General features: G+C 45.4%; 2 protein-coding genes, 1 long non-coding RNA gene and 1 pseudogene across 8 annotated transcripts; 3 read left to right on the forward strand and 1 right to left on the reverse strand.

Annotated features, from left to right (window-relative positions):
- Positions 1-7,649: 7,649 nt before the first annotated feature.
- On the forward strand, positions 7,650-141,161 carry Rbm47 (RNA binding motif protein 47). 3 transcript variants are annotated; one of them, XM_052199533.1, is made up of 8 exons: positions 7,652-7,768; positions 7,927-8,084; positions 63,114-63,195; positions 111,641-111,767; positions 130,947-132,106; positions 132,892-133,095; positions 135,127-135,329; positions 138,403-141,161. In XM_052199533.1, the coding sequence occupies exons 5-8, from the start codon at positions 130,978-130,980 to the stop codon at positions 138,631-138,633; spliced, it is 1,767 nt and encodes a 588-aa protein (XP_052055493.1). In that variant the 5' UTR covers positions 7,652-7,768; positions 7,927-8,084; positions 63,114-63,195; positions 111,641-111,767; positions 130,947-130,977; the 3' UTR covers positions 138,634-141,161. The 3 variants fall into 3 exon arrangements, with proteins under 3 accessions (XP_052055494.1, XP_052055493.1, XP_052055492.1); XM_052199532.1 differs by having other exon boundaries at positions 7,654-7,768; positions 132,889-133,095; XM_052199534.1 differs by lacking the exon at positions 132,892-133,095 and having other exon boundaries at positions 7,650-7,768.
- A 38,221-nt stretch (positions 141,162-179,382) lies between these two features.
- On the reverse strand, positions 179,383-189,972 carry Chrna9 (cholinergic receptor nicotinic alpha 9 subunit). The gene is made up of 5 exons (XM_052199540.1): positions 189,870-189,972; positions 189,452-189,597; positions 187,591-187,745; positions 186,027-186,559; positions 179,383-180,307 (listed from the first exon to the last, which is right to left on the reverse strand). The coding sequence occupies exons 1-5, from the start codon at positions 189,931-189,933 to the stop codon at positions 179,766-179,768; spliced, it is 1,440 nt and encodes a 479-aa protein (XP_052055500.1). The 5' UTR covers positions 189,934-189,972; the 3' UTR covers positions 179,383-179,765.
- A 44,324-nt stretch (positions 189,973-234,296) lies between these two features.
- On the forward strand, positions 234,297-241,812 carry LOC127696657 (uncharacterized). Of its 4 annotated transcripts, none has more exons than XR_007980291.1 (4): positions 234,297-235,276; positions 235,936-236,028; positions 236,543-236,663; positions 237,574-239,794. It is a non-coding gene; the product is annotated as an uncharacterized LOC127696657 (long non-coding RNA). The 4 variants fall into 4 exon arrangements; XR_007980293.1 differs by lacking the exon at positions 235,936-236,028 and adding an exon at positions 239,805-241,812 and having other exon boundaries at positions 234,303-235,276; positions 237,574-237,671; XR_007980292.1 differs by lacking the exon at positions 235,936-236,028 and having other exon boundaries at positions 234,303-235,276; positions 237,574-237,671; positions 238,560-239,791.
- Positions 241,813-244,177: 2,365 nt separating this feature from the next.
- On the forward strand, positions 244,178-246,522 carry LOC127696745 (HAUS augmin-like complex subunit 8; annotated as a pseudogene).
- The last annotated feature ends 14,963 nt before the right edge of the window (positions 246,523-261,485 follow it).

Raw genomic sequence — 261,485 nt, forward strand, 5'->3', positions numbered from 1 at the left:
GATCTTTAGCGTCATGTACAGAATCAGACACAGGTACCTGATAAGCATCTGGGGACAAAAGAATAGATGGAGTCGGCATGGTAGTGTCCTTTTGTAATCTCAGCCCTGAGAGAAGTGGAGGCAGGAGGATTAAGAGCTCAAGGGTTCAAGGTCATTCTTCTCTGAAGCTAACTTAAGCTACCTGAGGCTCTATCTCAAAACAAGAGCAAAAATCCCCTCAACACAAAACCAAAAGAAAACAAAGGATTTAAGGTCATGTACACAACCCTAACACAAAATGCTAAGATGACGTTGGGACAGCTGGTGTCCCCAGCACCTTGCATACATCCATACACTGGACCTCCCTAACGAGGTTGGGGGCAGTGAGGAGTCTAAAGACCCCAGTGGTCAAGACACTTGCCCATGCCGGGCAGTGGTGGCACACTTGGGAGGCAGAGGCAGGTGGATTTCTGAGTTGGAGGCCAGCCTGGTCTACAGAGTGAGTTCCAGGACAGCCAGGGCTACACAGAGAAACCCTGTCTCAAAAAGACCAAACAAACAAACAAACAAAAAAAAAAAACAAAAAGAAGATATTTGCTCATAGGCATTCAGGATTCAGGTCGGCCTTTGCCTCTATATTGCTTTCTTTCAGTGGGAAGGGTTGAACTCCAGTTCTTCCTGCCTCTGCCTCCCAAGCTGGATAGTTTACAGGCAGGTAACGCCATGCTTGGCAGACTGTTCTTAGCTGTTGTATCTGCCCTGGTGACAGATGGTCAGAGTGTGCCCTGCTGATGGATGGATAGCCTCTCAGAACAAAGGCATTCCGAGCAGGAAAGCAATAGAAGCGAAGATATGAATGTTCCCTCACAGGGCTGGTGAGACGGCTCAGTGGGTAAAGGCAGAGGCCCCTAAGTCCCGTGACCCGAGTTTGATCCCTGGGACCCACGTAGAGAAAGGAGAGAGCTAATTCCCGCAAGCTGTCCCCGCCACACCTCTATGTGTGTGGTGTGGCACACAGGAACACACCCACTAAATAAAGAAGTTAAAAAAGAAAGTTTCTTTTTTTAAGCAAATTTGCTTTATTGCTTAGTTATACATGTATATAGATACGTATACGCATGTGTGTATGCAGGGATGTACGCATGAGTGCTCACGTAAGTCACAAGAGGACTTTGGACCCCTTGGAGCTAAAGCTGCAGACAGTTGTGAGCCTTGCGAGGTGGGTGCTGGGAACTGAACTTGGCTCCTCTGGAAGAGCAGCAAGTCGTCTTCACCACTGAGCCGTCTCTGTAACTCCAGGTTTTAGAACTTTGAAACAAACAGAGTCTCTGTTTCACAGCAAGGCCGGCCTCCAACAAGCTTCCAGCATTCCTACCCTAGTGTGTGAGTACTGGGATTATGGGCATGCCTGTATATACCATGGCTGCTAATGTTTACATCATTTGAATATGGCTTTTGTGGCCATATCTGCAGTTAATTCTTTTCTGTAAAAAAAAAAGGTCATTTCCTACAGTATGCCTCACATTAAAACCTTTGAGAACACACTCCTCAAACTTTGGAAGCTTTTTTGTTTTTTGAGTCGTTAGAAACTGAACCAAGGACTTGCACCAGCACTGCTAGCTATGCCTTTATTCTAACTTACAGTCAGTACTGTGAAATTACCCATCAGCCATTCTCACATATGATCCTAAGGCTGAGTTGAGCTAACCTAGACTCCACTTCTCCTGATACACTCTTCTGAACATTCCGGATCCTAATATTTAGACGTAGAGCCACGCTGCCGTGCTAAGTGCTAGGCACTAGCTGCATTCTCCACCCCTCTAAGGGTCTCGCTGTGCTCCTGGCCCTGAATTTGCAATGTATCCTAGGCTAGCCTTGAACTCTTGCCTCAGTCGCCTAAGAATTAGGATTTCAAGTATGTGCTACCACACCCACTCACACACTGGTCTTGGGCCCATCTGGATACAGCCAGGAGTCACATGACACAGTACCAGCCAAAAATGACATCCTGTGAGAGGTCATGGGATATCATGGTTAGGATCGCAAAGCCAGGCTGCCTGGCTCTGCCACACACTAGCAGTGGGTCCTTAGCTGTGTCACCTACCTGCTCTGCCTGCTGGTCTCTTCATCAATAACAGGAACAGGATAGTGATCTCTATCTCCTGCCACTGCCGTAAGGTTTACACAGTTAATATATGTGGAGCACATGATACCGTTTGGCAAACACTCTAATAAGCTGTTAATAAATATTAGCAAGTTTCATGTTGGCAGTCTTTTCTGATAAGTTTTGCCAGCTGATTGAGTTCTTTGTGTGAGGCTGTTTTCCATTATAAGATAAACAGAAATCTAGAGATCTGGTGCGGGGAATAAGTCTTAAAGAGATATAAAGGAATTAATAGCCTTTGCTGCCTTAACAAAACCAGTTCTTGGCCCTGAGTGGGCCTTTAAGGGCCTATAATTTACATTAGCACTGCCTTCCTCTCAGCGGGCAGTTTTTGGCACAGCTATTTGTGCAAGAGGGGCGAAGGTCAAGGGACTCCTGTATTGAAGGCCTTTCACAAAATGCAGGGTTTGGCTTCTGAGATTAATGTTCAGAGGGGACCCCTGCTACACTTAATTCTTTTTTCTGTGAACTCAGTACATTTTTAAAATTCACTTAGAGGCCCTCCTACCGTGCGGCATGGTAACTGCCAAGCCAGACTCTGTCTAATAGATTTCTGAATGGCCCTCCTCACCCATGGGCGGTGACCAAGGTCTGGGTTTGGCAACTGGGTTTAATCCTTTGGATTAGAGTGCTTGGGGGGATAACATGTCTTGCATTTACACATATTAGATCCAGTGGGGATTTAATATTAAAGTTGGAAATGAAAAGTGTTTTGTTTTTTAAGTCCTCTACGAGCAGGGTTCTCAGATAAGAAAACCCGGGAGGCTGTAAAAATGGTGGGGAGGAGGGGACTCACTCTGGTTGCACGTTCTGAATTAACGCTGGATTTTTGAAGGATTTCTAATGAAGGAAGTGTCACCAGTCTCCATAGAGTTTGGGACTCAAATGGGTGACTTCATCTCATCTCCCAATACTTGTTCTGGTTCAGATAAAATTAGAAGAAATGAAGGAGATAAGAAGAAAATAAAATTACTGAGATAACATTATCAGCTCTGACAAGAAATAAATAACAGGTGTCCCTGCCCCACCCCACCCCAATAAACTCACCCATTTATCATGGCCTCAACATGATCATAGCAAAACATTGTTCTGTAGAGAAACGGGCGCACTGATGCCATGGTCCAGACACAGCTCTCTGTATACTGTCCATTTAGACCTCCCACGGGCCGGTTAAGAGAATCGACTGCTGTGTATTGAAAACGTAGTGTGACTGAGGCGGGTAACTCCTCAGTAGTAAGGGGGAAAATGATTACTGGGAATTAAAAAAAAAAAAAAAACGCCTCTGTCTTTCTGTGTCTGTGAGTGTGTGTATGTATTGCTATTCAATCCTTATAATGAGCAGACAGGGCTGCCATCAGCAGTAAGGTGGGGCTTGGAAAAGTAGATATTTTAACACACTAGAGAGGGGACTCACTATGTAGTGTTGGCTGTGTTGGAGCTTGTTGTGTAGACAGACTTGGTAGATCAGGCTGTTCTTGAACTAGTACATATTCTCCTGCCTCAGCCTCCAGAATGCTGGGGTTAAAGACATTGGCCACCACACCTGGAGCTTTTTTTTTTTTTTTTTGGTTTTTTCAAGACAGGGTTTCTCTGTATAGCCCTGGCTGTCCTGGAACTCACTCTGTAGTCCAGGCTAGGCTGGCCTCAAACTCAGAAATCTGCCTGCCTCTACCTGTAGCTTCTTTAATCCGTTCCTTAACTGGGTGCAGGAAAAGCACTATGGGATAAAGAGAAGTCACAGAAACTCTACCTCCGCCCCATTTTAGAACCTTGGAGAAACTGCTGACAACTCAGTTCCTGAATCTGAGCTCTGGGGTAATGCTGATGATTTGTGTCTTACCTATCTTGCTCCACACTGTTGTGATCAGCATCGATAATTAGTGTTTCTTTGGAAATGTCACTTCCGTGAGTAGTTCTTACTGTATTGTGGTTCTTTACAAAGGTCTGAGCCTTGCCTCTTAATGAGAACTTCTTGGCACAGCATTGAACTAAGCTTTAAATATAGGAAAGACAATTCTTTGAGAGCCTTGAGGTAGGTGTTTTCCAGGTACCAATACATAGGAAATGGTATTTCCTGTGTATTTTCTAAGTGCCAGGAACCATGCTGAGAATTTGCCTTGCATTTAACCCCTAAAAATCCAGAGGAGTAGATGTTATTTCGCAGATGCAGGAACTGAAGCTCAGAGCACCTGAGTAGTTTTGTGTGACATTGGTCATCTCAGAGGTTAAATTGAAATCAAATCTCTCAGTGAGTGTGTATATGTGTATGACTGAGCATGTATGTGTGTGTATGTGTGTGCTCGAGCACGTGTGGAGGTCAGAGACAACCCCGGGGGTGTTGGGGGCTTGCCTTCCAACTTGTTTGAAACAGAATCTCTTTGTGAGTTGGTACTGTGTGTGGCAGGCCAGCTGACCCCATTAACTTCCGCGGAGTCTCATTGTAGAAGCACTGGTTCTACCTGGGTTTTATGGTTTTGTTTGTCTGTTTGTTTTGGTTTTGGTTTTTTCAAGACAGGGTTTTTCTGTATTGCCCCAGGCTGTCCTGGAACTCACTCTGTAGACCAGACTGGTCTGGAACTCAGAAATCCGCCTGCCTTTGCCTCCCAAGTACTGGGATTAAAGGCATGTGCTACCGCCGCCTGGCTGGGTTTCATGTGTTCTAACTCAGGTTCCCACACTAGTGCAACAAGTGTTAGCCACTGAGCCATCTCCCCGGCCCAGGATTCAAATCTTCATGTTCTTTGTACTGATTCTGGAACCCTGAGGCAGAATAGGACAGAGGCAGAAAATCCAAGTCATGGGCTCGAGGTCTAAGATGACTCGAAGTGGGACTTGGTGGGCATCAAGGTCATCCCCAAACAGAAATAATAAAGGCTTATATTTATTTTCTCCATAGACTGCTTTTCGTAGTTTTTCGAGATAGTGTCCTTGTATAGCCTTGGCTGTCTTAGAACTTGCACTGTAGACCAGGCTGGCCTCAAATTCACAAAGCTCTGCCTGCCTCTGCCTCCTGGGTACTGGGTTAAAGTCCTAAGTTACCACCCGGATCATTATCTGTCATTTCCAAAGTTCATTTTAGCCAGGAGTGGTTGAAGGACTTTCGGCACCAGGATGAAAGGGCTTAAAAGGGGGGGAGTATAGGGGGTTAGGTGAGTGTGGCTAGGTGGCGTGGGGGAAGGGTCCAGGCGGGCCCTTGCCTGGGCACCTCTGCCCCTGAGGGACCACACACACACAGACATGGTATAGAATAGAGTTTATTCAGAATAGGGGATGGGAGTTAGTGGTAGAGAGAGAGAGGTAGAGAGAGAGGTAGAGAGAGAGAGAGAGAATAGAGTGGAGGCCAGCGATGACCACATGGAGGGGGAGGGGGGAAGAGCCCCAGGGGCAGAGAGGTGAGAGAGTGTGGGAGAGCAGAGAGCAAAGAGAGAGAGGAGGAGCAAGTAGCCCCTCTTATAGTGGGCCAGATCTCTGGGGAGGGGCATACCTGGCTATTGCCAGGTAGGTGTGGGGTGGAGCTTAGACAAAACCCCAACAGTGGTTGCACTGGGGCAGGAAGGTGGCTTCAGTATTTAAGTCCAAGACTAGCCTGAGCAGCATAGTGCAAAACAGTCTTTTAAAGAAAAAAAAAAATCTGTATTATCTTTACTATACTCATAGGGAGAGAAGTGGAGAGTGGGGAAAGTAATTATACATGGTTTGCTTGGCCAGCCTGGGCTACATGGAATCTTGTCTTAACCACTTTCCTTTATGTTTCCTAAAAAAACCAACTCACAAAAGAATCATACCCACTTGGAAACTGGATGTATGGATGCCTGTAAGCACTCCTATCACTTGGAAACTGAAGCAGAAGGATAGCCTGGGCTACAGGGCTACACTGTCACACAAACGAGCAACAGTAGCACACCAGTTTACTGTATCAATGGGTGGAAGGGCAAAAAGGCAGGGAAATGCAGGCGGCCATTGAGCTTGTGAGGCGGAGGAAGCGACTGAGAGCACTCAGGGAGGTTTGCTTCCTGGAGCCTCTCTCCAGGGCTCAGCTCCCAGGTGCAGCGGACGGACAGATGCTACCTCACCTGGCCTCTACACATTTGCATTCATCCTGGCTGAGTGCTCAGCCACAGAGCTGTCTCTTTCATCTTCCCTCCGTCCTCTCCCTCCCTCTCTCCCTTTCTTTCCTGTTGACTTTCTTGCTGACCTAAGATCCTTGCTCTAATCTCTGTGGTCCTTGCTTCTCAAGGCTGGCCCAGCACGCCCTATGGAAAACCTATTTTGAAGTACAGGGCTGTGCCTCCTGTAGCTCAGAAAGTCTTTTGGAAACTGGGTTTCCAAGCCTTTTTACAGCTGCAGAGTCTTGGTTGCTACCTCACTGTATCAACCCCTAGGAAGTCCTCGGAACTGGGTGTTTTCTACAGTAGGCGATTCTCGGTGCACGCGCCTATCAACAAAGACTTGATTTAGAATCCAGAACATGGTTAAACTGGTCTGGCTTGACTTTTGCTGCCTAAAAGATAAAAGATCAAAGATCAAAAGGATGGAGAGCTTCAGAATTCCTGGCTGGCTTCAGGAATTACTTTTACTAATGGTGGTAAGATTCGGCTTTTAGATTAGACTGGAAAAGCCAGCTCTTGGAAAAGTTGGACTGCTCATGTAACCTCTGTATGGACCGTGTCTTCCCCTCCAGAACGGGGACAGACCTGAAGATCAGATTAAGGAAATGGGTGAAAGGGCTCCTGAGTAAGAAAGGCCTCAACATAAAGAGATTAGGATTTCTTCATTTATATGTCAAGTTGAAAGCGAGATAAAGGGCAGACACCAGTTCTCTTTTACCCTCCACTATTACTTAGTACTGATATTTACAAGTTTCCAAACCTCCCTTTCCTCTCCGCATTCACAGATTTTCAAACTGCATGGCTCATTGTTACCTAGCACTTTTAACCTATGGAGTGACTGGCAGGGTGGCAGACAGGCCAAGTGCCTAAATCTTTTTAAATCAGCATCCCACAGGTGACACAGACGACGGATTCGCAGTTTATGGAATGCAGGGCAAACTTGTCTCCATGCCCCTTGAAACTTTTACACAGAGACGAAAATCAGTTGCCCACCCCGTTACAAAGACTTCGTTTTTCTCCTTGAGATTGTCTACAGTGAATGCAAAACTCCCATCCTGAGAATCTTTCAGAAACTCAGAATTGGTGGCTAAATAACTTGCTCACAGGCTCACAGGTAGTGAGGCTCGGCGTTGGGTCTGGAGACTCCTTGTAACTTTCATTGCACATTTTCTACGAGGGGGGAGGGGAAGGGCCATTATACATAATAATAATATCACTAACAACGGTGGCTAACGCTATTTGCCGATTCCCTTTTCATCTTCCATTTAACTAGATGGGGCAGATAGTTTTGGGTTCTTCTTTTAATTAAAGTAGCCTACAGTGAAACAGTATGTTTTTTTTCTTAGTTGCATGACATTGCAACCCGAAATCACAACTTTAGGTTCCTTGTGGTGCCCGCTTCCTCTTCTAGTTTGTTTAGTCACAGAATTCGATTCCTGTTGGCTGATTCCGCGCCTGCAAACAGGCTTAGCGCTCCATTGAAATGCGGGAGGCTCCTTAATTCTTGTATAAACAGGTAACCCGAGGGGTGGGGCGGGGACCACGGCCCTAGGGTGGGTTTCCTGGGAGTGGGGATGGGGTCAGACCTAGAGCCAGTTCCCCAGTGATCCGAGGCAAGGATAAAGGAGGGCTTGGCTGCAGTTTCTCCATGCACTGTTTTTGTTCCCTTTCTAGAAACCAGCTGTAACACTAGGTCGGAGCGCATTAGGAATGAGCCACTTTGAACGAGCGGCGCCCAGGCCCCAGGCCCTGCTGTGAAGGCCCCGGCAAAGGTCAGAGCTCCGGCCGGGTGACGTGCCTGCCTGTGCTCTCCCAGCCATGCTCAGCCTCAGGTAAGGACAGCCCAGGAGGTCCTGGCTTCCTGCAGGCCCGCGGCGGGGCTCGCTGCCGCCCTACCTGCTCCAGCGCCTTCCTGCCCCGCAAGGCCGGGGGCAGTGGCGCTGCTCTCCCGGGAGTCAGGCGCAGGGTCCTTAGTCCTCGGCGGCGGTGGCAGCTCAGGGTAGCTTACTCTGAAAAGCCACAGGCGGCCGGAAGCCACTCTCCTAGATGTCCCCAGGTGGGGCAGGTGCCACTTCTGGGGTACCTCCTGCCTGTCTGAAATGGATGTGACTTTTTGAGCTGCCAAAGTTCTTAAATCCTTCGTATCGGGGACAGTTCTATATTATTATTATTTTTTTAACCTTCGGCTAAGGTATCCGCGCTTCTAAAACAACAGGAATGTTGCACTGGCCTTCGGCCAGCGGAGGCTCAGCGGGCAGGATAAAATTTCAGTGCAGATTTACGGGAAGTTGCCGGTGTTGGGAGTAAAAATCTGGTTTGGTGAGTTTAAGGGAAGGGAGTATACAAGACAACCTTGCTACTGTGAGGCGAATGGCCTCGTCTGGGGGAGGGCAGGAGGCGGAGGGAGGGAACCGGGAAGAGCCGGGATTGCGGACTCCGCCGCGCTCTGCGGGATCCGACCCCGTGCCGCTCCGCCCGGGCCACAGCCGCCCCCACAGCCCGCTCGCACAACCCAGCCCAGCCGGACGCCGAGCGAGCGAGTGAGCGAGCGAGAGCTCGGACCCGGAGAAGCCAAGCTCTGGGCCAGGGAGAAGTTTCTTACCGCAGGTCGTTCAAGCTAAGAAACTGTGACAAACTGGAATTCCCAGAGCCTGGGAAGAGTTAAAGCCGAGAGCGGCGATCTGTTGCTTTAAGCCGCATGGTGGGAAGTAGCTTGGAGACTCTTTAATTTGGTTTTCTGTTTAAGAGAGGGCGGCCAGCGAAGATGTTGTAGGTGACTTCCTAGCCTTGTAGATTGCTACCGGGCTGTGAAAGTATTAATTTCTGACGTGGGCGTCGCCAAGTACTTACGGAAGGTAAGGTAGACTTTTGGCAGTTCTGACTACTGTCCCCAATCTTCCATGATTTTTTTTTTTTTGGAAAAATTTTTTTTTCTCTCTATTTCTTTCCCCCTCAGTATTTATCTCTCAATTGACCGTCTTCCTTCTTTAGTGGGAAGTTAAAAGGTTTATAAAAAGATTTTTTTGAAAGTGTCAGCTTTTGGAAGAGCAGATTAATCATATGGTCAGCTGCATGCATCGTGTTTCCTGCAGACCTGAGTTTTTTTCCATAGGGGGGTCTCTTTGAGGTCTTTGAGGCACAGGTGACTAGATGCGGATTATTAGCGTGAGATTTCGGAATTTTGGGTGACCGGGGCGTCCGGCTTAAGTGTTCACCAGAGCAGAGTGGGAGCTTCCTTGTAGACATTCACCCCTGAAGGCCACTCTCAGGGAAGCTCAGTTGTTGTTTCCAGTGGAGAATTCAATCTGGAGAAAAGAGTAGGTAGAGTCTACCAAATATAACATCTGATCTGCCTGCAGTCCCTGGGTGTCTAAGAAATCAGTTAAAATGAATGGAAATGGAAAATTTCAGATAGAGGACTCTCTGTTTTAATTAGGTAAAAGTTGACTGGCGCTCTAATACTGTCCTAAGGCACTTAGGGATGTGGCTTCTTTATTAACTCTTATCAAACTGATGGAAAGATATCCTCTGCGAACTTACGAGCCATGTTTGATTTGCTTTTGTTTTCCCCATTACTTATGTGAGCTGAAAGTCAAACTTTTCTCCCCTCCAGTGAGTCTGTTAGTGACTCATGTAGGAGTTTCCTTAGGAGGATTACAAATCAAAACTGTTCTTGAAGCTGTTGAGGTGGTTACCACCAAACCTGAGGTCCTGAGGTCTAGCCTTCCCTAGCAGGGATGGAAGGAGAAACCAGTCCTCTAAGTTGTTCCTCAGAGTTAATGAATTAACTAAAAACGCAGGCTTTGGTCAGTTCATGCCTTTTATTCTACAAGTAAAGAGGCCAAAGCAGGCCACTGGAGGGTCCAGGGCAGCTGGAAAGCAGGGTTTGGTGGCTCATACCTTTAATCCCAGCCCTTGAAAGGTAGGGGTAGGAGGAGCCACCTGAGTTCAAGGCCAGCCTGGTCTACAAAACAAGTTCCAGACCAGCTAAGGACTGCACACTGAGACTTTGCCAAAACAAAAACAAACAAACAAACAAGATAGATAAATAAGTAAATAGTAAATAAGAGTCTTACTGTGGAGTCAGACTAAGGAACGCAAAGGATGGACGGGCCGGGAGGGTGGAAGTTTGCATCACCATGGTCGTTTGATCAGAAATGTTTGAGACAGGCAGAGGCCACAGCTAAATGGCAAAAATTGCCAGCATAGAGCAAAGCTTCTAGAGGGGCCAAAGCCCAGCCAAAGGGAGAAGGTAGCATTTTGTGGGGTTCAGGCTGCCGTTCAGTTACACAGTAGTCTCAACCCTATGTGATGATGATGTTGGGGGTAGTGCCCACAAAACACGGCTGCCAGAAGGAAACTGGAGGAAGGACGGAGGGATAGCCTGGGTATTTTTCACATCCACGTTGACATTCCCCTTGTTCCGACGGAGACCCTGGAGACCGGGAGCTACTTCCTGGGAGGACGGAGAATCAAAACTTTCATTTGTGCCAGCTTCGTGATTAACTTCATTAAATGAAGACAGGCTGGCATAGCAAGGCCTTCCTTCTACCTTTTTCTGACTGGATAGGATGCACTGTTTCTTGCGTGTTTGTAGTGCCAGGTTCAAATGAGCTCCAGTGCCACAGAGCTGTTGTCATCTGTCCCTCCCTGAGGATTGAACTCAGGGAGTCAAGCGTGCTAGGCAAGTGCCTGGTCGCTATACTCCCAGATCTCTTAGTGCAGTCATAGATTTATTGAGATAGGCTTCCTTTACACCATCTAGGCTGGACTAAAACCTGTGAGTCTCCTGCCGTAGTTTTCTGAATAGCTGCACTTACAGCTGTGTAAGTGCCAGCGAGTATTTTGTTTTGAAGGCCAAATTTTTAAAATAAACAGACTCCTCTTTCTGTGCATTACCTTTTCGGAACTGTCTAGGATTCAAAATGAATTAACATTATTTTATGGCAATCTCTATTGATTTCTTTTAAAGACATTATTATATTATCATTGTTGTTATTTGGGTGTTTTGAGTCAGGGTTTCTGTGTGTAGTCCTGTCTATCTGTCTTGGAATTCACTCTGTAGACAAGGCTGGCTTCAACCACTCTGTAGACTAGGCCTGACTCTGCTTCCTGAGTGCTAGGATTAAAGATGTCTGCCAACACTACCCACCTGGCTAAGACATTTTTTTAAAAAAAGATTTAAGTCTTCAGACACACCAGAAGAAAGCATCGGATCCCATTACAGATGGCTGTGAACTACCATGTGGTTGCTGGGAATTGAACTCAGGACCTCTAGAAGAGGAATCAGTACTCTTAACCACTGAACCATCTCTCCAGCCGACATTATTTTATTTAATTAATTTTTTTTATGTGCATGAGTTTTTGCCTGATTGTCTGTGTACCACGTGTGTGTCTAGTACCTTCAAGGCCAGAAGAAAGAGTGGGAACCCCTGGAATTGGAATTACAGGAGGTCATGAACCTCCATATGGGTACAGGGAATTGAACCCAGCTTCTCTGGAAGAGCAGCCAGGGCTCTTAGCCACTGAGCAATTTCCCCAGCCCCAAGACTTACACTATTTTTATTTGGTGTGTGTCTGTGTACAAGTGTGAAAGTGTGATCATATTGTGTGTGTGTGTGTGTGTGTGTGTGTGTAGGCCAGAAGAAGTTGCCTGATGATCTAAAGTTGTGCTGAGATATAAACTTCCTTTTTTTTTTGACAAACAGCGAGAGCTCTTAGCCACCGAGCCTCCTCTTCAGCTTGTGGCGGTTTTTGCTTTTGCTGTGTTTGTGTGTGCATATGCATAAGAGTGCAGGACCTGAGGAGTTCAGAAGAAAGAGTCAAGAGTCTCCCCAGCTGAAGTTGCAGGCAGTGGTGACAGCTCTGTGTGGTGTGGGTGCTGGGAAATGCGCTTGGGTCCTGATCTGCTCCTAACTCCTTAGCCATGTCTCCAGAACCCTCAATAGTGTCCTTTAAAATAGTTATAGTTTCTCTGTGTGTGTGCATATGTGTGCGTGGGTGGGTGTGCATGTGCGATGATGTAGTCACCAGATGACAACTTTGTGGAGTTAATTCTCTCACCGTTTTGTAAGTTCTAAAAGTTGAATTTAAACACCGACAGGGTTACACAGTGAGGTGGCCAAGCCATCTCTGGCCTCCTGTAGTTTTCTCACAATTTAGCCCGTGCTGGCTTGCAACTTCTGGTTTTCCTGCCTCACCTCTCAAGCGCTAGAATTACTGACATGTACAAACAACCACGTTGGGCTATTTAGTTCTGAGTTCTTAAAAACTTTACTATCTATTTATCAGTTTGTCCTTTTGTTCAGGATGCAGAGGTCTGCTTTGTTCCTAAAGCAGTTGGTGATATTGATGGTTTAAAAAAAAATCGAGGAAACAATAGCTTTTTTTTTAGATTTGCGTTCTCTATGCTTAGTATTTTTACTTGAGACTTAGGACTTAGTACTGAGTTCCAGTCTGGGCTACATGGTAGTCCCCAAAACAAAACAAAACAAATTAAAAGACTACTTTCATTTCCTCATGTGATAAGAACATCTTTCATTTACAGGTATAACCTATTTTAAGTAATGATTTTTTTTAGAAGGTTAATGTAAATGAAATTGTTCTTACATGATTCTCCAGGTTTTATGCTTCTCACCTGAGGGTGCCGGGGAATCCACCCCAGGGCCCTATAGACTGTAGGCAAGTCGCTCTACCACTGAACCCCACTTAAGATTGTCCTTTGTGTGTGTGTGTGTGTGTGTGTGTGTGTGTGTTTCCTTTGGAAACAAGTTCTCACTATGTAGCTGAGGTTGGCCTCTAATTTCTGACAGTCTCCACCCTCAGCTGCTGCCTGCCCAGTTCCCCAGCATTAGACTCTTAAACTCAGGATTAAAAAGTAATTCATGGCCCAGATAACTGAGCTTTGACGGGCACCAGAAACATCTGCTTGTTTGAGACATCTCCAATCAAGTCTTCTGACTTTTCTGGATTGCCCAAGAGTTAGTATGTGGATGTTGGTGAGGGCAAGGGGCGTTCCTTAAATTTGGACCTCAGCTCCTATTTCTGTGATAGGATATAACCGTAAGGGGTAAAACCCAGAACCTTACCCTGAAACGTGATTCACAGGACTTTGAAATATTTTTTTTTTGCATGAGTGTAGAATCCACATTGACGACCTTTTATGAATCGACAATGGAAACATTAAACACAGCTTGAAAGGCTTGTCAGAAAGATTCCAAGGTAAAGGTTATATTGGAGCCCTTCGATTCCTGGCCTGATTGAGAACTTAAGACTTGGGAGCAGTCTCTGTCTTACAATGATGTGGATTTCCTGGTTTAATATCACATGAGGTGTGTGATATTAAACAACTACCTACTGAAACTAATGGCTTCTGAGAATAACTGGTTAAGGACTGTCCACAGCAGCAATGCATACATGACTCCGGATCCAAGGAAAGAGGCCTGGGGGTGGGAGTGGGGGGAGCCCCCCTCCCCCACCACCACCACAGAATTGGTGTGGAAACGAGAGTATTATTCAGAAGTCAGTGTAAGTTGATGGAAATACCCCGGACTGAGATTTGGAAGGAAATGGTACCCTGCCACCTTCTGTGTAGCCCTGAATCCCCGGAGTCAGTAAAACACCTCAGAAAAGGTCTGAGCCTGACTTCTTATTGGTTCTGTTTCTCTAGAGTTGCTTCTTCTATGTTCTATTAGCATCATTATACAAAAGAGGCAGAGAGGAGGGCAGGACACAACTTCCCCTTGGGTCCCCTTCAGTGCCTTGCTTATGCCAGACAAGCTCTCTACCCTAACTATATACCCTTAGCTTGTTCTCATTTTATTTGAAAAGGGAGTCCAGACCTGCCTCGAACTTACACAGCTCTCCTTAGCCCCTTGCAAAGTTGAGATTATAAACCTGCAGATCTTACTTTCTACTCTAAAACATGGTGAATGGAATTTTCCACTGAGAGTAGAAAAACAAAATCCCCAGAGAAATGAGTGGCCGAGAGACAGGTGATTTCTGCGTGTGCCAATAGTGTGGGCTATACCACCTCACCGATGCCATCACCTGCAGGCTTGCTGGCCCTGTGCAAAGTTCGGGCTTGGCATCTCTCACATTTGCCTCCTTGCTTGTCTGTCCATCTGTCTGTCCTTCTCCTTGTTCTTGTCTGGTGTTGGTTTTGTTGTTTTTTCTTTGTTCTGATTTTAGAGATCCGAACAAAGCTTCTGTGTCAGCCTTGGGATCCTACACCTGTCTTCTCTCCCCTCTCTTCTACAATTTGAATGTTCCTAGCGTGCTGCCATAGACACTGCTTTGAATAAGTCCAGGATACAGTCAGAGAACCAGAGAACGCAAAAAGGCACAAGTCCTTCTGCTACATTTGCCCAATATAGGAGCCAAGATTGTATAAAAATGACTTGTGGGTATATTTAGACGCATGTAACTAATACATTTATGAAACATTATTAGGTAAGTATACAGGTAGGATATAAGGGGCTGTGCCCCTAGTGAGTCTTTGAGTGGTTTTTGATACCAGATGTGCAATCACTTGAAGAAGACCAGGTGCTTGTCATGAGAAGAAAAGGTGCCCCCCCCCCCAAACCCTGTGTGTATTGGGAATGTAGTAGTCCTTTACTTTCCTATTTTGAAAATGTATGTGTTATTTAAAATTATAGTTGGGCACATTAATCAAGACAACAGGATCCATCTCTCTCCCCAGTTCACAATGCTTCTCTTTGAGGTTGCTGTATATGTGTAGTTTTCATGAATGTAAAGTCCCAGCATTAAGGCCGCAGTACTGGGTATGGTGAATGGATGGATGGTGGGGGTCCCTGGCAGCTGTAGCTTCCCAGTTAGCCTCTCTTGTCTCACAGCCAGTTTTGGTTATACTTTCTGAGTGTGGGTAGAAGACAGCCTGTTCCCAGAAAGGATGGGTGATCCTTGCACGGGTGAGCAAGAGTTAACTATGTGTACCAATAGGATGTGGGCGTGTGTGTAAGTGCGCAATGAATACTGCACATTGTGCAACTGAAATGGGGACAGGGTGCTTATACCTGACAAGGAAATGCCAGCCTGTAAAAATCGTCACAAGAAGTAGCTATCTTCCTTGGGGGGTGGGGGAGTAGCTCAGGGGTAGAACTTGTGCTTAGCTTGTGGGTAAGCCTGGGTTCCATTGTCTGTGTGTGGATCAAGTGTCTACACGTGAATACACAAATGGTGTCTATGTGTCTGTTTCTGACCACAGTGATCTGTGTCAGGTGTGTACAGTGTGGTGTGTGTGTGTGTGTTGTGGTGTGTGGTATGTGGTGTGTGGTATGTGGTGTGTGTGTGTGTGTGTGTGTGTGTGTGGTGTGTGGTGTGTGGTGTGGTGTGGTGTGTGGTATGTGGTGTGTGTGTGTGTGTGTGTGGTGTGGTGTGGTATGTGGTGTGTGTATGTGTGTGTGTGTGGTGTAGTGTGTGGTATGTGGTGTGTGTGTGTGTGTGTGTGGTGTGGTATGTGGTGTGTGTGTGTGGTGTGTGTGTGTGGTGTAGTGTGTGGTATGTGGTGTGTGTGTGGGGTGTGTGTGTGTGTGTGTGTGTATGTATGTGTATGTCTTTATACATGTATGTGGAAGCCAGGAGTCATCTCCCAGCAAGCTCCACCTTATGTTTTGAGACAGGGTCTCTAATAGAGCCTGATTTGACCAGACCAGCTGGCCTGTCAACTCCAGGGATGTTCGAGATCCATCTTCCTAGTGCATGCACTGCTCTTCCTGGGCCTGTATGTGGGAGCTCGGGATCCAAACTCAGGTCCGCATGCTCACAGAGCTGGCGCTGGGCCAACTGAGCTATTTCTTCAGCCTCTGGCTCAGTCGTTTAAAAAAAGCATTTCACAGGTCAAAAGAAAAGAGAAACACTGCCAGGCATGATTATGCATGGCAGTAAATCTCAGCGTTCAGGGGCCAGAGGCACAAGGGGTTGCTATGAGCCAGAAGCCAGTCTCTTCTGTGTATAGTTTGGGGGCAGCCGGGGCTACATAGAAAAACCCTGTCTCAAACAAAATAAAAACGAAACCAGAACAGAACAACCTTAAGTGATGAACAGATTTTATTTTATTAATTTACTTATTTATTTTGAGACAGAGACTTGTAGCCTTGGCTAGCTTGAACTTGCCATGGATATCAGACTAGTCTTGAAAGAGCAGGGATCTGCCTGTCAAGCGCTGGGATTACAAGTGTGTGCTACCACACCAAGCAAGACTTTTTTTTTCTTAGTACTTCCCTTGGGCCAGCTGGATTCCTGCTAAAATAATATTTCCTTTTGTTGTTCTTTATTTTCAAAAATAATGACATGGTTCTTAGGAGAGCAAGGCTTTGCCAAGCATAGACCCAACTTCTGGAGACACAGTTACCTTTGTGTAACCACAACTAGAAGGATTTGGTAACTCAGACAGCTCAGTGGGGCACTGGGACTGCAGTGACAGAGGATCCCATGCTTACTGTTGTCTTTCTGTGTTCTGCCCACCAGCTAATATATGTAGGCTATTTCTCTACATAGTCTCCTGCTTTACGCCTACCCAGGGAAGAAGTCCTTGGTTGCTGATTCACTTTGGAATTATCTAGATAAATATGATAAAACCAAAGGGCCTTGAACTTAAGATCCACTGGCCTCAGCCTCCTGAGGAGCTGAAAGCACAGACTATGCCACTGGGCCTATGCCACTAGCTTTTCCACTGTTGTCACCAAAGAACCCTACTCCAAGAAAGAACTGTCCTTCGTGGTCTTTTCTAGTCGGATCTGTGATGGTTCCCAATGTCACATGCAACTGTCACTGGAAGGCCATTGCCGGTGTCTGCAGACCTGGTTCCTGCAGGATTATACTTCCCAGGAGATGGAACACGGGTCCTCTCTCCTCATTCCAGATAGGAACCCACAACAGACTATAAAGTACAAATACCACCCAAGTCCAACTTGGTGAACCATGAGTCTCTTTTGTTTGTTTGTTTGTTTTGGGGGGATTGTTTGTTCTTTGAGACAGGGTTTTTCAGTGTAGCCCTGGCTGTCTTGGAACTCTGTAGAGCAGGCTGGCCTCGAACTCAGAAATCTGCCTGCCTCTGCCTCCTGAGTGCTGGGATTACAGGCATGCGCCATCACTGCCCGGCATGAGCCATGAGTCTTATTGGGATTACTTACAGGAATATGGGTGAGGGGTTACTGACAGGAGCAGAAATGACTCAAAGACATTTGCGTCACTAAAGCCTACCCTAGCTAGCATGGGTAACAGCTCACAAACCGGAGAACCTGGAGCACACAGCACAGCCTGCAGGCAGCTCAAATTGGTTGGAGAGTGTCCTTTCCAGGTGCTAAAGTTGATCGAGACCTTTTCCAGACACCTCAGCTGGTTTCTTTTCTTCCAGGCATCTAGTGTAATCTCAAAGTGTTCTCCACAGTGCAGCCTCCTTCAGTCAGAGGGAACTCTCAGTGCGTTCTGTTTATTCTGGCAGGGCAGGGCCTGGTGCCTCTGCTCAGTTTCAGGGACTTCCCTGGAGCTATTTTGAGTTGCAGGAGTTGCAGGGAGTTAAGGAGCAGGAGCTTCCTATGGGATAGAATGTTTCAATCTTGGAGGAAATTGTTACATTACAGGACATCTTTTTCCCCATTTTTTATTTGTTTATTTTTGTTTCATGTGTGTGTTGTTTTATTTGTTTTGGAATTATAGTTGTGCTACTTATGAAGAAAAGAGTGATTATCTGTTACTTTACTATTGAAAATGGACTGCATTCTGGAGATGGCTAAAATGAATTAGAAGCTGTGGGTCTATAAGACTATAATACATTTAATTGTTACAGTTTGTATTGGGCCTTATTGCCTAGTATTAACTAATCACAATCGTTACATTTAATTGTTACAATTTGTATTGGGCCTTATTGCCTAGTATTAACTAATCACAATCGTTACAGGACTTGGCCTGTTACACATCATAGCTTACCTTTTCTCTTACTTCGAGGTGTCAGTGTGTAGCCCTGGGTGGCCTAGAACTCACTATATAGATCAGATTGACTTCGAACTCAAAGAGATCAGCTTGCCTTTCCCTCCAGGGTCTGGGGTTAAGGTGTAGGTTAGCATCATTGGCCATCATTGGCTTTCACTTACTCTCTTTCTCCCAGAACATAGAGTAAGTTCCTTGTAGCTTTTGTGTTTGTATAACCTTCACATCCCTCAGGTATTTTGAGTAGCCTAATACAGAAAGTGGGCCCTTCCTTTAAATATATTATCCTCTAGATTAAGATTTCTGCATTTCCTAGACATGATTAGATGTCTTATATGTAAATATATAGACTTATTCAGACACTATCCTCTCTTTTCTTCCAAAAGCTTTAGTGAATTGAGGGGAGAGGGAGCCTGTAGCAGCTGAGCCTCTAGAACCGTGGCATGATGGGAGTGGGGGGGGGTCATGGAGCGCAGGTGCCCGCCACCCCATTCTGCAGTAGCATTCTTTAAAATATCGAACTCTCTGAGGTTTGTTTTGGGTTTTGTTTTGTTTAGCACCCAGTGCCTTGCCACTAAACCTCCACACATCCAGCCCCTCCCCACCGCCACCTTAGCCATACACCCAGAACACAGTTAGAAAAAGAAGGAAAGGACGTTTCTTTGTGATTAGGAAATGTTTTTTAGATGACTATCAGAAGAAAGGTAGATTTTTCTCGAAGTCAAGTTGATAAAAGGAAAAAAAAAAATCCCAAAGAGGAAGGTCACTGTGAGGTGACTCCCCCTGCCCTGGATCCTTGTCCTGAGTGGTTTTCTGGTGGGCCTGTGGTGTGACTATCAGAAGGGAGATGAGGAAGGAGGGCAGGTTGCTGGGAAGTCCTAGGAGCTACGTCTAGTCATGTGGGCAGAGTGAAGAGAAACCAGTCTGAGCCAGCTCTCCACACCAGTGGAAGCTGCCCACGGACCTGCTTTGCTCTTTTCTCCACACTGTGAGTTCCAGAACCTACCTCAGGAGATATGGAGACTTTTCCAGTGAGTAACAGAAGCCACCAGCTCAGCTGGTTAATGAGCCCTATAGGAAGTGAGCGAGTCGGAACCTTCAGTAGCACCTGGACCCTGAAGCGAAGTGCTGTGACCTATGATCTCACACATCCCACAGACAGGCTCTTCTCACCTTGACTGAAGCTAGTCTGTTAACTCCTCCCGTGCCTCCTGCATTTCTCTCCCCCTCCCCCCCTCAAGTATACCCTGACCTGTCAATCACACCACAGCCTCCTGAGGATTACAGGTGTGCGCCACTAAGTGCATTTTTATGTAGCGCTGGCTGGGGATCGAACTCAGGGCTTTGTGCAAGCTAGGCAGGCTCTCTACCACTGAGGGGCACTCTGGTTTTGAGATGTATTCTCACTGTGGGGTTCAGGCTTGCTGCAAATTCTCAGCAAGAAAGGTAGATTTCCAGCGCCTAACTCTTCAGGCCTCACTTTCCGCCTATCACCTTGCCTGGCCACGCCCCCTAGTTAAAGTAATAGTTCTGCCTTTCCTGTTGGTTCTCTCCTTTCTTCTTCCTCCTCTACCCTCCCTCACACCTCCTCAGAATTTTAGTTTTAATTATATGCATATGTATGTATGGGTATATGTGTGGATGTCTGTGCACATGAGTGCAGAGTCTAGAGGTATTGCATCCCCGAGAGCTGGCGTGGTTAGGAGCTGCCTGGTGTGGGTGCTAGAGACCAGAGCTGGGGCTTCTTCTGCTAGAGCAATAGGCATCCTTAAGCACTGAGCTCTTTATCCAGTCTCTCCTCAGCTTGTTGAATGATGTGTGGCTTATGTAGTCTCTTTCTCCCTGACTGGAATGCCTACTTCATTCGTTGGGATATCCCAAGCACCTTAGGGATAGCCTTTGCCACCCCCTCGCTGATCCACAAGTATTTGTTGAATGAACGAGTTAAACAGCCGGGCTTCTACACAGCACAAAACATGACCCCAAATGTATGTATAGTGTGTGCATATCTCATGGGTAGTAATCAAAACACAACATGGGTGCAGCTTCTCAATGAATGTGGGTTTTCTACGAGGCCACTCTTACTTAGGCTGCCATGTTTTCTGTGGCCTCGTTATTTTCTGCATTCACAGCCTTTCGTAGAACCCGATGACTAAATGACGTCCTAGGCACAGCCAAGAGCCAGGATGTCACAATCCTTCCCGCACTTCTCTATTTCCAAATCAAAGCCGCCTCGTTGGCAGGCTTCCTGCCACCTCCCCTTAAATCTCCTGTGCTCTCCCTTCTGAGTGAGGAGCTCCCTTGCGAATTGCATGTCCCGCAGTTAATTGCACTCAGCTAACTCTTGTTAACTGTATTTATCACTTTTTTCTGTGGTTTAATTTTAATGAATGATTCTTCTGGAAGCAACTGTTGACAGCGTTCTTTATAGTCTCTTCTGAGCTCCGAGGCATTGCTGAACGCCAACTGCTCCTAATGGATTGTTTCCATTATGGTTTTTTTTCTTTTAACTGGGGGAGGGGTGGGGCTGGGGCTCGAACCCATGTGCATCAGGCAGGTGCGCTACCACAGCTCCCCCGCACCCGTAGCCCTTTAGTTAGGTATTTGCCTTGACCTGGCATGCTTCAGAGTGCTGAGGTCTTTAGTATTGCCAGAAAACGTTTGCACGAGACCTTGGCCTTGTCTTTGATGAGTGGCAAAGATCGCCTTCCTCAGCTGTCTCGGGCCTTTGTTAGCTCCTCTCTTCCTTCTTCGTCTAGTTATCTAGATTTAGTAAAGTCACTTTCTCTGCTCTGTGAGGGTCCCTTTTGCTTTCTCTTCCTTGTTTAATGCATAACTCACTAAAAAGGGTTTTCCTAATGGTTGGTAGAAGCCTGTGGTTCCTAGCTAATTCCTGTGCCTATCAACTAATATTTGTAGAGTTTTGTTGTTGTTATTGTTTTGAGACAGAGTTTTGCTATATCGCCCAAACCGGCAATCCTCCTGCCTCAGCTCTCCAGTACTGGGATTATAGGCATCAATCATCAATCCTATCCAGCTTATATTTTTAACATTTTCTGCCAGTTATTTTATTTCTTGTCATATATATATTGATTGGGATAACAGAGATAAATACAAACATTGGATTTTTCTTTAATAAAAGTCTATGTAAAGGCTGTCTTAACCAAACACAAAGGTAAAATATATGTAAAGGGAACTTGTAATGGTTTGCTAACAAATAAACCAGTATCAAACTAGTTTAGACTAGATTCACTGACGACACCTGTTTTTCTTCAACTTTTTCCTTTTTGAGGTAGGGCCCCCACGTAGCTGAGGCTGGCCTTGAACTCCTGGTCCTCTTGCTTCCACTTTTCAAACTCTGGGATTTCAGACACACAGTCTGCCTCAGCAGAGCTGAAACCTAAGAGTGAAGCCATTGACAGACTCTAGGCAGTGAGTATGCAGTGGTGCATAAAAGTGTCTGGTTTGGAGGAACTGGAAATGGCGAATAAGTGTTCAGATGGAACCAACCGGTCCCTGAAATAGTCAGGGAACTCGTAGCTGTGGTGGAAGAGGGTGTCCCAGCTGGGCTTGGTGACTCACATCTGTCATGCCAGTATGTGGGAGACTGAGGCAGGAGGATCATGAGTTTGTCTCAAAAAAAGGACAAAAATGAGAAGGAGTGCCAGTGAGTCGGCATAGCCGGCGGTTAGGAGCTGTTGCTGCTCTTCCAGAGGACCCATGTTTAGTTCTCAGCACCATATCAGGGGCTCACAACTGTCTGTGATTTTCGGCTCCAGGGGATCCAGTGTTCATGTGCATGTACCCACAGGCATGCATGAACACACACATACACATACACACACACACACACACACACACACACACCACACACATTTATAAATGATAAAAATAAATAGTTAAAGAAAAGGATGGTGGGGTGTCTTTGCTTGCATGCTAACTTAGTGTGCACAAAGCCCTGAGGTAGATCCCAGCACTAGAAGCAGGACTCACACCAGTACTGAGATGGAGGTGGGGAGACCAGAGGTTCAAGGTGGTCCTTGGCTACAGAATGAGTTCTAGGCCAGCCTGGGGTACAGGAGATAATCACATGCATTTATCAATCACTATATTTATATTGTATACTTAATGTGCTGATTAGTTTTAAATGGCAAGTAGATGCAACCAGTAGTCAAAGACTAGAAATATTGTCTTTTTTTTTTTTTGGTTTTTTCGAGACGAGGTTTCTCTGTGTAGCCCTGACTGTCCTGGATCATCTCACTCTGTAGACCAGGCTGGCCTCGAACTCAGAAATCCTCCTGCCTCTGCCTCTGCCTCCCAAGTGCTGGGATTAAAGGCATGCACCACCACTGCTGGGTTTAGGAATATTGTCTTTTTGAGGAATTTTCTGCATCAGAATGGCCTGTGGGGAATTAATTTATTTGCTAATTGATGTAGGAAGATCCAGTCCTTTGTGGACTGTACCATTCTTTTTTGTTTGTTTGTTCTCTACATAGTCTTGGCTGCTCTGGAACTTGTTCTGTAGACCAGGCTGGCCTCGAACTCAGAGATCCGCCTGCCTCTGCTGGAGCCACTGGCACCGCCACCACCAACTAATGATATTCCTATGCAGAGGCGCTGAACACTGTGCTGAACAGAAAGCTAGGACGCCTGTGCTTGTGTCTTGCTGCTCTTATCTGTGGATGTCGTGTGGCAAGCTCTTAGTTCCTGTCTTGATTTCCCCTCAGTGAGGGACTAACCTGAAACCATAAGTCTAAATCCTCTTTCTCCCCTAAATTGCCCATTGTCTGGGTATTTTATTACAGTACAATGGCAGAAATGATAAAACTTTTAAAAAGTATTTTATTTTTAATTACTCAGAGATGTATGTGGATATGTGCATGTCAGTAAAGGTGTCTGTCTTCAGAGACCAGAAGTGTCAGATTTCCTTGATATGAGTTCAGGGAATTGAACCCTGGTCCTGGGGAAGAGCAGCCAATGCTCTTAACCACTGAGCCATCTCTCCAGCCCCTTATAAAACAACATATATTAAGTTAATTTATATTAACTTATAGTACATATTATGTAATTAACACAATATTAATAATAATATTAATAGATATTTATAGTATGATTTGTAGTACTATAAATCTATTTACTTGTATGATTTATATATATTTAATACTGGATATTATTTCAGCATACACATTGTTTTACATTGCTTTGTATATATTTACTTAATTATAGTATCAAATAACATTTACAAAGGAAAGACATTCATCCAACATTTCAAAAGCTCCAAGAGATATTGTGGGGTGGAATTAATTACAAGGGTACTACAATTAATTACAATTCATTGAAGGCATGCAGGTTATACTATAGATATTGATACCATATAGGAGATACATTTGGGACATGCAAACACAAGTTTTGTCTTTTCTTTACTAACTTTATAAAGGGTCTGCACACATGACCACGTGCTGGCTGAAAACCAAAGCTTGTCCAATATGTCAGGTATGAGAGACTGGTGTGTGGCTCTGACAATACCAGGCTTTGTTGTTATTGTTGTTTTTAAAAGGCTGGGTTTTATGTAGTCCAGGCTGGCCTTGAATGCCCTGCATAGCTGAAGCTGATCTCCTAATTTGCTTGCCCAGTTCTCTGATCACAGGTATGTACCACCACATGAGACCTTGGTTATTTTAAAAGAACAACAAAAAAAGGATACACTGTTTCCAAATCCACCGGGATAAAGATGTTCTATGTTAGGGGAAGCATTAGATAACTCAGTTTTTTAAAAGGATGTTTTGAGATGTCCCCAGCTATTAGAGCCAGATGGGGAGAGGGGGAGGTCAGGGATGGATGTGGTTTTGCAACCATGGCTATTGAAAGCCTGGGTAGTTGCAGCGTGTCCTGTGTCAATGCCAGTGCGGCTTGGGTAGTGATTGAGTTTATTATTGCTTAATTGGGTCAAGTGGTGTGGGTTTTGCTTTTGTCCAAGATGGGTCAGTTTCCAAAGGGATTAGTAGGGCTTGGAGTTTTCACAGTTATTCAAAGTCTGTTCCTAACATTTTTTGGTAAGAAAGCTGGATTAGTGAGTGCCTACAAGCACACGGGAGGGACAGTGATGTCCGGAGGTTCAGTGAGGGGGCTGGTTCATGACCGTAACTCCAGTGCTGGCACGAGGGTGAGAGTCTGAGGGAGATACAAGAGTGAGGCCAGCTTGGGTTGCATAGTGAGATTGCCTTAAAAAAGAAGAAAAGAAAAGCTAAGGACAAATAGTAATGTCTACCATCTGTTAAGCACCTATTGTATACCAGGCTTTACCTAGCTCAGTTAACAAAGTAACTCCCAGTGAGTTGCTTATGCTTTCTCTGCCCGTGTGTCAGGCGTGGGAATGAAGCACAGATGTATTGAGTAACTTGCCCACTGTAAATGCTGGCCAGAACTCAGGCTCCTTGTAAGGCCTCCCAAACCAGGTCAGGTTTGGGAAAACTTGATCCTTGGAGTAAGACCAGGTCTTCTTACTTAGATCTGCTAATCACACAGTGCTAAAACTTTCCTCCCTCACGTCTTCTTATTCTCCCAGTTTGAATACGTGCTGTTCATGGGTCTTCAAGGGGAAGTTGAGCCCAGGCGAGGATCCTGAGGAACAGCAAGGTCAGCCGGCTTGTTCTAAGTCTCACAAAATTCTTTTTTGAGTTGGTTGCTGAAACCCAAGTGCTGCACAAGAGAGTGACATTGCTGGTATACCAGGACGAAGGTTTCTTCATATAGAGTTGGTAGAGGCTGGGCATGCCTCAGTACTACAGTGTACCGGGGAGCTACTCCCAGCGAAGATGTCCCCGGCTCTGTCAGCACTGCTGAGGGCGAGAACCTGGCGTCCAGGGGAGTCTCTCTCCACTCGGGCCTTTGCTGAGCAGTGCATTCCCGACACTGTTACTTACTTATTTATTTTTAATATTTTTTAACTGGGAGCAGGGGTTGGGAAGTTTTGGGGTTTTTTGTTGTTGTTGTTGTTGTTTAATGAGTTGTGTGCATGCACGCACACATATGCACATGAGTGCAAGTGACCAGAGAGGGTGTCAGATTTCCAGGACCTGGAACCTGTGAGCAGATCATACCTGACCAAGAACAGGATGTGGTGCTGACTACTGAGCCATCTCTCCAGCCTATAGTTTTATAGTTATTTACATTGCCGAGAGCATTCTCATATGTCACCTCTGCCCTAGTCCCCACCTTAATTCTTTTCCTCTCTCCCTCTCTCCCTCAGTGGCCTTGAGCTTCTGTCTCCTGCAGACAGCTTCATTTTGTGCTTACCAAAATGTTCTTTCTTTCTTTCTTTCTTTCTTTCTTTCTTTCTTTCTTTCTTTCTTTCTTTCTTTCTTTCTTTCTTTCTTTCTTTCTTTTTTCTTTCTTTCATTTGCTTGTTTGTTTAGTTTTGTTTTATTTTTTGAGACAGAGTTTCTCTATAGAGCCCTGGCTATCCTGTAAACCAGGCTGGCCTTGGTCTTCTAAATGTTGGGACTAAAGCTGTGTGCCACCATGACAGACGTTTTTTCTTTTGGTATTTACAAAGTCTAAGAGGAGGTTGGCTTCATGAAGGAGTTAGGATCTTTTCAGACTTAAAGAGGCTTGACGCTTAAAGGTCGTGGTAGGGAAGAAGTTGTCCTATCAAAGCTGGCGATGACATCATGTAAAATGGAAAACGTTTGTACGTTACCTCCAGCTCTGAGGGGAAGGATGAGTGGATGGATCCCTGGGATGTAGCTGCGCTGTCAATATCTTTATGAAAACAGCAAACATTCGAGAATAGCTAGGAACTAACTCTGTGAGCGAAGCAGGTCATTTTCCTTTGAAGAAACATTTTTGGTCAATATTTGATGTCCTGTAGATTTGGCACAGAGAGATAAATACATTTGTCCTTGGCTGTTTGCCTAGTTTCCATAAAAAGAGAAAATTAATGATAGCCAGCCCCACCGTGTGCCCATTCCAGGCAGGAAGACTGAGGCCAATTTGAAACAAGATTGCACTACACAAACTTGGAGTTTTAGACTAGCTAAAGGCTATATAGCAAGACCCCCCTATCTCAAAACCCAAAGTGGGACTAGTGAACCAAAGGTCACTGTCACCAAACCTCAATGGAGTCCACATGGTAGAAGAAGAGAGCTGATATTCCCAAGTTGTCCTTGGCCACAGCACAGATGTACATCCATGTCACAACAAATACGTGTAACAAGACAACAACAGAAACTTAATCAGAGATGAGATGCCCAAAGCCTGGGGGATGAGTGATGATCTCTGAAGATTAGCATGGATTCAGGTCTGCTTTCCTTGTGTTGGAAATGAAGCTATGAGCTCTGTGCATAAAATACCGTGTGTGTGTGTGTGTGTGTGTGTGTGTGTGTGTGTGTGTGTGTAGGGGGTACATGTATGTATGTGCCCTTGTATGAACATGTGTTTACAGATGCAGGTGTATGTGGTGATAAGCGATGGAATATTCATCTTTTTAAATGGAAGACGGAATAAGCGATGGAATATTCACCTTAGTTTTAGAACTACAATGTTTGGCAACTCTGGCCAGGCAGTGAGCTCCGGGAATCTGCTCAGCTGCACTCTCGCCAGCACCGGGGCGTGTGCTGTGTTCCAGTGCTGGGGACTTGAACTAAGGTCCTCATGCTTCCCTGGCAGACACTGACAGACTGAGCCATTTTTCCAGCGCCCCTTTAGCTCGAATAGATGGGAAAACAGTGCATACTGAGACTCTGAGACATTTTGTCATCTGTGTGTGTGTGTGTGTATGTGTGTGTGTGTATGTGTGTGTGTGTGTGTTGTGCCAAGTCACTTAAGGTCGGAGCAGTTTTACAGACTCCTTATTGGATCAGATTACAGAGCTGCTCACTCATCAGGGCATGCCTACCTCCCGCAGCATTAGGGGTTTGTATGGACACTGCCATTTGTGGAGGTTTTACCTATGCATAGTATTTGTTTGGTTTTTCAAGACAGAGTTTTTCTGTATAGCCCCGGCTGTCCTGGAACTCATACTGAAGACCAGCCTGGCCATGAACTCAGAGATTTACCTGCCTCTGCCTCCCAAGTGCTGGTTAAAGGAATGTGCCACCATCATCTGGCTTCAGCTATGAAAGTACAATGTCAAATATGGATTGCAGAGGCCTTGGTCCCTCCTCACACCGAGTATTATAGGTCTCTGATCATTGCGTTCATTCAGATTCTCTGGGCACATCTTGATCATGCAAGTCTTATTGCTTGTTCCTTCAAAACTGGCTCTCAGACTTTACAGGTAGTTCCTTAAACTTGACTCCTGATTTTTTTCCCCTACTACTAAGTATTGAACCTAGGACCTCATGATGTTGGCCAAGTGCTCTGTCACACTGTTCCCCAGTTTTTCTTTTCTTTCTTTTCTTTCTCTTCTTTCTTTCTTTCTTTCTTTCTTTCTTTCTTTCTTTCTTTCTTTCTTTCTTTCTTTCTTTCTTTTCTTTCTTTCTTTCTTTCTTTCTTTCTCTTTTTTTTTCTTTTTTTTTTTTGGATTTTGGTTTTTATCGAGACAGGGTTTCTCTGTATAGCCCTGGCTGTCCTGGAGCTCACTCTGTAGACCAGGCTGGCCTCGAACTCAGAAATCCGCCTGCCTCTGCCTCCCAAGTGCTGGGATTACAGGCGTGCACCACCACCGTCTGGCTGTTCCCCAGTTTTTCTTCTCTCTTCCTTCTTTCCTTCCTTCCTTCCTTCCTTCCTTCTTTTTTTTTTTTTTTTTTTTTTTTTTTTTTTTTTTGAGACAGTGTTTCTCTGTGTAGCCCTGGCTGTCCTTGGAACTTATATGTAGCTAGCCTTGAACTCAAGAGATCCTCCTGCCTTTGCCTCCCATGCCTACGCCACCACCACCCTGTCTCATCTGAAGAGGCCTGAGTCTTGTATGGAACATTTGCACTCAACACCTGATTAAACTTGAGTTGCTTTTCTCTTGTATCTTCCCCGACATGGTGGGAGAGAAGCAAGTCTGGAGGTACCGGTTTAAAATAAGGAGTTTAATCTACTTTGCTATGTGCCAGTTCATATCTATGTACTGTATCTATAATCTGTAAGTAGCAATGGTATCTTGGGTCTGTTTGTATTTTTATTTTTTGTGTCGCCACCACTGTTTGAGGCAAGGTCTCAGTGCATAGCCCCCACCCCTGGCTGTCCTGGAACTTGATTTATGTACACCAGGCTGGCCTCAAACTTCTTCCTCTCCTCTTTTGGTGTGCACCACCAAAAAAAGCATTTGTGTCTTTCATATGATGTGACACCTTGTCCCAACTAATCTAGGATGATCTTCAGTTTTGCCTGGGGTCTTAAATACTGAGTTTGCTACCAAAACTCTTCTGGAAGATTCTGTGTGATTCCACCCCACCCCCTTCTCTTTTGGTAGTAATCACTCCAACCATCTCTATTCATTGGGTTGATACAGGTTCTGACTGGGCCTTAGAGATATAAAATGTGTACAGATGCTCTGGACAGTAAAGGCACCGAGACTACATGCAACAAATGTTCTTTTGTGCCTTCTCTGCTAGGGTACTTCATCTATCAATTTACTGCATGCCTTCTATTTTAAGACTATATTTACCTCCTGGAATAAGAAAAGACCCTTCTTTTATAGTTGCTATATTCTAATTCAGAGAGATTGAATATTATAGAATATTCTAGATGCTATGATAGGAATCTGCAGCATTGGCTTTATTTGAAGAGGCATGGTGGAGGAGAAGGGTGTCTGGAGGTGCCTGTTTAAGATAGGTGTTTAATCTACTTTGTTATATACCTGGTTTTGTTCCAAGCCCTTTGCAAAGATGGTCTCATTTAATCCCCCAGAGAACATTATAAAGTTATTATCTTTATTAGAGATATGAAGATAGACATATGTGATATTAAGTAAGTCCCTTTGTGTTACAAAGTCAGAAAAAGCAGAATTGGGGACTCTAACGCAAGCAGTTTTACACCAGAATTAGAGATGATTCTTGAGTAAGTCTTGAAATACTTTCAGAGATGTGTTTGCAAGAAAAAGTCCCTGCCATCTGTGGGGAACCCCTGAGCCTCGGAGAGCAAAGAGCCTGAAATACTAGGAAAAACTTGATTGTAAAGATTTCATCAGCTGGAAAAGACATTTTATAGACAGCAAAGAAAAATGGAAGCTTTAAAAAATTATCAGAAAAATAAGCTGTGCCAGCTTCCTAAAGAACCATGTTCTTAGGTTTTCATGTTTGTGACAGGGTCTTCTGCAGGCCACACTAGTTGTGAACTTGCTGTGTGGCTGAGGGTGACTTCGAATCCTGATCCTCCTGCCTCCACATTCCAAATGCTGGATCTGAGGCATGTGTACCCATTCAGACTCTGCTCACACAGTGTTCTTCGGGCCCTGTTGTAATCCTGCGTACTACTGTTCCCCAACATCAGCTCACCTGGCCCCACTGCTGGAGACCGAGACTCCAGGGAGGCACGTCTCGGTCAACTCTTCACGCGCCACCACTTCTGGCTCGAGGGCTCAGTTTTTTAAATGTTTTTGTTTGTTTGTTTGTTTGTTTTTAATTAAAATACAATTATGGAGAAACAGTCAAACAGTTTAGAGCACTTGTGGCTCTTCTGGAAGAGCTGAATTCAACTTCGATCACCCACATGGCGTCTCACAACCAGCTGTAATTACAGTCCTGGGGATAAGATGCCTTCTTCTGGCTTCCAAGGGCACTGTGTTTACATGATGCACAGACATACATGCAGGGGCAACTATATACATAACATTTAAAAAAAAAAATTTAGCCAGGCAGTAGCTTTAATCCCAGCATTTGGAAGGCAGAGGCAGGTGACTTTCTGAGTTCAAGGCCAGCCTCATCTACAGAGTGAGTTCCAGGACTCTGTGTAGCCAGGGTTACACAGAGAAACCCTGTCTCTAAAAACAAAAACAAAAATATAAAACAATTGCATCATTTCACCCTTCCATTTCCTCCCTTTAATCCCTCCCATATTACCCCCTTGTTCTCTTTCAAAACCATAGTCTTTCTCTTTTTATAAACTTAAATAAATGGTTTATTTCTTTTTATTTGATCTGTATTGGTGTTTTATCTACATGTATGTCTGTGTGAGGGTGTCAGATTTCCTAGGAAGTGGAGTTACAGGAGTTGTGAGCTGCCATGTGGGTACTAGGAATTGAACATGAGTCCTCTAGAAGAACAGCCAGTGTTCTTAACCACCACCAACCCCAGCTTTTTGTTTGTTTGTTTGTTTGTTTGTTTGTTTGTTTGTTTCGAGACAGGGTTTCTCTGTATAGCCCTGGCTGTCCTGGAATTCACTCTGTATCGGTTGACCAGGCTGGCCTCGAGCTCAGAAATCCCCCTGCCTCCCAAGTGCACCACCACCACCCGGCGACTCTTTTATTTTGAATGTGTGTGTGACTATGCATGTGTATGTGTATATACTGACTATAGAAATACAACCTGCTCATCTCATTTCGTGTTACTTATAAGTATGTATGATTTCAGGGCTGATCACTTGGTATTGGATAACTTGTGGGCTCATTCCCAGACTCTCAGCATTCTTTGGTTCCTTGTAGTTCTTTGTTTAGGAGTAGGGCTCCATGAGATCTCCCCCTTCCATGTTAGCATGTCTTTTGGTGTTCTACTTTTTCAGGTCTTCTTTAGGCAGCTGTGTTGTTAATGTACCACGGGTAAAGGTTTCCTGTTATTTCTAGGAGGTAAAATTTCACAGCAGATTTCCTGTTTCTCTGGCTCTCATAACCTTTCTGTCCCTGTCTTTTGTCTTAAGTACAGGAGTTGTGTTGTAGCTGTACTCTGGGGCTGGACACCCCACTATCATTTTTTTTTTCTGTATTTTGATTGGTTGTGGTTTTCTGTAATGGTTTCTGCCATTTCTTTGATGAGGGAATAGAACTACACTTGTGTGCACAAGCACATGCATTTAGAGTGCAGCTAGGGTTTATGTTGGTTTTGTCAAGTGTCAGCAGTAGAATCTCTAAGATCCATGATCTCTGGGACCCCAGGCTGTAGGTTAGGTTTCCAAGACTGGGCATAGTTTCCCTCCTGTTAAGTAGATCTTAAGTCCAATCAGAGAGCTATTGGTTGGTTACCACCAAAATGTGAGTGCCACTAGTGTACCCCTAATGTTGATACCCATACTGGATGCCATGACTCAGATGGTTCAGCTGGGTAGGACTATTGGCTGTTAGCTTCCCTTGGAAGCATAGTACCGTACATAGTGCCAGAAGGTGCTATGAAGTTACTTGAGGGTTCATTCCTATCTTCATTCTCTAGACGAGGAAATTAAAGTTAATTTTCTCTAGTTAAGGTAATATCTAATTAAAACAATTTCCTCCAAGTCTTATCATTTGCGGTAACTCAGGGTCACATTGGGTGGGTAGTTTCACTTGGATTATAGGTCCTGGGAACTGAGAACAGTAGAAAGAAGCTGTCTCTTCAGGCAGAGAACCTCAGAGGAAGCTTTGTAGCTTTAGTATGCCCAATAGGTAACCAATATTCAAGTCAGTGAAGCTCTCTCAGCATGTGAATTCAATACTTTGTTCCTCTCTTCCCTTCTTTTCCCTTCCCTTCCCTTCCCTTCCCTTCTCTTCTCTCCTTTCCTTTTCTTCTTATTTCTTGCTTCCTTTTTTTCTTTTCTTTGACCATTAAGGGTCTTAAGGACAAATTAGGTGACCACATTAAATTAAAAAGAGAATGCTGCCGTTGGTCTTGATTAAGATGTAGTTGGAAGTGCTTTGGGCTGCTGTCAGCTCTGGGTAAACCCCAGCTTTCCTGAATGGCTGTGGAGTCAGAGGGCATGTTTTGCAGTTGCACAAGACCACAGGGGATTTCTGACTTGACATCTCATGCAGGGCAGACAAGCCTCTCCAGCATCAGTGATAGAAAATCTGGTACCTGTGTGCTTAGCTCTCTGACACTGCTGTTCTAATGACTTTAATTTACAGAGTGCAAGGAGATGCAGCAAAGTTAAATAGTTTTCCCTAAAATGAACATCCAATTAGATCTACAGACCCAGTTTCTGGGGCTATTTATTTATTTATAAACAGGATCTCACTATGTAGCCCTCTGGCCTGAAACTTGCTATGTAGACAAGGATTTGCCTCTGTCTCCCAAGTGCTGAGATTAAAGGCTTGTGCTTCATTTCCCCTTTAAGAAGTAGGACCTCGTTTTGTAGTCCAGACTAGCCTTGAACTCATGATCTGTCTGTCCAGTCTCCCAAATATTGGGATTACAGACATGCCATCATCATATCTGGCTAGAATTTTCTTTATAGCTTTCATCCGTGGAGCCTAGTTCTGCTCTTGAGGATAATATCACAGACCTTTTCGAGGGGATGAAAGCCACCCTTCTAGGAAAAGGGTTACATTGGTTTAGTTTCCAGAATGATTCTGGGGCTCTAGTGATCCTGAGTGTCGCGAGAAAGCACCTGTTAGGTAGAATGGACAACCACAGTCTGTTGTCTCTTGATGTGGTCTCTTCTAATGTCTTCCCTGTAAGGTAGACAGACTTAATTTATTTTTTTTCTTTTAAGGCTGGTTGTATAGGCACAGCCCTTTTAATTCTGTCACTTAAGAGGCAGTAGATCTCTGAGTTCCAGACTGGCCTGGTCATACATAGTGAGTTCTAGTACAATCAGAGGTAAAGAGGTCCTGTGTCAAACAACTGGAAAAAAGGAGAGGAGAGGAGAAGGAGAGGGAGAGGGAGAGGGAGAGCGAGGGGGAGGAAGGAAGGAAGGAAGGAAGGAAGGAAGGAAGGAAGGAAGGAAGGAAGGAAGGAAGGAAGGAAGGAAGGAAAGGGAAAGAAAGTAGATTAGTGTCACTTCCAGGTCAAAGTAGTCACAGTCTACCTAATTCATCAGAGGGTTCATAGGAGGAACAGCAGGACTGGCCACACACTGAGGGTCAAACTAAACATGTCTCTGCTAAACCCACCTGCCTAGGTCATCATACTTTGTCAGTTAGAGTCCTCTTAACGAGCTATTTAGAGGCATTTTGACTTTAGAGCTTTCTTTAAAAAACAAGAACAAAGCATCACATGATAAAAATCACAATTTTTATCTGTGAATTATTTGCAGAAGGATGATAAATCCATTTTCCAAGATGGACGTGTTTTCCCACTATCGTACTAGGGTATCCTAAATCAGGCAAGTGCTCTAGCACTAAGCAAGCATCTCCAGGCTTGTAGAAGTTGGTTTGAGATAGGGTCTGGATAAGTGGGGTTGAGTGTGTCTTTATACTCACTGGCCTCTCCCCTCATCCGCTGAGGTAGCAGGACTTCGGGGAGCAGCGCTGTACCCTCTCTGTTTTAATTTCTCATTGGACTTTGTGCTGATACATCTGTAGCTTACAGAGATGAGGAGAGGACAGAGCAGAAGGTGGCCTCACGTGCCCTTACTCCCAGCACTCCAGAGACAGAAGCAGGAGGATTTTGTGAGGTTTTGCTCTACCTAAGTCCTGGGCCAACCCCAGGGAGGAAGGGGAGAGGAGGAAGGGGAGAGCGTCTGGATGCCGTGAGATATAGATTGGGCGGGGCAGAGGACAATTTTCAGGAACTGATTCTCTTCTTTTACCCTGTAGGTCTCCATGATGGAGTTCAGGTCGTCGGGCTCAGTAGCAAGCACTTTTAGACCCTGAGCCATCTTGCTGGTTCTGTCTCTGGAACATAGGATAGCCTTGGCTAACTTGGAACTAGTTATGTAGAACAACGTAGCCTTGAATTTGTACAAATCCAACCGCTCGCTCCCTCCCTCCCTAGCGCTGGGATTTCGGGCTTGAGTCAGCACGCTTGGCCTTGATTCGTTAATGCAGCATTTTCAAGTCCGATTTTGGCCAGTAATAAATCTCCCGTAGGCATGCTTATTTCTCCTCAGAAGCTGAGGCAGAATTCAGCGGCAAAGCTCTAGCCGTGTCAGCTGAAGGAGTTAATTATTTCTAATCTTTTGATCCCTGTCACACTACTGCGCTCTGCCTTAATACACTAAGGAATTTTCAGAAAGTGTTGGGGACTCCACGGAGCTCTCTGCCCTAAAATCCATCTTGTGGTGTTGAGCCGGGCTTCAGTATATGCCCTGACCGCAAAGTGCTGTTTTAGAGAACAGGAGTCTCTGCGTGCTAAGGGGAAATCACCGACTTTGGAGAGCAATGCCCTCCCCCCACCCTTGATGGCCGGTCCCCAAGCCTGCCATTTTGCTCCAACGACACTCTATTTGCCTCCACATGCCTCCCCAGTTTTTTTATTTTTGCGGGTCTGGGGATCGAACCCAGGGCTGCCAACAGACGGGGTGAGCTCTATCTCTGCGCCACAACCACAGCTCTATTTTTTTTACTTTTCCTTTTGATGCAGGGTCACACTAAGTTTTCCCGTTGGCCTTGAGCTCACTCTGTAGCCCAGGCTAGCCTTGAACTTGCACCCTTCCTGTCTTAGTCTCTGGAGGAAGCAGTACTCCTAAGCTTGGCCTTTTCATTCTTAATAGTTGGAGGAACAGGTCAAAAGAACAATCTTTTGTGACTTGAAAAAAAAATCATATGAAATTTACAACTTCAGAGTCCATAAATTTTCTCCCATGAGGAATAAAAGTTCTTATGTAACTCAGCGGATCTGATAGAAACTCACAAAAGCCTGAGCTGTCTGTGGCTAGCCCCTTGCTAGCACTGCGGACACATTAAGCAGTGGTGAACATGCTGGGGTGAGTGCTATGCAGTCTGGGCCACTCCTGCAGCAGTCCCCAGAGCACCCCCTTTTGGTACCCTCTCTCCTCCCCATCCTCTTGTCTACAAGCCAGCAAGTTCCATCTGTCCTGCCCCAGAAAGAACAGCTGCAAGGACAGTTACCACCCCGTCTTCAGAGTGTTCCACTTAGCAATCGGACGTCACCTGTGTCTCCTGTCGGCTCCCTCCACGCACACTGTGTCCCTGGGCACTTGCCTTGGCTTCTATTTCTCAGGCCTCTGGCTTGTTGAAGGCAGAGCCCAGGTGGACACTGGCTGCAGGAAGCACAGCACAGAGAAACTAAGCAAATAAACTTCTAAACATAGACTGCAGGAGTCAGGTGAATGCCTTTAACCCCGGGAGGAAGAGATGTGAGAAACTCTTCGAAGCCAGCCTGATCTACCCAATGAGTGCTACGACAGCCAGAGAGAGACTCCATCTGTCTGCAGGAATCTGCAGGAGTGAGGTGATTCCGGTTTCTTTCGTCAGTAAATAAGAACCCAGATTCAGTGATACCTCCTTCTGTTTCTTAGCTGTGAGTTTTCTGCCTCCCCAAATGAGAATTCCACAGCTGTGGTTCTAATGAGTTCATCTTCCAAGGCTGACTGAAGAATGCCCAGTGATAATCCATTGGTGAGGTTCGTGGGCTTTGGAGCCAGGCTGCATATCTGTGAGCGGTTTGACCTTGGCATTTGGTTAGCAAAGAAAAGAGCAGTGGCTCATGCATAGACCATTGAGGTGGCTGCTGAGAGAGAGAGAGAGAGAGAGAGAGAGAGAGAGAGAACAAAGATTACAGTAATCTTCAACCTTCAACCTACTTACAAGCATTTGTAAGTAATGGAAGACTGTGAACACAGAAGTTGGGAGATACTACAAGTTGGAAACTCAAGGTTGAGAGTGGGAAAGGTCCCACAGACAGGTTTTTAGGATGGAGGCAAAGAGGAAAGGTAACCTGAAGGACTCCCGAGGAAGGGAGCAAGAAGGCCGCAGTCATCTAGAGTACAGTGCAGTGTATGATGGGAAGCTTCTAGGAGGTTCTGGAGCAGAAGCACCAAGGCAGAGGCGCATCAGGCTATACGTGGGAAGCAGAGAGGGGAGAAGGGCTGTTTGGCCCCCTACGAAGGGAAGGAAAGAGGGAGAAGGGATGGAGATGGATTTGAAGTCTGGCTTGGCAAGGCTGCTTGTGGGCTACAGTTTGCACCCACACACGGAGAGCCTTCCTGGCTGAGCTCTGACCTCAGTTCTGCAAGACTGTTGTGTTACAGAGGCCTTGGCTTCTGCTGGCCCAGGGTCCCTCCAGGCAGATTTGCTATCTCATTACAAAAGGTGTCTTACAAAACTGGCAGAAAGAATCACACTGCCTCGGCTTCTGTTGATTCCAATCAAGGGAAGTGTCCTGTGCCCTAGCAGAAGGTGTTCTCGTCCGTGCTAGTGAGTTCTATGGAAGGAAGAGGCCCCAGTAGAGACTCAGGACTGTAGGGAGCCGCAGCGAGGAGGAGGAGGGTGACTTCCTTGGACTGTTTGCCATGATTAGCTTAGGTGACTTGTGAGGTGGCATCTGAGGGCCCTTCCTTCACTAAGGTACTATTTGATACATTTCCCTTGTAAAGCTCTCTCATAGAGTGAAAGTTATTTAATGTTTTTGTTGTAAAGCGTGTCCCAGATTATTTTCATTGACGCTAAGTTGGTTGGCAGCTAGAGTTGAGAATGCCATTTGGGAATCTACATGAAGGAGAACAGGAAGGTCACAGTGTGAAACCCAAACCCCTGCATCAAAATTATACTAGGTTGGTCCTAAACTTTCAAGTTCCCAGACCTGTAGATTAGGGATCTGGGTGCAAAGCCTGGGAAGTGTGTGTGTGTGTGTGTGTGTGTGTGTGTGTGTGTGTGTGTGTGTGTGAGTGTCTGTGTGTGTGAGTGTATGTTTGTGTAAATGTGTGTATGACTGTGTATATGTGTGAGTGTGATGTGGATTTGTATGTGATTTCTATGTTTGTGTATATATGTGTGTGATGTATATGTATATAAGTATGTGTATATGTGTGTGTATGTGTGTGATTAGGAACTGAGCCTTGTGCGTCCTAAGTTCTACCACTGAGCTATACCTCCCAATCTCTTTTTATATTTTACTTTGAGACAGGGTCTTACTCAGCTGCCCAGGTTGTCCTTGGACTTCTGTAGTTCAGAGTATCATTTACTTTTCTGTTGCTGTGATAAGTCACTGCAACCAAGGCAACTGTTAGAAGGAAGGGTTTTTGTTATTTCTTTTTTGCTTAAAGGTTTCAGAGGGAGAATCCATAATGACAGCGGACAGCCAGAGCAGGAAGTAGAAAGAGCACATTCTTCAACCCAAACGTAAAGTAAAGTAGCGAATGAACTGAAAGAAAGGGCAGGCTAGGAGCCCCCAGCGCCCACCCCTCAGTGATGCACTCTCTCCAGCAAGGCCACACCAGCTCCCAAACAGTGCTACTGACTGGAACCAAACGTTCAGATAACCGACCCTTTGGGGGCCAGTTTTGTTCAAACCACTACCTTCAGGCATTGGTCCTGTGATCCCCTGCCTCAACTTTCAGAGTATTTGAGACATCAGATGTGTGCCACCAGCCTCCAGACATGGCTAAGGGGATCTGGTTGTTTGTTTGTTTGTTTTGTTTTTTGTTTGTTTGTTTTGTTTTTTTGTTTTTGTTTTTTGTTTTGTTTTTTCTGAGGCAGGGTTTCTCTGTGTAGCCCTGGCTGTTCTGGAACTCACTCTGTAGACAAGACTGGCCTCAAACTCAGAAATCCGCCTGCCTTTGCCTCCTAAGTGCTGGGATTAAAGGTGTGCACCACCACTGCCCGACAAAGATTTATTTATTTATTTATTTAATGTATGTGCATATACTGTCGCTGTCTTCAAACACACCAGAAGAGGGGGATCCCCATTACAGATGGTTGTGAGCCACCATGTGGTTGCTGGTATTTGAACTCAGGACCTTCGGAAGAACAGTTAGTGCTCTTAACCACTGAGCCATCTCTCCAGCCCTCCCAAACATTTTTTAAGAGTAAAGCTCAATAGCAGCAAACCGGTTCACGGTTCACGGTGTTGTCGGTGTTGTCTAACCGTCGCCGCTGCTGTCCATCCCAGAGTGGCTTCCTTTCTCAGACTGAAGCTCCTTAAACCCACTCATTGCCCTCGGCAAGGACCACTCTGCTTTCTGTCTTGAGGAGTTTGACAACTCTGGAATCTTATGAGCGGTCATATTTATTTGTTTATCCTTTTCTCTGTCTAATCTTTGTTTCTTGTCTGATTGTTTAGCTTAAGCTGTCTTTTTTTTTAGATCCTTTTGCCCAAGGTTTCTTGACTGCTGGGATTACAAGCACAGTTTAGTAGTGTGTGTGTGTGTGTGTGTGTGTGTGTGTGTGTGTGTGTTTGACTTTTTGTGTCTGGCTTATTTCACTTAGCACAATGCCCTCAGTGCTTATTCAAATAGCATGAATTCTAATTTTTATTCATCTTAATCTTAAGGCAGAACTCTATGTGCAGAGTACATTTTGTGTCTCCATCCATCCATCCATGAACGGTGGTTGTCCTTTCTATCTTTGGACTGCGTCATAGACCTGTGAATGCTGGTACTGCCTGCCACCCTAAGGCATTGCTTCCGCTTGGGCTGGCTCTAGTGTAATTCTTTTTATTGTTTTGAGATGTTTCCGTGCTGTTTTTCCCGGTGACTGCTACTTCACATGACCCCTAGCAGTGACCTGCCAAGGGCTCTTCACTGGGTATCTTTGCCAGCATGGCCTCCACCCACTCCGAATGACTCCAGTGAACTGATCCCTCTCAGTCGTTCGGATTGATATGGTTGATTTGCTTTTGTAAATAGGCATCTTGATAAGAAAATGCTAATTTGCTAACGTCTGTCTAATGTCACCCAAGCAGACATGTTCAGGTGGTAAGAGTCCAGATGCATTGTCAAGTAATGACTCAGGGGAGTGACAGACACAGGTAGTATGGGCACAAGGATAATGCCTCAGTGTTCTGAAGGATGCTGCCAATGTAGTTGTTACAAAGTGCTACATTTTTTAGGGTCTGAGTAAACTTCAGTGCAGAGACCCTAAAAAATCTAGGGAATAGCTAAAAATAAGAGGAAAAAATAACCTTAACAATTTGGGAGGAGGTCTTCTGATCACAAGCCAGTGACTCTGGATCTGGAAGTGGGAGAAACACATAAAACAAGCAAGTATGATATATATTTGTTGTTGTTTGAGACAGGGTTTCTGTGTGTAGTCCTGACTGTCCTGGAACATGCTCTGTACACCAGGTTGGCAAAGAAATCGGAGATCTATGTCCCTGCTTCACAAGTGCTGGGAATAAAGGTGCAAGCCTGTTTTTTTGCTTTCTTTTCATTTCTTTTCTTTTCTTTTCTTTCCTTTCCTTTTTTTAAAAGACAATGTCTCATTAATGTAGACCAAGCTGACCTCAAAAGAGATCCATCTGCTTTTGCTTCCTGAGTATGGGATTAATTTTATTTATTATTTGTGTGTATAGATAGATAGGTAGGTAGGTAGGTAGATAGATAGATAGATAGATAGATAGATAGATAGATAGATAGACAGATAGAACCAAAGTATTACCATGTACCTATAGAATTCAGAAGACCATTTGTAGGAGCTAGCATAGGAGTCAATGCTATTCTTCCTGTGTGGGTCTCAGGGATTGAATTTTGGTCTTCAGGCTTTCACCTCCTAAAGCCATTTCACTGGTCAGATGGACCTTTTAAAATGCATTTTAAAATTGTGTGTGTGTGTGTGTGTGTACAGTGTGAGTGCTGTAGACTCCAGAAGAGGGTGTCCTGTGCCCTGGAATTAGAGTTGCAGGTGGTTTGGTTGTGAGCAGCCATGTGGAGGTTTGAATCTGAACCCAGGTCCTCTGGAAGGATAACACGTGCTCTTAACCACTAAGCTGTCTCTCCAGTCCTTAATGCATTTGGTTTAGGCACTTTTCCCAAGATGTAAAACGTCTTTTGGGAAGTTTCTCACAGTGCACATTTCATAGGCACTGGAGATGCCCATACCCTCTGGAGATTGCGTTTGTACACAGTCTTACTCAAACTAAGTTCTCCCAGCCACCACACAATGTGCTCGCCTTGGGTCCTGCCTTGGAACCAGCGCTCCCTTGTAACGGGTCCATCCTTTGGGAACCTTGGTCTTCTGGAAGAACTGAGCACTCGCCAAGCTTGACCATCTGAGTTTGATCCTAAGACACACATGGTAGAAGTAGAAAGCCATGTGTCATGGTGCCTGTGAAATTTTCCCATGTCCGTGTCATTCTTGATTTCCACCCTCTTCCTTCCCTCCTTCTTTCTCTCTCCACATCTTTCCTTTCCTCCTCCTTCAAAATATAGACCACTTTACAAGTTTTCCAGTCATCCTTGCAAAGGGTCAAGCTAATTTCCTTTCTATCGCCCTGAATTTACCATATGAGTTCCTACAGCAAGCACCACTCTTGATTTTTCTTACCCCTCCCATGGGCTGTAGACTTTTAAATTGTTTTAAAAGTTTAAGTGAAGCCAGGCATGGGGGCACATGCCCTTAGTCCTAGCACTTTAGTGGCTGATCTCTGGGTTGGTGCTAGCCTGGTCTGCAGAGTGAGACCTAGTATCTGAAGAAGGAGGAAGAGGAGGAAAAAAGGAAGGAAGGAAGGCAGGAAGGAAGGAAGGAGGAGGAAGAGGAGGAGAAGGAGTGGAAGAAGAAGAGAAGAAGGAAGGAGAAGAGCAGGAAGAGGAGAAGGAACAAGTCCATGTGGAATTCATATAATATAAAATTAGGCTTGTTTTTAAAAATTTATTTACTTATTCTCTTCATTATGTGCACACGCTATGGTCACATACTCTGGACAATGTGTGACTGTGCAGTAACCAGTTCTCTTCTGCCATGTGGGTCCCAGACATTAAGTGTGGGTCATCAGGTTGGGGGCAAGTACCTTTACCCACTGAGCCATCTTGTAAACCCAAAGTTAACATTTTGAAGTGTATAGTTCAGAAGCATTTAGTACATCTACCAGGCTGCGCAACTGTCACTTCTGTTTTGTTCGAACACATTTTTAATTGTTTGAGATGACGTCTGATGTATTCGTTATATGTGTTGGGTGGTGGTGGTTGGTGTTCGTGTGCTGGCACAAGGCATATGTGGAGGTCAGAGGACAATTCCTGGGAGCTGATTCTCTCCTTCCTCCACGTGGATCTCAAGGATTGAGCTTAGGACATGAGCGTTGGTGGCGGAACCCTCTACCCACTGAGCCATCTCGAAGGCCAGTAGCGCTAACACACTTTTATCACTTACAAAGGATACCTCTATACCCATGTTAAGTAAAGTCATTTTTTTACCTTCCTCTAGCTTCGGGAAACCACTAATAAGTTCTCTGCCTTCAGTAGATATTTCATACTAGTAGAATCATAGGATATAAGACCTGTGTGTCTGACCTTTAAAATACATTTCGTTATTGGGTTTGCAGTGCGTGCGGTTATGTGTGTGTGTGGTGGTCAGAGGCAGCCTGTGGGACTTGGCTCTCTCCTTCTACCATGTGGGTCCTGGGGGGTCAAACTCAGATCTTCAGGCTTAGAGACAAGCACCTTCCCCTCTGAACCTTCCCACTAGCCTGGGGCCTGTCCCCTTTGATTCTGCACCATGTCTTCAAGCTCGTCTGCGTTACGGCATGGTCAGTACCTCGCGCATCCCCCCAGCCATCCTCTCTCTCCCTGTGATCGTGGGAACAGAGTATTCCTTGGACATAGCCCAGTTTACTCTCAAGCCCTCCCTACTGTAGCTTCTCAAACGCTTGGGTTGTAGGTGTGTACCATACCTGGCTTTACTTCATTGATCTTTGTTATTTAGTTATTTAGTTTTCTGAGAAAGGTTTGGTATGTAGTTGAGGATGACTAAGAACTCCTGATCACCCTGTCTCTATCTCCCAAGTGCTGGTATTATGGCATGCATTACTATGTCTAGTGCCATTAATAATAATAATAATATAATAATATGTATAACACAAGTGATACAATATTTATATGTAACATTACATATTATCTATATAAAAATAACTTATTGGTACATTGATTAAATATTAAAATTATATCAATTTTATAAATGAATTAATAAATATATTAAGTACATTAATATAATTTATATAATTATATATAATTATATTGTTATCTAATAGTAAAATATAATATTGTAAATGGTATAATGCTATTATATCAAATTATATTATTATTGCTATTGTTATCATTATTGCTACAATTATTAATAGGATAGGCTCTCACTTTATAGGGTAGGCTGTCTTGAAACATACCTGTGGCTGAGATCCTGTCTTTTATTTGGCCAGCCTCTTTGGCCACTCTGCAGTACACTTGTGACTTGTGTATGCTGTGCCTTTGCTCCTTAGAGTTTCAAGTTCTCAGATGCAGGTCGAGGAGAAGTGGGAATTCAGTGGGGCTGGTGATCACTTCCTTTTCCATTGACATAGCTTGGCCAGGCCCCTGGAACTGACCGGGCGACAGGGATTTTGGGAAGTAGAACAGTATAGCTAGCCCGCGGTGCTACTTAAGAGGCTGTCAGGTCCGCCCGCCTAACTTAATGAGGGACGGCTCCCCCACCGCAGCACGTCATTTGACTTTCACACAGAGATCTTGCTCATTTTACAGAGAAAAAAAACCAGGGCTCAGGGGGTTATGGACAGTGCTGAAACTGTCCATATTGCTGCTGATATTGGTATAGTATCAGCACTGGGGTGGGGTGGGGTGGGGCTAAGGCAGGAGACTCTGGAGTTCAAGGCCTACCTCGGCTACATACTATACTGAGTCAGAGGCCAGCTTGGGTTGCATTGGACTCTTTTTCTTTTTTCTCTCTCTTTCTTTTTTTTTTGAAAGGTTTATTCACTTATTATATGTAAGTACACTTCAGCTGTCTTCAGACACACCAGATGAGGGCATCAGATCCCATTACAGATGGCTGTGAGCCACCACGTGGTTGCTGGGACTCAGGACCTCTGGAAGAGCAGTCGGTGCGGTGCTCTCAACCGCTGAGCCGTCTTGCCAGCCCCAGACTCTTTTTCAACAACAATGGTATTAGAAGATCTTTCAGAGTCTGAAGGTGTAGAGGAGGCTTCATCCTATCTCAGCTGTTATTTGTTGGCGATAAGCCCTAAAACTTCCTTCAACTTTGTATTTCTAGTGTCCTTCTTAACGATGCCCATCCTCCCTGCCCCGAGGAGAGAGGGATTGGGGCAACCCTGGCCTCTCCTAAACATACAACTTTTTTCCAAGGTTCTTGTCTCTGTCTCTTAGGCCTTTAGCACTGGGCTCCTGTGATGAGGGCAGAAAAGAATGTCACCTGGCCTGTCCCCTTCCACCCAGCAAAGAGCACCCATTCTGCTTCTTCTCCCTGGAAAGTATTCATATACTCAATGCAAACATGCTCTCGAGTGCCTGCTGCTTGCTGGGTGTTTGGACAGTGGCTACAAACGAGCATCTGGCCTCCCGGAGTCAAGACGGGATGATGGCTTGTCAGGATCTCAGCTCCAGAGGAGAGAGTTAATGCTTTTGGGTGATCACGAGCCTGCGTTTGGTTTTGATGTAGAGGGTGAATGCTGAGGCGAGTTTGGGCCTGAAAGCCACGGTATTGTGGTTCCTCTGGTTACGCATGACTGCCACGTGAGGCGAGGTAGCCACCTGCAAGGGGATGCACAGGCCTTCTTTACACAGGTCTTTAAAGATCCGTTTATTAGAGGCTAGAGAAACAATTAGAAACAAAAATGGAGTAATTGTATTACTTTCTAGCTTGGGCAGTAAAACTCATAGTTTCTGCTCATTGCAGCCCCGTTCTGTTCTGAAATGGGTCAGAGAGGAACTTGGTCTCCCCCGCACTCCCTCCTTATCTGGCACTTGAATCCCATTCCATACTAAGGACCCCTTCAGTACACAGCTAAGTTTTTAAGTAAACACGAGAAACTCTGTTTTTCCCAGTTTAACTCTCATGGAAACGTTTAATCCTCTTACTTTTCTTGATTTTGCAAACAAAGGTTTGTGGGGATAAGAATCTTTAAGCAGCCAGTCACGTGGACCAGGTATCCAGGTAGTGACCCTCAAGTGAAATCTGCTCGAACGGCCAATCAATGGCTGAAGACTGTCTCCCACGTCGCCTTGCTTGGCTAATCTTCAACTACAGGTTGGGCAACTTTCGTGGACACAGTGAATGCAGACAGTCTCAGGACGAGGGAACAGGCACTTCACGTTATTACCTAATGCCCCACTCAGCTTTCAGATCCCCCTATTTTTAGTCTGTGAGAGAAAATAAACCCAAAAAAGCCATAGACTGACTGTCTAGTACAATAGCCACATATCATTATGGCTACCGACAAATTGCAGTATGGCTAAAGTGACTGGGGCAGTTTAAATTTGTATTAATTGATTTATATTAATTTATCTTCCTCTCTTCCTTTCCTGTTTTTCTTTTTGCTGATTTGTTTTTGTTGTTTTTGTTTTTGAGACAGGGTTTCTCTGTGTAGCCCTGGCTGCCCTGGAACTCACTATGTAGAGCAGGCTGGCTTCAAACTCAGAGATCCACTTGCCTCTGCCTCCCAAGTACTGGGGTTAAAGGCATACGACACCATTGCCTGGCATCACCACTACCCAGTAATAAATGGTCTTCTTTGTTTTTAAATATGTAATTTATTTTTATTTTGTGTTCATTGGTGTTTTGTCTGCATTTACGTCTGTGTGAATGTATCCAAAGCCCTGGGACTGAAGTTACAGACAGCTGTGAGCTGTCATGTAGGATGATGAGAATTGGACCTGGGACCTCTGGAAGAGCAGCCAGAGTTCTTAACTGATGAGCCACCTCTCCAGCCCCAATTCATATTAACTTCAATTTAAAAACAGAAGCAATGGGCTGGGTTTAGTGGCTTACATCTGGAGTCATAGGCAGCCATATCTCTGTGAATACTAGGCCAGCCTAGTCTACATAGAGAGTGCCAGGATAGCTAGAGCTACAAAGTGAGCGTTTGTCTCAAGAAACAAAAAACAAACAAAATCTGAGATATGTTTAACTACTTTATGCAATTAGCACCCCATAATTATGTTTAAACGCTAGGATTAGAATCAAGCACATTTGTCCTTAAATGTCAGGTCTTCTGTTTCCTACATTTGACCGCTAGCCGGGGCGGTGGTGGCACACGCCTTTAATCCCAGCACTTGGGAGGCAGAGGCAAGCAGATTTCTGAGTTCAAGGCTAGCCTAGTCTACAGGGTGAGTTCCAGGGCAGCCAGGGATATACAGACAAACCCTGTCTCGAAAAAATAAGTAAATACATAAATAAAAGAAAGTTTAAATTTATTAAGCTTTGGTTTTCTTGTCTGTGTAGAGCCTGAAGAGATGGTTTGTCAGTTAAGAGAGCACTGGCTGTCCTTCTAAAGTACCCAGGTGTGCTTTTCAGCATGCATAAGGTAGGTCATAATGGTCTGTAACTCCAGTTTCAGGGAATCTGATGCCTTCTCATAACTTCTGTGGGCACTAGGCACATTACATCTATGTAGACAAAACACTCATACACATTTTTTAAAAGTGAAAAAAAAGAAATGGTACATACTGTAAATAAACTTTAGTTTATTATGTTTAAATAAAGACTAAAGGTTATAACATGTAAAATGTTCATCACTCAAGAATCACTCGGTTCCCATGATTGCTGTTTCAGATGATGTAGGGTTTGTGGCTGTGTATTTGCTTGTGTGGTCCCAGGGATTGAGTTCAAGGCTTCACAGATTTTGGGCAGAGTGTCCTACCCCTGAGCACCATCTCCCTCCCACCATTGTTGGTATTCTTGGCAGTTTAAGTACTCAGTGGTGTTCTCAAACGCCTTCTCTGCCATCTTCTGTTGGTGATTGAAGGGCTTCATCAGAGTCGGTCATTTGCATTTTGTGGCTCGTGTTATTTTAAGAAAAAAAAATCTTTAAAAAATTACTAGTGCATGTTCTTCTTGTGGCCAAGCCTGATGGCCTGCATTATTTCCTTTGCTTTAATCTCCTTTACCATTCTCTGTCTCCATTCCACCGTTAGCCTACAATCGTGAACGTGGCATAGTCCATGTAATTTACAGAGTTTTGTCAGTGTGTGTGTGTGTGTGTGTGTGTGTGTGTGGTGTGTGTGAGAAGTACCTGTTATATACCCAGACCTCTGATAGGTGCTAGAAATGTAAAGGTGAATAATAAAATCGCAACCTTCCAGGAGCTTAACGACCAGAAAGGAGTCTATTATTAAGGACTCAAATGTCACAGGTTCCCTGACAGGATTAGAGGGGAGAGCACAGGTCCCTGTGGACATCGACAGGAAGGAAGCAGGGGACTCTACTAGGCAGGCACGAAGGCTGCAGAGGGTGCCACCACTGAACTGTTTTTTTGTGAATGAGTTAGTGATGTGAAGAGGACTCAGTTGAAGAAGACACTGATAGGCCCTAGTGTAGATACCTGGAAGGCCTTGAAGCCAGGTGAATGTGTTTAAGAAGAATGGTGTCATGGTGTGACAGTAGGAATTGGGGCCAAGTTGACAAGAGACAGACTGGGGAGCTCGGAGAGCACCGGTCATCCATACCGTGTTTTACTAATAGTGACCCACCAGATCTCAGGGTGGGAAGGACCCCCCTGGTAACAAGGACTCCAGCTAAGACCTTGACCTCTTAGGATGCCATTGAAGCTTGGCTGAAGAGCTACACCTAGGCTGTTGGTAGAAGTCGGAGAGAATGCAGTGAAAGGAGCCCAAAATGAACCTAAAGTCCACTTCCCAACAGAACCATAGCTCCACGGAGGATGCTTTGTAGGGTTCTGTCAGAAGTAGAAGTGGGTTTTATGCGTGGGAGTGGAGGTGCTCTGGTGTGAACAAACTTCAGGAGAGAGGACTCCATTTCCCTCAGATATTTTAAGTTAAATAAGCCAGGTCTTCCCTCCCCTCCCCCCCCACAGGGTTTTTCTGTGTAGCCCCAGCTGTCCTGGAACTCACTCTGTAGACCAGGCTGGCCTCGAACTCAGAAATCCACCTGCCTCTAAATAAGCCCAGGTCTTAAGGCATATTATTTTAACGAGTTATACACAGACTTTTACCTATATAGAGTTCTGAGCTAGTGGCACACATAGAGTGTCCCTACCCAGAGGTGCACAGTGAGAACCTGTCTCAGAAAATGGATGGATGGTTGGTTGAATGAATTAGGATAAAAAAAATCGTCTGCCACTGTTCTCAGACTGTTTTCTAGAAGCCCCATTTTCACAGTGACTGACTCCTGTTGAGTCTGCACACAGATGTTGGGGAGAACCCTCGTGAGCAGGAGTTATTTGAGGAAGTGCCATCTGCTGTGCTTTGCTTGGGGTAAGGAGGAGGGCGCTGACTATGGGCTCTGGAGCCAGGGAGCCAGGGTTCTGCCTTCTCCGGGAACCGAAGCTGCTGGGAGCCTCTGGCTCAGCTCTGATGGAGGAAGCTGCTTCAGAAAGAGAGCCCAGAAGGAACTGAGCAGTCATGTGTTCATGAGCAAGACACCTAAGGCTTCTTCTCTATCACGTGACTCTCCAGCCACCACATGTGTGCTGGGCCGGGAGTCAGCGGTTCATAGCCTTTTCCAAGGGAACCCATTTGAGCAATTTTTTTCCTCCTGGTAAAACCCAGTGTAGACTGTCTGAACCCAAGAGGCAGCAGCTCTTTGACACCAGGAGAACTTATTTTACGGCAGTCTACCTCAGTTTCTTCTGTAAATTGATATATCATATTGCCTACTAGGATTAATGCTTTTTATCATCATCATTATTTGTGTGTGTGTGTGTGTGTGTGTGTGTGTGTGTGTGTGTGTGTGTGTAGGGGACACATGCTACTGCATGTATGTTCAGGTCAGGGGACTGCTTTCATGGAGTCAACTTTTTCCACCTTTACATGAGCTCCAGGGAGGGAACTCTGGTCACCAGGCTTCTGTGGTAAATGCCTTTATTTGCTGAGCCATTTTACTGACCCCTTCAAAGGATGTGGATACCATGTGGTAACACACGCTAAAAGTATATAATAATTCCATCACCAATGTGAATGGCAATTACTAATGTTTAGCAAAATAAGGTTAGGGCTGAGGTGGGGGTTCCAGGCACTGAATTTCATCCCAGCATCAGCTAAATAAGTTAAATAAAATAATTGCTAGCTTCAGAGATATATCATTCTTTTGTTGTTGTTGTTGTTTTTGGAAGCAGGGTTTCTCTGTGTAGCTCTGGCTATCCAGGAACTCACTCTGTAGACCAGGCTGGCCTCGAACTCAGAAATCCGCCTATCTCTGCCTCCCAAGTGCTGGGATTAAAGGTGTGCATCACCACTGCCCAGCAAAGATATATCATTCTTGTTACATTACTGTGTTGACACTTTGGGGTTACTTTGCCATTTGAGAAATGTATTCCTATTTTGTATTATGTTAGCTGGTCAGAGGGCCACTACTAACACCATCCCTTTCCCCTCCAACCCTTCTACTAGGGCCTAAGGTGGGAACTTAGCAAGATAAAGCATTGTGCAGCACTTTTCCCAGGGGCTGTTGGTCAGGGGAGGCCACCAGCCTGTCCTTTTTCAAAAGCTCACATAGCATCTGAGAGTTTAGCTGTTCCTTTCCCTCCTGGAATATGACTTCAGGAACTTGGTACTATGAGCAGAGTAGAGAAAACCAGGGAGGAACTAGTTGTCTCTCGTCACATGATCGGATGGCTTCATGTGTCTCTTCACTGTTAACCCATCACCACCCCAAGGCAGCTGGTATGGATTGGCCTTTGGTCACAAAGTAGCCCCGATCAGATTGGTCTGGGGTGTATGTGTGTGTGGGGGGGGGGGGGGGAATTAAGGACACTGAAATCCTAAGTCTGTGTGGCACTTCTTGAGAGAGGGAGCCTGCATGGTATGAGTTGAGCATTTCTGTGGGGCTGCAGTGCTTGGAGTTAGGATAATTCAGTCTCAGCAGGCACAACTGACATTCTGGATTGTTTGTGAGGGTTCTCTGGCATTATAGAAAATGAAAACCCCGCCTGTGGCCCCCACCCACAAGATGCCAGCAACATCCACCACCAAACTGGCTTGAGGCGTCACCAAGTAACTTCTGGGGGTCCCCTGTGGCTTCCAGATGACCTCCATCACTCTGAGACGTTAGAGATGTCCATGGTGTAGGAAATGACTGAGCCTTGTAACCTTTCCATCTCGGGTTTTTACTACTTGAATTTTGTCCCCTCTAATGTGTGTTTGAAAACCCATCTTCTCTTTATGAGCTTGCAATCACTTACAAAATTAAACAGAAATGTCTACAGAAAGCAGATTTGTCTGTGACTGTCTGGAGAGAGTCCTTCCACTGCTTTTGTTGTTTGTTTGTTTTGGGGGGGGGATTTTTTTTGGCTGTTATTAATCTGAATTACTCCTTTTAGCTTTTCAATTTGTCTCCTCAGTCCCCCTCTAAGCAAGTAAATGAATGTCCTCATTTCTTAGAATAACTATAATTAAACTTGATCTTCATATTAGAGATTTCCTCTCCCTTCATGGTGCTAATTTTGCCCAGGCTATTTCTGAATAATGAATTTGTCTTTTATTTAAAAAAATTAGTTTCTTCTCTTGGAGAATATCTTAAGTCCCCAAAGTCTAACAACCTAGTGGCAATCACTACCATCTTTCTTACTATTTATGTGAAAATCATTAGAAACGCTGCTCTGTAACTGCTATGGGGTTGTGGCTAGTGATCTGACTTTAGCATCTGGCTTTGAACAAATGAACATTTTTTAAAAAGATTTATTTATTTTTATTTATATGAATACACTGCAGCTGTCTTCAGACACACCAGAAGAGGGCACTGGATCTCATCACAGATGGCTGTGAGCCACCATGTGGTTGCTGGGATTTGAACTCAGGAAGAGCAGTCAGTGCTCTTAACCGCTGAGCCATCTCTCCAGCCCACAAGGGAACATGTTAAGTCCACACGTCCAATACTATTTTGAAACTTTGCAGAAATGAGAAGTCCATAGTTCTGTAAACTTTACATTTTTTTTTACAAAAAGATTTAGCTTATTAATCGATTTACTTGTCTTTTACATATGTGAATATTTTGTCTGCATGTATGTGTTCCAAGAATGTGACTGGTGTACACAAAGGCCAAAAGAGAGCGCCAGATTCCCTGGAAATGGAGTTATAGGCCATGGAGAGCTGTCCTGTGGGCACCAGGAACTGAACCCCAGCTCTCTGGAAGAGCAGCCAGTGCTTTTAATGTCCAAGGCATCTCTCCATTCCTCTTTTCCAATTTTCAGTTGTCCTTAAAGGTAAATATTCTTCCTTTCCTTAACCACTAAAGATAATTTCTCTTTACAACATTTACATCTTTGTTATAACGAATTCTAATCTCATTATAAGAACCATAGGGCACAAAGAGGAAACGACTCATCTGAGGTAGCCATTGGGGGAATCTGATCATTGCCTTTGTTTGTCCACTACTGATTTCATCATTCTCCCATCAAATAATAATAAGTCAGGAAGGTGTGCTAACTCAGAGGCATCATGATCAGTCAGATGAAGAAAACCGAGCACAGAAAGGCCGGATAATCTGCATATGCTAGAGAGTAAAGTGATAGATAATTTTAGTGATGTTGTCCCCACGGCTGCCACCACAACGCAGAGCTTCCATAGGTCAAGAATGAGTGCCCCACTTGACCCACAGACCTAGTTTTGAATGGTAATTTGTATTAGAGGCATTGGACTTTACTGGAAAAACTTTTCTGTAAATACACAGCAGCTTCTTGCGTGTGTGTGTGTGTGTGTGTGTGTGTGTGTGTGTGTGTGTGTGTGTGTGTGGTGTGTGTGTGTGTGAGTGTGTGCATGCCCCAGAGGAGACTGTTTACAGCAGAGGTTTTGTGGGCCGGATTACATCCCATCAAAGAGGTGTGTATCACCTCCTCCCTCACCACTGCGAGAGCAAACTCTAGCTGGGATGTGGAAACCATGATCTAGCTGTGGACCACTACACCTTGTTTTTTCCACAGCTTCCAAATATTTTGGGCAGCTGTCCTTCCCCAGTGCCCCACTGAACAGCATGTCCATGAAGCCCTGTTCCTGATTCCTTTTCAATTTTAAGAAGAAAACTTGCAAGTTGCTAGAGAGTAAGGAAAAAACACCTGCATTCATAACCCACAAGTATACACACCATGCGTGCGTACCACACACACACACACACACACACACACACTCTGTTGTTTGTCATTAAGATAGGTCTCTGTGCAGGCCTGGCTAGGCTGGAACTTTGTACATAGACCAGGATGGCCTTCAACTCAGAGAAAGAAAGAAAAGAAAAAAGCAACAGGCAGTTTCTATGGTGTCGGTTTAGTTTCCTAGTGAGCAGAACAGAGGTTGCTGGCTGTACCAAAATGCACTTCTGGTTTCAGAAAAGGCTCAAAAATGTCACTTGACTGTAATATGCATGACTCTTTCTGAATTATGTTATTTATTTACACATTTGCTTTTACTGTGATACTGGGGCTCAAACCCAGGGGTTTAGACACGAAGCCACGATCCAGCCCCTGGCTAAATCCTCAGGCCTTCTGGGATAGCTAGCGTTTGACTAATCTCACTGACCACATCCTGTTCTCCCTGCTCAGAGCAGACGCTTCCCAACTGACATCTCTGCGAGGAGAAGGTCGTGTCTGAGCAGCTCCGTGTATTTCTGCTGTCAGGGCACTAGGTTTCTAGGAAATAGGAGTAGTCATGCATAGGAAGGAAACTTTCTATGGACAGAGTGTGGATATATACCTGCTACCTGGATATCAGTGCATTTTGTTCATAAACATGTCTATACACTCTGGCAGGGAAAGACCCAAGCCAAACTGTTGGAAAATGGCACTGCACGCTGATTGACTTAAAATACTCACTGCACTGTGGATTGTTTTGATATTTAATCATCATCATTTGACATGGTTCCTGACATTACTTGAACTTCTGAAATTCTGTGCCATATGAGGTATCAATGAGGCAGGCTCTGGGACTTTACTTGGTGGGTTTTGTTTTGTCTGTTTTGATTTGTGTTAGGAACCAGGTCTCATTTAGCCGAGGTTGGCCTGAACTAGCTATGTACCTGAGGATAGCTCCTATGTGACTCCTGCCCTTCCTGCCTCCAGCCTTACCCTGGCCACCGTGGAGCTGGTCTTGGAGGAACAGGAGTTTAAGGTCGGCATTAGCTATAAAGTAAGTTTGAGGCTAGCCTGAGCTACATTGAAACCCTGTCTCAAATTCAACACAATACAGAAAAAGAGAAGAAACTCACTCTGGGGAAATGAACATGTTACCTCCTTAGAGGCAGCTCCGGATGGTGTGCTGGCTAGTTTTCTGTCAACTTGACACAAGCTAAGGCCATCTGAGAGGAGAGAACCTCACTTGAGAAAATGCCTTCATAAGATTGGGCTGGAGGCAGTTCTCTAGGGCATTTTCTTTTCTTTTTTTTTTTTTCCTTTTTTTTTTTTTTCTTCTTGAGACAGGGTTTCTCTGTGTAGCCCTGGCTGTCCTGGAACTCACTCTGTAGACCAGGCTGGCCTCGAACTCAGAAATCCGCCTGCCTCTGCCTCCCAAGTGCTGGCATTAAAGGCGTGCGCCACCACCGCCCGGCGGGCATTTTCTTAATTAGCAGGTAATGGGAAGAGCCCAGGCAACTGTGGGTGGTGCCACAGCTGGACTGGCAGTCCTGGGCTCTATAAGAAGGCAGGCCGAAAAAGCCATGGGAAGCAAGCCAGTAAGCAGCACCCTGCCCCTCCCCCCAGCGCCTCAGCTCCTTCCCCAGGTCCCTGCCCAGTTAGAGCTCTTACCTTGTCTCCCCTCAGTAGGCTCTCAGTTCCTCTAGAAGTGTGAGTCACATAAACTCTTTCACCTCCAAGTTACTTTTGGTCATGATGTCATTGTCACAGCAGTAATGACCTTAACTAAGACAGATGGGGAGAGTCAAGATGCCTATTGCTGGGTGAAAACAGAATTGGTCGTGGCGAGAAGGGCCCTGTAGTGCAATGGTACCTGCCTCAGTAGCCTGCGCTACCTCTGTACTTCACAGTAGAGGGATCTTGGTTTTGCCATGGAACTTTCTGGAGGCTTCTCCATCTGTGTTCTCGTAGGCCCCTCCCCTCCCCACAGTTCTGCTTCTCAGATGGGATTGCACCTGTTTTCTTTAGTTACCCTAATCCCGCAGTCCACTCTCCCTCCCTCTGGTCCTCGGGCCAGGTAGACAAGGTGACCCTTCTATTGATTTAGCCTATCTTTAAATACAATGCATTTTGCAGATTATCTTTGTAGGGACTTGATTATGGAGTGTAAAAACATGCTGGCTATTTAATGATAGCTTTTAAAAATAAATCAACAGGCCCATGGGTTATTTGAGAAATGTTAAAATGTGTAAAAGGGTGTGCTGTAGAGTAGAAGAAATGGATTTATTAATTTTTATTTATTTATTGTCATGGCAAAAAAAGGATTCTTAGGAAGTAGGCTACACTTAAATGCTTTTGGCATTATTCTGCCATCTTAAAATAAGGGTCTTGGTGCAAGTCTCCTGTCCCCAGGGTGTAGGAGAGACACTCAGTGGGGATAGCTCTGTCCATACACACACACACACACACACACACACACACACACACACACACACACACACACGTCAGTACTGGTCAGGCTGTCCATGGAAGAGCAGGGACATCACTTGCTGCATTCTGAGTTCTGGGCAGCTTGTGTTTTAGATGGAGCTTGGAGAGGGTGGTTGGAATTCTGCTGGTATCTGAGAGGAGATAAAGTCTCTAGGTAGTATGAATCCTCACTCTCTAGAAACATCTGAAATTATGGAAGGGAGGCTGACTGCAACTTAGAACATCTGCATTTTTGGTCTTCATCTTTAGCTCACACTGACTTGGGAGAAGCCCATGCTGAAGATGGTCCTTCCTCTTGCTAGAATGTGCTAGAATGTGGCTTGAACTACCACGCCCGGCTGCACTGCTCTTGTATTTTAATAATCAATCTTAGGAAGGTCTGGATGCATTTAGAGGGAGTGCAGGGTCCTGCACTTTCCCTTCCTCCCTTTCTCCTCCCTTCTTTTCTTTCTTTCCCGCCCCCTCAGGCTGGCTTTGAACTCACCAGCTCTGTGTCACCACACTAGGTTCTATGCAGCTCCGCTGTGGGAACCCAAAGCTTTAAGCACTCTGTAGATCGAGGTACATTCTCAACCCAGTTGTGCATTTTCTGTGTGGTGGATGCAGGTTCTGTCTCATGCTGGTGAAACGTTTAACCGTCAGACTCTGGCCCTGTTAGGAAATTCCTAGTGATTGTGCAAACCCTGTGTGCCTTGGGTGTTTGGACAACAGTACTTTGGCTGACTCATCATGTTTTTAACTGTTGTGGCTCTATGAGAGTCTGGAGGAAAATTAGAGAGAAGGTAATGTTCCCGAAGTGTGGGGTTGTGAGCTACTGAGTGGGTAGTGTCCCCAAAGTAGGTGTGTGGTTGTGAGTGATTTCACACGTCTTCTCATGGCTGTCCAGTTAGTTATAAGTAAATTGGAGAGGAAAAAAGAAAGATAAATATCAAATTTTGCATAAAAAGAACACAAGTTTGTCTATTTAATCTGTGGTTTGTTGTGCACAGATATTAGACTGGGACAGTTTTTTTTTGCTTGTTTTTTTGTTTTTTGTTTTTGTTTTTGTTTTTTGCCAGTAGACAGAACTGGGGATTAAGGAACGACAAGCAAGTGTTCTTTTTCTATCCCACCATAAAGGCTGATTTAGCAGAACAACACAAACCCTCCCTTTATGCTCGCCAGTCTCCTGAGTTGGGTGGGGCCCTGAGAGATGGTCAGGGTGATAGCTAGTGACCCTCAGAAGAATCCTGCTGAGTGAAGACTTTGCCTGTGCTGGTTCAGGTCACCCATGGTGAACTGCCAAATAGGATTGTCTGGGTACAGCCCTACAGCTCAGGGCTGGGAGACGTTTGGGAGACTCCTGGGTAAGCCATGGCTTGGCTCCAATCCCTGGTTTTCCTTCTACATTTTTTTTTCAGATTATTACAATTACATTTCCTCTATGAATTCTAGTTCTGTTTTTGCATTTGTTTTCTTTTGTGTTCAAAACAATGTTATTGTCCTTTCTGTAAATAGAATCTCCTCTAAGCCAGGCTGGACTTGAACTCTTGAACTCTTGATCTTCCTGCCTCCACCCTTGAATGCTGGGATTATAGGGGGAGGGTTGCCATCACTGGGGCTGGCAATAGAAGAGCCACTCAACCTTTCCATAGCACATGTCAGTGTACTTTGCTCATGTTCTGCCCACAGCCCCTTCTCTTTCTCTAAAGACTCTTGTGTTTGCTTGCAAGTTACATACATTCTATATACTAGAGAAGACAAAAGTATTTGTCTTTGAGTCTGGCTCATTTTAATTATCATCATTATTCCGAGTCACATCCACTCTTTTCAAGTGACATTAGGCTCTTTCTTCATTGAGTCTATGTGTGTCCTTTTCTCTATGGATTTGTCTGTTGATGGGTATCTAGGTTGACTCTCATTTGGCTGTTGTGCACAGTGGCACAACAAACACATGTGCAAGAGTCTCTATAGCATGTTGACTCATAAACATAGATGCCTTATGTATAGCTAAGCATGTTCCGGGGATCATATGGTCTTTCTGCTTTCCACCGTAGACCACAACATTTTATATACCTGTTGGCTTTCTATTGCGATCTTGAGCTACTAGGTTGTGTCAAGTGCTGTGCTCTGGCCTCGGCTGCAGGGGTGAAGAGAGGCAACAACCCTAACTCCATGGAGACTACATCTGGGTAACTGAGCACCAACCAAACTTGGCCAGTATTTAATTGCATCCTGTAATAGGTACTGCAAGAATGGGCTGAAGAAGGAGAGGAAATCTGTGATTGAGGCCTGGAGGAAAGGCATAGTGGAGGAACTGGTGTTGGACTGAGACTGGAGGAGTGGAGTTGGCTCTGACTACTGGTGAAACAAAATCCTGCGCCCCCACTTCCACAGCATCTTTCATTTCTACAGATGCTTAGCTTAGGGGATAGAAATAAGAAATAAAAGACGAGTAACAAATCGCTGTTTCTCTACATTGCGGACAGTAGTGGAAATTAGTCTTCTTCCCCTCTCTTCCTTCCCCCCCCCCCTTCTTTTGATCAGAGGTTTTCTAGTTCATCTTCAAACTCTGTCCTCCTGCCTCCACTTCCCAAGTGCTGAGATTACAGGTATGCACTTCAACACCTGCTATTTTCCCGAGGAGTTTCTGTATGGGGCTATTTGAATCATGTCAGAATGCGACACCAACAGGATACACTGGTATGCCCAGTATGTGGCCAAATTGTACTTGAAAGGAAGAGGTCGCAGGCTAGACTTGACAGCCCATGCTGTCAAGCAACCCCAGTCCTCGGCCAGGCAAGGCGGAAGGATCCGGTAGTCAAGATCACCCTGCTACACACTGAGTTAGAAGCCAGTCTTGCTTGCATAAGCAATGTTATCTCGAAAAAATAAAACATATACCACCAATCACAGAGAGAGAGAGAGAGAGAGAGAGAGAGAGAAGCAGGAGAGGCAGGAGAGGCAGGAACCCGTGCCTGGGAGTGCCTGGCAGATTGTCAGGCTGTTATCCCTGGGGGCGCGCATGGGACAGTGTGGGACTGAAGCCCAGTGCATTTCTTACAAGATTGTTCTTTGCAGCCTAACCCTTGTCAGGTCTTTCATTTGCATAGATGCGCCTTTATCTTGTTTTGACACAAGGTCTGGTGATGTAGCCTGGCCTCCGACTCTGCACTCTTCCCAACTGAACCTTCCAGATTGCATTGTGTGTCACTGCGCCTGTGCAGAAACGAACCTTTCAAGTTGTTGGAACAGCTCTGCTGAAACCCATTGTTTCTTGTAAACCGGGAGACACCAGATCCCTCACACACCTGCATTCTCAACTTCAGAACAAAAGCCCCCCCCCCCTTCATTCAAAGGCAGTCTCTGGTCTCAACGACTTGCTTTCGGAGGTTGTTTGCCTACCACGGTCGCTCTGGGATTTGAGCAGATATCTGAGCTTTTGTTCACAGAAGGACTTGAGGTAGACCTAAGGGAGGACTTGAGGATGCTGTTGAAACTCATTTGATTAAAGGATCATTGTCTGACAGAGTGAGAGTGTTTCATTTCTCACGTTAAGTGCCGAGTAGTGACAGGTCACCTGCTTCAGGTGGATCTATTGAAGGAGGCCGGTAGGTAGATGTTCCTAAGAGCTGAAAATGAATGTGCATGCATGTTGCAGTAAGGAGTGAAGAGAAGAAGAAGGGAGAGGAGTTTAGGGCCGGCGGTTAGCAGGCTCTAAGCCGAGTAGTCGGAAGCCAGCACGGCTGCTCACACTTTCATGTGTGAGTGCCAAGAGGCTGCAAGTCAGTGAACAAAGCTCGCCTTCCGCCACGGCCTCTGGGAATCCAGATGGGGTCTTCAGGCTTGCCCAGCAAGCAGGTTTGTCCCTGGAAACAAGCCTCCCATTCAGGACCCTCTACTTTAGCCACTTCCTTCCATTGCTGAGACTGCAGCATGAGCAAATACTCTCTCTCTCTCTCTCTCTCTCTCTCTCTCTCTATATATATATATATATATATATATATATATATATATGTGTGTGTGTGTGTGTAGATATAGATAGATATAGATATCTAAATATAGCTAGGTAGCTAGATATAGATCTATAGATCTATAGATACATAGATATATAGATCTATAGATACATAGATATATAGATCTATAGATACATAGATATATAGATCTATAGATACATAGATATATAGATATATAGATATATAGATACATAGATACATAGTATATAAATATAGATAAATATATAGATATAGAGAGATAGAGATATAAAATATATATATATATATATTAATAGAAAAATAAATTGATAAGGGTCTGTAGAGATGAAGACCTCTGACTGCTCTTCCAGAGGACCTGGGTTTGAGTCTCAGCACCCACATGCCAACTGCGGATAGTTACAACCATCTGTGTAACTCCAGGCTCAGGGAATCTGATATTCTCTTCTGGCTTCCCTGGGCACCAGGCATGCATGCACATACACACATGCAGGCAGAGTACCTATACACATAAAAATTAAAATTAACAAAACCTTTTTAAAAACTGTTCAGCTGGACATGCCGGGGCACACCTATTGTCTCGGTGCTTGGGAGGCAGAGGCACGAGGGTCAGGAGTCCCCAGTGGAGGCACGAGGGTCAGGAGTCCACAGTGGAGGCACGAGGGTCAGGAGTCCACGGTGAGTTTCAACCATGCAGCTAGTCCAAGAGCAGCCTAGTCTGTGTACACGAGACCTTTTATTTGGGGTATATCTTTTGTTTTATTTTTGTGGGGTTTTGTTTAGGGTGTGGTTTTCAGAAAGAGGAGCAATTCGACCCCTCCTCCTGCCTTCCCCTCCCTCTCCACTTGTGAGTATTTATTTTGTTTTGTTTTAGGAACCTGGGTCTCCTGGAGCCCAGACTGGTCTCAAGCTCTGTACCTGAGGCCAAGTTTGGACTCCTGAGAGCCTTCTACCTTCTAAATGTTTGGGTTTAGGCCGAGGACTCCAAAGGGCTTCCATCTTTTCCTTCCTAAACAAATGTTAAGGATTTCTTGATACCTGGATTCCCCCCCATGTCAATGTTATTTCCAGAACAACGTTAAGTAACCTTTGGTTGCTTCTGCGTTAGTGCAAAGATACCGTGGGACTCTTGAGTCACGCCCACAGATGGCAGAATGTGGATTTGCAAGGCTGCTTTCTTGGCACTGGCTTGAAGATCTCTGCTCGCTGTTGATAGGCCGGCTGCCTCCACCTTGCCAAAGTGGAAGTAGGTACTAGGGCATTCAAATTAAGTAGCAGTTAACACTGAGATTAAATCACCCTTTGAATTTGTCAGCCTCAAACCATATTATTTTGTGGCAACCCAATTTTCATGGTGACTTAAAGCTGTGCCCCTAGCCCGTGATGGTCATGTCGCCGCTCACGTAGAAGCTTGGGGCTCCTCCTGAGGGACGCTGGTGGACAGGCCGGGCTCTCTGCCTGCTTTTGTGATCAGAAACCACAAGAGGGCAGCTTGTCCAGGGAAGTGAGGTAGGAGAGTACTGATCTGGACAGTGAAGACTTTGGACTTTTTCGAAACTTTCTTGCATAAAGAAGCCTTTTAACATCCCAAGTTTCATCCACACAAAGAGGGGATCCGCTCAGGATAATTTTCAGAAGACTTCTTTTCTGCACTTACTTCCCCTGTTCTTAGGAATATAAATATCCATATAAATATAAATATCCATTCCCTCACATGACATTCTCTCCACTGTTCTTTCCGCCTTCAGTGTTTATTGTAGTATCAATTTCACTTGATACATTTCAGTGTGTGTATGTGTGTGTGTGTCTGTATATGAGTGAAACATGTGTTTATATGTGTGTGAGTGTGAGTATGTATGGGTGAGTCTATATGTGTGTGTGTATGTGTATGTGAGTCTGTATGTGTTTATGTGAGTGGGTGAATGTGTGAGTGTGTGTATGTGAGTATGTGTATGTATGAGTGAGTGTGTGTGAGAGTGTGTGAGTCTGTGTATGTGAGTGTATGTGAGAGTGTGAGTCTGAATGTATGTGTGCTAGTGTGTATGTGTGTATGTTAGTTTCTATATGAGTGAGTGAGTGTGTGAGCATGTTTAAGTCTCTCTCTCTCTCTCTCTGTGTGTGTGTGTGTGTGTGTTCTCTGTGTTTGTACCTGTGCTGTCAGGTTTCCTATCCACCTCATTTTTGGAGACAGCTTTCTCACTGCATACAGCACAGTGCTCTATTGACTAGACTGACTAACCAGTGTTCTCCAGGAAGCTGCCTAGCTCTGCCTACTCTCCCTTGTCCCCTGTGCCCCTCCCCCACGTGTTAAGGTTACTAGTGTGTGTGTGTGGCTTTTTATGTAAGTGTTGGGAGTTGAAGTTTTCTTGGAGCTTTCCATGTAGCCCAGGCTGGTCTTAAATTCACTGTTTCCTTCCTGACTCGGCCTTCCAAATGCTTGGCTGACAGAGGCAAGTTTCAGGCCAGATGCCTGGCTTCCCTTCAGTCTGAAGTCTATGCTCGGTCATAAATACTGCTTTTCTACACTTGACCTTAGCCAAAACGTCCAGAGGGCATTTACTGTGGTCCTTTCCTGTGTGAGAGCCTGGAGAGCGCCAAGGAAATAGAACCTCATCCTCTGCAGACCGTGTACAGGATTAACCCTTTGTTGTGTTGTGTGTTCTTTTAGTCTGGCTCAGGTTCCCGGAGAGGGGGAACAATCTTTAATTACACACCCATTAGTTTCTCATTTGTATTTCAATGTTTACTTCTGTTTTAATTAGCATTCACTGCACTTACACACTTAGACTAATTAACTCAAGGCATCCTCCCTCTGAAGGGATGCCCTGCTCTCTGCCCTGCGAAAGGACGGATCGGGGTGCGTGAGGAGAGTGGGTGGGCACAGTCATGCTTCAGTGGCAGGAAGCAAGGAGCTTTGCTTTCTTTCTGACAGCTCGAGTTTTTAAAGAAATATATTTTCTCACACAGGTAAATGACTAAAATCTCAGCACTTAAGAGGGGGGAAATCTCCCCAGGCAGAGTTCAAGGGTTCAAGGTTATCCTCAACTATATAGTTCTATGCTAGCCTGGGTTAATGCCCAAAGTACTTCCCATGTACTTTGTTTGCTTCCTCCCTCTCTTCCTCCTCTTCTTCCATTTCTTTTCTTTCTCCCCTCCTAGTGCCCCCACCTCTGTGCATGATGCCCTTGGGCAAGCCTACCCAAGGTCTTGGCTGAACACACCAACCATTCTAGTTCCGCGCCTCTAACTTTGACCCAGGCATCCTTGTGCCCGAGTCCCTCATCCCTCCTCCCTCCTCCGCATCGCGGTGACAGTGCTCCTCCATTCAATTCCTTCCTGATTAGAAGTTCTCAGTGGCCCCCTGGGCCATCAGATATGAATTCCGGTTCCTCTGCTCACTGAGCCTCAGGCCCTGCCCACGCTCCATCTCTCTTGCCAAACTGGATACTGTACTCATCCTATCTCTGCCTTCCCCGTGAACCCAGGAGAATGTCCCCTCTCCATCCGTATCTGTTGGACGCATGGGCTCAACCCTCAGGTCTCATCTTCCTTGATTAGTCTAGATGGAGAAATTCCTGCCTTCCTGGTTCCCATTGCTCCTCGCACAGGCTAGCTGGCACCCCAGCATTTTATAATGCTCTCCCTGCAATTCTGTGTCCTGTTAATCTGCCCTCACTTAGAAGGCAGTGGCTTTGTCTTTATAATCTAATGTCTCTAGCCCAGATTCCTGGATCATAACTACCACGGCTGCAGAAAATATATTCATTTGAGCTACAATTACTATTCCCTGCATTTGGCAAAAAGGTCATGTGCGTAAATGGTGTTCATTTAATATGTGTTGAAAGCATGAAAGGTGGATGTTTTTAAATGCCCTTTACTGGCTTAGGCCAAGAGCCATCACCATATTCATTAGGCCGTATTTTATATGACCTTATGGCATCACGAAGTCTCTAAATGTAATAGTTGTAGATACAGCATGTGTGTCCTTGTTCTCCCTACTGTCCACTCTCATCCTTTGTGTGCTTAGCCACCTCTGCTCATCTTTGGCACCATGGTCCTGAGACATGGTGTTGGGGTGTGGGAAGTTGGCATTGATTGATTGGGGTACCCTAAGAAAACACCACAGATCAGCAGCTTCTGCGGTTGATGTCGCTGTCATTGTAGAAGCTGGAATTCAAGATCATCGTATCCGCAGATGGCTCTTCCCTTTTAACAAGCTGAACGTGTATTTATTTATTGCTGGGCGGCAGGCCATGCATGGGGGTCAGAGGACAACTTGTGGAAGTCAGTTCTCTCCTTCCTCCGTGTGGCTCCCAGGGATCAAAGTAAGGTTTGGTGGCAAATGTCTAGATGACTCAAGATGACTCTCTTCTTGCTGTGTCATCTCTTGTCTGGTTGTCATACCCTCTTCTTCTAACGACTCCAAGCAGACCACAGCAGGACCCAGCAGGACCCATCCCCGTGGTCTTATATAGATGGATCACTGCTCTGAAGATGGGATCTCTAAATACAGTCCAATTCCCAGGGCTGGGACTTCAGCAAATGAAGGCAGCAGGACTATGTATCCTGTACAAGGCATGGGCGTGGACTCAACATCTGAGGTTTCTTCCTTGTGTCCAATTCCTGTTTTATAACATGTCAATAAAAAGGAGCCCAGGAACCTTCAGAGAGAACACAGTGTCTCCCTGTCAAACGATCTCTACTCTAAGTACTTTGATCTTGGGACTACAAGCATATATTATAGGAAACTGGTGCTTCAAAATTCCAGGTAGAACTTTCAGTGTTCTTCTGTCTAGAAATCTGTCCCCTTTTGATTTGATCATTTGGAAAGCTGACCTATGGGCTGCACGCTTCCTTTGAGGGTTTGGTGGACAGGCAGAGAGGTCAGGCAATGGCGTGGCACCGCCTCCAGTTTGCTGTAGGCTAACAGTCGGGTTCTTTATTACCCTTGAAATGGGCACTCCTGACACAGGCTGGACTCAGAGAAGCGAGGCAATGCCAAGTGTCTGTGGGTCAAAGTTCTTTCAAGCACCATATGCTAATCACAAGTTCAAGCTTAGTTAGCCTGGCCATTGCACAGGGGAGAACTTTGGAGCAAATGCTTACTGAGTCGGACGCCCGGAGTTATCACAATTCATAATCCTTTCCAAGAGGCAGGTTATGGTGTTTCTTGGTGTAGGGGCAAGAGGGAGGAGGCTCTTGTCACGGTTTGATTTGTTCTCTGTGGAGTGTTATATAATAAAGCCTGCTGTACAGAACCTGGCTACTCAAAAGTGATTTAGTGACCATAAAGCCAGACAGTTAAGGAGGCTTGGGTATGTATGCAGAAAGGACAGCTGTGAAGGGCACCCGAAGTGGAAGGAATATGTCATTCGATCGGTAGACCAGGCTGACCTCAAACCACAGAGATGTGCCTGCCTTTGCCTCCCAAATGCTCAGACTAAAGGTGTGTATCACCACCAGGTGGCGAATCCGTGTTTCTTAATGGCAGATTCCTCGTTAGTAATTTTTGGGATACTAATGGCATCTTTTCCATTCACAGCTCAGGTGACAAACAAGTTAGAAGGACAGCTTGCTCCTTGCCACCCAGCCTCGCTCAGCAGCTCCCAGCTCACTGAAGTCTGGTAAGTTAAGGAGGCTTTGTCCTGACCGCTGCTCAGATGAACACCTACAGGTGGTCAGAGCATCGCTTACTGAGCGAGTGCCATATGCAAATCGCTACCCTTCCTCGTTATTTCCATCTTAAAAATTACTGCTTTTGTTGATTTTTATGTACGCGCACATATATCTTGTAAGTGTATGGCATGTGGATGTTGCTGCCCAAGGAGGCTAGAATGGGAATCAGATCTGCTGGAACTGTAGTTACAGACGGTTGTGAGCTACCTGGTGTGGGTATTGGTCCTCGGAAAGAGCAGCAAGTGCTCTAGCCACTGAGAAATCTTTCCAATCCCTTATTATTATTATTAACAAACACCCCCCCAAAACAATACTACCTTGTTTTGCTTTTGATTAACTGGGCAGAGTGCCCTGTATGTTTGTAAGTACCAATGTCCCCATAAGAATGGAAAAAATAATGATTTGTCTTATTTTTGTTTTTGTTGGGTTTTTTTGTGTGTGTGTGTGATTTTACTGGTTTTAATGGGTATATTTGGTGGTCAGTTAGTATTCAGCTGTCATTGGGTTATCCGAATCTCTGTAATGCTGCCCTCAGCATCTACCAGCCAATCAATAGTGATTTAAGGTGTCTGCGATTGGGGTGTATCGCATAGAGACTTGGATTCTGGTAGTCCTTTAATAACCCACATGAGATGTCAAATAGTGCAGTGCTCTTCCTTTTGGGGGTGGGATAGATGATTGACTTTTTAAGAGGAAACAGCCATGCCCTGAGTGAACTCACAGGAACCCCATACTTACCCAGTGAAAAGTCTAAGCTCCTAGTTCTGAAAGAGGAACCTGTGCTACGGTTCCCTCTGCTACACCTGAATTAATGATGTAAGCTAAGTGCACATACACGGGCGTGCCCTGGCCCTTTCTGGCTCACCGTCCTTTAGATTAGACTCCATTCCAAGGAAGTTCACGGATTAGGAGGTGGGTCATGTACTAGTTGAAAATGGACATTGTGTTTGAAATGGAAGAAAAAGTGAGCATGTGAGACGGGGTTTTTGTTTTGTTTTGTTTTTTTAATAAGAACGCCCACCCAGAGTTCATTTATTTATTTGATGTGCACGCACATTTATAGCATGATGTACATGCCGCGTTATATGTATGAAAGTCAGAGAACAACTTTGGAGAGTTTTCGCCTACCATTTGGGTCTCAGGGACCGAACTGAAGTCCTCTGGTTTGTTTGGTGGCAAGGAGGATTTCTGATTGATGCTAAGTCCTGTTCCTGAACTAAGCCTCATCCAGGGAAGCTACAGAGTTCTCAGGAACAGTTTTCCATACACCCCTAATATTTGCTGGAGAACAAGTTTTCAGAAGCAGCGCTCTCCCCCTCTCATTCTGAGGAGGCAGCTGGAGGCGAGGGCCCTGAAGCTGCGCAATTGCCCAGCCAGTCTGAGGGAAACTGGCGCAGAGCAAATACAGCCAAAGGTCAGGCAGATAAGCCCGGCAGCCTGTCTTTTCTTTAGTCATGCACTACTAGGGTCCTGTCACAAAATGACCCTGGCTTGCTCAAAACAATTCCAGAAGTTCTAGAAGCAACTTTTTGTCTTCTTCTGTTTTTAACAGAATAGTTTGTTTTCTTAACACACATTATTAATATTTACTATATACAGTGTAACATAGAACATAGCAGTGCATAAAAAGTGAGGAAGAGAATCATAGTTCAACTTGAAACCTGCCCAGGGCGACTCTAGGAAAGACTCTAGGGACTGACCATGAAGGCTGTAAAAAGTTATCCCAGTACAACAAGGTCTCTACAGCAGAGTCCAAGAGAAACCACGGTTAATAGGAAATAATGCCATGAATATTAACAGCTCCGACAAATAGTGTTCATAGAGCAGTTCTTTGGGTAAGGATGTAACTCTATGGGCAGAGTGCTTGCTTGCCACAGATGAAGCCCTAGGTTCCATCCTATGGTGGTTTGACTAGGAATGGCCTCATAGACTCAGGTGTTGAATGCTTGGCCACAGGGAGTGGCACTGTGAGGAGGTGGGGCCTTGTTGGAATAGGTGTGGCCTTGTTGGAGTGGGCATGGCCTTGTTGGAGGAAGTATGTCACTGTGGGGGCGGGCTTTGAGTCTCAATGTGCACCCAATGTGGTCCCCAGTCTCCTGCTGCCTGCAGATTGAGATGTAGAACTCTCAGCTCCTTCTCTAGCACCATGTCTGCTGTATGCCTCCATGCTTCCTGCCATGACAGTAATAGACTAAACCTCAAAAATTCTAACTTTGCTGGACAGTGGTGGCTCACGCCTTTAATCCCAGCACTTGGGAGGCAGAGGCAGGCAGATTTATGAGTTCGAGGCCAGCCTGGTTTACAGAGTGAGTTCCAGGACAGCCAGAGCTACACAGAGAAACCCTGTCTCAAAAAACAAACAAACAAACAAACAAACAAACAAAAACAAAAAAGAAACCAAAAAAACCCCTCTAACTTTATAAGAATTGCCTTGATCATGGTATCTCTTCAGAGCAATAAAACCCTAGCTAAAACACATTCCTAGCATCTCATAAAACTGGGTGCGGTGGTACATTGTCTACAATCCCAGCATTTGGATGGTGGAAGCAAGAGGATCAGAAGTCTAGGGTCATCCTCGGCCATATAAGGAGTTTGAGACCAGCCTGGGCTATAGACCCTATTTTGTTCTCCACAAAAGTTGGCCCACTCCATTGGGCCAACTCTCGCCTCCAAGTGAGATAACCCATTTTCAAAATTTAAAAGGTAGAAAGGTAGACATGAGTCATGGCTGACCCAATAATGTGCAGACAAGTGGATGGTTGCCTACAATGGAGGTCTGTCTACTACAAGGAAGAGGTTTACTCCAACCCTTCACAAGGAAAATGAGAAGTGGGCACCAACAAAACCTGCGTTCTCTGGCAGAGTAGCTGCTCAGTGGTGACACTTTGTAAAAGGCATTTAATTGTTTGGAAAGTAGGAAATGACTCCCAGATTCTGAGGCTGAATTATTCAGCTAAGGTCAGCATGAGACCTTTAGGCATGCTTCATAGGTGACATTCAAATGTTAGCTAAGTGGTAGAGAAGTTGCCTAGACTACTCCAGGCTCTGGGTTCAATCCCCACCACCACAAATGTCAGCCCCGAAGCTGCCAAGAACCGTGTCTTCCAGCCAGTCAGTAGATGTGAATTGAAGTCAAGGCTTCCTGCAAGGCTTTACTGTGCTGGTCAAAAACAGATCACTCCCAGATGTATTTGTAGCTGCTACACCAAGGACAGACAAACAGAACACCCGACCTTCACTTGAGCTACACTCAATGGTGTCTGTGCTGGAATCAGATGCCAAAAAAAAAAGAAAGAAAGAAAGAAAGAAAGAAAGAAAGGGAAGAAGGAGGAGGAGGAGGAGGAGGAGGAGGAGGAGGAAGAAGAAGAAGAAGAAGAAGAAGAAGAAGAAGAAGAAGAAGAAGAAGAAGAAGAAGAAGAAGAAGAAAGAAGAAGAAGAAAAAAGGACAGCAACAGAATGACCACATGAATTTCATCAGAATGACAAATTTCAGTACTTAGAGATAGATAAAATATTGAGGTGGAGATCAGTCTTCAGCATCCAAGGAACGCCTGAAACAAAGAGTTCTCGGGTCGGCCTCAGGTGTGTAGCCTGAATGGCTGTTCCACCCAGACAGCCCTTAGACTTAGCCCTGTTGGTGCTGAGTACTTTCTTCTCCACATATGTAGCCCATCACCAAGTGATTAACCATCCAAGTCCTGAAGTATTGGAGTTGTAAGGAACCCTCGAGATAGTGAGACTAACCGAAATCAGTATTCATTGAGTGCTTATTATGTGCCAGGCACAAGTATATATAAACAGTTCCTGTGTGTGTGTGTGTGTGTGTGCACATGTGTATGCATGCACATTCTTATACTATATTTATAATAATCCTACCAAGGCAGTTGGGAACGTGGGTATGATGGCACGTGCCTATAAGGACAGTACTAGGGATCTGGGGGCAGGAGGACTAGTATTCAAAGCCTGCCTGAGCTATGCAGTGAGACTAGATCTCAGCAAAACAAAATAAACAAACACAAGATCTGCAGGTGTCTGTCTGTGATTCCAACACTCTGAGGGTGGAGGCGGGTAAATCAGGAGTTCATGGCCAGCCTTGGCTACTTACATTTCAGGACCAGCCTGAGCTATTTTAAGCCCCTTTACCTCTTCAAAAAAACATGAATTTGAAGCATGAATTCCAGGAACATACCCAAAGTACAGCACATACCAGGGTGCCTAGAAGCTAGAGAGTGTGTTTTCTACCCACTTGCTCTTCAGAGGCTGAGGGACCATCAGGAAAGGTGTGCTTTAGACGGTTCAGCCAGAATCCACAGGTTCTTCTAACATCAGTGGAAATAACAAACTGTTACATGTGACTAAACCATGAAATACAAACCAGGTAGCTAGAGTTCCAGGCAAGCTTAGCCCACACAGAGTTTGAGACTAGCCTGGGTCCTCTCTAACAGTCTCAAAAAACCATGTCTTTGGTCTAGAGAGATGCCTCAGCAGCTAAGAGCACTGGCTGCTCTTCCAGAGGTCCTGAGTTCAATTCCCAGCAACCACATGGTGGCTCATAACCATCTGTCATGGGATCCGGTGCCCTCTTCTGGTGTGTCTGAAGACAACTACAGTGTACTCATATACATAAAATAAATACATTGAAAAAAAAAACATATCTTCCTCCATTTCCCTCCAAAATCCCACAAAGACCTATGCAAATTTGTATTGACTTTAAGTTGGGTTTGGGGAAGAGACATCCTCTAGAGTCCATCTTACCTTAGATTAAATATAGAAGGAAGGTCAACACCTTTGTGTAGACCAGTTCATTGATTCTAAAGTCAAGAACTAAGGCCATGACCCAATGGACTAGCCAAACTTTGAACTCAGGTCTCTTGATGCTGTAATCACCTTCCTAGGCAAATTTATAGTTTTAGTCTCACATTACTACCATAGCCATGAAAGGAAAAAAATGAAAGAGGATGCAACCAAATGTCAACATATGGTGAGCATACATAGATGGTAGTCGTCTGGCCTATAGAAATGTATATCTGGTCTGTGTGTGTGTGTGTGTGAGAGAGAGAGAGAGAGAGAAAGAGAGAGAGAGAGAGAGTTTTATTTATCATTAGTGTGTGTGTTTGCACACACGCCTGTGCATGCCTATGTGCATGGGTGAATGAAATCCAAGGGAGGTTGTCCCTTCCTTACTTTCCACCATATTGCTTTGAGACAAAAACTGGAGCTTGGGGTCTAACTAGGCTGTCTGTCAGCAAGTCTCAGTGGTCCTCCTGTCTCTGGCCCACACAGCACTAGGGTTAACAGGCACAACCCAGGCCTTCATGGTTGTCTGTCAAACACTCTCAACCACTGAGCCATCATCCTAGCCCCTGATTTGTTGTTGTGTTTTTAAAAATTATTTTCTCTGTGTGTGTGTGTGTTTGTGTGTATATGTTCACATGTGAGTGTACACATGTGTGATCCATGGTGTCCATATAGAGGTCACATTCTGTGTTGGTTTTCACCTTCCACTTTGTTCGAGACAGGGTCTGTTTGATTTCTGTGCAGTTAGCTGACCCTCAAGCTTCCGAGGGAACTCATGTCCCGGCCCCTCTGACTGTAGGAGTTCTGGGGTTCTAGAGGGTATTACTGTGTCCAGCTTTACCCAGGTTCTGGGGATTTGAACTCAGATTCCAAAATTTGTGTGGCAAACCCTTCATCCACTGAACCATCACCCCAGCCTGTTTTACATTTTTTTTTTTTTTTTGAGGTGGGAGAAAAAGAAGAAAATTCTGTAAGAGAAGCTGAGAGACCTACAAAGCCCTAAAACAGTTACCGTTTGCCTCTTAGCAGAGAAAGCATTTGCTATGACTTGGCCTACATTGTTACCCTTGTTGCTATTGTGGTTGTTCACATTTTGAGACAAGGTCCCACTGTGTAGAGCTTGGAACTCATTATGTAAGTCTGGTTGGCTTCAAACTTGTCACACTACCACGCTAAAGTGATACTGGCCACTTTCCAGGACAGATCTATATTTTGTGGGGGCTGCAGCACATAAGGACAGTGAGGCTAGCACATACTTAAAGCCCTGTGTTCACCATGCTTTAGACAATGCTGACAGCAGAGGAAGGCAACCAACCCGGCTGGTGAGAACAGGAACATGGGGACCTGTCACCTCTGTCTGTGAAGACAAGGAAGCAGGCTGGGGCTGGAAAGGAAGCCAGAGACTATCATTGTTCTCTTGGCTTGAGAATTTGATGAGTCACAGTTTCGGGCAGCCCCAGGAATCAATTCTGAAGGCACGTTGAAGGAGAAAGCCCCTGGTTGTATAAAGCACCAAAGTGGGCGCTCAGCCTGTCCTATGCCTTTCAGCACTGGAAGATCTTTATGGAGCAAACAGATTGGGGTCTCTCTGCAGAGGCAAGACACAAGGGTGGTAGTGCTGAGCTAGGGTCTCCACTCAGGTAGCAACACTGCCAGTCTAGCCTAGATGGTTTCTCTTAATGACTTGCACTTTTCTCTCTGGTGCCTTGAGTGTCCCCTCTCCCTGTACCAATAAGCCAGTTGTTCAGAGCCCTTGGGTGTCCACAAACTTCTTCCTTCCTAAACCTGCTTTCTCCTGTGGTACCAAGTGCTCCCTTCTAAAACGTTCTACATCACTAAGACTCCAGCTTGGGCCTCTGCTCTCCCACAAGCTTTTTTCTCTCATCTTTGCTGAATCCACTTAAACGTCTGTATACACAACTACTGTTAGTGTAATCTGACCTGCCTTGCCTCTGATAAAACTCCTCAGTCACGATAAACCAAACAGATAACAGAGAGAGAGAAAGAGAGAGGGGGGAGGGAAAGGGAGAAGAAGGGAAGAAAAGAAAGAAAGAACAAAAGAAAGAAAAATGAAAGAAAGAAAGAAAGAAGGAAGGGAGGAAGGAAGGAAAGAGAGAAGGAGGAGACAGAAAAGACAGGAAAGAAGAAAGGGAAGGAAGGTAGATGGAAAAGGGAAGGAGGGAAGGATGGAGGAAAGAAAATACAGGAAGGAAGATGGAGGAAGAAGACAGATGGACAGAGGGGTCAGGAACTGGAGGTGCTGCTCAGTACTTAAGAGCCCGTTGCTCTTGCAGAGGACCCAAGTTCGAGTCCTAGCACCCATATGGTGGCTTAAAACGACTTCAGTTCTAGAAGATCAGACATCTTTTTCTGACCTGCATAGATACCAGGCACCCATACCTACATGCAGGCAAAATGCTCATATGCATAAAACAAGCCTGGAAAAAAAAAGAAAAGAAAGTTGACTTGTCTTTGTTAAAGGAAATCTTTCCCAAGTGAAAGAAGCGGTGTCCCTCCCTGGGTGCTTTTTTCTATATTATAGTACAGTGGTTGGTAACGGGAGGTCGCCCTCTCTTCTTGGCTGCTGGCAATCTATTTTTTTTGGATTTTACTAATCGTGTGACTGTGGCATGCATATCTCTCCCCTCTTACTGGTTCAGTAAAAAGCAGTACGAACAAACAACAAGCCTTTCCCTAGTTTGTTTGCTGTGGGGTCCAAGCTTATGAAGTCGTATACCCAGGGGCCAGGGCCATGACGATGTGGAAACAGGACTTTGGTTTATAACAGTGCTCCTGTTTGCTTTCGTTTTCCTGTACCAGTTTGGAAAAATCCCCCAGCTCACTGCCAAGGCTGATGCTAGGCTCAGCTTATGTTCCTAGTAGCTTCCCATGAAGGAAGCAGCCGAAGACAATCACCACGCATAGGGAAGTAGTGGTTAAGTGTTTGTAGCAGCTTTGGGTAGCTAGTTACACACACAGACACACACACAGACACACACACACACACAAACACACTTGGGTTTTACTGTTGCTCATAGCAGAAAGCACAGCTGTGAGACATCAGGTGAGAGAGAGAGGATGGCTCACTAAAATTAGAGACACCATTTGGGGAACCTGAATCATTCAAAAGACCAGAGAGGCCTAGTGGCTACAGCTGAGATTTTGACATCTGAGTGGGTAGTAGTAGGTTCCAAGTCTTCCTTCACAGGTCAGTGACTTCACTTGGCTTCTTTTGGGGTTTCCTTTTCTCATTTGGATGAGGAAATCAGAGTTGTAATTGGACTCACAACAGAGGAGTCTGGAGGCCTGGCATTTGTCTAGAATGTACTGCTGGGCATAATGGGTCATTTCTGTAATCCTAGCATCCAGGAGGCTAAGGCAGGGAGATAGATCACCAGGAGTTCCAGGCTAGCCTGAGCTACAGAGTGAATCTGTGCCCCCCCCCCAACCCAACCCAACCCAAAATAAATAATAGGTAAATAAAAAGGAATTAAAGCAAAAGGTCAGCCCTGAAAAGCTGTACATGTGAACCTGTGTGTGTGTGTTGTTGGGGGTGGGGAGTATTGCATGGGAGGGTTTGGAGAGAGAAAAAGAAAGGGGAGAAATGATATAATTAAATTATAATCTTATAAAAATAATAATATGTAAAACAAATTAATAAAAGAAGAATTTAACATCTCTGTAATCCCAGCACTTGGAAGGTAGAGGCAGGAGGATCAGTAATTCAGGGTCATCCTTGACTAAGTAGCGAGTTCTAGGCCATCCTGGACTACATGAAACCCTGCTTAGAAAAAAGGTCACAGTTGTGCGAAACATAGTTTAAGTTGACATTTCTCAGTGGTCTTTGCACATCTTAAAAGCAGACACAGTGTAGTAGGATGCCCAGTTCCTTAGGACACTCACGTAGTTAGAAATTTTTTTAGGAGTAATATGTCCCAAATATTGCACAGAATGTATTATACTAAAGTATCTTTTTATTTGCTAAATTTGCTAACTCTATGTTCTTTAAAACCATGGGAACTGAACGCGATTTTATTTTTGTTTCTTTCTGAGATGGTGTCTTGCCATACAGCTCAGACTTTTCAGAAGTCTGTGAAGAGTTTGTTCTGTTTTTGCTGTGCTGTGACTTAGCACTAGGAAGATACTCTACCACGGAGCTATAGCCCAAGCCCTCATTCAACATCATTTAACATGTTTTTTTTTTTTTCCTTTTAGAAGACTCATTTTTACTGTGTGTCTGTGTCTTTGAACTGCTCAAGGATCTTCCCGTGAGCGCAGGAGCCTGTAAGAGGCTCAAAGAGGACACGAGACTTCCTGGAGCTGCTGCAGTTCCAGGGTCTTGGGAACCAAACGGTTTTTCCTCTGGTTTTAACTTGAGAGAGAATATCAATCTCACTAAGTTGCTAGCTTTGAAGTCACTGTAGCTCAGGCTGGCCCTAAATTTGTCATCTTCTGACTCTCTTGAGTAGTTGGGATGGTAGAGCTTGCTTATGAGTGTCTGTTGTGAGGTGAGTGTGTGTGTGTGTGTGTGTGTGTGTGTGTGTGTGTTTGTCTGTCTGTCTCTGTATGTCTCTCTGTATATATGTGGGTCTCTGTTTCTCTGTGTATATGTGTCTGTGTGTGTTATGTGCATGTTTGTAGATTGCATGTACATGTAGAGGTGAGAGGTTGATCTCGAATGTTTTCTTCAATCACTTTTTACTTTATACAGGGTCTCTCACTCACTCTAGGCCTCAATAAATCTGCTTTCCTGGCTGGCCAGGGAGTCCCTGGGATCTGTGTCCACCCCTGCCCCCAGCACTGCTGTGGCACATTTAGCACTGCTTAGCTTTTGCATAGGTTCTGGGGCTCCAAACTCATATCCTCATGCTTGCATTTTAGCCACAGACACACAGACAAATATATTACACACACACACACACACACACACACACACTCCACCCCATGTTCTCAGGCAATCTTTCTTTTATTTATAATTTTTTATTTTCAATATTCTTTGTTTACATTCAAAATGATTTTCCTTTTCCTGGTGTTCCCAGGTAATCTTATTTAATATTAAATTAAAAATTTATAGCTGGGCCGTGGGAGGCAGAGGCAGGTGGATTTCTGAGTTTGAGCCCAGCCTGGTCTACAGAGTGAGTTCCAGGACAGCCAGGGCTACACAGAGAAACCCTGTCTCGGAAAATAAACCAAATCCAAAAAACAAAAACAAACAAACAAACAAATTATAAAGACCAGTTGTGTGTGTATGTGTGTGTGTGTGTATGTGTGTGTGTCCATGTGTCTGTCTGTTTTTGTGTGTCTCTCACTCAGTATCTGTTCCTAGAACTCAAACCCAGAGATTTTCCAGTGCTGGACAAGTACTCTACCATTGACCTACATTCCCAGCCTGAAATGGATAGTTCCTAAAGCTTAGTTATATTACAGAATTTCTAAACACATCAATGAAAATTTTTTGCTTGGTTACATTGACGTTCTTAGACTAGCTTGGCCTCTCATAGGATGATGCTTAAGGTATCACGGTCATTTGGAAAATATTGGTTCACTTATTTGTAAAATATTGGCACATGTTTTATTATACAGTACACATTGAAATTTGTTGCTGTCACAACTGATATTCCTAAAGCAGCCTTTAATCATGGCAAGCTGCCAAGTCCATGTTAGCAGATGCAAATTCCCCACAATTTTAACTTTACTTTGACAGCTAGAATTAGAAACAGCTGTGGCCTTTGAAGTGACAGGAATACTCCTTTCATTTGCTCGAAAGCGTCTGCCAAAAGCCCAGAGCTGAAGAGCTGTCTTTGATTCTCTCTTGCACAAATGGCTTTCTAGGAGGGAAGGGGCAAGTCCCTGGTGCAGCTCTGTCACACAAGTGATTCCCCCTGAGACAGCTGAGACAACTAGGTACCCAAAACAAGCACTTCCCGGGGTTCCTGGAACCTCACTTTGAGAACTATGGGTCTAGTGACTGGTGCAGACTCATCGTGTGCCCATTCTCCCATCGTAGCCTCCCATTTCCTGGATAATTCGGGAAAACATCAAAAGTTACTGGGACTTCCTTAGGGTGTAGGTTGAGGCCGGCATGGGTGATAGGCAGTTTCCAAAGCCGAATGCACCAAACTTCTAGAAGTGCTCTTTTAAGATTTAAAGGAGCGGGAATGACCTTCTGCATTATACTCCATCCACCTCTCCGTTTTGCTCCGTCCCATCGTGTTCCAGGACTCAAACCTACTTTCAAAAATCAGAAAGCATTCCACAGGCTATCTATACACGAGGGTCACATATATCCAGGGTAGAACCAGGCCACCAAAGGGCGCAGGTGTTTGGGGACGTGAACAGCAGTTTCTCAATAGCCAATATTCTGCCCTTTCAGAATTTTATAGATGAAATTTCCAGGGAGAGTTCTTCAGAAGCAGAGGAATGTGGGCCTCCAAGGGTCTACGGATCTAGCCCATGTCTTAAAGAAAGAAAAAGAAAGAAAGAAAGAAAGAAAGAAAGAAAGAAAGAAAGAAAGAAAGAAAGAAAGAAAGAAAGAAAGAAAGAAAGAAAGAGAATAGAATAGAAAAAAAGAAAAAGAAAAAAAGAAAAAAAAACCTAAAACAACCAAGCCCCCCATTGTACTAGTATACCAAGGACCACAGAGCAAAACCTTGACCTGGAATTGTTAGAAATGTGGGTGAGGGTCTGGAATGGGAAGGTGGGAAGTATGAGGCTAGCTAGGGATACAGAGTTGCCCCCCCGCCCAACAAAGCAAAGCCAAGAGCCAACCAAACAAGGGAACATGTACTGTCCAGAAAGCACTGACCTTCCTCGGGACACAATCTGTGATGGGCACGAGACAGCATATTTAAATCACAGCATCATGCCAAGTACTAGGTAGAATCCAGATTTCTCCACAGCGAGCGTCCAAAGCTTCAATATCAAGTTTGTAAACACAATGTGTGTGTGTGTGTGGGGGGGTGGAGTAGGAATGGGGGAATCTGTATTATTTGGTTGGGTTTCATGGTCAAATAATAGGTTTTGAACAAATGATCTTCCAGTCAGTAAGAGAAGTGTCAGGGCATTGGGGAGAGAAGAAAGGAATGGAGTCTCATGGGTTCTGATCATAGAGGGGCCAACAGCGGAGGGGGTGGAGCTCCGTGTAAGCAACGGCTACTTCGAGGGAGATAGGCTGCAGCGTACAGAAGATGCAAGAGGATGCGGATCGAGTGCTCAGACGGAGACGTGATTCTCAGCTCTGCCGCCAGCACAGTGGTACGCCCCATGTTGCCTCTCTGCTGTCTTCCCATAAGTCTGGACTAAGGGAGATCTCACATGGTCAAGTGCCTGGAACTGTAGACAATTAATTAATGATGCTTGGAGCTGGTTGTGGGGGCAAAGACCAGCACTTGGATGGCTGTAGCAGCAAGATGGAAAGGGCTACAACACAACAATATGATGTCTTTTTTATTTTCTTTTTAAGATCTATTTATTTTATGTATACGAGCACGCTGTCCTTGACACACCAGAAGATCCCATCACAGATGGTTGTAAGCCACCTTGTAGTTGCTGGGAATTGAACTCAGGACTTCTGGAAGAGCAGAACAGTCACTGTTCTTAACTGTTGAGCTATCTCTCCAGCCCCCTATGTCTTTTTTAAAATACGTTTGTTTGATTGATTAGCTTATGCGCGTGTGTGTTTGCATGCATGTCCGACAGCACATGTGTGGAGACGAGAACACTTGGGAGTCAGTTCTCCCTTTTCACTCTTTGAGTCCTGGGGATTAAACTCAGGTCAGGCTTAGTGGCGAGCGCCTTTAACCTCCTGAGCCATCTCTCCGGCATAAGACTGTGTCTTAAAAAATAATTTGTAGAAATGGCTGGGAAATGGCTCCGTGCTTAAGACCACTTGCCTGCTTTCCTGGGTTTGATCCCTGGGACCCAGACTGCTCATCATGGTCTGTTCTTCCAGTTCTAGGGCATCTGACGCCCTCTCTGGTCACCTCAGGCACGGGAGGGAATCGCCCAGAGCTGAAGCTCGGTTTTGGTTCTGGTTTCTTTGACACACAGCCACGGTGTGTGTCTCAGTCCAGGTTAGCTCCCAGCAGTCCACTGCTTCCGCTTTCCGAGTGCTGAGATTTCCAACATAAACCACTATTCCTAGCTTCAGGTATTTGCTTTTTGGGGTTTTGAGACAAGTCCTGAAACCCAGGCTAGACCCAACCTTGGCAACGATCCTCCTTCATCAACCTCCTGAACCTGGCTTGGTGCTTGCTTTTGATGGTTATCATTTCATTTGCTATCATTTCTTCACAGTTTAACTTTGACATTAATATGTTTCTAAGATCATATATGAAATCAAACAACATCCTTGCCAAATGTGGCCTTTTTTACACTAGGATTTAATCAACCAAGCATTCCTTTGTGATTAGCCATTTTTACATTTTACTTCTCAAAATTCGATTATAACAGAGTACAATCACCACACCTGGGCAGTTGAGGTAGGAGGAATATTGCTGAGAATTTGAGTTAATCGGGGCTGTCCATAAAACTGAATTCTAGGCTTGTGTTGGCTAAAACCCTATTTAAAAACAAAAAAAAGCTATGAACATCACCAGAAGCATATTCCCACACATGGACCTAGGACTGGCTCCATGCTAGGAATGCAGTGGTATATGTCCTGCTAGAACCCACGAACAGCAGAGTGGAAAGGGGTACCCTAGAGAGGGGTACATAGAAAAGACCCCTGGGAAGGGGCAAACATCCCTGCATTGTGACGTCTGACAGTTTTGCACATTTGGTTTCACCGGGTTGCCTGAAGAGTGAATGTCTAGGTCGTACAAGACGAGAGAATGTGGGAAACTGAGGCTGGCAGCCCTGAGTGGGCAATAGAGAGATGAGAAGACTGACCTGGAGGGGTAAAAACGTGGGAGAAGTGTCACAGCAAAAGGCTGTGGTAGAGAGATCACAAGTTCAAGGCCCACCTGGGCTGAAGTATCTGTGTTCAACATAGCGTAACGTGCTTAGGATAGTGAGGTAGGGAAGGAGGAGAGAGGGACCGAAGAGGCCGGGCTGGAGTGGTTGTGCAGGTCTGGTTAGCTAACTGTGTTAGAGGGCAGTGTGCACAGACTGTTGTGTAAGCTAGAGGAGACTGCCGTGCCTGGCTGGCCGGCCGGTCGCCACACCTCCGAGCAGTCAGATAAAGGGCCATTTGTGAAACCCACCCAGAACTGATTAGTCATTCTAACCCCAGAGAAGGGCAACTTACTGCTGAACCGAAGCCTCCCTCTGTAACTGTAACTGGAAAATAAGACGGGGTTCCTACACATAAGGTGTGAGGAGACAGTTGTTACAGCGCTTCAGACCATGCTCTGAAGATCTAAAGAAGTGTTTGATTAGAGAACTGGCTCCTTGGAGATCTCTTCCCTGGCTCCTGACGGTTATTTGTTTGATATACATCAAGAAACAATTTCAGAAAGGTGGAGATAGTAGCCCAAGGTCACACAGCCAGAAGATAGAAAAGCCAGGCCTCGAGTCCTCTCAGCAGTTGTCCAAACATCCAAGTACAAAGTGTGGAATTTTGAGTACTCTTGGGGACTGTGGGGGGGGGGGGGAACAAAAAGAGAAGGGGGTGTTTTACTTGCCTAACCTGTCTGCCAAAGCAAACTTGCTTCTCTAGATGGGTTTGCTCTCCTGTTAAGCTTGTAGGTAGCGAAATATTCATCCTTGCTCCCAGCGCCAGGAGCAGGTACGTGCCTGTTGCCCTCATGGGCTTGGGACAGAGGTTCTCTGGACCAGGCTGCCCAAGGACCTCTCGGTTCCTCATCTGTTTGGTTAACCCTGCTTCTAAGAAGCACCTGACACGCTGTGGGTGCTGATCACTCGGTGCCAGCAAGTTTCTGTTGTCCTTCGGTTATAATTGTTAACCTGAATGGAATGCCAAACTTCTGGTTCAGAGCAAGTTGCTGTTTAACAGTGACTAACTTTTAGGCTATGGAAAAACGGGGTGTGCGTTCTGTTATTGCGGAAGCTACTTTTTCCAGGCACCATTTCCACAATAGCTAGAAATAAGTGGCCCATAAAGACGTGGGCGCTACTGTGTCTGCAGGTGTGCCCGGGAATTCTACCCTTCATCTCCCTTTATTAACTCTTAATTTAGACACCTTTTCAGGCTGACAAGTCAAGACTTGCTTGGGGATTAGAACAAGGTGATCGTAAGGCCACCTTCAAAACAACACAGAAAAACCTCTCAGGTCCCTAGCGTTAAGTTCTATTTCTGGAAGCGTTACCCACTGACTCCCAACTCTACAGATTTGGGCTGGCTTCCCTTTCTTACAGGGAAGTGTGGAAACTCGCTTGTTCAATGACATTATTGTGCATCGCAGGATCGCTTTGCTACCATTATGTTGTGTTCTCTCAACGGTGTTTGCTCTGAGGGTGGGTCGAACGGCTGTTCAGTGTCTCGTAAAACATTTACCAAAAGCAGTGAGCCATGGTTTTGAAGGGCATTCCGTTGCCAGAGTGTGGGAGGCGAGGACGGGCCGGTGAAAGCGAGCACCAGGTGTTTGGCAGGTACTGGTTTCATACTTTGGTATTTATTAATATTTAAAGCTGGGGATTGCATAGGCCCTGGGTGCCTTCTCCTGCAGGGGTGGGGATGGTGACCAGGGAAATATGTGGGGTGATCCGGCAGCAGAAAGAATTTCTTGGTAAATCTTAGTTTCCTGGTAGCTGGAAGTCCCTGCAGACTTGGAACCCTTCGTTGTTTTCAGTTGTACTAGAGAGCTGAGCCTGTCACGGAGAGGGGCGTGTGAGGTGGCCCGATGCTGTGTATGTGGATTTCAGCAAGGAACCAGGCCTGCAGATTATGTGAGGCCAACCAAGTGTCACCTTGTGCCTTGTACCTGGTGACTCATTCAGTTGAAAGCTTTTCCTGAAAGGTGGCTCTAATTTCGTGAAGAATTTCTTCTCCGCCCCCCCCCCCCACCACCGCTGTCATCCCTCCTGTGTTAAGTTTAGACAAGATAAGTATAAATTAAAGGTACCCGTGAAAGCAGGTTTTTATCTTCAGATCTAGACTTTCAGGCGATTTTAGAGTCTCTTTATATTGCTGGCCATGACCTTGGGAGATTGCTGGGTTAATAAGCTTCGGGAGTACTGAGTCTTTATTTGCCTCCCCCGGCCCCTGGGTAGAAAATGTGAGCTTATGTGATCAAGGGGGAACCTGAACTATTTATTTTTGATTGTCAGTTGTCATGGTGATTATGCTGGACACAGATACCTATAGTTGTAGCTAAAATCCAAACAGAAAGTATAATGTATACAGTGCTGCAAGCATATGGAGTCTTTGGCCCTTTTGTGGTAGGTTGGTATTAGTGGTTGAGAACGCCATAGATCCTGCCAGAGGGGATCTGTGTCAGCTTCTGCGTCTTTGAACATTTCTAGTCACTGTAAAGGGCTAGCAGAGATGACTGCTTCAAAGTTGGAGGAAACTTCCTCTCTGCTGAAGCGTCCGGGTTGGCTTCTGTGTCTGGGCAGATAGGACTCCATCTAACAACTGTGCAGTTCAGTAGACCCCGTATCAGGGGAGGGTGGGGTACCGATAGCTTTTCTTGGTGGGATAGTAAATGGGACTAAATAGCCAGTCCTGTAACTGCTTTGACCACTGAGAAGTTATGTAATTTTCAAAAAGTGAGTTAACCTTTTCTTATGCCCTTAAGATTTCAAAACTAGCTAGCCGTGGTGGTACATGCCTTTAATGCCTGCAGAGGCAGTCCTCTGAGTTCCAGGTCAGTCTGGTCTATATGGAGCAAGTTCCAGGACAGTCAAGGCTATACACAAAAACCCTGTTTTGAAAAAAAATTTTTTTTCAAAACATTGGCCTGTCACAGAGGTGCACAAGATTGCACAACATGTTCAGTAAGACCATCTGAAGTTCCCCGGAAGTCTAAAATGGAGACCTTGGTCAGTGGAGGGGTCTGTGTCCTCACACCAGACTCTGAAGGAGGTAGTTAATATTAGTCAGATCTCAAATGTGATCAGGGAACAGAAAGGCTCTGGGAAAGGGTCTTCTGTTTCTAGAGCCTTCCAGATCTTCCTTTGCAGATGGCTCATGGGAGAAGTGCCTTCCTTTCAACTTCTCTAGATTTCAATCCCCCAGATCTGTGGACATAAGATCACCAGAGGTTATTTTACACCTCATTATATGTCCTTACCATTTCACCATAGTTTGTTGTTTGACAAATTTTGCTTTTAGTAAATAGGGTAAGAATGCTTTTATGTCGTTGGCTATGAGTAGCTGTCCTCTCTACAAAAGATGGGTAGTGTTGGGAGTTTTCTTTTGTTCTTTTGAGGGAGTCTCCCTCTGTAGCTGAGGCTGACCTTGAACTCCTGCCGCAGCCTCTGGAATGCTAGAATTGTAGTTAAGTGCCTCCGATCTGGGCTCTGGGCTCTGGGCTCGTACCTTTCTTCCTTTTTTGAAGTGTTATCTCCCGGTATATATCTATGGCAGGCCTGTAGTCTTACTATATAGATTAAGCTGGCCTGGAACTCAGGGAGCCCCACCTGCCTCTGCCTCTGAAATGTTGGAATTAAAGGTGTGATGCCACACCCAGACATTTGTTCCTTCTGAGAGAGGTTATCACACCCAAGCTCCAGTAGGTCTAGAAATTACTGTGCAGCTTATTGGGATTACAGGAATAAGTAACCAACTAGTTGTTTGGTTTGGTTTGGTTTGGTTTGGTTTGGTTGTTTTGGATTTTGTTTTTTGTTTTTGTTTTTGTTTTTTTCTGAGACAGGGTTTCTCTGAACTCACTCTTTGGACCAGGATGGCCTCGAACTCAGAAATCTGCCTGCCTCTGCCTCCCAGAGTGCTGGGATTACAGGCGTGCGCCACCACCAACCGGCTTTTTAATTATATTTTTGTATATTTTTTAAAGATTTATTTATTTTATGTATATGAATACACTGTAGCTGTCTTCAGACACATCAGATGAGGGCATTGGATCCCATTGCAGATGGTTGTGAGCCACCATGTGGTTGCTGAGATTTGAACTCAGGACCTCTGGAAGAGCAGTTGGTGCTCTTAACTGCTGAGCCATCTCTCCAGCCCCAACCAACTACTTTTTGATTGTATTTAGTCCCACCCCATGAGATGGAATCTATACCTCACACTGGAAAAAGTGGTTAAGAACCTGAGAATGGATGTAGGTCAAGGTCACTAGGGGGAAAGCCTACAAATTATTCTGCTAAAAGAACCTAGCACCCAATGGCGTGTTGCTATACCTGTAGGTCAGAGCATTATTAAATTTTCACCATTTAATATTGTCTCTTAGTGCCAGGCAGTGGTGGCACACACCTTTAATCCCAGCACTCTGGGAGGCAGAGACAGGCGGGCGGATTTCTGAGGATTTCGAGACCAGCTTGGTGTACAGAGTGAGTTCCAGGACAGCCAGGGATATACAGAGAAACCCTGTCTTGGGAAAAAAAAAATATTGTCTCTTAGCTTTTTTATTTCTGGTTGTCAGACCCATCCTTCCATCCATGTATCCATTCATCCCTCCATTTATCCATCCATCCCTCTGTTTATCCATCGATCCATCCATCCTTTAACTGTTTATTGAAAGCCCATCCTGGGATGTGTTCTCATCTCTCAGTTCTTTTTTTGCTTTGTTTTGAGGCGGGGTCTCATTGCTTCTAAAGGCTGGCTTTGAAGTTGTAATCTCCCTCAGTCCCCTGGCTTTGAACTTGTGGCAGTGTCCCTGGGTCCCCAGTTCCGAGACTCCAGGTGTTTGCCCTTTGCCTGGTTTCGCTTCTCAGTTCTTCTTGAACTTCCTCCTTCCACCCCTGCATTAACCATTGTCTATCATCACAGTTCAGCTTTGGCTGGTGTTGAACTTATTAACTACAGAGTCTTGCAGTCCGTGCTCTTCTGCCTGGCACTTGGCACTTAGGTATGTGGTGTTTGCCCAGGGGGTTACACGGAGCTCTGATTTATTTGCTCATTTGCTACCCAGTTTTGCTTTGTAGGAATAGACCACAATTTCTTACATTATTTCAGGAGTTAAACAACTGTGAGTGTGAGCTAAAAAGCCATGCCTCAGTGTGTCAGCTCTTCAGAGTTGGGTGGCCTCATAAAGGGTGGCATAGAAATGTTATTTATCCCCTGAGAGGGCAGAAGGAGGGCCTGTTTCAGGGAGTGCTAAGCATGAGCCATTGATTTCATGGAAGCAGTTGTCTCAGGAGCTGTTTTAGAGGAGGAGCCTGGCCTGAGAAGCTTCGTGAGTTTACAGTGGAGCCTAACTCAAGGTGAAAATTGCTTACCACACTAGAGAGCAATCTGGTTCTGGAGAAGACTGTTGGGGCTCTGCCACTGCAGAGTCCTGAGACTCTCTCCCTCACCCGCTTCTGTGCTAGCGGTTGCCTCCAGGGCTCCTTTTAAGCTTGGCAGGGGACTCCACTTCTGAGCTGCAGATCCCAGCCCAAGTCAGCTTTTCCACAGTCCCAGGAATAGGCAGCTCCTCCGTTTACAAAGCCAGCCATTAGGGTGAGCCTTTTCTCTTTCCTTTTGTAATTCACTTGTTTTGAAGATAACATTGCCTGGGTTCTAATTTGTTTGTTTTACTTATGAATTTTTCTTTTACTGTATTCATTTATTTCGGGGAGGGGGGGTAGATGGACACACGCCCCAGCACCTGAGTGTGTGAAGGTCAGAGGGCAACTTGAGTAGGTTCCCTTCTTCTACCACACGGGTCCAAGGAACTGATCTCAGGTCATCAGGGTTTATTATAAGAACCTTTAAGCACTGAGTCATGTCACCAGGCCTTGCTTGGCCAGACTTTTCATACTCACTATGTAGATTCTAAACCCCGTATTCAGCACCTTTAGAGGTGGTTTTTTTTTTTCCCCAAGATCAAGCTTTGGTATGCTTGATAAAGAGCAACCATCACAAGAGAGCGAAGTGAATTAAGTCCAGGTTACTGATTTCCCAAGAGTCAAAGGTCCCCGTGTGGAATCAGAGGAAGTTCTTACAACAGTAGCTCACGAAAGGCTCAGCTCGCAGGGCTCGGGCTCAAGGGAACATCACGGGGAGAAGAGTTCAGGGAAGTGAACGTTCTGGGGAAAACAGTTTCCGGACTCTTGTCCAGAAGGTTCTTTCTTAGAATAAGAAAAGACAGCGTGCGCCTTCAGTGTTTCCTCCTAGCTGAGCAAGGCTTCCTCCTTTCTGGGCAACCAGGCTTGGCTTTTCCCACTACTGGTAGAGAGCCTTTCATAGGGCACTACTTTTTAAAAAAAAAATCATCAACTTGCCTTGAATGTATCCTCTTTAACTTTATGAACAACCACAGGGACAACATCTTGGAATTGTATGCTTAAAACAAACAAACAAACAAACCCTACTTTCTTGGCCTGGAGAGATTGTTCAGTGGTTCTTTTAAAGGACCCAAAATATTTGGCAGCGCCTTCACAGGGGCTCACCACAGCCTGGACCACCAGCTCCCAGGCATCCTATTCTGGTTTCCACAGGCACCTTGACTCTGGAACACCCCCCACCCACCCCCAACATACATGCAAACACAATTAAACTGTGTCGACCATTAGCTTTAGTCTTGTGATGTTACCTGAGAACATTGAAATGATGTGACCACCTACCTGGCTAGGAGAAGAGCTGGCACGTGGCCTTTCCCCTCTGTGGGCCCAGTTCTTCTCGCTGGCCCCACTCCTGCCACCCGCACAGTGTGTGGGGACCTGGGTCAGCATTACCTTGGGTCTACAGGAGCCTCTCAGCACACAGGTTTCACGGCGTGCCTTCCGTGTGGGCGACACTGCACCAGGTGCTTTAGGGCTTCGTCCCCATCCAATGCAACCCGGCTAGCTCGGGACCCTTTGCCCTTCTCACAGAAGGGAAACCGAGGCACCGAGCAGTCGGATGATTTGCATAAGGCCACGTGCTTGCTTGGTTTCCAGCTTTCACCCGGTTCGTCCTGTCAGCTGCCACAGGTCTGAAGGCCCTGTCTCTCCCCTATCTTCTTCATTGCAATGGAGCTCAATGCAGGAGGCCTTAAACAGTTTTTTTTTTTCCTCCTAAGTCTCGACTTCTCCACACTCTGCCCCCTGAGGAATAGATGTTGTCTTTGTGACTAGACATAGATGTGGGTTAGATTCAAAATTTAAATTAGCCTTTAGCCTTTAGAACTGTAAGAAAACCAGGGTCAGAGGCTATGAAGTCAATGTGTGTGTGTGTGTGTGTGTGTGTGTGTGTGCGCGCGCGCGCGTGTGCGTGTGTGTGTGTGTGTGTGTGTGTGTGCAGCGGGCATGCACGTGCACAGGTATATTTATAAAGACCAGACATCATGGTGGAGAAGGCATTGGCAGCAGGCAGTTGTGGTGGCAGAAGCAGGAAGCTGCCTGCTCCTGTTGTCCCCACACAGGAAGCAGAGAGAGGAAAGGGACCGGAAATGGGGCCCGGCTATAAAACCTCTAAACCAGGCCGAAGAAGAGTACTTGAAGAGCACTTGCTGCTCTCGCAGAGGATTTTGCACCATATGGCACCTAAGTGTGTATAGCTCTCGTTCCAGGGGAGCTCGCAGCCTCTCCAGTCTCTGCTGACGCTAGGTGTTCTCGTGGTCCACATGCACATTCAGGCAAAACACTCATATAAACAAATAAATTGGGGGGGGGGGGAGGGCAACCTCAAAGCCCACCCCCAGTGACACACTTCGTCTTTAAAGTTTCACAGTCTTCTTGAGACGAGGCTACCTACCAACTAGGAAGCGATTGTTTAAATATTTATTTATTTTTACTTCATACACGTGATTGTTTTACCTGCATGAATGTCTGTGCACCATGTTTATGTTGGTACCTGAGAAGGCCAGAAAGAGGCCATCAGAGTCTCTGGAACTGAAGTTACAGACAGTTGTGAGTTAGAGTAGAGGTGCTGAATACAGACTCTGTCAGAGCCCTAAGAGCGGCCAATGATCTTACTCTCCAGCCCCTAGTTTTGTTATTCTGAGACAAGAGTTTTCTATGTAACTGGCTGGCCTAGAAGTTGCTGTGTAATTGAGGCTGACCTTGAACTTGTGACCTACCTCTTTCTGCCTCCTCTGAGAGCTGGGATCGTTGGTGTACACCACCACACCTGATTGCCAAGAGTTCTTTTGCTCTCTGTAGTCTTGCGAAGGAAATGGCAGAGAAGCATTCCAATTGTTACCGGTTTGGCTCTGTGGGCTGTGGCTCTCCCACCAGGGACAAACAGGAGAAGTGAAATCAAGGGGAGGTCAGAATGGTCTCCAAGCTCTCCAGCAACCAGATACTTGGATGCCAGTAGGGTCTAACAGCCACCGGCCCAAGGTTGACCTCCGGCCTCTCTTGTCTGGGTTTTATATTGAAAGAGCTAGTTAGAAACTGGGCCCTTTCCCTGCCTCGCACAGTGGTCATTCTGTGTGACGCTAAGCTTCTTCCATAGGTACGCCAACACCCACCCACTGTTTTTTGATTTTGAGCGCCATTGCTGAGGTAGTGTTTGGTGTGTCAGTCTGGCACACTGCTGGAGCACAGTGATTTTCGCTGGCCTTCCTTTCCAACAGGATTCCTAGATGCAACTTCGTGCCCACGAATAAACCTAAGGAGGAGTTCCAAGACTGAAGACTGCCCATTTAAGGATTGTGAAACCCCAACATTTAAATCGACCATTGTTTAAATGACTGTCCCCTCCTGTGTCCGCTCGCTGCATATGCAAACTCTGGAAGAAATCAAACAAAGATCTCATTCTGCCTTTCCAATAATGACTTTTTACTGTAAGAACATAGGGGACACCTGCTTGACCACTGGTTAATTGTTTATACAGAATCCCACTCACTCTGTAACTCAGGAACTCAACTCACACAGCCCAGGATGGCTTCCAACTCACAGTGCTCCTGCCTTAGCCTCCTGAGTGTTAGGGTTACAGGGTCGGCCTTCTTTCATCGCTTAATAAGAAAATTAGGGCAGTTGACTACATTTTCTGCTGTTGTTTGATACAAGAAAGCAATAAATAGCCCCTCATGAAGACCGCAGACCAAGGACATCCTCCCTGGACTAGAGTCAGGCTTCTGTAGAAGGAACACAACCTGGATGAGGGACCTGAGTCACCTCTGGCCCTGCATTTTCTCCAGGCCTGGCGATTGAGAGAGACCTCTATCCATTCTTGTCTGCTCTCTGAGCTGGTGTGCTGCTTACACTTCTCAGGAACATTCTTGTTTGTACCATAGGGAAAATAAAGAGATTTGTTTTAAATAGAAAACAGAGATTTGGATAGTGTATTTTTAATCGAGAAATTAGATATTTTGGAGATGCTTGCTTATGAATGGTAGTGGAACATATTTTTCTCCCCCTTCCCCTTTAGACAGGGTCTCACTATGTAGCCCAGGCTGGCTTCAAACTCTCAGAATATGATCGAGGCTAGCTTGGGCTAAAAAGTAAGACTTTGCTTCAAGAAAACAAAAGAGAAAAACAGGAGAAAGGGAAGGAAATTGTGTTTTATTCTTAGACAACTATTTATATTTTCACAAGTTTTGTTTAGACACTCATTGCTCATTCCTAAGCAGAGTCTTTGGTAAAGAGAGTTTACTGTTGACAATTCAAAATGACCTATTTTTGAGTCATTTAAAAATTGTGATTAATGGGCTTAGAGAGATAGATCAGTGATAAAGAACACTGATTGCTCTTACAAAGGACCCGGGTTCGATTCCCACCATACACATGGTGCCTCACAAGTCTTTGTTTCAGGGGATCCAATGATATCCTTCCATCTGTGGATAATAAGCACACGAGTGATATTCACAGGCACCCACACATACACAGAAACTAAAAACAAATCAATCTTTAAGAAGATTAAGGATTTGAGTGAAATGTGTACCAGTTAAATGAATCTCAATATTTTGAGTGGGGGAGATTTTCAAAACAATTCATTTAGTAATCCAATCCTATTAATGTGTTATGGGTTTTATCTGTTTGTTTTTGTCAGTTTAGTTTTATCTTGAGACAAGGTCTCACCATGGAGTCCTGGGTGGTCTAGACTCTCTTTGTAGACCAGGCTAACCTCCAACCCACAGAAACCTGCCTACCTCTGCTGCACCACCACACCCTGCCTCATTTGACTTCCAGCCCAATTTGATTTCTGCCAAGACCTTATCGCAAAATTGGAGGGAGAGGAGCAGAGGAGGAGGTGTAAACAGTCTGCCGTGCTAAGGAAAATTTGTGGGTTACAACTGGAAGAAGAAAGCTGCCACAAATAACCCATTTCCTGCTGCAGATGAGCCCAGTTACTTTTGTTTTTTCTATGTCTTGCCACCTCGCATGTGCGTACTCTGTGTGGACAGTGTATAGGAGGCAGGGAATGTCAAAACCTTAAAAATGGGTGCTAGAGAGATGGCTTCAACGGTAAGAGCAAAGGGTGCTGGTTCAGCCCCACAGCCACATGGCAGCTCAAAGCGAGGTTTGGGGAGCCTTGACATCCACTTTTGACCTCTGTGGACACCAGGCAGGAAAGTGGTGTGCAGACACACATGCAGGTACAACGCCCCTACATATAAAAATAAAACAAAACAATGAAATTTGAGACTTCCAGTGCTTAACCCAAGAATCTCATGATGGGGGTGTGTTCTAAAGAGAACTCAAAATCTCAGAACATCTTCAGAGATCTGAATGCCTGAAATCCCATCCGTCACAAGGTGGATCACTGATGCGTGGTTTGCACACATCCTTGTTTCTACCTCTTTCAATACCGTGTGTGTGTGTGTGTGTGTGTGTGTGTGTGTGTGTGTGACAGAGAGACAGAGAGACAGAGAGAGAGAGAGAGAGAGACCTAACACTTCATTTTGTCTTTTGAGTTCTACGGCTAACACAATTTCTAGTATAGTCACATATATATATATATATACATATTATTTAAGTAAAATTTCCAACACTATTATGTTTTTAAAGATTTATTTTTTGTTATATGTAAGTACACTGTAGCTGTTTTCAGATACTCCAGAATATGGAGTCAGATCTCGTTACAGATGGTTGTGAAGCACCATGTGTGTGGTTGCTGGGATTTGAACTCAGGACCTTCGGAAGAGCAGTCAGCACTCTTAACTGCTGAGCCATCTCTCCAGCCCCAATTTCTAACATTATTAAGATACTCCTGCTTGTAGCCTGTAATGACTAAGCACCAAGCTAAAGGACAGGGGAGATTAGTGACTCTAGGTGGAATTTTATTATTGTTATTGTAGCATTGATTTATTTTATTTGCATGGATGTTTTGCCTGCCTGTATGTCTGGACCACATGCATGTCTGTCCTAGAATGGATTATAGATGGTTGTGAGCTGTCAGGTGGGTGCTGGAATTAGAACTTGGGTTCTCTGGGGAAGAACAGCTTGTGCTCTTTAACTGCCGAGCCATCTCTCCACTCAGTGGGAAGACTTTGGCCACCCACCTAGTTGTAGCTCACGGGCAAACCTGTAAGTCACCGCTCTCAGAGTCAGTCCCATCTCATCCTCCTTTAGAAGAATGTTTTCTTTGCACAGCACCCATAACCCAGAGCACCACATCCTTAGGTTGGCGTCCTTAGGTCTGTGACCACCTTCTGCCTTGAGGAACGATCCCCTGGCCTAGGAAGAGCCATGTTACTGTATTAGCGTCGTTCTCCTCTCCCTGGTTTTTAGTTTAGTCCAGGCTTAACGAATCTGACCACTGTCGAGGTCTGTGCGGGCAGAGGGTTTCTCACTCAGGGGCAGCCATCGGCCTCTCTCTGCTCTCTCCACCCTCCCAGCCAGCCATGGAAAAGCATAGGCTTAGCTGTGTCAAACATTTCTTAGCAACTCAGGGTGCAGGTGGGTTCAGGTCACTTCCTCCGCACGCTTCACTTCCCCTCAATTCAGAGTAGGTTTGATTCACCCAGTGAAGTTCTGTACTCCTGGACAAAGCAGCAAGGACATATCAGATTTGCCGTGGGAAATGTGTCTGCGTGATTACAGCACAACAGGTGGCCTGCCCGAGATGGCAAACTCACCCCTGTAACTCAATATTCGAGGCAGACGACTTCACCTCCCGTGGTATCAGGAACACCTATAAAAATGCGAGTGACCTTGGTGTAAACGAGGTGTGGTGAGCTGACTGGGCAGCCTCGGGCCTTTTCCTTCAACCTTTTACACTCTGAAGATTGTACAGAAGAAAACTAAGTGGAGGAAGCAGGGGGTCGGGGTAGAGAGAAGGGGGAAAGCCATTACTGGCGTGCATGTGTGTAGCAGGTGGTAGCGACTCTGTGACTGAGTAATGAGAAAATCTGAAAGTGCACGTTGTCCCTGGAGAGGAAGAGCTAAGTGACTAAAGAAAAGGTCACCGTAGCCACCGAGCTCCATGTAATTCTTATGTGACCGTTAATTGGATCTTTTAAAACATTTTGTAAAGACTTCATATTTAATTACACCCATATGTGTGTTTGAACCTGTGCATGTAGGTGGCCCTGAGTGGCCAGGCCCCTCTGGAGCTGGAGTTACAGACAGCTGTGAGCGGCCTGGGTGCTGGGAACAGAGCTCAGGTTCTTACACACCGATTCCCTCTGAATGCAGGAAGAACAGCACTATGGAGCCGACTGTCTAGTTCTGGCTGGTTGAATCGTAAGAAAAGCCAACCATTCTCATAGCATGCTAAGTGGCGCTGGAAATATGTTCTTCCCTCCTACGTGGAAGATGCTGATCATTACAGCTCCTCTACCAGAGCAGATGCAATAGTTCTAGGTTTACCAACTTAACTCTGCCCAGAATCTTGTCAATGTTCCCCTGTTAAATCCAAATTTACATTGTCTAATGTGACGGCCAGTAGTCCTCCGCAGTACTCTTTCTTTCCAGCCTCTGCTGGGATTAAAGCTGTGTGCCACCATGCCTGGCCATTGCTTTTGAAATAGTTTTGCGGTATTACCCAGACAGGCTCTGAACCCCAGTCTTCCCACCTCAGCCTCTCAAGTAGCTAGATAAGGACTTCTCAAGTACCCAGCACGGTCCCAGCACTGTCCAGACTGCTAATAGAATACTATACTTGGGCTTTCTGGTAGTCTCAGGATCTTCATCAATTTTAGGGAACTTGTATCCTGGGATATGATTTAATAAAGTGTTCACTTTTGATTTTTGTCAACCCCCAACCCATTGTTTATTACCAGACTAAGCAAAACTAGCTTAGAAGAGATTTGAAGGTACTTTCTAGAATTACTTTTACAAATTAGTCAATACTTACATGAAAGCCAGGCAGTGGTGGTGCACGCCTTTAATCCCAGCATTTGGGAGGCAGAGGCAGGTGGATTTCTTAGTTCGAGGCCAGCCTGGTCTACAGAGTGAGTTCCAGGACAGCCAGGGCTACACAGAGAAACCCTGTCTTGAAAAACCAAAACAAAAAATACTTACATGAAGCCTTATTTTTTCTTTTTTAAAGAATTTTATTACATTTCCTCCCTCCCTCCGTCCCTCCCTCCGTCCCTCCCTCCCTCCCTCTCTCTCTCTTTCTCTTTCTCTCTCTCTCTCTCTCTCTCTCTCTCTGTGTGTGTGTGTGTGTGAAGTCTCAAACTGTGAGCCAATATAAACCTTTCCTCTCATCACATGTTATTTGTAGCTTCTTGTCACATGTTATTTGGTCACGGTAACCAGAAAAATAACCAACTCACCAACCAGGGTCAATGAATGCTTGTCAAGGCCAGGTGATAGCTTGAAACTCGCTCTCCTGCTGCCTCGGTTTGTGGGTGAACAGGGTTACAGGCCTGTGCACCAGGCCAGACTTTTGTCTGTTCCCAGAACACGACCATGCTGACTTGCTGGTACTCTACAGGTTGACAGTGTTTGTGGTTTCCAGGCTTGGGAAGAGGGCTGGGGACCTGGAGGTGGGGACATAGCAGGGATAAGCTGCCCCCTCGGGGTTCCTCTGGGCAGTGCTGTTGCTCTCTGGTTTAGGAATCTTATCTTGTAGCACCATGGTCCTCACCTTATCCTGGCAGTACTGGCTCCAGGATTCTGTGTATACAGCTAAGTATTTTTTGAGGAGAGAGGCTGTGTCCTCGCTTGAGTAAGTTTTTGCTCTGAGGACGGAGTATTTGCCTAGTCTCTCCTGAGAAACTGTCATTTCTTATTCTCACCTGTGGGGAAAACCCATTTATGAATATCTCTTGAAATGAGCAGACGAGTCCTGGAGAAAGCTAGTCAGGACGAAACCAATGTCATCTAGGTTACACACCAATTCTCTCTAAATGAAGAAAAAAAGCCCTGTTCGCAGCGGCAAGGGTAATCCCAGCACGTGGGGCGGTGGGTTTAGGCCACCCTGAGCTATCTGAGCCCCTGTCTCAAAACCCTAACCAAACAACAACAAACCTCCAGCAGTGACCAGTCTATTCTGCCTAGCAGTGTAAGTAGTGAGGACCCGTCCTTGTAGTCCTTGTGTAGTCTAGTCGATTGTAAGCTTGCGCTGAGTGTAGTTCTATGTGGCTGTCACCTCGAAGCACATAAAGGAGGGCCAGTGATTAGGTGTCAACCAAAGGCACCCTGTGGACACACCGGGTCCTCTCATCTCCTCAGGAGAGCCTGTGCCTCCTCTGCGGTGTCAAGGAATCTTCATCTTCACTACTCGGTCACATCTTCCTGTCTCCAACCGTCGCGTGAGTGCATGTGTCATTCGGGGGCATGCCCCTCAGTACCTAACTTGTATTGGTAACTCTAGAATTATTTGGGGGCTTGGGTGATCTTTGTTGGATAGATTTGACATCAGAAGTTTGCCTAAGGGACGGGGTTAGGTTTTGAACTCGTGCTCTACCGTACTCCAAAGCCTGTTTTCTTTCTGAGGCTTGCTTGGTCATGTGCTTGCTGCGTGTGGGTGGTCTCTTGGCAATATCGGAGAGCAGCGTCAGTGTGGGGATTAGAAGACTGAGGAACGCCCAGGGCGGTGTTGTCGCACGCCTTTAATCCCAGCACTTGGGAGGCAGAGGCAGGTGGAGTTCAAGGACAGCCAGGACTACAAAGAGAAACCCTGTCTCGAAAAAACCAAAATCCAAAAAATAAAAAATAAATAAATAAAAATAAATAAAAATAAAAAAAAAACAAAGAAGAAGAAGAGGAAGGAGAAGGAGAAGACGACTGAGGAATAACTGGAAGGGAAAGATGAGGCAGGTTGCAGCTCACTGAGCCTCAAACAAGAGGCTAATTACTGTAGCAGTGCCCTGGCCCTGGGCTCCCATCCCCACCCTCAGCGCGTGCACACAGGCACTGACACTGTGAGGCGAAGGTCGCACAGGGGCTGCTGAGTGAACAGGGACCAAAGAGAAAGCCTTTTGTTGCACTTCTTTCTATTCACTATGAGAATGACAGAGTCAGGACACTTAGCCATTCACCCAGACATAAAAATAGTGTCAGCATGGAGACGACGTCTCTGGTGTTCTTCTGCCTGGTAAGCATTTTCTTATAAATGTTTGAGTCCAAAATAAGATGGGGGCGATATATAACCTGAGCCTTCCTGCTCACGGAGCTTCATGCGGAAGTTTTATTCCTTAAAAAAAAAGAACAGGAAGGGCTGTGTGGGAAGAGGAAGTCCAGACGCAGCTCTGAAAAGCTCCCTTTGGAGGGCGGGCGGTCCGTGGAGACTGCCATTTTTCTCCTACTTTCTCAAGCTGATTTTTCAACTTTTTAAAGTAACAGCTTTCCTGGGGCGTGGTGCACCTATTTAATGTGGGCTTTGGGGGGCTTTCGTACATCCTCACGGCTGTGTAGCCACCAGGGCAGCTGCTACCAGGGCATGGTCCACACCTGGGCAGCTGCTACCAGGGCATGGTCAACACCTTGAAACCCCGCTCCCCGGTGTCCATTACCAGAGGCTTCTGCTTCCCTGCCCACCCATCTTCTGACTCATAAACATATTTCCTAGAAGCATGGATGTTTACAATAGGGATTTATATCATGATGCCTTCTTTCACTTAGTATACTATCTTTTTAAAAAATATTAACTTAGCCGGGTGGATTCCCACCTGCTCAGAGGAGAAGGGGAGTCGGGAGAAGGATTGTGGGGTGGGGGAGCATTGAATGGGACGTAAAGTGAATGAGTAACGAACAATAATAAATTACAAACATTGTTTTTGAAAACCTTATTAAATTTTTTATGTTGATCGTTCTTTCCCCCATCGCCCCCCAAGTTCTTCCTACCTCCCTATGCACCCTTAAATATCTAGTTTTAGTGTTCTGTTTACCTGGAGTCATCTGATCATTGCATGGGGAGGGGCATGGCAGCCAGAGAGGGTGTTGAATCCCCTGCAGCTCAAGTTACAAGAGGGTGAGCCACTGGATGTGGGCACTGGGGACTGAACTGAGATCCTTTGGGAACGCAATAAGTGCTCTGGAGTCATGAAGCATCTCTCCATCGCCTAGAACAGTATTCTCAAGATCCATGTGTATTACGTCACGTGTCAGTCCTCCGTTACTTCTTACTGTAATGCGTGTTCTGTTATATGAATATTTCCCATTTAATTTATTTGTATATATTTGAGGGTCCCCCCTCCCTGCTTATTGGATAGTGTTATGCTGCTTTGACTTGACAAGTTATGTGAGTGTTTGTGTGCGTGTCCTCACACTTATGTAAGTGGTCATGTAGGTGTGTGCAGAGGCCCGAAGCCAGCATTGCTATCTTCCCCTCACTCTGTCTTATTTTGAGAGCGTCTCTTGTGGAACCTGATTTTTCTATTTCTGCTAGACTGACTGAACAGGGAACTTCCCACCCCACAGCTGGCCCTCCTGGATCACAGGTGCATGCTCTTGCTAGGGTGCCCAGGATCCGAACTCAGGACTTGATGCTTTCACAGGCACCGCACCCACTGAGCGGTCTACCCAAACCCCAGATTTTCCTGAGGTCATGACTCTCTCTTGGGCATATGTTTATGATGGGATTTCTGAATCACAAGAAATTGTAATTTCTTCCCCTTCTCTTCTGAGAAGAGGGAACCCTTCCCCCCCCCTCTCATTCACACACACTCCCACACACTCACTCTAACACACACTCACACACACACACACTCCACTCACTCATGCACATTAGCCACTGCAGGACTGGGCGCCTTCCTGTCTCACTGAGTCGTACTGTTTTCTCTTTTGATGGTAGCCATCGCAGTGAATGTCGAGTGACTTTCATTGTGATCTCACTGTGCATTTTCCTGATAACCAATAACGACATATGCTTATCCAGCTTCCTGGCCATGGATGAGTCTTTGGAGAAATGTCTATTCAGTTCCTTAGTCTATTTTTAAATTGAGTTTTTGTTATTAACTTATGGTCGCTCTTTACATATTCTATATAAAAGCTATTAGCAGAAATGTGCTTTGCAAAAAAAAAAAAGAAAGAAAGAAAGAAATATGCTTTGCAAATGTTTTCTCCTGTTTTATGGTCTGTCTTTTTAATTAACTATTTGGGTTTTTGTTTGTTTGTTTGTGTGTTTTGTTTTTTGCCTTCAACACAACCCCTACCCATAGTTTTTATCTTTATATATTTATGGGGAGGGCACATGACAGACACCTCATTTGCTTGAGGTCAGAGGACAGCTTGTAGGAGACTGTTCTCCCATTCAGTCACTTGGCAATTGTAATTTCTTACTGTAGATTGTTTACTAAGTGTGGGCACATGCAACGGGGCTGTGTGGTGGGCTGCGTCCTGCAGTGTTGAGCACACTGTTTTCTCTGGCTGATCATGTCGTATCTGTCTAGTTTTACTTCTGGGTTTCCCATGCAGATAACCTGTGCTTCTTTTCTTTGCCTAATTGCCTTGGTTGGATCCTCCAGTACAGTGCCGAATAAGACGCATTTCTTCCTTGTTCCCGATCTGGGGGAGGGGGGTGGTAAATCTTTTACAATTAAATTGTTGGTTGTAAGAATTTATTGGTTTTTATTTGATAAGTTAAAAAAAATCGAGTGGAAGAAGTTTCTAATGTTTTATTTGCTGATTATTAGAATTATGAAAGTTTGTCGATTGTGTCAGGCATTTCCTTGATGATTTAGATAATAGTGTAGTTCTATCTTTGTCAATATTGTGTGTTTCATGGGTTGATTTTTATGTGGTAAGCCTGTGGGATAAGCCGTGCTTGGTCACGGTACATAATAGTTTTTAAAATTGGTTTGGCTTCCAATTTTTAAAAAATTTTATTTGTGTGTGTGTGTGTGTGTGTGTGTGTGTGTGTGTGTGTGTTGGTGTTGCCGTGACAGTCATGCATGTGGAGGTTAGGGGATAACCTGAAAGTGTCAATTAACTCCTTCCAACATAAGAGTTCCAGGGAACGAATGCAGTGCCTTTCCCTACATCATCTTTTAACCACTCAACCACCTTTCCAGTCTTCTTTGGTTTGAGACACAGTGGTCTCAGGCGGACTTTGAACTCTTGATCTGCCTGCTTGTGTGAGTCACTTTTAGTCCCGATGATAAAATATCACAACCAAAGGCAACCTAAGGAAGAGTTTACTGCGTCTTATGGTTCTAATATTCACTATTTACTCCCTCCCCAGCCCCTCCCCACCTCCCTCCTTCCCTACCCACCCGCTTTCCCCCCACCCATTAAGTCCAGAACTTCTCCTGTATTCATGGCCACACCGTCTGGAGCTTGATGTTTTGTTTTGAGATTAGGCTAGCCTTGGATAGCCTTGGATAGCCTGGAACTTGCTGCTTTGCTCAGGCTGTCCTTGAATCTCCAACAGGGCTCTTGCCTGTAAGGGCCTCAGAGCCCAGCTTTTTTTTAGTTTTCTAGCAGGTCCTCGTGCCGCTTACGACCAGTCGCCCTACCTTTCTGTTAGGTCCTTACCCTTCCCACTGCTGTCCTCTCTCCAAATTCCATTGCATACAGGTGAAGGGCAGATGCTTACACTGAGAACCTGCAGGCTTCCCGTCTCCCACTGTGTGGGAGAACTGAGTCCCTGAAGGCAGCGCCCAGAGGAACCGGCCATCGGTCCCACCCCTCTGTGACGGAGCCCATGCTGTTTGGTGGTTCTAGAACCAAAGCGTAGGTCTGGGGTCTGGTTGACTGGGCGTGACTTCTTTCTGCCATGTACAGCTGTGAGACATTGAGCAACGTTCTTAAGTCCTCAGAACCACCTTTTTTTTACATGTGTGCAATAAGGTCCATCGCTACATCATTGTAGGGTCACATAAGACTAACACACGCGACACGTTGGACCCAGAGTTGGCGCAAGGCTAAATACTTAGTTTTGGCTAGCACCTCCCTCGCTTACTGTCACTGAGCTAACATGAGCCTATGCTCAGGTGACTCCACAGGCCATTACTGCATCTGGAGTCATGATTCCACGGTTTCCACATCTCTGTCACCATCTGTGATGTCCACTTACCCCCCACGCACCGCCCTAGACGCACTCCCAGATGAAGCCTGGCAGCCGTCTAAGGCCTCGGCAGATCTCCGCTTGTCCAGGCGCTCATCCATAGCGCAGTGCTGATGGGACAAAGCAGGAGACTGATTTTCCTAAACAAATCTGAAAGAAGTCGAGGGGCAAGGTCCATCAATTATGAAAATGGTACCTCAGAAAAAAAATATAATTTAAGTCTCTACTGCTTGGGGTTGCCTCTCTGAGAAGGATGCTAATGCCATTCTGATCTCACTAGGCAGAGCCCTGTTGCATGAGGGTGCGTGCTGGAGGTATTCTGTGCCTTCAGGGAACTGTTTAAAAACCCATGCAATTTTGTTTACATCCCGCAGCCAAACACTGGCCATAATATTACAACAAGGAAAAAGAAAGGTATCTGGATTATTCCTTATTATGAAACCTTCAGATAACCTCCTTTAAAATTAAAATGTGCCTGGGTTTGGTATGTGCACACCTAATCTTGCCACTCAGGGATACAATAAGGGATTGGTGAGTTGGAGGCCAGCCTGGGCTACATAGAGTTTACCCCTGTCTCAAAAGCCCAATCATGGGCAAAAGAATTCATTATTTACAAGTTAAAAGGCTTCAGTTCCTTAAATCCTGGTAAATGCATAAGATGGATTTTGTTTTTGAGGGTGGGATTAATGTTTTGAAAGACTGAATTTAGAGTAAATAGTTAAAATTGGATGCTGGGAACTGAACTCAGGTGCGCTCTTTCTGAGCCACCTCTCCAGCCTTCTGGATTTCATCTCCCAGTAACACATACCTGCCTTCTGCTGTTGTGTAAGGAGGCTGCTGCCTCACCTAGTTTCACATTAGATAGCTACTACTATGTAAACAGCAAGTATTTGTGAGTTAAATAAATCTTAGAAATCTTAGCAAGTTTAGATAAACAGCATATTCCATGTGAAGATAAATGCATGTGATACATTCACATTCTATGCTGCAGGTTACTGTTTGTGGGGTTTGGGTTTTTTGGGTTTGTTTTATTTTGTTGGTGGTTGGTTGGTTGGTTGGTTGGTTGGTTAATTGGCTGGTTTTTCAAGACAAGGTTTCTCTGTGTAACAGCCCTGGCTGTCCCATAACTCCATCTGTAGATCAGGCAGCCTTGAACTCCCAGAGATCTGGCTGCCTCTGTTTCCCAAGTGCTGGGAGTAAAGGTGTGCACCACCACCCATTGGATTTTTTTGAAACAGGGCCTCACCCTTTAGCTTGGGCTTTGCTATACTATATAGCCCAGGCTAGCCTCAGACTTGTAGCAATCTTCTTGCCTTCCAAGTGCTGGGACTCTAGGCATCAACACTAGGCTTGGCACACATCTTAGTTTGTATGACTAGTAACTTCTGCGTATGCTTTCCTGGATGAGTCTGAGGACACACTCTGGTCCCCACGTCTCCTTTCCTTCTCTGCTCTTTTCCCCCCTAACCTCGCACAGTCCTCCATAACGATTGTGCTGTTCTTGGATACCTCGTTCACTGTCCGTTTTCCCTAAGAGATTATAAGGTTCAGAAGGGCGAGATTCTGATGTTTTGATTAACACTATTATAGCCTCCTTATCTTGAACTGTTCCTGCCAGTTACAATAAATGAACTCTGTAAATGGTAGTTGTCATTTTTTACCCCCTTAAAGAAAAATCTTTATTTTTCCCCTTTTAAAATCAGTCTTAAGTTTGGAGACTTTTCAGTTGAATGGCCGGTTTTGTTTTGGTCTATTTTGAGATAAAGTCTTGTGTAGACCAGGCTGGCTGTGACTCCCTTTGTATCCCAGACTGGCTTTGAACTCCTGATCCTCCTGTCTTCACCTTCCAAGCACTTAGATACAAGGCATGTGCCTCTGTGCTCATTAAATTTTGTCAATTTGACACAAAGTAGTGTTACCCGGAAAGAGGGAACCTCAATGTAGGAATTGCCACCATCAGATTGGTCCGAGAGCATGTCTGTAGAAGGCTTTTTTCTTTTTTTATTTAGCCAGGTGGTGGTGGCGCAAACCTTTAATCCCAGCACTTGAGAGGCAGAGGCAGGTGAATTTCTGAGTTCGAGGCCAGCCTGGTCTATAGAGTGAGTTCAAGGACAGCCAGAGCTACACCGAGAAACCCTGTCTCGAAAAAACAAAACAAACAGAAAAAAAAATTATTGTTTGTTTGTTTGTAAGGATACTATATCTGTCTTCAGACACTCCAGAAAAGGGAGTCAGATCTTCTTACAGATGGTTGTGAGCCACCATGTGGCTGCTGGGATTTGAACTCAGGACCTTCAGAAGAGCAGTCAGTGTTCTTAACCACACTGAGTCATCTCTCCAGCCCAGAAGGCTTTTTTCTTGATTGACTGTTTTAAGCTATGCTTTTATGCTGTGAAGAGACTTTGTGACTAAGGCAAGTTATAAAAGAAAACATTGAATTGAGGGCTTACAGTTTCGGAGGGTTATCAGTTCATGATCAATTGCGGCAGGGAGTGTGGCAGCAGGCTGGCCAGCAGGCTTGGTGCTAGAGAAGGAGCTGGGAGTTCACACCTGATCCACAAGTGCATGGGCAGAGGAGGAAGCTAACTGGGAATGGTGTGGACTTTCGAAACCTCAAAATCCACCCTGAAGTGACCACTACCTGCCAAGGCCACACCTACCTAATCCTTCCTAAACAGTTCCACTAACTGGGGACTGAGCATTCATATATGAAATGGCCTATGGGGGCCTTTCTCATTCAAGCCACCACAATAATTGGAAGGCCCAGCCCACTGTGGTGGTGTCACTTCTGGGCTGGTGGTCCTGAATTGGATAAGAAAGCAGGCTGAGCAAGCCAGCCACGGAAAGCGTGCCAGTAAGCAGCGTCCCTCCCATGGTCTCTGCTTCAGTTTCTGCTTCCAGATTCTACTTGAGTTCTTGCCCTGACACCCCTCAATCACGGACTGAGATGTGGATGTGTAAACCAAGTAAGCCCTTTCCTCCCCGAGTTAATTTTGGTGTTTATCACAGAAGCAAAAAGCAAACTAGAACAGCTAGTCTGCCTGACTGGGGTTTTAGTTTTTACATAAATCCACCCAGTGTGATATCCTGGGTTAGAGGGTCGCCTTTGAGATCAAAGCTCCCTGTGTTTGGTGTGCTGAAGATCTAAACCAGAGCTTTAATCATACTGGGCAAGCACTAGCCACTGGACTAACTTCCGGCTCCATTTTTAAATTTGAGGATGAACTAGCTCAGACTTTATTTATACTTTACCCCAATATATACTATAGTCTATGCTGAGTGCTGTAATAGGCTATTTGACAATCTAACCAGGGGAATAATACTATGGAGCCTTTGTTCATTCAGGTCTGTGGGAACCTCTGTATATCCCATCTCCTTTCCAGTGAATTAGGCTATAATTAGGTTCATGGCCAACTGTTGCTAACACTATTAACGCAAGCTATGTGCCAATGTTTGGTACAGGCTAATACATCAATGCTGTGTGTGCGTGCGTGCATGCATGCATATGAACAATTTCTTTCCTTATATGTTAGTCGTGCACTGATGCAAACAGTAATTCTAGCAAAGCTTTTGGAATTCAGAAGAGCACCAAATGAGATGCTGAGGTGGCTTCGAGAATAAAAGCGCTTGTCCTCAAGCTTCTGACATGACTCGGGTTCCTGGAAACCTCAGGGTGGAGGAGAGAACCAACTTCTGCAAGCTTTCCTCCACACATTTATGCCCACCCCTCCACAAATGATTATCAAATGTATTTCTGGAAACAGTATATGACTGTTATATGTAAAAGCAAATACATATTGGCATGGTCTTTACATCGGTTTAATACTACCTTAGTAAGGTTTGAATTGCCCTGATCAGATTTCCCCTGCATTTAAAATAGTCTACGAAAGGCTGGCAATACAGCTCAGTTGGTCAAGTGCTTGTCCGGCATGAAAAAGGCCCCGTGATCACGATGGTTCACACTGGCAACTGGATATGATGGTTCACACTGGCACCTGGACACGATGGTTCACACTGGCAACTGGACACGATGGTTCACACTGGCACCTGGACACGATGGTTCACACCTATGTCCCAGCACTTGGAAGATGAGAGGGGAGGGTCAGGAGGTCATCCAAGGGTACACAGCGAGTCTGAAGCCAGCATTGGATATATTAGACCCAGTCTCAGAAAGACAGCAAAGAGTAAACTGCTTGCCACCCAAGCCCACCGACCCAAGCTCAACCCCAGGGACCCACACAAGCATCGACAGAGAACAGCCTCAACAAAGATGTCTCTGATCACTGTAATAAGACTTAAAACACTGGAAGGAAGTGAACTTCCGGTAAACGTCATTGTAGACGATGTGACTCCATATATGTCTACGCCTTCCTTCCCCAGACCAGTCTCGGGTTTGTTTCTTTCCTTTACACAGCCACATCTACCTTGGGCCTTCCATACTTTGCCCTCCCTCATACCTTCTGCTTCTCTTTAGAGCTGCCGCCTGGGACTCTAAAACAAAGGAGCTTTGTGCGGCCTGGGGACCAGTTCTTCAGACAGGGTTTAACTGCTTGCTGCTTGGATCTGGAGTGGCTTGCAGCACGTTTGTATGCTCACAGGGGAGGAGTGCTGGGGCTTGGGGTGGGGATGATGTCTATGTGAGCGAGGGGGGGGAACTCCTGGGGATTTTTTCGTTTTTTTTTTTCTTTTTAATATTGCTTGAGCTTATTAAAGCCAACTTTGTTCGAAGCCACAGCGTGAAGATTTCACTTATTTTCACATTGAAGGCAGGCTGTAATTGTCATCGTAATTATTGCTTTTAAGTCTTCTGTGAAAAGCTAGTGGCTCTTAGCTCCCAACTCTTCTTTTTGTTAAAGTCAGGGATCTGCACATCCCGACTAAGCCCTTCTATACCCATTACACGTAGGCCCTGCCCTACCTGCAAACTCACCACCCTCAAATAACTTTTGACAAGATTTTGCACGTTAGGGTAGTGTTTAGCATAAGAACATGTATATTTACTCACATACATACACAAATTCTTACAGAAAGCCCCCAGACCTGAAACACTAATGTTCAAAGCATGCTGTAAAACACAGGAATTTTTTTTCTTGTACTAATTTTTTTTTTAAGTATATTTAGTTTCATTTACATGTATGGGTGTTTTGCCAGCATCTGTCTTTTGCAGCATGTGCTTGCAGTACCCGCAGAAGCCAGAAGGGGGCGTCAGGTCTTCTGGAGCTCGAAGTTATAGAGGGTGAGCCTCCGTGTAGATGCAGAGAACTTAGTTCTGGTCTTCTCCAGGGACAGCATGTATGCTTACCTTCTGGGCCAGAGAAGAGGACTCAGCAGGTAGAGGCTCCTGCCACCAAACCCGCTACCCTGAGTTTGATTCCTGGGACCCATATGCTGAAAGAAAGGAAGCAATCACCTGTCCCCTGACCCCATGCTCACTGAGGCACATGAGGGTTCTATTTCTAGTTAAGGAATTAAATTTCTTCTTAAAAATTATATATAGGTCAGGCTGGCCTAGAACTCAGAGATCTGTCTGCCTCTGCCTTCCAAGTACTGGGACTAAAGGCGTGCGCCGCCGCCGCCGCTGCCGTCCGCAGCTTAAAATATCTGTTTTGAAATACTGGCTTAGTCAGTATGGATTCTCTTGGTTTTCCTTCAATTGGCCTAGGAGTTTGGTTTCATATAATATTTAACAGTTTATAATGTCAATTTTTTTTGGATTTCTACTCTTTACTAAGTCACTAATTTCTCAGTACTGATCCTTTTATTTAGAAGCCATAAAACTTTCTTTTATGAAATATGGATAGAAGCCTGGAAACACACTTGCCCCTCTGGTCTTTTTGTTGTTGTTGTTGTTTTTTCGAGACAGGGCTTCTCTGTGTAGCCCTGGCTGTCCTAGAACTTACTTTGTAGACCAGGATGACCTTGAACTCAAAAATCCACCTGCCTCTGCCTCCCAAATGCTGGGATTAAAGGTGAGCGCCATCACCGCCCAGCCAGCCCCTCTGGTCTTTTGACAGTCTACTTTTACAAGTCGTATAATCCAGTGAAGCGAACAGAGGGAAATCTTGAGGTCACAGCGTTGTCTGTTGGTTGGTATTTGGGGATATGACCCTAAAGGGGTGTACCTACCTCAGGCTGACCTCATGACCACCAGTGCCACCCCAGCACTGGGACTGCAGAGGTGCATCAGCACACCTGGCTTCCTTTTATTCCTATCTTGGGGTTCAACCCAGGGCCTCGAACATGCTGGGCAAACACAGCACTGCTGCTCTGTGCCCGATGTTACCTCGGGAGGACGGGAAGGCTTTCATTTCTTTATAGGTGGAAAAGCTCATTTTCACATTCGTTCAGAGAGCACTGGGTGTCACAAGGTGCCAAGACCTAAACACACACACACACACACACACACACACACACGTTCTCTTCCCCTCCTCCGCTTGCAGAGCGATCTTGGCTGAGGTTCCACTTCAGGTGAGGTGGAGTGTGTTTACTCCCGAGTGTTTTGGAGCTTCCCATTGTTTGTGTGTTGTCTTTATTACCTTGAAGCGCTCTCTCTCTCTCTCTCTCTCTCTCTCTCTCTCTCTCTCTGCGGCCAACTACTTGTCTCAGCATCCTACAGGTGAATCTATTTCAGCTTCAAATTAATAAACATGTTCAGGTGGGATTTTTGCCTATTTTTATCATATTTATAAATAAGATTGTTGGTAGTGCTTGGGTGAGAACGTGTCCAATAGTTCACGTTATCTAGCCTAGATACAATACAGGCAGGGCTAAAAGTTCAGCATTTCCAAGAAATCGTGGTAATATCTTGGTTTTCTTTGAGACGTCTGAGGCAGTTGTCCTAGGTAGATTAGGCTGGCCTTGAACGGTTGAACCTCCAAGTGCAGTCTCCCAAAATCTGGGATCAGAACTGTCACCGTATCTAATACCTCACAGTGTCTAAAAAATGTCTCACAGTGTCACTTTTTAGCATTTACCAGAAAACTTTGGGCTCACTTAAATGTGTTTATCTAACCCCCACCACACTCCCCATGAAGTAGGAATTATTATTTTCGGTATTTATCTTATTTTCGGTATTTATCTTACACGGCGGTACCAGAGCAGTGGGCACCCACATCATTCTCTGAGATGATTGGTAAGAAAATCATTGATTTCCTTTTAGTCACGATTAAAATACTTCTGTCAAATTTCCTTTCTTTGAAATGCCAGTGTCTTCTTGGGATTTCCCCAGTCATCTCTGTTAGAATAGGTTTTTTTCACTAATCTTTGTAAGGCTACTAAGCATTTCCCCAGGACAGCTGTGGCCCCGCCCTGCTTTCTGAGCCACGCCTTCAAACTCATTCCAGGTGTCCCTAGCAAATGACTCCCAAGGCTAAAAGCCATTGGCCAATGCAGAGCCAGGAGCCACGTAGGGCAGAGTCACGCTGTTCCTGGGGTTAGGGGCAAAGGTCTCTGAAGCCTAGCTGGGCTGTGGTCACAATTAGCCTGTGCATCCAGATCCGGCCTGGAAAGGTAGGAAGTCTTACTTATTTTCACTGAGGTGTGGAGAAGATGGTTGTGTGGTTGTGTTTGGTTAAGGCATTAAGCGCCGGTCTATCAAACAATCTGGTTTGGTTTTTGTTTTAATTAAATGCATTGTGTACATCCATAAGTTCTTGAGAGTTTTGAACACGTCTCTATTTACCTTGCCTCCAGTCCTTTAGTTATGGGTGGGATTTTCTTAAAGACATTGCTTAGTCTCACAGCTTTCCACTGTGCTTGCTTGAAAAAATTCTAGGTCCTTACAAATATATCTGAAGCGTTTTTGCCATTTAGGCGACACAGTCTGAGCAAGGATTTGTCGATGATGTGGCATAGACAGTCTTTAGAGAAGAAAATGTGATAACTAAAAATAAATTAGGAATTAGCAGTATGATATGTGAAGCTGAAGTCCTGGTATTTCCTCTTGGGCACTTTACTTTGAAACATTCTTTTTCAAACTGACTGACAATAGTTTTACGAAATGGATTTAACTGTAGGGCTCCGTGCTCTTTAAGTGTAAAACTTTAGGTCTACTTTACACATTCTGTTCTAATATTAACCACAACAACCAGAAAGCAGACTGTCTTTTTCACCTGTCTACCCCAAAATGAAGCAATTTGCATAGCCCTGGAAGTAGAAGCTGATCATCAAGGGAAGCATCTCTCTGGTCATCAAGCCCTTCTCAATCATGGTGGGAGACGCTTCAGTGCCATCAGTCAGCATGGCCTCAGAGCAATAGATGCCCGTCAGTCCACTTGTCAGCCTGTAGTGTCAGCCGGCTCTCACAGCTACTCACCCGAGCATTCTCTTGTTACTATCAAAGACAAACATGTCTGTAATGTCTGTAACTAGTTTTCTTTCCACTTTGTTCCGGAAGCAGCTCAGCATGGGTTTGTGTTCTGTAACAGACTAGACTGGGCATTTATTTAAGGGCTGAGACATGGTACTGTTGGATAAAAAACATTATAGCAAAAAGCATTTAGTGTTTGTTATTTTTATCTAACTTGTAAAGAGAATGTTGCTGTGCTTAGCACTGGTTACTTAAGGTGCATGTGTGCATATGTGGTGTGTGTATATGTGTGCTGTGTGTGTGTGTGTTCATGCCACAGTGTACTGTATAGGTCAGAGGACGACTTGTGTGGAGTTGGCTCTCTCCTGCCTTTACCTGGGCTGTGGGGATCCGGACAGGTTGTCAGGGCGGTGCAGCGAGGCTTTACTGATTAAGCCATCTTCCCGGCACCATTCCCCCTTTCTTAGTTTGACGTACTTATTTAAAGAGGTTTTCATCCTGAAATATCCTGCTTTTACTAGAAGTGCCCAAAATGCTGGTATTTTTCCTTCCTGAAGTCCGCCCTCAGTGGCACCTTCCAAAGACCGGTGTCTCACTCGTTCTCACTGGTCTCTGCGGATCGGACTTTCGGGCGGAGCCACGGCCATGGTGTTAACTATTTACCTGGCTTCGGAGAATTATTACTAACCATCATCTCGATGTTTCTCAACTCCAAGCTGAGGTTCAAAGGTTCAGATGAACCCTGCGGATCAGAGGTCAAACTCGAATTGCTGCAATTTATTGCTGAATTCTGCCGATATGACAGAAATTCACAGCTCTGAGGATTGCTCGATCCAGTCCTGCACACAGGCCAGGCGGGGCGGTTAATACTGTCATTTGTACAAGTCAGCCTTTGGCACCCAAGTTTAATAAGTAACTAGCTGGTGCCTTAGGTTTCACTGGTACAAGGTGCATGTTATAAAAAGGGTCAGATGTCACCGGGCAAAGATGAAGGTGGGGAGAAGTGGCCATCGCAGGCTGCCACCCAGGAACGTACAGACCCAGGAGTCTGTTTAGTTCATATTTCTACGGTGTAAATTTTAACCTATATTCATTTTCTTGCTCTTAAAGAGTTGTGTCCTTTAGTAAGAAAGAGCTGTCTGATTAGGGATCATTAGCTGAGAAGTAGAAACCAAAGCCACAAACTTCGCTTAATCATTTCAGGGATCTTTGCTCTCTCAAAGGCTTTCCGAAATGGGATGGCTGTTTAAGAATTTAGGGGCTAAGAGGCGGTGACTCAGGCCTTGTGATTCCAGCACTCAGAAAGCTGAGGCAGGAAGGTTGCTTGGGGTCAGCTTGGGCTACAGGGTGATGCCCTGCCTTTAAAGAGAGAAGAATGGATTATTTGGCCTTGGTCTTTTCGAGGTTACAGAGCACGATTGAATGGCTCGATTGCTTTGGGCCCGTGGCAAGAACACATACCGTGGTGCATGACGGAGCCAAGTTATAACCAAGAAGTATAAAAATCGGGCGGGGGGGGTGGGGTGGGGGTGGGGTGTTCCACGTCTCTGTCAAGTCACTCTCAAGCAATGACCTAAGATTTCCTGTGAGGTCCCACTGCCTTCCAAACGTAGGCCTTTGGATCTTGAAACATAGACCCTGAGGATCTTTAGTAGTTTTTCTTTCTCTCTTCTTCCTTCCTTTCTTCCTTTCTTCTTTCTTTCTTCTTCTTTTTTTTAAATAGCACAATTGGAATTGTCAACTCTCCCAAACTGAACCATTGGACTCTCTTACAGAGCATAGTAATTAGAGCTGAGATTCTCAGCCCCTCTGGGTTCGAATCCCTCGCCATGTTCAATTAATAGACCCCAGTCTCTGGTCGGCCTCTCTGTGCTGTCCCCCCATCTCTCACATGGGTAGAATTACACAGCTCTTGCTTCCTGGATTGAGGCAGTAATTAAGTGGGTGACGTCACTCAAGGAGTGCCTGACATACTGCGGAGATGCAAGCGAGGACTGGGCTGCCGCTGCTGTCACTGGTTCCAAGCTGGTGACCTCGCCTCGCCCATTCCTCATCCCACCCCAAGTGGTTTCCCCTTGGTCTCTTCATTTCAGGAGGGGCAGACACACGCGCAGAGTTGGATCAGATAATGTCAGGATTTCAGGAGTCATTCTTTTGAGTATCAGGCAGACGCGTGCTCTAAAATGTCCATTTCAGGCCGACCACTCCAAAGAAGTGATGTCTTTCCGTAGCTGATTGCTGTCACATGGGAAATGCTGTAAAAGGAAATAACTCCAAATTATATAACTTCCCTTGCTACCAAGTAGTGAGAAACACTTGAGATTTAATTTTTGTTTTGTTTTGTTTTGTTTTGCTTTTCAAGACAGGGTTTCTATGTTGTAGCCCTGGCTATCCTGGAACTCACTCCATAGACCAGGCTGGCCTTGAACTCAGAAATCCACCTGCCTCTGCCCCATAAGTGTGTGCACCACCACCTCCCGGCAACACTTGAGATTTAAAATAAGTTCATTTATGATGTCTTACGGATAAGCTGAGTCCTACCGTTGGGGATATACATTACATATTTATATTTACTAATTTCAAAATGAAGTTCTCATTTCTGTCATAGGTCAGGACTTGGTCTTTTGCAAAACTGAGAACTTTTGCAAAAATGTCAGCTATGAAACTCTTACCTTGGGTTTATTCATTCCATTTCTTTATTCTTTTCAAATTCGGTGCTTTTTGGATAAAGATAGGATTTGAACAACCAGTGACAATATTAAAATTCAGTACTTGGTACTGAGAAAAGTCACAATGACATCTCACATTAATTAAAGCTAAGCACTGACTCTGGGCCAAGACTGAGTGTTGGATTGGGGTTTAGATGTGAATCAGACCAGTTTCTGCCCTAGTGAAGTTTTAATTTGGCTGAGAATGAGCTCAGTTATTAATGAGTTACCAACAGTCACTGTAAGCTTAAACCAAAATTCTACCACATTTGTCCTCCGATGTACCAATTTCCTGGGGCTCTACCTAGTGACACAGAGAATGCGAGATGACACTGTGGGCACGTGTCTCAGGGTCACTCCACACTACTTCACGAAGGAGTGAGATTTATGGCTGAGCTCAGGTTGGCCATGCAGGGCATCTGGGAGGTGCTGATGCACCACGAGGGACTTGTAAAGGGAACCGTGCTGGAGATGAAGCCAGACGGAGAACCGAGACTCTTCAGGTCTTATGCGGATATTGATGGCAGCAAGGTCCAGCAATAGGCTGATAGGACCCGATCGTGGGATTTTAAAGGCCACTTTGGATTAATTGTCGTGGGCAGGAGTGACTGGGATGGAGGTGGTCCAGGAGGCTACTGAAGCTACAGGCTGGCAGCTTACAGCTTGTTTCCACGTATGCGCTCTTTTTGTTTTTTTGTTTTGTTTTATTGGGGTTTTTTTTGGGGGGGGGATACAGGGTTTCTCTGTGCAGCCCTGGCTGTCCTGGAACTCGCTCTGTAGACCACATGTGGGCTTTTTAATTCACAGTGTGATACTCGAGCTCAGGACACAGTAAAAAAGCCAAGGCCTTGACGGTTGAGAGTGTGCACAAGACCATCTTGTGCACAGGCAACTGGGAACCTGACGTCCAGCCCACACAGCTTCCTCGTCGCTCTGAGTCCATTTGTCCTGGGAAAGCATCTGTTTTCAATAAACAGTATTCCTGCCGGCTTGGTGGCACACACCCGCCATCTCAGTACTGGGAACTAAAGCAAGAGTATCAGTCTTTCGAGGCCATCTTAAGCTTTGAAGTGAGTTTGAGGCTACCCTGGGCTACATAAGCCCCTGTCTACAAAATGGAAGACATAAGTGATTACTACTAATTCATTTTAATTAATATATAAAGTAGCAGACTTCTTTTTTTTCTTTTTTTTCTTTTTTTTTGGGGGGGGGGGGGTGGGTGTTGGTTTTTTTTGAGACAGGGTTTCTCTGTGTAGCCCTGGCTGTCCTGGAACTCACTCTATAGACCAGGCTGGCCTCGAACTCAGAAATCTGCCTGCCTCTGCCTCCCAGAGTGCTGGGATTACAGGCGTGTGCCACCACCGCCCAGATCGAAGCTCTTATTTTAAAAAGAGAAGAGCAATTGTAAATGTATAGCTTTTGTTTTTTAAAATATGCGATGCAGGCCTGTGCTCTACCTCAGCTGGTCACTGTTCTTGCTGCCTGATGATACAAACCTGCCTACCAGGCTTCAACTCATGGAACCTAAATGGAGGAGGGAGGAGAGGATTCCACCAAGTGCCGTACATGCACATATCACACACACACACACACACACACACACACACATCATCATCATCATCATCATCATCATCATCATCTTCAAGAAAAGAAACCAAGTATGGCAACCAGGCACGGTGACTTCTTCTGTAGTCTTCCCATTCATGAGTTTGAGGCAGGAAGCTTGCCATGAATTCCAAGCCTGGGAAACAGTGTGATAACCTGTCTCAAAAACAAATTCCAACCAAGCACTACTACTAAAACCAACAAAGACTATATGTACTCTGACAAGATACAGAACGAGTGGGAGCTAAAATCAGGGTTAGATATCTTGCATCAGCCAATCCCACCACTTTTGGGTTTTTTGCTTTGTTTTGTTTTATTTTGAATAGCCTTGTGTGTCCTAGGATTCACTTTGTAGACCAGGCTGGCCTTCAAACTCAAAAGATCCACCTGCCTCTGCCTCCCGAGTGCTGGGATTAAAGGCACCACCGTGCCAGCTTTCACAACCTTTGCTGGGAGCCAAGAGCAGCTCTAAGATTCACTTCATGCCTCTCCCCCACCCCCCCAAAAAAAAGAAAAGGAAAAGAAAAAAGAGATAAATAGATCCAAGCTTATGGGTTTTATTTTGAGATTTTTTTTTTGAATGGACAATCAGAATAGCAAATATTGAGGTTTCTATGAAATAAGTTCTATTTGGATTTATTGTGGGAAGTCAGAATTTGTTGGAAATGTATATTTAGCTTATATGTTATACTTGAAGGAATTTAGTTACTTACATGGTTATGACTAACCCTCGGGGTGAACCTTCTTTCCCTACAGTATAGGATAAAACTGAAACCCGTGTTTCATTATACATTAGTAATTTGCTTTCAGATTATAGAGTTTGCATGGCCACTGCTGAAATATTACATTGCTAAGGCGGAACATTTACCAACATACACGGTGGGAAACCTCAAAGTTCTGTGTAAATACTATGAAGTTCATAATATTTCCTTCAAGAGATCTCCCCTCAAGAAAACTGAGGGCTCCCAGGAGCATGGTACAGGAGTCTACACTTTATTCTATGGTCGTGATGCTGAAATTGATTTCAAGACGCAGCTTATAATTTGCATTTTAATGTTTTGTCACACGGTGGCATTGGATTGGTTGTTATCCAGCAGGTGACACACACAGCTACTTTTTCGGGTTGGGTATAGACTGTAGGCATGGAGAACTCACATGTTTATTGGCTGCTGCTCTCCAAGACATGGCCTTTCCCCCACTTGAGGATTTTTTTTTTTTAAAGATTTTCTGAGGCATTTGGGATACCTTTATTTTATATTGTTTTTTATTACATGATGATTAGGACTTGACCCAGGGCCCGACTGAGGCAATTCCTTGTATTCTGGTAGGACATGGATCCCTCACAGCACCAGCCATTCTAGCAGACATGTGGTCAAACAATTTTGTGTTTTAACTGGCTTTAGGGACCAGTTGATCCAGAAGATTCCAAAGCACGCTCTGTAGAGCCCTAAGGTCCTACTGTGTCCCCAGGAAGCCACTGGCTCTTGTTTTCTTGGTCTCATCTCTTTGGGTGGCGAAAGTTTTGGTAGAAGAATACTTGAAGCAAACCAAAAATGAACAACAGTGGCAAAGCAACTGGGACTTCAAACAAGTGAGATTCGCATAAAATCAGAGACCAGAGGTGCGGGTAGGGCGACACATGCCCAGGATCCCTCAAACTTAAGAGGCAGAGGCAGGAGAATTGCAAAACTCAGGCTATTCTGAGATATATAGCATGTCTCTGTCTCAAAGAAAACACCCAGGCCAGAATAGTTCATAAAGGTGTTGAAAGTCTGATCTTCTAGCCCCTACTCTAGTGTTACATACTGGCACTATACTGGATTTTAGAAATTTGGACACACAATCCATTTGGACCTTCAGGTGGCTTGATCAGGTCTCTTGATAGTTGTAAAGTCTGGGGAGAGCATGTCTCCAGATTCAGAGTAAAGGCAGGATATACTGTAATGCTTTATCTAATATGTCTGTGTCTTGAACATTGTAATTTGAACTTTCCGTTACCTTCATTTGAATAGTTTGTACTATTAGGATTTCTAACATTAACTTAAGACCTGAACTAATGCTTTTCATTTTTTCATAACCCTCTCCTTAAAAAAAAAAAAAATTCTTCCAGAAATTTTGACTGTGATTTTAGGGCAGAGTTAGTCACTCTCAAGCCAACTCTGATTGATTGCAGCCTTGTTCCTGTGGTCTTGGTGACAGGCTCTGGATGAGGTCAGACACTACTAATGATTTGTTAGTGATGTGTAACATAACTCTTCAAGTCATGTGGGAGACCTCGAGCTGGATATTTTATCTCTGTATAAGGAGGTGGGTCTTTTTGTGAGTCTCTGGGCTGCAACTGTTTTCTTCCTAAGCAGTGCGTGCATCTCTAAGTCATGGTTGCTCTAAAGGTCGAAGCACACCAAAGGAAATCGATTGCTCATGTTCCTGACGTAATTCCTCATTTCTTCAAGGATAAGATAATGAGTTACATTTCTTGGTTTCTAGAGGACATAAGAGTAATGATTTCTTGAGTAATCGGAGTAATCATAGTTCATTTTGGGAAGAAAACATCCTCAATTCCTAGTCCCATGTGAAACTTACATTGAAATAAAGCAAAACAAACATTTTGACATTTCTAACATTTTTTTTCATTGTTTTAGAGTTTGCCTCAAAGGACAATTCAAAAACTGAACGGAGACATTCCAAGCAAGCTGCCTGAATCTTCGAGAATTCTCTTGTTCTACCTTCCATATAAAGAACCAAGACCAATCGAATTGGTGCCCTTTGGTAAGTGCACCTCCCAGAATCCTTTTCTCCCCTATTTAAGTAAGAGCATAACTCCCCTTCCTATCAAACAGGACATCTGTGAGTGATGCACGCTTGGTGTGTTTACATGGTGAATTAGCAGAATGTTACACAGGATGATGAGTTTCGTTGAGCCCATACTACAGATTCATATTTCTCTGTACAGACCACATCTTTGTGGCTTGAAAGGACATGTCTCTTCCTGTAGAAAGAGACTGGAGTAACTGGACCTGCTTACGGTCTACCTCTGTCTTCTCAGAGGACACTAATCTTTCTTTCTTTCCTTCCTTCTTTGCTTTCTTTTTTTTTCTTGTTTTGTTTTTTGTGTTTGTTGGTTTCTTAAAATTTATTCACTTTACATTCCATTTGCTGTCCCCCCCCCCCCCCCGCACACAACCCCTCCCCCCATTGTTATGTTTTTAAGACAGAATCTCTTGTAGTCCAAGATACCTTTGAACTTTTGATCTTCCTGCCTCCATCCAGCAATACTAACATGGGTAGGCGTCACCACAACCTACAGTCATCAGTATTTTGACAATTTTCAATATGTGGTATACAGGGAAGGGTCTCTGTACACAAGACAGACAGAAGATTTGGTGTGATGGTATTTGATTTGGGAGGCTGTCCTCACACCCTCTGCAAATTGCCCTTCTTGCTTGTTATTTAAAGCAGAAGTAGCTGTCACATCAGACCTTTCAAGTCATGGCACTTTGTCCTTTCTTTAATAACCAGCTTGCTTCACAGAGCATGTCTTCAGGGTTCATAGAAGGCTCCCTTCATTGTAGGACGGAATAATATTCCATTGTAAGGCATGGACCAGGTTTTGTTAATTCTTACTCATCAGCAGACATCAGGGTTGTTTCCTGGTTTTTGGCTGCTGCGAATAATATGACCAAGAACTCCTGAGTCCTGCTTTTTAGATTTACATCTAACAGCAGAAGATGGTTAAATCGACATATTTATACGTTTTCTTTCTTTTTTTTCCCCCCAAAGTATCAACAGATTCTTTTCCACCATTTTTTTACATTGCTACCATCATTGTACAGAGGTCTAGTTTGTTCACCTAACTGGTTATGGTATGGGAGTTTGTCCTCATGATCGGCACTATAATGAGGGGAAAACGCTATATCAAACTGGCTTTGATTTTTTTCGCCCCTAAGGATTAACAATGCTCAGGGTCTTTTTACGGGCCCCTTGTATCTGGAAGAAATGTGTGTCCAAGTCCCCCACCCATGTTAATCAAGTTGCTTGTCTGCCTTACAGCTGAGTTTGTGGTTCTTTATGGATTCTGGGCTTTGGTTCTTCATCTTAAGTGAAGACGTATCCCAGGCATAAGTTCCTAAGGTGCCTTGGCTGACGTGCACTCAACATCGGTCTGCATTGTTTTTCTTGTAGACTTTAGCTGTTTTGTCCCACGGGTAGACAAGAGGAAGAGTTTGGGCAGACAGAAAGCTCATGTAGTAACTAGCATATAGTAGTGACCAGTGAGCTTTTTTTTTTCTTGATGAAATCCCCAACACAAGAACACCAGAAGCTGATAGAATTTTAAGCACGCCTGTGCACACCTCTGCATGTGTGTTTTAGGGATACTTATTTGGAAACAGACAGAACAAGAGAGGATACACTTGATGGGGTTGGGAGTGGAGGCCTTTAGGTAGATGACTGGACTGTTCACAGAAAAATCAATTGTTCCACCTCCGAGAAACTAAACTAGCCTACCCACAATACTATGGGCAAACTGTGTTTCTAGAAGTTTCTCTAGTCCTGTTTTATTATGGACAGAACCTACATATGCTTCCAATATAAAATGTGAAATCTTTCCAGCACCTTTCCTGGCAGAATTTTGAGAAGGAGGAAGAAACTCCTGGCTGTGTACACTGCCCCTCCTAGTATCAAAGGTCTGCAGTTAGCTGACTGCTCTCTGCTGGGCCTGAGATAACAGCAGGGTTGCATTTATGCAACCCATAGTTACAGGATTGTCTGCCGGAACAAGATTCTGTTAGACTTTCAACACTAGAACACTCGGCGTGGGGAGTCAGTGTCCAAATTCCAAATCAGTTAGTGCTAAACCTATTAGCCTAATCTCCAGGACAGAGTTTACCAGGGCCAGCCCTCTCCTGCTTGACATTGGGGTTGGTATATAAGGAGAAGTTCTGTTGGCCATTGTGGGCCATTCACACTCTCGCTTTACCATAAATGGGGATTTGGAAAAAAAGAAGGAATTCACTAAGTGAATTGTATTTTCTGATTTTGGATGGCATACGATAGCCTATACTTTCTAAAAATAATTTCTGAGGCCAGTACATTTCCCTTGAAAGTCTCTTCACATGTGATTAACTCAGGGCACCACCCACTCTGTCCAGATGAGCTTGAGAATAAATGATTAGCTTGCATCAGGGCTGTTTTTATTTATGTATTAGGACTCAACTGAAATATTAACTCCAAATGTGCCTGATGAAAGCAGAGAGCATACGAGAATCAACCCCACCACCCACTGCCAGAGTTTAAGTTAATACCCCTTTCGGACCACACATTTCTTGACGGTGTATCATATTTCCTGTTTACTTCCGCCGATATACTAAGGGTGTATTTCATGAAATTCTTTAATATTGTTTTGCTTTCTAGAACTATTAATATAGTCAGTTGTCCATAGTCATAGTCCAAGCAACTCTGACTGCCTAGGCAAGTTGCCCCACCCCCCCTTCCCTTTTCTCCTCTTCCTCGCAACTTCCATTTCCTCAGAAGTAAACAAAGCAAGTCCTTTGTTTCAAAGAGCATGCTCATTTCACCTTGAAAACTCATTTGTAGATAAATGACCATTTCAGTTTGTCATAGCTGCGCTCTGCCCCCCTTCCTGGTCATGAGCCAGGTATAAGCACACTGGAGGAAATGATTTAAACAAGCTCTAAAAGCAGGCAGCCATCAGATAGCCGCAGAGCTTGAGCCCCACTTGTTACTGTGGGTACTTATTAACCAAGGCCATTGCAGTTGGGAGTCAGAGATAGCAAATGAGAGGCTAAGACCAGAGGGAAGCACATTACCAAGAAAAGGAAGGCAAGGGCGAATGGTGGGCTGCAGGAGGGACTGCTTGTCCCAGCGTGTGTTCCTTCAGCTTTGCCCCCGAGGTCTCTCCTGGATGGTTAAGAAGGCCATGTGGCTGGTGGGAGGCCAAGGACCTTGGGGTCTGTGTGCTGGTACAGGGAGACATTTGTGAGCTCCTGGATCATGTGGTTAGTACCAGATTAACCTGTGAGCTCCTTTCAAAAGGACCCCCCACTATGTGACAGACTTCCCCAGGAGCAGCAGTGTTTGAGGGAAGGTTGGAATGCCAACCCCCTGCCAGGACATTCCCTCTGCCTTTTACTAGAACATTCTTTCTCCCTTTTTTTTTCTTTTTTTTTCTTTTTACAGAGACAGTAGTCATAGTGCTCTATAATACAGCATTAGCATTTGGAAGTAGATCTTTTTAGATTTACTTTATGTATATGAGTGTTTTGCCTGCGAGTGTGTTGGTGCTCACAGAGACCATAAAGGGTGTTGGGTCTTGGGACCCTGGAGTGGGTGTTGGGAACCAAACCTGGATCCTCTGCATAGCAGTAAGTGCTCTCATTCCTTGAGGCATCTCTAGCCCCTTCAAAAATGCTTTTAATTTTTAAAATGTTTTTATTAGCTTACATGTGGGTGTGTTTTACCTGAATGTATGTATACACACTCCATGTACGCCTAGTGTCCACAGAGATCAGAAGTGAGCCTCGAATCCTCTGGAACTTGGGTTAGAGAGCTGTGAGCAGACATATGGGTTCTGGGACTTGGACTTGGGTCCCCTACAAGAGCAGTCAGTGATCTTAACGACTGAGCCATCTTTCCACCCCAAGAAAAAAAAATTTTTTTTTTTTTTTGGCTTTTTGGATTTGGTTTTGTTGAGACAGGGTTTCTCTGTGTAGCCCTGGCTGTCCTGGAACTCACTCTGTAGACCAGGCTGGCCTCGAACTCAGAAATCCACCTGCCTCTGCCTCCCAGAGTGCTGGGATTACCCAAGAAAATATTTTTAACTTCAAAAATGCCTCACACTCAGTTTAAACACACTTAATTTTTTTATATTTACGTTATTTCCACTCATCCCTCCTTTCCTCAAAAGCCTATGTCCTCTCTCACCTCCTTCCAAATGTATGACCTCTTTCCTTGATTTTATTACATATGTATGAGACCTGCGGAGCCCAGGCTGTGTACTTGTGTTTAGGTCTGACCACTTGGAACTGGATGACCTACTGGTGCTATTTTGAGCCTGAAAAAAATCTAATTCTCCCTCTTGAGGCAGCCATCGATTATCTATAGTTTTTCTCCGGTGGGACCTTGTGGGATGTCCCTCATCCACACTGGCAGTGACAGTTGCTGTTTTCATTGTGTAGGTCTTGCTTAGGCGGCCATATTGCTGCCATATCATGGGTGCAGAGCTCCCTGGCATGATAAGATGGCACTATCTAGCAGCAGACTTCCTGGTCCTCTGCCTCTCACCAATTTTCTTCCCCTTTTTGCTTTTCCCTGCGCCTGTGCCTGGTTTTGTTAAAGAATCCCCACCATCTCTTTGCATTTTGGCCAGTTCTAGATCTCTCTAATGGCCTCTAGCTGTTGTTTATAAACAAAAAGCTTGATTTACACACACACACACACACACACACACACACGCACACACAAATTATCCCTGGCTTATTCCCCTTTACGAGGAGAGTTCCTGGTGGAAATTCTCTTTTCATTGGGACACTTGCCTTAAGGTCGTTGAAATGCAAGGGCATCCTCCTTGAACAGGATCTCTGTCACCCCTGCTCCAATGGGAGCAGATCTTGTTTCGTAGTTATAACTGGGATGACTAATGTTAACCAAACAAAATCAGGTCACACCTAAAACTGAAGCTAATGTTTGACTGTGTCGATCCAGTCCAGAGCCTTTGTTTCAAGATAGGCTCTGAAAAAAGGTCATGTTCCTTACAGAGAGACCTGTGAGAGTCTTGTAAACTACTCTTTCGCATATCCCCCCACAAGGTCACACTAGGACAAGCCCCAGTGAGCATGTGTTCATGGATCATGGGACGCCAGCAGCAGTGGTCCACGTTTTCACGGTGTAGCTGCTCTTGCAGCCTAGTAATGTAGTTGGAAGACTGGGAGGGCAGGACGCACCTTATCCGCATCACAGGGACTGCTCCAGCTTTCATTGGAGGAACCTCTCTTCCTTCATGTCTCAAAAGATTAATTCAAAAAAATTTAAAAGCATTCTTTTTTTTTCTTTTGTGTGTAGTCTTTCTTTAAATACATTGTGTGCAGCAGTTTAAAGAGTTTTTTTTTTAATATTTATTTGTTTTTATTTTTAGGTACATTGGTGTTGGGTCTGCATATGTGAGGGAGTCAGATCCCCTAGACAGGAGTTGCAGGTAGCTGTGAACTGCCTTGTAGGTGCTGGTGATTAAACCTGGGTCCTCTGGAAGAGTAGCCTGTGCTCTTAACTGCTGGGGCATCTCTCCAGCCCCCAGTTTTAGACTTTCCAAGTGATTTGTTTGTTTGTTTTCTGGTTTTTTTTTTTTTTTCAAGACAGTTTCTCTGTAATAAGCCCTGGCTGCCCTGCCTTTGTAGACCAGGCTGGCCTTGAACTCAAAAGGATCCACCCATCTCTGCCTCTCAAGTGCTGGGATTAAAGGTATGGTCACTGCTGCCTAGCTTAAGTTTTAGAATTTTTAAAATGACATGTGAGTCTATTACTTTTGGACTATCTGGTTTTATAAGTATAAAATTATATTACCTCCAAAAATTACCCCCTTTATTGAATTATAATCCCCTATTTAGCTGTGTAGCTCAGTGGTAGAGTATTTGCTTGGCATACTTACGAGCCTCCGTCCTACCCCCAACACCATGTAAAAACATTTTTTTTTCCAAATTTCTCACAGTGCATCGTGACTGTCCTCTAAGCTTGTGATCACACTTATGCTTCATGACTTATTTCATTAATAATAGTATTGTCACCATTTTATAGCGAGACTATAGTTGGGATGGGGGGGCGGTCTGGGGGGTCTTTGTTACTCAGGGGCAGAGCAAGGTAGGGAAGGCACATAACTCAGCCTGGGTGTGCAGCCCCCATCCACACACAGGGTGCGCATCCCGGATCCCCATGCTGACAGTTAGGTCACAAGAATGGCGTCCATTTAAGTCAGATGATTGGTGACATCTGTGTCCTGGCACTCCAGAAGTTGAGGAACACAGATCAGTAGTTCAAGACCACCCTTGGTTACACAGTGAGTTCAAGGCTAACCTGGGCTACTTGAGATCCTGCCATTTAAAAAATAAAAAGTTAACTCCATGGGTTGTTGGTTTTAGAATACAGCTTGGATACGTGAGCTACTTTACACAAGGCTAGGAGTAGCTACGGTGCATTGTGCAGAACTCTGAGGTGTGGAAAGCAAAGTAGGGTATTGCTGCGTAGTGAGGACTGGTTTCCCAAATACTTTATCATGGATCTGTGGTTTTATTGTCTTCTATCTATGTTGATCTAGGCCCAGCCCCCACTGATCATGATTTTATTACATTTGCACTGGCCAGAACTAACACCATATGTGAGAAAGAAGCAAAGAAAAAAATATCCTGTTAGAGAGAGCATGAGTTTTGCCATCAGGTCCACACCGCAGGTCTGTCTGTCTGTCTGTGTCCTGGGGCAGGCTTTCTGACTCTCTCAGCCTCAATCTTACAACCTTCAAAAAGAGAGCACTAATAGCTCATGCTTATCAGACTTGGTTCAGGCGTAGGCACTTAACCCATGATGTCTCCTTCATTATCTTCAAGACATTGGTCACTGAAGGCACTGCTCACTTTGTAAGTGACGGTAATGAGGAGAGCCAAGGGTCTGGATACATGAACGACACCACTCGATGATCCTGTTGGGGGGAAAGAAGGTCTCACATTCAGGGAATCAGGGTTTCTAGAGTTTGCCAGACCTCGTTTAAAAAAATTAAATTCATTTTTTTCTTCCCAGGCCCTGCTCCCAAAATGACAACTCTGAGACTAATTGTTTATTATTAAATGCCTAGGCCATGAGCTTTGGCTCCATTCCCTGACTAGCTTGGAGCTTATTTAAGCTGTTCTGTGTGTCCTGCATGGTTAACTGCCTCTCCTCCAGTCCAGGCCCGCTTCTTCCTCTGTGTCTTCCTCAGTATCTCTCTCAGCATCTTGTCCAATCTCTCTCGAATTTCTCACTGTCCCTCCCTGCATCGCCTTTTATTCTCTCGCTATTTCCCAGAATTCTCTCTCTTCCTGCCAGTGTCCCACCTCCTATTTCCTGCCTCAGCTCATTGGCCATCTGCTTTTTATTGACAGGTGATGATTATAACAGATTCTTTCTACTGGACCAGGCTGTCATTTTGGCTTTGTCAATCTTACAGTCTCTGCTATAGTAATTTAACCCTACCTTTGCATAAAAGCAGCCATAGACAAACAGTACTAACACCAGTGTTCATGGTTGTATTGCAGTAAAACTGTAAAAATATTCAGAAAGGCAAAGGTTGGCTGACTTCTCAAGGGCACACTTTTTAAACTACTACTCACAGAAATGTGATAAGAATTTAATTTCTATGAGATGTTTGGAACTATGAATTCAAGAGCTATAAGCTCACTGTACAGAGCACTTGGTCAGTCTGCTGTTAAGATAATTCGTCAAGAAATTATTTCCAGTCGTCTCCTTTCTTGTAAGGAGGATGACCTGTAAGCCATCTTCTCTTGTATTGCCGCCCTGTCCTCTGCACAGGAACTAACCACACCGTACAGCCACTTCTCCAGAAATGCTAGTATGTGGGAGGAAACACGGGCCCCAAAAGGTTTCTCACAGGGCTCAATGGTTTGGCCATAAATGGGAGTTGCTTTTCATGGGTTTAATGAATTCTATAAAGTCCTTACAAAGACATTTATAGTAATACAATCTATGACAACATAGTTCTGAGGATAACAGGAAAAGGAAAGCATCTGCCTCCAGAATCAGCCAGGGGTATGGAAAGTTCTAGGTCTTTCTGCATGTTATAGCTGGATCATTCCTTGGGTTTGACTTTGGCCTACCGTTGGTTGTCTACATTATTGAGCCAGCCTTAGCTCCCAACACAATACATGTTTACTCGGTGGGTATATATGACCTCCTCGTCCTGAGTACTCTTGTGCCTTTGTGCCTACCTACCACCTTAACCTACTGCACTATCCCTAGCATGGTGCTTTGTGCAAAAACATGTATTAATTGCTACTGGTTACCTTGTTAAGATGGGAATTACAACCCATTCCTTTAACAACTATGCGTTGTGTTTTAGTAAACTTTGAGGGTCAGAGGCACAGTCACAGTCCTCTTGGGGTTGACATTTAAGAGTTGGAGAAAGACCGAGGGAAAATGAAGGTAGTTGCAGCTTGTCTGAAAGGGGACAATGACATCAAGCCATAGATTTAGTCTGACACTGACCATAGCTGGCAAGACAAGAGACCCTCGGGTGTAAATTGCACCATTCATTCTGAGGTTGCAGATCTCCTGTCTTCTTATAAATGCTGCTCACTAGTCCTGGGCTCTTAGAGTACTTCCTAAATGCGTTGATGCAAATCCTGAGCAGAACCATTGCAAGAGAACCATGCCTTTTCCACTCGAAGATTCATCTGAGGCCTCCTAGCAACGTCTTTTTTTCTGCCTTCCGTTTCCCATTGCCTCCACACAGACTAAGGGGTGTGTTTCACCCTATGCGCCATCCAGCTCCACGTTCTGAGCCTCTTCTGTCCCTTTGCTTATGGTGTTCCCTCTGCCCTTTCCTCTTTCTTGCTAGACTATGAACGCAAAGACTGAGCAGTGGTCGCATGTTGAAGCACTTAGCACACCCTAGTACACAGGAGTAGCCAGTGAGTGAGAGAATGAATGTGCGGATACTGTTTCCTCATTAAGGGATCGTAGCATTACCGTTGGAAATCAGAAGTTCTCTTCGGTACCAGGGAACTGACTGTGTTCCAAGACCACATTGTCAGTGAATGTCTGTCTATAGTATGCCTCAAACAATGTGACTGTGGTGAGACGGGGCTTATTATGCCACTGCATAAGTCACTAGTGGGATTTTAAAATGACCCACGTCTTAAAAACCAGATCGTCAGCAGTTCCCCTGTGTCTAGGAAGCAGAGGTTCTCAATTTAAGAGAGATAGCTGGGCAGGTCATTAGCCTGATTTCAGAAGTCTCATTTGTGGCCTGTCAGTCAGCCTGTGGTGGTAGATTAGTAGTCAGACCACAAAATGTGATAGTAGTATTACATGGTAATTGTTATGAATGAAAAATAAAATCAATAGCATTTCCGCCACATTATTAAATAAGGCGTCTGGTATCTCAGACACTGACCTGTCCCCTTGAACAACACTGCATGTGACTCATCTGGAAGACAGAACTGTTGGCCTGGTTGGGACTACATGCCTGCAGTCTTAATATTCAGGAGGTAGAGAGAGGAAGATTAGTGAAGTCCAGCTTGGATTACAGACCCTTTGTAGTCTGGGGGGGCAGGGGTAGGGGTGAGGAAGAGTTCAAAAGAAAGAATACAAAACACCACATTTATGTTGAAAGGAGATATAGGAAATAACATGTACTATTTACGTATTATATACGTCTTGGCAACTCCAGTAGATTCCATCAGCAGTTCTCCACAAAAGCCACTCTGTACAGCCCCCACCCCACAAACTTTGCACTGTCTGAAGTCATCTCTGGTTGTCACACATTGTAGGGTCACATGTTTATGCATCTCCTGGATAGAGGGCAGGGGTGTTTCCAAACTTCTTACAATGCCAAGGGCATCTCCTCACAACAACAGAATGCTGAGAGAGACATGGAAGGTTCAAAATCCTGCGGTAAGTGGCACCTCAGGTGGCCGTGCAGCTCAGAGTGTGCGACTCCGTGAAACGAGATCATGTGTGTGGAAAAAAAAAGAAAGATCTTCCAAAATGCACAACACCGAATCTCTTCAAGCTACGGCATCTGGTAGCAGCCTCGGCAGCTTCTTTCCTTATTCAGGCCTCTGCCTGCCTTCTGGTCAGCCTTTCTGTCCTTCCCAGATCTCCCAGTGGCTCAGGCCAGCAGAGCCAGGATAAGGAGGGAAGTATAAACCCCTCCTACTACACTGGCGTGCTTCGGGTTTGTTTGGGCATTTGCTTCTAGCATCAATGAACTTGTTAAGAATAAGTGTTAAGTGTTGTACTGCTTATAAAAGGAACAAGATAATGGATTCCTAGCAGATATTTATGTACTGTAAAACGCCGGGGCAGAAGATCCCTCTGCTCGGCCCACTTTCTGACAAGTGGCTTCACCCCTCCTGGGACATACAGCTGGTGTCCCTGGGAACCCACAGCAAAGCCTCCTTTTCAGGACCGTGTTGATAGAAGTGCCTGGGAAAATTGAGCCTCCTGGCTTTGCTTCTGTTTATCAAACACAGCCATCCATTGAGTGATGTTCTTTGCCATAACAGACTGTGTTACCGGCTTCAACATAGTCGAGCTGTCCTACGTGAACTATCCCTCAGTCAGGGGCATCTAAAGGTAGAGGCCAGAATGTCGTGGTCTCCTGTCTCTTTAAGATTTTGCTTACAGCAAGGAGACTCACAGAAAGACTTCCTTTTTTTTAATGTGTCCAGAGGGCAGTAGTGTAGGCGGGTGAGGACAGGAGGCAGGGTGAGGTGTTTCAGCCCAGGTAAATTCCTAGTCCTGTGGCCTGGGAGTAAGAGGAATGGGAATCCTCTTACTCTGTCAGTCTTAGGACATGCCCCGGTGGCAGGACCCCTGAGAGTGGGAGCGGCCTCTCTGATGTTTATTTGAGTGTGTGTGGTGGGGGGGGGGGGGGGAGGACTTGGCACTGGGCAAAGAGCTAAAGGCCACGTAAGAAACGCTCTGCAGAGGCCAAGCTTTCTCTCCTGGGTTCTTTCTGATTTGTGGTGAGCTCTTTCCTCACACAGAGGATCTCTATAACCCATGAGGTTATTCACAACCTTAGGGACAAAGCCCTCCCTAAAATGTCAACTCCGGCCTTAAGCTCAGAATCTGGCCCCTTCCCCTTCTCTCTCCTTCCCTTCCAACCCCATATTATCCCTTCCCCCAGTGCCCCATCTCTGTCATCCAAATTAATTTGGAACTCTTAACAGTTTTTCTTCCTCCGCCTCCTGCGTGCTAGGTTTATACGCTTGGACCACTTAATCCAGCTTAAGTAACATTCTTTAAAACAACAATAGCAGCTGCTAATCTTTCTAGCATATTGTGAGTCAGGTGTCTTCAAGTGTCACTGAATCCTCTCAGGTAGCAGCTGCTGACTAAGTCAGTTTAGTGGTGGTGGGGGGGGGGGGAATGAAGTCAGAACTCATGAAACAGAATTAGAAAGTGGCACACGTGGGATTTGAACTCACAGAAAATATGCTTTCATCATTTGGGCTCTCCTCCTCCTCCTCTTCCTCCCTCCTTCCTCCTCCCCCTCCCGCCCCCCTCTTCAGAACTATGAACCAAAGTTAACCGACAATCCAAGTAATCCAAGACTGGTTTTTGAACACTAGAAATAGTTCTAAGTATAGTGGCACCCTGTGCTGGACCAGTTAAAAGTTAAAATCTGAAGACTCGAAACCACACTAAAACCATAATTCAAATCTGAGAATTTCTGCTGTAAGCTTGCTTCCCTTGTGAGGGTAAATGTAACCTAGAACAAAAATTCTACCAGAATCCAGAATAGCAATAGCTTTATTTGAAAGTATATTTTCACACAGTAGCATATGCCAAGCTGAACAAAGGAATTCCTTCAAAGGCCCCGCCATGCTCACTTGACGTTGGCAGCCCTCAGTGTAACTGGGCATGCGCAGATAGAGCGTGGACTGGGAGGGGCCTGCCTCCCGGGGATCTGGCATCCACTGGGATGCATGGACCACTTGCATCTAGTGTGGCAAGTCTCTTCAGGTTCTTTCTGCAAAGTGCTCTAGCCAAGGGTTACGTGAGAATCAGAGTTATACTTGGGTGCCTGAGCCGCAGCACCAGAGAAGAATGACAGACAGCTTACCTGTGCCTTGGCCCGGGGGAGGCTGATAGACCAGTCTCCACCAGAACTCCCCGGCCACTTCTGTGTTGACTGGTTTAAAGCTGGCCCTGGCCCTGGGAACCTTGCTTTCCTGTAAACACAAGAATCTCACATAGGGGCAGGATTTTTTTTTTATAGTGACATTCCTTGATCCCTTATTTTGAGGTTTTGCCCCAGGAGCCCCTCACATATCATTTCCTCTAATCCTTACCCTGTGGGGAGGATCGTTTGCAGCAGCTGTGGTGTGAACTCTGAGTCAGGCTGACACCGGTTCTAATGCTCATTCCCAGAGCTTCAACTTCCGCACCTCTACCTTAAGCTGGAATCTTGGCATTCAAATTGGTATTTGTCTCCGACACTTCCCTGCACAGCGTGCTGTCCTGTGTTCCTGTGCTTGCCTTTCTAAAGAGAATATTTTAGGCCAGTCTAGAAGGCAAGAGTCTCTTCCTCACCCTCCTGAGAGCTGAGATTGCAGTTGTGTGCTGCCACATGCTGTCCAAGGCTAATTTGTAATCCCCTTTTCTTTCTTTTCTTTTCTTTTCTTTTCTTTTCTTTTCTTTTCTTTTTTATTTTTTTTATTTTATTTTATTTTATTTTATTTTATTTTTTTGACTTAAGATGAGGTTTCTCCTCATAGCCCTCCCTGGCTGTCCTAGAACTAACTTGCTCTGTAGACCAGGCTGGCCTTGAACTCTGACTGCCTCTGCCTCTCTAGAGCTGGGATTAAAGGCGTGCCCCCTTCCCCCCCCCCCCCCATCACCTGACTAATCTCAGGGCTTTGCACTAGCTGGGCAAGTAGTCCACCAATAACTCCATGCCTTAGAGTTTTGTTTTCTCGGGATAAACTAGAACGTGACACACTGCTGAGCATGGCCTCAAACCCTTGATCTTTGGCTTCTGCTTCCCCAACAGCTGACGCGATCAGCCTGTGATGTCATACCGGACCTCCAAGGCTAATTTTATGTCTGTTTGTTTGTTTGCTTATTTATTTATATTAGTCTCTGTGTGTCTGTGTGTGTGTGTGTGTGTGTGTGTGTGTGTCTGTCTGTCTGTCTGTGTGTTTGTCTGTCTGCCTGTCTGAATGTGTGAGTAGATAAACACATACACTCATAGGCCAGATGAAGAGGTGGGCTTCCTTGGAACTGGAGTTGTAAATGTTCACAGGATCCCCAGCTTGTGTGTGGGTTGCATCTGAACTCCAGCTCACATGACTGGGCCACAAGCACCCTTAAGCACTGAGCCATCTCTCTAGCTCGCTAGGGCTAATATTTTTTTTCTCCCCCATCACAAGGCCATTTTTTTCCTTTTTTAAATATAATTTTTAATTAAAATATAAGTACACCACTTCCCCCTCTTGGCCTTTCTCCGGCTAATCTGTTCCAGGTACCCAGCCCTCCCAAGTTCAAGACTAATTTTTAGATTCTGAGGTGGCTGGGCATTGACCTTGAGGACTGTAACCTTATTAAAAAACAAAGGTGGGTGAGTGGGTGGAGGATGGGTAGGTGGGTGGGTGAGTGGGTAGGTGGGTGGGAGGGGTGGGTAAAAGATAAGGAATGAAAACATCCTGTCTCTCAAACCATCATTCACATGTGAGTGTCAGGAACTGACTCATGCCCTCTCACCAATATTTCTTCATCCAGATTTCATAAATACTACACTGCTGTTCAGAATAATATGGGAGCCTGTGTGGGGTGGGCAAGGGATGGGACTGGGACTATGGGGGATATATGTTTATCTGTGTCAGAGAGTGATAACGCATGCCTAAAATACCAGCACTGAGGAGACAGAACAAGGTGATTGCTGTGAACTGGAGGCTAGCCTGGGACAGGCCAACCTGTTCAAAGAAAACAACAAAAAAAAGATTGTATATAAAATAAGTGTTTTGGGGCTAGGGAGGAGGCTCAGTCAGCAGGGTGCTTAGAAGCGGGAGGGCCTGGCTTTGGATATCAGCACACATAAAACTGGCCATGGCAAGGTGCTGCCTACAACCTCAGTGCTAGATGGTAGGATTTGGTGGGCAGAGAATGGCGGATCCCTGAAATTCACTGGCCAACCTGGCCAGCCAAATCAGTAAGATCCAGGTTCATCGAGAAATCCTGCCTCAGAAAATAAGATGGCAAACAATGAAGGAAGATATCCAATACTGAACTCCGCCTTCTACACACAGTCGAGTGTTAGGTTTTTTACAATAGTCCTGAAATTAAGCCATTATTCAGCCTGGGACACAGAAGAGAGGAAACAGGCTTATCAGGTCAAATCTGCATTACTTACTCAGCTAGTCATAACACTCTGACAGGGACCAGGCCAGAGAGTGAGCATCCGCAGGCTTTGTGGGCCACACTGCCTGTATTCCGACTATTGAACTCTATAATGCTGCCATACTGGTAAGTCAACAGTAATTTCTCCCCCATCCTCACCCCACATTAAGAATATGGTTTTATAAATAGGGCTTTATCCTAAACAAGTGGCAGACTGTATGTGGTCCCTGTCTAAAGTATATAGAGTTAGTTGTCCCAAGTTTAATCTGCTATTGGATTGAAGAGAAAAGATATGTTTGTTCCATAGTGGTCTTTTTAAAGATACTAAGCAAATAATTATTTTGATTATGTCTAAAGTTTGGGCCTCAAGTTTACTAATCAATATTTTATATAACTTACTTAACTGTGGCAGGATGATAAGGAGAATGGAGCTTGTAGACTGTAAGATTTTTATAAATGTGCTAAACTGATCCAGCCTATCTTATCTATCTTATCTATCTATCTATCATCTATCTATCTATCTATCTATCTATCTATCTATCTATCTATCTATCTTTTTCAATGCTGAGGATCAAAGCAAGACCTTGTATATTTTAAGCAAGTATAACATTTGGAAGGCTAAGCATTTGGGAAGCTGGAGACATGGCTCAGTGTGGGGCTTACTGCTCTTGTAAAAATCCAACTTCAGTTCCCAGCATGCACATTTGGCGTCTCACAACTGCCTTTTAGTCCAGCCCCAGGGGGTCTGATGCCCTCGTCTGGCCTCTGCAGGCACCCACATGCAAGTACACATACATGCACACATAAATAAAGAATAAAATAAACACATTTTTAAAGACATGCCATTTTGTAAGTGCCTATGTAGAAACCCCAGTTTTGTTGTCTTTTGGTATTCTTTTTTGCCTCTCTGAAATGGGGTAGGGGTCAGGGGGAGGGCTACAGACACTAAGGCGGAAGTTCTGTTCCTATGATCCATCACAGTCCATACAGGACTTCATGCTTACTGTACTGTAACACAGAGTCTCCCTTGATCATGTGCACGTTTATATATGTATCTGTCATCCTCCATTGCAGTGCACTGTCTCCTAAACTGCACATGCTCATCTTCCGTTGGGAAGGAGACAGACATTCACACTCAGTGCTGACACTGAAAGTAGAGGAACTAACGTATTATTCCAAACATACACTAAGTACACTTGTAAAAACGTACACTAAGAAAACCTTTATAAGGAGCTGTTTCAAACTTGTAAGCACTGAAGCACAAATAAATAGAAGGAAGCCCCATCCAAAGATATATATTTAATTTTTTATTACATTTATTTGCATAGGTAGGGGAGCAGGCATGTGTGTGGAAGTCCGAGGACAACTTGCAGGATTTGGTCTTCGCTATCATAGAGGTTACAAGGTTGTCAGGCTTGGTGGCGAGCGCCCTAACCCACTGAACCAGTCCCCTATAGATATTTTCTAAAAACTGAGGAAAACATGGTTTTAAATTAAAATCATTCTAAAATTCAAATAATTGGTCTGAGTTTTCATCACAGTTTGAACCAAAAATATTATTGCATCTCTTGAGCTGTTACAGTGTTCGAGCTGGGCCTGGTTGTGCAAACCTGTGTAAGTAATCTCAGCACTGAGGAGGCCTAGGCAGGAAGAACGCGAGTTCAAATCCAGCCTGGACTCCAAGTGGGCGTGTTATATATATGTGTGTGTGTATGTATGTATGTATGTATGTATGTATGTATGTATGTATGTGTATGTGTATATATGTATATGTATGTGTGTGTGTGTGTATATATATATGTGTGTGTGTGTGTGTGTGTGTGTGTATATATATATATATATATATATATATATATATATATATATATATATATATATATATATATTCACTACTTTCCTGTTCCTGTGATAAGATAACATTACTAAGGCAACTTGTAAAAACAAAACCAATAGTGCCCCACAGTTCCAGGGGGTTGGAATCCACAATGACCAGAACAGGTGGCAGCAGGCAGCAGCCTAGGAGGCTGGAACAGCCAGCTGAGGACTAACATCTTGAACCACAAGCACTGAAGAAGAGGTCACTTTTTGTTAGCTCATTTGTTGTGCTAAAATTAATACTATTATTGGGATTCCCTTTACAGGTAGGGAAACTGATTCATATGATAGCTAAGTGTCCTTTTTTTAAAAAAAAATTATTTATTATTATATGTAAGTACCCCGTAGCTGTCTTCAGACACAGCAGAAGAGGGCATCAGATCCCATTACAGATAGTTGTAAGCCACCATGTGGTTACTGGGATTTGAACTCAGGACCTTTGGAAGAGTTCTTTGGAAGAGTGTGGTATCAGTGCTCTTAGCCACTGAGTCATCCCTCCAGCCCAGGTGTCCTCCTTCTAAGTCATACAGCTAGGAAGGATTAACTAGGACTCATGTTGTCTGGGTTCAGCAGCCCTCTCTAACTCTGAACACCCTATTGCTCTTGTTACAGTAAATGGGCCAGAAGAGGACTGCTGTGGCTACGTGGTAGATGCATATCTCTGTTTTGTGTGTCAGTATAGATTTGAGGTTCTTTTCTTCTTCGTGAGATCAGCTCTCATTCTGTACGTTGACCTCAAACCCACAATCCTCTTGCCTCTGCCTTGTGATTGGAATTACAGATGTGAGACATCATTCTTAGCTTTCTTTTCTCTTTTTTCTTTTATTTGTGATACTGGGTATTGAACCCAGGACCTCTGGAGCCCACTAGGCAAGCAGCAGTAACCTGCACCTGCTCAGGCACCATACTAGTCCTTGAGATTTTCCTCAGTAGTCTCAGCACAATTCATAATTCTACATTTTAAAAGTAAACTGTTTTCCTGGTTATAGTTTAATGATGAAACCTTAGGCCATCATTAGAGAGACATTTTTACAAATAGTGAGTGTCTGTAAAGAGAAAGAAGCCACACCTCAGACACTAACCCACAAAATAGAAAAAAGGTAGAGAAAGTTTTATGGTGGCTGTTGTTAAGTGGACACTTGTTTCCCTTTTGCTATTATTTTATTTTGTGTGTATGGAGTTTTGCCTGCATGTATGTATGTATGTACACATGTATGTACTACATTTTTGTCTAGTGTCCAAGGAGGCCAAAAGAGGGTTTTGGATCTCCTAGACCTTTAGTTACAGATGGTTGTGAGCTATCATATGGGTACTGAGATACTGAGAATCAAATTTGGATCCTTTAGAAGATCAGCCAGTGCTTTTTTTTTTTTGGTTTTTTTTGGATTTGGTTTTTTGAGACAGGGTTTCTCTGTGTAGTCCTGGCTGTCCTGGAACTCACTCTGTAGACCAGGCTGGCCTCGAACTGAGTTTTGCCTGCATGTATGTATGTATGTATGCATGTGTGTACGCATCTATGTACTACATTCTTGTCTGAGAAATCTCAGACTGCCTCTGCCTCCCAGAGTGCTGGGATTACAGGCGTGCGCCACCACCGCCCGGCCAACCAGTGCTTTTAACTGCTGGGCTACTTAATTTAAATAAAAATGTCCATTTAGTTTCTCACTCCCTGAAGCTGCACTAGCTGCAGGTGGCCATGGCAGCTTTCCCTTCACCTCCTACAAAACTGTACTGAGCCAGGTGTGGTGACTCTGGGGGCAGGAAGGTTGTGAGTTCAAGACCACGCTAAGCTGTTTAGGAAGACTTGGTCTTTAAACAAAACAAAATAAACAAAGAGTGTTGCTTGTTTGTGGCTCACACCCGTAATCCCAGCACTCAGGAAGCAGGGATAGGTGAGTTACTCTGAGATCCAGAGCAGACCGGAGTAGAGAACTGAGACCAGGTCATCTATGACTAGCACAATCCAGACTCTGCCTAAATCAACCAACCAACCAATCAATAAATAAATAAATAAATGTTTTGCACAGTATGGTTCTGAAGAAACAGATATGGAATCTGGAGCGAAAGGCCTAGGTTCCAGTGTGAACTGGGGCAGTTTACACAACTTCTGCGTCTCTTTCCCTACAAGCAAGCTAAGCGGAATGTCAGGTACTGTGCGCAAAGGCTGTGAAGGTGAACTGAGAGTGCACATGACATTTCTTTGAAACCTGTGGTGTCTTTTCCCTGTAGAAATACTGCTTCGCAGCTCCCCAGAATAACCTGGCTCCTTATAGACTGAGTCCCAATCTGTGAATGGTTCTCAAAATTTTGCCTGAATGTTATAAAAATCTGACTAGTTCGTAGGACAACTCCACTGCGGTTGAAACAATCCCATTTCCTGTTGAAAACCTAAGTGCATAGCTCAGTAGCCCTACCTTGTAGGAAAACACTTCCTTGAAGTTTACTCTAATAGACACATTGCTGTGTCTGGAGATTTGACTTAGTGGTAGAACGCTTGTCTGGCATACACAAGGCCCTAGGTTCCACCCCCAATAACTCACACACCACAATGAAGGACAATTATGTCCTTCATTTTCTATTAGTGTAATAGAAAAGTCTGTCTTTTAAAAATGAAATAAATAGGCTGTGTATACCAAAGAAATAGAATTTGCAACGTGCTATAATGGAATGATACTAGAGTCGAAAGTGCAGGAATGAAACAAAAGTCATTGTTTGCTACAAGAATTAAGATTTTCCCCAAAGATGACAGCAGGTTCTTACAGCTTGACTATTTTAAGGCCACCTGCATTTCCACAGGGGCCTCCCCAATCTAACATCTCAATTCAGCACCCCACGATCTGACTGTTCACGAAAATGCATCGCCAAAGAATGAACAGAAATAAAGGAAGTGAGCTCAGGATGGAGTCACTGGGTTCCCCACCCACACTCTTCCTTTCTCTTTTGCAGGTTTCCACCAGCTGTGGATGCCTTTGACATTATGACTGCAGAAGATTCCACCACAGCCATGAACAGCGATCCAACAGTAGGGTCCTCCACCAAGGTACCGGAGGGTGTGGCGGGCGCGCCCAATGAGGCTGCCCTGTTGGCACTGATAGAGCGCACCGGCTACAGCATGGTACAGGAGAATGGGCAGCGCAAGTATGGCGGACCCCCGCCCGGCTGGGAGGGCCCGCATCCCCAGCGTGGCTGTGAGGTCTTCGTGGGCAAGATCCCGCGTGATGTGTATGAAGATGAGCTGGTGCCTGTGTTTGAGACCGTAGGTCGCATCTATGAGCTGCGCCTCATGATGGACTTCGATGGCAAGAACCGCGGCTATGCCTTCGTGATGTACTGCCACAAGCACGAAGCAAAGCGAGCTGTTCGTGAGCTCAACAACTATGAGATCCGCCCCGGGCGTCTGCTGGGTGTGTGCTGCAGTGTGGACAACTGCCGCCTCTTCATCGGTGGCATCCCCAAGATGAAGAAGCGCGGGGAGATCCTGGAGGAGATCGCCAAGGTCACCGAGGGCGTGCTCAACGTGATTGTGTATGCCAGTGCGGCAGACAAGATGAAAAACCGAGGCTTCGCCTTTGTGGAGTACGAGAGCCATCGTGCTGCGGCGATGGCACGTCGCAAGCTCATGCCGGGTCGAATCCAACTATGGGGCCACCAGATAGCCGTGGACTGGGCCGAGCCTGAAATCGATGTGGATGAAGACGTGATGCAGACGGTGAAGATCCTCTACGTGCGCAACCTCATGATCGAGACCACCGAGGAGACCATCAAGAGGAGCTTTGGCCAGTTCAACCCAGGCTGCGTGGAAAGGGTCAAGAAGATTCGCGACTACGCCTTCGTACACTTCACTAGCCGGGAGGACGCTGTGCACGCTATGAACAACCTCAACGGCACAGAGCTGGAGGGCTCCTGCTTAGAAGTCACGCTGGCCAAGCCTGTGGACAAGGAGCAATACTCCCGCTACCAGAAGGCAGCCAAGGGTGGTGGCGGCTCAGCTGAGGCAGTCGCGCAGCAGCCCAGCTACGTGTACTCCTGTGACCCCTACACGTTGGCCTACTATGGCTACCCCTACAATGCTCTCATCGGGCCCAACCGGGACTACTTCGTGAAAAGTTAGTGGAAACTCTTCTCTTGAGGGCCCCGTGGGTGTCCAGCCCCCTAGACATGGGTGTTAGATTGAGTGTGGCTGTAATTTACTAGACCCTCCCCATTTTTGGGAAAGGTTCTGAGCACAGACTTGTTGTCACGATTGCAGTATGGAGAGAACTGTCCTTCTGGGTGTGCAGTCAAATCATTGGGACACTTTGTCTTTAGCTAGGGCCTAACCCATATAGAGCAGGCCTGCTTATCCTTCGGAGGTTATATCACAATCTGATTCTGAGCCAGGCCTGCAATCCCAAGATTCTAAAGGGTGAGGCTAGAGGATTCCTAGTTTGGGGCCAGCCTGGGTTACCACTTCTGAAGTTAAATCTTAATGTGTTGGTTAACAAAGTCATGGTTTCATATAGTCACTAAGGATATAAGACCAAGCATGACACTATAAAAATATAACATAGGTTCAAGGGCCCTGTTGTCCAGTTCACTGGGTCTGAGTTAATATCCTCTGACTTTTTTTCTTTAAGTACAAAATGAGGAAGGAAGCTGGGCACATCCTTTACCAGATCTAACTTTTTTAAACTCTAAAATTGAAGTTAGCAATTACAGTCCCTGGAACTCGGCTTGAATTAAGCTGGCAGATTAGAATGTTAAGACCAAAACAGGTCGTCAGAAGCATCTTATTACCCCACTAAAGGCCAGAGTCGTGGCTACCTGCCTCGTAGACAGAAGGCGACTCCAGGCCCCTTGGGACCACCCCTGTCGCTGGCTCATCCTATTTTTGTGTTGCTATTTTAAGCAGGCAGCATAAGAGGCCGAGGGAGAGGCGCAGGTGGAAACAGGACCCCGGGGCCCAGGGGTTCCTACCTCGGAGGATATTCTGCCGGCCGTGGTATATATAGCCGATATCATGAAGGCAAAGGTAAACTACAAGAGAAAGGATACGAGCTTGTGCCGAATCTGGAAATCTCCACTGTCAATCCAGTCGCCATTAAACCTGGCACAGGTCAGTACAAAGCGAGCAAATGCATCATTTGCTCCTAAACCCCAACCGTCTCTTTGGAGAGAGTCCCAGTTTTCACGGCGCTTACAGCTTACGTGGATTCTTCTGCCCTTCTGTAAAAAAGAACTCCACCTCCCCGCCCTGACCTTATCTGTCTAGAATTTAGGGGAATGTTCTAGTTCGGGCCCCGTCCACGTTAGACTGTCAGGGCAATTTTCAGACCCACCTGTCACTAGGACATTTCTCTGTCTGTGACCTAGTAGGCAGAGTCTAGCGTGGGAAATGGGTAGAAGGGTCTGAGACTCCCTGACTCTCCTGTCATCTAGAGCCTGCCTTTTCCTTGCGGATGTACGTGAACACCCTGTCACAGAGTTACATCCCAGCTGTGTGTCAGCCAGCAGAAAGCAGAGGGCACAGTATTACCAGCTTTGAGAGAAAGTAGAAACTTCTTTTCCAGAACAAACAGTGTTAGTTTTCCAGAGGGGGCGACAGTGAAGGGTTTTACAACTGAATTCTGCAATCCACAGATTTAGAATAGAGATGTTCAATCCTTGAACTTTGATTTTACCACCAGGTCCCACAAACTTCCCTGCCAGCATTGTTGGCCCAGTGGTCACCCGCTGTGGAGAAGGATAAGAATCTGTGTCTGTGTTTGAGTTTGGCAAACCCTTGTCTGCAGATTCTCCAGACACTAACCTCTGAACCCACGGTGAAGTCCTCCTGTGGATAACCAGAGTGATTCTCTCCCTGGCGTCTTGGCCTCACTGAGGGTAGTAGAGAGCTTTTGAAGGGCATCTGCTCTCTTCCTGTTGCACACTTTTTTTCCTAGAGAATAGACAAAGAATTGGTAATGTTTGGCACATAGGTTTAAAGTGCCGAAGGAATTCAGTGGTAACCTGGGAAATGGCCCTACCATCTCTGCAATACTGTGGCTTTTGGTACTCATTGGCACTCAACAGTCTTTAGCCTTGTGAAGTCCTGTAGGCTGGTAGCCAGCGCAGTGCAGTCACTCTGTACAGCCCCCCTGTGGCTTCCAGTAGTAGACCAATCTGGACCTCAGCCTTTTCTGATCATTTCAAGTTACGACTTTGTCCTTCAGAGAGATAACTGGACAGTGCTAAAGCATCTGGGCACAAGACTAGTGGACGATTTCCATGGAAAGGATGGTATTTGGTTATGACTTTAGAATTTTTATTTTTGACCGAGTGGCCAAGCCATTGTTTATCTCATGACCGCTTTGTCTCTCCACCTTTGATTGTACCCATCTTCATAGAAGAAACATGCTTGCAGTTGGAGAGAAAGCAAACTGTGTAGGTCTCGTGTTCCTGCTTCTCCTCTCTCAGCCCACACAGCATGCACACCCACAAGCTCCCCCAAACCGGGTCTAGCATCTCTCCTCCTTTTGATCTTGTGATATTGCACATCGACGTCGAGTAACTCTCTCTGTTTGGATCTCTGCTTGAAGCTGTTCCTTTGGACTCTACTCACAGAAATTATTTGAGTTGGCAGGTTTCAAGTGACAAGCCAATCACCCACTGCTTCACCACTATAAATGGATGTTAGCACACGGGAGGCTTTTCCATTTTCTGCTCCATCTCCCCGCCCCAGCACACACACACACACACACACACACACACACACACACCCCACACAATCGGATCAGTAATACTAACATGAAATACAAGGCAGGGATGACACTCACCTCGCTAAGCTGTCAGAATGATACCTCGTCCAACCTGCTTCTTAATACATTGTGAACATGCAAAGGGCCTCGCCGGTGGTGAGGAATGTAAGCGAGAATAAGCGAGGCTCACGCTCATGCGCGTTAGGAAGTGTCAGTGCAGACGCCTCCTGGAAATGCCCCTGCCGTGGTGCGCGGTGGAGAGACTCCATTCCGATGTGGCTTCGAGCCATGTGAATGCGCAGAAGTGCGGGGCTGCTAACCTGGATTTGAAAACCTAACCAGCAAGTGAAGGCTCCTCCCCACTGGTGGCGAGTGATGCCCCTGCCTTACTCTTCCTGCTTCTCTTACAGTGGCCATCCCTGCCATCGGTGCCCAGTACTCCATGTTCCAGGCAGCCCCGCCCCCTAAAATAATTGAAGATGGCAAAATACACACAATGGAGCACATGATCAGCCCCATTGCGGTGCAGCCTGACCCCGCCACTGCTGCCGCCGCCGCCGCTGCTGCCGCTGCTGCTGTCATTCCTGCAGTGTCCACACCGCCACCTTTCCAGGTAGAGTTCTTGGCATGGCCGGGGATTTCAATATGGAGCTCCTCAGAGTTCTTGCTGTGGCTGCTATCATTTATCTATGGAGCCTCTCTCAATCAGAGATTCGTTTAGTATTCAGCACTGAGAATATACTTGGTGCAGTGATATTTAAAAATGTGGGGGGTTTTGTTTGTTTGTTTGTTTGTTTTAGGGCAGGAGATCAAATTTAGGGTGTTATACATGTTAGACAAATATCCTTCGGCTATGATGACTACCTAGCTCTTAAAAAAATATTTACTATAAAATAGCAAGAAAGAAAAATTAGTTCTATGAAGACAGTTTTTAAGTTTATTTTTATATGTATGTATATATACATATATACATGTATGTGTATATATACATATATATGTATCTGTATATATGTGTGTGTATACATACATACATACATACGTACATACATATATATAAAACCATATAACCAGTATCAGTGTGGCTCAGCAGGTAAAGATGCTTGCTTCCAAATATGGTGACCTGAGTTCAAGACCCAGGACTCACATGGTCAAGGAGAGAGTCAACTTTGACCTCCCTCTGTGTATGGACTGTGATACATAATCTGACCCCTGACCCCATGTACACACACACACTCACACTTGCACACTCACACAGAGGTCCAAAATATGCCTATGTGGACATGTAATTTATGAGAAAAAAATTTTAGCAGCATAGATACAGAGAATTCTCCTCCCCTCCAGCTACGACTCAGACTGTGATCGCCCTGTCTTCACAAATCCATCTTGTCTTTTTGTGCTTTCACCCTGGTTAGCTCTTAGGATCTGACTCTTCCCTTCCTCTCTTCTGTCTCCCCTCCACCTGCCCAAATATCTCCTAGACCTTGTTAATACATTATGCTGTGACTTAAGACTGCCCATTTTGTCTTTCTTGGAAAGCTACTCTCTAGGACTAAACGTCTTGTGTAGCACATGGGGAAGGCATCTGTTGAGTGGAAGGAAAAAATAGTAAAACTATCTCTCTCTCTCTGAATGAGTGAATGAGTTATATGAATGGCCCAGGTCTCTGAACTCACTGAACAACAATTATCCAGGATGTGTGTTTTGAAAAGCAGAAAGCCCTATCTATGCTGGAGTCCTGAAGATTGCATGTCATTTGGGCTGGGCTGGCGTTCTAGAATCCTATTGTGTACGAGTAGCTCGGGTGATTTTCCAATGGCCAGGCATCTGAATTGTCATAGCTATTCACCTCCCATTTCTTCTCTATACTAAGCCTCAACTGCTTTATTCAGAAAGGGTTACGCCAGTTGGAATTATTCACACATCAGCATGTTACTAAGTAAATTTCATTTTCAATTCAGGGCCTTTTTGTTATCTTTTGCTTTTGAGATGTGGACACCCCATAACTCAATACTCCTTACAAAATAATTTTTAAAAATGTTCCACCTTGTATAAGATTTAAGTTTAGAGGTTTGGAGAGATGGCTCAACAGTTAAAAGAATGTGTTACTCTTTCAGAGGACCCAGGTTTAGTTCCCAGAATCCACAGCTGCCTGTAACTCCAGCTCCAGGATGTTGTAGCCCTGGCTGGCCTCAATTGTACTATATAGACCAGGCTGGGATTCACAGAGATCTGCCTGCCTCTTCCTCCTGGGTGCTGGATTAAAAGCATGCAGCACCACAACCTGACCTTGACTAAGGATTTTGATTACTTAAAATCATACAAATAAGGCTCTAAGAACAGTGCCTGGAAGATCAGAGTTTCACAGTTATGGGTGTGATCATGATTGCCAGAGTTATTAAGTAAAATAGAAGTTCTTTTGAACATAGTTTTGTGAGTCTGATTTCTAGATTTGGGGATAGAGATAACCTGATCCTTGATTAGAATCTTGAAATCCCAGCCTTTGGGAGCTAGAGGCAGAAAGATAAGGACTTGAGGATCCTCATTGGGATGATTGAGTTCACTGGGGCCCAACTCTGTGTGCTCCGTGAAAGTCTGTCCCAAAACAACAGCGGAAGAAAAAAATTAGGAAGCAGCCATATCTGAAATCCTAGTTACTTGGGAGGCCAAAGCAGGAGTATGGAAAGTTCAAGGCTTGTCTGGTCAACAGAGCAAGTTCAAATCTAGTCTGAGCAACTTAGATCCTAAATCACAATAAAAGGTAAATAATAATAATGATAATAATAATAATATCAATTAATGATATTATTATTATCATTATTATTATTATTAAACACAGGTACTAAAGCCAATTTGCCTAGTATGTATGAAATGTCCTAGGTTCGATGCACAATACTGAAAAGTTAAAACAACCTGTGAAAGCCTAGCTTTTTAATGTAGCTTTTCCCAGGCGATGGTGGCACATGCCTTTAATCCCAGCACTTGGGAGGCAGAGGCAGGCAGATTTCTGAGTTCGAAGCCAGCCTGGTCTATAGAGTGAGTTCCAGGACAGCCAGGGCTACACAGAGAAACCCTGTCTCGGGGGAAAAAAAAAAGAAATTAAATGTAGCTTTCTATTTCATATATCCTAGATTATTTATTGTGAAGTTAGAGTAAGGTTCAGAAAAGATACCAGCATTCAGTGGAACATAAGGCACACCAAAACATTTTATTCCTTGTGCGGTGTTTTATTTTTGCCCCAAATCCAAAACTAAATCCATGGTTCTTAGAGAGATGTTGACCCTCACAGTCTTGTCACATACCCCATTTTTTATGGGAACTTGGTACGCTTCACTTTCAAACAGAAGGGGGGACACCCAGGACAACTTAAATATTCGTGTTCTTAAGGCATGGTCTCCGCCCCGCATTACCTCTCAGTGGCTTATGACCAATCAAAGATTCCAGTGTGTAACAACTCCGGCTCCTCCTGCAGCCTCACACTGTCTGAACACTGAATGTGAGCACACCAAGTCCTTCAAGGAAGGCTATTTGCTCTGTGCGATCTCTTTCTTCTGTCTGAAATGTCATTCACCTGCCTCCCTACCTAAGATGTCTTCTTTCCTTCCCCACTGGGGTGCTCGTTATTCGAATTGATGACGAACCTGCAAGAGTTCTTAAGAAGGACTTCTGTGTGTCTGTTTGTCTCTCAGGGCCGTCCAATAACTCCCGTGTACACCGTGGCACCAAATGTTCAGAGAATCCCCACCGCCGGCATCTACGGGGCCAGCTATGTCCCCTTTGCTGCTCCGGCCACTGCCACAATCGCCACACTACAGAAGAACGCTGCGGCCGCCGTGTACGGGGGCTACGCCGGCTACATACCTCAGGCCTTCCCCGCTGCTCTCCAGGTGCCCGTCCACGACGTCTACCAGACTTACTGAGACCCAGGGAGCAGAGCCAAGCAAGCCACCAAACCGCTGAAGGAACACTTTATTATTTATGAAGAAAGAACGTGTCGGGTTGGCACCCGTGCGAAACCTGCAAGTGAAGAAGAATGTTATCAAATAGCACACTGAAATATTTTATATCTATGAAGTTTTCACTCGGGTTTTTTTGAAAATGACTTTTCAACTTAGCAGGCCCGCGTTCATACATTTCTAAGAGACTTGCGACGCCTCACGCCTTAATGCCATCTTTTAAAATTTGTACGCTCTACTGCATTTGTACAGAGGTTTGGTTTTGTTTTTTAAGGATATATTTTCAGTATGAAGGTTATTTTCTTAACTTCTGCACTCCAGAGTTTTCTATTTTGTAGAACCTTTCAAAGTATATCAGCTATATATATGTATATCAAAAAAAAAAGCACGCCTGCGCATCTAGGGAACTATTTTAAAAACTATATTCAATATTTAAAGACACAAACTGTAGTGCTCTGAAATACTACATAAAACATTATTTTATTGTTTAAGGTGATGCTGGAAAGTGCAATTGTAAAATGAGAAAAAAAAAAGTCTCTACTGTATTTCCACTGGCATTAAGGGTTGACGGTATTGCCGTTTATTCTTGTCATGTTTTCTGGGTTGATGGGGGTTTGGTTTGGTTTTATCGATAGTAGTCTGTTCTTAAGCCAACATGGAAAAGACTCCTCACACCCAGAGTCCCAGCACTGGAAAGCTGTGACCCGCCCTCTGTACCTTGGGCTCACTCTCCTAGGACTCTTTAACTCTGCCCTGCCCCCACCCCTTTCCCTTTTGCCTTCTTTCCTAGCTCCAGTGCGACTTTGGAGTTTGGCATACCTAAGAAAAATGGATAACTCAGATAGAGAAGACAACCAATGCCTTTTATACTTCTCCCTGGGATTGTATTGGGGTCTTTTATATTTAATTTTGGTTTGTTTAGGGAGGTGTTATCTTCTGTATGTGTTTTCAGGAGCAGAATACACATATTACCATGTTTGCCTAAGGCATCTTTGCATAGCTATTTACTTATTCCGTGTGAAGCCTTACCTTTCTAATTCTTTAATTTTTTTTTTTTTTTTTTTTGAAGTCTGAGTTTTTAGAGACCAAGAATGTATGTGGCGGGCAAGACTTGTTGTCAAGGGGAAGCTAAGCTTCCCGCTGCCTTCCTGTGTTTCCTATGGAGTGCCTGTTGTCATCAGGGATGTTGGGGGCACTGTGTGGGTTCAGCAGGCTTCCCTCAGTTGCTGTGCAGTTGGTAGGTGAACACGGGACGTACTCGCCCAGGAGGAGACCCCGTAGGAGTTAAGGGTAGTTTGTAAATAACTTCTGATGCTTGCTCATAGACCTTCTGTGTTGCCAACGTTCATGGCCTGTAGTGTAATGCGAAATGCAACCATTTTATTTCAATGTTATTAAGTGTTTGCTTTTTTTTTTTTTTTTTTTTTTTTTGGAAGTAAATGCACAGATGCAGGGTTTTGTGCCTGTTTTAAGGCTTTTCTTTGGCAGAGTGAATGTAAAATACAGTAAAATGATAATATCGTCATCTCTTTTATGAATTACATCAACTTGCACCTTTTTAAAAAGGCTCAGTCCAGGATGCGAGGTGTGCAATAAGATAACAGATACGCAGTTATATTTTATGGCATAAAATATGGACATATATTTTATGTCCATCAAATCTTTCTTCCCATCAAAGTTTTGCTGTAGGCTTAACTCTTAGTTATGGATTAATAGTAGGATCATGGCCCTTAGCAAATGCTTTCTGTTTTTAAATTAAGAGATTCCCACATGTCTTTTGTTTTTTTGTTCCCCCTTATCTTGATGGGCTGGATTTTTATATATAAGAAATATTTATTTAACTATTCTATAAAATTATTGAGCGCCTGCTGAGGCCTTTAAGCACCCCTCCATCCTGTTGAGTGGCATAAAGCATCTGTGTAGTGTTCTGAGGATTCGCTCAGGAAGCCGCAGCCACACAGGCCTGTTGGGATGAGAGACCTCCTTAAAGGTATCAGGTCCCCATCCCTTGACTTGTAAGGAAAAAGTGCTTTCTTTCCTGCCACGGACTGACGCAGGATGTCTTCAGATGAACACTGGCGCCCATGTTCTTACTGTATTTTACGAGTGCCTGGAAAAATATTTTCAAAAATAATATTAATAACAATAAAAGGAAAAAAATATGCACTAACTTAACATGGCCACTACCTTAAGGACAGACGTTGGTGGCAGCAGTGGCCCTGCAGCCTGTGGTCGTTAGCTGTCCTTCTTGTCTCTCTACCATTTCACGTACACTACTGAGGTAAGTTTATAACTTGAAATGTGAACTTTTTTTTTTTAGGATTAAGAACAAACTAATATAAATGTTTTTAAAAGTTTTAGAGTTTGGGTTTTAGACATGCTACTAGTTTAGTGTTTAGCTTCACATTTGAAAAGCTTTTTAGATCTCGCTGCATTTACATACAGTACATTCTCAAGATGTATGTGGTAAATAAAGCTTTCTTTAAAGCAGTTTCAAGACTTTCTTTTCCTTTAAAAATAAAATCAGGAAGCTTTCGCAGCAATGGAGGGATTGCTCAAATTCCGTCTCTGCTGTTGGGAAAACAGCGGTGTGTGGAAATGCCGAGGAAGGTGGTTTCAATGTTGAATTGTCTGTCAGAATCCTCAGAACTCAGTGCTCTCAAACACTGCCCAGCATTTGGATTCAAGTGGGACGTGACAGGGCCTGCCGCTGCTTTCAGTGGTAATGCTTCCCAGTCAGAAGGCAGCGTGAAGGTAGTCGTGATGTGTCATTACCAGTAAGTTCACAAAAGCACTGGCTGACCTCCATGTTGGGCCCTGCATTGAAAGCAAAGCCTTGTGTTTCTCCCTTCCCTAGTCCTCAGGAATGTTATCAGAACACTCCATGAGAGTGTCACTAAATTCAGACAGTGTCTGCCAGCAATGCTTAGCAAGCAACTGGAGACCAAATGACAAGTTGTCAGAACTGTCCCATGTCTCAGAACCATCCCACCTGGCTGTGTGCTTGTGTTAACAATTGTTTGTTTGTTTTCATAATTTAATGTTATTTTATGTGCATTGCTGTTTTGCCTGTCTGTAAGAGGCTATTGCTATCCTGGAGTTACAGACAGTTGTGTGCTGGGAATTGAACCCAGGTCCTCTAGAAGAGCAGTCAGTGCTTTTAACCACTGCGCTATGTCTCCAGCCCAGGATATTTTGTTTTTGTCTTTGCTTTGGGGGTTGGAGTATTGAGACAAAGCCCTGCTGTGTGTATCCCAGGCCCAATTCCTACCTTAGTGGCTCAAGTTCTGGGCCACTGTGCCAGGTTTGAATTTTTACCTTCTTAATTTGAACTAGGGACATGACCTCTCTCCATACATTTCCCAGAATCCCAGTGTCCTCTGTAATGTATAAAAGGAGGAGACAAGGGTTGGACACTTCTCAAGAAAACAGACCATTAAGCAATGCGGAGTTCTGGTTTCGTTTTTGTTTTATGGAGATTCGTTTCTATCTGTAGGCCACATATGTGTCACTAGTATGTGGGCCACATATATGTCACTAGTATGTGGGTGCCCACAAAAGCTAGAAGAAATCATGCTGTCCACTGGAACTGCTGTGATAGGCAGGCAGTTGTGAGCTGTGGATGCTCGGAACTGAACTCAGGTCCTCTACAAATGAAACATGCACTTAACAGTCATCTCTCCAGTCCCACTGCTGCGATTTAAAAAGTCTTTTGCTTGTTTAAGACAGGCTCTTGAGTAGCCAAAGCTGGGTTTTGATCCTCGATGCTCTTCTGCTCTCTGGGAGCTAAGATTAACATCAAGTTTGGCTTAAGCAGCGTTTTTTTTAAAAAGACCCACTCTGTTCTTGTTCGAGGAGAAAAGTGCCCAGATCCATGCAAATCAGCACCTCTCCTATCTAGAGGCTCCATTGGAGCAGCTTTACCCCTTGTTTCTCTACTGGGATGGGGCTACCCTTCCTTGGGGGAGGGGGGGAGGGGGGAGGGAGAACCCTGAACCCGGAGCATGTCTGGTGAGAAAAGATACGATTGTGTGCCCCGCCCCGGACTCCAGCTCCATTGTCTTCCTGTTAAACTCTTAGGTGGGACAGATAGGGACTAGCCAAGGTCACCAAGCTATCAAGCAAAGCAGACTCCACTCCTGGCCCAGGTTCTCTCTGACAGCACACTAGGAATGAGTCTATCTATTGGGAAAAGAGAAAAAGGTTGTCTGGTTTTGCCTTGTATTGTTTCCATGTGCAGCTAGGGGAGTTGGATAGAAGATGGAATCTTTGGAAGTCCTTGTTTCTCTAGGAAAGCCTGATAAAACTGTTTACAAGATTCAAGGAATTCTAGCTGCAATCCATCCCATAGATTACGGTGGAGATTCACCTTAGCTTAGTAGGAAATCGACTGTCCTCTTTCCTGTGTGTCAGGGTCGTTATCTGATAACAGGGATAAAACCCAGGGCCCTGCATACACTTAGCACACCCTCTACCTGGTACCCGAGTCTTCAACTGTGTGCTGATTGGTGGTTGTTTTGGTTTGTTTCAGTTTTTTAGATGTTTTGCTTTTGTTTTTTATTTGGGTTTTTTTTTGTTGTTGTTGTTGTTGTTTTATGTTGTTAGGGTTTTTGCTGGTTTTTTGTTTATTGATTGGTTGGTTTGGTTTTTGGCATTTGGGAGATGGTGGAGATGTTGGATGAGACAGAGTCTCAAAACATAGACAGACCGTGCTGACCAGGCTTACTGTCTGCGCCCAGGCTGGCCTCAGACAGTAAGCCTCAGTACTGTCCTCCTGCTTCAGCCTCCTGCCTGCTGGGATCATAGGGAAGGCCGCCATGCATGGCTCCTCTACAGAATATGCATTCTCGGGGCTGGAGAGATGGTTCAGCAGTTAAGAGCTCTTGCTGTTCTTCCAGAGGACCCAAGTTCAGTTCTCAGCCACGGTGTTTGGTGGCTCACAGCTGCCTCTAACTCCAGTTCTCAGGCATCTGGTGTCACTTTCTGGCCTCTGAGGGTACCACACACAGGTGACATACATTCACTCAGACACATAAATAAAAATATTTTAAAAATAACCGGGGTGACAGTTCAGGGGTTAGGAACATAAATAAATCTTTTTTGGGTTTTTTGTTTGTTTGTTCGTTTGTTTGTTTGTTTGTTTGTTTGAGACAGGATTTCTTTGTGTAGCCCTGGCTGTCCTGAAACCCACTCTGTAGACTCTGTAGGCTGACCCCAAACTCAGAAATCCACCTGCCTCTGCCTCCCACATGCTGGGATTAAAGGCATGCCCCACCACTGCCCAGCTAAATAAATCTTTTTAAAAAGAATAAATATTCCATAAATATATGTCACACAATATACACAAGTACTTATTTAGTTAAAAGTTAGGATAATTAGAATTGTCTGGTTTTTCTTATATATAACCTTAAGGGCTTTATGATAGTGTTTTTATTGTAAAGTTTTCTCAGTTTTTCTATCAAAATTTTATTTTATTTGGGGGTAGGTGGTCGTGTTGAGACAGGATTCTCTGTACCCTTGGCTGTCCTAGGGCTTGTTCTATAGACCAGGCTGCCTCCCCAGTGCTGGGATTGAAGGCTTCACTTTTTTTTTTATGATGATGATGATGGGAAGGGTGACATCAAGGCTGGTTCAATGAAATGGCATCTTGAAATTTTTATATCGTGATTTATTTTCTGTGTATGGTGTTTTGCCTACATATATCTACTTTCGTGCCTGGTGCCTGTGGAGAACAGTAAACGTTGTCAGATCATTCGCAGCTGAAGTTATAAGCAATGTGATCAGCCACGTGGGTGCTGGGACTTGAACCCAGGTCCTCTAGAAGAGCAGTCAGTGCTCTAAACTGCTGAGCCATCTCTGTAGCCTAAAATGGCATTAAAAAAAAAAAAAAAAAAAAAGACTTTACCTGTGTGTGTGTGTGTGTGTGTGTGTGTGTGTGTGTGTGTGTGTGTACGCAGGCTGGATGCAAAGGAAGGCACTGGATCTCCTGGAACTGGAGTTATGAAGGTGTAAGCCTCATGCGGGAGCTCAGCGCTAACTAAACCTGCGTCCTCCGTAAAAGCACCAAGTGATCTCAGCTTTCCCCAGCTTATCCCCCCAGCTTCCCTACACTGACATTTTGACATTGCCACCTCTGTTATTAAAAAGCGTATTTTCAGCTTTTCCGGGCATCACCGAATAAGAGGACTCAGGCATACCCACCGTGTTTACTCTGAACACAAGTCCCAATTCTGAGCCTCAAAATCAAAGTTCAGGCTTAACAAGGAAAACCGCTTCTGATTTACAGACTGCTTTCCTTCTGGTCCGGAAGGCTACGGCAGAGGTTCTCAATGTTGTACTTTATAAAGAGAAGCCAGGGATGTGTTTGGTGGAGGTGCAGTACGGTGTGGGGGGAGGGGCGCCTCTGCCGGCCAACACTGAGGCTGCATCCCTTCCCCTGCAGGACCAGCCACTGAAGGTAAAGTGAGGAATAGTTTATTCAGGCCACGGGGAGGGGAGTAGAGGAAATAGAGACACAGAAAAGGGGTGGGGGTGGTAGCGACTGGCCATGATGAGCTCATGGAAAGAGGGGGGGAGAGGAATGGGGAGGGAAAGGGAACAAAGAGTACGGAGGGGGCTAGCAGCCCTTTTTATATTGATTCAGGCACATCTGACTGTTGCCAGGTAACTGAGGTGGAGCCTAGACTCAATGCCTACACTCAACCTATGGCGTTTTGACCCCTTTGACAAACCTCTATCTCTAAAAACATTTATATTATGTAGCAAAATTACAGTTATGAAGTAGCAACAAAATGCTTTCATGGTTGGGGTCCACACCACATGAGGAACTGTACTGAAGGATCGCAGCGTTTGGAAGGTTGAGAACCACTGGATCACCACACAGGATCCTTCCCCTTGTACCCTGCTCTTGCTAGTGCCCAGATTTCTCCGTTCTCTAATTCCGCAAGCTGCTGAATGATTTCTCGGACACTTCCTCTATAAGCAGGCTGAGTGCCCCCACAGAACTGCTTGGGTTTCTAGTCAGAATGCCTGGGGGACTTCCAGCTTCCCTTCTTGCTGATCACATGACCTTGAAGGAAAAAAGCCTTTCAGTCATGTGATCTTGAAAAAAAAGAGGTCATCTGACCTCAAGGTTTTTAAAAAGATTTTAAACGATGAGCTTTTTTAAAAGATTTCCTTTTTTTTTTGTTTTTGTTTTTGTTTTTGCTTTGTTTTTTGTTTTTTGTTCCCCCCCCCCCCCACACACACACACACACACAGGATTTCTCTGTGTAGCCCTGCATGTCCTTGAACTCACTTTGTAGACCAGGCTGGCCTGAACTCAGAAATCCTAAGCCTGCCTATGCCTTCCAAGTGCTGGGATTAAAGGCGTGTACCACCACTGCCTGGCAAAAGATTTCTTTATTTAATGTAAATGAATACACTGTCGCTGTCTTCAGACACAGCCGAAGGAGGCATTAATCCCACTACAGATGGTTGTGAACCACCATGTGGTTGCTGGGATTTGAACTCAGGACCTCTGGAAGAGCATAGTCTATGCTCTTAACTGCTGAGCCATCATCTCTCCAGCCTGAGTTGAAGACTCTTAAAAGCCTGATATATTGTGGGCATGTTTTCATATGATTTTCCCTCCTCCCCCTCCCCCATGCAGACACCACACCCCCAGAACCTAGGGCCTCACACACTAAGTGCTGCAGCACTGAATATTATTTCCATCTCTCATCCTGTTTTAAGAAGGCAGTCTCTAGGTTGTTCAAGTTGGCTTTGAACTTGCTCAGTATTCCAGACAGGTCTTAGGTTTTTCAATTCCCTGCCTCAGCCTCCCCAATAGCTTGGGTTACAGACTCCCTTACAGGTCTGAGCCCTAACATGAACATATTCCTCTGTCTGTAATCCCTGAAGCCTTTCTATCTGAAGCTCGAATTGCTTTCTGTTTTTGTTTTGTTTGTGCTAGCATCTCACTCATGCTCTGAAAATACTTCATGTCCAAGTTAGACCTCAGCCTTAGCCTCTAATTCTTCTCGTGACCATTTACTCAAGAAACAAACATTTGAGTGCCAGCTCTGTTAGCATAGAAGAAAAGAAGGGGTCAACAAAATGGACTGTCTGCCTCCCGGCACTCCCAGGTGTTCTGAGGGCCGGGGCACCTGTACCCCACCACGTCCCCCTGCCCCCAGGCTTGGACAGGAAGCAGATCTGTTGGCAATATACCAGATAAGCAGGAGCTGAGGAAACAATGTGGTGAATTGCTTTCTTGAGAGCTTCAGTGGTGTTGCCTCTGAGGAAAAACAGGAGTAAAGCCCACCCTCTTCCTTAAACACTGAACAGAGATTTCACCCAGTTCATTGTAGGAGGAAGCGCTCTGACAGCCGTTATAAGGAGGTTGGGGGGGGGGGTGCGCTCAGTAATAAAGTGGGAAGAACTCTAAGCTGCTCCTTCTGCTTCAGGATTTTTGTTTAAAAAAGGGAAAAAACAAAAGGTAGCACTTGGGCCAGGCAGGGTGATCTGTAATCCCAAGAGTACAAAGTGTGGGTTCAAGGTCAGCCTGGAATGTAGTGAGATCCTGTCTCACTCTGTGCCACTCTCACCATCAAAATAGAACAGGATCTATCCACATCGGTGAACCTGCTGGGGTGTCTTTTTAGCGTGGTACACCTAGGCATTCTCTGTGGAAGGCTGCACCCTGTTTGATGCTTCCAGACCCCAGTGGAACATCAGCCAACCCTGACCTTGCTGTAAAGTTTGCAAGCATGGCCAAGCTCTGGGAGACCTCTTTTTGGTCCAGATTGCAGCCCCTGAGATCTTCCTCTCCCCGGGATCCATAGCAACTGCTTGCACCTGCCGGGGCATCCCCACTGCACTTAGATACACAGGGGCCCCCCACTCCAACCATGGCGCAGGAATGCAGGCCTTTGCAGAGGTCCTCGACATGGCTTGAAGGAGGAGGAGAGTCCTGAGGAAAACCTTGAGGGCCACAGGCTTCGTTGGTAGTTCCGTGAGTTCTCTATCCCACGTGTACGCTCACACCTGAAAGCAGCCCCAGATCCTGGATTTGCAAGAAATACCACCTTCCCAAGCTAATTATTTAGCCACCCTTATTTCTTGGCTTGCCCTACTTTGTTTGTCAAAAAAAAAAGTCTTCATTACTTCATTACTGATTAACCAGCATGAGGTTTAAACAGGCCTTAGTCATTCTGAGGCAGGAAAGACGTGTCTCAAGCCTAATGGCTCCTGAAAGGACTATACTGGAGGTTGCAGGAGTCAGGACGGGGTCAGGACAGGGTCAGGATGGGGTCAGGACAAGTTGAACTCTAGGATTATGATAACACAAGGTCTTGCCAGTTCGGTTTGGCTGGGACTTTTCTTCTCCTTTCCTGGGACTTTTATTCAAACTCTGGTGGCACCATAAGACAACACTATCTTCCCATTGACTTCTCCACCCTCATCTCTAACCCAGTTCAAATCTGCCCATTTGACACCTCCTTAATTGTATATAAAGTGCTATGCTGACTTAGTACAGAGAGAGAGAGACAGACAGACAGACAGATGATTTTGGAGATGAAATTTGATTCTAAACATGGTCCAACCTTTACAGAAGAGGGACAGTGTCTGAAAATAAGATCCACGGACAAAAATAAGCTATTTAGCATAACTATCTAGTCCTTCAGTACAACTACCCAAAGGATCCAGAGTCTTAGTCAAGGCCTCCCTTGAACTTTTTTTTTCTTATTCCTTCCCCCCACCCACCCACCCCCCATCCCCGTGTTTGGAATAATGTTGGAAACCTGAAGAAGGTGATCCACTCACCAAGCAATTCTCCTTGGTTCACAGTACCCTCTATGGCGGAAGAATACTTAAGTCAAATGGTATTTTATATGAATGATTTTTAAACTTAAAAAAAAATGTGCTTGTATGTATTTGTGTACCCAACTGCCTGCCTGCCTGCCTGCCTGTCTGTCTGTCTGCACATGCAAATGTCAGCAGACAACTTTCAGGAATTGTTTCTTTCCCCCCCGTGTAAATCAAAGCCAAGTTAAGTCATCAGACTTAGTTCCATGCACTTTGCTTGCCAAACAATCTCACTCGTCCTATTTTTTTTTTTATTAAGAAATAAGAAATCTAGAGATTGGAGGGATGGCTCAGTGATTAAGAGCACTGGCTGCTCTTCCAGAGGACCTGGGTTTACACCCAGACACAATACCCATACAACCTAAAATATTTTTTTTAAATCCAAAATAGTGTATGTACACATAGCTGTATATTGTATATTGCACATAGCTTCATGAATTTCCAAACTAAGCGCCCATGGAAACAGAATGGCTTATTCTGGCTCATACCTGGCTTTACCTCTGCTCAGTGGGGAAATGCTATCCTTTCAGCAAGAACTCCTTTCATGGGCAAAGTAGGGAGCTTACTAAAAATGACCTCACGGGCTGGTGAGATGGCTCAGTGGCTAAGAACACTGACTGCTCTCCCGAAGGTCCTGAGTTCAAATCCCAGCAACCACATGGTGGCTCACAACCATCCATAATGAGATCTGACTCCCTCTTCTAGTGTCAGAAGACAGCTACAGTGTATTTACATAAAATAATAAATAAACCTTTAAAAAAAATGACCTCACACCTCTGCTACTTTCCCAGGTCACCCCTAATGTGTCATGCCTGGTTGGCAAATTTGGGGATACTCCAGTGTACCAGTTACATTTACCATTTTTGATAAATCTTGAGATCAGAACGACTTAAGAAAAGGGGGGCTTATTTTAGGTCACAGGCTATCATGATCTTGAAGGTGTGGTGTCAAGAGTACAAAAGCAGGGGCTGGAGAGGTGGCTCAGCGGTTAAACGCACTGACTACTCTACCAAAGGTCCTGAGTTCAAATCCCAGCAACCACCTGGTGGCTCATAATCACCCATAACAAGATCTGACACCCTCTTCCGGAGTGTCTGAAGATAGCTACAGTATACTTACATAATAAATAATTTTTTAATTAGTTTTTTGGATCTGGGTTTTTTGAGACAGGGTTTCTCTGTATAGCCCTGGCTGTCCTGGAGCTCACTCTGTAGACTAGGCTGGCCTCGAACTCAGAAATCCGCCTGCCTCTGCCTCCCAGAGTGCTGGGAGGCGTGCACCACCACCGCCTGGAAAAATAAATCTTTTTTTTTTTTTTTTTTTTTTTTTTAAGTATAAAGGCAGGCTGGAGAGGTGGCTCAGCAGTTAAGAGCACTGACTGCTCTTCCAGAGGTCCTGAGTTCAATTCCTAACAACCACAAGGTGGCTCTCAATATCTGTAATGGGATCTAATGCCCTCTTCTGGTGTGTCTGAAGATAGTGACAGTGTAGTCACAGTGTAGTGACAGTCAGAGAGAGAGAGAACTAGTCCTGGCCTTTCTTGATGATAATGCTGCCCACACCCTGGACAGGTCTGCCCTCTTCAGTTAAACTTCTCTGGAAATGGCCTCATGGATGCACCTGGGAGTATCCATCCATGTGCGTCTAAATGTAGCCAAACTGTCAGTGAAGATTAACCTGTCACTGGGCATCCTTGCTTAATCATGTTCCTCTTCCCTTGAGAGGATGCCTCACAGTGGGTCGGTTTTCCTGTCCTCCATCTTAAGTCTCCCTGGGCCCTGCATGTTCTGTGACAAAGTGAAGTAACTGTCTATTCTTGGGACTCACTTCCCTGTCGTGCCGATCTCCGCCCTCCAACTCCTCCCAATCTCCCCCATCAGTAATACTTTAGCTTCCATTTCTTTATTGAAGTAAAACTAACATAAATTTTACTGTTTGGGTTGTTTTATTGAAAGCACACAGTTCAGTCATTTTTATTTATTACTCTGTATAACTGTCATCACCAGATATTTCTCATCCTCCATCCCAAAGGAAATCACATCCATTAAGCACTCCTAGATTCTCTACCCATGGCTGCTGGTGCCTGCTTATTCGTGCTCTGTCTCTATACACCTGCCTATCAGGACATTCGCATAAATAGACAAAGTGTGCAAGCATGGACGACCAGATTCCTTCACTTGTTGGAGGCTCTCAGAGTTCTGTGCTCACTTATTGTTATGCCTGGATGTCTATTGTCGAACAGCTCATTTTATTTATCTGACTTGTGGTTCATAGAAATCTATATTGCTTCCACTCTTGTGAATACTGTCGCTATTAAGAAGGCTTCTGATTTCCCCGCCTCCTTGTCAGTCTGTGTTTTCTTTTTACTTCTTCCCCTGAATTTAGTCTTCTTAGTGGCTAGAAAGTGGCGTCTCATTGTGGGTTTGGTCTGCTTCTCTCTACTAACCAAACAATAATGGTTTGAATATGCTTGGGCCAGGGAGTGGCACTATCAGGAGGTATGGCCTCGTTGGAGGAGGTGTGTCACTGTGGGTGTGGGCTTTGAGACCCTCCTCCTAGCTAAGTGGGAGCCAGTCTGCTCCTGGCTTTCTTTGGATGAAGATGTAGAACTCTTAGCTCCTGAGCCATGACTACCTAGAGGCTACCATGTTCCTGCCTTGATAATGGACGGAACCTCTGAACCTGCAAGCCAGCTCCAATTAAATGTAGTCTCTTATAAGAGTTGCCTTGGTCATGGCGTCTGCTCACAGCAGGAAAACGCTAAGTCACTAATCATGTGCTAGGCAAGCTCCGTACCTTGGAGACAGAATTCCCAGCCCCTGTTTGCATTTGCAATGTTTTCATACAATTGCTGGCACATCCTTTGTCTATTTTTGATTGGATTATCCTCTTGTTACAGATAAAAGCTATTTACTTTTATTTATCTTTACCTATCTACCATCGATTATCTATCTTTTTTGTTTGTTTGTTTTTTGTTTTTCAAGACAGGGTTTCTCTGTAGCCCTGGCTGTCCCGGAACTCACTCTGTAGACCCGGCTGGCCTCGAACTCAGAAATCTGCCTGCCTCTGCCTCCCAAGCAGTGGGAATAAAGGCGTGCGCCACTACAACCGGGCGATTTATCTACCTTTATCTATCTACCTACCATCTAATTATCTATTCTCTCTCTATTTAGGAGCCTGGTTCTGGTAGAGCTCAGGCTGGCCTCAGATGAACTCTGTAGTTTATAACCTTAAACTCTGGGCTTCAGCCCTTACCTCCCAAGCTCTAGGGTTACGGGGCTGCTGTACCGTCATTCATATGATCTGGACAGCAATCCCATGTCAGTCACCCTGTTTCCTGAGTTGTCTTTTTACATTCTTTTGTGACCCTTGATGCAGGAAAGATTTTTGTTTTGAAGGTGTCATGCTAAATATTCATGATCGATTTTAAGATTAGATTTTGCTCTAAGAGTTTTGTGGCTCAACTTTTACACCTAGACCTTTGATCTGCTGGGTTTTATTTTATTTTTATTGTTATTCTTACAAAGCAAATGGAACCCAGGACCTACAAGCTAAACAAGCCTTGGGCACCTGAGCCACCTTCCTAGACCGTATTTGAACTACTTTTTGCATGTGGTGTGAGATCGACGCCTGATCTAGCCTGTTTTCTGTTGCTAATAACACCGTATCACAGACTAGGTAAATTATAAAGACGTTTGTTTTGGCTCACAGTTCCGGCCCATGGTGAGAGAGCCAAACCTCCACCAAGGCCTTCTTGTTGGCAGAGTCCTGGGACAACTGGGGCAACCCACGACAGGAAGTAGACACGCCTAGGTCTGTCCTCTGGCTTCTTATGAAGCTAGCAGGTGGGGCGCACCCTAAAGATCTTATATAATCCTAATCACACCTCAAAGGCCCCGCTTCTTCACAATGTGGTGAGATTGAGTTTCCACCTCACGGTGCCTCACGCTGGGGATTAAACTGGAGCCTGTGCTGCTGTCCTGACAGTAAACCCAGGTCAGACCTCGGGAGCGTTCAGCCTCATCCTTGGAGAGACTTCATCACCTCAACACATTTTGTTGAAGATTATGCTCCCCCTACACCCCCACACCGAATGGCTTTGGCCCCCTTTCCTCAGCCGGAGCGACCACAGACCTGGGCTTGTTTTGGCTTGCTGGCTTTTGCTTAGCACACTCTTTATCGCCAGAGCCTTGCTCAAAACTCTGTCCTTTGACAGAGCTGTTCACGTGGAGCGCTCCGCAAATTCCACATGGAATTTAGGATCACTTGCTGTGGGAAAGTCTATCAAGATTTTCCTAAGCATGTGCTGTTGTGCCCGCTCGAGAACCCCAAAAGACCACCAAGGAGCTGAGTCCCACGCAGTCTCTTTAGGGTTTTTTTTATTCAAGGTCGAGCTTGACCTCCGACCCTGACGTGCGGCAGGACAGAAAGGCGAAGCCCAAAGCCCAGAACCCAGTTTCAAGCATTTATAGAGGCAAGCAAACAAGTTACCAGGGTTTCTAGCCTGGCACACATCTGATTGGGGGGCTATTATGGAATTTTGTTGCCCTTTAAAATGATTGGCTGGTGCTGGGAGCCAAACCACAAACTTAACTTCTGTTTCCCCCTGATTGGTTGTTAGGGAGAGAGGCGCCAGGTGCAGGCTTGTTAGTGACCTGGAAACTAGTGCTACATGCAGGCTTGCTGGTTAACTCGAGTTCAACTTTAGGTCAGGTTCTCTAAGACGGAGAATAAACCAAGATGAAGTTAGCCTGGTCTCTCACACTCTATCTGTAGATCACACCGGTGAGGCTTGCTATACTACTGAGCAAACTCAAGACTTGCGCCGGGCCGTGGTAGTGCACATCTTTGATCCCAGCACTTGGGAGGCAGAGGCAGGCAGATTTCTGAGTCAGCCTGGTCTACAGAGTTACAGGACAACCAGGGCTACACAGAGAAACCCTGTCTTGAAGAAAAAAAAAAAAAAATCAAGGCTTGCGCCCCATCAGAACTAAATATCTTTGATCCTCAGGTCTTCTTCGCATCAGTACTGTTTAGTTAGGTTCAGTTCTAATGATTTTATTTCTTCCTGGTGTGTGCTGTGGTTATAAATGTGATTGTAAACTTCGGTTTTGAATCACATATTCCTAAGGTAAAGGAATGCATCTGGTTTCTGTATGTTTTTAGTGTCCATTTAAAGTTCGTTTCATTTGTCAGCTTACTCAAAAAAAAAAAAAAAAAAAAAAAAAAAAAAGGTGCTGCCATGCGCAAGCCTTTAATCCCAGCACTGAGGACGCAGAGGCAGGCGGATCTCTGGGACTTCAAGGCCAGCCTGGTCTACAAAGTGAGTCCAGGATAGTCAGGGCTACACAGAGAAACACAGAAGTAAACTGTTCTTGTTACACGACAGACAGCAGCTTATATGCTAAATGGCGGAGGGGCAGAGTCGGCCCCGCTCTTAACCCTGTCTAAAAAAAAATGAGGTGCTGTTTATTCGACCCTTAGAGAGACCTCCTCTCTACATGCATATATCCAGTGACTGAGGATGTGGCATGAAAGAGACTGGACAGGAGGCATGTGCCCAGGGATGGAGTGGATGGGACAGGAATGGACCATCGGAGGCCACCAGTGATGGAAGAAAAGGCTCTTCAGGGGCCACTGTCAGGAGAGTGGGAAACACATTATGTTTATTTTGGTTTTTGGGGGGAGGGGTTGTTTTTTTGTTTGGTTTTGGTTTTTTGGGTTTTTTTGTTGTTGTTGTTTTTCGAGACAGGGTTTCTCTGTGTAGCCCTGGCTGTCCTGGAACTCACTCTGTAGACCAGGCTGGCCTTGAACTCAGAAATCCACCTGCCTCTTCCTCCCAAGTGCTTGGATTAAAGGTGTGCACCACCACTGCCTGGTATCATTATGTTTTAACTATTGACTGCGCCACCGTCCTAGGAAATTTCTGCTCATTTGTTCTGTGTTTATTCTATATGAGATGAGTGGTAGAGTCGGGCAGTGGTGGCACACGTCTTTCATCCCAGCACTTGGGAGGCAGAGGCACAGATTTCTGAGTTCGAGGCCAGCCTGGTCTACAGAGTGAGTTCCAAGACAGCTTAGGCTATACAGAGAAACCCTGTCTCGAAAAAAACAAAATAAATAAGTAAACAAACAAACAAACAAACCTGGAGACCAGCAAGTTAGACTTCTGTGGATCTTTTGTTTTGTTTTTGTTTTTCCTGTGGGCCTAAGGGATAGAACCCGGGGCCTTGTGCATGTTAAGCGAGGAGTCCAGCATTGTACCACTGAAGTAGAGGCCCAGCCTCACCCCACTGCCAACACACGACACGACACAGTCTTCCCAAGCTACTCAGACTACCCTTGGACTTATCCTGTAGTCCAGAGCAGGCCTTGAATTCATGATCTTCCCACCTCAGTACCAGAGTAGCTGGAATTAATGAATCAACTACATGTTTTAGTCCAACCTTCCTAACCCTGCAACCCTCTATACATCTCCTCATGTTAGAGTTATGACCCCCAACCATAAAATTATTTCATTGCTACTTCATAACTATAACTTTGTTACTGTTAGGAATCATGATATAACTGACTGTCTGGTATCTAACCTCAAAGGGGTCGTGAGCCACAGGCTGAGAAGCAGGGTCTCTCAGGCAAACCCTTAGCAAGTGGCTCTCACAGAGGTAAGCCCTGTCTTTAGCAGTTCCTAATTTCTGTGGTGCAATGCGTCCTCGTGACTGACTCCAGTTTTCCCATAGGCCTTCACTGACAGAGATAAGACATGCGCAATGCTCCATCACAGAACAGAGCTTCTACCAAGCAGGGGACAGTCACCACACCATCATACGTCATTGTGGTGAATGTTAAGTATTTGTTACATTATTTTAAATATATTTCATTTTACTTAAAATTTATATAACTTGTTTTGGGGTGGGGGTTGGTTTTGTTTTGGTTTTGTTTGTTTTTTTGGATTTGTTTTTTTCCGAGACAGGGTTTCTCTGTATAGACCTGGCTGTCCTGGAGCTCACTCTGTAGACCAGGCTGGCCTCGAACTCAGAAATCCACCTGCTTCTGCCTCCCAGAGTGCTGGAATTACAGGCGTGTACCACCACTGCCCGGCCATGACTTGTGTTGCTATTGTTTTGTTTTTTGTTTTGGTGGTGGTGGTGGTGGTGGTGGTGGTGGTGGTGGTTTGGTGGTGGTGGGAGGGTTTGTTTATTTTTTGTTTTGTTTTTTTAAAGATTTATATATATATAATTAGATGTCTTCAGACACACCAGAAGAGGGCATCAGACCCCATTACAGAATTACAGATGGTCGTGAGCCACCATGTGGTTGCTGGGATTTGAACTCAGGACCTCTGGAAGAGGAGTCAGTTCTTTTAACTGCTGAGCCATCTTTCCAGCCCCAGTTGTTTGTGTTTGTGTTTGTTTGTTGAGACACAAGGTTTCTCTGTAGCCCTGGCTATCCTGGAACTCACTTTTGTAAACCAGGCTAGCCTCAAACTCAGAGATCTGCCTGCCTCTGTCTACAGAGTACTAGGATTAAAGGCGTGAGCCACCGCTGTTAGGCAGAACTTTTTAAAAATATTTATGTCTGTGGGCTGGAGAGATGGCTCAGCGGGTAAGAGCACTGACTGCTCTTCCAAACGTCCTGAGTTCAAATCCCAACAACCACATGGTGGCTCACAACCATCTGTAATGAGATCAGGCGCCCTCTTCTGATGTGTCTGAAGATAGCTACAGTGTACTTACATATAATAATAAATAAATCTTTGGGCCAGAGCAAGTAGGGACTGAACAAGCAAGGTTGACCAGAGGGAGTGAGGCCGCCCAGAGCGAGCAGAGGTCCTAAATTCAGTTCCCAGCAACCACAGCTTACAACCATCTGTACAGCTAGAGTGTATACTCATATACATTAAAATAACATAAAATAAAATAAATCTTTAATTTATGTCTGTATGTTGATGTTGGCTGTGTGTTTAGACATGAGGATGCGTGCTCTGGGAAACCAGAAGAGGGTGTCAGAGCCACTGGAACTGGAGTGACCCACATGGGTGCTGAGAACCAAGCTCCTCTCCTCTGCAACAGCAGCAGACGACACCTTTCAGCACCAAGCCATCCACCTCTCCGTCTTTATCCTTATGACTTGGTTTTTATTAATCATCCATATGTTTAATAACTAGTCTGATGATTTCCGAAAGCTCAACTACCAGGCCTCACGAGCAGCCTGGGTCAATGGCAGACTGGGAGCCGGGGCTGTGACTAAACACAAAGGCAGAGGCCAGGCCAGGGGTCAGATGGGCTCCGACTTCCTGTGAGAGCTCAGGCACGCCGTCGGCTCCGTTCCTTCACCACTGGGATGGAATGGTGATAAGCATCTCTCCAGGTGTTTTTGGAGACTACAGAGAATTGCACAGACTCATTCAGAAAGGGTGCTCGGAAGCTAGGTGATGGTAGTTGTTTGCCACCGTGGTGCGAGTGTAAGGAATGGGGACAGGGGCGTTACTTAACATCAGGGGCTAGTGAAGTGTCTCAGTGGGTGCTTGAATTCAACCCCTAGAATCCATATGGTAGATAGAAAGAACTGGCTCCTACACACACACACACATACACACATACACACACACACACACCACATACCCCCCCACACCACACATACATATCACATAACCCCACACACACACCATATACCACATACACATACCACACATACACATCACATAACACACACACATTACGTTTTTTCCTAAAAAAGGAAAAAAAAATAAACATATTAAAGGAGCCAATTGGCCTGAGCCTGGGACCCCATCCTCATCCGAACTGTACACGACAACCGAAGTGATTGTGAGAAGAGCCCGTGCGCAGAGGTGGGAGCCCTGGGGGCTAAGCGAACACCCTCTGAAGGTCCAAGAGGGGAGGAGGGTCCCCTTGGAGCAGGGCTGCTTTTACGCTCACCAGCCCACTCCAGCCTCAGGACTGCTTTGCCTTCCTTGATCAATGGCTTCTCGCTCTACTACCTTGCCTTGTATGTCCCGGAACAGGAGAACCTGGAAACTTTCAAGTCCTGTGTTCTCACCCCACCCCACCTCCCCATAGCACCGTAGTTTTAATCTTGACCTCAGTCTTTCCGGGTTGGGAGGGGAAGGTGGTTGGGAATTATCCAATGTCCGGCAGGTATGGCATCCGTTTGAGAACACGATGCAAATAACTTTCACTTATATACTTTGCATGGGCTGAGCTCTGGAAACCTTGCTCCTCAGGGCTGGGAGAAGGAGGAGCAGGCTCCCGACAACCCTAGAAACAAGGAAAGCAGCCTTAGTTTGTGTGATCCCTTGCCTGACTTCCCACATGTGTCCTCAGATTGCTTGAAAATTTGACTATTTGACCTTTAAAGGTCAATTGCCTTACCTAAAGGGAGAAAGGATTTCCGGTGAGCACCACACCAGAACCAGCTTATCAGGTAGCCTCTGGGACAGGGAGTGGTCTGCAGAAAAGGACATTTAATGGGACAGAGGTAAGGAGAACCTGGCACTAGTTTTGCTGTGAAGCATTGGGTTGGTGGACACCAGGAAGAGGAAAGATGTGGCAGGCGTTAGGGAGAGGGCTCAAGGAACGTGACCCCTGTTCTATCCTACTTCTCAGAGCTCTGTAGCTCTGATTTTTACAGTTTTGTGAGAAAGTTCACATCCTCGTTCTTCTGTGTCCTCCACCGCAAAATGCCAGGGATCCGGTGAATCAGGAAGTTAATGCCCGGTGCCTGGCACCTGATCCAACCTCAACTCATTTGTCAACATTTCCCAGCCCTCTTGGAGAGGCCTGTGGAAAGATGACTGAGCAGCCTAATCCTCTTGCTCTGGGGAGCCCAGGTGTTCTTGTTCTTCCCGCCCCCCCCCTACACACAGACACACACACACACACACACACACACACACCCGCTCCCCCCACCCCCACCCTCCAGTGTATTGGTCACATGTATACACCCCCAGTGTATTGGAACGCTGAGAGCCAATTGTGTTTTAGACACAGATAGTCCAGTATGCTCACAACTCTTGTGATACACACTCATATTTACAGTAGCTAAGAGTATGTTGGAAACCTGGCTTCCTGCTTAGCTAGGGGATACCTGGATAGTCACTGGGTTTCCATTTCTTGTCTATGAATCATGGTACCTATCCTGCAAGATTGTTCTGGGGAGAATCATATAGGAAAAGCATTGTTTAATTATTTAGCAGCTGAGTAACTTGCAGGTATTACACAGGCCTGTGCGATCTTGGACAGACTACTCTCTCTCTCTCTCTCTCTCTCTCTCTCTCTCTCTCTCTCTCTCTCTCTCTGGGTCTCAGTTTCCTCCTCTGTGTGTCTTGGGCCGGAAGATCTTGGAGGCATCCGGGTCTAGGCTTCTGTTAGTCTATGACACACAAGATTCTCTGCCTCACTCTGGCCCTGCCTATCTATACAGAGATTGCGATCTTGGACAGACTACTCTCTCTCTCTCTCTCTCTCTCTCTCTCTCTCTCTCTCTCTCTCTCTGGGTCTCAGTTTCCTCCTCTGTGTGTCTTGGGCCGGAAGATCTTGGAGGCATCCGGGTCTAGGCTTCTGTTAGTCTATGACACACAAGATTCTCTGCCTCACTCTGGCCCTGCCTATCTATACAGAGATTAGATCGTTTGCTTTTGCCACGCTCAGATAGCAAAGACCTTTGACAGCTGAGGAGGCTCCTTCGTTCCCTCCCCTTGAACAAGCTCTAGGACAAGGGGCACAGGATTAGAAAAGAAGGCAGAGGTGCCACCAGGTGGCAAGACCTGGGTGTGGCACAAACCGCCTAGAGGGATAGAAGCCATCTAAGGTGAGGGCCTATGGAGAGGCAGTGGGTGGCTTGAGGTCCCAGCAACAGTTCCTGGGATTCTAGCCCCAAACAGGTAGGGCTTGGGGAGATGAGACAGATACCCTTCCCCCCAGTTTCAGAAGACTTTTTTTTTTCTGAACACTGGCTGAATGAGGCAAAAGCTTTTTCTTAAAAAGGAAAGATACTGTAAATGGATGGTTGTTCTAAAGGAAGAGATGGGTGGTTATAGACAATGCCTAGAGCTCCTGGTTAGAGGGGACGAAGAGACAAACTGAAGGTTGGTGGGAATAACTCTCCACGCAGTCCAGATGTCCCCAATCAGTAATGGCATGCAGGCTGAATACTATGAGTGTAGTACACTAGGCCTCGGCTAAAAGCCTGGGGACACTCTCTGACCTGGCCCTGGGGAAGACTGGAAGCACTCAAGGAGACTCGTCCCCAGAATTTCTTGTTCCTTTCTTATCCTTATCCTTTTCCTTCCTTTTCTTTCTTTCTTTTTTGGGGGGTGGGTTTTTGTTTTTGTTTTCTTGAGACACTCTCTGACCTGGCCCTGGGGAAGACTGGAAGCACTCAAGGAGACTCGTCCCCAGAATTTCTTGTTCCTTTCTTATCCTTATCCTTTTCCTTCCTTTTCTTTCTTTCTTTTTTGGGGGGTGGGCTTTTGTTTTTGTTTTCTTGAGACAGGGTTTCTCTGTATAGCCCTGGCTGTCCTGGAGAGCTCTGTAGACCAGGCTAGCCTCGAACTCAGAAATCTGCCTGCCTCTGTCCCCCAGAGTGCTGGGATTACAGGCGTGTGCCACCACCACCCGGCTTCCTTTCTTTTTGAGGCAGGGTCTTAGTACGTAGCTCAGGCTGTCCTGGAACTCACTATTTACACCAGTCTGGACTTGAATTCAAACAGATCCGCCTGCCTCTGCCTCCCAAGTGCTGGTATTAAGGGTGTGCACCATCATGCGTGGCTCCTGAAAATCTTAAGTCTGCAACTATACAAGAGATTTATTTTTCTAACTGGAAAAGTCAAGACTATGTGTAGGACTTATTTTCTATGATGTGTGGCAGTTTTGTTATTGTTGTTGTTTTGGTTTGGTTTTTTTGCTTTTTTTGTTTTGTTTGTTTTTTGTTTTTTCTTGGCTTATTTGGGTATACCCTTGCTTTCCCATTGTAAATTTTTTTTTTTTAATGTCCATCAAAACATTGGTCTGTAGCTGGGAGAACTCACTCATTAAGAAGGGTCTGAGACCCCAGGATTTTAAATGACAATCCATGAGGTTTGGGTCCCCTTCCCAGCCAGAATGTCTCTGCTAAAAGACCAACTTCCTGGCATTTTCCCCCCATATAGCTTGTCCTGTGATAAATTATCAAGATTGCATTTCTTCATTTATACCAGCTCTCATGTGTGCCAGAAATTCCATGCCTCCCCTTTAAAAATCTAGTGTTCAAGTGGTCGCTTCCCTCTGAAACCTTGCTTTTAGTGTCAAAAAGCTGAATACTAACTTATTCTTGGTACTTGTCTTCAACCACTGTGATCCCTTCAACAAATTGATCATCTAGTCAATACAGGAAAAGAAACACACACACACATACTCACATACACACAAACACATATGCACATACATATACATACATATACACACACATGCTCACATACATACACGTATGCACATATACACATATATGCACACACACATGCACACATACACATGCACATACATACACACATATATGTACACATATATATACATATGCACACACACATACACACACACACTTCCCCTCAGTCATTACCCCATATGCTTATATGCTTGGTGATTAGCAAGGTCAAATCTCTAAAACAATTGTTTAACTTATTTTAAGAAAAGAGAAGAAAAAAAAAAGAAGCTTATTACCTGAAGGAAAAAACTAATTACCCCTTATTCTTCTGTGTAGAAAAAAGAAAAATTGGTTTAACTGAAACAGAGCTGGGTATTGTAAGGCATGCCTGTAATCCCAGCGCTTGGGAAGCTGAGGTCTTAGGATTGCTTCCAATTCAAAGCCAGTGTGTTCTTTGCAGTGGTGAGTTGCAGGCCTACATTGTGAGACACCCACCTAAAAAGAAAGAAATGGAGGATGTTTTGAGTGGTGTGAGCGTGTGTGTGTGTGTGTGTGTGTGTGTGTGTGTGTGTGTGCACGCACGCACGTGTGTGATCAGGCAGTCATACTTGGGTGAGGAATCATAGCCATATGATGATGAAGTCGGGGCTCTGGACATCTCTTCTATTGTCTGCTCCTAGTCTGCCCCAAAAGGCCAGAGACGACAGTGGAGCCCTCTCCTCTGGAATCTGGTGTGTACCTGTGATCCACAGGCTCATGACCCTGCCTCTATCGAGCCTGCACTTGGTTTGTGGTCTCTGTGAGCCACATTATATTATGGTGCTAGGGTGTCCCTGGTTTCTCAACATCTCCGGTCCTTTTCAGTGAGGCTGTCGACAGGCTACTCTCAACCTCTGGTGATTCGGAAGCTGTGAAAGCTAAAGGGACATCTGGGAGGGTGGACTGTGCCTACCAAGGGGCTGCTGGGCGTTTCTTGGGTCTGTTAGATTTGTCAAAAAAAAAAAAAAAAAAGGCTAGTAGGCCTCTTCAAGCCTCGGTTCCCTCTGCAGTGGAAGGAGGCTATCAGAACCTCCCTTCTGGGGAGGGTGGGGGTGGCACAAGTCTAGCATAGAGCCTGCCACCAGGGACAGAGATTCAGAGTGGGAAAAAGATGATGGAATTAAAATCCTTACCACGGGGGCTGTGAAGCTGGGGAATCCTAATTGATAAACCCTTCCTCCCTCCAGAGAGAGACCCAGGGATGGGGAAGGCAAATTCTTGCCTAGGTTCCCAGCTGATGAGGCTCTTCCAGCTCCAATTAAACCCTCTTTCTCTACCCAGGGACTAGGAAGGAGACCCTCAGAGAGACAAGTCTAGCAGGAAGAAAAAAAAAAGAAAAGGTCATTTCTATCTGAATCTCAAGAGCTATGATTGGCTTAGCTAGCCCTGGGGTGATCCGCGCAATGGAGGGAAACCTGACTCCAACAACTGCTGCCAGGAGAAGCCTTGGGGTGGAAGCCAAGCGTTCAAACAAGAGGCAACGTTGAGCAAGCGTGGCAGCCATCCAGGGGCTGGAAGGGACCAGATGCACCTGCCCATGTACTGAAGCATGACAGGACTCAGGCAGGCGTGACCCCGACAAGGGGGAGGAGAAGGGCAGAGCTCAGGATTCGTCTGGAAAAGCTGGCCGGGATCTCAACCCTTTGCCAACTTGAACAAGAGCATCCTGCATCCAGACCTCAGGAACGAGGCTGGAGACCCGACCCCACCCCACCCCCACCCCTGCACGCACTTACACACACCTCCTATTTGTCTCCCAACACACAAACATTGTTATAGAAGGTGTCTTAGTCAGGGTTTCTATTCCTGCACAAACATCATGACCACGAAGGAAGTTGGGGAAGAATTGAGCTTACACTTCCATGCTGCTGTTCGTCACCAAAGGAAGTCAGGACTGGAACTCAAGCAGGTCAGGAAGCAGGAGCTGATGCAGAGGCCATAGATGGATGTTTCTCTGGCTTGCTTCCCCTGGCTTGCTCAGCCTGCTCTCTTATAGAACCCAAGACTACCAGCTCAGGGATGGCACCACCCACAAGGGGCCCTCCCCCCTTGATCACTAATTAAGAAAATGCTGGATCTCATGGAAGCACTTCCCCAACTGAAGCTCCTTTCGGTGTGATAACTCCAGCCTGTGTCAAGTTGACTCATAAAACCAGCCAGTACAGAAGGTAAAAGGCAGAAAGCCCTTGTAAAATGACAGAAATTGCTCAATAGCCACCGGCCTGGGCTACCCAGCAAGATCCTGTGTCAAAAATAAAAAATGAGCCTCTGAACAAAAATGGTGACTGTGGTTGGTGATGGCGGTAGTATCTCAGACACATCGTGTCTTCCTTTTCTGGTTTACTTACTGATTCTGAGAGCGAGCCTTGAATGAATTCCCTGCTCCTCCATCCGACCCCAAATGCTGCTGAGTAAAAACTCATTCCTGCTTCCCCCAAGGACAACCCCATCTCCATTCTTTAAGGGAGTCCCTTTTTAGGGATTCTAGAAAATAGACTGGAGAGATGCCTCAATAATTAACAGCTCTTGCTGCTCTTGCAGGGGACTGGAGTTTGGGTCCAGCATCCCTGTCAGGCAGACATAACTACCTGCATCCTAAGCTCCCGTAGATCCCATACCTTCGTCTCGTCTCTGAGGGTACTAGCCCTGTGACTCCGTGGGGAAAAACGCTTGCTTGAGTTTGATCCCTAGAACACGTGTTTTCTAATTTCATTTCTGTGACTGTCTCAGATGTCTTCAATGAGAAACCACTTCTAGGCTGTAGTCCATTATTACAGGCCAGCCACAGAGGCAGGGGCATTGGACAACTAGTCACATCACACCTGTCTATGATAAAGAGCAGAGAGATAACTACATAGGCACTGCCTGCTTTCATCTAACTTTCTCCTGTCTCATACTCTGGGACTCCTTGCTTAGGGAACACTGCTGCCCACAATGGGATGTTGTGGTGCTTAGAATACGCTTGGCCCATAGGCAGTAGCACTATTAGGAAGTATAACCTTGCTGGAGGAAATGTGTTACTGTGGGGGTGGCCTTTCAGACCTCACCCTGGCTGAATGTGGAAAACAAGAGTCCCCTTCTGCTGTCTGTGGATGAAGATTAGAACTCTCGGCTCCTCCACAATTGTGTCTGACTGGACACTGCCATGCTTCCTACCATGACAATAATTAACTGAACATCTGAAACTGTGTCAGCCCTTCAATTAAATGTTTGCTCTTTTAAGAGTTGCCTTGGTCGTGGTGTCTCTTCACAGCAATGAAACTGTAACTAAGACAGAAGTTGGTACCAGGGACTGGGGTATTGCTGAGATATGCCTGGCCATGCTTTTGTTTGGAGGAATGTGGATTTCAGGACTTTAGAAAGCAGCGGAATGCTTTAAGTAGTACTTAATGGGCCATCCTAGTAGGAATATGGAAGACATTGGTGATGATGGAGACTTGAACTGTAAAAGTCAGAAGTTTCAGAGGATATTTTTTTTTAATTTTTTTTTATTTTCAGAGGATATTTTTAGTAAGTGGCCTTGAGACTGGTTTTATGATATCTTGGTAAAGAACATGGCTGCTTTTTGCCATTGTCTGAAGAGTCAGTCTGAGGCTAAGGTGAAGAGACTCAGATTAATTGCATTGACCAAGGAGGTCTCAAAGCAATCCAGTTTAGACGTTGTGATGTGGTTTACTCTCATGAAGAGCACTTTGATCAAGTGTAGCACGCTTAGAAAGGAAAAATACAAAATATGGGGTTCAAATAATAAAGAGGCACCAGGAAGAAGAATGGAGCTGAATCCCTTGTTCAGAGAGATAAACAGATTAAGGGAGTGGTCACAAGTTGACATTTGAAACTAAGTATCACACCAGTTGTCTGTGGAAAGAAATCAGTAAAGTTAACCTCTGACCCACTGATGCTCCTGCAGTGTGTCTAGAATCAGATAATGGAAACATTGTTACCCAGAAGCACAAGGGCATCAGAGTAGCAGGACATAAGATGGAACTTGGCAACTCATGGTACTGGTTCTACCGCAGCTTGTCATGGGGACTCAGTCCTACCAGCACTAGTGATTTTGTCAAACTATTGAAGTCCTCTAAGAGATTAGTAAGAAAGAATCCTCTTTGTTTCATTTACTGGGCCTTTATTGTCTTGCATTTTGGAGACAGTCACATTATGTAACTCAGTATTACCTGGAACTCACTGTGTAGCCCAGGCTGGCCTCAGATCTGTGGTCATCCTGTCTCAGTTTCCTGTGTGAAGAATTATAAGCTTGTGTCAGAATATTTGGTTTAAGGATCATGTTTCAAAACAGGTCAAGGTTACTTTGAATGTGGAGATATAATCTCCTGTAGATAAGGTTGGCCTTGAATTTCCTATGAGCCAAGGTTAACCTTGAACTCCTGATTCTTCAGCTTCTGCCTCCCACCTGCTAGGATTACAGTTGTGAGTGACTGTGCCCAGGCTCTTGTATATGTTAAATTATCTCCAGATTACTAGTACTCATTATTTCAATATAAATGCTACTGTTTTATAGTTATTATCTCTAAAGGAATTTAATCAGGCAGAAAGAGCTTTTCTAGAGATTAAGAAGATGTGAAAGTCTTTTTAGACATTGAAGATTCATGGAGGTGCTGGGGGCATAACTTACCAGTAGAGCACTTGATTAGCATGCCCAAAAGTGCGAGCCTCCAGTACTGCTAAAAAAAAATTAAAAAAAAGACATATTTGTTGAGGAAGAACAATTCCCTCACATGGGACCCTGGGTTTAATCTAATACTGGGGGGAAATGCTTTCTCACCATGATTTAACTGGGCTTGGGTGGTTTGTGCCTATAATCTTAGCACTCAGGAAACAGAGGCAGGAGGATTGCTGCAAGTTTGAGGACAGGGTGGTCTAGTATGATGAGTTTCAGTCAAGCTAGAACTGTGTAATAAGAACCTGCATGTTGGGCAGTGGTGGCGCACACCCTTAATCCCAGCACTTGGGAGGCAGAGGCAGGTGGGGTGTGTGGGGGGGGGGGGAAGAACCTGCATGTGGCACAGGAACAGGAAGTAACCTAGAAATTGCAGGAAAAGTTTCACCTATGAAACATCAACAGTATCGCCTGTAAGTATCTAAGTAAGATTCCCCAAGCAATGGCCACACCAATGGACATGCTGGAAGGGACATGTGGAAGGGGACATCTCAGAGGATCCCCTGCCTAAAAGAAGAGCTACAGGCAGTTACTAACTGCTGAGAGACATAGACTTACTCTTCCCTAGAGATGAGCTCTTAAAATGGGTTTCTTTTTTTTTTAATTTAAAAGATTTATTTATTATATGTAAGTACACCGTAGCTATCTTCAAACACCCGAGAAGAGGGCATCAGATCTCATTATGAATGGTTGTGAACCACCATGTGGTTGCTGGGATTTGAACTCAGGACCTTTGGAAGAGCAGTCAGTGCTCTTAACCACTGAGCCATCTCTCCAGCCCTAAAATGATTTTCTAATGCCAAGTGGTCAGCCCTGAAAATATATGCATACAAGCAACGCTAAAGAGACTCAGCGGCTTCTGAGGTACAGCAGATTCAGAGAAGTCAATGGCCTGGGGCCAGGTTTACCCAGAGGCCCTTTAAAAATCCTGTTTCTTTTGTTTGAAAATTAAAATATATATAATACAATAATGAATTTGGATCTATTGACACACAAATGTACATAAATGTACACATATGTACATATATTGTCTTAGTTAGGATATGTTGTGATGAAACACTGTGACCTAAAAGCAAGTTGGGGAGAAAGGGTTTATTTGGATTACAATTCCAAATTGCTGTTCATTATTACAGGAACTCCAAACAGGGGTTCAAACAGGGCAAGATTCTAGAGGCAAGAGCGTATGCAGAGGCCATGGAGAGATGTTACTTACTGGTTTGCTTCCCCTAGCTTGCTCAGCCTACTTTCTTATAGAACCCAGGGCCACCAGCCCAGGGATGGCACCACCCACAATTGGGCTGGTCCCTCCCCCCTTGATCACTGATTGAGAAAATGCCTTACAGCTGGATTTCATGGAGACATATTCTCAACTGAGGCTCTTCCCTCTCCTATGACTCTAGCTTGTGCCAATTTGACACAAAACCACTCAGTATGTGTGTGTGTGTGTGTGTGTGTGTGTGTGCATGCTTGTGTGTAAGAAAAAGGGGCTTGAGAGTTGGTTCAGTGATTAAAGTCACTTTTTGTTGTTTCAAAAGACCCAGGTTCAATTCCCAGTACCCACATAGAAGCTCATCATCTCCTCAGGCACCAAGCACACATGTGGTGATGTACATACAGACAAAACACTCAGATGCATAAAATAATACATACATACATACACACATACATACATACATACATAAATGAGACTATCAGTAATGAGGAATATGGGTGAGGTTGAAGGGAGAAGAGAAGGGGAAATGATGTAACTATACATATAGATACACACACACACACACATACAAATACACACACACACACACATATACATATACATATACATTTTTTTAATTGCAAACAAAACAAAACAGGACTTTCAAGATCGTCTGGGTGGGCCTGGCCCCAGGCCATTGACTTCTCTAACCCAGTATACACAGGGACATCACATGAGCAATCTGGCCAGCCTCAGAAGGCCAGCGGGTGGAGTAGATGGACCTTATGTTAAGAGACCTGGACAAGGGCTGGAGAGATGGCTCAGAGGTTAAGAGCACTGGCTGCTCTTCCAGAGGTCCTGAGTTCAATTCCCAGGAACCACATGGTGGCTCACAACCATCTGTAAGAAGATCTGACGCCCTCTTCTAGTGTGTCAGGAAACAGCTACAATATACTCATATAAATAAGTCTTAGAGAGAGAGAGAGAGAGAGAGAGAGAGAGAGAGAGAGAGATCTGAACAAGCTGACCTGTTCCTGCTTCCCAGGGCCCCTTCCTTGGTGTTCTAATCTGCTGTGGAGGTATCACCTGGACAAGCACCTCCCTCCAGAGTCTCTCACCCTCCAGCTGTTTATCCACAACCCTCAGAGCATTGTGGGATTTTCTTTTTTTTCTTTTTGAGATTGAAGGGAGGAGGGGCTCCACATACTTTTCAGTACTGAGCCACATCTCCAGTCTAGTATTAATGTGTTTTATTTTTCCTAATAAAGATGCAATCAATTTTTTGTGGTTTTTCGAGACAGGGTTTCTCTGTGTAGCCCTAGCTGTCCTGGATCTCACTGTGGAGAGCAGGCATGGCGGCCAGTCTAAATGGTGCCTGGGATGGTTGCCAAGTCGCATAACTCAGCAATGCTCCCCCACGTTCCCCTTTAAGAGTCAGGTACACACTGGAGAAGTGTGCATGCGCCCTTTGACGTCATATCAGGCCACTCCCGGGCCATCGTCTCGATCCTATCACGAGCCTCTATGTGGCGGTCGCTGATTGGTGCAGGCTGGGATATATAATTGGGGCAGCGGGCTAGGATTGGGGGGGGCTTACTGAAGTAAGGTTCCTAAATAAACTGCGTGGAGAAGAGTCTCCCTTGTAGTCTCCTTTATTCCGCTGGAGACATCTCATTCTGTAGACCAGGTTGGCCTTGAATTCAGAAATCCGCCTGCTTCTGCCTCCCAAGTGTTTAAAGGCGTGTGCCACCACTGCCCGGCACAATCAATTTTTTAAAAACAAACAGGAAAACTAGATACAAAGACTTTTCAGTGTTGCAGGTGGAACTGTGAATGGATGGATGGATGGATTAATGAATGAATGAAACTGTCCTATAAAATGTCAGCCAACCACATCGTCATCCATTATTATAGTATCATATAGCGTATTTCACAACCCTAAAGTCCGTTTATTCTTCAAGATTTATTTTCCTTAATATGTAGTTAGTATGTACTTTGAATGTATGCCACATATAAATGGGTGTTCAGTGTGGGCAGAAAATGTGTGCCACATATGAATGGGTGTTCAGTGTGGGCAGAAGAGAGCTTCAGATGGTTGTGAGCTGCTTGCTGTGGGTGCCGGGAACCAAACTCTGCATCTCTCCAAGAGCAATATTCAGCCTGAACAGCTGAGCCATTGCTCCATCCCTTAACAAGTTTCTTTTTTTTTTTTTAAGATTTATTTACTTATTATATGTAAGTACACTGTAGCTGTCTTCAGACACTCCAGAATAGGGAGTCAGATCTCATTACAGATGGTTGTGAGCCACCATGCAGTTGCTGGAATTTGAACTCAGGACCTTTGGAAGAGAAGTCAGTGCTCTTAACTGCTGAGCCACCTCTCCAGTCCCCTTAACGAGTTTCTTAACAGACTCCCTCCCTCCCTCCCTCTTTCCTTCCTTCCTTCCTAACTGAAACAGGGACTGTAGTATCTAAGGCTGACCTTCTACTTACACAGTGTTCATGGACAACATAGAGATTCTCCTACTTTGGTATCCCATGTGCTGGGATTACAGGCATGTATCACTACACCAGCACTAGGAAAGGAGCCCAGGCCTTTGTGAATACCAGGCAAGCACTCTTAGTCCTGAACTACAACCTTAGCTCCACCTTATAGCCATTTTGAATAATGGCCTCCCTTTAACTGGCTGAACTTGTAATCATTTCCATAGGAGAGCATTCATAAATGCGCACCCAGCTGGGCACAGTGGCACACACCTTTAATCCCAACACTGAGAGAGTAAAGCGACAGAAGTTTGGGTTTTATAGTAAGACCCTATCTCAAAATGGCTGTGGTGGCTCATGCCCATAATCCTAGCACTCAGGATACTGAGATAGGAGGATTGCCTTCAGTTCAAGGCCAACTTGGCCTACATACTGAGTTCCAGGCCAGTTGGGGAGAGGTGAGGGAGAGAGCCGTGTGGACCACTGGGAAATGGGTGTCAGCCAGGAAGTGCAAAGGCCCTGAGGCAAGCGTGCGGTTGCAGAGGTGGAGGAAAGGCAAAGATACTTTGTGGCTGGAAAAGAAAGAGCAAGGCGAGAAGTGCAGGAAATGAGGTTAGCAAGGGATGAAGCTGAAAGTCGCAGAATTCGGAAGTCATCGGACGAACTTCCGGTTTCTTTTTTTTTTTTTTTTTTTTAAAGATTTATTTATTATATGTAAGTACACTGTAGCTGTCTTCAGACACACCAGAAGAGGGCATCAGATCTCTTTAAGGATGGTTGTGAGCCACCATGTGGGTGCTGGGATTTGAACTCATAACCTTTAGAAGAGCAGTCGGTGCTCTTACCCACTGAGCCATCTCTCCAGCCCGAACTTCCGGTTTCTTAAGGAAGTGGAATGGGGTGGGAGGACAGTGTCTTCTGAGTTTGATAGAGCTGTTAGAACTCAACACCACACCTGTACAGGACAGTTTTTCTCATAATTCTGAAGTCCAAGACCAGGATGTTACAAAGGACGCTCCTTCTGGGCTCTTCTGGGTTTTCTTTGCCAGCTCTGCTGTGATCCTTCCCCTGTGTTCCTGAATCCCTAGTTTCTTCTAGTGGTGCTGGGCTTTAAACCTGGGGCCGCCAGCATGCATGCTCCACAAAAGTGTTCTACTGCTGAGCCATACCCCCAGATATCACACACACACACACACACACACACACACACACACACACACACACACACACTTTTCGGGGATTTTGGTCGGTGGGTTGGGTTTTGTTTTTTGTTTTGAGACAGGGCCTCACTAGGTAGGTTTGACTGTCCTGGAACTCAGTCTGTAAACCAGGTTGGCTTAGAACTCGTAGAGATCACCTGCCTCTGCCTCCCAGGTGTTGGGATTAAAAGTATACACCACTATATCCAGCCTGTTTCCCCTTTTTATAAATACAATAACAGTAGTAGATTAGAATCATACTTCTTTTTTTATTATTTGATATATTTTTTATTTACATTTCAAATGATTACCCCCATTCTGGCCCCCGACTCCCTGAAAGTCACATAAGCCCCCTTCCCTCCCCCTGTTCTCCCACCCACCCCTTCCCACTTCCCTGTTCTGGTTTAGCCTTATATTGCTACACTGGGTCTTCCCAGACTCATACTTCTAATGGCATTCTAATCATACTTCTAATGGCATTATCGAGCCTTACTTCCTCTTTAAAGGATCTACCTCTAAGTAGGTCACATAGGGATACAATTGAGCTCACAGCCAGTAGCAATCCCACTGCTGGGTTAAGAATGGATTATAGATTTTTAGGGGTAGAGACCAGAGTAAGTTTTCTGGAAATGCTATGTAGCAAACAACTGAAGGCTACCAGTCAACAACCAGCAAAGGAGAAGGTCCTCACACCAACACAGGCCAGAGAGCTTGGAAGTGAGTCTTCATTCTTCCGAGGCTTCAGATGACTGAGACTACAGTCCACTGTGGCCACAACTTTACAAGAGATGGAGAGTCAGAGGCATCGGGGCAAGGTACACATCACTGACCCACCGAAATTGCTAGAAAACACTTAGTGTTTGGTGTTTGTCCCGTTAAAGGTTGGGGTGTGATTTTCTATTGAGCAATACATAGCCCAGCTCCTAAAATCACACTGTGTAAATACTAAATAAGCCATATGTGGAACATGCTTCTAAACCCAGAACTCAGGAAGGCTAAGGCTAAGGCAGAAGGATCCATAAGTTTAAGACCAGTCCTTTTTTTTTTTTTTTTTTTTTTTTGGTTTTTTGAGACAGGGTTTCTCTGTATAGCCCTGGCTGTCCTGGAACTCACTCTGTAGACCAGGCTGGTCTCGAACTCAGAAATCTGCCTGCCTCTGCCTCCCAGAGTTCTAGGATTACAGGCGTGCGCCACCACCACCTGGCCTCATTATTCCATCCATACATCCCTCAAACTTAGTTTTAAAAATCAAGTGTTAACTATGGTGGTTTCAATATGCTTGGCCCAAGGAGTGGCACTATTTGGCACTACTTGGAGGTGTGGCCTTGTTGAAGTAGGTGTGGCCTTGTCAGAGGAAGTGTGTCCTGTGGGCATGGGCTTTAAGACCCTCCTCCTAACCACGTGAGAGCCAGTCTTCTAGTGGCCTTCAGATGAAGATGCAGAACTCTCAGCTCCTCCTGCACCATGCCTGCCTGGACACTGCCATGCTCCCACCCTGACAATGCTGAACCTTGGTGAACCTTTGAACCTGTGAACCAGCCCCAGTTAAATGTTGTCCTTATAAGAGCTGCCTTGGTCACGGGGTCTGTTCACAGCAGTAAAACCCTCACTGAGACAGTGACTGAACGTAATAATGCACTCATTGTGACACTGTCATACATTCACATAATGTATTTTGGTCATATTCATCTCCCAAGGCCCTAGCTTGTCCCCCCACACTTCCACTGACTCCCTTCCCCTCCTCAGCTTCCTCTTCTACCTTCCTGTCTTTTCCTCTGACGACCCTGCAAGGTTCATTATGGCTACTTACACGAGCAAGGGTGAGGGGTTGGTTATTTACAGGAACTTAGACACTTTACAGGCAGCTACATCCATGAAGAAAAAAAAAATCTCTCTCCCTTCTGCCATCACCCAGTCACTGCTTACAGAGCCTCAGGGAAGGACGGGGCCTCATGACCCCCTCCCCACTCATCAAGACACCGCTAATGGGTCCAGTCTTGTATAGGTCCTGTGACGGTATCATAGCCATCGTGAATTCAAAGGTGCAACAGTCATGTCGTGCGGAAGACAGGGTTCCACAGTGCCACACTCCTTCCTCAGGCTCTTAGCATCTTCCCACACTCTCTTCTGCAGTTCCCTGAGCCTTGTGGGTGGTGACGGAGACTTCCTGTCTATGGCTAGCCATTTAGTGGTCCCTTATTCTCACCACTGGTTATGAATTGCTGTGCTTATCACTGCTTATTGCCAAAAGGAGATCTTTGACCAAAGCTAACAGCACCACGAGCCTTGGATACAAATGCAGTTAGTTATTTAGAAAGCAATTTGATGGGCACCTTGTGTCCATTTTACAGAGCAATGGTAATAGTTTCCCCACTAGGTTCTACAAGCTCTCCAGTCATGACCTTCTAATCAGCTTTACAATGCTAGGTATGAGTCCTACCTGAGGAGCAGGCCTCAATCACACCAGGAAGTAATTTATTACTCTCGTGACAGACTTTCACTGTTGCAAGACTGGGCACAAACAGCTTGGCAAACTCGGCTTTATTATTATTATTGTTGTTGTTGTTGTTGTTGTCATTATACTATGCCAACTGAATTGCTGGCTATGGATAATTTTATTTTGCTTTTATTAGATTTTTATTCAAATCATAGAGATCTCATTGTTTGCTCAGACTTCTACGCTTTTTTTTCTTTTAGTGAAGATTCTGTGATTTCAAATAAATTAAAAAAACAATTTCGTCAATCAATGTATATCTAATATGAATTGAACTAAGTCCCCTGTGATGATTACATTTAATTGTCCACTTGATAAAACCCAGAATTAGGAATGTACACTATCGATGAAGAGTAGTGTGTGTTAAGTGGGCATGTCTGGAAGACCCAGCCCACCATGGGCGCCATTGTTACCTAAAGCAGGGGCTCTGAGCTGTGTAAGAGTGGAGCAGTCAGGCTGAGCACAAGCAAGCACTGGGGATGCATGCGTTCACTCTTCCCTGCTCTGGACTGTGGGTGGGACCCACTGTCTCAAGCTCCTGCCCGGTCACTTGCCTGAAGCAATAGACCACACCCTGGAGTGCAGAGCTAAAATAAAATTGCTTTTGGTCAGAGTATTTTATCATAGCAATTGGAATGAAACCTGAAATCATTATAAAACTACAAAAGATATGTTGAAGGCTCCAGGCCCTAAAATTTATGAGTGTGGTTTTATTTAGAAATAAGTTCTTCTGGGATGTAGCCAAGTTAGGATAACTCGAAGTCTGCATCTAGAGACTGGTGGGGGGTTTTTTGTTTGTTTTTTTTTGTTTGTTTGTTTGTTTTTTAGTTTAGTTTTTTAAGTTTTTTTTTTTTTTTTTTTTGAGACAGGATTTCTCTGTATAGTCCTGGCTGTCCTGGAACTCACTCTGTAGACCAGGCTGGCCTGGAACTCAGAAATCCGCCTGCCTCCCAAGTGCTGGGATTAAAGGTGTGCGCCACCACCACCCGGCTGAGACTGGTGTTCCTAGGAGACGAGAATTTTGTAAATATATAGAGAGAGTCACTGAAGGAGCACACTGTATGAGAAGTGAGAGACACCAGGGTGTGAGAGCTAGAAACCAAGGAATGCAAAGGATTATAGAAGACTGTTGGGAGCTAGTCCAAGCAAGGGCTCTCCCCTGGAAACGTCAGATGGCTGTGTCCTGCCATCAACTTCAGTCTGAACCACAAGGAAATAAACTGTTGTTGCTCTAAGCCACTGGTTGGTGGTACTTGATCATAGCAACCATCAGACGTATGAAGATTGGCTATGAAGACAAAACAACAACAACAACAAACCCTCGCAATCCCCATCAGTTAAGTGGCCACAGTCTAAGAGAAGACACAATGGTGGTGGACATTTTAAAATGACAAGTAATATGTTCTTTTTTTAAAAAAAAGATTTATTTATTATATGTGAGTACACTGTAGCTGTCTTCAGATACGCCAGAAAAGGGCATCAGATCTCTTTACAGATGGTTGTGAGCCACAATGTGCTTGCTGGGAATTGAACTCAGGACCTTTGGAAGAGAGGTCAGTGCTCTGATCCACTGAGCCATCTCTCCAGCCACCAAATCCTGTCCTATTATAGATCATTTTTATGTTTCTCTTTTGTCAACAAAGGCTTGTAGAACTCCCTCCATTTCAATCAGTAGATCTTCACCATTTCTTTTGGTACTAAATGATAATCTATGCTGTGACTCTAATGCATCTCACTCTGCCATTTCCTGTATTATAAACTTTGTTTCAGTGGACAACTTTGGTTGTGCATTTCTTCTCTCTTGTTGTTGACTCTAAAACAAGAAGTCCCTAACTGAACCTGCAGCACATTACTGAGGTACGCTGGCTCGCTGATGATGTCTCGAACTCTGGCCCCTCCCAGTACCACCACCAGCAGCTTTACCTGGGGCTGGGGACCTGAACTCAGCTCTTCCACGATTGCATGGCAGGAATTTTCCAGACAGAGCCAGTTCCCCAGCTCCCAAAGTTTTGATTTTTACAATTGAGACTTTAGAGCAGTCTTAAACCCCTTTGGGAACTGCTGCATATCAGATATTTACTGTACAATTCACAACAGTAGCAAAATTACAGCTATGGAATTGCAATGAAAATGATTTTTATGGTTGGGAGTCACCACAATACAAGGAACAATATTAAAGGGTCGCAGCATTGAGAAGGTAAAGACTTGGGACTGGAGAGATGGCTCGGTGGGTAAGAGCACTGACTGGTCTCTCAAAGGTCCTGAGTTCAAATCCCAGCAACTGCATGGTAGCTCATAGCTGTCTGTAATGAGATCTGATGCCCTCTTCTGGGGTGTCTGAAGACAGCTACAGTGTACTTACATATAAATAAACAAATCTCTTTTTAAAAAAGAAGAATAAAAGGAAGGTAGAGACTCAAGTTAATCTTTGTGTATTATGTAAACAATGTCCTGGTTTTATTTTTTTTTCTGATAGGTAGCCTTCTTTCACTGATTTAAATTATTCCCATTTTCATAGTTAAATGCTTATATAGACTGAGATTCTTTTTTTGCTTTTTCTATTCACTTTTATAGAGTTTAGGGGCAGTATATTTGTAGCTCAATTCCAATTTTCATTTGTTCTTTCTTTCTTTCCTTTTTGAGACAAGGCCTCACTGTGTAGCCCAGGCTGGCCTCCAACTCATAGTCATCCTTCTGCTTCAGTTTCTCCAGTGCTAGAATATAAATGTGACCCACCAAGCCTGGCACTGATTTAAATTTGGGGTTTTTTTTTTTCCCCTATCACTTCCAGTTTCTTCTCAAGCAAGAGGCTGTGCAGTTGCCCTGTTCATAGCTTTCTTGCCTGTTGGTCTTTGATATCCTTTTGTCCACACATACTTCAAAATTCAGAGTCATGGCAAAGTATATGTGACTAGCTCATCCTGAGTTACAAACCCAGCCGGGGAAGCCAGTGTTCTTGTTTCTCTTGTACCGGGAAACAGCAAGAGCTACGAAGCCCCTGACTGCTCTGTGCCACATCTCAGAACCCTGAGAGCAAAAGAAACCCTAAGAAGGCGGACACTTTCTGGGCCAAGAAGACAGTCTACACCCCTGGGGCGAACACGAGAACACTTCTTGAAGTAGGCAGAAAACAAAACCCACAGTTTTAATCACTGTCCCTTTAAGGAAGTTGGCTTCTAGCCTATAAGGGTTTCGCTTGCCATTTAAAAGTTTTAAGTGGAATAATCCCAAGATAAGTTTGGCAGGAGTGAGGAAGATGAAGTGGATGGAGAGTGGGGTAAAAAAAAAAACCCAGTGGAACCATGGAGACAAAGACGAAAAGACCTGGAATGAGGTCATTGTCAGAGGCATACAGAGAATCGGGCAGATATGGAAAGGACCAGTGATTGGTCCGATGTTGGTTGGATAAAAATCCAGAAGACCAGGCACCTGGCTTCTAGCCAGGATAATGGAGTTGATATAGGGAGGGTGAGGCGGATGTATATTACCCCAAGTCTTTTCATGTGGCTTCAGGGACTTGGGCTCTCTGTCCTGGTTTCAGACGACCACACCCTCCCACCTCTTCTAACGCTGACCCAGAGAATGGATGAGGAAGAATAGACTTGGGGGCGCAGTGTAGACTAGGAGCCTCATTTGGGATGTTTTGAAGACTGTGAGATGTTGAAGTGGCGGGGAGGGGAGCCATGAAGATGACGTAAGGAGTGTCTGAGGCGGACGGTAATAGGAGACCAAGACTGGACAAAGAGTTTTAGGATCAGCAGAAGAAATGTACTGGTCAAAACCCTGTGGGAGGAGAGCCAAGGACGGGACACGGAAGGGCCCTAAGAGGCAGCCAAAGAGGAGCTGGAGACAGCCGGAGGGAAATGGCCACTTAAGAAGTCAGCTGCACAAAGCTGAGAGGGAAGTGTTCTGAGAAGGAACTGGGAAGCTGTGGTGCAGGCCCGGGACGGGCCTCGGAGTCTTCCGGGCCCTCCGGCCATTAGCAAGTCTACTGTGAGCTTGAGTAAGTCTGGTCTTAAATGTACAGTGAAGGCAGAGAGAGGAAGGGTGGGAGGGAGGGGGAGGGAGGGGAAGGAGAGGCGGGGCCTGATGCTTCTCTCACACACTGCCGGCCATTTCTCAGTTCTCTCTCCCAAGTGCAAGGTGGCAACATCCACGGACATCTTGGACTGTAACACTCAACCCTAGCAAGTCACGAAGGGAGCTTGCGGCCGGGATCCTGAGCGGGTGTATATTCCTCAAGCCCTTTCATATGGGGTCAGGAGCTGGTGCTCAACCAGAACTCCTGGCTCCAGGAGGCCACGCCTTCACCTCCTCTCAGCCCTAGTGGCAATCGCTCTGCTTTGCCAGGCCTGCGATCCTTCTGCTCTTTGTGTCTACCGCCTCAGATAATCCGTTGTTCAGTTCCCTTTGGTCACTCTATCTGGAACGTGACATCTGTCTACTGGAGCCCTGTGTGCTCAAGGGAAGAGGAAGATACACGAAGGCCAAGGAGCTTTGTCCCAGCTTTTATTTCCCAAGGGCTGGGTCGGATTAGATCTATTGACAAACCCGTGAACCCGTGAACGTCTAGCACCCGGGTCCCATTTCAAAGGTGTAACCTGAGAAGAAGGAAGAAAGGCACACAGCTCCTTGCTGGCCCCATACTCTGTGACATTATAAGTGGCCTCACTTCCTTTGCTTCAGGGGTCCTAGAACTTGTGTTTCCAGTTTACCTAAGACAGTCCATGTGCCAGGTTTGCCCATGGCTGTGTTGGCAAGGGTTGGCTGAGCCCTGGGTGGATAGAAAAGTAGGCACAGGGGCAGCGGAGGAGAAAGACAAAGATCAGGACCTCAGAAGGCCCCGGTGCATCTCCTCACCGTGGTTGGACAATAGGCAATGTGGCCGGTGGCATCTTAAGTCTTGCCAAACTGTTGCTTGTCACTGCTTTGATGGCCTTGCAATCCTGCCCCCTTCCCTTCTTCCTTCCTTCTCTTTCTTCGTTGTTTTGTTTTTCAAGACAGGGTTTCTTTTTTTAATCTCATTTTTAATCTCATTATTTGTTTTATGTATGTGAGTACACTGTAGCTGTACAGATGGTTGTGAGACACCGCGTGGTTGCTGGGATTTGAACTCAAGACCTTCAGAAGAGCAGTCAGTGCTCTTACCCACTGAGTCATCTCTCCAGCCCCCAAGACAGGGTTTCTCTATGTAACCCTTGCTGTCCCAGACCAGGCTGGCTTCAAACTCATAGAGTTTGAACCTGTCTCTGCCTCCCATGTACTGGAATTTAAGGCACTACCTTCTTCTAAAATGTACCCAGCCCTGTTCTCCCTTTGAGCCTGAGTTCCGAGTTCCGGCCCACTACTGAGCAATTTCCTTTTTTTTTTTTTTGTTTTTTGTTTTGTTTTGTTTTTTTGAGGCAGGGTTCTCTGTGTAGTCCTGGAACTCACTCTGTAGACTAGGCTGGCCTCGAACTCAGAAATCCACCTGCCTTTGCCTCCCAAGTGCTGGGATTAAAGACGTGCGCCACCACGCAGTTTCCTAAGCACTCAAATTTGTTCTCATCCTCAGGTCCCGTTCAAACTCTATTTTCTAGGCACGCCAGAGCCAACCAGTCACCACATCAGTGTAGTCGGTTTGTGTTAGTCCAGTGAAACACCCAAAGTAGGCAAATTTTATAAAGAAAGGGTTTATTTAGTTCAGGGTTTTTAAGGCTCACGATCCGAAGCTTGTAGCACAGGTTCTGGTGAGCCACAACGCCTCCCTCCCACCCACCCCCATCCCCCCCCATCCCGCTACATCACCTCAGGACAGATGCAGTGGTGTGAGCTTGTGGAGACCAAGAGAACACAGCTGGAGAGAGGCTGTGTTCCCACAACTCCTCTTAAGCATTGCCTCCGACTGGTTTAAGCAAGCCCTCTAAGCCACGCCTTTTAAAGGTTCCATCATCTCCCCTTATCGCCATCTTGGGAGCCAAGCGTCCACAAACGAGCCTCAGAAAAACGCCATTTAAACCATGTCTAAACCACAGGACGCAGATGGCCCTCCCTGGCTAGTCTATTAGTTTTCTATATCTTCTGTAATAAATTATCACAAACCCCATCTGAACAAGGCACCCCTGGGGCGTCTATTATGCTGAGTCTGCACGATTTGTTTCCTTTTGTTTAAAAAAAAAAGGTAAGCCAGGCAGTGGTGGCGAGTGCCTTTAATCCCAGCACTTGTGAGGCAGAGGCAGGCAGATTTCTGAGTTTGAGGCCAGCTTAGTCTACAGAGTGAGTTCCAGGACAGCCAGGGCTACACAGAGGAACCCTGTCTCAAAAAACCAAAAATAAATAAATTAATTAATTTAATTAAATTTTAAAAAAGTTTTTCTAGGGACTGACAGAATGACTTTGTTTTGTCTTTTCGTGCTTTAAATCTTAGCAGGACCACACTGTGTTTTGTTGTCTGCAATAATAAAGAGACAACGAATTACATAAACTGAAGGCCACCACTCCCATCATGGAGCCTGTGACAAGGCTCCTTTCTCACTTTCTCCCTTCCTCCCTTTACCCGCGAAAGTTTTCATCTCCTTCCTCATTTAGCCTAACATGTAGCTATGATATTGATTGAAGTTGAGAATAAAAGCATACTGGACCCTAAACTATCCCCTAAATCATGTATGAACTGCAACTGGACTCAAACACTGGGGCAGATCACAGGTGAATGTTATCGATTTTTCTCCAAATATCTAATGCCTACCAACCCACTCCTCTCTCCTCCTAATCTGCTCTTGCTATGATCAAAACGGTCATGACGAGCACCATAGCAAAGAAAATCCACATGAAGAAACGGTCTATGACTTTGGCCACCTTCTTCCACTCGCTGCCCTTGGAGTTGGTGGCCTTGTGGTCTTTGAGGCACTTGGCAATGTATTCAATATTTTTTGTCAGTGCTTCATAGCGTGCACAATAGCTGTCAGTGTTCTGGGGGATCCCACCCTGGTACCCCAGGTCATTCTTTAAAAGTTTGCTCATTTCCTTCTTTCTGGAAAGATCTTTGTTTCTGGATGTCTTCAGGTTGGACCCTGGGAGTTTGCTGTAAACCTTGGTGATTTGTTCTGGCTCCTGGCTTTTGCGGGGGCTGAGGCAGCTCTCACCCACATCATAGACGAACAAGATCCTGGACATATATTTCAGGATGACCACCTTGGCCCAGTGTGGCACTGGCCGGGCCTCCGCCCCGCAGAAGTGGATATTCATCACCATGATGGTAAGGGCTGTGGAGGCTGTGATCAGGGCCATGGTGGCTATGTAGTATTTTCCTGGAATGAAAGGAGCACCAGCTAAGTTCATTTTTATATCTCTTCATATTCGATGAAAAAGACTCAAACACCATTCCCAAGAAACTGGCCTACCCTGGTGGTCCCCAGTAGAGACTTTCATATCTGACTTCCTAAGTTTGAAATCCAGCATCATTACCCCCACTAGACTCAGAACCAAAGCAACGTATGAAATCACGTTGAACTCGGCTCTATGAAACAAGTGTAGTAGTAAGTGTCCAACTTACAAAGGTACAATTGGGCATAGCAGAACCGACACCACAAAGTTCTCCGTTCCACCCTGGACTGTAACTTAAACAGTTTACAAATGTCTGCCAGCTCATGAAAAACCAGTCCAGTCTCATCAAACAGACAACGAATGTCCAATCCCATCAAACAGACAACGAACGTCCAATCCCATCAAACAGACAACGAACGTCCAATCCCATCAAACAGACAACGAACGTCCAATCCCATCAAACAGACAACGAATGTCCAATCCCATCAAACAGACAACGAATGTCCAGTCCCATCAAACAGAAAATGAATGTCCAATCCCATCAAACAGACAACGAATGTCCAATCCCATCAAACAGACAACGAATGTCCAATCCCATCAAACAGAAAATGAATGGCCTTTGATTTCTTTTTTTTTCTTTTCTTTTTCTTTTCTTTTCTTTCTTTTTTTTTTCTTTTTTCTTTTTTTGTTTTTTTGGATTTGGTTTTTTCGAGACAGGGTTTCTCTGTGTAGCCCTGGCTGTCCTGGAACTCTGTAGACCAGGCTGGCCTCGAACTCAGAAATCTGCCTGCCTCTGCCTCCCAGAGTGCTGGGATTACAGGCGTGCGCCACCACTGCCCGGCCTGGCCTTTGATTTCTTAGAATACCTCCAGGCCTCACTGTGATGGAAAACAATCGCTATTGCCCAGGAAAGGAGACAGCGTGCACTGCTGTCTTTAAATATGATTTGATTACATAGAGCAAATGGTCATGAAAGAGGAGAGGAAGGAAAGACATAGGAAAGGTACAAGTAAATGAAATAAACACTGAACAACAGGGCAAGCAAACCAGCAATTAACGCCGAAGAATGGGGTGATTCCGTGGTGAGACCACGCGCTCTGTAATCACGTCCCAGTAACAAAGCACATATGGCTCCTCGTGTCTATCGGCCCAGCGCTGGTGGGCAGAGGCAGGCAGAGCCCCGGCTCACAGAACAGCCAGCCTAGCTGAAATGGAGGCCTTCGTTTCAGGGAGAGCTCCTGCCTCAGTGCAGTAAGATGGAGAGCAAAGGGGAGGTCTGCCCTTGCCCCAGCATGACCTCGGACGTGAGTGAACCCTTGGGCACCCAGCCCCGCCCCACCCCACCCTCATCCCTCCACCCCGCCCCACCCGCGTCCCTCCACCCCGCCCCCACCCTCATCCCCTACAAACAAAGCCAAGGACCAGCTTTTGAAAAGAGAAATAAGCCTGAGCACAGAGATGAACTTCTGTTATCTCAGTTTGTCAGGACATGGAAGCAGAAGGATGCTTGTGCCCAGGAGGTGAGGGTTAGCCGGGCCACATAGAGCCACTTTCATAAAAAAATAAAAATAAAAATAAAAATAATAAAAATAAAAAAACAGTAATAAAATTGAAAATCTTACGTTGTGTGTTTGTTTTCTTTTGTTTGTTTTCTTTTCTTTTGTTTTGTTTTGAGACAGAGTTTCTCTATGTAATCCTGGCTGTCGTGGAACTCACTTTGTAGACCAGGCTGGTCTGGAACTTAAGAGATCTGCCTGCCTCTGCCTTCCGAGATCTTGGATTAAAGACATGCACCACCATACCCAGCAAACTGGTAAATCTTTAATAAGGTCACTCATGGGGAGGAAGAGAGGCCAGCAGGAGTTTTAATCCTAAAAAAAATGGTAAGCAAATAGATGGTGACTCGTTTCTTCTACAGACATATTTGGGAAAGTTTTACGTAATAGAATTCTTTACTATCTTTTTATTTATCATTTTTTAGTTTCAGGTTAGTTCAGGCTGACTTTGAATATGTCACGCAGCTGAGGCTGATCATGAGTCCTCTGATTATGGGCATGTATTAACATGTTTGGTTGTATGTGGTGGACGGATTGAACCCAGGTCTTCTTTCATGTTAGGCAAGGGCCCTACCTACTGACCTATATCCTCATCTCCATGGTGACTTTTTATTTATTTATTTCTCAGTACTTATATTGAATTTAGGACTTCCTATACACCAGGCAAGTGCTCTTCCATTGACATATATCCTCACCCCTGATAGTGTCTTGATAGATATTGAAAAAGTAGGCTTGGGTTGAGGAACCCAAACTTTGAGACAGGTAAGCCTAGAGATGTAATTCACTGCATTAACGGGTGAAAAAGAAAATGTATACGTTTACCTTATAAATGGAGACAAGACACTTGGTATTTGCCTTGTCTAGGAAGCGTAGACAGACCTGTGACAAACTAGCTGTGAATGAATTCACTGAAGACAGAGGCAGAGAAGAGTGTGTTAGCTTTACTAGATGCAGCCGCACTAGCAAGACAAAGAGACCTGAGGGGGGGGATGGGGAGGGGCGGCGAGCTGAGGGGACAGTCAGACAGTGCTTCCATGTCATGGCGTCCCTGGGTTTGTTGTGGTTAGTAACAGCCTGGCCTTGAGGTAATTCTGCTCTTGTCCTGAGTCACAAATGGTTCAGCCTCCCATCTTAAACTGTAAGCCAGTGCCCAGAGTTCGGCTCGTTCTGGTAGAGTCTTCCCTGTCCTTCTGGGAGACAGCAGTGACTCAGCTCGCCGTCCATCCTGATCTGAAGTAAAAAACAGCCCTGTCCTAAGGTTAGGACGGCTCAGCACAGCTATCCATCCCAGAATAGCATTCATAATAATGTTTGACATCCACTTATTATTTATTTAAAAAGTCCAGATTAACTATAAAAGGAGTGTGAGCCAAAAACACTCAGGAAACTTATCACAGTAACAATGAAAATATGTTTCTGTAAATTCGAGAGCAAAAGGGGCTGCACTTTAGTTCTTGCCTAGCATCATGAGATCTGGGGTACAGTCTCCACTTATGGGATGAGGGGGGAGAGAAAGAGAAAGACAGACAGACACACACACACACACACACACACACACAGAGAGAGAGAGAGAGAGAGAGAGAGAGAGCACTGACTGGGCATCATGCCTCCCAGCACTTGGGAAACTGAGACAGGAGAAGTAGAGGCCCAGGTTCAAGGGCAGCCAGGCTGTGTGGTGAGACGCTGTCTCCAGTAACAGTGACAACCAAAGGCAGGAAGCACGCTTCATAGATGCTGCAAATAAAATGCTGTCATTTTTTTTTAATGAATGCTCCCCAAATCCTTCTAAAATAAATAAATAAATAAATAGATAAATAAATAAATAAATAAATAAATCCAAATTGCACATTACTATAGAACAGGAATGATTAATGCTTCCCAAGTTCTTGTGAGTCATCTCTCTTTAGAAACTTACCGACTTGTGATTGCAAGTCACTGCTAAGAAAGTAAGAAAGAGAAAGGGACCTGTCACTGATCCTACTTCAGAGTTATTGTTTCTGGGTTGGTCTTGGTTTTTGTTTGAGATAGGATATTGGGTAGTTGAAGTCGCCTTGAACTCATAATCTTCCTCCCTCCACCCCTGAGTGCTGGGGTAACAGGTATATAACGCCATGCCTGGCCAGTGTCACCTTTCTGTCTCCAGAGAGACAATAAGAGGATACAAATGCCAAGGTTCCTAAACCTCTCTCTATTAGTGGAGACAAAAACTTGTGCTTATTTTAGAGGGAAAGTGTGCATGTCTGTGTGTGTGTGTGTGCGCGTGTGTCTGTGTCTGTGCCTGTGTGTCTGTGTTGGTGTGTCTTGGGTTTTCATGAAGAGACATAAAAGGGAAAATCCCTAGTACTTGGGAGGTGGACACAGAAAGATCAGAAGTTCAAGACCAGCCTCAGTTATAGAACCAATTACAAGCAAGCTTGGGTCACATGTGACCCTCTCTCCTCAAAAAGCAAAAACAAAACAAAACAAAAGGATGTCTCCTGCACAAGCATGACCTAGAAGCAAGTGGGGAAAGAAAGGGTTTATTCAGCTTACACTTCCACATTGCTGTTTTTCACCAAAGGAAGTCAGGCCTGGAACTCAAGCAGGTCAGAAAGCAGGAGCTGATGCAGAGGCCATGGAGGGATGTTCCTTACTGGCTTGCTTCCCCTGGCTTGCTCAGCCTGCTCTCTTATAGAACCCAAGACTACAAGCCCAGGGATGGCACCACCCACAAGGGACCCTCCCACCTCCCCATGATCACTAATTGAGAAAATGCCCCACAGCTGATCTCATGGAGGCATCTCCTCACCTGAAGCTCCTTTCTCTGTGATAACTCCAGCCTGTGTCATGTTGACACACAAAACCAGCCAGTATATCTCCATAAAAACCAACATCTGAATATTGGCTAACTGTATTCCATAGAGCACATGTGGCCACACAGCTCCTGGTGACTATTATTCTCTAGGTCCCCGAGTTCTGAAATTTCTCTTTGTATTCTATCTTTTTTGTTGTTGTTGTTGTTTTGTTTTGTTTTTCGAGACAGGGTTTCTCTGTATAGCCCTGGCTGTCCTGGAACTCACTCTGTAGACCAGGCTGGCCTTGAACTCAGAAATCTGCCTGCCTCTGCCTCCCAAGTGCTGGGATTTGGGATTACAGGTGTGCGCCACCACTGCTCGGCCTTTGTGTTCTATCTTAAAGAAGTAAGGTTTACTTTTGGTACTGGCAAGCATCTGTTACAGCAGCAGGCCAAGGTGCTGGATCGGAGGGGTCGCCTCGGTGGCATCAGCAGGAGGTATTAGAGGTGGCAGAGGGACCTCAGAACAAAGCAGGTAGAGAAGCAGGCATGAGAGCCTCAGCCCCTGCTGCAACCCTTGGCTGAAGGTTGCACTACTGTAGACTTTTGAAAATGCATTCTGTGGGCTGGAGAGATGGTTCAGCTGTTAAAGAAGACTGGCTGGGTTCACAACCGAAACATGAGAAAATGCATTCTGCTTCAGAATGGTCAGATTCTCAGATCCTGGCCAATGTTGGTGTGTGTGTGTGTGTGTGTGTGTATTAAAATGAAACACTTAATTTTGGGACAGACCTTTGGGCAAATAGGAACCTGTTTTAATAAGTGGGGTGAGGCTTCTGTTACACAGGCTAGAGGTCTGACTTGAGTCCAGCTCCTCTTCCTGGCACAGTTGCCTGTTTCCTTCTGAAAAGAGAGACCTAATACTGTGAACAGGTAACAGAAGTCACTGCTGAGCAGAGGCTTGCCCGGCCTGTAGGAAGCTCTGGACTGGATTCCCAGCACCAGGTAAGTTGGGTTTGGTGGAACATATCTACAATCTCAGCACTCGAGGTTTGGAGGTGGAGGGAAGGAGGATCAGAAGACCCACTTCTTTCTTGGCTAAATAACAAGTTTGAGGCCAACCTGGGCTACACCGTAAAACTCTATCTCAAAATCCCAAAACAGATAAATTCAAAATAAACAAGTGTTCTTTTGTGAACGTGGAGATCGTAGGAACCACTTAATTCCAACAACCATCCCTATAAGCAAAGGCGCTGTCTCAGGCACCGAATGGGTTTTACGGAAGCATGAGGCCGATGGCTTCAGTTGCTTTAGCCTGGGCCATACACACATCATCACAACTGCTACCAAGCCAAGATCCAAGTATGCACTCACCTATCAGAGGGACATTTTCTGAGGCTGGCATGATCTCTGCCACCATTAGCTGAAACACAGTCATGGCCAATAGGATGGTCACTCCCAGAGAGACCTTCTCCCCAGAGGCTGCTGGGAGATAGAAACTCAGTGGAGCAAGGAACGATATGAGGACACAAGGGATGAGTAGGTTGACAATGTAGAAGGAGGACCTCCTCTTCAGGAGGAGAGTGAAGGTCACATCTGGGTAAGGCTCTGAGCAGCAACCGTAGGAGATGACGTTCTTCACAGCAGGCATGCCGTGGACCTCCCATTCCACATCTTCAATGAAGTCAGAGAGGTCTCCACTGTCCAGGGCATTGAATATGTCCACCTGGTTCCCATTGTAGGTCCAGGAACCAAAGGTCAGGTTGCACTGCTGGCTGTCGAAGGGGAAATAGGTGACGTCCACCACACAGGAGCTTTTGGTGATGGCTGGTGAGTCCCAGGTGATAAGTCCATCATACCGCAGGACCACGTTGGTGTTCACAGGCTCTGAAGACTCATCGTCGGCCCTGGAGAGCAAATGCAGAGAATGACAGGCACTTACTGAGGAACCTTACTGACTTAACCCCTGTGCTGCTTGCTGCCCTGTGTCTGTCACCTCAGCATCTTTGGCCGTGGGTCCCCATTCTCCTTGAGTTTAGAATCACTAAATCCAATGCACACTTCTCCTCCACCTCCTGCAACTGGTCTGGGCTGCTTCCCTTAGTATCATCCCTAAAGCCCCTCAGATCCATGTTCCTTCCAACCGGTATCAATGCCACTCATGATCTGAACATCAGAAAAAAGGGGAGCCCGCCTAGGCTAAAATCTGCATCTCTGATGCCATTGTTGTCATCAGAAGTGTGTATGTGCATTTGGAAAACACAAAGGAAAAAGTCATCCATTTTACAAATGTCTTTTCTCAGGATATCTTCTCTTACTTTGTCAGCATCTGTCCCTGCTGTTTCTAAGCACGAGAACTCCATTTCCCTCGGGGAGTTAGTCTTCCTCTGCGAGGTACTGTGGCCACGAGCTCATGAGTACACACCATGCTTCTGTAGCACACAGTCACTGGAGCAGATCTAACTTAGAGGCTCTGTGCGCTTGTGAAGAAGCATCCCGGCAGAGCACACAGAGCCTGTCACTTCAGTGCCCCATCAAAGCAGGAGCCCCGTTTGCTCTGTTTGTTCCTCGGGGCTCCTGCTGAACCTGAGCTTGCTAATTGAACTAGTCTGGATGGCCAGCCAGATCCAGTGATCTCCTGGTGTTTCTGCAGTGGTGGATACCCGGGGTGATAGATCTCCTGACTCATCTTCTTGGAGAGAGGGGCGAGGGAGAGAGGAGAGTAGAGGGTAGGAAAGGGAGAAGGGGAGGAGTGGGGAGGAGAAAGGGTAGATTAGAGCGATGAAGCCTAGTTCTTAGATGTTAGCTTGCTTAGAAGACACAGGTTCACACTTCGAGTGCGCGCACACGCACGCGTGTGTGTTTTTAAATGATGTTTAAGTTTCTACTAAATCAGTAGGTTTCTTTCAGAGACCCCTCTAGTGTGAGCAGTGCGTACTTGTTGTACAGGACAATGTCCGGCCTCCACACCAGATCGCTGGGAATCCTGATGGAGTCCAGCCCGTCATACTGGACTCGATCCCATGTGAGGTACGCATCGTGCCAGGTTTGGCGGATCCACAGATAGGCTGTCAGAATCTGATTTCTCTCGTCCTAAGCAAAGAACCCAGATGTTACTTTATCCAGTGTGCACTTCCGGCTTTGGGACACTTCTTTTTTTTTTTTTTTTTTTTTTTTTTTTTTTTTGGTTTTTTGAGTCAGGGTTTCTCTGTGTAGCCCTGGCTGTCCTGGAACTCACTCTGTAGACCAGGCTGGCCTCGAACTCAGAAATTTGCCTACCTCTGCCTCCCAAGTGCTGGGATTACAGGCCTGGCTCTATTTTTTTTTAATTTAAAGATTTATTTATTGTTATATGTAAGTACACTGTTAACTGTCTTCAGACACACCAGAAGAGGGCGTCAGATTTCATTACTGATGGTTGTGAGCCACCTTGTGGTTGCTGGGATTTGAACTCAGGACCTTCAGAAGAGCAGTCAGTGCTCTTAAATGCTGAGCCATCTCTCCAGCCCAAGACACTTGTTTTTGATAACAGGAATCTGCTATCTTATTTTCAACCCATAAATGAGACCTTTTACAATTCTATCTTAGATTGATTATCAAGGCCACATTTAATGTCTTCTTGATGCAGTGTACAAAATGTAAAGGAGAGTAGTATTTAAGTCTTTATATCTTTCCTTGGGCCAACAGCTAAGTTTTCTCTGAAAGTGGACCAACTAATGATTCACCTGAGCCAGGGTTCATGAAATATCTACCAGGTGCAAAAGGAAACATCATTCAAATCCGATGGCTTGTGTAATTAAGTACGTAGATGGAGAAAGCCATCCATGGCATTTAAAACACCCCCTTCCTTTTTAAAAATTGTGATTAAGGGCTGGAGATACAGCTCAGAGGTTAAGAGCACTGACTGCTCTTCTAGAGGTCCTGAGTTCAGTTCCCAGGAGTCACATGGTGGCTCACAACCATCTGTAATGGGATCTGGTGCTTTCTTCTGGCCTGCAGGCATACATTCAGGCAGAACACTGTACACATAAACAAACAAACAAACAAACATATTTTTTAAGAATTGTGATTAAATCCACATAACCTCACAGTACTGTTTTAGGGGAGCGGAAAGTGTGTACTGTTCTTCCAGAGTATCTTGAGATCAGTTCCCAGCACCTATGTCAGGCAGCTCCCCTCTGCCTGTGATTCTAGCTCAGGGGCTCTGGCGCCCTCTTCTGGCCTCTATAGTCACTGCACTAACATGCTCAAACACAGAGACATGTACACATAATTAAAATACAAAAAATAAAATATTGAAAACCACCCTTTTCGCCACTTCATAACTGTCAGTGGCTTCCAGCCAGCCTACCACACTGCATAATCATCTCAATTATCTAATTCAAGGACATTTCCATCACACCCAGAAACGGCAATAGTCATTAAGCAGTCACTGGTCCCTCTCCCAGCCCCTGGCAACCAATGCTTTGTTTTCTGTCTGAATGAACAGACCTGTTCCGGACATTTTATGAACAGGATCATACCCCATGCATCGCTGTCTTCCTTCCATTGCCCTAGACTGCAGTGTTTACGGCCAGAGCTGCAGGGGATAGCAATGTTAGTAACAGTGCGGAGCATCGAGTGACAGTAAGGTGTTTCCTTGCCCTGGCCCTCCCTGCTCATGCCAGCTGGTACCCAGGACCGCCCGCTTCACTCTCTCCCAAGGTCCCGCCCACTGAGACATCTGCTTCAGAAGCAAAGGCCTGTTTTCACTGTCACCTTCTCTCCAAAGCGTCACCAGTCACCATCGACTGACTCACCATGTCCTTGATCTGGGAGAGTGTGACCTGCAGTGTGACGTTCAGCACGGCGTCCGTGTCTTCTACTGGACGCAGAGCATTGGAGTAGTCTTCAAAAAGATCGCTAAACAGCTTCTGAGCATATTTTCCGTTTGCGGTCTCTACGGCTGTTCAAAGACAAGCACCTGGATCAGCGTTTCAAACAAGACCATCCCTGGGGTCAAAACGGGAGAAGGCGCCACACCAGCTTTGGAATGCGCGGATGAGTTCTTTTTTTTTGGGGGGGGGGGGGCTGGTCTTACCTAGCCTGATGAATGAGAGTCAGGAAGAGGTGTGAGCACGCCCACATACTCGGATCAGACCTCCTGTCTTCCTCCTGGCCCTACCCCATCTCTCACCAAAGGCTCTGCAGGAGCCCATATGAGCACTAGCTTCTCACCTCTGATTCCAGAAGCGGCAAAATACATCCAGCAAAAGGAGATGCAGGAATGGGGCCAGTTCATCTTTTCCCAACATGTAGAACGTCCCAGCCAGATAATGAGGACTCCAACCTCGGACTGTGAAGGACACAAAGCACTCTCACTGCCACAGTCACAAAACAGACGGAGACTGCCTGCCCTCCACTCTGGTAAGCTGAGACTGTGGCTCCAGTAACCTCGATGCCAGGAGCCCGGGCGTGGGGGTGGGGGTGGGGCCGCTCTTGGGGAGACATCTTAGCACATAGCTACCCTCCATCCAGACCAAAGAAGAGAAGGTAGAGGCAGGGGCCAAGGGCACACCCAACACCTAGAGACTCCGTGTAAGCAGAATAGGAGCTTGCTGCACTTACCACAGTAGGATTCTGCTTGGGGGCAGAAGGTGCAGAATCCAAGGGAAGCTGAATTATTGTAGACACTGCTGACACCAGAGACCACCCCTTCCTTTCTAGTAGCATTTGAAGGAGGGGGAAACAGCAGTAGACAGTTGAGTTTCTTGAGTTTCTTTTCTTTCTTTCCTTTTTTTTTTTTTTTGTTTTTTTTTTGTTTGTTTGTTTTGTTTTGTTTTTTTAGATCTGGGTTTTTTTGTTTTGTTTTTGTTTTGTTTTGTTTTGAGACAGAGTTTCTCTGTATAGTCCTGGCTGTCCTGGAACTCACTCTGTAGACCAGGCTGGCCTCAAACTCAGAAATCCGCCTGCCTCTGCCTCCCACAGTGCTGGGATCACAGGCGTGGGCCACCACCGCCCAGCTTGACAGTTGAGTTTCTTCGCTCCCTATTTCTGACCACTTCTTCCAGTGTCCCACTGGGCGTGGGTCTTGTAGACCAAATGGGTGGGGATACAGTGCGAGAGGGTCTGCTGGATGGGAGGAGAAGTGTGAGCTTTCTGGGCATTCTGAGCGTCCCTGGAGGACAGGACTGACTGGGGGAGATACCAATCCTGTTCCCCGGGGCTTCCAGTCCACTTCTATGCAAACAGGACAACATCAGAGGACACAGTAGTGATTCCCAGCTCTCTCAGCTTTGCAGATTCAGAATGTCTCCATTTACCAAGTCAGCCAAGCTTTTCCAGCTCCTACAAAATAGGGTCAAAGGCTCGCCAGATCCTGTGGAGCTGAAGTCTAACCAATGTGTTATCACCACAATGTGTCTTCTTTGCATTGAGATGCTATTTTACAGCCGAGAGGTAGTGGAGCACGCCTGTAATCCCAGCACTCTGGGAGGGCAGAGGCAGGCGGATTTCTGAGTTCGAGGCCAACCTGGTCCACAGAGTGAGTTCCAAGACAGCCAGGGCTATACAGAGAAACCCTGTCTCCAAAAAAACAAAACAACAAAACAAAACAAAAAAAAAGAAATGCTATTTTACATAGTTTCATTCACTTTTCACATAACTAATTCTGTACACACACAAACACACACACACACACACACTCATCAATTTACAGTTGCATCTGTAGTCTGCGAACTCCTGGCTATACTCCTCTTGCCTGGAGAAGCAGCCTTGGAAACTGAATTAAGATAACTTGGCTGCCTAGGATCTGAACAAGGAAACTGGATAGCTCTATTTGATCAGGTTACAGGCAGCTAATGAGTCTCCCCATTTCTCTTCAGGAATATGGCCTCCACATGGAACAGACATCCAAGCGGTCAACTAAGTGGGTTTCTAATTGTCCACCCACATCTGCTTTTAAGAAGGCATTATTTCCCTCACTTTCCAGTCTCAGTCATCCAGTGACACGAGACCTAGGCCCTAGGATCACGCTTCCTTTGACAAACAACTGCTCTCTGATCTCCAAGACTGAGTGTGCCTTTGGGGTTGTGTTTAACACCTTGTTTTCCTGTGGAGAAGCTGAGGTCCCGAGATGCACACTGGTTTACCTCCATCATCTGTCTGGTCATCTACCCTAAACTATTATATTTGCAACATGAAGATGTCTGTCTTGGTTTTCACCAGTAAGGCTTTGGATGTGTGGAAGTGATACTTTGCAGGCTAAGGCTCTTTCTGCCTCTCCTCCTGTTGCTTCATTTCCCACAGCAGTCAGAGCAGGCTCTGGTAAGGGGCGCTCGGAGAACACTTGGCACCGGCAGCCCTCGTGGCCGCTTTTGGTTACCTGTGGTCAGCTCAGTTCTTTATGTGGGTCACAAAAAAAAAAAAAAAAGAAAAGAAAAGAAAAGAAATAATGATGGTGAAAGCTGATGGTCACTTCCTAATGCTAACAAAATGCTAATTAAGCTAATGTGGTTTTTTGATTTTTTTTTTTTTTTTTTTTTTTTTTTTTTTTTTGGTTTGTGAGGGTGGAGAGATTGTGTCTTGAGGCCAAGATGCTAATGAATACAAACTAAACTTTTACATTCTGATACTGTTTCTGGTCTTTTGGCTAAAATCAAGTGCAAATTCCTTCCTAGAATCACTAGGGGAGGGCTGGGGGAAATGACCCCGCAGGTAGTGCGTGGCCTCAAGCACAGAGGCCTGACTTCAGGCTCCAGAACCCACATGAAGGGCATCTGTCCTGAACTCGGAAGAGGTGGAGCCTGGAGGACTCCCTGGAGTCCACGGGTCTGCACTGAAGAGCAAAGAGACCAGCTCAAAGTGGAGAAGTACCCATGGTTGTCCTCTGACTTCCAAAAGCATGCAAGACACACATGTACCAGCACTCGAATGTAAATGCATGCACATGTACAAATGCATGCACATACAATGTGCAGACACATAAATCACCGGGGAGGGGCACACTAGGAATGACTACCAAATATAAACTCTATCTCTCCATCAACTCCAAGCCATTCTACAAAGGAGACCTGGAGCTCTTGTTTCCAGGACATTAAGTGGCAGAAGAAAATCAGTTGAATTTACTGTGTAAGATTCACTAAGGCTTTAAAAGGAGACAGATTAGATAGCCTCAGAGAGGATTGGGCTCTGTTGTTTTATTCTGTTTGGGGTTTTGTTGGTTTTTTAAGTGAGGGCTTGGACTTGCTAGGTAGCTGAGACTGGAAGTTCTAGCCCTGCTGCTTCTACTTCCCCAGTTCTGGGATTATAGGCATGCGCCATCTTGCCTGCCTAGCCAGCTGAGAAACTTTGAGCAGAGTGCTTAGTCTCTCCATGCCTCAGTTTCTTCATCTATAAAATGGGGGTGATTATAACATTGGCTACCTCTCAGAGTTGTTTTGAGGAATGAGTGAGTTACTTCATAGTGTTCTAAAAACACTACTTGATTATAAAACTGCTAAGTAAAAATTACTGGAGAAAGTGTATTCTAATATAAATATATATACGTATAAGCTATAGCCAATTCTGTAATGTTTATTTATTTATTTATTTATTTATTTATTTATCTTTCTCTCCCCTGCAGTAAGACCCCCCTTCTCTCACTCCCTCTCTGGATCTCTGTCTGTCTCCTTCCCTAAGTGTCTCAACAGACCTGGTTAGAGAAAAGTTAATTGCTTTATCTGACAATTCAGCTCACACTTTGGGTGAGAGAATTTTACTCCTGCTATTTTCTTGTTGTCCTTTTAAGAGTATTTTTATGTGAATATATGTGTGTGCATGTATATGAGGTGCATGTGTGTGAGTAAATATGTGTGTGCATCATTGTGAGTGTGCATGTGAGTATGCATGTGTGAGTGTGCATGTGTGTGGGTGTGCGTGTGAATGTGCATGTGTGAGTGTGTATGGGTGTGATTGTGTACTGTGTGGGTTTGCATGTGTGTGGGTGTGGGTGTGAATGTGTGTGTGTGTGAGTGTGTATGGGTGTGAGTGTGCACTGTGTGGGTTTGCTTGTGTGTGAGTGTGCGTGTGAGTGTGTGTGTGTGTGTGAGTATGCATGTGTGCATGTGAGTGTGCATATGTGTGTGAGTTCCCCTGGAGGCTAAAGAAGGCATTCCAGGTTTGTGAGTCATTTGCCTGGAAGAGCAGTGAGTGCTCCTACCGGATGAGCCATCCCTCCGTGCGCTGGTTGTCATCTTTTACAGCAATGTTACTATTACTGTTAGCTAACAGTACAGTTGTTTATTTATTTATTTATTTATTTATTTATTTATTTATTTATTTGTGTAGTGATATCTATGGGTGAGTAAGAGGTGTTAAGACGGTGTTATGTAGCTTCGGGTCAACCTTGAGCCCCTGTGCAGACAAAACATTAAAGGTGAGAACCAGCGTCGGGGGAGGAGTCTGTTTGTCCACTGTGTGTTACCCAGTCTAAACCTGTCACAGAGGTTTAAAACCTTGCTGTAAAAACCCAGAAACCTGAACAGAAAATATTTCCGGCTTTGCGCCATCTGGTCTCTGTAAGAAGCGCTCCTCCTGAGGGTGTGCTGTGAAAGCAGACGAATGGCGAAATGTAAGAGCGCGCCTGAGCTCTGATAGAACCTTACTTACAGCCTGGCACAGTGGCTCATATGCCAGTGATCTCAGCACCCGGGAGGCTGAGGCAGGAGGATTTCTGGATTGCATCAGAGGCCAGGCCAGCCATGTTTCAAAAAACAAAACACAAGAACACTACTCAGTCCAGGCACACTAGGGTTCAGTGCTCCCAAGAAGAAGAGACGAGACACTGCCTACAAGTAGAAAAGAGTTTCGGTACACACACACACACACACACATATACACACACACATGTTCACACATATATGTTCATATACATATAAGCACACACATGTTCACACACATGTTCACACACATACATGTTCACATACGTACATGTACACATACATGTAAGCACACATGTTCACACACATACATACACACGTACACATGTACACACACATGTAAACACACACACATACACACCAGCGTGGACGGGTCCAAGGCTGAGCCAGCCAGGCAGACACTCAGCCCCTTATGCACATTCTCTTCTACACAGGCTCCATACATAGGAAACTTTCTAATGAAGAATTAGAAATACAAGGGCCCAAGAGCATGTGGCTGCCCCTCACCCCCACCCCGTGTGATGTGTGGAGGCTGCACGAGCCTCTCATAGCCACTAGAATGTCAGGGTAAGGAAGAAGACTCCTCCAATATTAGTTACACAACCAGTGATGTTTGGAACTGTGTTTCAGCTGGGCCAGGGGTGGGCAGCTGTGGAGAAACAGTGTGTCCGTGTGAGGACATGCGAGTCTCTCTGGGGCCGCAGGAAATCAGCCCAAAGCTGGGAGTGTGGAAAGGGCACAGCTTTCCTGAGAAGTAGCGAGCTCCTGGATGCTGTTCTGTTTCCAGGACTGTTATCCCCTTCCAGCCATTCCCCAGGTGTACCCCAATCCATAGTCACGAGGGAGCTTCAGGGCAGAGCAGAGCAAAATGGATGAAGGAGGGTAGCCTGGGAACCCAGGGCCACAGGGCCGTGTTGCATGGAAGCAGATGGAAAGCGTCCTCACTGGTTGTTGAGCAGAGCAGAGCAGAGCTCACCTTTGTAGCTTCAGGTGTCTGAACGACAGACACTCTTTCCCACATGCCAGGTGTTTCTAGAGGTAGGCAGTGGCTAGGAACTCCACTCTGCTGCCACCCAGCAAGGCAGGCTTGCTTCTGAGCATAGTGAAGGAAACGGCTAACTCGAATTTTCTAACAGTGACCTAAACGGGGTGAAACCGCATTGCCCTCCTCTCTGCTCCTTTCTCTCCCTTCAGGATGTGGCTGCCACTGCAAAACACTGTAGAGAGCAGACATACGCAAAACTTTATTTACAGAGCTAGAGGTTCATGGTGATGTTGGATGAGAAGGTGCTGGGAAGATGGCTGTCTTAGTTAGGGTTTCCACTGCTGTGAAGAGACGCCATAACCAAGGCAACTCTCATAAAGGACAACCTTCAACTGGAACTAGCCTACAGGGTCAGAGGTTCAGCCCGTTATCAGCAAGATGGGAGCATGGCGGCGTTCAAGAAGGCCTGGTGCTGACGAAGGAGCTGAGAGTTCTACATCTTGTTCAGAAAGCAAACAGGCAAAGACTGGCTTCCAGGAAGCGAGGAGGAGGGTGTCAAAGGCCACCAGGACAGTGACACACTTCCTCCCCGCACAAGGCCACACCTCCTAATAGTGCCATTCCCTGGGCCAAGCTTATTCAAGCCACCACAATGGCTCAGTGGTTAAAAGCATTTATTGATCTTGGCAGCTAACGATCACCTGTATGCCCAGTTCCAAAGGATTCTCATGTCTTCCCTTCTCAGGCAGGGCAGCAGGCACACACTTTGTGCGTGACACACACTCAGGCAAAATGGTTTCTTCTGGAATCTCCCTCTCTCTTTGATTTATAGATGGCTGTCTTCTCCCTTCCTCCTGTGTGTCTTTGTCATAATCGCTAGGGACACTAAGATTAGATTAGCTTTGAAGTCCCTGGCCTGTGCAATCTTGCTCAGCTCCTGTTGAAGTTTTGTCTTTTACTGCCTATTATAATGCTAAGTGAGGGCCCCCAAAGCCAGGAGTCTTCACATAGTCCCCTGCCCACAAGTAAACTCTGATTGGTGAATAAAGATGCCGACAGCTAATAGTTAGGCAGAAGAGACATAGGTGGGCCTGGAGAGGGAGGACCACAAGGAGGAAGGCAGCAGGAAGAAGGCGCCACGGAATAGAAGAAGAAGAACAGGCAGGAGGGAGAAGGAAGGAGATCCGCCATGGGCTAAGGGCCAAGAGAATGTGGCCCAGAGGGCTGCCCAATAGGAGTCAAGCACAACCAAGATGGAACATAGTAAATACCTCCCAACTGTTGGGGTTACAGGCATGCGCCATCACACCTGGCTTCAATGTCCTCTTTATAGACAGTTTCCAATATGGCCACATTGGGGGGACTGTTAGGATGTCAAACATGCCAATATTAGCTGTCCTGCCTTTGCTACATGTCTAGAATCCAGCCATTTCTCACCCTCTTCACCACCCAGCCTGGCCCAGGCCCTGACCTGCTAACTCCCGTTGGCCCCTCCATGCCTACCTCTGACAGCCATGGTGTGCTACAGTTCTGTTCTGTCACCGTCTTCTCAGCTCTCTTTCTGGATTTTCTTCTGAGAGTTGAGCCCAACCCTCACTATACCTCCATTGCCCCACCACCACCCCCACAAACACACACCTACTCCATTATCACAACGGTGTCTTTGCTGCCCACAGACACGCTCTGACACTCCTGTTCCAGGCTTTCACTCTTTCTGTCCTCTCTGGCAGGGGTGTCGTTGGCCATATCCTGGCCCCTCCCCCTCTGCTCCCATCTAAGAAGCCCTGTTGTCCTGGTTCCCTGCCGAGTGTCACCCTAGCCCTTTCTCTCATTTCCCCTCCCCCCTTTCCTTTCCTATCATGCCTAGGACGTGTGTGTGTGTGTGTGTGTGTGTGTGTGTGTGTGTGTGTGTGTGTAAGCACTTGCTTACTTACCATGTCTCCCTATTAGAAATTAAGTCCCAGGACAGAAGTGATGGCGCTGTGTCCTGTGCTGACCAGCTATCCATTGATCATGCAGATGAGTCGTGTGTAGACTAAGAAGAGAAAGCTAAGGGATCAAAGACTGGGAAACCACGAAAAGTAAGAGATACCTTCCTAACGGTGTGTAAGATTACCAGAGGACTTTTTCTTCTCCTTCTCCTTATTCTCTTCTTCCTCCTCTTCCTTCTTCTCTCTGCTTCCTTTTCTCATTTACACTAAGGTATTATTTAGCCTTACACCCTTAGCATACTGCTATGTTATATTTTAACCTACGGCAAGGCAAATTCCCTGGAGAATATGAACATATATTTCTCTTTTCAGTGTGTAGCCATGTATCATAAATGCCCCACCTCAAGGAGAGCCACCGGGGCCAATGCTATTAGTCCAGAATTGGGCCCAGAGGCATCTTCCCCATATCGCTACTAACGCTCACGCAGAAGACAGAGCCTTAGGACATAATAGAAGTTCTGTGGTCCATGTTCAAGTCATAGGCCCATCATGTGCCTAATAACTCCTGAGTTCTGTTCTCACATTTTCAGGAGTGCAAACACACCTAAAGAGTTTATTGTGTGGCTTCGAGAGACACAGATAGGATTGCCAAGCACACATTTGCCACATGGTAGGCTGTCAAGGAAAGCTAATATGATGTCCCCTGCTAAGTCCCACAGGCTGCAGGAGCCCACAACAACTTCACTGAGATGCCAGCAAAAGAGTCAAGTTCATGAACAGACGTGAGCAGGTGCTGAGGCCATGCCATTTCTGGGTCAGGAGAACGGTGGATATATGATTCCTGCACGTGATCTACCCAAGTGAATGATCTGCAGCAGTATCTGATGTCCACGCTTTGCCAGAAGACACACGCTGTTCCCCGAAGTCCCCTAAGGGAATAGAGTCGTACAGGGTAAGCGTCCCTGGCTTCCTGTTACAGTCTGGGGTCTCTCCTCACTGTGGGCTGAGAAGCTCTCCTCCCTGGGAGCATTCTAGCTGCCCCATCCGGGTTGCCCATGTTCTTGCAGATCCGACTCTTTCTTACCCACTGACCCTTCTTCCTCTTTTCATAGCAGACCATGTGGTCACGATTGCACACAACAGTTCTCTGTTGTTTACCATCACCATCTCTCTGATGACACTACAACTGTTGGGTAATTGACAAGTCTTGTTCTGAGGGCCAGCCTGCTCCAAAGGTGTTAATCCGCGGGGAAGGGGGTAATAAGGAAACACAGAGAGCATTAAGCAAACCAAACTCCCCTGATATTTTGTGACTAGCTCCCAAATGCTCTCTCAACTGTGTATTCCCTACTGTGGTGGTTTGAATAAAAACGGCCCCAATAGGCTCGTATATTTAAACGCTTAGTCCTCGAGGAGCAACAAAGCTTAGAAGATGTGTGTCCTTGTTGGGGTCGGTGTGGTCTTGTTAGAGGAAAGTGTGGCTTTGAGATTTCTTTATTCATTACTGAGTTTGTTTGGGGTTTTTTTGTTGTTGTTGTTGTTTTGTTTTTTTGGTTTTTTTTGCACTCCTTAGATATTTTACTTCAGGCAAATGACTCTCTTGTCTCCCTTTGATCCTGTCCCTGGATCAAAGATTTTATTAGTTCAATATAGACCTGGTTAATTCACCCAATTCACCTAATGAGTGGTCTTTTTGAAAAGTTTGGACAGTCTAGAAATAGGCTAAAAAAAAAAAACCCAAAGCCTATTTGTTTTAAATATAGAATGGCAATCCTACTAAAAGAATCGGAAGAGACGCAATTCTCAGGAAAAAAACAAACCAAACTTGAGAAGCAATTGAAATTCTAACAGAGCCAACGTATGTCACCGTGCCAGCCACCAGATGTCGCTGTACACTCCCTGCAGATCTCAAGGGAAATCTGATGTTCCGCTTACCTAAGAAACCTACCTCAAATAAATAAATAAATAAATAAATAAATAAACAAGAGCCTGCCACATAATCGCTTAAAATAGGATGTCTTCAGCGATGCATTCATTTATCTGGGATTTCTGGCTAGTAATCAACCGCTTATGGCAATAAAATCTATCGATTTAAGCTAAGAAATAGACTGGAGTCTATTTGTCCTAATCAATATGTTTTCTAGAATATTCCTGCTTTCTCTTTCCTCATCCTCAGCCAGATCAATGTCTACAAAAGTACACAGAATGTTCCGGAAGAGCATCAGAGGGGCAGTTATTATCCGTTGCTTTGGAGGACTGACTTTATCTCAGCCACTTCTTTTGGGGGGGGGTTGTTTTGTTTTGTTTTGTTTTGTTTTGTTTTTCTTTTTTGAGACAGGGTTTCTCTGTGTAGCCCCAGCTGTCCTGGAACTCACTCTGTAGACCAGGATAGCCTTGAACTCAGAAATCCACCTGCCTCTGCCTCCCAAGTGCTGGGATTAAAGGTGTGTACTGCCACTGCCGGGCTTCAGCCACTTCAAGGTGGGATTTAAATATTGTATGTGTGTGTGTGTGTGTGTGGTGTTTATGTGGGTGTGTGTTTGTGGTGTGTGTGGTATGTGTATATGTATGTATTGTGTGTGTATGGTATATGTGTTGTGTGTATTGTGATTTTGTATGTATGTTGTACATGTGTGTGTGTGTGTGCTGCATGTGTGTACGGTATGTGTGTATTGTGTGTGGCATGTGTTTGTATTATGTGTATGGTGTGTGTGTTGGGTGTATATGATGTGTGTGTATAGTGTATGTGTACAATGTGTGTGTGTGTTGCATGTATGTATGGTATGTGTGTATTGTGTGTGTGGCATGTGTATGTATTGTGTGTATGGTGTGTGTGTTGGGTGTATATGATAAGTGTGTATAGTGTGTGTGTACAGTGTGTGTGTGTGTGTGTGTGTGCACTTTTAGATAGGTGTGGCTTAGCAGATTGCTCTGAATTGAAATATTCCTTCAGAAAAGAGAGGAAGGTTCATGAGACTCTGGAGGTTAAAAAACACTTCAGTGTATCTGGTAAAATAGAAACTTGGAAGGTTCTGGAAGGCCCCTCTCCAGATTTATAGAAGCAGTAAGCAGCTGCTAGGGGAGAAGATACTGACCAGCCAACCAAGCTACAGAGGGTTTCTCGGGCCTGTCCAGCTATCTGCCAGCTGTGCAGTGTCCAGGCTTGTGAGTCACCAACCTTGCTGGGGTGGGCTCTCCAGTGATCTGCTGCCTTTTTTGAGTCATTTTGCTTCTTTAAGAAACCCCTCACCCACACTCCTGTGAACAACCTCAGTAAAAACTCATTGGTTCACTGGATGTTACTCTGTGGTCCGTCATAGTTTCCCTTTGTATGGTAACTAAACTTATATGTGTCTGTTGGGTACCCCAAAGAAACTAGCACAAAAGTGGCTTCCGGGGATTGAACTCAGGTCTCTGGGCTTGCCCAGTAAATGCCTTTGCCCACTGGACCATTCTTTTACCCGCTCCAGGGTGGGAAAACACTATGCAAAACACGTGCCTGGTAAAATGTATGACTTGCTTCTGCAAAGGGCTGAACTCAAAATGCTGGGGAAGCTGTGCTGAGCCTACATCCGATGACAAGTAGGCTCATCATCATCTCCCTCACACGTGCTCAGCTAACACCGTTCCCCTGACCCGACGTCCTTCTGCATCCATTCTGTAAGTAAGCCCTTCTTTGGTCAACATCCTTGGGGTTGCTTGGATGAGAATGTCCTCCAAAGGCTCATAGGTTTGAAAGCTTTGTCCCGGTTAGTAGAACTGTGTTGGAGGAGATGTGTCACTGGAGGGGGGGATCTTGAGGTTTCAAAAGACTCACACCCTTCCTGGTGTCTATCTCTGTCTTCCTTGTGCATGCAAATCAAAGTGTGGGTTGTCAGTTGCTACTCTGATACCGTGCCTGCTGCCACGCTCTCCGCCATGATGGTCGTGACCTCTGCTTCGTGGTCGTGACCTTCTGGAACTGTGAGCCCTGGTTAAAAACTGCCTTCTAGAAGTTGCCTCGGTCATGGTGTCTCTTCACAGCAATAGAAAAGTAACTAAGAAAAGCCTTCCTTGCAAGGGCTCTTGGGAAATGGTAATGTCACAGTTCCCTCTGTTTCTCTAGCTCACCCCAGCCAGGGTCTCTTCTTGCTTTAGAAATTCCTGTTCCTGGGAACCCCGGGAGCAATGGCTGGTCCTGGCCACAGAATGCTTGTAAGGCGTCACAAGCCTACGAAGAGAACCTGCCAGAAATGATACTTGCATGGACATTTCCCTGGGTTTCCACGGCAGTAAAATCTCTTTTGTTGTTCTCCTAACTTTTCAGGCCTATCTTCTTGGTCTTTATGCTCTCCTGATGTTGGGTTCCCTCCTAGAAACTCTTAGCAATTATGAGGGGACGCGCAGGCAAAGAGAAGAGCCTAAGAACAAACTCTGACAGATCAATGGCATGATTTTCAACCCTCGACGGTAGCACTTTAAAAACTAATTTTACAGGGGCTGGGGAGATGGCTCAGCGGTTAAGAGCACTGACTGCTCTTCTAGAGAGCCTGAGTTCAATTCCCAGCAACCACATGGTGGCTCACAACCATCTGTAATGGGATCTGATGCCCTCTCCTGGTGTGTCTGAAGAGAGCAATAGTGTATAGAGAGAGCATATACATAAAATAATTAATTAAAATTAATTTTTGTTTTGTTTTGTTTTTTCGAGACAGGGTTTCTCTGTATAGCCTTGGCTGTCCTGGAACTCACTCTGTAGACCAGGCTGGCCTCGAACTCAGAAATCCGCCTGCCTCTGCCTCCCTAGTGCTGGGATTACAGGCATGTGCCACCACCGCCCGGCTTAATTAATTAATTTTATATTATTATTTCAGCAATAATGATAGGTGGTATCTTCTCTCAGCCTTTTATGATTTCCCGTTCATTTAAAGTTTAATATGCACATGTTATTTTAGCCTTCTACTCAATGCCTAAGGGAAAATTAATTAAAAAAAAACTTAAATTTCACTTTCCTACTTATATGTGTACTGAGTACGTGGAAAAATAGTGCTTAAAAGAAGGTAATTGCTTAATAAATGTATGAGAAAGCCCTGTTGGTCTTGTAGCAGATACATTTCCTGCCAACTCAATTTTAAGTTCCTTTTTCCTAGAACGCACTTCCCCAGACTCTGAAGCTGATTATGGGTGGGTGGGTGGGTGGGTGGGTGGGTGGGTGGGTGGAAGAGCACAGTTTTCCGTCATAATCTTTCTACCACTGTGAGGTTTCCAGTGTTGCCGCAGTTGCAGGAAGCAGGTGTAGAGAGCTCTAAGAGACCCGCCCACACCACAAGGCAGGGACAGGGCATTTCTTATCGTGAGCCCATAAAACCAGTGGTAGGGAGTTCCGGGAGGAGTCCGCTTGGATGCTGATGACGTCACCGCTCGGCCCTCTGCTGCCCTCTGCAGGACAGGAACTCTCAGGACTAGGAGGGTCGGGAAAAGCCTTTGGATGGTGTTTCCTCAAAGGACCAATCAGCAGAGAGACCCGAAGACACACACACACACACACACACACACACACACACACATATGTATATACACAGCTATAACTGAGCCTCAATATAAACCACGCTACTTGCCCATCGTGAAATCTGTAGGCTGGCAAGAAAAACAAAAGCCCTCTAAAAGATACAGCACGCTAATACAGTGGTTAAGAGACTCTGAAAGGAACCTGGGTTCAAATCTCGGAACAGTAACATTCACCTGGATCCACTTACTCTAAAGGACTCATAGTGAAAAACACACTAGGGTAGTTCTGAGGACTGAATGCGCGGAAATACATAAAGATCTTAAACAGTGACAGAGTCTCTAAAACAAACAACAGGCATTCATTCGCTGTGCTTCCCGATAACCTATCAGACTCCGATCTTGCACTACAATCCAATACGTCAGACTTGCGTCTTTTCTGCTAGCCAGACCACCCACTGCTGCTCATAGCTGGAACTTGCTAACGTGTTTGCCCTGCAGGCACAATATGGCCTCTCCAGAGCCCTCTTACTGGTTTCCATGGCTACCTTTCCTCTTCTCTGTGTTGTCAAAAGCCCTGACTGCAGAGGCAGGTTTATTTATAGCTGAAAAATTAGTGTTATTCGGATTGATCTTTTTGCAGCCGCCACCCCATTACTCCGAGTCCCAGTGGCCTGGGATTATTCGTTAGTGGCTCAAAACAATGTTTTTGGTGGATGTCGGTGAAGAGAGAAGTTCCATCCGGCATTTATCAGTGTCTTCCCCGAACTCCAGTTCCCACAGATCAGCACAGTTGTTCTTGACGTCCACACTTTAGATATGGCCAACAGCTAACTCCCCGCTAGCCTCAGTCTTTTCCTGCCCTGTGTTTTCCTGAATGGAGTCAGCACTGTCCAGCCCCAGGCCAGAAGCTGGGAGCTGTCTCCTTTCCAGCCCCACCTTATGACCACACTCCCCTCCACCTGTCTCCCCGTCCCACCTCCTGAAGGCCTCTGAGGAGGAGGAGGAGAGCGTGTCCCGGGCTGTGGGGCATCACTGTGGAGCGGACAGCTTTTCTGCTTCTCCCTCCTCTGTGCCTTCCCTCATACCTTCATTGCACAGAACGTTGTCGTTGTTGCCGTTGTTGTTGCTGCTGATGTTAGCACATTTATTCCTTACTCTTTGCTGTGACAAAGGACCTGAAAGGACTTGAGAAGGATTTACTGTGGTTCATGCTTTCAGAGAGTAAAGTCTATCACTGGCAGGGAGGGCAAAGGCTCTATGGCTGTGTGTGTGGGGGGGGGGGGTGAGCATGTGTATGTATGTGTATCTGTGTGTGTATGTGTGTGTGGTGTGTGTGTGGTATGTGTATGTGTGTGTATGCATATGTGTGTGTGTGTGAATTTATGTGTAAGTATGTGTGAGTATATGTGTGTGGTATGTGTATGTATATATGTGTATGCATATGTGAGTATATGTGTGTGTGCATATATGAGTATATGTGTATGTGTGCATGTATATGTGTGTGTGGTGTGTGTATGTGTGTATATATATATGTGTGAGTATGTGTGTGTGGTGTGTATATGTGTGTGTATGTATATGTGTATGTATGTGAGTGTGTGTATGTAGTATGTGTGTGTGGTATGTGTGTGTATATGTATATATGTGTGTGAGTATGTGTGTGTATATGTATATATGTGTGTGAGTATGTGTGTGTGAGTGTGTGAGTAAGTATATGTGTGTGGTATGTGTGTGTATGTATATGTGTGGGTAAGTATGTGTGAATGCATGTGCGCCTGGTGTGTATGTATATGTGTGAGTGAGTATGTATATGTGTGTGGTATGTGTATGTGTGTGTAAGTATGTGTGAATACATGTGTGTGGTGTGTGTGTATATGTGTGAGTGTGAGTGTGTGTGTGTGTGTGTGTTTAGGCATTTCTAATAAGGTAACTAGAGCAGAAAGTAGAGACTGAGACAGGAAGGAACCAGATATTGTGTACCAGCAAAAGTCTGCCTCCCAAAGATGCCCCAAGGTCCCAGATAACATCACCAACTGGAGATCAGGTATTTAAACACAGGAGTCTGTGGGGGAGGACATTTCGGATCAGAGAGCAGTGGTCACAACCTTCCTAGTGCTGTAACCCTTTCATATGGTTCCTCATGTCGGGGTTACCCGAAACCATAAAATAATTTCCATTGCTACTTCAAAACTTTACTTTTGTTGCTTCTATGAGTCCATTAATGTAACAAAACTAGTTTTGACATAGCACTGATCCTGTGAAAGGTCTTTTGACCCCCCAGAGGGTCGGAACCCACAGGTCGAGAACTGCTGCTGTAGAGGTTCATATTAGCTATACAGAATACAGGGCTTCCTTTTGACAATTTTGTACATGCACACAACATTTCGACCCCACCCACCCGCTGTTACCTTCTGCTCCTTCCCCTGGTTTCTTCGCTCTTCCTCTAATGTCACCCTCTATTTCCATGCTGTCTTTTTTATCCCTCAGTTTTAAAATTTTTATTTTTCATGTACAATGTATTTTGATCATATTTACCACCCCTCCCCCAACTCCTCCCAGATTCAAGCTTCTCTCTTCCTACACACCCAACAGTTGGTTTGTTGTTGTTGTTGTTTCCCCATCGAGTCCAATATGCCCTACACACAGACTCTAAGGTGAGGTCATGCACTGGAACATGGCGGGCCAAGCAGGGGCCACAGCCTCAAAGAAAACCGACTCTTCCTCTCAGCAGCTATAGAGTGCCAGGGATGGCACTGCGTCCACCTCTGCACTCAGTGCTTGGGTTTGTCTGGCTTGAGCTTGTGCAAATCTTGTGCAGGCTGCCACAAGTTGTTCAAGTGTAAAACTGTTCTGTTGTGTTTAGAAAAAAAAATTACCTTTTGATTTGACGTCTGTACTGAACCTGATGCTCCACCTGGAATCTTTCTCTGACCCACACTACGAGTGAGGTAAAGCCTCTGTTTTAAAACACAACATACCATGCCCTGATTTCCCCTTTGTCTACCTTCCAGGGATGCATTCCTGCTATCCAACACAGTTTCTGGTTGGTTTTGTTTTGTTTTGTTTTGTTTTCAAGACAGGGTTTCTCTGTGTCACCTGACTGTCCTGGAACTCACTCTGTAGACCAGGCTGGCCTCGAACTCAGAAATCCCCTTGCCTCTGCCTCCCAAGTGTTGGGATTAAAGGCATGCACCACCATTGCCCGGCCAACACAGAGTTTCTAACAAGAGGGACCCGCTGCCCTCTCCCATGCCTCCATGTTGTACAGACTGCCCCCTAGCCGAGACTCTTTCCCCTTTCTTTGCCTCACAGATGAGCCATTTCTCTTTCCGGACTCATTTTGAAAATCACTTAATTGAGGATGCCTTCCCAACCTCCCCAGGCAGAATTCTGCCCTTGTCTCAACGATGGTCTTGAAGTTTCTGGAATGTCCACCTAGCATTCCTACCTCTTCTTCAATTTCAGTTGCCTGATCTCTCTCCCCAAAACCAGGCTGACCCATTTCAAATACTGTTCGTCTTCATAGGTCCATGCCAGGAATACAAGAGCCAACCAATAAACACTCTTGAAATACAGGACAGTCGTGGCCAGAGCCAGGCCTGCTGGGGCCTTCCGGGTGCCAACAGAGAGAGCCTTTCCCATGACACCCCTCCTCAGGCAGTTCATAGTGGGTCTCCCATGAACAGGATTGCTGCCCTGCATCCACCTGGATGGGCACAGTAGCTGTGCTTTGAGACTTAAACTATATTGCATGTGTTACCTGTGGAGAATCTGACTCTCTAATGGGCAGCCATGAGAGGCCAGGTGCACAAGTAAGTAAAGGCTCTGGTAGAGCCAAGTACTTGTTCCCATCAGTGTCGTAGCTTGTCAGAGCAGATCCCTGCTTGGCCTTGGAGCTGACAGTTTCCAGTCAGAATGGAAGAAGCTAAACAGATGTGGGCTCCACCCTAAATCCAAATCCAGAAAACCAGCCAAGTCAAAATATGAACTAGACTGTAGGCTCCCTGGGCAGAAGATCCTGGATTTACCTACCTCAAACTGCAACACCACAGGAATCAAGGATGTGGTGACTTTTTTTTTTTATAGGTTTATTTACTTATTTTGTGTATACAAGTACACTGAAGCTATACAGATAGTTGTGAGTCATCGTGTGGTTGCTGGGAATTGAACTCAGGACTTCTGCTCACTCAGGCCCAAAGACTTATTTATTGTTATATGTGAGTACACTGTAGCTGTCTTCAGACACACTAGAAGAGGGCATCAGATTTTACTATGGATGGTTGTGAGCCACCATGTGGTTGCTGGGACTTAGGACCTTCAGAAGAACAGTCAGTGCTCTTAACCACTGAGCCATCTGTCCAGCCCCTGGTGACCCTTTTTAAATAAGAATACATGTTTGTCGCAGGAGAGATGGTTAGAGATGTTTACAGTGTGAACAGACTACTAGGAAGTGGGTTCTGTAAGAATTTAGAGGCTAATCCAAACTTAGTGACAGAGGACTACAATCCCAATATTTGAGAGGCTGAGGCAGGGGGATCATGAGTTCTAGACCAGCCTGGGCTACATTGTAAGAGCCAAAACAAAAACAAAACTCTGCTACTCGATCTGTACTGAACACATTTATTGAAAGCAGAGCACAGAGCTCATAAGAGAATCTTTGCCTTATCAATGTGCTTGTAGGCTCTCTGGACAAAAGAGACACACTTGTGAGCTAAGTAATAGTATATGAGTTAAGTATTGTGGAGGGAATACACCACAGGGAAATGGGGTTGATTTGTTTTCCCAATGAGAGATTAGGAAAAGGGGGAGCCCATGGGCCCCGGGCTGGGAGGTCGCTGGAGGGAGAGATCAGAAGTCTCCAGTTCTAGAGATTCAAGGGTTTGTGTCTGTGTCTGTGGGGTTCTAGAGAGACCTTGTGGCAGAGGCAAATACACTGCCAGACACAAGAAGCCAGACAGACTTAGACTTTACCACCAACCGCTGAAGGGTGCCTTAAGTGTGACCTTAATCTCCCCCAAGTGAATCATCCCTAATAAACCACTGACTCCCCCAGCCCAATACACTACTCTCACTGTTCTATGCCATCTTTTACTGCCACCCTAGGGGGCCAAGCTCCGGACATAAACCTTGGGGAACACTCAAACCACATTCAAACTGTAGCAGGCAGGACTCAAGACCACAAGGCGTGGAGAAGTAGCCCCGTGACACAGTATTTGCCCAGCATATGGGAGGCCCATCACTTGATCCCCATCACTGACCAAAAAAAGAACAAAAGAAGAGCCGCGGATAAGCACGGACCTATGCAGGGTCCGCCCACGATAAGCCCGAGAGTACAGAGATGGAAATAGGCCTGTCCCGAAGAACACCTCATAAGGAAAGGCGGTCAATCTAGTCCTTCTGTGTGTCTGATTTGCCATAACAAAACACTTAAGGCTGGATACGTTATCAAGAAAGGGGGGTTATGTATCTCACGGTTCCGGAATCTTAAGCAGCTACTTCTCATGAGAGCCTCCTAACATGGCGATGACATCACATAGTGAGAGAAAGAGAAAGAATATGAATCATGGGTGTGTAAGGAAGCGAGAAAGTGAACCAAAGCCAACACCACCCCCCAATCTCCCCAACCTCCCCGCCTCCCACCCCCCACCCCCCCACCCCAATCCCTGGCTACATAGAGAGTTCCAGGCTGTCCTGGACCATGTAAGATTCTACCACAAAACAATAGCCACAAGAGGGCCGAGCTCTGACACTTTTTTTTCTTGCCTTTTCTTGCTGAAAATCTAGCCGAGGTCAACAAAATACACTTCCTGGGCTGAGTAACGCCTTCTGCGAGCACTTGGGGGGCGGGGGTGGGGCGGAAATAAACAAGGTCCCTGGAGACAATAAGGCTCTTGGCTCCGCCCCCTCCAGAGTCGGCAAAGCTTTCTTTGCCCTAGTTCCAGTTTGCAGTGTTTCCTCTTGATTAAAAGCCCTCTGGCTGCCCAGTATTGCCTGTAAAGACAGTAAATGACTCCTGAGACTGTGAAGCAATCTTTTCACGCCTTAAGATGCAATCCGTCTGGCACAGCCCCTTGCCGGCCTGAGTTCACAGCAAAAGCTTTGTGGTGTGCGTGGGGGCGTTGGCTTTGGCTCCCCCCCCCCCCCAGTTTCCCACGCCTTCTGAAATGACTTAGATTTCTGTCAGATATCTCGCCCATGGCAATCCTCATTAACTCAGCCGTTCATTAGTAATAAATTAAAAAAAAAAATCGTTGGCTCCTGTCTGCCCCCAGGGTCACAGTAACTCAAGTCCCCATGACCAAAACTGGGTGGCCAAGCTTGGTTCTCCTTAGCTTGTGCAGCATTCATCCCTTGCAGTTTCTCGCAGACACGCACACACGCGGTAGCAACAATGGCCGTGACCATGATTTCCCAAGCCCGTTGCCTAGAAACCACTCCTTGTTTCTGAAACTAATTTAAACATGAGAATTCAGCTCGTGACTCAGGCCAGCCATGCTCAGCACGGTTTCCTGTGTTTTGCTTCTCTCTCTCTCTCTCTCTCTCTCTCTCTCTCTCTCTCTCTCTCTCTCCTTTCTTCTTCTTTCACATCACAACATAATACATGCCTATTCCAGGGGAAAAAATGAGAAAAATATGAAAACCATCTAGAGGCACAAAAAGTCTCCTATAATCTCATTATCAGAGAGAACCACTGTTGTCTCTTGGGGATATTTTCTCTTTATTTTTACATTTCTTGTTTTTTTGGTTTGGTTTGTTTTGTGGTGGTGGTGGTTCGCCTGCATGCATCTATGTGAACCACGTGTGTTCCTGGTGCTCTTGGAGGCCAAAAGAGGCTGTTGGGGTCCCTGAAGTTATGGACTGACATGAGTCATCATGTGGGTGCTGGAAACCAAACCCCAATATTCTGCAAAAGCAGCTAGTGCTCTGAGCTGTTGAGCCAACTCTCCAGTTCTTCGGGGGTATTTCTTTTAAATAAGTCTCTTTTTATTATTATGTGTATGGTGGGGGCAGGGAGAGACAACGTAGTGTGGCTGACACTGGACGGTGAGACAACCTGTCCGTGGAGTTTTGTTGCTCCTTCCACCTTTCTGCAGTGCCTCTGAGCCATCTCTCCAGCCTGGAAATATTTTCTTCCTCCAAATTTTAAATAGTGTTAAGAATTCTGGCATTTACATCAAGATGAATACTGAATTTATCTGTCCGACAAAATTTTTCAACTGTTTCCTAAAATATGCATCATATAGAAAGCCTATTATTTATTTATTTATTTATTTATTTATTTATTTATTTATTTATTTAACTGATCTCTGAATGCTAGATATTTTGGTTATTTTCAGTCTATTACCATTTATAGAGCTGTCATAATCATTTTAATACAACATTTATTTTTGTTCTTGTTTTTTGAGATACTTTGGCTGTGTGGTCAGGCTGGTCTTGAACCTGCCATCCTGCTGCCCCTGCCTCTCTAGTACTGGGAATACAGGCTTGTGCTACCTACCATACCTGACTATCAGAAAAAAAAAAAAAGAGTTTCAAAGATCCTAAATATTGTATGGCCATTTTAACAATATTAAACTAATCCGAGCAGCTCAGGGCAGGGTCTGGGCAGACCACAACCTCAAGCTCACCAGGCAAGTACATGTTCTACGGCTGAGCTGTGAACCCAGCCTCCCCGGCTTACCTCCACACGCATGTCTCCTGCATTTGCTTATCCATCGTAAGTGCAGTGGAGGGACACCTGTGCCTGTCGTGGCACAGGTGTGAAGGTCAGAGGACAGCTTGAGGGAGTCAGTTCTCTCTTTTCACCACAGAGGCCTGGGGATCAGACTCGTAGCATCTGTACCTGCTGAGCCATCTCACTTGCCCGAGTTCACGTGTGTAAATACAGGGACTTAACATGAGATAACATGTGTGTGAAGATCAGAGGAACCTCAGGAGTCAGTCTGCCCAGTCCGTGTAGTTTGAGGCAGGCATGCAGTTCTGCATGCCCCAAGCTAGCGGGCCAGCACGTTTCCAGGCATTCCCCTGTCTCCACCTCCTCTTAGAGAGTGGGTGGCCAAGCGTGGAGCTGGTTTTACATTGCTCCTTCCACGCCACACCTTTGCTGGGGGACAGGGTATGTATGTCAAAGGTAACAAACCACCTTACCTGGCTGGAACCAGTTTTATAGTCTAACCTAGGGTCTTCAACACTTTAAGTTATATGGTCTAACCTAGGGTCTTCCCTCCCACCTTGTCTCCATCTCAATCATACCAACTCCAGGCACACAGACTGGAAACTGTGTGACTTCTTGCCTCTTGTCCTACCTGGGATTTTTTTTTCTAAGATTTATTTATTATTATATGTACACTGTAGCTGTCTTCAGACACTCCAAAAGAGGGCATCAGATCTCATTACAGATGGTTGTGAGCCACCATGTGGTTGCTGGGATTTGAACTCAGGACCTCTGGAAGAGCAGTCAGTGCTCTTAACTGCTGAGCCATCTCTCCAGCCCCCTATCTGGAATTTATAACATGTCTCTTCAGCTTACCTGCAGCACATCCACAGAACCTCACAACTTTCTGTCTGATTTCTTGTCAACTGGTCTAAGCCATTATCTTCCTTTAGCTTATGCTATTTTAGTGATACCTGACCTCTGACCTTTACCCCCTACAGTCTCTGCATTCCAGAGCATGCCTACCAGAGCTCTCATGCAGTTTCATTCCTTAAGCGCTTTTGTTTGGAGAAAATTCAAATGTATAGATCAGCAGCAAGAATAGGAATAGTAAATGAGCACCCTTCATGCCACCAGAGTCTGCTGTGCAGGTGTCCTCTGGCATCTGTAGGAGACAGACTCCAGGGCCACTGTGTGTAGAAAAATCTGAAAATGTTCAAGTCTTTGAAATTACACAGTGCAGGGCTTGACTGTCATTTGCACAAACCCTCCCTCAGATTGAGCCATCTCTCGATTGATTATAATACCTGATACAATGCTACGCAAACATCCAGAATTCTGGGTTGTTTAGGAAGTCATAACAAGAAAAAGGCCTTTCATGTGTTCTGAATAAAACAGAGGAAGAAGATTAGAGTTCTCCAAACATAGTAAGTAGTATCAGAAAAGTCAAAGGGTTTTTTTTTTCCTCAATGTTTTGATTTGTGATTTGTTGAATGCACAGACTTAAAGGAACAATGGTAGTTCATATTTCCCTCATCTGTTGTCTACCTATCCATCCATCCCTTGTCTATCTGTCTGTCTGTTGGCCAACTTATCATCGATATCTATGGCTGGTCTATGTTCTGGCCCTTGCATTCCCTCAGTGTGCATTTTCTGAGAATAGCCCTGCTTTCTTGCAGTATGGTCTCCAGCCTCAATTGATGAAATATTGATAGAGTAGCTACCCAATACTTGTTTTTTTCTGGGTTTCCAATTGTCCCAATGATATGTCATTTGGTTGTTTTTAGTACAGAAGCAGGTCTAAGATCAGAGTATGGTACAGCATTTTGTTGTCATGACTTTTGTGTCCTTTGAGTTGAAACACCCTGTACCGTCTTTATTTATCTTTTCAAGACTGATATTTTTAGAGAATATTAATGCCCTCTCCCTTGTCTCTGTGTGTGTGTGTGTGTGTGTGTGTGTACACAAGTGAAGCAAGTGAATGTGCATGTATGTATGCATACACATGGAGACCAGAACTCAGCCTTGGTGTGTGTTTCTGAGACAGGGTCTCTGTGGTAGTTTGAATAGAAATGGCCTCCACAGACTCAAAGGTTCCAATGCTTGGTCATCAGGGAGTGGCACTACTTTAGAGGGACTAGGAGGTGTGACCTTGTTGGAGGAAGTGAGTCACTGGGTAGACTTTAGGGTTTCAAACGCCCTTGCCAGTCTCAGTGTCTCTCTCTTCCTGCTGCCTATGGATCCAGGTGTAGACCTCTCAGCTCCTCCAGCACTGTCTGCCTGCATGCTGCCATGCTTCCTGCTGGGATGATCATGGACTAAACCTCTGAAACTGTAACCCAGCCCCAGTTAAATGTTTGCCCTTATCAGAGCTGCATTGGTCATGGTGTCTTCATAGCAATGGAAACCCTAAGGCAGGAAGTTTGCTCATGGGAACTCCAGGAAACTGCCTCAGCTCCCCCAGTTTGTTTCTGCTGGGTGTTTGGAGTGTGAGATTGGGTGATGCCATCTCTGTCTGCTGCTCTTTGTTCTTGGTGGCCTCACTGGAGGGAGAGGACATTCTGTGCCACCCGGGGCTCTCAATGGGAGCTCCAGCTGGCCCTTAAGGAGGCTTCCTCAGCTGGCTTCTGCTGGATGCTTGTCTGATGACGTATTGCTCTCCATCCAATGGCTGCTTGCTATTTATTCTTTTACATCGGCTTCCTGTATACTTAATACATCCATCCATTCATTCAAAACTACTGGGCTGAAGAGACAGCTCGCTTACTGTTCTTCCAGAGGACCCAAGTTCGTTTCCCAGCACCCACATAAGGCAACTCACAAGCACCTGTAAGTCCACCTTCTTGTGGCTACACTATGGCTACCATAGATCATTCTTGGGACCATACCACAGACAGGGCTAGGACTGCTCAGTGGTACACCAGACCCTGGGTTCCACCACCAGAACAAAAGTCTGCTCAGAGTTAGTAACAGCTGAGTCTTGCATAAGTTGTTTTTCATTCATGACTGCAGACGGGGATTTCTCAAGCCTAACGCATTTGCCAATTAGCACTCCATATTCTACTGTAATCTGGGTTCCTCCCATCCCCATAATCTATTTGCAGTCGGTATGCTCAAGTGGATTCTGATACTGGGACAGTTCATAATCCACTGTTGTCTTCAAGTATTTTGCTGCCAAATCATGCCATGTTTGGCTGGTGAGCTCCTCACAATGGCTTTCACATACTTGCTTTTAATTCTTCTAAAACTTCGATCCAGACGAAGGGCCCATTTTTAGCTCTGGTTTCAGGGAACTCTCTGAAAGCATTTACATGCTTCCTTTACAAGATGAGAAAGGACAGGCTGGAAATCTCTATTTTAAAAGGCTCTAAGAGTGGAAGCACAGTGCTTGTGTGTACGATTGCTGACTCTGCTTGAGGGCCAGGCCTGTGCACCCAGCATCAGCACTGAGGAAGAGAGAGGGGCAGACGCACTGGCCAATGGCAAATGACCACCACAGAGAGCGTCCAGAGCACAGGATCCCCGCCTCGCCAGCTGGATCAGAACTAGCTCTTCCCACTCAAAAGCAGAACCAGCTCTTCCCACTCAAAGCAGTGTGGCTTTCGCACATTACCTATGGTGACTGTGTCTCCTTTCCCATCTATACACCAAGGATACCCATGCTGCTGTACAGAATGACTAAATGAGTTCATACAAGTAGAGCATTCAAGCCACTGTTGGACACCCAGTGAGCTCCCCCAGTGCCACTGGTCATGCAGGAAGCATTTCATCTATCCCAAGAATGTTTTCTGTTTTGACTTTGTATTCCCACCCCCCACCTTCTTGTTTTCCATCTGCCCACGACATCTTGACAACATTTCACAACATGCACATCTTCAAAACCTTACTTCAACTCGGTCAGGAGTGAGCCGCTGCCCGCCTGCCTTGACATCACCTCCTTAGGCTTCAGACTCCTCACCAAGAGTGTCCTGATTCTTTCTGGGCCCAAGCATTGGGACACCGGGCAGCTAGTCCAGCACCTGCTGGGTGAAGAGGTAGTAGGGTGGGCAGCACAGATTCTGGAATCAGAATGGGTCCAGGCAGTAACAGGGTGTGCCATGACGTACCTGTGTGACCTTACAAAAGTCTCTGAGAATCTGAGACAGTTACCAGATCTGTAAAGTGATATCTGTAAGAGTAATCATAAGATTAATTTTTTTTAAGTTTTTTTTTTCCTTGAGACAGGGTTTCTCTGTATAGCCCTGGCTGTCCTGGAACTCACTCTGTAGACCAGGCTGGTCTCGAACTCAGAAATCTGCTGCCTCTGCCTCCCAGAGTACTGGGATTATAGGTGTGCACCACCACTGCCTGGCTTAAAATTAATTTTTTAAATAAATACAGTGAGTATGACATATAAGGATACAAGGAATATCATGAGTTTGAGGACAACCTGGTCTACATAGCAACACTCTCTCAAAAGTCATGAGCTGGAGATGTGGTGTAGTGGCTACTCCGGGTTCAGTCGCCATCGCTGTCAAGCGATTTGTGCTGGCTAGCGTTATGCCAGCTTGACACAAGTTAGCGGTATCTTAAAGGAGGGAGCCTCAATTGAGAAAACGCCCCCAGCTGTGAGGCATTTTCTTAATTAGTGATTGATGGAGGAGGACCCAGCCCATCGTGGGTGGTGCCATCCCTGGGCTGGAGATCCTGGGTGCTATAAGGAAGCAGGTTGAGCAGGTCATAGGAGACAAGCCGGTCAGCAACACCCATCCATGGCCTCTGCATCAGCTCCTGCCTCCAGCTTCCTGCCCTGTTGGAGTCCCTGCCCTCACCGCTTTTGATGATGAACTGCTCTATGGAACTGTGCGTGAAAGAAACCCTTTCCTCCCGAGTTGCTTTTGGTCATGGTGTTTCATCATAAGAGTAACACAAACTGAGACACAATTACATAAAATACTAAGAAGGACGACAAAGCATATCCGCACAGTGCCTGAGACCTAGTGAACCCCCAGTAAATACCAACAGTCAAACTGACCATCTAGAATTGAATGTAGTGGTGTGTCAGAGGGCCGGGCCAGGGGTGGGCCCTTGTCAAAGCTGGCTGACATGGAAAACCCAAATTACTGTAAGAAGTAGTAGGAGGCCAAATACTAGACAGCCTCCAGGAAGGAAACTACTATCACTTGCCTGAAGCCAGGTAGGATTTTACCAGCCTTCCTGGTATACTCTGCCTTGTTCTAGGACCTTCTAGGCTCCTTTCCCCTTTACTCAGGCTTGGTCTTGACCCTGAGGTATATCCTACTGGAAGGAAGGTCCCTGTCTATCTGCACTGAATGGTAGCTGTTCTTGTCAGCTCTCCACTGTGTCACACAGAGGCACAGAGGCAGCATCTCATAGCCGTAGTGACCATCCCCCAACAGATCCATGCCCCGACCTAAAAAATCACACAAAATGGCTTTTTTTTATTTGTAGCCTAGCCATTTCTTAGAAGTCCAGCAGCTGGGAGGGCTGTGTTTAAGGAAGTTGGGCAACTTTGGCAGGTGAAGCTTTTCTCCCCTTGGTGAGAGAGATGGTTTCAGAAACATAGCTACTGTGAGTCACTGAGTGGCTGAAAGGAGTTCTAAAAGGCTCCGTCGCCATGTGGTTGATCCAGGTGCCTTGAAACCCCCACTTCCTCAAGACTGATGAGTTCCTGCCAGGTACCCCCTTTATCAACTGGTTGCAGATGTGTGTTGGCCCCATAGTTGGAGATAGATGATCACAGCCACCACCACCAGACACACACAGAGATTTTGCAACCACGAGGGTTTCATCAGTTGCTTCACACTGTCTGCTTCAAGAGATCTATGATAAAACAAAGAGATGTCCTGGCCAAGGACCCCACATCTAAACAGCTCCTGCAGGAAGGTAATGAGAGCCTCTGAAGACGCCAAGCTAAAAGGATAACTGAGAACAGGAGTCCATCATCCATTCTCAAGCATCCAGAGCCTTCAACACTCACAAGAGAGGAGAGGGGACACAGCAGTCCCTTCTCCTGTAGGTGACATTCCCAAGACCTCCAGTGGAACACTGAGACACAGAGAGTTCTTCCAGACAACCTGGTTCCCAGTCCCCACATGGGGCGGTTCACAACTAACTGCCTGTAACTCCAGCACCGGGGGATGCGATGCCCTCTTCTGAACTCTGCAGTCCATACACTCACATGCATAAACACATAACTTAAAATGATAAGATATATATATATATATGAGTAACATAATCAAGTACAAAAGAAACTAACAATAATAATGGTAGTAAAATAGAACAGTTGTGACAATCCACTGCAATAAAAGTTATAAAATACAGTTTCTTTCTAGGAATAAACAAACAGTTCTTGTCATCTGTGACAAGATTTCACTCCACAGCCTCATCTTAGAACGGATGGTCCCCGCCCCACCCATCCCCTCTCAGCCACCTGAGTATTGAGATTACAGGACTGAGCCATCAAGCCCTGATCACTGAGTATAGTCTGTATTCACTCTTCCAACGTGAGAAGATCCAGCACCTAATGATGAAATTAGCATAGCTTTAGACTAGTGTGGGAGAGATACGTGAACGCATGCACCGCCGGATGGAGACAGTTGATCTTGCAACCAAGATGGCTACTAAGTAACCACTGAGCAGGGGACCATGCAGCATAGACACACTGGACAAAGGAGTGACTCTCCTTCTGGGTGGCAGGCCAGCACAAGATTTTATTATGCTACTAAGAATGGTGTTGATTTGAAATTTGAGAATTGTTTATCTCCAGTGTTTCTTTCATTCGATGTATTTTTATCTTTTATTCATTATTGACAATTTTACTTACATACACAATGGATATGGCCTAAATCTCCCCCACACAGAAAGGTATCAAGGCACTACAACCCCAGCAATACACTTGGAGTTAGCACCCCTGCCTTTGGCGGCCTGTATTTATATGATCAAAACCTACATTTTTAACTTTTTATAAAACCAGTAATTTCAGTTTTTCATTTTTAAGTAAAATAAAATCAGTCTCATACCAAAAATATGAAACTTTTTTTTGAAATTTTCTTCCAGAATTACCATGGAAGTAATAAAAAGGATTTCATCCCTAAGAGCTTGATTCCTACGTAAAGAGTAGGGTCATTGGGTGTTAATCCCAGCACTCAGGAGGCAAAGGCGGGTGGATCTCTGTGAGTTTGAGGCTAGCCTGGTCTACATAGCAAGTTCCAGGGCAGTCAGAACTGTCTCAAAAACCCTGGAAAGGGAGGGGGGCAAGGAGAGGGAGAGGAGGAGAGAGTTATTCTGCTGATAAAATTAAAAATCAGAGTCTCAACACATAAAATAGAGGCTGACTTCTAGCTCTGTGTGTGTGCGTGTGCGTGTGTGTGTGTGTGTGTGTGTGTGTGTGTGTGTGTGTGTATGTGTATGTGTGTGTACATTATCCTTTATCCATTTCACTTTCTCTGACTGGAGTTCAGCTGGGCTTTGTTTATTGACATGTTCTCCCTTTGACAAGGCTTGGTCTAGAACTCATTAATGTAGCCCAGTAGCCTTGAGTTTAGAGCAATCCTCCTGCCTCAGTCTCCCAAATGCTGGGATTACAGGCATGCCCTGCCAAGCCAAACTTTACTTGCTTTGTTAAATCTCTAAAACAAACGTTTACTCTTTAAAAACAAATGCTCTCAGGGAAAGCTCTCTCATTGGTTCTTTACTCCTAAGCACCCAGCCTTCTCTGTTAGTTTATAAGAACTTAGGGAGAAGTGGACAGCCTATAGGTATGCTGCAGACAAAGTGACACTTCGAAGGCTGTCAGCCAAGCCTCAGCGGGACCACTGGAGATCGGAAAAGAAGAGGTGAGAGAGGGCCAGTAAGGTTCTCTCTAACCTATTCTCAAGATGCAGGAACCATCCACGACCAGCAGAGGGCAGCAGGAGCTGAACGTCCAGGAGTCTTCATAAGCACATGACTTCTGATCTCAGTATAGATTCAGGTCTCCTGGGTTTCTGTGTCCAAAGCCATTTTGCCAAGACTTTGTCAAAATGGAGTCACTTCCTGAGCAAAGGAGGCTGGGTCTACTGTTTTTACGTGCTGGTCTTCGACATTGCTTCTCTTAAATCTACTTCTTATCATAGCTACAGCATATTCAATGTTTTCTTAAAGTTCTCTTGTGCTAATCAGTAAGATCTTTGAAATTATGACTGATATTTTACTATCATTTATAGATAATGGATATATATTGATAATTGATAATGTTATCGATAATTTAAAATTGATAATAATCTACATGTGCCATTTATATGTAATTATATATATACACCACTGATATGTGATCATTTATACATGCATAAAATCAGTAGAAAATGAAATTGCTACAACTAGTTAATTACTCTAGTAAATCCCCCTTGATCCAATGCAGAAGACAACATTACCATCCCCATTTTCTAGACAGGAAACCGATACTCAAACGAGTTATATAGATTTCATGAGAATTTTCACAAAGGCTGAAATTTCAACTGGTTTACTTGCATAATCACTTCTACTTAAGACAGGAGGCAGAGGAGCCCCAGCCTTTCAGGGTCAGAGGAAGTTGGGTCTGACTCCCACTTCTGTCGCAGAAGAAGAATGTCTTCTCACTAAACCAGAACCCTCCAGAATGCATTCCTTATGAGTCCAAGCTGCAAATTCCAGGACAGAAATAAAAGTTAAGGGGGGAGGGGTGTGTGTGTTAACCATCGTTAAGTGCCCAGAGGATCACAATGCACCTGTCGGAAACAACCCAGAGGAAATCTGGCAATCTAAACTGCACTGTGTGCTACGTGTCCAAGTGACTTCTCATTTCTAAGAATAATGGTGACAGGTGCCGGGAAAAGAGAAACCCTAAACTCCGCCACTCATTGGCTGTGTGACCTTGGGTGAGCTGTCGCCACTCTTAACTTTCCCATCTGTGGGAGAACAGCAATCCTGTCTCAGCCAGCAACCCATGTATCATAATAATTGCTAAAGGACCTATAAAGTACTGTTAAGTGTATTTTAAAAATTATATGGGGTGGAGTAGAGGCATGTGCGGGCAGATGTCACAGAGGCAGGGCCACTGGATCGCTTAGAACTTGAGTTACATCTCAGGTGGTTCTGAGCCACCTGGCGTGGGTTCTAGGAACAGAACTCATGCCCTCTGCAAGAGCAGTCTGTGCTCCTAACTTGCCAGCCATCTTAGCCAGGGCCCCAGGGTTTTCTAAACTACTGTGAAGGCAAAAGGAACATTGGTAAATACTGCCTTTTCTACTTGCAGATTTCACCTGAAATTTCACCAGAGGAGACTTGCATCTTGTCGTTCATTTTCTGGCCTCCATGTGATAGTGGTGCTTGAGTTACATTATTTTTCTAAGCCCCTGTTTTAGCACACAGCTGTGCCATCATGAGCACTGTTGCTAGCATTCTACGGCCTACACTGGACACCACAAGATGGTAGCTAAGGGGTAAGAAGTGGGGCGTGGTCAGGGAAACAACGCATCTTGAGCCTCGGGACATTTCTAAAACTTAGGGGCAATGGAATCAGCTAGAGGAAGTCTTCTGAATACCCAGTCTTGGACTGGCAAGATGGCTCAGTGGTTAAGAGCACTGACTGCTTTTCCAGATTCAATTCCCAGCACCCTTGTGGAGACTCACAGACATCTGTAACTCCAGTCCCAGGGGATCTAATACCCTTTCCTTGCATCTGTGGGCACCAGGCACAGACATGTGCATAGAGACACATCCAGGCAAAACACTCATACACATAAAAGTTTTTAAGAAAGAAAAGGAAGAGAAAAGAAAACCAGACTGTCCTCATAGCCACTACCAACTCCTGTAATGCCTGCCTTGTCTCCAGGGCCATCTCCTCCAACTCAAGGACAGACTCTATAATGGTCCCAGGCACCTCTGGAGTATTTGCTCCAGGTTTCCCAGCTAATACCTAATACCTTCCTTACTTATGCTCAGAGAGTGCATCCATCTTTCCAGACTTCCCCTGCAGAAAGAGCTTAATCCTTTGGAGGGGGTACACCGCTCTATTAGCATCCAAATGCTGGCCCCTGAGTTGTCCTGCTCACCCTAGCTAGGCTGCAGCTGCAGCAGCTACACCACACACAGCTGCTGTGTTTCCACTCATTTTGTAGCTAGTCAGAGTAGTGATGGGGGAGTCTAGAGCGGTGAGAGGATCACCTGTGGCTGAGAGAGGAAGAAAGAATGCTAAATGCTATGTGAATGGTCACCCAGGGCCCTACAGAGCTGGAGGTTAGCTCATCTGAAGAGCTGGTCATTGGTTTGGAATGGGATTGTGCTGACAAACTTAGGAACTATTTTACCACTAAATGAAAATAAAGAGGTGAAAGGTAAGAGTTGCCCATAGCAGAACTGATGAAAAGGGAAGTTGACAGTTTCTATTTGATGGTACTCAGTGTCTCCAACCCCTGCCTTGGGAATTAGTTTCTCCTTTGACCTTTTGGCGTGTTATGAAGGGGCCTCGATCCTGTTTATAGAAAAGACCGGCCTGGGTGAGTCAAAATGACGTTGCCAGGAACCATCAAAACACACTCACGGAAGGATACAGAATTGCTGATTCTTCTCCCTAACTCTCAAATCACAGCCCTTCTCTACATTGTATCACTTCTACAGTCCCTCAGAAAAGTTCCTGTGAGAATACCGCCGGTCCACGGGTCTGACTTACCTTTCCGCCACTCCACGGAGGCCTCCCATGCACGTCTGCATCTGCCATGCACGCCATCCCCTCCTTCTCCTCAAGGACCGCAGCTGCAGCTTGCATGCCGTCTGTGCACCGTGGGACTCGGGTGGGGGCCTCAGGCAGATGTCTGGGGTTCCCAAAATCCCTTTTCTCACTTTCTCTCCTTTCTTTTTCTTTTTCTAGTCTTTTCTTTTTTTTCTCCTGCTGCTTCTATTACAAACTGTCTTCAGCCAGTTACTTCCACCCTTGTGAGAGAGTGTGACTGACTGACTGACTGACTGAATGAATGAATAAATAAATAAATAAATGTAATTTAAGTGGCATTTACAAAATCCTATCTCAGAGTTTTTCACACGACTAAATAGGACAATGTACATAAACTTTATGGGATATGCAGTGCTTATTAGATAAGTCTTTCTCCCAGACAGTCCCAGCTTAGAAGACTCTTTGACTACATACTTAATACTCTGTCATTAGCAATGGTGGCCTGGATTTCACTGGCTACTTCTGCTCATTAGTCAAAGAATCACTAACATGTCTCTTTGGGTGCTTGCTTCTGAGGACACAATGACATCTTTTTTTATTTTTTTAGGACTGGCTCTCTGTGCTTGTGTAACACAGCAAGGTCCTCTCAGATCGAAACTGTCATCAGGATCCTTAGGGGGTTCACGTTTGAACCCCCGGGAATCAGAAAAGTACCAACCGAGAACTTTCTACCTCCCTTCTACTTCCAAGTGTAGAAGGGCTGCCTGCTCAAGTGTGGCTTTTCAAACAAGGTGGGGAGAGAAAATAAATGAGACTGTGGTCCAGCGGCCTGTTAACCTCAGACATGTGGCTTTGGGTAACAGGAACCCCGAGGCAACATTTGCACAAACCAGTTTACAGCCCCTGTCGTGGGCTGGCATCAAGCAGAGCTTCCAAGACAGAGTGTTCTAATTCTACATTTACCATTCTGAAAATCGTGCCCATCTCGGCTCCCTGTGCAGTTTGGTTAGATGCTGCCCACACGTCTCGCTGACAAGCAGAAACAATTTGGAGAAGAGTCATTTCCTTTGTAAACCAATTCCAAGGTTTCTTGGTCTAGTGCATGGACCGTGACTCCACGTAGAGCATAGAGGAATATATTAATTAAAATACAAATGAAAGGTCTGAGGAGATGGGTCAATGTTTATGACCATTGACTGTTCCTCTGGAGGACTCAAATTTGGTTTTTGACTCACTCCAGTCGGCGGCTTACAACTTCAGCTCCAGGGGATCTGATGCCCTCTTCTGGCCTATGCAGGTACCAGCACACATGTCACACACACATGTCACACACACACACACACACACACACACAATCTCTTGTCCCTTCTTCTCCCCCTTCTCCTTCCCCCTCTACTCCTCTCTCTCTCTCTCTCTCTCTCTCTCTCTCTCTCTCTCTCTCTCTCACACACACACACACACACACAAACACACGTACACACAATCTCTCGTCCCTTCTCTCTCCCCCTTCTCCTTCCCCCTCTACTCCTCCCCCCCTCTCTTTCTCTCTCTCTCTCACACACACACACACACCCATACACATGAATAAAAATAAATCTTTAAAAGTAGATGCAACTGAGGCTATGTTGTTAAAATAGATTAATAAATGAAGTCTTTTTCTTAAGTATCTCAGGCTGACTTCATACCCACTATGTACCTGGGGATGAATTCCTGCCTTTACCTCCTCTGTACTGGAACTTCAGGATGCGCCACTGCGCTTGGTTTCCTGAGGATCAAACCCAAGGCTTCATACATGTTAGGCAAACGCTTTACCAGTTGAAACACTACCCTCGCTTCAGAGTTCATTTTTCTGATGTAAGAATCTGAGCAAATGTTTTACAGACCTGGATCAGAGATGATGATCCAGGATGATGGCGATCTGGTTTCTTTTGGCTTCGCAAGGCTCAGTGTGTGGCTTTTATCTTGAGGTGACTAATGACTGCCCTAGCTTCCACTATTGTTTCTACATCCCATCTGGCAAGAAGAAAAGGAGCCAGAGGTGACATCATACTTTCTTTAAAAAACATTGTGTAGGCCGGGTGGTGGTGGCGAATGCCTTTAATCCCAGCACTTGGGAGGCAGAGGCAGGTGGATTTCTGAGTTCGAGGCCAGCGTGGTCTACAGAGTAAGTTCCAGGACAGTTATGGCTACACAGAGAAGCCCTGTCTCGGGAAAAAAAAAAAAAAAAAAACAACCAACCAAACAAAAAACATTGTGTAAGCATTCCACAGATCCATTCCACTGACTAAAAATTAGTCCTATGTCCACACCTAGCTGCAAGGGAGTCTGGGAAATGTAGTCCTATCTGGGAAATCATAAGTCTAAAAAACGATTGTTGTATTAATAGAAGAAAAAAATGTACTATTGGTGAAGAGGTAACATTCTCTGTCCAAAAGACCAGACAGGAAAGTAAGTCAGTGAATCCTGCAAAGTATGAGGACAGAATACTGCCCTACATAGTGGTGAACCATAAAGCATGGGAGAGCACTATTGCACTGTTTTTAAAATTATACGTATTTATATATCTTCTATTTATCCATGTACTTCTTACATGTGTGTATGTGTTGGGGCATCGGATGCCATGGCATGTGTGTAGGTCAGGGGACAACTTGTGAAAGCTGGCTCTTTCCTTACACCCTGTGCAACATGGGACTCAAACTCAGGACATTGCAGTTGGCAGTATGTTCCTTTATCCACCGAGCCACCTTGGTGGTCCCTGGGGACTCCATTTTGAGGGGTACCTCTTTCAGCTTGGGTAATACTATGATGCAAAAGTTGAGGCTTTGTACCCACATCTGGTAGTGTTCAAAATAAGTTAGAAATCAGCCTTTTAGCAAATGAGATCTCCTAATTTTAAAAACATTGGTTTAAAAATATTTTTCTAGAGTACCATAAAAGCTAATCTTTGTGGGCTGGATCCAGCCCAAGAGTTCCCATTTGGGGCTCTGTATTAGAGTTGATTTGCATGGAAGCACCAACTGTGCTTAAATCCCTGCCTGAAATGCAAAATTTCTGAACTACAAAATTAGAGCTACGAGGAAAACAGGGCTGGTAAAGAGCTGTGAGCGAGACCAGCCTTCCACAGAAAGTCATTTGCTCAGCTCATGAGTCAGACACCGGAACGAAAAATCACGAGTTGGGCACGATTCCATCCTGCAGGTACTAACCTTCGCCTGCAGGTGTGAAGCAATACAAATCTCTGTCTGGGTCAAAATGACAGAGTATTTCACTAATGATACATGAATTGGAGAAAACAGACAGAGAAGGTACTGTGGCAGCCATGGAAAGGTGTCCCTTTGTCTCCCAATGTTGAGGGTGTAACTGCCACCCGATGCTGCTTTTCTAGATCCACTGTTCACGTTTCCTGGCCAGCCAGAGACTAAACAGAGAACATATTCTCTCTCAGGCCAGGCCAAACATTTCCTGTAGGCCTGAGATTTCCCACAGTCTCCATTCCAATCTGTTGCAGTCAGAATTCAGAGCTGTTTAAACCACGTCCTCCTGCCTCTTCCTCGTCTGTCCTTCCTCCTCTTCTCAACACAGCTAATACCATCTTGGCATCTGCTTCTCCTCAGCCCTCTGCCGACATGATAAAAGTGATAATCGGATGAACAGGAGCTAAATCCCTATCGAATTGTGGGTATGAATCCACTTCCTTTGATAGTAACAAATGGCGCATTTTACTGATCACCTACTATGTTCAAGGACCACATAGCACAGCCTTGCAGTCTTTAAGCTAACAAAACATAGTTCCCCAGAGTTTGGGGGTACAGAACAAGCTTCTCCAAAACCATCCTCCAAGAAGTGGTAGGCAATGATTTGAACCCTAATGTGCTCAGATCCAATGCTCTGTAGCCCATCATTAACTATCTGTGTACTCACTTCCCAGCTCCACTATATCCAAGTGCTGCCTCGGACTGTCTACCTGACAGCACAGGGACAATCGTATACTCCTTTCCAGCTGATGTTTGCTGGGTTCATTATCATTGTTCTTGTCATTTCTTTGCTTTCTTGGACAGGGTTCACTTTGTAGCCCTGGCTGACTTTGAACTCAGAGTGATCCTTACTGCCTCCATTTTTCTAGTACAGGGATTATGGGCAGGAGTCACCACACCCAACTTACATTAATTGTTTTGTTTTTGTGATTTTAAACTCACTGCATGGCGCAGTTGGTCGAACCTGTTCAAACACCTTCTCCAGCGGCCGGGACAACTTCACTCTTGTCTCTCTGGAATCAATCGCGGAGCTTGACGCCTTGAGCTGGTGCGATGGGCCTTCTCTGAATCGCCGAATGACTGCCTTGGCCAGGGAACTGCGTCCTCAGCCTCCCGCAGACCACAGCTGGGGTGAGATGCAGAACATCTTACCGATTTTGTCAGGCTGTTGGGCTTGTCTCAAACTTTGCCTTTGGACCACTTCCTTTGGCCCTGCTCGAATCTTGTTTACTGAGCCTTTGTCTTTCTTAGCCAGCTTCCTTGCCTTTCCGTCCTTCCAGCAAAGCCGGGAGGCACTAACAGGGACTTCAGCTTACCTAATATATTGGACTAGAGAGAGAAAAAGGAGACAAAGGAACTGAATTTTAAAGTTTCAAAGTTGTTTATTTTAAAGGAAACACGATATTCTTAACACAAATGGTGGATTTTCATCTCTTGCCATGAATTAAAGACAATCCTAACAGTACTTGTGATAAAAGTAATAGAATCAAACTTTATTTAGAAAATATTATAACTTTTGTCATTTAGTTTTGTTTTAAGACATGGTCTTTTGTAGCCTAGGCTAGCTCAGACTTACCACATAGCCAAAGCTAGCCTTCAATTTCTTACTGCTTCTGCCTCCCAAGTGCTGGGATTACAGGTACAAACCACCATACCCAAGCTGGTATCATAACATTTAGACAGACCATCATACCTAACAGAAGATCTAAATCCAAAGTGACAGATCTGAGTAAATGTTTATAATGCTTTGATAACAGGGATGCTTAGCACTGTGTCCGTATGTCCGTGAGATCCTCATGGATGGTACGCATTAGCAAACAGGGACTTATACGAGAGAGACGAGTGAGCTTTCAAATAGCGGGAGATGTATTTGGCCATCCCACACACCCCCCCCCCCCAAGAGAAAAAGATGAAAGGAAATGAGCTTCGAGCTTTTCAGCCTTGCAGGCCCCGGTGCACCACAGCATGAGCTGGTTTATCTAGAGGGTACAATCTTTTTACAAGTAAAACCAAGCAGAGCCTGCAGCCCCAGTGAACCCTGCCTTCGGGCAGGTGTATCCGGTGAAGAAAGAAAACACAGGTCTGTGGTTAGGTGCGCAGGGTTCGGCACAGTCACAAACCAGCCCTTCTGGGAGGGGGGCTCGACCACACACATCAGTGCAGCGGGGCTTCCTCAAAACCTGCCAGACTCTCTTGGCTTGGAGGCTAGTTCTGATCTGGGCTGAGTGACCTGGATAGACCAGCACATGTCCTCCCTCCTGTCAGGCCCTGCCATGGGCTGCATCCTAAACTCCAGCTGAAGGGCCGCATACACTGTAGGAAGTTAGTCACACCTCCACTCTTCAGGGAATAAATAACTCAAAAGGCAAGGTCAAAGGCTGACTGACCAGTAGTGTGTGTGTGTGTGTGTGTGTGTTCACACATGCATGAGAGCGCAAGGCAGGTACATGGCTTGGCATGTATATGTAGGTCAGAGAACAACTTAGTGGAGTCTCTCTTCCCACTGTTACATGGGTTCTGGTAGTCAGCCTCGTACAAGCATGCTACTCAGTGGGATGCTTCACCAGACCCAGCAAGAGGCTGGAAGGCAGTTGTCCCCGACCCTCCTGCCTCAGGGCTCCTCATTCAGTTCCCACGTGGTATCATTTGGTCTGGGTTTGGTGAAAGTCAGGCTAAGGTCCTGGAAGGAGAGAAAGTCCAGAATTGAAGTGTGTCGAGACCTCCGTACATCTGCACAGTGTACCAGTTCCACCCCCCTCTTCGCTGGGTGCAGACACCTAGAAGATTTCTCACCCCACACCTCCTTCTGAGATTCTGACATATTATTCAAGTAAATCCCCATTTCCATCACATTCAAGCGGTAGAGGAGACACAATCAACGTTTATTGAGTGCTACAATCCTTAAAGTAGGATCTCACCCTGTAATCCTACTCTGTGGGAGTCTGAGGCAGGAGGTTCGCAAGGTCTGCCCCAGCTAGGACAACTTAGCGAGGCCCTGCCTTGAAGTAAAAATATTTATCAGGCAGGCGATAGAGCTAGCTGTACTTGCCTGACATATATGAGACGGAAAGGAAAAGGTGATTGTCAAAGACCATCCTGAGGAAATAGCAGCCCTGTGATCACACTCATCACCACCTTGCAACCTTTGGAGTCAGACATGTCTGAGTTCAAATCCAGTCTCTGGCAGCTGGTGGATGTTTGGCTTTAGACAAGTCACCTGATCACTGTGGATAAATGTGTGTGTGTGTGTGTGTGTGTGTGTGTGTGTGTGTGTGTGTAAGTGGTTATAAATACAGGTACTGGAGCGCCAAAGACTCAACAGTTGAGCCATCTCTCCAGTCCTGTTTTCTTTCTTTCTTTTGTTTAAGATTTACTTCGATTTTAGCTGGGCAGTGGTGGCACACGCCTTTAATCCCAGCACTTGGGAGGCAGAGGCAGGCGGATTTCTGAGTTCGAGGCCAGCCTGGTCTACAGAGTGAGTTCCAGGACAGCCAGGGCTACACAAAGAAACCCTGTCTTGAAAACAACAACAACAACAACAACAGCAACAACAAAGATTTACTTCGTTTTTATGGGTATAGAAGGAGACGTATGCACACAAATACAGGAGCTCTTTGAGGCCAGAGGTGCCAGAGGCCCCGAGCAAGGGTAACTGTGAGTTACGTGGTAGCTGCAAGTGGCCTAACAGGGGAGCTGGGAACAGGCTCAGGTCTTCTGTAAGAGAGGCATGCAACTGTTGAACCATCTTTTCATCCCTGTTTTTGTTAATGAAGTAATTTTATTTATTTATTCATCTGAGATAGGGTCTTAATGCATTTCCCTGGCTGGCCCTGGAACTCCCAATGTAAACTGGGCTAGCCTCATTTACCCACCGTTGCCTCCCAAATGCAAATGGAAGGGACTAGAAAGTGACATCCTGAGTGAGGTAACCCAATCACAAAAGAACACACATGGCAAGCACTCACTGATAAGGGGATGTTAGCCCAAAAGCTCAAAATAAACAAGTTACAATTTACAGACCACAGGAAGCTCAAGAAGGAGGACTGAAGTGGGGGGTGCTTTGGTTCCTTTGAGAAAGGGAACAAAATACTCGCAGGAGCAATAAAGGAGAAAAAGTGTGAAGCAGAGACTGAAGGAAAGGCCACCCAGAGACTGGCCTACCTGGGGATCCATCCTATAAACAGACACCGAACCCCGACACTATATGGACGACAAGAAGTGCATACCAAAAGGAGCATGTCATGGTTGTCTCTGGAGGGGCCCTGTCAGACCCTTACACATACAGAGGCAGATGCTAGCAACCAACCATTGGTCTAGGCGTTTGGTCCCCAATGGAGGAGTTGGAGGGCAGACTGTAGGAGCTGAAGGGGTTTACAGCCCCATGGGAAGAACAATGATGTCGGCCACCCAGACGCCCCAGGACTCAAAGGGAATAAACCATCAACCAAGGGGTACACATGGTTCCAGCCAAAAGTGTGGCAGAGGAAGGCCTTGTCAGGCATCAGTAGGAGGAGTGGTCCTTGGCCAGGTGAAGGCCCAATAGATGCCCCAACAAAGGGAAATAGAGGGGGAAGGGGAAGGGGGAGGGGCATATACTTGGAGGCAGGGGGTGGGAGGAGGGGTTGGGGGTTTTCAGGAACGGAGGAAACCGGGAAAGGTTTTAGCATTTGAAATGTAAATGAAGATTATATTCAATTAAAAAAAAAAAGATGTACGCCACCACACCCACCAAAGTTTTCTTATTTGTAAGAAACCCGTAAGCGAGGATGAAGATATGGCCCAGCTCAGGCTGGAGGAACAAACTGTTAAGTGAGGGGACAAACACACGGATCCGGCATGGGGTCCAAAGCATGCCAGGAGCCAAACGAAGGTTGCCTCATTAAGAGGGACCCCTTTCCTCCTTTTCTGTTCAGCTCCGACCTGCTGCTGAGCTGCGCAAAAGCTTTGTGATTTACCCCAGCCTCCCCTCCGTGACTTCCGGGGAGAGAAGGCCCTCGGGACAATTAATTTCATCCTCTGTCACAGTTACGGACCCTTCTGAGCTGCACAGGGAGCCATTGCAGGTCCTCCCGAGCACTTTCAGAGCCTAAGGTGCAAGGCGATGACAATATCTATGCAGGAGGTAGACGGCCTCCTAGAACTGTTTCTATCAAACAGTATGGACCCGAAGCCTCCCAGGGCAAGTCGGAGCGCCCAGATCTGTCTGTGTGCCTTCACACACACACACACACACACACACACACACACACACACAGGGTAGGTCCTTGGTGAGGAGTGAACAGAGCAATCTCTATTCTTTGGTGAGAAACAGTAAGTTTGCTGTTGAAGGTAGAGTGGTTTGAATGTGAAGTACCCTCCATAGGCTCGTGTGTTTCAACGCTTGTTGTCCAGATGGGGGCGCTGTCTTAGAAGGTGGTAAAACCTTTAGGAGATAGAGCCTCTCTGGTGGAAGTGGATCAGTAGGCACGGGCCTTGAGGTTTCAGAGCCGGGCCTACTTCTGGTCCAGTCTTTAGTCCTAAGGGATGACACAATGTGACCGCTTCAGGCTCCTGCTGCCAATCCTTAAACTGTGAGCCTTAATAAAGCCTTCCTCCCTCATGCTGCCTCTTGTCAGGTATTTGGTCACAGCAACACAGAGTAACCGATAGAGATGGTTCTTTTTTGTTTTTGGTTTTTTTTTAAGATTTTTATTTATTTTATGTATGTGAGTACACTGTAGCTATCTTCAAACACACCAGAAGAGGGCATCAGATCCCCATTACAGATGGTTGTGAGCCACCATGCGGTTGCTGGAATTTGAACTCAGGACTTCTAGAATAGCAGTCAGTGCTTTTAAGTGCTGAGCCAGCTCTCCAGCCCCCTAAGATGGTTTTAAAACTGATTTCCAAGCTCTTTGCCGCTGTCCTGAGCCAGTGCTCGGCCTGTGAGCTACATCCCCAGCCCCGTCACAGCTCCCGTGCAGAGGCAGATGAGTCAGGAATAGGCCAGCCCTCACTGCTGCTCTCAGTCTTGATGAACAAAGCTTTTGTTTGCAGTGGGTGATGGCTAATGAAGAGACTCATAACTGGTCAAAGTGCCGAGACAACGATGACTGTGGAGCGGTAAGCCCTAAATGGGACACCCTTCTCCACAAAGCTCGGGAACATTGTGGGATGGAAAGAATATGAGATCCAGGGAAGGGAAGGAGTGCTGGGAAACACCACCTCTCATGTGTGGCCTCGTGTGTGGTAGCCTGCAAGGACGGGACCCCTCAACATAGGCTCCCAAAGCCATTCCCCTCCCTACAGTGGTTAACAGGCTGCTGGGAGACATGGTGGTGTAGCCAGTGACATGTTGTCCTTGCTCAAGCAAATAACCAGCTACACATGCTAATGCTAACAACCCTAATCAAATGCAGTGGCCACCAAAAACTAAAGAAGATACAAAGAAGTAAGGAGACTATTGTGGAAAAGAGGCTTATAGGAAAGAAAGAGGCTAATGGGGAATATGATCAAAGGGGAAATATATATATATGTTATATAATATATATATTATATATATATTAATATATATAAAAAACAAATTACACTCAGTGAGTGCCAGTTAACACGACAAGTCATACACATGCATAAACAAGCAGAAAAAACCACTAGGTATTGCCAAAGAGTTATTGTGGTATCTCTGGGTCTTGAAGTTACGGAATTTTAAATTTTCTCTCACTTATATTGGGTATTTTTCAAATAGCCCTATAATGAGTCTGTATTTCTTTCACTAAACAACATAGGCTCTGGGCTGGAGAAATGGCTCAGCAATTAAGGGCCCTGGCTGCTCTTCCAGAGGGCAGGAGTTCAAATCCCAGCAACCACACGGCAGCTCACAACTGTCTGTAAGTCCAAGATCTGACACTCTCACACAGACATACATGCAAAACACCAATGCACAATAAATAAATAAATAGCATGCTTTAAAAAAGAAAAAGAAAAAATAGTCTATGTAACTACTTAACAGAGTAAATAGTTACTGCAAAGACAAGATCATGATTAACTTTTTAAATACTTTAAATGTGGTAGTAATTTTAGTTCTAAGGAAGTTAAGGGGGGGAAGCTGGACTAACTTTTAGTCATGTGGCATGCTAGGTGCCTGGACGCCCATGAGCTGAAGATCAGTGAGGACAAAGCAGTCATGGTGGGCTTCCTGTTGGTGCTCAATACAGACATGGAAGGTGCACTCTTTTTCCAAAGACTGCTTCCATTCATGCACACATGTATGCACGTACAAACACATACACACAAGGTGGGAGTGGAGAAACAGAGAGACAGAGAGAGAAACAGAGACAGAGGCCCAGAGACAGAGCGATGAGAGCCTTTAGCTCCAACCACACCAGCTATGGAGGGAATAAATAAACCGTCCCCATGACTATCTAAAGGAAAAAGTCCACATCTAAACACGCAGTTTTTCATTTACAGCAGTGCCCCACAAAGAGCACAGTGGGTTAGGTTGTAGGAAGTGGAAGTGAAAATGACTTCTCTCCTGTTCCTGTAACAAATTGTTGCCACAAACCGGGTAACAGCAGGCATTCATTCCTTTCAGTTCTGGAAGCCAGAGGTCTGTGCTCAAGCAGTTCCACAGCCAGGATCTTTTTTGTCTGCCATCTTGTATTCCCGTGATGGGTGTGGAGGTGGGGAGAGAATTCTAGTGTTCCTTCCTCTTCCCCTAAGGACACCAATGACCATCATGGGGCTCCACCCTCACGACCTAATTGCCTCTCAAAGGTCTGGCTCCTAGTACCTGGGTCCTAGCACTGGGGATTAGAGATTTGATACATGGATTTTGGGAATATCTTTTCAGTCTACAGCAAGGCATGAATAAATCCCAAGGATAGAAAGGGAGGCGTTCCAAGAGGCAGAAAACAAGGATCTGAGATGACAGGTGCACACAGGCAATCCTCCTGCCTCAAACTTACTTATGTCCTGCTCAGTTGTGAAAGGCATTTTTGTTGTTATTGTTGTTTTGTTTGTTTTTCAAGACAGGGTTTCTTTGTATAGCCCTGACTGTCCTGAAATCACTCTGTAGACCAGGCTGGCCTCAAACTCAGAAATCTGTCTGCCTCTGCCTCCTGAGTGCTGGGATTAAAGGCATGTGCCACCACTGCCTGGCTGAAAGGCATTTTTAAAAAAAAAAAATAATAATAAATGCAACTAGCTTTTACGTCAGTGGGCTTTGAGTACAGAGAGGCCCCTGCACAGTGTGTGTTGGACCTCACTCAGTCTGCTGATGGCCTTAGAGAAAAAGACCAACTCCCCCGAGAAAGAGGGAAGTCTCCCTACAGAGGCCTCTGCCTCACACTTCAACAGTAGTCCTTCCTGGGATCTCCAGACTGCTGGTCTACTGCAAATAGACTTCCTCAGTCATATGGCCAAGTCCACAAAATAAATGCCTCTAGACAGAGAGGTAGGAAGATGAGTGGGTAGCTACATATGGATGGATGGATATCTGCCCCACTGGCCCTGCTTCTCTAGAGAACGCTAACGATGTGGCTTGCTCCACTACCTACCTAACTGGAGGAGGAGGAGGAGGAGGAGGAGGAGGAGGAGGAGGAGGAGGAGGAGGAATAAGGAAAACGGGTGGGTGCTAATGGCTTCCCCCGTCCACTTCACTTTACTTCCTCCACCGTGGGAGGGATCAGGGAGTGGAGCAGATGGTGATCGCAGTGGGAGTCTCTGAGGCTCAGCTCTGATGACATCATCACTCTGCTCCAACAGAGCCCCTTGTCTTTCCAATAAAGTCCCAATTGCCAATGCAAGGCATAGCCTGGCATTCAGATATCTGTGTGCCCTCCACTCAGTCTCTGTTACTGGCCTCTGATAAATAGGTCACTGTCCTGAAACCTTTACTCTCTCCCCATGGTAAGATCATGCACGCACATCCTGCCTGGGACTTGCATGGCAGTCCCCTCCCCCTGACCAAGAAGGGAGTATTGATTCCTGATCTGTTGATTTGAGGGCTGGTCCACATAACTTGTTTGGCCCAAATAACACGTAATCAGGCAGGCGTCCATGTCTCTTGGCAGAGACTCTAAATGTTTGTGCAGTTCTGAGCTGCAAGCAGCGGCCCCCGGTGAACGCAGAGAACTCTCCCACGGAGATCTTTCTGCTGTTCAAGTCCTGAGAGTAACAGCTGCCCCTTGAGAAAATTTTTCTTGGAAATCCAGATTTTACACTCTGCTGTAGTGTGAAATCCACTCGTTTTCGGCAGGGAGCAGCCTGTACTGCTTGAACATTTGCTGGTTTGCTTGCGAGCTGGGGTGTTTACGTTACAGAGCAATGGATTTCTTTGACTCTGCACTCAGTGTTTTGGTGGGAAAGTATCATAAGATGACGCTGTGCCTTGTTTTTAATCACATAGCAAGACAAAAAAAGGAAAAAAAAATCTCAACAGCTGACACCAGACTTCCAATTCCAAGGATGAAGTTTCTTTGTTAGGGCAATAGCTTTATAAGCCCTTAGATATAGAAAGCAAGACCCCAAGGGCTTGGGCAAATGGGGATTGTAAAAATGGCTGAACTATTCTGCTTAGAAATAATGATGGGGTGGGTGGGAGTGGGGTGGAGTGGGGTGGGGGTGGGGCAAGGTATAGAGATAAAGGAAAACTGGAGGTTAAAGAGCAAGCAGAAGCTGTTCTCCGTGTGTGTGTGTGTGTGTGTGTGTGTGTGTGTGTGTGTGTGTGTGTTTGTGTGTGTGTGATGGTTTGCATATGCTCTGCCCAGGGAGTGGCACTATTAGAAGGTGTGGCCCTGTTGGAATAGGTGTATCACTGTGGGTGTGGGCTTTAAGACCCTCATCCTAGCTGGCTGGAAGCCAGTATTCTGCTATCAGCCTTCAGATGAAGATGTAGAACTCTCAGCTCCTCCTGCACCATGCCTACCCAGATACTGCCACACTCCCGCCTTGGTGATAATGGATGGAACCTCTGAACCTGTAAGCCAGCCCCAATTAAATGTCCTTATATGGGTTGGCCTTGGTCATGGTGTCTGTTCACAGCAGTAAAAACCTAAGACAGGGGTAATAACAGAAACCTCCACCCCTGCTTCTTACATAGCAACAGCATCCAACCTGGACCCATTGCTGTCCTGTTAGAGGCTCCATTTACTAGGTTCCATTTTAGCCAGTGAAGCCCATGGGCAGAATAGCATTAGACGCCATCTGCCTTCAGGAGGAAAGCTGGCCCTCCCCTGCCTCCTTTCTCTGATGGACTTCTTGTGTTTGTGGTTTGACCATGGCCACCAGATGGCAAGGCAGAGAGGAAAGACCATGTTTGACTGACTATGGGATAGAGCTGCCACATAGTGAGGCCTGCTCACTTCTGGTCTGAGATGCAGACCTATAAATGTCCTTATAAGGGTTGGCCTTGGTCGTGGTGCTTTGGGGCCTGAGGGTACTGTTAGGTCAGCATCTTAGTGTAACTCTTCAATGACACAGCGGCACAACTTCTACAGGCATCTTGGAAAAATAAAGAGAAGTCCTACTGGATTTTTAATTTGGCTTTTTCTGCATTGTAAACCCCCATCTTCTGGCTTGTGGTGAGCTCTGTTTAAAATGTAAATAAGCCTGTACACGTGAAACCACTGTGGAAGTCGGGAGAAGAAACTCGTTTGTATAGAGGGACTGCACTGCACCCGAGGGAACGTGCGCTGGAGAAGCCCTGAGGCAGATAGCCCAACAGCAGCCAGAACTCCATGTCACAGATCTCACCACAATGGCAGCCCACGGAATCCTGGGTGAGACGCTGGCCTTTGGACAGGATCCAGAACAGAAGGGCCACTCACTTCTGTCTGGGTGAGAGGGGGCAGGACAACCGAAGTAGCCACCGGGGCCAGAGCAGGCAGGAAACTGGAAACCACAGAGTCTGCCTGAGTGACACATGCCTCCCCTCCACCGCTACATCTTTGTAACTTTGGAGCAGAGTTATTGTGAGTAAAGGGACCTTCTCCGTTTTCGCCCTCTTGGCTAAGAGCAGGATAGAAAGAATCTAATTAGCCTAGGCTACCTGGAGTTCTCCGTGGGGCCGTTCCAGCTCAGTATCCTCTGGAGCTCACTGTAAGGGTCTCCATTTCTGTGAGGAGACTCTAGCTACTTGAGATTACACAAGCCATACACGATAAAGCCAAGATTCACACTAAGCTGTGTGACTCTCAGCCTGACCTCTCCTTTTTAATATAGACTCCGCTGGCCTCAAACTTGTGATCCCCCTGCCTCCGTCTCCTCGGTGCTGGGAGTGTAGGTGAATGTCCCCATGTGCAGCCCCTCTGAGCCACCTCTGCCTTGATCTGTGGATAAAGTATAAATCATTTCAAATTAAATTCACCTTCCTCCCAGGACTCACCCATCCGTGTTTCTTTCCCCTCTACAGGGCAGTCTCCATGGAGGAGAAATTAAAATTTGAAATCAGTAGCTAAAAGCTTCTAGGCGCAAGGGAAGCCACTTACCCTCACTGTTAAAACCAGTGTAACCATGGCAACCCAGTCCCAGGGCTCCTACTAAAGAGACCAATTCTGAAAATGAGCCTAAATCAATGTGTGTGTGTGTGTGTGTGTGTGTGTGTGTGTGCGTGCTCTTTTCTCCCTGAAAGGCTGTGACAGCATTCTTCTGTACTCTGAGGTGCTAACAGCAGCCGCACTCCCTCAGTCTTTCTGCCACCCCGCTGGGACTCAGTCCTGTTAGGGTAGGTGCTTCATCCACCATCTTCTGGGGCCTGTCTTCTCAGGGCAGATAGGTGAGGACCGATTCTTAGGCTTCCTTCCTCACCAGCCTAAACTAGGCCTGGAGAACAGAGACTGAAGAGAGGTGAGGGCTCTGGCACGCCAGTCCAGCTTCCTGTGCCTTCAGTTTTCTCTCTGCTGTTAGTCTCCAGCAAGCTGACCTTCCCCCTCAAGAGTTCGTTCATTATTAATAGACATGAGCAGTGAAGGTGGGAGACAGGAGCCCGCACACTGCCAGGCCCTGCTCCAGCCTGGGCCACCTGGAAAGCTTTGTCAGGCCCTCGGCCCAGACCTCACGAGGAAGCCACCTGGGTTTGTTTGGGTTTTCCTTTTTCTGCCTCTTTTCCTCTCTGCCCCTCTCCACTTTGCTCCTCTGTCCCTCTGTCCCTCTGCCCCTGCCACACCTGCTTCAGTTTTTAAAATAACAAAATATTTTAACTGTGTGTGTGTGTGTGTGTGCTCTTTTCTCCCTGAAAGGCTGTGACAGCATTCTTCTGCACTCTGAAGTGCCAACAGCAGCCGCACTCCCTCAGGCTTGGGACTCAGTCTTGGGACTTTGGGCAATCTCAAAGAGGAGGAGACTCAACCAATCTCCCTGGTAGGTGTATTTACGCAGTCACAATGTCCCTCTGTGGATAGATGGCCTCTCAGCTGAAGATAGATCAATTTCAAAAACTGCAGTGCATTTTCCCTTGTGTGTGGGGGGGGTATGTGGGGAGATATGTGTGTGTGTGTGTGTATGTATATATGTGTAGGTGTGTAGGTGTGTGTTTCTATGTGTGTGTGTATGTGTGTATATGTGTATAGGTGTGTGTGTCTATGTGTGTAGGTGGGTGTGTCTATGTGTGTATGTGTGTGTGTATAGGTGGGTATATATGTGTATTTGTGTATGTGTGTCTGTGTGTATATGGGTGTCTGTGTATGTGTGTAGGTGTGTGTATATGTGTGTGTGTCTGTGTGTGTGTCTGTATGTGTGTATGTGTGTGTGTGTGTGTGTATACCTCGGTTTCATTATACTATCCTTTAGATTATGATTTTGACACTAATATCCCTTTGTGGGCTTTTCTGGAAGAACATGAGAAGTGCCTTAAAAATGAAAGAAATTTGGTCCAAATCTATGATTTGGAAGGGACAAAGAATCACTTTATTCATGAATGTGTAACCTACCTTATAAATATTCAGGAGAAGCCATCTCTACACTCTCTAGCCCTGAACCCACTGTGTGGCTATCCTGCTTGGGGGCCGCCCATTTTGATCTTTTTATTTTTTTGATAACTTGTTTCACTTTGCTAAATAAACTTCTTGACCTATGTGTGTGTCTCTTACCAAAGCCTTCCTTTCCTGTGGTGGTTTGAATAAAAATGTCCCTCATGGATCCATAGGGAGTGGCATCATTAGGAGGTGTGGCCTTGGAGTAGGTGTGGCTTTGTTGGATGAAGCGCATCATTAGAGGGCAGGTTTTGAGGTCTCAGAAGCTCAATCTCACCATTTCTTCCTGCTGCCTGCAGAGCAAGATGCAGAACTCTCAGTTCCTTCTCCAGCACCGTGTCCGCCTGCATGTCACCATGCTTCCTGCCATGATGATGACAGACTAAACCTCTGAACTGTAAGCCAGCCCCAATGAAATGGTTTCCTTTATAAGAGTTGCCGTGGCCATGGTGTCTCTTTGAAGCAATAGAAACTCTGAGACATACCCCTAACATCATGAGCTCCTTCCGGTGGGTGCTCTACCTCAGTCTGTCCTCAACGTAGGTTCTACCTCAGGCTATCCTCAACGTAGGTTCTTCCTGCTTTATCCAGTGGGTGTGTTGGGACAGCTGGAGTCCCTTATGTCCAACTGCTGCCTCTGGGATGAGAATAGATACCATTGTCTATGCCTTGGGCCTGTGAAGGCCTTTCCCCCTTGCAGAGACCTCATCGGGTAAAAAAAAACACTGAACACCTAGAGGACCAAGTATTTTCTTTGTGTGAATGTCTCATTTTAGACAGAGTGATTCATCTTCTAACCCCCTTTATTACATTGTCTCCTATAAGACTGAAGACATCTGGAATGACAGATGAACTTGGTAGGGTCTCCTTTCGCCCAGCCAAGTAATGAAGAAAATAATAAAGAAAATCTTGGACCATAAACTAGGCCCAAGCTTCACAAAGACCTCCTACCCTTAAGTTTAATTAAAAACAAAACAGTTTATCCAGAAAAGCAATTCCTGGGCCTGGTACCAGGCCCTCCCCATTCCCTGCTCTCCACTGTGAAATGATTCTCAGACTCTGCCAGGCCTTGTTAGGTACTGAACCACAAGGTCTGGAAGCTCTAATCTCACAGACCCCAAAAGGTTTGCTCTCACCTTTTTGATGTAGAAATGAGTCTATGCTTTCATTTTCCTTTGCTGACTTATTTCTTACAAGGATTACCTCCCTAAAATCTCACGGCCTTATGAGGGTGCTTCTTCTGTTATCCCACCTCATAAAAATTGTGATTTTTTTTTTTAAACAGAACAGAGAATTTAACAACCAGAGTTGCGCTATAGCTCAGTAGTGCAGTGTTTGCCCAGTTTGACTGAAGACTTGGGTTCAAACCTTGGCATAAGAAAATCGAAATGAAAACACAGACCGCTTAAAACCAGGCAAGGTGACACATGCCCATAATTCTAATACCTGGGAGACTAAAACAAGAGGATCATTTAAAGTTCAAGACCAGCCTAAGCTACAAGACAGTGTACCAAAAGAAAACAAAATAGAAGCCAAGCAGTGTGTTAAATATTACCACAGTTTTAAGTTTCAGGTGTCTTGACCTATGGCCTTTATTTGCTTGCATTCTGTTCTCTGGTCACTAAATGGGTCTTTTGGGTGACAACTAGATACATTTTCTTTGGGCCCAGAACTGGTTTGTCAACACAAAGTGATGTTACGGTACCCGTACCACGTCATGATGCATTTTACACATGTTCAGCAAAATGGCTTCGGGTACCTGTGTGAGTGGAAAACTCCCCTATGGAAAGGAAGCCTTGACTTGGACTGACTCATTCACACTGAAGTCACCTAATGGTGACAGCAGGCTCCCTTTTTGATGTGGCTTCCCTCTCAGGCTTATCTTGTCAAACTGTCAAAGAGAAATAAAGTTCCTTCCATTTGACTCAATCCCTACTGGCCTTGGCTGTAACACCATGGAAGGCAGAGAAATGTCAAAGCCCCCTGAGGGAACATGGGAGAACTTGCTCGCTGAGCTGTCAAGATGGCTGAGAACCTGACCATCTGCTACGTGGAGATGGACACTCTTAAAGAGCTGGGTGGGCTCTGTCAAACTGACCAATGGGCACAGAGCATTGCCAGGAAGGAAATGCAGAATTATAAGTTCATCACAAGTCTCTCAGGCCTGTGTACCACTGCCCCTTGCCCCCTGTCCCCTCCCATGCTCCTTCCTTCTTGCTGGTCCTTTTCCCATCCAAACAGCCTTATCTTATTATCTTATTATGTATGTACCTGCATATATAAATCTGGGCTCTGCATATAAGAAAGAACATACAATATATGTCTTTCCAAGTCGGGCTTATTTTACTTACCATCTTCAGTTCCATCTATTTTCCTGTCAATAACGTAGTTTCAGTCTTGACAGCTGAGTAAAATGTCATTGTGTAAATAGAAAAAGAAAAAAAAAACAAAAAAATTAAAGGCCACTTCATTGGTGTTTTGGTTTTTTGGGTTTGGGGTTTTTAAATTTTGCTTTGTTTTGTTTTGCTAGCTGTTCACAGAGAATCCTAGCCTTGCACTTCTCTGGCCCTCACACCATCAGGGAACCTTCTCAAGCTCCAAGCTTCCCTTTCTCTCAGGAGCTGGCAGCATGAGGGCCCGAATGTGTCACCACATTCTGTTTCCTTAGCATCCCACACAGTGCCGACCCCAAGATGGCTCCGAGGACTCTCTTGTGAACGAACCAGGAAGGCAGCCTGAGGAACCATATGAAATCAAGCCCATTTCCTCCTGGGATGCACATCTTTGGTTTAAGAAAGTAAGATGCTTCTGTGTGGAAACAGGTGGTAGGGTGGACCCCAAGGAGATGTTTTCCAGATACTTCTAAAGGAAAGGCGATCTCAGCAGGAAGCTTTGCAACACGGTAGGAGGAGCCTCGCCATAGCTTTCAGTAGGTTGAGAATGCTTCTGTTTCCTGCACTTGAGTACTATGCAGAAAGCCCCACGCAGGTGCCCACAGGCTCAAGGATGTGCTCTGGGAGGAAGCATGCTACAGGGATACAGAGGACAGGGCTCTCATTGGCTGTGTGTGTGTGTGCATACAATTGAACAATTCCAACACGGAGGCCTTGGAGCCTTGCACCCACTAAGATGCATTTTTGTTCCTTACCCACATTCTGAACAGAGAAATGAGACTGGGGTTGCCTCAGTGGTAAAACACTTCCTGGGCTTTAGTGAAGCCCTGTGTTCATTTCCCAGAACTTCCAATGATTAAATTTAAAAAATAATTTTAAAAAAATTAAAAGAGAAAGACAGGACTAGATATTTAGCTTGATGGTGTAGTACTTATCTAGCATGGGCAGGGCACTGGCTTCAATTTCTAGTAGACACAAAACATTCTCTCTCTCTCTCTCACACACACACACACAGAGAGAGACAGAGACAGAGACAGACAGAGAGAGACAAAGAGAGACAGAGAGAGACAGAGAGACAGAGACAGAGAACAGAGAATGAGGTCTCTTACAAGCATCCTCTCTTCCTACCAACACTTGATAAGGACTAAATGAACTTGCTGCCTGAACCCCAGAACTAGAAGGTTCCCTGCCATGCTTAGGGGTGCTCAGGAGGAGTGGGGCAGGGAGAGCACAACACTTATTCTCCTGCTATAAGAAAACACTGTAGCACCACGGAGCAATGGTGAGCCCAGGCTAGCCTCGGCTGCCTCTAGCCCCAGAGAAGAGGCAGAAGAGTAGGGTTGACTATTCCCAGCTGCTTCTCTACATTTACTAAGGAAATACATCACTCCTCCTCCAGGGTTAGAATGTTCCTACAGGGTGGGGTGGGGGACAGGTTGGAGATGTTAATTAAGGTCCCTTTACAGGAAGTGAAAGGGTTAACTCAGAAACTTTGAAAAGGTCCTAGAACATTGGCCCCTCCCAGAAGGGAGAGGCTAAATTACATTCTTCAGACCACAGGTTGGTCCCTGCAGCTAGGAAAGGCCCAGAGTCCCTTGGCTATCAACCAATTAATTTAAAGGTAACACTGATCTGCCAATAACATTGTGCCTAATGGTGGCTAGAACTGTATAAAAAGCCCATGCAGTGCATGTCGTTCTGTCTCCATGTACAGGGCGGCCCTAGCATGCTGGATAATAAAAATCCTGTTTTTTGCATCAATTCCTGTCTCTGTGTGGTCCACTCAAGGGGGTCTCTTGACTTCCTTCAGTCTTACAGAAGGAAGCACCAAGAGTGAGAAGACACGCGCTCTAGCACACATTGAACGTCCTATGAATACGTCGACTTGCACATCATCTCCTTACAGCCATGGCCTCCAGAGGGAAAGCCTGCAGTTCAGAGAGGTCCAAAGTTCCTTCCCACCTACTTACAGTAGGAAACAGATGCCCCCCAAACCACACCTGGCTCAGACATGATCTGGACTAAGCAAACAGCACCTTAAAGACTTGGAAAGCTGGAGTCAGCAAGATAGGCCAGTGGGCAAAGGTGCTTGCTGCCAATCCTGGTAACCCGAGTCTGATCCCTGTACCCCAGGTAAAAAGAACTGACACCAAGTTCTCTTTTGCTCTCACCTCCACCCCAGACATGAAACACACACACACACACACACACACACACACACTCGTACATACATGCACTCCTATACAAATAAAATGTTTAAGTTTTTTTTTGTTGTTGTTGTAGAAAGTCTCTAAATAGACATTTATCTCTCAAAAGGTTTCACACAAGACTTGTATTTCTGTCTCCTGAAAACTTGGAAGACTTGTTATGGAAGACTGAGGCAAGGGTGTCTCAGTTCTTCACACTTCCATCTACATATTTTACAGTATCTCTCTACAGTTCTACCCAATAAGTACCAGAGTCTGACTCTCTACTTTATGTCTCTGAACTTGACTTATAACTTGTCTTTTGGGTGGTGGTGTGTAAGTTCCCAGCTCTCTTTCTGGGAATCCTACCAAGATCCTAAGCAAACAAGCTTGTGTTAGCCTGCAGGATGGTGGATGGTAATATCCAGGAGATGTTAAACTATGGGGGCAGGTTTAGGTTTGTCATACAAATTTAGCTAAACCAAGGGAAGTACTTTTAGTTGTCATAGTCAAGGCTAAAGAGACGGAAGAGTCTGACCCAGCTCAGCAAAGTCAACCTGAAGCTAACATACCAGGTGACCAAGTATGTGTAAGTACATCCAGCTAATACTGGAAGAATTCTCCACCATATATCCATGAATTATAAACAATAATAGTTATTCTAAGCTACAGAGTTTCAGAGTCATTTCCTATACAACCATAGCCATCTGGTATACCTGGCCATATCAACCAATACTTAGCTAGGTCATGACTTGAGATGAGGCATGAATTTTGCAACTCCACTATTTTTGCATCCTATATTATCTCTCAGACACAGTAGTTGAGTGACAGTTGTCCCTAAATACCACTGAATTTTGTTTGGATCAATCATTGAATTAAGAAGAAACATAAATGGCCTAATAAGTGTGTTATCAAGACTGGAATGTCAACTGTGATGGAGAGAACTGTATAATCTCAGAAAAAAAAAAAACTGGAATGTGAAGAGGAAGCAATCTTCTAAGAGTGACCCTCTACCCCAAATTCCCCTTTAGGTAATTTCGATTTAGCTCTTGTTTTAATCCTTGTTGGCCTCAATTTTCTCTGTAAATTGGGGTTAAATACACATGTGTTGAAGATGCCTTTAAGAACCAAGTTAGGTTTGGCAAAACAGCATAGTGGTTTAGTGCATACATTCAGAAGCCTGAGCACCAGCCTTTAAATCTGTCATTTGCCAGCTAAACCTTCCGTGTCACACTACCCTGCCACACAGATGTTTATCAACGTTGCTCCCTCCTTTCCACTGTCAGAATTCTCTCTAATCCTTGTATCTCTCCAGGAAGTGATTATCAAGCACTAACTTTAACAAGAATCTTATTTGAGCTAGGAGTGGTGGCACACACTTCTAATCCCAGCATTCAGGAGGCAGAGTCAGATGGATCTCTGTGAGTTTTTGAGGCCAGCCTCATCTACATATGAAGTTCTCAGCCAGTCAAGGCTGCATAGTGAGACCCTGTCTCAAAGAACAAACAAACAAAAACAAACAAGATTTTTTTTTTAGGAATATGTTAAGAACTCATCAGAACCAAAACAAAGTCAGTTTTTTAAATATGAAATAGCTTTTATGAAAATTATAAACATTTATACCTTCTGGTTAAAGTATACCCATCCTGTGACAAGGCCTCTAAAATATAGAAACAAAACATATAACTTATAGTGTCCATTCCATGCAATGAAATATTCAACAGCAAAATAAATATCACTATGGGGAAACATGTGAAAATGTTTAAAAAATGCTAAGGAAAGACATATACACAATACAGAATGTTAAGGTAATGTTATACATATATGCATATATATGTATAAAATATATATTTAAACATCAGAAAGAATATAACAATATAAATAGCTGTCATGAAAAGTTTATAAGATAATAAAACTGTATATGATTTAAAATTTGGAAAATACTTTGTCTTAAAATGTGAATGTTTCAGGGTAGAGTTAAAATATTATTTTACTAACATTTATCAATACATTTAATTTTTAAAAATTGGGAGAACATCACAGTAGGATATTACTAGTGTGCTCCACTTCCGGCATTTTTCTGTGAGAGGGCCATCCACACCCACGGTTCTCAACTTTCCTAATGCTGTGACCCTTCAATACAGTTCCTCACTTAGTGAGAGACGTAAGGACAGGCTATGGTAAACGTTTCCTCTTAAAGCTTCCACTCACTCTCCTCACTTCCATTCCCACATCTACATCCATCCCTCCTTCTGGTTAAAAAGCGAAAATAAACAGATTCTGTTCCAGCTTGCCTTAAAGTGGAAGGTGGGAGAATGGTGGATATGGTGGATCCCACAGAGGGGGAGGCCGCAGGGAAGCCTGCAGCAGCTGGTGCTGGTGCTGTTCCCAAGACAAAGGGAAGAAGAGGGCAAGGAGAGAGAGCGGTCGAGTCCTGGTACCTGCAATATGACAAGAAAATAGAAAAGTTTCCTACAGCAGCCAAAGGAGAGAGAAGCTACCTGAGGAAAGGAAGACCAGCGCAGTGCCTAGGAGCAGAGAAGAGAGCCAAGTGACAGGGACAGGGAACCTGCAGGCCACCATGCTGGAAGGGCATGGTATGGCTCCACCAGACCTAGACCTCTCTGCCATCCACGACAAAAGCATGTCCAGGAAGGCTCCCCAGCTAGACAGGAAAATGACAGACAACGCTAAGCCCACATCTTCTGCCAGTGTAACAAGAAAGAAAGAGAGAAAGAGAGAGAGAGAAAGAAAGAAAGAAAGAGAGAGAGAGAGAGAAAGAAAGAGAGAAAGAAAGAGAGAGAAAGAGAGAGAGAAAGAGAGAGAGAAAGAGAGAGAGAAAGAGAGAGAGAAAGAGAGAGAGAAAGAGAGAGAGAAAGAGAGAGAAAGAGAGAGAAAGAGAGAGAAAGAGAGAGAAAGAGAGAGAAAGAGAGAGAAGAGAGAGAGAGAGAGAGAGAGAGAGAGAAAGAGAGAGAAAGAGAAAGAGAGAGAGAGAGAGAGAAGAGAAAGAGAGAGAGAGAAAGAGAGAGAGAGAGAAAGAGAGAGAAAGAGAAAGAGAGAGAAAGAGAGAGAAAGAGAAAGAAAGAGAGAGAAAGAAAAAGAAAGAGAGAGAAAGAAAAAGAAAGAGAGAGAAAGAAAAAGAAAGAGAGAAAGAAAAAGAGAGAAAGAAAAAGAAAGAAAGAAAGAAAAAGAAAGAAAGAAAGAAAGAAAAAGAAAGAAAGAAAGAAAGAAAAAGAAAGAAAGAAAGAAAGGAAGGAAGGAAGGAAGGAAGGAAGGAAGGAAGGAAGGAAAGAAAGAAAAGAAAAGAAAGAAAGAAAGGGAAAAAAGGAATCCTGTGAAAGAAGAGACTGGATCTGCAGAAGACTATGGTTAAAAGCCAAACAGGACAACAAAATTCCAACATCCCTCCTCCAACACTCAGGCTCCTCCAAACACTCGGGTTGAAGGTTGATGGAGTTGACCCCAGGATCCAGAAGCTGATCCAAGAAATGAAGGCGAGCCACCCACAACTGAGCATTGCCAGTGACCAAGTGGATCCTAAGAACAAGAGTCTTTCTTTCCCCAGTTTCATTTTTTGAGGCCATTGTGGAGGAAGGCTCTCTGGGCACCCTCTCTCTATGTGGGCTAAATGTCCTTATCCTTCCCAGGTCTATGTATAAAGCTCGCTCACACACACATACACATACACACACACACACACACACACACATACACACACACACACACACATCACTAAACAATGGTAAATGCAAAATATTTGGTATGTTGAGGAATAAAAGTGAAAGCATTCATGAAAAAAAAAATCCAACTTTCCCAGTTGCAGATCACAATGTGCCTTTACATGGAAGGTGGGAATGGGGAGCCTTCCTGGACATGCTTTTTGGCAGAGAAGTCTAGGTCTGGTGGAGCCATACCATGCCCTTCCAGCATGGTGGCCTGCAGGTTGCCTGTCCCTGTCACTTGGCTCTCTTCTCTGCTCCTAGGCACTGCGCTGGTCTTCCTTTCCTCAGATGGCTTCTCTCTCCTTTGGCTGCTATAGGAAACTTTTCTATTTTCTTGTCATATTGCAGGTACCAGGACTCGACCGCTCTCTCTCCTTACACGCCTTCCCTTTGTCTTAGGGATAGCACTAGTATCAGCGGCTGCAGGCTTCCCTGCACCCCACTTTAAGGAATCCACCATTCTCCCACCTTGGATTGAGGTGCTGAGCCCTCTTCAGCCTGTGTGAGAGTGCTTCAAAGAGCAGTACAAGACACTGGCCAGAGCCCTGGACACCACATGACACAAGCTGCCCATGCAGGCTGTCCACATGGAAGAAAGTGGGCAGGAGCTCCTAAATGATCTGTAGCCGAGGACCACCTACAGCTTCTGGTGAGCCGAGCGTCTGCTCCCCAGATGCCAGTGCACGGGTGCAGGGTGCCAGCACACAGGAGCACGGAGTCAGTGCAGAGCTGAATTGTCCGCTGCAGGAACTGAAGGGCTTGGTCACTGAGGAAGACCTAGAGCTCCGCAGGCTTGTCAACCAGGTGGTGGAACTTTCCTCCCAGGCAAGTAAAGCAGCAGCTTTGACAAACCAGGAAGTCACAGGGAAGAGGCACAGGGCACCCTCACCTGCAGCCAGTGGTACTTTAGTCCCACAGGGACCAGAGCCCCTCACAGGACAGGATGACCCTTGGTTGCCCCAGGCAGACCGTCCTGCCACTTGGTGAGCATTTCTTAGCTGCCTTTTCTGCTCATTTCCGTTTCCTCACACCTCCTCCTTGTGGACTGAAGGAAGTTTAGTGGTCCAGTATTCTGAAAAGCGTGTGCACTTTGGTTTGCTGTGATTAGTGCCATTGAGGTGGGAAGACACACCAGTCTTGGTGGCACCATCCCTTGGCCTTGGGTCCTAGAGTGAATAAAGAAAGCAAGCTGAAAAAAAAGTAAATAAATAAAGAGAAGTAATCTAACTGACGACACTTTCTGGAGTTATCTTTACCTTTATCTATCGGGTGCTGTAGCCATAACCAAGAGGAGATAGCGCCTCAACTTAGTTCCTCGTTTATGCCTTTTTCTTCCTTAGTGTTTGAGACCAGTCATCAGGACTGCCAGTCACTGCTGTGCAGGCTGCTCACAGAACAAGACTCTAGGCAGAAAAGACAGTACAGACTGAAACCATGCTTGAGCGGGGCCTGTCAGGCTCTGCTCACCTTCAGTGGCCAAGATACCCAGAGCGGATGACATTTCCTAATTCCCCTGAAGGTGCCCCGCAGGCCAGCAAAGCTCAGCCTCATGGTTTTGGCTGTTGAAGAAAGAGATGGGCTCGAGCAGGGTGTAGCGGCCTCCCTCCCCCTTCAACCCCAGTCTCCAGCTCAAAGGACAGCCCAGAACTATACCCGAGTCACAGCTGCAGAGTCAAAACCACAAGTGGGTTCTGTCTTCTCCACTGCAGCAGGTGGTGGGCAGGCTTGGTGGGCCTCTAGAACATATCCCTGCTGTGGCCTGGTCTATAACTCAGCCATCCCTCCACATAGTCCACAGGAGGGACTTTGAAAGCATGGAAATGTGGATGACATTTCAACATCATGCCTGGAGCTGGGGGAGAGAACCTCATCCTTACCCCTAGGGATGAGCACCTAAAGCTGTAGATGCCCTTCCCTGAATCCCACCACAGGGTGCTCCTTCTATCGGCTGGTCAGAGGATAGACTAAGGCCCAGAGCTTGGTGGAGAGCAAACTGCAGGCCTAGGGCTTCCAGACTCCCCTAGGTAAGGAAATGCACAATGGCATCCTCCTATTCCATCCCTTTAGGGTCTTCATGGCTGAACCCTGGAACTAAACAAGCCTAGGACAGGTTTACAGGAGCAAAGCACGCAAATGCATTTATTGTTAGGTATGTGGTCCTAGAGTCCCAATCAGCACATGACATCGCAGTTGGCAGTTGGTGTTAGTCAGGTGTCCACTGAACTGGGTTAAGAAACAACAGAAGCAGTGAGTTGTAAAGGAACGGCTAGATTCCGTGAGAAGGAAAATAACTGCAACCAAACACAACCCACTCAGTCTTAACTAAGTCTGTCAGCGGTCCCCAGTCCTGATTTCTCGCTGCTAGACTGAGTCTTTGCATCTTCCATGTGGGAACTTTCCTCCTGCTTTTAGAAGCAGCATCCAGGGGCGAGCCGTCCTTACTCCTCTGCTGTTTCCCAAGAAACCTTTGGCTTAAGCGGTCAACCTACCAACAGGGACAGATTTTGGGAAACAAGCATTTGACTCCAGAGTCTAGGTGGCCTTCATCTTGTTGTCATAGTGACCATCGATGATCCACTGATGGGCACTGGGCTCATCGCCAAGCCCTTCTTATCTAACATTTAATTCTCACTGCCTCTTCCTGAGGTTTTGGAGTTTTGGTTCCTATTATTGTTCTTTGTATTTAAAAAAAAAAAAAAAAAAAAAAAAAGAGTCTAACTGTAGTCGTGGTTGGCCTGGAACTTACTACATAGACCAGGCTGGTCTTGAACTCACAGAGCTTCACCTGCTTTTGGCTCCCAAGTAGTTGGATTAAAGACATGTGCCAGCATGCCTGATGTTTCTCAAGGTCTCTAAGTTTGATGGTTGTTAAGGGAAGGAGAAAGCTATTCATTGTTTGGAGAAAGGTGTGCACGCAGCTCAGTGCAGGTGAAGGTACTAGGCTGTGAACAGGATGCTAGGTACATGGTTCAGGGAGAGGTGTGCATACATAGCGAGCCAGATGAGAGTCTTAGGTTGCCAAGTATGCTGTTAGAAGAGGGGTGTGTGTAGAGCCCAAACCAACTAGAGTTCCAAATTGACAAACTACTCCCTATGCTTTCTCATCTCAACAGCTCTCAGGGTCTATTTAAACCTAAACCTCAGATAAGGACCCTTAAGAGGGTCATGGGGCATAGTTATTTGTTCCTCTTACCAATGTGGCTACATTGAAGTCTTCTTTCTCTACTTTTCACTATTACTTGTCTTTTTAGTTGGCCTACGAGGAATGGTGGCTGAGCCTAGCTTGTTAGAGTCTCTAACCTTAACTCTAGCAAGAGGATCACCTGAATGCTTTGCTTGTAACAGACAACAAATGTTTATCTAGTGAATGAAGGAACTTTCCTATTAGAGAAGTGAGTAAGCTTGCTCAATGCTGCTCAAATAGTCTGCAGTCCAGTGTAGGTCTGTTTTGCTAAAACCCCTTCGTTTGAACAGATATAAACAGTATCTACTGTCCCATCAACAAACCAAGACACAGTTACAGCAAAGTTCCTTCCCCCACTCTCCCCACCAGGAAATAAATGAGTTTATTGGGCTTTCTTAGGAAGCAATTGACAGGGGTCTGGGTGACCCTAAGGTAGCCTTACTGGAAACTCTGTACCACCAGGGATGATGGCTGTATGAATAGAACCCTCCATTCTTCCCCGCAGAAGATCAACTGCAATTAGGGCAGAACTGCTTTCAAGTGCTTGGTAGGGAGAGATGACCCTCATATGAGGGTCTCAGGACAGACAGGGACAGATACACACACACACACACACACACACACACTTGCGCTCTCTCTCTCTCTCTCTCTCTCTCTCTCCCTCCCCCCCCCTTCCAAGAGGAAACTCAACAGTCAATAAGCCCAACTATGACAATCTTTGGTGAACAGATCTAGCCAGACTCCCAAGGATGGCATCAGTTTGACAGTCAGAGGATAGTACTGTACAGCGGTAGTTCTACAATGAGGACTATGGTGAAATGTGTGTGGAGCCCAGATGCGGAGAATCCCGTGCATTTCAAATGCTTAGTAGCAACAAGATGGTATCTATTGAATCTAACAATTATCTTTGAAAATGGACTTGTCTTTTTTCCCCATCCTTTTTTCTCAGTTGTGAATTTTCCTATTACTTTTTTATTGTTTTCTTTTCCTTTTGCAAGTCAGTTGTCAGGAGCCATAATAGAACAAGCTAATAACTAGCCAGTGATCTTCCTGATTACTTCAGACTAAAATAATCTATGACAGATTTGTTCTTATAGGCAAGGCCTAAGAGAATTCATCTTAAGATTCCTGCTATTAATATGCTTTTCTCCTGTTATTATTAAACATATGTATCAAACATATATATCACTATGTATTTACCTACCCCTTTTGAGCAGATCTCTGCAGATCTACAAAGATGTATTATCTTGTGGCAATGCTATATAGACAAGTTGACTTAAGACTTATTGATGATCCTATAAGAATTCCTAAAATTGCATCTGTGATTATTAAGCTCTTTTATAGTGGGACTGCTATTAGGTACTTTTCTAATAGTCAAAACTGCAATGAGAATTCTGCCAGTCTACCAAGTGTCACCAGCTAATTGCTCTTAGATAGTAACCAGACTTTCTCCTACTCAGAGCACATTCTAAGAGGTTATAAAACAATTAACCAAAGGTCATAATAAGAGAACTAATGATTTATTATAGGTGCTAGGACAGAAGATAAAATAGTGGCTGGGTTTACTGATACAAAAGTTCACTAATAACTTATGATTTTTCAACTTTCAATAAACCTGTGGAGCTGTGACAGGTGACAGATGTTCAGTCAGATAATTGCCCCTTTTGGATATGCATGCAAACATTCTCTGTTGTAAACTTCTATTTCAATTTATGATTTAATTTTTTGTTTGTGATGAATTTTTAACATGCGATCACATATTCTGAGAACTGTATAAGTACTGAGGACAAAGAGAAGAGAGAGATCTTTCCACTTTTCCCCTTAGATAACTTTCATAGGAAACTTTTCATAATTAGTCATAAGTGCTATAATCACTTCTCAAAGTGTCCTTTTTTCTTCCTGCGACTTCCTACTAGCAGGCTGAAAGTTCGAGCCAAGCAGTTCCAGCCGAGATAGAACAAAGGCCACAATCTCCCCTGCTGTTTTGCTACAGGCAGATATCTAAGCCAGCAGCCTTTTACCTTCCTTAAAGCCACACCAGAGTCCTAGTCTATGGCCACGACCTTTTCTCGGCCGGCCGGGAGGCTCCAGGCAGTCAGTGTGGTTTTCAACAGCATCCACCTGCCATGATTGTAAATTTAAAAAGAATGATCCTTCACCATCACAGATTGACCAGATGATCACAGAACCACTGGAAAACATAAACACCTGTCCTGTGAGTAGCTGTAGTTTTTATTTTTTCTTTTGAGATTATGACATAACAACTTCCCTTTCCTCCCTTTTCCTCTCTCCAAACCCTCCCATGTGCTCTTCCCTCCCATCCTTCAATGTTATGTACTGCGGACATACAATGCATGCACCTACGTACATACAAATGTATTCCTAAATATAACCTGTTTGTATGTAGGCCCAAGCTCCCTCTCCCCAGGTAGCTGGCTCCATGTCAGGTCTCAGCACAGGCCATTCACAAGCTCTCCTTACCCCACCCCAACTTGAAAACAACCAGGGTGAATCAAAGATGGTAGCATCAAAGCAGAGACAATCCTGTGTTGTGGCAGGATGGGGGTTTTCTTTGCCCCAGGCCCCCTCCTTTCCTTCCTCCCCAACCCTCCTCCCAGCCTTCCTGGGAGGAAGTCTGGCAAGATGGAGTCAGGTACTCTAAGCCTAGCAACCACAGTTTGACCCTGAGAAATCAACAAAACTTAGATGAGTTTGAAGGGAAGGACTTGAATCTCCTATGAGAGCCAAAGGAATGTGATGGAGTTCTTTCCAGCGGAAACTTCATCCCATTGGAAGGGCAGAGAAAGTGAAAGCAGGTTGTAGGTTCTCGTCTCCACTCATAGGTGGGGACAAGAAAAATAAAGGAGCAAAGAAACTTCAATAAGCTTAGAGGTCATTGACAAGAAGATCAAGGTATTTGTCAAACTAAGCGTTTTCTTTCTGGGCCCAGATATCCCCCTCAGGTTCTCCCAGATTATGCAATTATGGAGTTAGAGGGCCAGCAAGAGGGCTCAGTGGGTGCAGGCCAGGTTGCTTTGAACATTAGACCCTCAGAAGAAGCATCTATGCTCACAGAAGGACTGAGAAACTAGAACGGAGCCAGGCAGTGGTGGCACACACCTGTAATCCCAGCACTCTGGGAAGCAGAGGCAGGTGGATTTCTGAGTTTGAGGCCAGCCTGGTCTACAGAGTGAGTTCCAGAACAGCCAGGGCTATACAGAGAAACCCTATCTCGAAAAAACCAAATCCAAAAAAAAAAAAAAAAAAAAGAAAGAAAGAAAGAAAGAAAGAAAGAAAGAAAGAAAGAAAGAAAGAAAGAAAGAAAGAAAAGAAAAGAAAAGAAAAGAAAGGAAAGAAACAAAGAAACAAAGAAACTAGAAAAGTTTGCCAGAGAATAAAGATAAATTTGGGTCCTAAGTTTTAAATAATTTTCTTCCTTTGGATTTTTCACATTTGTCAGACACAAATATGATCTGTACCTAACTTACCCAGTAAGTGCTCCCTAAGTCAATGGAGGCAGGCTGGTGGAAGAAGATGGGCCAGAGTGGATGATGCTAGACAATAAAAATGTATTTCTTGTTGTACTAGAGGTTGAGAAGTCCAAGATTTAGTGAACACTGATTCACACCTTTGCCCTCTATGGGTCATCAAACCCAGAGCCTCATTTGTGCTAGGTAAACGCTCTACCCCATGGCACAACGCTAGCTCCTGGGTCTTCCTTCTTGCTGCATCCTCACACGGTGAACAATTATTCTTATTAATGGGAACTCTAACCCCATTCCATTCCCCTCCTAGAAGTCCCTTCCAGTAGAATGACCCCATCATGATCTAAAACAAGGCGGGGCAGGTACATGCAAAAGCACAGAAGCTACTTCCTTAGTAACTGGGTTGTAGATCCAATTAAAGAGCAAATTCTCATTATAAGAATAAAGCCAAGGTTAGCATAGGAGACCTCAGGTCCCAGTTTGCTTCCTGTTGCTAAAGTGGGGGAAGAAGGAGTTTACTTCAGCTTATCAATTACAGCCCATCATTGAGGGAAGTCAGAGGACAGGCAGGAACCAGACCTCGAAGAATGCTGCTTACTGGCTTGCTCTTAGATTCACATTTAGTTACCTTTCCTAAATCTCCCAGGACTAGCTGCCCAGGGGTGGCATCACCCACACTTGGCAGGAATCTTGCATATCAATCAACAATCAAGAAAATGCCCCACAGACAGGCATGCCCACGAGTCAATGAGATGGAGGCAGTGCCTCAGCTCCCCTTCTCCCAGCTGACTGGAGTTAGCACACCTTGTTCCTGGTCAGTAATTGTGAGTCCCCCCTGGCCAAGCCATAGCACCTCGCTCCACTCCCAGACATCTTTAGTGTGCTGGCAAAGAGTGGAGGAGGAGACTTGGAGTCAAGACAAAAAAGCACAAACTCCACTTCTAGGAACATGAGTTACAACCCGTGGCTGAGTCATTCATGCTTCCTGAGCCCTAGCTGCTCTGCCTGCAAAGTGACACTATAAGACCAGCTGCAGTAATGTGCTGAGGTCATGGAAGACCGTGTACCCAAGCCTGGGCGCTAGCCCATCCTGCAGTTGTTAAGATAAGAGTGTCCTTAAGATAAGTCATAGGCATCTACGAGTATTTGTAGGAGTTGATGTGGGAAGACAATGATTACGGGGATAGACTCTCTTAAGAAACAAGCTTCCGGTCAAGGCGATGGCTGACAACCTCAGATTGGATCTCTTGGACCCACATGATAAAGTCAGATGCTGTCTTAGTCAGGGTTTCTATTGCTGCGACAAAACACCATGACCAAAAGCAAGTTGGGGAGGGAAAGGTTGGCATCCAGCTGATACTTACACATTGCTCTTCATCTCCAGAGGAAGTCAGGACAGGAATTCTAGCGGGGCAGGATCCTGGAGGCAGGAGTTGATGCAGAAGCCATGGAGGGGTGCTGCTTACTGGCTTGATTCCCATGTCTTGCTCAGCCTGCTTTCTTATAGGACCCAGGACCACCAGCCCAGGGATGGTACCTCCCACAAAGGCACAAACTGAAAAAATGCCTTACAGCTGGATCTCATTGGATTCAGCTGTAATAGAGGCATTTCGTCAACTGAGACTCCTTCCTCTCTGATGACTCTAGCTTGTGTCAAGTTAACGCAAAATCAGACAATACAGATGCTATAGAGTATGTTTGTAATCCCAGGGCTCGTACAGCAAGTCCAGAGACAGAGCAGGAGAATCACCTAGAAGCCCAAGAGCCTGCTAGCTTGTAGGATTCTAAAAGATTCTGCCTCAAGCACAATAGAAAGTAAAAATGACTCCAAAAACTTGTGTTCTGACCTTTATACAGGTACCACTTATGCAGAAACTAAACAAGAAGGTGCTGTGGCAGACCACAAACACACACACACACACATGTACACACACGTTGAGAGCTTTTGGTGCTATTTCTAAGAGTTTGGTATTTGTCTCTGTGCTCAGACAGGAAGTAGGTTCAGCTAAGAATATTAGAAACAGTGACCATGGGGTGCTTAGTTTACTACTTTACTTAATTATTGCCTTGGGTGATCCTTTTGCTTACTATTTTGCTTAATTACTGTCTTGTGTGATCTCCTTGTTTACTACTTTGCTTGATTACTTTGTCTTTGATCTAAGAACTGACCATGTTTTCTGGGTGTACCTAGAATGATATAAAAGCAGTCTGGAGAAAAATAAACCTGCTTCAGCCTCAGCACTGGCTGGAGTCACATTGTAATGTCTGTTTTTCTTCGTTTTCAGTCCTCCGGTGAGACCAGGTTGCCTGACTGAGCTGGCTTGCTCACACACACACACACACACACACACACCCCACAGATGGTGGAGGCCAGACTGGGAGGTCAGTGGTTACGGTTTCAGATGGCTGAAATAAGTCCCCGGCTGTGGATAGGAATGATGAGCGGTGGAGGAGGAGATAAAAACAGAGGCGTGGGACAAGATCGAATTGAGACGCAAGAACACGACACATGTACAGTGATTAATTCAAGGCTCTCCTCAGGAAATTCCCAAGATGACAGATCCAGCTGCCCTGAAGTTAATGCCAGCGATGCACTTGAATTAACTCCGGTCTGTTTCAGTCCGTGTGAAAGTTCCAGACCTTGCCATGTGCTCGTCTATGTGACCGAGTCCAGCTGCTTCAAGGGGTGGGCTCTGGAGGGCAGGGCCTCACCGCTTCTCAGCATCACTCTGTGGTCTTGGCTCTGAGACCTATCTCCATCCTGAGTTCTAGTCATTTCCTTCCTTTTGTTCAGAATCCGTTAGAAAACGACCTGCTGGCGGGAGCTCTAGGCGGTGTTCTGCTTCTGTGAACTGTGCTACTGTCCTATTCCAGGATGTTTGCCCACCCCCACCACAGACAGCCCCAATCAGGGCTTCCTCACAAGTGACCCCAGGAAAGTCCATCACTCCTGTGAAAGGGTTTGCAGCATCAAACACTAATTAATGTAACAGGTGTGCGTCCTTCTCAAGTAGGTTTCCTCTTCCAGAAGGGCTTGCTTGCTTGCTTGCTTGGTTTTTTGAGACATTGTTTTTCTGTGTAGCACTGGCTGTTCTGGAACTCACTTTGTAGACCAGGCTGGCCTTGAACTCAGAAATCAGCCTGCCTCTGCCTCCCAAGTGCTGGGATTAAAATGGCAGCACAGATATGCCCTGTTGCTAACCTCCTCTTCAGTTAGGCCTGTCTTCACAACCCAGGCACCAAGGCTCTCTCCCTTCTCCCAGTTGGTTTTCTTCTTTGCACAGATCACTCTCCTACCTTGATTTTATGTCTTTATACAAATATTGCCTGTCTACCCATTCCTAACTAGATGTCAATGGCACAACATTAGGAACTTTGGCTATTTGCACAGTCTGGGACTAAGAAGGCCGTCATGAAATGGAGATAGATAATGATTGTGACATGATATGGTAAGCCTCTCACGGTGATACTCAAGGGTCTTTGTCTGTGCATAGACCACAGTAACCAACCTCTAAAGTTGATTAGGAGACGAGAAGACCCAGATTTGACAACTCACAAGCCTATGATCTGCCAGTTCATAATCTCAAAACCTTGGTGTCCTCACCCAGGAAAGACCTAAGGTCCCTAGCCCTGAGGGGACATTGCTGGGCATCGGTGAGCTTAGCTCAACGCCCCCAGCTGAGCTGTTCGCACAGGGTTCCTGAGAGCGAACATCCCGCGGCTTAGCTTAATTCCTGTTTTCCCACCCACCAGGGACTTCCCAGGTGCCTGACCTATGGCTATGATTGTTTTTCCTGGCCTCTAGTATATATTGCTGGTCCCTCAGTAAAGCTTTGGCATTCTCCTTACTGAATGACCTGAGTCTGTGTTTTCTGTCAATCCCCCAGGCCTGTGCCCGATACTCGGTACCGTGGCAGCGCAGGCGCTGTCAGGACATGATAATCAGATGCTACACTTGCTATTTCTTGAGCATTTGCTGGGTACTAGGCTTAGTACGGTCTTGCTGTCTTACCTGATAGTGCTTACAACTCTATGATTTCATTTTACCTGCTCCACACCACGAGGAAACCGACCCACAAAGAAATTAGTCCACTCACCTGAGGCTACGGAGCTCAGGAACGGCACAGCCAGGCTTCAGGTTTGGGGATTTGACCTTAGACTCCAACTTCTCAATAGTATTTTAAGTTATTAATTATGCCATACTTTAAAAAGCAGATAAAGGGGCTGGAGAGATGGCTCAGTGGCTAAGAGAATTGACTGCTCTTCTAGAGGTGCTGAGTTTAATTCCCAGCAACCATGGTGGTTCACAACCATCTGTAATCTGAAGCCCTTCTGGTGTATCTGAAGACAATAACAATGTACTCATATATCTGAGATATATATCAGATATGTATATATATATATATATATATATATCAGATAAAATGTGTAAGAGTTTCGAAGACTAAATAATAAAAGAAAAATCCCAATGAACACTCAGTTACTGGCTTTCCAAATTTAAGAACGTGACCAATATGTGTCACGCCTCTGTTGAACTTGTCCACTCTTATTCTGTGGCCTCATAAAAAGGGGTAACTGCTTACTTGAGTTCTACTCTATTCTATTTTTCATTCTTTAAAACGCCTTTAACCCTAAATGTTAAGTTTTGCTCACATTTGAATATCATATAACTGGAATAATTCTACATCATTTTTTTTCACATTTTTCTCCCTCACATTTGTCTACACTCATCCATGCTGCAATATATAGCTATAGAGCATTCCTTTTCTGTGTTGCCTTGTGGTCTGTGTGTGAATACCCCAAAATTGGGGTATTTAATTGGCCTTCGTCTGATCGTGACATTGTATTGTCTCTAGCTTCGCCATTACCTACGATGCTAAGTGCTCTGACTCGTGTCTTTCTGGAAATCATGTCTTTCTGGAAATCTATGTGAGTATATCTCTGGGCATGGATTGGGGGGCAGGGGGTCACCAGTATAAGATACTCTGCTGTACCCAGTAAAGACGAGGCCATACCAACTCATACCCCAGCAGCAGCCTGCAGGCTCTCCCGGTGTGTCACACCCCCACTGATGCTTGGCTTTATCGGACCTTTAAAGTCTTTTGTAGATATGGTGGTTTTAAAAGGTGAGCAGTACATGGGTTTTGCAACAGGCCCAAGAGCAGGTATATGATTAAGCATATTTTCTTTCGTTCATTGGTCATATGTAGTTTCTCTACTAAGAAATAGCCTTTTGTTTCTTTAGACAGGGTCTGGATACATTGCCCAGTCTCAGCTCAGACTTTTGGTCCTTCTGCCTCAGCACAGGATCACAGGTAAGCACTGCGGTGTTGAGGTCCCATATCTTTCTTTAAATTGAAATTCTTCTTTAGTTGGCTGCTAGTCATTCTTGATGCATCATTCAGACTGAGAGTTTATTCAGTATGATTGTGTCATCGGAGAACTCGTAATTTGTAACATTTCTCCCCCGGAAACAAACTAGTTAACCAACTCCTCCTTTCTTGCCCAGGCAGAGAAAGGCATGCGGTTTTGTTTTTTATTTTGTGGCTTGGGGAAAGGCAGTTACCCACGCTGCCCACCCTCACCCGTCAGTGGGAATTTGAACAACAAACACCAGAACACATAAATAAATGACTATTTAGTGAGTATGCCTTCCAGAGTCCAGCAAGAAGCCACATTCACTCTCGGTGGTTCAACGAGAAGACATGAATGAAAGCAATGTTTGAGAGACCTCTATGAACAGACCCCATAGGGGTGTTGGCCTCAGCCTTCTTTAGGGGTGAAGACCAGGAGAGGAAATGCCATCTCAGAGCCCAGAGGAAGCTACAGCTGGAGCACCGACCCTGGCGCTGGGGGACTTGGCCATTTGCAGCACCAAAGGATGATGGGTAAAAAGAGAGAGCTCGATGCTCCCCCCTCCTTCCTTCCAATTTCCTGCGAGAGTGAAAGCAGCTAGGACCTGGGATGCTGGGTCCATGGACTAGCCTGGAAGACAGGAACAGTGGGAAACAAAGACCCAGTGGTGACAGCAAACAGAACCTGGCAGGACAGGGTAGGCTCACCTGAGAACGTTACAGAAAGAGTGACAGAAGGCAGGTCACTCAGGAAGACTGCCAAGCAGGCAGCGTGCCCTACAGCGTGTGACAGGGATTGCTCATGTTGTCTAAGCTAGCAACCATAATGGCCACCGAACGTCATTGGTCATATAACTTAGCAGGCCAAGTTTATGGGTATGGAAATTAGAGGGTCAACTGGGACATTTTAAAAGTGACCATAAAAAGAAACATCTCTATATGTCTGGGCCTCAGCAAAATAATACTCCCTTACCCCATCCTGGTGTGTGTGTGTGTGTGTGTGTGTGTGTTCACGCATGTTTTCTATGTGTCATTATCCATCTTGCTTTAGCTGACACTATTACTAGCAGAATCTGCTTCTGTGTAGATTTCCCGTCATGTTGCCCACATGATGAAACCTCTAGAAAATTCTGATCTGATTCGAGATCTCAGCACAGGGATCCAGCAGACACACAATAACATGACTGTCTGCATGAAAGTTTACAGGCATAAAGTTCTCCCAGTGTGATTATTGAATCTTTCTTTAGAATGTTCTAGAAACGTAGAACCTATATTTTGTGAAAAGGGAATTCGGGATGGAAGACATTCAACTCAGATTTTCTGATTCCAAAGTGTTTCACAGTCTAACTTCTTACTCTTTCTTTATTTATAACTTTTTAATGTAGCATTGAGTTTTATGTCAATATATCTTCTAGAGTCCTCAGGATTAATTCAGACATTAGGTCTAGTCATGGGCCTTCAATGAGCTCCCAGCCAGGTAGCTCCCGTGCCTTGTTTTTTCTTGTGAAAAGCTGTTGGAGATCTTGGCTGGAAATTGTCTTTCTTTACCTCACCAGAAGAGACAGCATCTGAGGACTGGTAAGGCCTGTCATAGAGTTATGTTGAAGTTACTCAACCCCAAAGGACTGCGGTCTGTCCCCTCCCCCTACTGCCCCTCCCCCCAGTCTCCTTATAACACCACAGATCTGCCAAACTGGAATGCTTCTACCACATCTCAGGCTGCATAAAGTGCCTTTCCTGGGTATCAAATCCTCACAAGGGCAGAGCCAGGCTCTCCTCTGCCCTGTTGCTCATTCAGGGAACATGTGAGACCTGAAGAGTGAGACAGCAAGAAAAGAAATCAGAATTTTGTCCAAGCTGTTGAAAGCCTGAAGTCACGTTGGATTTCATTTCTGCTACTTCACACACAAGCAGTCTAGGAAATTACACTGAAAATCCCAGGGTAGAAATAGGGATCTTTGCAATAGATGACACTGGGTGAGTTACTGGAGCATAGCCTCATTACCAGAAATAACGGCAAAAAGGGGAGATGGAGATTAGACCCGGGATATTTTATTTAAACACCGTCTTTTGGGGCTGGGGGCATAGCTCAGGGTGGAGCACTTGCCTGGTATTCAAGAGGCTTTGGTTTTGATAACCAGTACTGCAAATAAATAAAAATAATCTTTTACGTTGGATGTAGTGATGTGTGCCTATAACATCATCACTGGTGGATGTAAGGCAGAAAGAGCACCATGAGTTTGAGGTCACAGCAAGATCCTTTCTCAAAATAGCAGGCGCTGGGTAGTGGTGGCACACACCTTTAATTCTAGCACTTGGGAGGCAGAGGCAGGCAGATTTCTGAGTTCGAGGCCAGCCTGGTCTACAGAGTGAGTTCCAGGACAGCCAAGACTATACGGAGAAACCTGTTTCAAAAGAAAAAAAAAAACCCACAGGCCAAAAATCATCACCATCATCACCATCTTTTAAATACAGGCCCTTTGACTAGTAGGGGGTGAGGCCTGCAGCTACAGGAGATCGGATGTGGCGAAGCCATCCAGCTAACTGCTCGGGGAGGAAGTGGGCCATGGTGGTTTCGAGTAGAGCTTAGGAGCCACGAAGACCCACTCCAGGCTTGAGTTCTGATACTCAGCCATTGTATGGCTCAGGCGTGTTCCATTAGCATGCAGAGGCTCAGGTTGCTCATGTGAGCCACTTGCATACCACACGTTGTGATAATGACATACAAGAGCTTGACACAGTACCCAGATATCTGAAGCGCTCTACGTACCATCGGGATGCTTTTTGACTGTTGCCTTGTCATCTAACCCTTGTATGGGGCCAGACTACTCTGTTGCCCCATTTAGCTAGGCTGAATAAAGACCCAAGAGCACTGGCATGAGGGAATGTGGGTCCCTTCCCCCTCAAACTGCTCCTCTGAGGCCTGATCACTGCGATAGGATTAAGAGATAATGTGGTCAGAAAGGCAGGGCCTTCACAGTTGGCACGAGGGCTCTTATGAAAATAGTTCAACCCCCCACCACCACCACCACACACATGAGGACAAAGCAAGTAGCCACCAATCACATGAAGAGGTTCTTCCATTGAGCTTGACTATGCTGGCCACTGATCCCAGACTTCCCAGCCTCCAGGATTCTGCTTAGGCCGGAACAAATGAACTTAACCACTTAAATCCACCTTTTCATGTCAACATGAACATATTTAATTTTGGGAGGCAGAGCAGGCACACACACACAAAAAGCACCATCTATCGAGGGGAAGACTCCTACACCTTCATGTATGCGTGTAAAGCTAAACAGACAGTCCTGTAAAGTATGCTTTCTTCCACAAAGCTCTGTCTTCAATACTTGCCTCCTCTTCCTGCAGGCCTGCCAAGGTCTGCTTCCTTCTCAGAACTGTTTTGAGGCCTGATCTTTCCCTTTCTCTCAGACAACTTCATTTAGCTACGGTTTCTTCCCTGCACTGGGCCCTGGGAACACGGAGCTAATTATGAGGTGGCACAGGCTGGGGGGAGGGGGAACACAGAGAAGAAAATGCCCTACCTGGTTCAGTGTCCACCAGAGGAACACTGAGGAGGCTTCTCAGGAGAATTCCTGCCCTCCAGTGTAAGGTTTCCTTCCTTAAAGGAGTTTTACAGTTGGCTCCTGTCAACAAGCAGACCCCACTCAGGTCTATGAGCTGCCTCGAAGACCTCCCTGCCTTTGTTTCCTCCATGAAACTTCCTCTTCCTCCCTGGGTCCTTCCCACATTCAGATGCTCCCCAACCCTGCTTCCCTTCAGTCGAAAGGAAAGCACTGAGAGACAGCCAACTGAGTGTGTGGCAATTCGTTTCTTCAGTGTGTTTGAAAATACTTCACAGATTAATCTTGAAGCTGGGTTTGTTATTA

The sequence above is a fragment of the Apodemus sylvaticus genome, chromosome 11, assembly GCF_947179515.1.
Source record: "Apodemus sylvaticus chromosome 11, mApoSyl1.1, whole genome shotgun sequence".
NCBI classification, from domain to species: Eukaryota; Metazoa; Chordata; class Mammalia; order Rodentia; family Muridae; genus Apodemus; species Apodemus sylvaticus.

Coding starts and splice junctions, on each gene's coding strand:
- Rbm47 (XM_052199532.1), top strand. CDS start 130,978: ATGACTGCAGAAGATTCCACCACAGCCATGAACAGCGATCCAACAGTA. Junction 133,096..135,126: donor CGCCATTAAACCTGGCACAG/GTCAGTACAAAG, acceptor CTTCTCTTACAG/TGGCCATCCCTGCCATCGGT. Junction 135,330..138,402: donor CCACACCGCCACCTTTCCAG/GTAGAGTTCTTG, acceptor TTTGTCTCTCAG/GGCCGTCCAATAACTCCCGT.
- Chrna9 (XM_052199540.1), bottom strand. CDS start 189,933: ATGAACTGGCCCCATTCCTGCATCTCCTTTTGCTGGATGTATTTTGCC. Junction 189,598..189,869: donor TGCCGCTTCTGGAATCAGAG/GTGAGAAGCTAG, acceptor GTCTTTGAACAG/CCGTAGAGACCGCAAACGGA. Junction 186,560..187,590: donor GACATTGTCCTGTACAACAA/GTACGCACTGCT, acceptor TTTGCTCTCCAG/GGCCGACGATGAGTCTTCAG.